This window comes from Culex quinquefasciatus, chromosome 2 (assembly GCF_015732765.1).
Source record: "Culex quinquefasciatus strain JHB chromosome 2, VPISU_Cqui_1.0_pri_paternal, whole genome shotgun sequence".
Classification (NCBI taxonomy): domain Eukaryota; kingdom Metazoa; phylum Arthropoda; class Insecta; order Diptera; family Culicidae; genus Culex; species Culex quinquefasciatus.
In genome coordinates this window covers 85,759,003-85,984,429 of record NC_051862.1, presented here as the reverse complement: position 1 = coordinate 85,984,429, position 225,427 = coordinate 85,759,003, and the positions used below count along the sequence as shown (strand labels likewise).

Below are 225,427 nucleotides of genomic sequence, written 5' to 3'. Positions count from 1 at the left end.
CTATGAAATCGTTTTTTTTAATTTGAATTTTTGTATTTTTTAATCCGGCTGAAACTTTGTTGGTGCCTTCGGTATGCCCAAAGAAGCCATTTTGCATCATTAGTTTGTCCATATAATTTTCCATACAAATTTGGCAGCTGTCCATACAAAAATGATAGATGAAAATTCAAAAAACTGTATCTTTTGAAGGATTTTTTTGATCGATTTCGTGTCTTGGGCAAAGTTGTAGGTATGGATAAGGACTACACTGAAAAAAATGATACACGGTAAATAAAAAAATTGGCGATTTTGAATTTAACTTTTTGTCACTAAAACTTGATTTGCAAAAAACACTATTTTTAAAAAAAAATTTCAACTTCATTTTTCAAATTTGCAATCAAAAAGTACTTCAATAAAATTTTCATAAAGTGCACCGTTTTCAAGATTTAGCCATATATAGGATTTTTTTTAAATAGTCGCAGTTTTCAATTTTTTTTTAAATTAGTGCACATGTTTGCCCACCTTTGAAAAAAATATTTTTGAAAAGCTGAGAAAATTCTCTATATTTTACTTTTTTGAACTTTGTTGATACGACCTTTAGTTGCTGAGATATTGCCATGCAATGGTTTAAAAAGCAGGAAAATTTAAACTGCGACTATTTTCAAAAAAGTCACCTAAAAATGGCTATAACTTGAAAACGATGCACTTTAAGGAAATTTCACTCAAGTACTTTTTAATTGCAAATTTGATTTTACAACAAAAAATGAAGTTGAAAAGTTTTTGCGACCAATATTTCGATTTTTTGAAAAAATTAGTGTTGATCCGAAAATTCATAACTCGGTCAAAGATTTTTTGCACAACCTGGAAATTTCTGAAAAGTTGGCATTTTATGTCCCCTAACACATATCAAAAAATAAAAAATAAATATATAGTGTTTTTTGCAATTCAAGTTTTAGTGACTAAAAGTTAAATTCAAAATCACCATTTTTTTACCGTGTATAATTTTTTTCAGTGTAGTCCTTATCCATACCTACAACTTTCCCGAAGACACCAAATCGATCAAAAAAATCCTTCAAAGATACAGATTTTTGAATTTTCATCTATCATTTTTGTATGGACAGCTGCCAAATTTGTATGGAAAATTATATGGACAAAATAATGATGCAAAATGGCTTCTTTGGGCATACCGAAGGCACCAAAATAGTTTCAGCCGGATTAAAATATACAAAACAAATCGAATGACCGAAATCTCAGAGAATTGCTCTGCTTATTTAATTGTCGGTGTACAGGACGCCGCACTGATTAATCATTTTCTGGTGTACATTTACTTTGCAGCCGAAAACCAGTTTTTTAAGAGCGAGTTTTTCACCAATGTGTAACAGGTCGTATCGAGCTGGGTGCTGAAAAGACAGAATGCGTAACGTGATTTCCGAATGTTCCCCACTGCTCCTCACTAATACAACTGCGCTACAGCTGTAAACATAAACAAAATAGAAGGCTATGTTCAAGCTCAAGCGTGACATATTTTTTGCTGCTGAAGTGACTTGTTTTGAAACATTTTGGATCTGTTGATTTTAAAGTTTTCGCTGGAAATTTAAGTGCTTTGTGCTTTTTTTGTTCGTATACTAAGCGATGGGCGGCTAAAAGAGTCCTTCTTTGTTTTCCACGAGACGAACAATCGCGTCAGAAGTAGGTGGAATTGTATGAATCTGAAGAGCAACCGAATGGGAGTTCCGTTATTATGTAGCATTGAAGCGCAGTGATAATATCGGAGTAAGTTTATTCAATATAATTTAGTTGGTGCCATTCAGAGTTATTGATAATTCATCGCTAACATTTCAAAAAACGTCATAAACATAGGTTTTGCGTGAGACATAGCGCTTTTTTTAATTTTAGTGACAAATTATGCCAATCTCGAATCCAACCCTCTTCATAAACTGTGTTGACTTCGAATACCTCAAAAGCTCGACGCCCTCGGCTTTTTTATTCCTGACAAAATAAATCATAGATCGATTACAATACTTGCCACTTCTTGGTATCGTTTTTCAAACAGTAAATTGGTTCCGCTTTGACAGTTCTAAATTGAGGCCGCTTTGCGGACCACTATTCTGCACCCAGGTATCGAGGTGCTCCGATTTGGATGAAACTTTCAGCGTTTGTTTGTCTATGCATGAGATGAACTCATGCCAAATATGAGCCCTCTACGACAAAGGGAAGTGGGGTAAAACGGGCATTGAAGTTTGAGGTCAAAAAAACATAAAAAATCTTAAAATTGCTCGCATTTCCGTAAAACTTCATCAATTCCAACTCTCTTAGATGCATTCGAAAGCTCTTCTGAAGCACTTCAAAATGTGCTATAGACATCCAGGATTGGTTAGACTTTTTCTCTTAGCTTTTGCTAATTACTGTCAAAAATAGATTTTTTCAAAACCTTAATATCTTTTTCCAACAGCCTCCAACACCCATACTCCTATAGGTCAAAAGATAGGCAATTTCATGGACTATAAGCCTATGGTATTAACTTTTTGGCCAATCGCAGTTTTTCTCATAGTTTTTCGATTTTTCTACAACAAACAATTTACAACGTTAGTTTTTATCCTGCTGGCCTCCATAGCGGCACTTTTTGGTCTAAATTTTGTCATATTCGGAATCCTCGGACAATTTCACGTAAATTAGAAGTATTGGAGTTGTAAATTTGATTGGAAAAATTGCCATTTAGAATGAATTAAAATATTTTTTAACAATTTGTTGGATTAGGGGTAAAACAGGTTTTCGCCTACTTCTGTAACAACTTTTCAATAGGGCGAAACCCTCAGATGTAAACAAACTGAGTTTTTGTCAGAATCATATAAAGCGATATGTCTGCCTGTGTGGATCAATCGGACCGCGCACTGGACTCACAATCCAGAGGTCGCTGGTTCGAATCCCGAGGCGGACGCAAAAAATTCTAAGTGTAAAATATAGGTATTCGGTGCCCTCTCCCCGTGCCATACCTTCACACTTAGGAGACCCGGGAGGCGGAGTCTTGTCGCAAAAAGAACGATACACACCTGTGGATCCGTTGACGAAACCGCAAGGTTTAAGAGGGCCACATTATAAGGTGTTACGTCGATTCCGTTTTTTTTTCATATAAAGCGAACAAAACTGATTCTAAAACACCCTCCATCATCACAAAATTCCGAAAATACGTAGTTTTACAAGCAAAAAACAAAAGGGCTAATCAACAACATCAATCAAAACAAACCAATTTGAGTTTCCGCCCTTGTGTTTCCATAATCACGAGGGGCGAATGTAGTGTTTTCTGCAAGTTCCGACGTATATTTAGAAACACAAAATTTTCGTTATAATTTAGTGAATTTTAACCGGACAATCCTCAAAATGGATCAAAATGTATGTTTTTGATGTCTCTGACCACAATTCCACAACAAACACAGATTTGTATGATCCTAAATACATAACTTTTTAATTTCAATTATTGTAGTATCGGATCTGGTCTGGATTCACAATCTAGATATGAAGGTCCATAATTTACCGATTCTTGGGACATCCTGGGATTCTGGGTCGAGCAGTTGCAGGACAAAAAGTTAGTGTAGGGAGGTTTAGGAGGAATGCCGTACAAAATCATCGCCTCCGTAACCATCGAAGCTATGCAAAGATTGAGAAGGCAGGATGCTGTCGCGGGGAGTCATGTCTCCCACTTCCGGCGGGTACACCCCAAGGAACGTCACTTCAATATAGACCACATCGTCAAACCAACTAGCTACTTACGGTGTATCCTAGCTCAACGAGTCTTGGCCTGAATCGGACTCCTTATGAAGGCTTTCTTGACCAATTTTTTATCACTGGGGTTGCAAATATCACTGTATTATCACTGACTGTAACGTTTCACAATGATAAAATAGTTGTTTAACCACTTTTTTCTTTAAAAACCCGAAAAATTAACAAAAAACAAAAGGGCGAATCTGTTGTTTACTTTTGCTTTGTGGCGTAACCTGACGGGCTAAACCGTTGTTTTGGTTGAGTGGGTGGCGAACACGGTGGGGCGAAAATGGAGGCACGCTCTTCAAAAAGGAGTAATTTGTTTTTCTCAATTTTTAATAGCAAAAACACCTTAATTAATTTCAAATTACTCTCTATGATGAAATTCTTGCTATTTTCTATTACGTTTTGAAAAAAATGATGGTTTTCATGCTTTTTTGAGGAAATAGGAATTGATCGGAATTGCAAAATTTTGAATGTTGATTTTCTCGAAACGGCAGGATCGTAGGTTTCGCCCTTTTGAAATGTTGTTACTGACTTGATACAGCATTTGACGTATTGATCATAGGGTAAATAAAATCTATTTCTTTTTCCAAAAATGTTTTATTTAATTATTTTTTAAATCAAAATTACAATTCCAATACTTTTAACTTACGTGAAATTGTCCGAGGATTCCGAATATGACAAAATTGAGACCAAAAAGTGCCGCTATGGAGGCTAGCAGGATAAAAACTAACGTTGTAAATTGTTTGTTGTAGAAAAATCGAAAAACTATGAGAAAAACTGCGATTGGCCAAAAAGTTAATACCATAGGCTTATAGTCCATGAAATTGCCTATCTTTTGACCTATAGGAGTATGGGCTAGAGTATGGGTGTTGGAGGCTGTTGGAAAAAGATATTAAGGTTTTGAAAAAATCTATTTTTGACAGTAATTAGCAAAAGCTAAGAGAAAAAGTCTAACCAATCCTGGATGTCTATAGCACATTTTGAAGTGCTTCAGAAGAGCTTTCGAATGCATCTAAGAGAGTTGGAATTGATGAAGTTTTACGGAAATGCGAGCAATTTTAAGATTTTTTATGTTTTTTTGACCTCAAACTTCAATGCCCGTTTTACCCCACTTCCCTTTGTCGTAGAGGGCTCATATTTGGCATGAGTTCATCTCATGCATAGACAAACAAACGCTGAAAGTTTCATCCAAATCGGAGCACCTCGATACGACCTCTAGAACAAACCGAGCAATTTTTACAAATACTGCCTCTTAAATTGAAAAAAAAAAATAAAATTCTTTTTCAAATTTTCTTTTTTTGATTTGTGTGCACCTACGTCGAAGACCAAGATTATTTACTTTTGCTCTTTGGTCTGACAGATTTGGTCTGACAGCTTTATCATGCATTTTGGTTTGTCTTGGCGAGGGATAGGACACAGCACCTTCCTGGTAAATCGGTGAGTTGTGTGTTTGGGCAATTTTAAGCCCCTTAATGATTTTTGTATTTTTCAAAAACCTCAAAAGCTCATAGTCCGTGTTCCAGGGAAAAACTTTGCCAAAGAGTGCGAAAAGATTCGTCCAGTATTTAAAATGTTACAGAATTTGTAACAACGCCGCTGAAAACTTCAACTTTTTCTTCAAGCTCTACTGGCAACCAACAGCGTGCCTGGTTGCTTGATCGCCGCGACGCCTATAGAGCTTTATGACGTTTCGCGTACACACACTAGCGCACCATTTGATTTTGCTGGCCGGACAAAATTTAACCTAAATCTTTTTCGTGTACGTACACGCAATACATGCGCACGTAGATAACTCTATAGTCTTTTGCAAGCAGAACATAACCAAACTTTTCCGCACCCTCAGCAAACGTCAAATCAATTCAAATTGCTGCCGGATCTTTGGGAGCGTTCTTTTATTACGTAACGCAAAAAAAAGGATTTTTGGACCCCCTCCCCCCCCCCCGCCTTAACAAAATTTTCATACAAATTTTAAAATTTTTGTATGGAGTGTAACACGGCCTCCGACCCCCCCCCCCATCTACTGCGTTACGTAATAAAAGAAGGCTCCCTTTTCCGGATCTCTCCCGCAAAAGATCTGGCAGCAATTTTGTATGGTTTGACGTTTGCGGAGGTTACCAAAAATAGGTAAAGGAATCACTTCGTGCATCAGCCAATAGAGTTATCTACGTGCGCATGTATTGCGTGTACGTACACGAAAAAGATTGTGGTTAAATTTTGTACCCGCCAGCAAAACAAATGGGGTGCTAGTGTTCGTGAGCTCGGGCTTAGATAACTCTATACCGTCAATCTTTTCTGCAGTAGCAGCAAGTGCCGCCAGAAAAGCTAGACGGAAAAGTTGAAGTTTTCTGCGGGCAGAAGCATGCGGACACCTCCTCCCAATACGGCTTTTCGAAGATTTTTCAATATAAAACCCAAATTCGAATTAATTTTACTATTTTTTTATTGATAGGTTTTTGAGTTTTTTGTTGTTGTTGTTTTTATTTCATAATGGTTCAGTTTCGCTGGCGCAATTTGCTCATGTTTATGCGATTCTTTTTGAAATATCTTGTGTTTCAATTTTGCTGATGTTATTCGTGTGTTTTTCTTGTTTTTTTTGTTTTAAAGATAATAATTATACTCGGTACTAATGTACCCGCTAGCTGTAGCCTTAGTAATTCATTCCCATTGTTCTTGTGTATCCCTCTTTTCTCTTTGTTTACTTACTTTTCTGTTCCATAATAAAGCGAGCAAATACAACTACATTCAATTGATGGATTATTATTTTTTTGTTTGCTAGTGTGTTGTGTCGTGTGTCTTAAAAGTATATCATTTTGTTTGTTTCCATTGATTCACATTAGTCACGTGATGATTTTCCATTTTTTTTTTATTCTTTTGCGTTACATGTTGTTCCACAAAGTAATAGTACTGAGAAATGTTGTTTGCTATCTGCATTCTAATCTGTTCTGACGGCTAGACCTCGAAAAATAATGTCGGAAATGGAAACTATGGCGGCAATACGGGGGAGGAGGGTTGGTGATCCCACCTTTATACGGCGAATGTTGCACCGGAAGTTGCAATCATTGTGATTGCATTGCTTCGGCCACCACTAAAATATATCGCCCTTTTCTTGTTAATCGCTAAACTTATGGAAAACGAAAAAGCTACCATTTGACTTTGTACACAATTGCATGTGTTTTGATTTAATTGTTCTTTGTATCGTACATGTGTGATGTTCTTGTGGGAAAGGTGGACGTAATTTAATTTTAAAATGGTTTTTGCATGTTTTGTTCGTGACGAAGGATTTAACGTAAAATCAAAATCATGTATGGCACTTTGGACGTGTACAAACACTGCCGAGCGGTGTAGATTTTGGTTTGGAAAATTAAGGCAAACGCACGAATCTTTAGAGCAGTGAATTTTGACTAGAATGCGTTGATCTGTTTGAACGCTGAGATGGTTAGCAAGCAAAAACGCAAACGAGCAGTGGAAAAGATTTTTTCTTTCGCGGAAAAAGATTATTCGTACTTTAAATTCTGGTGGTTTCAATCGACAAGGTGGTGTAAATTATAGCTGTGTAAGCTCTGTTACTGATCTCTTTACTTGAATTTCTTAGTACCAAAGGGCTTTTGTGTTTGATTTTCGTTTTGTGTTATGGCTTCCAAACTTGTTTTTTTTGTTTGCTTTACTTTTGACTTCAACTTGCTGTTTATAATTTCGTAACCGTTTAATTAACATTGTATTTTGTTTAAGATATATTCAGTAACTTTACTATAGGTGGAAAAAACACTGCACGTTATGTTGCTGTTTGACAATTTCGTCTGGTTTGATGCATTTTTCTTTTGTTTTGGATGAGTGCCAAATGTGTAGGTATCTTTTATAATTACGTTATAGATGCAGCATTATGCTTTAATTTTACTCGCATTAGTCTTCAGTTTCCTTTTTTTACTTTATTAAATATTTTGCTCAATCACGTGCTGTTTTCAGATCTTTTTTCTTTCGTTCGCTTACCCAAGTTTTACTTTGACGAAAATAGTTTTTTTTGCTTGAAAAATTTAATTTATACAAGAAGTAAACATGTAAACCCAAAATACGAGTACATAGTAGGGACCGAAAATGTTTCATCACACAGTATAAAAATTTGTTCCTATTTACTTACTTGACTATATTCAATAAATTACAAAAGTGATTCATTATTATATGTTTCGTAATATAACTGAGTCCAAGAGCTTGTTTTATGCGTTATTATTATAGTTAGTGGTTACTTGAGTAGGAAGTATATTTTATGATCGTTTACAGTATCTTATAGTTTTAGTAATATATATAAACATACCTAGCAAAAAGGATATTCCTATTTATATAAATGCTTTTTTTTTATTTTCACATTCTTTCCCAAATATCTACGATTCTAGTATCTCTTGGCAGATGGTACACGAAAGGTAATCTATAGGTGTCTCGAGATAAAGTTGAACAGAAAGGCGTCGCAACATTCTACAACTTTGATTAGAAAATCAATGTTTTGACAAAAATAAACTGATTTAAAAGTTACGAGGGTAGCTTCGAAAAGTTTAAGAAAACATATTCGTCACAACCGTTAGTGTTTGGTTTGTTATGTTGGAAATTATAATTGGTTAATGCATTAGCCTTCGATAAATTGATGGTTGAAGACAAATCAAATATTCTTCATAAATTGCACAAGTAGTGGTGCCATGAAATCGCAACTGTGAAATATTTACTTTTTCAGAGATCCCACAAACGTTATCACCAATACATTTTTACTTTTGACGCAAAAGGTCGAAAATAGGCAAAATGCGTGTTTTTTTATTTTAAAAAATCACATAAAACTCTTGAAAGAGTTGTACATGAAAAAAATATAAACTTTCAGAAATATCACAGAAACAAGATAAATCATTTAAAAATGAAGCATACAATCTTTAAAATATGTTTGAGTTTAGACTATTTTTTCATAAAACTGTTCAAAGAACTGGTTATGCTTGAAACAATGAAAAAATAATGTTTTAATAGGTTTGAATTAAGATTTTTTCTCATTTTCACACACTTTTGGGATTCGACCTTTTGGCAATCGACCTTATGCCTCTCGACCCTTTGTCCAACATCCATTAAGAATCACCAGAAGGACAATTTATGATGAATATTGATTGCAGGTGAACCGTTTGTTATTTATTGATATTTCAAAATCTCGGAAAGTCAGGAAAAGTTGCAAATTTAATATTAGAAGTTTGAATAAAAAGTATTTAAAACAATTCGAAGCAGAAAATTGTTTTGAAAATATAAAATCACAACAAACACAAAAAAGAGAACATTCCCACTACGAAAGCCAAACATCACTACTGCCGGGTGCTTTTCACACAGTGATCCTTTTTTTCATCATTTTTAGAAACATTCCAAAATTTCGTAGAAAGAACACCTCGGTACCAAAAATTGAGCAATCGTCGTTCAGTTGTTTTTTTTTTGTTGTTTCTGCGTGTTTTTGGTATTTCAATTTGTTGTTACAAGCTATCCTATGCGATTTTGTTAGTGCTTGTTGTGCTTAATAAATAAATAAAAAACTACAAACGAAAAGCTGCCTTACACACTAAAGATATGCTCACCCACTGGAAGCAAAATTAAAGCTCTTGTTTTAGTTATAACGTTAAATAATGTACAACCTCGATCTCTCGAGTTAAAAGTTAGTTTAAAAAATAAATTCGTTATGATTAGAGAAGACAAAAAACGCAAAACACTCCTCGAGACAACCCTCGTGCACCGTTTGTTTCTCTAAACTGGTGATGATCGCGCACTCTGCTACAGACGTTTCTTGTTGGGACGAAGAAAATTACACAGTTTGTTTTTTTTTAGCTTTGTTATCCATTACACTGATTAATTACGTTTACGATCTTTGCTTTATCCATTTTCCTCATCTGCTTTACTGTCTGCAAAATTTTAGTTTTTTTTTGTCGTTTTGTTTAATAATTTCATGTGGGATCACTTCTATCTGCATTTTTGTTATTTTTTAATATTTGATTGATTTTTGTGTGTGTTACTATCATAGTCCGACCATACTATGCAGCTTTTGTAGTCTTCGGAATATTTAAATGGTATGAGTTTGCGGATGCATGGTACCTAGCTGTCGGTAGTAGTAGTGTTTGTATTGGAGTAGTGTAATAGTAGTTGCTAGTATACTAAATACTAGATAGTTATGGTTTCGTATGCTAGTGTTTCACCTAGGTGTAGTGTGTCACGGTAATAAAATTGGTAATTGGTGTAATTGAAAAGTTCGTTACATGTGAGAATGTGTATTTCTATACATTGGCGTAACAGCGTAACTCCACCCTCCCGGGCTAGGTCAAATCCACATCACACAAAAAGTTGGCAAAAAGATTAAAAAACTAAACCCAACGAAAAACGTACGATAGACACCGATTCAAGTCAACAAAAGCGACGAACCTGCGATGTTTGGATTTGACCATTCCTTTTCTTCTTTTAGAGATAGCTCGACTGTTGCTTCCTTCGCCACAGCGACAACGTCGAGAAGGTCCTTCGGCCAGATCCTCCTCGCTGTGGGCTGCCATTGCAATGTGGAGTCACGCTTAAGATTACTCATGAGAGCTTAATTTTGTCAGAAAAAGAACCGATGATGGGAAGTGTGTGGGGGCGCGGGATGTTGAGAATGAGTTTGTTTGATTCTAGCAAAACTGTGTGATATTGGCTGGAGTTGCTGCTGTCGCTGCGGGTTCAGCTGGTTCAGCGCCTTACAGATTACACTGCCATAGTATCGTAGGCTGTGAGTCCTGAACCGGCGGGGGCTGCTGCTTGTTTGGCGTACTTGGGTTTGATTTCGTTTCTACGAGCGATTGCAGGGGGGGAGCAGTAGAGCACGTAGTAGAGGGAGAGAGAGAAATGGAAAGTGGAGCACGATTAGACTACGTTCTGAGCACGGTGGGATAGTTCTGCTAGGTTTTGAGGGTGGAAGTGGGGTTATTAGGGACATTACGGGTAGGGTGCGAGGATTGTTAAGTTTGTGGGGAGTAAAACTGGTTTTGTTATCAATCCATTTAGGCTGGGTTAGGTTGCATAACTTTTTGTGTAAAGCTGCGTAATAAATGAACTTGTAACTCTTCTCGATATGATGGGAAAGAAAATGATTTTTGAACATAGTTTAAATAACTGAGGATGCATTATAGTGGAACACGAGTGAATATATCTGTAAACTGTGGGTGAAGTCATCAAGTTTATTTTATATTTCGATTAAATCTAGAATTATTCACAGTTGACATCGAGCGAAAATTCGATGTTTTCGATATAATTAAGATTTTTACAAAAAAAATGCCAACGCTGCCAAATATTGAAATAGTGTTTTCGCGTAAATTGCTTTTTGTATTAAAAAGTGAAACAAAAAAAATCAGAAGTTCCGTTTTAAGTATACAGATTTTCTAATATTTAGATACCATATTGGTATGGGCAGCTGTATAATTTGTATGGAAACATGCATGGATGAACCAATGACACTGGGCAAATGCTGCAAATTGTCTGGACTTTAACAGAAATGCAATGAAAATATTGATAAAAATAAAATTTACCCATTTTTAAAAACAATGTACCGAACAAGTACACTGAAAGAAACCAGCATAATAATCTCAAGTGATTTTTCACGTGAGAGTCTCCAACAATCAACACGATAAATTCACGTGCTTTTCCCATGGCCCTCACATGTTTTACATTTCAAATGGATGTGAAAATAATTTAAAGCCAGCTGATCGTTAGCGAGAAAACTTCCACTCTTTTTTCGCATGAATTTCACTTCAGATTCAAATAAATTTTACATCGATTGGCCCCATTCGACATTTCCTTTGATTTCGAAGTGAAAAACACGTTAGATTGAAATGCTTTGGTTTTAAAATGTGTTTGGGGAAAAAATCTTCATTAGTAAGATGGCCACGGACGATGGCGGTGCAAAATTTGCACAAATTTCCTGAATTAGTTCAAATATTGTATCTTCAGGTTCGGAACAAGAAGAATAACAAAATGCTTTGCATCATCATTCCTATTATGGTACTACATATCAAAGATTTGCAAAATAATAATAAATTTACGAAAATACATTTTCCAAAGCTTTAACTTCTTTTAGTTATCTGCGGTCCAATAATTCGAAATAAAAATTGCAATGGCCTGCAATAAGTAGGTGGTCTGAAATCCCGAAAATCTTTGGCCATAATATTTGAACAAACCCTAATTGTATCGAGAAATTAAAAGTGAGAGTGTGTGTGTGCAACATGGAGTTAAACTTTTCAAAGTGCCATGTTAATCTTCTCATAAAGTTTAACTCCATATTGCACACACTTTCACTTTTAATTTCTCGATACTCTAGTTATATAACGGCAAGGTGCACTATCGATACACGGAAAAAAGTAATTCTGGAAATCGTGAATTGTTTTCATGAATTTAGAACCACGAAGAAATATATTCACGAGTAGGGGAGAGTGGGGAGACTTGATTCCCTTTTTTTGTATCGCACATAACTCTGTCAATTTCTCACAAAACTATGAACGTTTTGCATGAAATGAAAGCTTAAAAGCATTCAACTATGTTTGGCTTACAACACAGAAAAAAAAATCATGGTAATATTACATCTGGGAAGAGGTACATCTTTTATGTCAGAAAAAATGTGTAATTTTACCGCTTTTCTGGTGTAATGTCACTTTTTCAGTCTAAATTGAGGTAAAATTACATCATAAAAGAGGTAATATTTAACCTTCCCAAAATACAGCTTCAAATTTACATTATTTTTTACTGTGAAGGGTATTTAATCAGATGAACTCTGCGAATCATGCCAAGCGTTTGAAAAAAAAAAAAATAACCGGCATTTCCAAAATGTTAGAGGTAACTTGATCCCCCTTTCAACATTTTAAAGTAATCTTAAGCAAAATGTTTCTTATTCATCCAAACTTTTGATTATCTATAAGTTACAGCAATTTCACATAAAACTTAACGTTTGTGATTAATTAAGCTTGAGGCTGATTCCTGTGACTGTAAAAATGCAGGGACCAAGTCTCCTTAAACGCACTTTTTAAAACAATTGATTGTAAAATTAGTATGGCGAGAAATTTAACGTCAAATGCGTAAGGGTTTGGTAGTTGATAATTCATGCATAAAAAATATTTTTTGAACAAATTTTAAATGTTTTCAATACATATCAAAACATAGAAAAAAGATCTTGTGGAGTTTTTTTGGAGCACTTTTTAGAAAAATGTTTGTAACTAATTCCAAACATTTTTTCTTTGTTTTCTACAATGAGTTTGAGTCAATTTTGCACAACTTTCTAAAACAAAGCAATTTTTTTTTATCCGCATGCTGAAGAGATACAGGCTTGGGATCAAGTGTTTCCGAGGATCTAGTCTCCCCACTATCCCCTACAGTACAAATGCATCAATTCGACGTCGTCGTGCTATCTTGTCGCACCCGCCATTTCGACGTTCCGAAAAAAACGCGTTTTAATATTTGACCTTGAATAAACAAAAACGAGAGCACGCAATGTAAACAACAACACGTTTTGTTTGGCTGACTATTCTGTGCATTGTCCCGAAGTTTGGTTGTATTTGGTTGCTGGAGTCCCGAGTTATAATTACAAATGTTTACGGTAGTCTAACTTGTACGTGCGTCAAACGCATCCTGACCTGAAATCCAGGAAGGTGCTGTGTCCTATCCCTCGCCTAGACCAGACCAAAATCCATGATAAAGCTGTCAGACAGGCCCGTAGCCAGGGGGGGGGCTTCCGGGCTGCAGCCCCCCCCGAATTTTTTTCCATTTTTTTTTAAATTGAACTACCTTAAAAAATCTCAAATCAATGATTGTGTGTTCTCTTCCCAGAAATAATTTGCAAGATAGAGAATCAAGAATAGATTGATCAAACTAAGTAATTTGCCTGTCCATTGCTGGGCTCAGTTTTTGTAGATTATGGATCCAATATTTAAAAATTGAGCTGCAGATTTGAACATTGTTCCATTCAGTAACATCTCATTTATCTTGTAGTTTTAGCATTACATTGGTTAGGATGGTCCAAATCTGGGCTTACTTGGGGCTACCCCCCTAAAATCAAAGATTGATCACTAGTCTAAGTTCCAAAATTTGAGCATTTTCTGACCACTGACCACCAAGTTTGGGCAAAATCGTCAAATTGTATGGAGAAAAGCAACTGCTTCAGTTTTTGACCAATGGAAGGCGCAATAACTATCCAGTTCTTACCAATTTTCAGAACTAATATCTTCTTTAATTTTGGAAAAACTTTCCCGAAGACACCTTATTTTTTGGGTTTTTGCTAAAAGTTATTAACCTTCGAAAATAGCAATTTCCGAGCGGACTGCTCTAAGGGGCTACATAGAAATAATTACCGTCATCTGGGGCGAATCGGGACTACAGTCTGAATAGGGACAGCAAAAATCCTTAGATCTTGTTTTCTTATTTTTGATTGTAGAACTTAAGTATGACCCCTGAAGAACCATAAAATAATTTAGAATTTTTGGATTCAATGTGGCGGTCAAAATGGAGGTCAAGAAATATTTCTGGTGTTTTTTTTAAAGGTCTAATAAACCAAATTTCCAGTTTTTGCTTTTTGGGTGCTTTTGAAACCGTCAGGGGTATTAAAAAACACCCAAAAATCAAAAACTTGGTGTATTGGACCATTAAAAAAACAGATGCCGAATTTGATGTTAAAAATAAGCAAATAAAACATGCCGATTTCATTTGTTCCTGATTCGGTTATCCGAAGTCCTTTGAACTTCGGATAATCGAAACTTTGGATAATCGAGGCTTCAGCTAGTCGAATTTGGACTGTAAAATTAATAGCCCTCCTTTATTTGCATTAAAACCTTTAAACTGTTAACAAATGTTTTTTTCTACATTTTTCAAAATTTATCATAATTTCTCAAAAATATTTAGATTTTGTTTTCAAAAACGAAAGCATTTAATATGAAAAACATTTGAGTGAATTTCGACTATTATCAGAAATACAATTCTAATTTTATCGTTGTGGTTTTAAGAATATGGATAGTTACATATCTGAGACCTTAGAGAAAAATGCTTGAGAAATATCTGTGTGTATTTTTTTATTACTTTTTCGTAAACCTTTTTTCCGAAACCACTCGTCAAAAATGCTTTCTTTTGGTCACATTTTTTAGTTTCCACCGTGGCCAATCTCCAATTTTTATTTAATATATCAAAAATCGGAAGATCAACTAAGTGAATTCTTATTATCAACTAATTTTCACTTTGTGCATGAGCTTGCGATTTTTAAAGGAAGAAATAAAATGATAAAAATATTCAAAACGTTAAAAAAATTTAAGCTTGGATTCAAAAACTCTGAAATTAAATTAATTAAACATCATTTTCAAATTGTATAATTTCTGATCAATAATGCATTTTCAAACTATTTAATTTCTATTTTTTGGATTTTACAGATTAGAATTTGCATTTTGAAAATTAAAAAATTTCTTTATTATTTTTTTTATAATTTCTTATTTCTGAATATCAATTGTAAATATTTTCCAAAGTTTATGTTGCCACCTTTTCAAAATGGACCAAAAAACAGAGAGCAAAAACAATATTAAAAAATAGCTTCACAATTTTAATGGAAATAACTTATTTCGATTAAGTCTTTTTAGGACCAGCGACCAGGTCGGTTCGGAAAACAAATTTGAAATGTTTTTCCTGCTTTGATAATCATATACGACATGTTTGGGCTCGTTTAAAAATATTTAGAATTTTTGTAACATGTTGCGGAACCGCGGAAAGTTTTTTTTCACGAAAAAAGCATTTCGTCATCAGCTAGATATTTTGAAAACTAATGATGCAAAACAACTGTACTGATTTAAAGTGTGTTTTGAAACACTTTTAAAATAATAAAACCATAGCTTGTAGTTTTGATTGTTAACCCTCTCGACTTTGGTCAGAGTTTAGTGACATAAACTTCAGAATAATATTCGCAACGGCTAAATAAAGATTTAAACATTTAACACTTTCAAATTTCCAAATTTTCATAACTTTTGATTTCAGATTTTTTGGTATAAGACAAAGAAATGCCAGAAATCAAAAATAAAAATAATAAAAACATAAAAATTTAAGATAACAATTCAACAGAATAATATCAAAAATCTGAAATTCAAAAAATTAAAAATTCTAAAACTGAAAAATTAATAAAATAATTAATACCTAAGAAATCCTAAACTAAAAAAATATCATTTTAAAATTAAGTTATTCAAAATCCAATAAATTATGTTTTTCAATCTTAATTTTGGATGCTTTAAATATTTTTATGTTTGAATTCTAGTATTCCTAAATTTATTTATTTTTACCAGAAAATTAGGTGATTATTGTAATAGCTTTTCCCTTATTTCAGCATTTTAAGATTCAGCGTTTTGATAGTCAGCTTCATGAGGCAATTCTTCAATATTATTTAAGCGAATACATTATTTTCAAACGTTATTTTCAGTCGCATCCAAATAAACAAATCAAAATCTCATCAACACATATTGCACCCGAAGAAATATCAAACGACGCTTTTTGTTTCTGTTCCTTTTCAGCTGCGTACCGCTTGAGAGAAGTCTTTTCGTAAAGCTTTTCTTGACCGTTTCTTGAGATTTTTTTGTATGGAGTTTTAAGAGTCTACAGGACATTTTTTAAAATTTTCGTTCGAATGTAAAATATGGTTCTTGCAGCAAAATTCAGACTAAGATTTGATTTACAGGAAAAATGTAATCGATTTAAGAATTCTTACATAAAGTATTCTTTACTTTTAAAACAAAAATTTAAGATAATAATTACACATGATAATTTAAAAAAAATCAGAAATTCCAAAAATGAAAAAAAATCAAAAACATAAAAAATATAAAATATTTACAACTAAAATAATCCTTAAATTATAAAAAAAACATTTTTTATCATTTTTAAATAAAGATATTCAAAAATAATATTCAATCATTTCAATAAATTATGTTTTAATAATCTTAATTTTTTATGCTTCGAATATTGGTATGTTTGAATTCTAGTGCAGACTAAGATTAGATTTACAGGATAAAACTAATCGATTTATGAATTCTTACATAAAGTTTTCTTTATTTTTAATTTAGCAAGGTTTCGTAAATGTACAATTTCTAAACCATAAAATGTGCAGGATTTTGTTCCCAGAGTCAAGATATTGCTTGAACAAACATCGATTTTAATAAATGGTTACAATCCTTAATTATTAAACATGATTAGATCCCAGAAATAGAAAAAAAGGATTTCATTTGTGTGTTCTTTTTGTTTTGCTTAGAAATATTCAGAGAGTCTTTTCTAGAACCACCACAGCCAATTTACATTATTTTTCCCTTTATCTTGTAAAATCATATTGGTTATCAAAACTTATTTTAAAAATAATATAGTTTTGATAGTTATTTCAAAATAAATTAATTTGTTAATCGTGTTCGCATTTACAATTTTTATCGTACATTTTATTTTATTTCGAGAAGATGTGTCTCAGGAACTAATAGATCAATCTCCAATGGTTCTGAGTCTTTACACGATAAGAACAATAAAAGTTTTGCTTGATGTTGCTGTTATATCATTTTCATTGAAATACTTGTTAAACAGTTTGTACACTATTTTCAATAAATTGGATAATGTTAATTTTTGTGTTTTAACGAAATATGCACTTTAAAGCTTACTGTGGATTTATTTTTTATCGATAAAATGAATGAATTCTATGAATTCATAGACTTTTAAATATTTTGACTCTGGATATCTTTAATAATGTCTTTTAGATACTCTTTGGTTTAAATTTAACCGTTTATTCGATCAGAAAATTTTATTTTTAATTTATTTATTTTTTAAATTTCGAAGATAAGCAGCACTGCAACGATAGATTTAAATTTTATTAAAAAATTATCTTTAGAATGAAGATCTGATTAAATTTTTTTGTCATGTTTTAAAATTTTATTATTGCTCAAATTCTGGACCAATTTTCAGAATACAATGAGTAATGAATTTAAATATGGCGTTTAGTCGGAATATTAAAGTTAAACATGAATCGTTTTAATGTTTGATGCAATCGAGGAAAATTTTAACTGTTACATATGCATTTAAAAATGGTTACATATGCATTATTAACAACTCTTCCAGTGAATATTTTGGCGTTGAAAATTAATTTAATAAAATTTATCTAAATTTTTAACACATTAAAATTAAACACAGGCACTGATTTTTTTCTTCAAATCTATTTATTAACAGATATTTATTATAGGCCTATAGTGTCGTCCAATTACCATGGAGACACTTCAGAAGCTGAAATTTCATCGATTATATTTTTTTTGTATTTCATTAAAATTATTTATTTTTGAGAGCACCAGGAGCTTCGCAAAATATGAAATGGCTTCATTAGCTTAGAACAATTAAAATAAAACATTGTTTATGTTTGTTTATAAAATTTTAAGAACAACAAATATTCCAGTTATGAGTTTTATGTTGTGCTAGAAAAAATGAAAAATGTTAGATAAACCATCACAATTATCACACAGCTGAAAATATAAATCCAGACGGTTTAAAATTTCTCTCAGTATAAAATACAGAAAACATAATACTTATGGTTAGATAAATCAATATTTCTTTTAAAAAAAATTTTTGCTTTCAAAAATTTGATTCAAGTTAAGTATGTTTTAAATTTAGCGACGTTTTTCACGAAATTGGATTACAATTAAACAATTCAAGAAAATGTAAAAAAAAAAACACTTTCTCTACTCCTTTAACACAAACTAGCTTTTAAAATAAAGAGAAAAAAAATGACGAAGGAGTTTCTTCAACATTGAAAACTTAATATGAAAATCTTCGAAAACTTTTTTGCATACATTACATTACAATTTTACAATTCATCTCAATAATTATACCACAAACCAAGTGATGGTATAAATGATTTGCTGATTTTTATACTCCTTGAATTTTTGCACCCAAGCCCCCCCCGAACAAAAATCCTGGCTACGGCCCTGCTGTCAGACCAAATCTGTCAGACCAAGACTGTCAGACCAAAGAGCAAAAAGTAAACAATCTTGGTCTTCGACGTTGGTGCACACAAATCAAGAAAAGAAAATTTGAAAAAGAATTTTATTTTTTCATTTCAGTGACTGGTTTTGGACTGCAAAATTGAATGTACGTCAGAAAATGATTAAACAGTGCGGCGGCCTGTACACCGACAATTAAATAAGCAGTTAAAAGCCTTATTCTTCCAATTTAATTTTTGATCGCGTTTTCGGTTTACACCTGAACAATCTTGAAATTATTTATACGGATTTGTGATTCCTCTCTTTCCATCATTCCCTTGCTGAAATCCCTTTGGCCAATTGTCACACTTACATCAATTTTCAGGAAGTGACAAGATAGCACGACAAGATTGAAACTACTTTCATATGGAAAGTGACAAAAATGCACGGAGTTTTTTCGGTTTTTGTTGAATATCTCAGGATTGAAATAGAATTTTGGGGATCTGTGAAGGTCAAAAGGTGAGGCATTGTGAGCTGTACAAAATGGCGTTCTTAACTCAATTTGGCCCAAAATGCACGTACGACAAGTTAGCACGACGGCGACGAATTCACGATTTCGGGAATTGTTTTTTTGTGTACATTGCTTTTTTGAGGTGATAAATAAACTAGCATTTCATCCTTGATTTTTTTCTTTTTTTTTTACAGTCCAGTCTCGATAATCCGAAGGCCTTGGCAAAATTTCACTTCGGATAATCGAAACTTAGGATATTCGAGTCACCAATATTATTATTTTTTTCGTTGTTTTATTTTTGATTATCGAGACTAAGTATGACCCCTGAACTACCAGAGTGATTTAGATTTTTTTTAAATCCAAGATGGCGGCCAAAATAGAGGTAATGGAATATTGAAAAATGCATTGTTATCAGTTTAATAGGCAATTAACCATTCAAATTTGACTAAAATGGGGTCGCAGAACTCGATTTGATGTTAAAAGTAAGAAAATAAAAAAACACGTGATTCGATTATCCTAAGTCCCATACAAACATTCGGATAATCGAAACTTCGGATAGTGGAGGCTCCGGATAATAGAGTCTGGACTGCACTTGATTAAGAGCTAAATGTATTTTTGAAAATAATATAAAAGTTAATCAGATATGTTTGAACATCTTTGATAAAATGAGATAAAAAGAATAATAACTGATTGTTCTCTTTTGACATTTCGGTATTGTTCATGCTCGATATCAAAAATTTAAATCATTATAACATTAAACATAAAAATTAAAAAACGAAACCAATAAAATAGAAAAAAATCGCTCCTCCAACCTTAAGTATAGCAAAATAGGACCGAACACCAATCCATGTTTAATCACACAAAAGTTTAAAAAAAGCAAACGCAGACAGTTACTTACACTCTACCCTCCCCACTCGCAACTGTTAGTGAGACATGTTAGTGAATTTGTTTCAAGTGTGTGTGTTAGTGAAAAGCGAGGGTGGTTCAGGCGCACTAAGCTCGTTCTCTTGTTCTCTCTCCTGTGAGCTTGCTGGGTGGAACTTTGCACGAATGGCACAGTAAATGGTGCTAGTAGTGTGTTAAATATGGGTGCAAATCTACACTACTTTGCCGAGAGCGGTGCTGTTTGGTGAGGTTCACACTAGTGAGCATGCAGAGAGGAAGAAGAGTTGATGGTTTGGATAAAGAATTACCTTTTCAGCAGTTTCTCTGTTTCTTCTGCTGCGAGCGCATCAGGAGACTTGGCCGTCGGTGCTGTGGAGTTGGAGTTGGTTGGATTTGTTTTTTTTTTTGGTTTTGATTTACAAGGAAAAGAGAAAAATGATAAAGAAAGAGTCGGTTTTTGGAGCGGTGGGATGAGCGGTATGATGAAATGATAAACTATGATGAGAATTGGGAGGTCTTGGGGAGATGGTATGGGCATTCGATGATTAAGAGGCCAATTTTCCATAACTTAAACAATAAATTAGAAGGTAGACAAACTTAACATCTAGACATTTAGAAGACAAACCATGCTTTTTCTTTGTTTTTGATAAGGATGCTATTATTTGACAATCACATGAACACACACACAAAAAATATAAATGATTAGAACATAAACAAATAAACAGTAATATTTTTGAAAAATATAGTCAAGTGGAGTCATGATTGTACTTATTGTGGGATAGTACATTATTGACCACAGGTAAGATTACATGAACACGTAACAAAATCGTATGCAATGCAAGGAAATTTTCAGTGAGAATCGATGTTATGGTTGTGAGGGATCATCAAAATACCGCACGAAATGTGAATATGCATAACTCTATTCTAGTTGTTGCATTCCAAATCAAACTGTGATCGTTATCGAGAAAAACACAGATGAATGGGAAGGATCATCATGAGAGAGAAATTATGGGATGACTACTATACGCAGTTCTAGTTGCGGAACGTTCCAGCATGTCCGTTAGAGGTCAAACATTCGACAACTCACCCTCAGCTGGTTCTGGTGGGTAATCGATTCAGTTGAGTTTTGATTTTGGAAGTTTGTCAAGATATTACGGGAGATTTCGCATTGTTTATCGGGAATTCAATTAGAAAAACGGAATTTTGAAAACAGGAAACATTTGATTAGGAAGGCAATTTTCGAAATGATCGAAATGGATGAGTCTGATTTTCTGGTGAACGATTTGGGTGAGGAACCGGAATGGAGAAAGTACTTTCAAACTTACCACCGTAGTTGCCCCGCGGACCGTTGTCTCGATCGCATTCAGCCTCGGAAATTTCGTTACTCTCCTTTGAGTCGTTGAAAGACGAGTTGCTGGTGTCGTGGTTGCGTGGTGGAGGTGGCGGCGGTTCGGGCGATCCTGCGAAGAAAAAACGTCGTTCAATACGCGGCTGCAATAGTAATAGACTCCCTCTGAATAACTCACCCACGCTGCGCCGTCCCACGGATCCCCGCGATCCGTAGTGATCGTACGGCGTGCCGTAGTTTCCGCCGTACTGCGATCCGTACTGATCCTCTTCGGGCGCACAGTTGGCGGGATCGTCGTATTCGGGGCCAGGTCCGCAGTACAGAGATCCTCCCTGGGAACCGATGCGGGTGTATCGTCTCTGCAAAATAGAGTTCGTCAGTCAAGAGTTCCAGCTATGAGTCATCAATCACTCGCTTACATATTGATCCTCCTCGGCACAGTTCGCCGGGTCGTCGTACTCGGGCGCCGGCGTGTAGATACTGCTCTGTCCTCCCTGGCTGTTCTTGCGTGCATACCGGTTCTGGCGTGGCTAGAAACAGGTAAGAATCATTATTCATAAAAGGTGCGCAACGACGAGGGGGCGCGATTTGGCGATTTTATTTGGCTTTGCGTAGGGAAAATGTCGGCGATCGCGCCCATACTGTACCATTGACTGTGATCCGGAGCGCGAGTGCACGTGGTTCGGCACCTGCATCGCCATGCTCGAGCCCATCGTGCCCATGTGGCCAGGGCCGCCCATGCCGTTCTGGTGCGGGAACGTCTGGAAGTTCATCGCCTTGGTGGGGTCCATCTCCTCGCGGAAGCCCAGCAGGTGGAAGGTCGCGTACGGGCAGATCTCGTCCTCCATGCCTTTTTGGGTTTTAGGTGATTTCAAAGAAGAAAACAAAACAGTCAAAACAACAAAACCCTCAACACATCTCGCGGTTATCACTCGTTCCAAATGTTAGTATCAATCTTACCGTTGTCTAAGATGGGTTATACGTGAACCGTATTTGGGAGGGTTAGTTTCGCGAGGGAGAGTGTTAAGCGCGCAACAATTTCGACAAAGTACAAAACCAGTTCAAAAAACAGAAAATAAATGTTAAGTTCAAACGTTAGTCCAAATCGATGTGCTACTGCTAATGTGGATTACGTGCAGAATCGCTACTCTAGTTGGGTGGGGGAGCTTGTTGTGTGGAACACTTTACCGTAACACGCCGGCGGATGGTTGCATCGTCTCGGGAGGGTTGGGGCAACATTTTTCAGCTCCTCGTACAGTGGTCGACGAGGATCCCAGGTCGAGTGGTTGGATTTATTGGTAGGATTATGGCCTAATTGATGGTACAAATAATAATCAATTTTGATGAGATGAGGGGTGACATGGTGTGAATAAGGGCTCAACGACGCTTCCCGGACTTATTTTAATGTCTGAACCTTCGTTTGCATACACTCGAATAAAAACCTCTGACATCAATCTGACAATTGAATCAAAGCATTGATTTACAGCTTACCTAGCACACAATGCGAACACTTAACTAGTTGGCCAGTACACGGCGAAGAAATACAAATATATTTGTCCCTCGGTTCCTCTTAGACAATGCTTACCCGAAACCGATGCAATCGACAAAATTTGAGTTTATGTTAACGCCGACTTAGCAGAATTTGGTAAAAATATTAACATAACAAAATTGAACAATAAAAAACCATGCGTCTCCTCCAAACTATATGAGCCGTCTACAAGAATATGGAAGCGCCTGGTCCATTAGGGTGTAATATGGATGTCTGGAAAAAAATAAAGTTATCCAAATTTAGTGAGCACAGCACTTTTTCAGTTCCTTCTGGGGTCCTGAACAACTCCCCAAAGTTTGTATGGAGAAAACCATTTTTTTTTTGGATTTTGATATTTACTGATATTTACTGGTCCATTAGGGTGTAATATGAAAATCGATTTTCCAGCACAGCAATTTTTCAGTTCCTTTTGGGGTCCTAAACAACTCTCCAAAATTTGAAAACGATTGGTTCAGTCCTCACATTGCGCAAAGCGATTCAATTTTCCAAATAAATTTGTATGGGAAAACCCATTTTTTTTATTTTGATATTTATAAAATCCACGTTTCACGCTGTACTAAAACCGGATTCATATTCGGATGCTCTGGAATGTGCTCTACAACTTTCCCCAAGAAAGTATGGTGCTAGCTTGTCGCTGAAAGAAGATAAAGCGTCCTCAAAACTCGTCTAAAACGTGATTTTCGATCAAAAAACACGTTTTAGACGAGTTTTGAAAAAGCTGTTTCTGTTTATAGGAGCAAGTTACCAACATACTCTCTTCGGGAAAGTTGTAGAGCACATATTCCAGAGCATCCGAATATGAATCCGGTTTTAGTACAGCGTGAAAAGTGGATTTTATAAATATCAAGATCCAAAAAAATGTTTTTTTTTTTCCATACAAATTTATATGGAAAATTGAATCGCTTTGCGCAAAATGAGGACTAAACCAATCGTTCCCAAACTTTGGGGAGTTGTTTAGGACCCCCAAAAGGAACTGAAAAATTGCTGTGCTCGCTAAATTTGGACAACTTTATTTTTTTCCATACAACCATATTACACCCTACTGGTTCATAGCCTATTCCGTTGAGCACAAATGCATAAAAATGGGGTCAAGTTCGGAGTGTCCATATCTAGCATTTTTTGGAGGTTTTTTTTTTAAATATAAAAGTTTATTATTAAAAAAAAATCCAAAAATTATTTTGATTTTTTTTTTGTATTAATATTTTATGCATACAACAGATTTTTGTGTTCTTCGGGATGAAATATTTTTTCAAATTTCGATAATTAGTTACTGTCCCAATTTAATTTATGCAAAAAAACAAAGAAAAATCTGTCTCTAATAAAAAATATCTGTCCCTAAATAAAAAATCATGGATCTTTTTTTTTGTTTAGGGCATCGTATCCAAATTAAAAAAAAAAAATTTGGTTGCTTCCGTTGTGCTCAAAGGAAATTACTATGAACCAGGCGCTTCCATATACAAGTAGACGGCGCATATAATTTATAGGAGACGCATGGTTTTTTATTGCTCTATGTTTTATGTTTAATTTCTCACCAACTTTAGTCCGCATTAACATAAAATCAAATTCGATCGATTGCATCGGATTCGAAGAAGCTTTTTCTAAGCTTGACACTTGTTTTATTTTGTCGTGTAGTGAAATCGTCCCGCCCGTGTGGATCAATCGGACCGCGCACTGGACTCTCAATCCAGAGGTTGCTGGTTCGAATCCCGCGGCGGGCGCTCTCAAAATTCTAAGTGTAAATATGGGTATCCGGCGCCGTCGCCCCGTGCCATACTCAAACACTTAGGAGCCCATGGCGGCGAAGTCCTTGTAGTTAAAAGGAAGACACTAGTGGTTGGTACTAGCAATGGTGGCCGACAGCTATAAAGTCAACTTCGTTTTCGTAGTGAAATCGATGATTTTTGGTGCTGGGTTTTTGAATGTTTAGGCTGATGCAAATATTTTTAAAAGTTTGTGTCTCTCGGCTCTGGCTTGAGTCGAGGGGGGGGGGGGATTTTTTTTACCGAATTCGGTAGTTGAAAAATCGGTATAGTTTAGATCGGTAAACCATCTGTCATTGAAAATAATTTTACGAAAAAAAACATCAGTCAAAATGAACAAAATTTTACCGCATTTCGGTTGTACGATGAAGAATAATGAATTTTAGTACCGAATTTCGGATTTTTTTTTACTGAATTCGGTAATTTTCAGTTTACCGAACAGTTCAGCAGTTGAAAATTCGGTAAACTTTACCGAATACGGTAAAAAATCCAAGTGTGTTGTGTTATGATCCATTTTAAAACTTGTTTCTCATCCTGGCTCGTAATAATTAATGGAAAATTAATACAAATAAAATATAGAAATTTCTTTCCTTTCCTTTTTTTCTCCTTCCAAGAAGTTTAGGAATTAGAGTCCTGTGAAAAAATACTTTGAAAAGGTCCTATAAGCTATTATCTTCATATGTGTATAGAACCTTTTCAAAAAATCTAGATTTTGAGCGAGAAAAATTACTACAAACTTAAATTTTTACCGAAAGTTTACCGAATTTTCAACTGCTGAACAGTTCGGTAAACTGAAAATTACCGAATTCAGAAAAAAAATACCGAAATTCGGTACTGAAGTTCATTATTGTTCATCGTACAACAGAAATTCGGTAAAATTTTGTTCATTTTAACATATGGTTTACCAATTGAAACCATACCGATTTTTCAACTACCAAATTCGGTAAATAAAATCTAAGTGTGTAAGCCTATTTACTGAATGAAAAGTTCGCATTAGCTGACAACAAAGTTGATATTCAGTGACATGATAGTTATAGAAGACAGCAACTGTTGGTATGGGTTTATAACGATGCTGAAAACTTGTTGAAATCCGCTTCATTAGATGTCAGAGATACTGGGACTTGTTTAGATATATACCGTAATCTGGGGCGAATCGGGACTTCGGTCTGAATAGGGACAGCAGTGTTTAGAGCACTTAAAGCAGTGTTTCTCAACCTTTTGCGATCCATTCCCCCCTTGACTGATTTGCAAGAACTTCTTCCCCCCCCCCCCCCTTATTTTTAATTTACTGGTACCAATGCACAAACATAATCCATTTTTTTAGGTTTGCAAAAAGATTACAGTTTTCATAACAAAAAAAAACTATAGAAGGTATTTGAAAACGTTTTATTTTAATTTAAAAAAAATGAAAAGCCACTATTCTGCGCTTCTTTTCGTTTAAATTACAATAAAAAATACAATTATAGAATATGTACAAATATTAAACAAAATTAATAATTATCTGCGGCAAAAGACAGATTACTCTTAAAAATGTAAAGAATTCAAACAAGCTTAAATAATATTTGTAAAACTTTTTGTCAACTTCCAATTATTCAATAAAACATTCTTGTTAAAAAGTGTACAAAAATCTCACAGAAACCAGCAAATCTGTCACAAAAAAAACTGCTTGAGTCCAAAAAATACAAATACCTCAGAAATATTTAAAAAAAAATCATTTTATTGTTTCAAGAAATGTCAAAATTCACAGAAATTGAAACTTTAATAACTATTTTTTTAAGAAAAAACAAATGTTGTTATTACTAATCAAAGAAACTGAAAGTTGCAAAGAATGATTCAAGACATTGAATTTCTATTGAACCCTCATTCCCCCCCTAGAATGGCCAAATTCCCCCCAGGGGGGAATTCCTCACCGGTTGAGAAACACTGACTTAAAGGTTTTAAATTTCTGGAGTTTTTTTGAAAAGGTCCAATAAACCAAATTTTCAATTTTTGCTTTTTGGGTGTTTTTAATACCCCTGACTCAAGGCGGTTTCAAAAACACCCAAAAAGCAAAAACTGTCCCAATTCGCCCCAGTTGACGGTAGATCAGTGATCAAGCCAACACAAAAAATATCGTGGAAAACGCCGTTGGTTTAAAAACTAACTAGATAACATGAGTTGTGTACTGTTGTATGATGACATTGAATTATAAATGAATTGTTTATATGAGTGATTACTACATTTTGAAAGGATTTAAAAAGTTTTTGCGATACAACCAAATGTATAGTTTTACAATAGATGTAAAAAGGAACATCTAAAACAACACAAAAAACTTCTCGTATCACGTTGTACTTACTCAAGCTTAAAATTTTCATCAAACTCCTGTCAAAAAAATCCGAAAAAGCAATCTGATCAAACCTTTCCCCACACTTACTTATCACGGTTCCCCGCTTGACGCGATCGCAGGTGTTGTAGTTGGATCCGGGCACCGGGGGCAGCTTCCTGTTCGGTGGCGCAATGTAGCCCAGCTCGTCGCGAATGTCCGGACGGCGTTTGTCCAGCGTGGCGGCTCCGGCCGGTCCCATCGATTGGTTGTACACCACGTCGTCTGGAGGTTTTTGCCAGTTTCGAAAGTCAGAGGAAATGTTAGTGGTTGAGGGTTTTTTTTTGTTTGGGGGTCAGCGAAGTCGAGCTGTTGGTGTTTTTTATTGCTTTTGAATGTCTTATCAAACTTTTGATGTTTACAATTTACTTCAATCAACATTTTACCAAAAGCAGATTTGTTTGTATTTCAAGTCTCATATTAATCTTGTATGTGACGAAACTGTTTAATACACGCGCGAATTTACAAATTTTACTGTAACGTACTAGCAGAACAGGATATCTCTCAGCTACTTAGCACAATGACAGAGAGCGAAAGAGAAACTCTCTCTTTTCGCTAAGAATAGAATGTAATTCTGCTGAGAGTGAGAGACTTTCTCAAACTAAAAAAAGTTATGATGATGCGGCCAATTCTGTACAGGCTCATTGAATTCTGTGAACTTAAAAAAAAAAACAAAGTAATACTTTGAATATTCTCATATTTACAAATATTATTTTAAAACTACTTCCAAACAGTTCGACTTCGGTGTAAGGATATGCTATCTACGGAAACACAATAGGTATCGCAGTCCAATATTATACACATTTTGTTTGATTCGTTGAGTTTAGCAGTTCTAGATAGAGTGTTTTAAAATGTACACAATCAGACATGGGAGGGACGGGCGCGGTTGTGACAAAAACACACGATTGCGTTGTTTTTTTACGGAGGGATTTGTAAACCTAAATGAATTTAACATTTTGCGTTGTTTTTTTCCTTTTGAGGTGCTCACTCATGGACACACGTGCGTTTTGCAGATGTGATCTTTTTCTGTTTGTTTTTTTTTTTTTGGTGTATGTAATCACGTGTTTTGAAGTAACTAAATCTCTAACATAAAGGTAAAACTTGTGGCAATAGAATAGTGCAGTAAATTAAACAATAAAACCAATCGTGTGTGTGTATCGAGAAGCGCTTTGCATGGGCTCTTGGAATGTTCTTTATATTTTACACGCGCCGGATTTGAAGAGAGATAAATCGCGAAGGATTTTTGATGTTGTCAAGATTATACAAACTAAAGTACGGAAAAAAATGAAAAACAGTGAAGCGGAAAGAAAATACCAAACCATGGAACCAAAACCTACAATAAACATCCTTGGGTCCGCAGCGTGGATCGTCGTCTCTTCTGCTTCTTGCAACGCAAATCACTAGGACACCTACCGCCACTACGATAATGGTCGCGATCAGCGGTACCATTACGTTCAGGTCGATCCAATGGGGGATCCAGGGCGGGTACACGACCCCCGGCTGAATGGAGCCCAAATTGGGTGCGATCGTACCTGATTATGGTCGTGGTTTTGCACGGGTCGGAATCGTGTGTCATACGCATGTGTATTTGTGTGTTTTGTTTCGTATGTGTGTGATTTGCCCGCGATACCAGTAGTATGAGTAGGTAGGTAGAGAGTTGTTTTTTTTTTGTGTGAGAATAGAAAGAAAGAAAAGAATAAATATACCTTTATTATTGTTGCCTTTGTTACGGAGCACACAAATAACAATAATTGCTATGATAATAACGAGTAAAGCGGCTACGACTGGTACTACAAGGTTCAAATTAGAGAGGATGATACGGATCGTGTCCTCGGCCGTTAACTCAGGTATATCGCGAGTGGGTGCGATTGTCCCTGAAACAACCAATCAGAAAGAGAGAAAAAGTGAAGAAGGGATATTATTCGTTAGTCGCTTTGGCTGCCTTAACTTTTTTTTCGGGGGGGTTGCACTTGATGCATTCAATTTTGATTTTCACTACAACAAACAGTTCATTGAATTCGTTTAACAAACAGTTGAGACATAAAAAACAACGCCGTATATTAATTTGGAAAGTAATCTTCGGGTTAATTAGTATAATGTTCAATTTTGAACAATTACGATGAGAGTCAAAAACACTAATAATTATAACAAAATATTAAAAATTAGCACGGTGGAGAGTAGTGAGACATGGAATTGTCCAAAAGACAGTTTAAGCTGCTACTAACAATACATCTAGCGTTAAAACATAACCGAAACGATAAAATCTATAGAAATACAAGTGTTGGAAAATCTATCAACAAAACAATAAATGATTCACTTGCAATGAAACTCACAATAAGGATAATAACTATGAATGAGATGTGTTTGAAAAAAAAAGTTTGTTGAAAAAGCAAAATTCTTAGGAAAACAGTTTTGTAACTTGTACATAAATTTAGTAATGTTTAAAGAATAGTGGGCAACTTTCCGAGACTTCGAAAGTCTCAACAACATTTTAGCCGTACAAATGGTCAAAACCTTTAATCTTGAGAACAGATTTATTTGGTGACTTAATCAAAGTAATTGATTTAAATTGATAATGCAAGTTACACTAAAAATAGCTCCATACTGTATGCCTAAGAGTTAAAAGAAACCTTCAGCAGTAAGTTTTGAGGTTATTGAGGAGAATTAGTAAATTATGAGAATTGCTCCTATGTGATCTCAAGACGAATGAAATGACACTGATCTGGACAATCGGTCAAGGCACTTCTAAGAAATTCTTACGTATACGTATACGTGATGGTGGGTCTAGAAGGCTTATTGAAAACGAAGGTGACTTTATAGCTGCCGGCCACTATTGCTAGTACCAACAACTACTGTCTTCCGTTTAACAACAAGGACTTCGCCGCCCTGCTTAAAGTATTACAAATATTCGGTTTACTTTAGTAACAATTGAGTTCTGTTAGTGGCTGTATATTGCTATGTATAACCTTTAAAATTGTTTTAGGCAATTTCATAAAAAAAACGTTACTTAATCCACCTTTAATTGGTTGGTGCCTTCCTCTCATTTATAAAGTGATTACAATCCCCTAAAGCATAGAATAGAGAAAGATAGAATTGCCACTCATTTACCGACCGGGGGACAAAACTGTGCTGCCTAACTGATGCCAGCGGCGAAACGGGGAACTACAACACCCTGCGCATAATACTGTCAAAAATGTGGAGAACTGGTTGGCACATATATATTATTCATTTATTTTTATTTCGCATCAGCATCTTTTTTTTTTCTAAATTTCAAGATTATGCCAAATAAGTTGACACCCGTTTTCACTTCTCCAAGACATCTGTTTTGTCATGTTGACATTTCGCTGTCGCTGTCAAACCAAGTGAAGAATTGGAAGAGGAAATGACTATTTTGCCGTTCGGAGTGAAGAAAAGGGGTCGTGGTGTTCCAGCAAAGAATCCGCACTCCAACTTAAACCGCAATTTGCGCCTAATCCTAACGTTCTACCGCCTTCACTAGTCTCGTCTTTTCATCCGGCTTCCAAGCACCATTTCACATTTTTGATTGCCAACTGAACGTCAACAAGCCTTTTTCCATCTGTCACTGTCAAACAAAACGCACCCTCCAGGATGCACAGGGCAGTTCCATCAAAGTGCACAGTGTGCATTTCGACTGAAGTTCCCCGTTTCGAGCAGTGGTGGCGCTGTCGGCAGTGTCGCTTGACGTTTACAAGGGGGAATCGGCAAGTGGCAATTCTACCTATCTCTATTCTATGCCTAAAGTGTCCACATGGCTTATGGATCTCCCCTAACGTGATCGCAGCACCTAAGAGGTCGTATATAATAATAAAAAAAAGTGACGAGTAAAAAAAATAGACTTTTTACAGACTTTTCAAGATTATACAGACACCGCCTTTCAGGAAAATGGCATCCCTCTACAAGGCTTTTTACGTGGCGATCAGACGGGACCATTTGAGGTTATGTAAATTCAGACCATTTTTTAAAATGCTTGTAATTTTAGATAGGTAAGTCAGATCTTGAAAATTCTCAATCCACAAGAAAGGTCTGCTCATATGCTTTCTAAAAATATATAACATGTGAAGGTTTCATGAAAAATAATTTTAATTTTATACGAAAAAGTTTTTTTTAACATAACTTTTTAAATACATGATAAAACCGCATGAATTTAAATAGCAACTTAGGGAACATTAAGACGGATCGATTAAAACCATTCCGGCCAAAATCGGTTGAGCATGTGACAAGATATTCCAGTGACATTGATTTGGTACACATGTCTACATACAGCCAAACACACAGACATTTGCTCAGCTGGTGATTCTGAGTCGATATGTACTAATGAAGGTAGGTCTACGAAGTCTAACTAAAAAGTTCGTTTTTCGAGTGATTTTATAGCCTTTCCTCAATAAAGTGAGGAAGGCAAAAATTCAATTTGATTTCCCGAGTAGGTGGAAATAACGGTCTAAAAATAATGCATGCTTGTTGTTTTTGTTGTTTAGGTATTGTAAAGAAAATATTTTCAAACTTGCATATCCCTAACATTTGTTGAAGACTTGTAAAACCACTGCGTTTTAATTTTCGGAAAGTTTTGAATTCTACACGATTCCTGCATTTTTCAAAGTAGTTTGTGTTTCAGAGAACAACTTTGCCGAAGAGTTCTAAAAGATTCGTCAAATATTAAGAATGTTACATAATTTATAACACGACCGCTGTAAACTTCAACTGTTCCTTCACTTAGATTTAATACCTATATTAAACAGGACAATCATTTTAACGACAAGCTCTAGTAGAATGAAGCGGAAATCAAACTCACGCGCCAAAGTAACTTAGAGTTCGGCAGCCGAAGCCGCTAAACACATTCCATTTAGTTATTTCACATAACATTTTTCTGAGTAGTCCTTAAAAATCGTTCTCAAGATACAGATTTTTTCAATATCCAAGTACAAAAGCAGCTGGTAAATTGTAACACGACAAATTTGTAAATTGACGAGAACAAAACTGTTTTTCCCAAAAGCGACAACTGAAAATTTAGCCAATTTGCTATCAAATCAATCATAACGTTTAGATGTTTGCAAATAAATCAAAATAAACACAATTAACTGAACAGTTCTAAGTAGACTTGCGATCTCTGGTCGTATTTTCGCAGAGGAGGTAATATTTGTATTTGGTTTCGTTTTTTTACAGATGAATGAGATGACTCGATCCAATTGGGTGATGTTTTGGATATTTTCCTGCGTTGTTGTTATCTTCTGCTCTGTAGCCAGCTCAAGCGAGTGCGTTTTTTTCAATTTTTGTACAGATTTGCTTTGTTTCCGCAGATGTTTTCCTTAGTATTGTTCTTCACGCATTTTTTTTTTTGTAACGCCAATCCGAAATAATCGCATTTCAACGAGTGATGTATCTAATTTTGGCTTTCAAGGTTGTTTCAGAGACAAGGAGATTTGAATTGGTCTTTTAAAAAGTAGGAAGTTTGAAAATAAAACTGGGAAAAACCACAGTCGATGCCTGACACAAAACTATGCAACTTAAAAGATGATGATCGTTTGATGGTGTGGATGATGGAACTTAAAGGTGTTAACGATTAAAAATAACGCGCCAAATCATAGTAAAGCAAACACAAAAATGCTCGATACAACGGTCCGATGATTTCTTTAACTTGAAAAACTAAGAACCGGTCATAACAAGAACAAGATGATTGATCATAAGAAGCAATGTTTAAAGGAGACAGAACGCGTCCTACTTACCTCCGGTGATGGTTAGCGTGGCGAATTCGTACTCGGCCACGGTGAAGCCGGCGTTGTTGTGGGCCGTTACGCGCAGATTGTACCAGGTGGCGGGTTCGAGATCCAGCACGACAAAGTTACCGCCGGGCTTTACGTTGTTCGAGATCTGGTTCCAGTCGATTTGATCTCTGCGAAATGGTCGGGCAATCATGAGGGTTAAATCGTACATCTTTAAAAGCTGATTCGAAACTTACTTCTTCTTGTGTTCCACGACAAAGTGCGACATCCGGCAGCCGCCGTCCTTCCAGGCGGGCAGGTGCAGCGTGATCGAGTTGGACGAAACTTCGATGAAGCGTGACTTTTCCGGCAGCAGTGGCTTCGATCCCTTGGTGCGAGTGTTGAGAATGTCTGACGGTTCTCCGGCTCCGATCATGTTGTAAGCGGTCGAGTACACCTGATAGCGCGATCCGCAGTACAGATTTTCGATGGTATATTTGGGCGCGTCCAGTGCGACGTCGATGGTTTCCCACTCGCCGAATTCGGGCTTGTAGTGCAGCGTGTAGCCTTGCAGCGGGGCAGTGTCTGATTCATGGGGCTTTAGCTTGACGGCGAGCGAGTCGGTGGTGGTGGCGGTGAGTGTTAGCTGAGGAGACTGCGGTGGGGCAAGAACGATCAGTCGGTGGGTAATTGAGTCCTTGGCGATCGAGTTTTCGGCGGTGCAAGTGTAGTCTCCGGCGTCCTGGCGGATAACGTCCTTGATGAAGAGCGAACCTTCGGGCAGTTGTCGGATGCGTTCGTTCGGGACAAACTCCTGGCCCTTGATCTTCCACGTGATATCGGGAGTTGGCGATCCGACGGCGAGACACGGAAGCTTCGCGTCTTCCTTGAAGGTAGCGGTGAACGTATCATCGAACGAGGCAATCTTGGCTGGAACTTTGTCGCTTGGCATGGCGGACAACGTCTTTGAGGGTTGACCTTCTCCGATGTTTGTGCTGGCGGTGACCCAGAATTCGTACTGTTGATTCTTTTCCAAGCCCGAGGCTTCGTAGCTCATCTGGAAGGCTGGCGCTTTGTGGCTCTTGGGATCCTGATCGGCGTTCTTGATGTAGACCGTGTACTGCAGAATCACTCCGTTGGGCTGGGATGGTGGCTGCCACGACACTAAGATGGATCCTTCCGACATAACGAGTGCCTTGACACCGGTAGGTGCTTCCGGAACGTCCTGCTCGGTCTGACAATGGATTGGAGCGCTGCGAACACCGTCACCTCCCGAGGTAGTTGCCAAAACTTGCATCGTGTAGTTGGTGTACTTCTTAAGTCCGTGCAGAACAGTATCGCTGGAGGCAGTCTTCTTGTAGTCCTTGTTTTTGTCGTCATTCCACAACTCGCTTGGCGCGTACACTACCTTGTAACCCTTGATAACACCGTTGGCAGACTCTAGCGGAGGGCTGACCCAGGACACGCGGATGGTCTGCGAAGTCAACGTTGTGCATCCAGTGTCACTTGGTGGCTGATCTGGAGTTCCTTCCGCGGTGTATTGCTTTTCTTCTTCGCTCATCGGACCAGCGCCGACCTTGTTGAACGCCTGAATCACGATCGAGTACTGCGTGTAAGTCTTCAAGTTGTTAATTTCCAAGCTGTGTTCCTTTCCTTCTCCGCCTTCCAAAGAGTAGTTGACAGTTTCGTAGATGTACGAAGAGTTGTGCGACGTCTGCTTGAATCCAACGTAGTATCCCAGGATATCTCCGTTCCATTCGGCACGAGGAGGAGCCTTCCAGCTTACTCGCAGCGTAGTCTGATTGATTGGATCCACTTTGATGGCTTGCGGCTTGCCAGAGGGAGCTTCTTCGGCCGTGATGATCGTGACAACTTCCGACGAGTCGGACACTCCAATTTCGTTTTCTGCTACAATTCTAATGTTGTATGTAATTGCCGGGCTAAGCTTCTGTACCTGAGCTTCATTGGTATGACCGGGAACGATGACACTAAACAATAAAGTTCAATAAATAAGCATCCTAAACAACCCAACCGCAACGACTTACCGATCGACGTCATTTTCCCAGGTTCCACGCGATCGCTTGAACTCGATGATGTATCGCTTCAGCGGTGAGTTTCCGTCGTACGGCTTGGCCCAGCTAAGCTGCACGGTGCGTCCCGACTTGTCCAAAACCTTCAGCGCATACGGCATCTCTGGCGCCTCTTGGATGATCATGTTGATGCTCGAATCGTCACTTCCAAAAGCATTCGTAGCCATACAGGTAAACAGGGCCGAGTCACTTCGTTCGGTGCGCTTAATCGAAAGGCTCGACATGACTCCATCCGGACGGATCTCCTCTCTAAAAAACAACGAATCGATTAGATCCAACACAAACACCACACAATCTCTCCCCCATACCTGATGGTGTACCGGTTGTCGGACTTGGGGTCCAGCCGGATGTTGTTCATGTTCCACAAAATTCCAATCGGTTTCTCGCCCTTGGCCTCGCACTGCAGCACGGTCGGTTCTCCGCGGCGGGCTGTTTGGTTGCGCAGCTTCTCGGTAAACTCCGGCGGTGCCTGCACGCTGATCAGAATGACCGCACTGAGGCCCGAGCCGATGCCGTTGATGGCCTCGCACAGATAGTAGCCCTCGTTGGACTTTTGGATGTTGTTGATGAACAGTGATCCTTCCTCAACGCGAATGCTCGAATCGTTCGAGCGCAGGTCCTTGTACTCTCCAGGGGTGTCGCCTGAACGTTGGATCATTCGTTAGAAAGCGAACTTTATAAACTTTTAGGGGCAAAATCTTACCAATAGCCTTCTTCCAGCTGACCTGCGGCTTCGGGAATCCGTCGGCTTTGCATTCAACCTTTGCGTTCGAGCCTTGCGCGAATGCCTTATCAGTGGGTTCGAGGATCCAACGTGGTGGGACTATTTAGTTGTAACGGTGGTTTTTTTTTTATGGAACAACGAGAATATGTTAGTTTCCTTCTTCTTTTGATGTTGGGCCCAACGAGAATGGTGATACCATGCAGAGAAACTTGAAAGACTTTACATTTTTACAATCGACGGAAATGCACTTCATTTCCGACCAGTACAAAACATAACAGGCCAGGCGCCTCCATGGATTCATTCTAAGAAAAAGATGTTTGATGGAGACGCTTGGTTTTTAAAAAGATTTCATAGCATTTAGAGCCTAAATTGTTCTGTTCAGTACTGGCCAGCAATCAAATAAAATGTATTCCTGTGGATCTCAATTGTTAAAGAACGAGACGCAAAATCAACTCATCTACGAAACACATATTTTGGAATAATAGGTAAAATCATGTCAGACTGTACAATTCATAACAATAGTAGTTTATGCAGGGTGGCCAATCAAATCTAATGTTCGAGTTTCCGACTTTTTCTCGACTTTTTTAGAACCTCAAATATAGGCATTTTTACACAAAGAATGATTGCAAATCAAAAACAGTTTGTAATGCAGGGAATAAAAACATAATAAAATGTGAAAAATTACAAAATTTTAAATTTAAATCCGTTTTTTTTACTAAACAATGTAAAAGCATGTCGCCAGTTTTTATTTCTTTCAAAAAATTATATATCTGAAAATTGGGTCCTAAAGTGAAGCTTAGATTGCTGATATTATTGTTTACAGCGATACAGCTTGTTTTTCTGAGTACAATGACCCTTTGTACGATCACAAAGAGTTTAAAATGGATTTTTAAATTAATTTGGAAAAATTAACCTCTCGGTCCTTCTTGACAGAAAAGTTCCTGCTTGACAGCTCGTTCCAAGGGGACCATAGTTGATCCATCGAAAAAATGTTGTCTTGTCAATATATTTTTATTTGCATTAAAATGAAAAAAAGTGATCGTGTTTTTACCGTTGTACAAAAAAAATTACACAGGGCTTTAGTAACCAATTAAAAAAAGTCATAAAGTATCCATTTTATGTATTTATGAACTTTTACATTTAAATCTAAAAAATCATGTGGATTTCAATGAAATATCCAGTTTAATAAGAAATTATGCTCTCATTAAATTTATAATATTTAACTTAAAATAAAATAATATGGTTGTCATATTTAAGAGAAAAAAGCAGTCTTCCCGAAACGCGCGCACGCCGTACAATCCGTACAAGTTTTCAGTGCAGATGAACCTCAAACACACCAGGCTGCTATGTTCGAGTTCTCCTCGCACGGCGCACTCAAGTTTACACGCGGTGTAAACACGGGGTGCACACCTCGGGTACAACGCCGTGCGAGCGAAGAGCGTGTAAAGAGACGAAAAAATGACTGCTTCTCACTCTCTCTGTGGCAAATGAAACACCACTTTACAGCAGAGGGAGCGTGAGGGAACTATTTTTGTCTCTTTTCTGCGTCGTCGGCTTGCACGGGGTTTGTACCCGGGGTGCAAGGTTCGGTTTTAAACTCGAGGTTTGTGTGCGCGTACAGACTGTAGGCACGGTAGAGTTTAGGTTTGCTTGTACGCGTGCACACGCGGTGCTGGTGTTTGATCGAGTACAGAAAACAGAGAACGCGGTTGAACGCGGTGCACGGGGATCACTGCTAAAAATGATTGGAATTCTTTTGATAGTTGGGCATATTCGATAATGAAAATCAACTTTATCAAATTGTTTACCAAAACTGACAGCACAGTACATACATGTATGCAGTCCAGACTCGATTATCCGAAGGCCTTAACAAAATTTCAATTCGGCTAAACGAAACTTCGGATAATCGAATCATAAATAAAACTTTTTTTTTCGTTGTCTTATTTTTGATTGTTGAGCATGAGTATGGCCCTTAAACTACTCCAAAAAGAATTTTTAAATCCAAGATGGCGTCCAAAATGGCGATGATGAAATCTAGAGCTTTTTTTAATAGGTTCTATAAACATATGAAACACAATAGTTTATAGGATCTTTCTTTTTTTAAACTCTAGAAATATTGAATAAATGCATTTTTATTTTATTTTACAGGCAACCAATTATTAAAATTTGACTAAAATGGGGTCGCAGAACTCTTATTTGATGTTTAAAGTAAGACAATAAAAATGCGAAACATTTTTTTTGTTCGTGATTCGATTATCCGAAGTCCCATACAAACCTTCGGATAATCGGACTTCGGATAATTGAAACTCGGATAATCGAGGCTAGAAAATATGTTTCAAACAAGTATGCTTCCGATTTCCGACTTGAGTGGCCACTCCGTGCATTCAACGATTTACAAAACGAAGCTCTTGTCAGCATGAGAAAAACAACAACATTTTTTATAATTCCGGAAAACACCTTTGAAGTTAGATTTGGTCTTGAATGTTATTTTCCGTCGTATGAGTATCAAACTCCAAAACTTTTCGATACAAGTGCTGACTTTTAAGCACTCAAATATCTGAAATAGTAGTTTATGCAACAAGTTGCAAAAAGAGGATTTTTTCAGCACGAGTCGTACTTTTATCCAACGAGGTTCACCGAGTTGGATAAATACGAAGAGTGCTGAAAAAATCAAGTTTTGCAACGAGTTCCATACAACATTTTTTGCAATTCCAAAAAACACACACTGAGTGAAATTTTATGTAAAATTTTCATGTATTTTGTCTTTAAATCGTTTAAATAAAAAATGTTGAAAAGTGTTACTTTTCGAAACAAGTGCTGAAAAGTTCAACTTTTCAGCACCCATTTGAGTGCTGAAAAGTAGAACTTTTCGGCATTTATTTTGAAAGTGTTGCTATTCGATTCTGTTATGGTACAGAAAGTAGTAGTTTCACGACGGAATTGCAAAAAAGTAGTTTTTGCAATTCCGTCGTGAAACTACTCACTTTTCCTGTCATTCTTGAACGACGAAATAGCCTACTTTTCTGTACCAAAAATAACAGAATCGAATAGCAACACTTTTCAAAATAAATGCTGAAAAGTATCACTTTTCAACATTTTTTTTGATTTAAACGATTTAATGACAAAATACATGAAAATTTGACTTAAAATTTCACTCAGTGTGTGTTTTTTGGAATTGCAAAAAATGTTGTATGGAACTTGTTGCAAAACTTGATTTTTTCAGCACTCTTCGTATTTATCCAACTCGGTGAACCTCGTTGGATAAATGTACGACTCGTGCTGAAAAAATCCTCTTTTTGCAACTTGTTGCATAAACTACTATTTTGCCATTTCATCGTAAAACCATTTACTTTTCCTGTCATTTGTACACGAGTCGTACATTTATACAACGACGCTCTGCAAAAACAATACTTTTCAGCACTTGTATCGAAAAGTAATGCTTTTCAATACTGTTTTGGTGATTGACACTTACAAACGATTCTGCAAAAAAATTATTTTTTTGCAATTCCGTCGTGAAACTACTTACTTTTCCTGTCATTCTTGAACGACGAAATAGCCTACTTTTATGTACCAAAAATAACAGAATCGAATAACAACACTTTTCAAAATAAATGCTGAAAAGTTCTACTTTTCAGCACTCAAATGGGTGCTGAAAAGTTGCACTTTTCAGCACTTGTTTCGAAAAGTAACACTTTTCAACATTTTTTGGATTTAAACGATTTATTGACAATATACATGAACATTTGACATAAAATTTCACTAAGTGTGTGTTTTTTGGAATTGCAAAAAATGTTGTAAGCAACTCGTTGCAAAACTTGATTTTTTCAGCACTCTTCGTATTTATCCAACTCGGTGAACCTCGTTGGATAAATGTACGACTCGTGCTGAAAAAATCCTCTTTTTGCAACTTGTTGCATAAACTACTATTCTAACACACGTTGTATTTCTCCAACTCGGTATACCTCGTTAGGTAAGTGTACAACTTGTGCTGAAAAATATTCTATTTGCAACTGGTTGCATAATCTACTATTATTTCTTCGATTATATGACATTGCTGTTTAGAGCTTATATTTTCAGATCTATACATTTTTTAAAATGGGTTTACAAGTTTTAAAATTATATCAACATATTTTTAACATGGTGAATCATGCATTGTTTTTAAAAATGCAATGATATTTTACGTGACACATGATCCTGGGAAATCTTTATCAGTATTATATTTATGTAACTAACATCTATTGTACACAACAATCTCATTATGTACAATTTATCAGCTTTGCTAATGAAATATGCTTTTCTTTCTCAAAAACCAAAAATCGTCTCGAACACAAAAATCTCCATCTTCAAAAAGTCTTTCAAGTTTGCCCATTTGCCGGACTTCAAAAAGAACCCACAGCACACCATTACGATCGTTGAAAACATGCATGCAGTAAGGCCCATCGAAGCACATGGTTTTAGCTTGTAAAAAACGGGGACAACTTAAAAGTGGGGACAGAAGGTGGGGGGGTGTTAGTAGCATGCACTAATCTGCGTCCGTTTGGAGTAAACCTTCACCAGTTGGTGATTTTATTCGAAACCGGGAACGCCTTCGTATCTACAAACTGAAAATTTTTGTGGATGTGGGATCGGGGGTTTTGGTTGGGCAAGGGTTAGGAGAAGAGCCCCGAGTTGACGACCTGCGCTAAGATGGTTCCAGCGAAGAAGAAGTGCTTTCTGGTTTGAGGGAAAGGGTGTGGGGTGCGCAAGGATGGCAAGGTTGGAAAGGAGGTCGAAAGCACTTTTTTGTACAGCAGCCAATCACCAGTGCGTCAAAAAGTTGGGGGTGGTTCCCTAATCTTGTTTTTTTTTTTTTTGTGGCAATGAGTGTGGAATTTCTTTCAACACTTTGTATCACTAACCCACCCTTCACAACCAGCTGGCTGGTGTACTCGGTCGTTCCGGCCCGATTTTTGGCCCGGCAGGTGTAGTTGCCGGCGTCCGAAATGGTTACCAGACGGAACGACAGGAACGAGGAAAACTCGTCCAACCGTTTCGCGTACGAATCGTCCAGCCGTTGGCCGTTCTTCAGCCAGTACACGTCCATGGGCGAATCCCCGGACGTCACCGCGCACATCGTTTTGGCCGAGCTGCCACTGTTAAACCCGTGGGCGCTGAAGGAGAAGGGTTCGATGGTGGGAAGTTCTGGAACGAACGTGGGATAAGGTCGGGGGAGCGGGGTTAGGATTGTTACGCAGCAAATTCAATCATGTACCATTAACGATAAGAGTTTCGGTAAATTCTGCTGCTCCAGCCTCATTCGATGCCCGGCAGGTAAAATTGCCTGCATGATTCCAATTGATTCCCTCGATAGTCAACGCTTTGGCGCGTTTCCCAAAACTAGTAGCCGTCAATCCGGTGAGACTATCGATCGCGCTAATGGCATTTCCGTTGAGCAACCACTCAATTTTGATTGGGAAATCTCCGGAGATCACGCTGCACTGTATCGATGCCGAATCTCCGTAGTTCATTGGGTCTACACCGAAACTAAAGGGAAGAATTTTGGGAGGAACTTAAGCAGAGAGAGGATCAGTAGGGATGGGGAGTTGAATCACGCAAACGACTAAATCTAAATCATGTCTCAAGCGGACACAGACCGTTTACGATCAGCTCGGTCGAATGGTAAGCCGTGCTAGCCTGATTCGTTGCCTTGCACATGAAAACGCCGGCGTATCGTGCGTCCACGCCATCAATAGCCAAAGCCTTGGTTCGCTTGCCAAAGTCGGCAATGTTTACACTGTCGGCGAAAGCGGTCTGCGAAATGGGCGTCCCGTTGAAGAACCATTCGATCATGATCGGCATATCGCCCGAGATGACGCTGCACTGCACCGAGGCCGAATCGCCGTAATTCAGCGCTTCCTCATCGAACATAAACGGAGCAATTTTGGGAGGGACTTGAACGAAAGCGAAAAGTAGAAATTAAACAGTTTTGTTACCAATCACAACCAGTTCCGCGGTGTAGCTGGTCGCACTGGCCAGATTCGACGCCCGACACGAATAATTCCCTGCGTACTGCTCGTTTACACCCTCGATCGTCAACGATTTTGTGCGCTTGTTGATGGCTGCCACGCTGATACGCTCCATGTTGTCGATCCGCTCGATAGGAGTTCCGTTGAAAAACCACTCGATCAGAATTGGGTAATCGCCGGAAGTAATGCCACAGTAAATCGTAACGGACTCATCGTAGTTCAATGGATCATCCCCAAAGGTAAAGGGAGATATCTTGGGAGGGACTGAAGAAATGGGAAAGCAGAGCAATTCTCTAGAATTTCGCAAATCGATTTTTCATTTATTTTTTTATTTGTATGGAACATTGTCCATTTTGTCAATTGTTTCTTCATACAAGTCTCTATAGAATTTTGGGGGCTTTAATTGATATCTTCGACAAAGTTGTAGATTTTTATAAATGCAAAATATAAATTCAAATGCAAAAGTATCAAGTGTTATTCAACTTTACCCCGCGAAAAACAACAAAGTTGATGTTATAGCTTTCAGCCACTTTTGCTAGTACCAACAACTAGTGCCTTCCTTTTAACAATGACATCGCCGCCCTGGGATTCTAAGAGTTTTAGTACGACAAGGAGCGAAGGCGCCGGATAGGGTAGAGGACCCAGAAATCGTCCAATTTATAGTGGCAATCTAGGAAATTTGATGAGAATTTGATGACAATTTATGGTTTTTGGTTCTATTTGTTGTAGAACGTTGATAAACTATTTGATTTTAAGTTTCCTCAAGGTTTTTATCATTTACTTGTTCATTTTTGATAAAATTTTGCGTTTTAATAAAGTGCTCTGAAGAGCCTATTTTCGCCCCCTAAATCCAATTTTCGCCCACCCTTGGAACCAGTTTTCGCCCACGACAAAACTCAAGAAATCAAATGAAATTATGACACAAAGCTAAGCAAATATGGTCTCCTATTGATACACAACATGTTCCCGAAGCTCAATTGCATTAATGTGTACATATTTTGTTGTAAAATAAATTGAAGTTCAAAAAACCCTATAGGAGTTTCCTTTACAGATATCCTACTTATTTTGAGATTCTCTGTCTATTATAACTAAAACCAAAACATGTTCTCACTCTCTCTAGAAAAATATGACTGAATCAAAATTTGTGATAGAACTCATGTGTCCCTGTTCACCCACACACACACACACAGTTACAATTAGCTCCATGTTGTTGTTGATTTTGTTAGGGGAGCTTTAACCCTATGGGTCATTTGCTACCGAATTGACTCAATATAAAACATCGAGTACCTCTTAATAAAAATATTAAAGCACATGTGTAACTACTGCTCCATCCTCTGCTTAATTTGTTCTCCAGTAAACTTTTACAACATTTGAACCAAAACCCCTTATGAATGAAAGTAATTAAAATGATTATTTAACCTTTAAAAATAATCTAGAATGTTCAAAATAAATTTTCAAGCACATTTCGCTGTGATTAGTAAAGTTTTTATGGTAAACGAAAACTGGTTCTAGATAAAATCTTAAAATACAATACTAGATTTCGCCCTGGTCGAAAATTGGATCGAATGTTTTTTCATGACCCCAGAAATCGCCCACTTTTTTTTATTGAAATAACCTTTGGTAAACGTTTAAAACAGGTAAATCACTAGATTTTCATGAAATTAAGACATACAGTGAACTAATGAATTATTCATTCGCATTATTTTCGGACAAAATGAGTTGTTTTCCCTCATTAACATTATTACCCACTGTAGTCGGAATTGACAAAAATATGGCGACTGCAGTAAGGCTTTTTTGAAAAGCTTATAAAAACTTAATAAACAATAGAAATTCATTAGGAAAGTTTCATTTAGTACTAGAAACGAATGATTTCGTAAACCTGCATAATAAATTCAACCAAAAAACGGTATGAGTTTGCTAAATACAGATTAAATCCAGTAGGTGGGCGAAAACTGGAGCAGGGCGAAAACTGGGTCCTCTACCCTACCCATATTTACACTTAGAATTTTAGAGCGCCCGCCGCGGGATTCAAACCAACAACCTCTAGATTGTGAGTCCAGTGCGTGGACCAACTGATCCACACTGGCGAGACTGGTTAAAATCTTCAGTAAATTCTTTGCATTTTAAGGTCCGTCATCTGGGACGAATCGGGACACATGGGGTGAATTGGGACAGAAGTTGCGTGCTGTCCCTATCTAGACTGTAGCCCCGATTCGCCCCAGTAGACGGTCTTTGAAAATTACGTCCGTGTTAGCGAAGCGACTCTTTTCAAATGCAGCAGAAAGTCTCCGGAGTAGGCGTTGCATTGGACCATAGCTGAACGGGAGGATTTTAGGAGGAAGTGTGATGAAGTAATTTAAGGTTGAGTGTTTTTCATAAACTTTACCATTGACGAACAATTCAGCAGTAAAATGCACCACTTCAGGCTTATTTGACGCCTCGCACGAATAATTGCCGGCGTGCCACCCCATTACCGAATCTATTGTTAGGACCTTCGATCGCTTGCCGACATTCGTCACCACTACAGACGGATCGTTGATAGTTGCCCCATTAAAGTACCATCGAATACCGATCGGCAGATCTCCAGATGGAACATTACACTGTATGGACACCGAGTCCCCGTAATTCATGGGTTCATCCCCAAAGCTGAACGGGAATATCTTTGGTGGAACTGACGGGAAATGGAAAGAAGCATGCCATTAGTAAACACTTAACCTAAAAGACGAACCGTTTACGATTAATTCCGCGCTCTGTTCGCTACTTCCAGCGACATTACGTGCGAGGCAGCTGTAATTGCCCGCATTAAAATCCCGGATTGATTCCAACGTCAGTGTACTAACGCGTCGTCCCGAGTGCTGGATGATAACTCCACGATCGTTGTTACGCGGAATCGGAACTCCGTTGTGCAGCCACTCGATGGTGATGGGCAGATCGCCGACCGTGACCGCGCACTGAACCGTGGCAAAGCTTTCGGTGAACGACGGCTCGTCACCAAAGTTGAACGGCAGTATTCGGGGAAGGACTGCGGGAAAGATTGATTTTGGTTGTGTGGGTGTGGTTATGAAAATGTCATGCAGGTGGGTTTCCATGCAGTGGTGGTGCTTGTCTTAGTGAGCAATACCGTTGACAAACAGTTCAGCCGACTGGTTGCGCACTCCAGCGATATTCTTCGCGAAGCACGTGTACACTCCCGAATGATTGGCACTGACCGAAGGGATGTTCAGTGAGCTTGAGCGCTTCCCGATTGAGGTAATTTCGACGTTTGAGCTGATGCGTAACGGTCTGTTGTTAAACTTCCAAATGATCTCCAACGGAAGATCGCCCTTTGATACGTGACAGGTAACCTGGACGCTTTCTTCTGAATCGACTTCACTTTCGAAATGGAACGGATTGATGACTGGGGGAGCTGGGGATTAAGCGCGGGACGGAAGGTTTGTAGTATGGAATCACTCGTAAAGCAATCTTTGTAATGGAAGAATCTTTCCAAAATTGGTGTACCATTGATGATGAGTTCGGCGGTGGAAACCGCTTCGCCAGCTTTGTTCTTGACCCGGCACTCATAGAGTCCACGATGTGTTGGATCAATTCTATCTATACTTAAAGAACTGAGCCTTTCGGATAATTTCGTAACAAGTATTCCTTCGTTTTCGGATGATACCGGAGCTCCGTTCAAATACCAACGAATCTGGAGCGGAGAATCCCCTTTGACTACCATACATTGAACAGCAACACTATCCCCCGTGTTGAGAATCTCCTCACCGAAACTGAACTGCATTATGGTAGGGACAACTGGAAAGGTGGACAAAATACGCTTAAAATCTAAGTCTAAAGTTTGCAAACCTAAAACTGTAAGCTGCGATGTGTGTCGCGTTTCCCCGGCCTTGTTACGTGCAGAGCAGCTAAAATTTCCCATGTGCCGTGAATTGACAGACTCGATCGTCAGCACACTCACGCGGGGCCCACTTTTCATGATCGAAATCCCATCGGCGGAATGCACCGGATACCCGTTGAATAACCACATAATCTCTAGCGGCAGATCGCCCTTCGTCACGGCGCAACTGACCGTAGTCATGCTCGACGTATCAAATGGTTCATCGCCAAATTCAAACGGCATGATGTAGGGAACAACTGGAAAGTATCGAGGAAGAAGGAAAGGAATAATATTCAAAGCAACTCGATTTCTAACCCATAACTCGCAGAACTGACGAGTGTTCCACACTTCCGGCGTGATTTTTGCTAACGCACGTGTATACTCCTGCATGGACCGGCTGCAGGGATTCAATCGACAGCAAACTGTTCCGATGGCCACTCTTTGTAATTAAAACGCTGTCGCTGTTATAAATGCGCTGCCCGTTGAACAGCCAGAAAATCTCAATCGGAGTGTCCCCTTTCGTCACGGTGCAGGTAACAGTCGTAGCACTGTAAATGTCAAACGGTTCCTCGCCAAACTCGAACGGAAGTATGATTGGGAGCACTGGGAAGGGATTCCAAGGATTAAAAGTGTGTTTGAACCATTGTTACCCATGACTTTGAGTTCAGCATCGTGGCGAGCTTCCCCGGCATGATTTTTCGCATAACAGCTGTAAACGCCGGCGTGTTTAGGCTGTACGGATTCTATTGATAGCATACTAATTCGCTGACCTCCACTGGTGATCAGAATCCCTTCACTTGTACGCAAATGATGACCATCAAAGAGCCACTTAATTTCTATTGGAAGATCACCTTTGGTGACAGCGCAGCTCACCGTAGTAGCACTGTAGACGTCAAACGGTTCCTCCCCGAACTCGAACGGAATCACAATCGGAGATACTAATGGAAGAGCAGGGGTTTAAAAATGCGCCAATTTTTGAGTCTCTTACTTCAGTTCAAATTTTGATCCAAAGTGTCACTCATCAGATTTCTAAATCTATTGCTACCCTCTTCGAGTCGAATTTTATTCAGCATCATTTTGTTATGTTTTCAGCAGAGCAGTTCTCTCAGATTTCAGTCATTCGATTTTTTTTTTGTATTTTTTAATCCGACTGAAACTTTTTTGGTGTCTTCGGTCTGCCCAAAGACGCCATTTTGCATCATATAATATTCTATACAAATTGCCAGCTGTCCATTCAAAAATGATGTATGAATATTCAAAAATCTGTATCTTTTGAAGGAATTTTTTGATCGATTTGGTGTCTTCGGCAAAGTTGTAGGTATGGATACGGACTACACTGAAAAAAATGCCAACTTTTCAGAAATTTCCAGGTTGTGCAAAACACCTTTGACCGAGTTATGATTTTTTTAACCAATACTGTTTTTTTTTTTCAAAAAATCGAAATTTCAACTTCATTTTTCGATGTAAAATCAAATTGGCAATCAAAAAGTACTCTTGGAAAATTTTGATAAAGTGCACCGTTTTCAAATTAAAGCCATTTTTAGGTAACTTTTTTGAAAATAGTCGCAGTTTTATTTTTTTAATCAGAGCACATGTTTGCCCACTTTTGAAAAAATAATGTTGAAAAGCTGAGAAAATTCTCTATATTTTGCTTTTTTGAACTTTGTTGATACGACCCTTAGTTGCTAAGATATTGCCATGCAAGTGTTTAAAAACAGGAAAATTGATGTTTTCTAAGTCTCATCCAAACAACCCATCGTTTTCTAATGTCGATATTTCAGCAACTAATGGTTCGATATTCAATCTTTAAATATGAAACATTCGTAAAATTGAATATTGAATATTTGGCCCTTTTTGAAATGTTAGTCTTGATTTAAAAATTTTGAAAATATTGTTTTCGAAAAGATCGGAAAATTTCACGAATGTTTCATATTTTAACATTGAAAATCGGACCATTAGTTGCTGAGATATCGACATTAGAAAATAATGTGTTGTTTGGGTGGGACTTAGAAAACATCAATTTTCCTGTTTTTAAACCTTTGCATGGCAATATCTCAGCAACTAAGGGTCGTATCAACAGAGTTCAAAAATGCAAAATATAGAGAATTTTCCCAGCTTTTCAAAAATATTTTTTTCAAAGGTGGGCAAACATGTGCACTAATTTAAAAAATGAAGAGTTGAAAAATTTTGCGATTTCGATTTTTTGAAAAATTAGTATTGGTTAAACAATTCATAGTTCGGTCAAAATTTTTTTGCACAACCTGGAAATTTCGGAAAAGTTGGCATCTGATGTCTTCTAAAACATATCAAAAAATTAGAAAAAATAGTAATAGTGTTTTTTTGCAAACCATGTTTTAGTTACAAAAAGTTAAATAAAAAATCACCAAAATTTTTTTACCGTGTATAATTTTTTTTCAGTGTTGTCCGTATCCATACCTACAATTTGGCCGAAGACACCAAATCGATAAAAAAATTCCTTCAAAAGATACAAATTTTTCAATTTTCATACATCGTTTTTGTATGGACAGCTGCCAAATTTTTATAGAAAATTATATGGACAAAATAATGATGCAAAATGGCTTCTTTGGGCATACGAAGTCACCAAAAAAGTTTCAGCCGGATTAAAAAATACAAAAAATAAAATTCTAAAAAAGAGCGATTTTGTAGAAAGTTGATCTTTTGGAAAACATGTTTAGGCCGATGCAAATATTTAAAAAAGTTTTTGTCCCTCGGCCCTGGCCGAGGTCAACGGGGGCAAAACAATAAAAAAATATAAAAATTTAAATAACAAGCCATAGTCTTCACATTTAAATGAAAAAAGTATTTTAAAATGCATTTTACACTAGTTCAGTTGTTTTGCAATCATTAGTTTTCAAAAAATCTAAGATCTGACAAAAACAAAAATTGTATCGAAAAAAAAAGATTTTGCATCGAAAATTTTCAAAAAATTTTAAGATTTTTTAATAAACCCAAACATGCTAAAAATGATTTTAAACGCAGAAGAATGTATTTTAATTTGATTTCAGCTGGTTGCACTTGAGTTTTCATTGAAATTTATTGTAAAAATATTTTTTTGCCCCCTGATTTTTCGGGCCAATTTTGAAGGGGGTGGTGACAAAAACTTTTAAAAATATTTGTACCAGCCTTATAGGTCCTTAAAAAACTCTGGACATTAACAAACATTTCTGGAAAGGGCCATTTCTGGTTAATAGTTTACTGCCGTTCTACGCATAATTGTCTCATGTCATTTCTGGACGATTTTGACTTTTTAACATTTTTAAGTTTAGTTTGTCGTATGCTTTAAGAAAAACACATAAAATCTGGTACTTTGTTCGGAAACTCATTGAAAACAACATCAAGTCTGTTTGTCCCATCGTTAAACTTCTACGCATAATTGTCCCACCAAGTATTTTCTTATACGGAATCATTAGTTTTATGTGGCATTATGTCGTGTTTACTTGTTGTTTAGCAAGAGAATCACAAATAAGAGTGATACACTGCTAACTGGGGCAATTAGGGTTACATAGGGCGAATAGGAACCCACGGGGCAATTATGTGTAGAAACACAAAAATCGATCGAAAAATTTCAATCGCGTTTTTCTTAGTTGCACTTTTTTGAACATGGGACAATTATGCGTAGAACGGCAGTTTATATGTGTAGAAAGACGTTGAAAGCTGCAAATATGATTTTCATAAAATCTTTGGCAAGAACGGGTATTTATATTTCGATGTATCTCCCTTCGCACAGGTGATCAACACACCAACCGGAGATTACCCGAAATCGAACGGAATCAGGATTGGAGGAACTTGGGGAAATTTGAGGAAATAAAAAAAAACAAAACAATGCTATGAACTAACCAATAACCTTCAGTTCGGAACTGTGCTCCGTAAACCCTGCCTTATTACGGGCAACACAAGAATACAGGCCAGCGTGCTCCGGACGGACGCTGTCAATGTACAGGATGCTCATCCGCGGGCCGGACTTTGTAATTGTAACTGATTCGCTGGAGTCAATCTTGGCCCCGTTAAACATCCAGTTGATCTCAATGGGAAAATCCCCCTTTGCCACCGTACAACTAACCGTCGTAGTACTCAACGTATCCGCAGGCTCATCCCCGAACTCGAACGGAAGAAGGATAGGGTAGACTGGACAGTTTTGGGTAGAGTAAGCAAAACAAAACAAACTTTAAACATCTAGAAAAGCTGCATGTACCGATAACTTTAAGTTCTGAGCTGTGATTGCTCTGTCCAGCACGATTTATCGCCACGCAGGTATAGAATCCGGCGTGGAACGCCCGGATAGTTTCAATGGTCAGTACGCTGATGCGTTGACCATTCTTGGACATTACGATACTCTCATCCGGCGGAAGTTCCGCTCCCTTGAACAGCCAGTTGAACGTGACTGGCAGATCACCTTTGGTGATTGCGCACTGCACGGTAGCCATGTCGGACTCATCGAGGGGTTCTTCACCAAATTCGAAAGGCAGGATTACTGGAAGGACTATACGGAATAAGTGGGAGTGGGAAGAAATAAGAGTTAGGAGATCAATACTTAGTTATACCCATCACTAGTAGTTCGGAACTATACTCGACTGATCCCGCCTGATTTGCCGCATGGCAAGTATACGTGCCTACGTGCCGTGAATGAACTGATTCTATCGTGAGCATGCTAACTTTATGTCCGCTCTTCGTGATCAAAACTCCATCATTTGTAACAATACGACGTCCGTTGAACGACCAACTTATATCAATCGGAATGTCTCCTTTAGTAACGATACAGCTTATGGACACCGTACTTCCGGTGTCGAAAGGTTCTTCTCCAAACTCGAATGGTAGAATTAGTGGAATAACTTTTGGAGAAAGATAATTTTAAACAGGATTTTACACAGGGGGATTTAGGATACAGGGAATATAAATCAAGAAGCAATTTTCTAAGATTACCCATCACTTTCAGTTCAGCAGTATGCTCAGTGCTGCCAGCTTGATTACTCGCCAAGCAGGAATATTGGCCTGCATGCCTCGAATGGACGTATTCAATTGACAAAATAGAGATCTTTTGTCCACTCTTGGATATCAACACCCCGTCGTTGGTATCGATCCGACGACCATTGAACAACCAACCAATATCGATTGGAACGTCCCCTTTGGTCACGATACAGCTCACCGAAGCCGTATTACCACTGTCGAATGGTTCTTCTCCGAAATCGAAAGGCAGGATTAGGGACAGGACTTGAGGAAATAAATTTAAAAAATAAACCAATTTAATTACCCATAACTTGCAGATTCGCTGAGTGCTCAACACTTCCAGCATTATTTCGCGCATGGCACGTAAAAATGCCCGAATGCCTCGAGTGAACCGATTCAATCGAAAGCATACTGATCTTCCCACCTCCTCGCGTAATCAGGATACCATCGTTTGTGTCAATCCGTCTTCCGTTGAACATCCAGCTTATATCAATCGGAACATCTCCTTTGGTTACGATACAGCTAACCGACGCCGTACTCCCACTATCGAATGCTTCTTCGCCAAACTCAAAGGGTAGAATGATGGGAATGACTTGGGATGGATGGATGAGGAAACAAAACAAAATCAAACCAATGATCATTACCAATAACTCTCAGTTCCGAGCTATGCTCGACACTTCCAGCGGAATTACTTGCACGACAAGAATAAATTCCCGCGTGCCTAGACCGTATCGACTCGATGTACAAAGTACTCATCTTTTGACCCATCTTCGAGATCACTATCCCGTCGTTGGAGTCAATCCTGCGATTGTTGAACAACCACCCAATATCGATGGGCGTGTCACCTTTGGTAATTACACACTGGACCGACACCGTACTGGAAGAATCGAATGGTTCTTCCCCAAATTCGAAAGGATTTATCAGGGGAACAGCTAGGGTAGAGGAAATGGGAGATAAACATAAAGATTTGAGATTTCTATACCAATGACTTTCAATTCCGATGAATGTTGCATTTCTCCAGCTCTATTTCGCGCGATGCACGTAAAAATCCCAGAATGTTCCGGACGTACAGATTCAATCGCCAACATACTAATTCGTTGTCCGCTTTTCGTCACCATTACGCTGTCGTAACCACTTTGAACAGGTTCTCCGTTAAACAACCAGCTGATCGAAATAGGCGTATCACCTTTCGTAACTGCGCAGTTGATCGTGGCCATAGTTCCAGTATCCACGGACTCTTCGCCAAAATCGAACGGGAAAATTGTCGGTGGAACTAAACGGGGAAGTAATGGGAGCTTTACAAATGGATATTCCTTACAGCAGCATGATATATTTACAAAGCGAAGCGAAGCCAACCACACCAAGCACTGCATCTGTTACCAATCACTTTGAGCTGCGAGCTGTGTTCGACCGATCCAGCCTTGTTCTGCGCCCTGCAGCTGAACACCCCTGCGTGCCGAGGACGTATGGACTCTATGTAAAGTGTGCTCATCTTGGGACCCATCTTGCTAATCGTGATTCCGTCGTTGGACGAGATTCGCTCTCCGTTCATAAGCCAAACGATCTTGATCGGCAAGTCTCCTTTCGATACGACGCAGTTGATCGACACCGTATCCAGCGTATCGACAGGATCCTCACCAAAGTCAAAGGGGAAAATCATCGGTAGAACTTCGGAAGGGGATTTGGGAGTAAAAAATGGAACGAAAACATCAAACAATTACCAATAACTTTCAATTCCGACGAATGTTCCGCACTGCCAGCCTTGTTACGTCCGATGCAGGAATAAATACCGGCATGCGCTGGCTGCACGGAATCGATCGTGAGCATGCTGATTCGTTGACCACTTTTACTGACGGTTATCCCATTCAGCGAATTGAGTATTTCTACATTGTTATAGATCCAGCTAATGTCGATGGGGAGGTCACCCTTGGTCACGGCACAACTGACCATCGTTGTACTAAACAGATCAAACGGCTCTTCGCCGAACTCAAAGGGCATGATGACGGGGAGGACTGCACGGAAGATTGTAGAAGAGGTTTAGGGAAAATAATTGGCAAAACTGCCAAGCGGCAGGAAATGTCGAATAGCAGAAAATATTTTTGGCAGAGCTTGAAATGACAGAATAAGTCAATTGGCAAAAAATAAGGCCGAATATAATTATCATACTACTGGTCGGCGATTATTAAATTAGTATTCATCAAAACCGTTGGTTCTTTACCAAATTCAAACGGGGAAACGGAATGTTGGACTTGGAGGGACAAAACAAAATCAAAAATAATAACAGCTAACCATTCACCAGCAATTCCGCAGTTTGCTGCATAGACCCAGCGGCATTCGTTGCGGTGCAGCTGAAATTCCCGCTGTGCCGATCTCGCACAGACTCAATACTGACTACGCTCAACCTTTGGTTCAGACGATTGATCGAGATGCCGTCGTTTGTCGATAGGCGACGCCCGTTCAAGAACCACTCGATCTCAATGGGCAGATCACCTTTGCTGACGGTGCAGTACGCCGAAACCGTATCCATTGCGTTGATCGATTCGCTGCCAAAGTCGAACGGGGAAATGTAGGGCAAAACTGGATGGAGAGGAAAGGGGCAAGTTATAGCTACATCAAATTTTAACCATTAACTTCCAGCGTAGCCATCTGCTCGACCTGTCCGGCCTTATTTTTGGCGACGCAGGTATACTGGCCAGAGTCTCGATCACGTACGGATTCAATCGTAAGAACGCTCATCCGCTGGTTGGTGCGACTGATTGTGATACCGCCTTCCGACGCGATCCTTCGTTCGTTGAACTTCCAGTAGATGTCGATCGGGAAGTCTCCTTTGTTCACCGTGCAAGAGGATGTGACCATGTCTTTCGCGAAGATCGTATCGCTGCCAAAGTCGAACGGGAGGATTTGGGGAAGGACTGTTGAGAGGGGAACATTGAGATTACACAAAAAGGAGTTTTCGAACCGGTCGATGGTCTCCCCGGCAGCATTTTTCGCGGCGCAGCTGTAGTTACCACTGTGCCGATCACGGACCGATTCTATCGTTAGGAAGCTGGTTCGTTGAGTTTGTCGCGTGATCAGCACTCCATCATTCGAACCCACCCGATTACCGTTGAAGAGCCAGTAAATGTTCACGGGGATGTCCCCTTTGGTGACCGTGCAAGAAGCGGACACCGTATCCATCTGGAAGACCTCGTCCTGCCCGAAGTCGAAGGGAACAATCTGGGGAATTACTAGGACACGTGTGGTAGGGAAAAATGTTAGTAGCTGGGATGAGATCTAACCGTTTACTAGTAGAGGAGCGGCATATTCTACGCTTCCAGCAGGATTACTCGCACGGCAGGTATAATTGCCACTGTGCCTGTCCCGGACAGACTCGATGCTCAATGTACTGAGGCGTTGATTCGGTCTACTGACAGAGATTCCATCGTTAGAGTAAATTCGCTTCCCGTTCAGCAGCCAGGTAATTTCGATGGGAAGATCCCCTTTGTTGACTGTGCACGTCGCGGATACCATATCCATAGCGAATATCGAATCGTCCCCAAAGTCGAATGGAACTATCTGAGGAGGAACTGTTGTATGGATATATTGTTAGAGGATCCGAAGTCGGGCAGAATTGGATCATCATTAGGATAAAAAAGGAAGGGACTAAACGTTTAGTAGTTGTATTGAAAGCGAACCATTGACTAGTAGGGGTGCCGTATGTTCTACGCTTCCAGCGGGATTTTTTGCACGGCAAGTAAAATTTCCACTGTGCCTATCTCGGACCGATTCAATGCTCAATGTACTCATACGCTGGTTTGGTCTACTGACAGATATTCCATCGTTAGAGTAGATCCGCTTCCCGTTCAGCAGCCAAGTTATTTCAATGGGTAGATCTCCCTTGTTGATTGCACACATTGCTGATACCGTCTCCATAGCGAATACCGCTTCTTCGCCAAAGTCAAAAGGAACTATCTGAGGAGCAACTGTTGTATGGATAGACTGTTAAAGTATCTGAATTTGGGCAGACTTGAATCACGATTCATCAGGATAAGGAAATACAAGGAAGGTACTAAAAAATAGTAGTTGTACTGAACGCGAACCATTGACTAGTAGAGGTGCCGTATGTTCTACGCTTCCTGCGGGATTTTTCGCACGGCAGGTATAATTGCCACTGTGCCTATCTCGGACCGATTCAATGCTCAATGTACTCATACGCTGGTTTGGTCTACTGACAGATATGCCATCGTTAGAATAGATCCGCTTTCCGTTCAGCAGCCAAGTGATTTCGATTGGTAAGTCTCCTTTGTTGATTGTGCACATAGCCGATACCATATCCATAGCAAATACTGATTCTTCACCAAAGTCAAAGGCAACAATCTGAAGAGGAACTATAAAGTGGACAAGTTTTGTGATGATCCAAGCTGGAGAAGACTACGAGCAAGAGGATTTGGGGAGACAATGAAAAGCATTGATCATTAGAGTAACATCAATCACCATTCACGAATAGTGTCGTAGTAAATTCCACCGATCCAGCCTGATTTTTCGCGCGACACGTAAAATTTCCACTGTGGCGATCCCTTACCGAGTCGATACTCAGTGTATTAATGCGTGGACTAGTTCGACTTAGCAGAATTCCATCGCTGGTTTGCAGCTTCCGGGTGGTTCGCGGTTCCAGCAACGAAGGACTAAACTCCCAACTGATGTCGATCGGCATGTCGCCCTTGTTCACGGTGCACATCGTTGAAACCATGTCGTACTGATTGACCTGCTCTTCGCCGAAGCTAAACGGCACGATCTGCGGAAGCACTGAGCTGGCCCCAGGTCGGTGGCGCACGTGTTTTTATTTCCGACCACTATATCTTCTCTTAAAACTAGTTTTGCTGCGTGCTTTGCTGAACGATTCGATCGTTCAACACTGCATCGCGTAATGTTCAAGTAATCAAAGCTCAACTTACCCATTACAGCGACCTCGAGCGTTCCTCGGGCGGTGTAGCCTTCGGAGTTCTTGGCGACGCAAGTATACGTAGCCTGATCGGAATTTCTCTCGACGTTCTCGATGATCAGCGTTCCATTCGGGAATACCTTCTGCTTGCGGTTGATGGGCAGCTGTCGGTTGTCTAAAACAAAGTACGATCGTTGATAAGCATTTCAATAATCAAGACATTTCAGCTTACCTCGTTCCCACACGATCGAGTCAATTGGATATCCAGCAACCGGACACGTCACGATCAGCGTTTCTCCAGCCACGATCGATTTCTTCTCCATGGTTCGGACGTACGGCAGACCGTACACGTTGAGCTTGGCCGAATGTTCCGCGACACCCACCTTGCTGCTGGCAATACACTTGTACAGACCACCATCATTGGAGTGGATCGAGCTAATGTTCAGATGGGAAACCACATCTCCGTTCACCGTCACGTACTGTCCGACCTGGTAGCGTTCGCTGTTGGTGATCTTCTTTCCGTCCAGCTCCCAGGAGATTTCGGGCGTCGGGTTACCTCCGGCGATACACTTCAGAAAGACGGATGGTCCGGGGTGGCGAGTTTCTTCGGGGAAAGCTTCACGAATCACCGGTGGGTCAACTGAAAGGAACCAAAAAAAAACGATCACTTGCCACATCCCCTTCTTTTTCTCAACCCAGCATCGTCCTTACATCGTCCTCCCAGCTTCAGTTCAGCGCTGGCCTGGGCACTTTCCTGGTCGTTACGGATGAAGCACTGGTACATGCCCTTGTCTTCCTTCTTGACGGACTCTATCCGCAGCACGGCATCGCTGTGTCCCAGCGACTTTCCGTCCTTGGTCCACGAGACGGTCTTGATCGGGTTGCCGGAGAACTTGCACGTGAACACGGCCGGTCGTCCAAAGTCCACCGTCTGGGTACGCGGTTCGATTTTGGCCGCCAACGGAGCGGTAACGGTCAGCACGGTTTCCACACTTTCTCCGCCGACCGAGTTGTTGACCACGCACAGGTACTTGCCGGAGTCGTCCACCACGGCGTCCTTGATGATCAGCGTGCCCGAAACCTGCTTGACGCGATCGTTCAGCACGACGGCCTGCTTACGAGTCGTTCCCTCGATGTACTTGTACCACCTGGAAGTAAAGAGCGGATAGTGGAGGGGGGTTAACGAATGTTCTTCCCCGGGGTTCGGTGCTTCCATAATGCAATATGTTTTTGTGTGAACTGTTTCAAAGCATAGATGATGGTTGAAAGCTTTTGATGAATGAACACGAATCAAACAAGTCTGTTACTGAGAGAATAGTAAAGAAAGCAATATATAACAGAAGAAATTAAGTGATTTAACAAACAACACATCAACATATTAGATCATAGAAGTCATCGAAAGGCGATTTGCAACATTGATTGTCGAAATCTAATAGAAACTGATCTGTTTTTTGTTTATCTTACCTGTTTATGAACGAAACGGAAACAGTGATTAAAACAAAATAAAATTTGTTAAAGCAATATATTTGTTAACAAAATACCCATCGGCGTGCTATGAGAAGGTTTTTTCCGAACGTGGACGACTCCGAAAACGACCAACGAGTTGTTGAATAAAATACAACTTTAGAAATTATAGTGAAATTTACGCAATTACTTGTCGGCATGCCTACCGAGCAGCGATGCTATAGGAAGGACTTATTTAATCGACACAATCGAAAGGCATCAGAAATGCTTTTTCTTGCAATTTCACGTTAAATCCGCGCCTTTCTCAAACCTAATCCACGAAAAAATTGCATTGCACTGAATTAAAAATTAATTCACGCCAGATACGTGCGAGAGCTTTTTAATAATAACATTTTAAACCTGTTTTTTTTCTAAAAACTAAGTTGAAAATGAAATAAGGATACAAAAGTATCAAATTTACTTGAAATGCGATTAAACCAATACTTTTGATAGCTTGCTTATATTTTGCAAAAAAATTAGAAATTATAGAAAAAACGTTACTTAATCCACCTTCAGGTGGTTGGTGCCTTCCTCACATTCATAAAGTGAATACACTACACAGCCTCAAAAACGTGTATAAATAACACTTACTTTATCAAAATATCTGAGGTCCGGACTAAAAAAAAGTGCTATAAAATCACTCAAGTACTTTTAACTTTTGATAGGGTTGTCAAATTTTCAATGTTCTGGACTCATTGGAAAGATCTCTTGATTACCTATCCAAAGATAGGTCGTATGGTAGATCCGGACAACGTTTTAATCAAAATATGTGAGATCCGGCCTCTAAAAAGTGTATTAATAACAATTAAGTGGTTATAACATTTGATTGGGTTGTCAGATTTTCAACGTTTTGTCGTTGTCGGTCTTTTAAATACCTTTCTTAAAATGTATAGCATGACAAGTTTTCTTACTAAAACCACCCTTTTTACAATCTTCCGAAGTTTAGCTATAAATAAAGAAGTTCATTTTTCGAGTGATTTCATAGCTTTCTTGCCTCATTGAGGTGAGGAAGGCAAAATGTTTCATCAGTGTTCATGTCCAATGCTTGGCAAAAAAAAACGAAATTTGTGAAAAAGATTCCCTATTGAAAAAAAGGTTTTGTGAAGAAATAACTTAAGAAAACTTGAATTATAACTACATAAAAAAATGTACTAGAATGGAAGTATTCACCGAAAAATATCAATCAAAACCCGTAATCACAGAATGGATGTATGATCCAACTTTGTTTAAGTCACCTAAATTAAAAATTCCTACAATGACATTTTACTAGAAAAAAAAATGTTTGGATTTAAATTCTAAATCAAATTTAAGCTTTAATTTCTTAAAATTGTAAACTCTTATAAAGTTAGAACTTGGGAAAATAAAAAAATGGATAGCCAAGCTTCAACATTTCAATAACAATTTTTTTTTTAAATTGCCGTTTAAATCAGCACTTCTCTTCTCGTTGAATTAAATAAAAAAAATCTGGCCTTAATTTTTCAGGCCATTTTTTAACTAAACTATGACATAAACTTTGAAAAATATTTGCATCGGCCTAAATTTCTACATAAAAACATTTCTAGACGCATGTAAACATTGAGTATATCCCGCTAGCTCCGATGGGCATTGACATAACGAGATTTTTTGTTTGAAAAATAATTATATAAATTGAATGAAATGTCAAAAAAGTATTCTCAACCTTTTATAAAATCGCTTAAAATTATTAAAACAATTTGAAACATGTTGAAAGAAAAAAAAATCATTAGTATTGTTGTATTTAATTTTCAACGCGTTTGAGAATTTATTAAAAAATATTTGAGCTATGTTTAAAACTCTTTATCAGGTGATTTTAAAACGCATATACTGCCCCTGATCGCATAAATGTCCCATATGCATTTTCATCGGTTTTGAGTTAGTGATGCAGTTTTGTTCAGAATCGCGAGATCTTTCAGAAAAGCCTATAACATCCAATAGTTTGTTCTAGAAATCAGGAGGAAATCAAGTTTTTTCGTGAAAACTTAACACGTAACCTTATGTGTGGGACAAACTTCAAATGCGTTTTTCTCAGCTTGCTGTTTTTGCATATGGGACATTTATGCGAACATGGGCAGTATAAGAATTTAAATTTTTCAACTTTTTAAAATTTATTTCTGCAATATGTTTGTTGAATTTCGTGTTTACTAAAACATCCTGAACACAATTTGTGAATAAATCTATGTAATTTGATTCCGTTTCGCTCATTCCACACAATTTAAATAAACAATCCAAGTTTATTGTGTTTATTTATCTTGTGTGCATTGAAGATACTTACCTTTGCTTCTGAAAATAACAAAAAATTTAAAACCCTAGCTTTACTTTAATGATTTATCACATTTTTCCAAAAGATTTAAAGTAATTTAACCAAAACTCGCTTGAGCAGAATTAATTGTTTAGTTCATGTTTCATCACGAATAAATTCTTAAAAATTACCTAAAATTTGGCATCGGGTACGACTGTCCAAGACAGAGAATGGCAAAGTCGTGGCCCAGTTGAACCTTCATTTCCTGCAACAGCCCACCGGATATCTTCGGAGCGACGCTTCCAATAGGTTCTGGCGTTTAAATTTCGAAACAATACTTTGAAAGTTGAACCAGTTTTCAACCAAAACAAAATTGCCTAAATGTTGCGCAAAGAGCCCCTGTTCGTTACCTGAAAGCTGGCGTAGGATACGCCTGTCCAAGGCAAAGGATGGCAAAATCAGCGTTCGATTTCACGTTCAAATCTTGCAGATGATGTCCGGAAATTTTCGGAGCAACGCTGCCGACGGGTTCTATACGCAAGTGTGCTTTGTTTTAGTTGATATTTTTTAGGAAAGAAACTTCAACTGCCCGAATGTTGGTCTAAGATAGTTGACGGAAACGAGTTTACCTAAACACGGGCACCGGAAACGACTGGGCAGGACACAGCATGGCAAAGCTGGTGTTCGCTTGGACTATAAGCTCCTGCAGGCGACCTCCGGAGATTTTGGGAGCTACGCTGCCGACGGGTTCTGTGCGTGACATTTTATTTTAAAAACATTTTGTATGAGGTTTAGGATGAAAGTGTGCTCGTTTTTTTTTAATTTCTTCTAAAAGTTTCGACAAACAAAACTGCACTGATTGTTGGGATGAGTTTGGAGGGGGTGAGTTGAGATGTGATGCGTGTTCTTGAAAATAGCCAATTATGCAAAATAATCGAAACAAATTCACATAAAAGTGGCATCAATCAATCATGGCAGGTAATCGGGAGGCCAACTTGCTTAGAATGTCCTTTTGGTGACCAATTTTTTTTTAGCGAGGAAATCTTAGCCAAAGTTTTCAAAATTTCGTCAGGACAAGGAAATTCTACAGCCGGATCACTCTCTACCGTAGCTCATGATTGGTTTGATTAGATTTTTTTGGGTTGATTTCAATGTAAGAAGCACAATCGACAATCACCTGAAGGCCGGTGTTGGATAGGCTTGACCAAGACAGAGTATTGCGAAATCCTGCGCATTTGTTACACTCATTTCCTGAAGACGGTCTCCGGAAATTTTCGGTGCAACACTGCCGACAGGTTCTGAGTAAAAAAGAAGAAAAAGAGAAAGAAATATCGCATTTTAGATTAAACAGGTTCGTATAACGGGTACAAAATGTGATGATCAATGACTGGCAGGGAAGAGTTTCACTTCCGTAATTGATATCTTTTTCACAGTTAACATTAGTCTGTCTGGGACACATCCTATCCAATTGTGGCCTCTTCCGTGATGTGATCTTCTGCTTTCGATTTTGAGTGACAAATCTCGAATGTAACACCATGACAGCCTAGTGGGAACTGCTTACCTCATGATTGGCACGGGAAAGGCCTGGGCCTGACAGAGCAGGGCAAAGCTACTGTTGGCCGGCTTCTCAAAGATACTGCCCTTGGACTCGGACGAAAAGGTCGGCGGTTTCGATCCGACTGGTTCTATTCACAGTAGTATTGGGAGATATTAGACACTTGTACTTGTAGACAGTTACCCGAATGTTGGGACAGTTGCCAACCCTTTGCGTTATGTTTCAAGTTACGGAACAAACCTGGTTATCGGCACTGGGAATGCTTGTGCCTGACAAAACAGTGCAAAACTGCTGTTGCTGGGTCGACGGAATATGCTCCCCATCGAATCCGACGAAAAGGTTGGAGCTTTCGATCCAATTGGTTCTGGATAGAGTTTGAAAGGTTTTAAGTACGTCTTCTTAGCATACGAAATTGATCAACAAATTGCCCGAATGTGGTTCGTATCAACGTTGATTACCTGGTTATCGGTACCGGGTAGGCTTGTGCCTGACAAAGTAGTGCCAAGCTGGAGTTGCTTGGCTTCATGAACATGCTTATCTTGGAATCGGTCGAGAAAGTCGGTGGCTTCGAGCCAATAGGTTCTGCGAACAAGTACCCGGTGTTACTGAACTATAGCTGTTGAAGCTTTAAATTGCCTGAATGTTTGAATATTTCCCAATGCACATTTACCGAAAGATTGGAACCGGAAATGCCTGTGCCTGACAGAATAGGGCCATCGTTCTGTTGCTGGCTTCAACGAAGGAACTGCTACGGGCAGCCGACGAAAACGATGGAGCCTTCAGTCCAATTGGTTCTGTTCGTGTTGGAAATATTTACAATTCATGTTTTAATATTCTGACGAATTCTGCTTTATGCAAAACAAATTGCCTGAACTGTTGACCAAATTTAAAATAGAATACCTTGTGATCGGAACTGGAAACGCTTGCGCTTGGCAGAACAGGGCAAACGTCGTGTTGCTGGGATATTTGAACGATCCACTCAGCAGGGCTGAAGCGAATGTTGGCGGTTTGAAGCCAATTGGTTCTGTTTGGACAAAATGTCTAGCTTCAGTCTATTGAACAATATTATAGGATTATGAAACAAACTGCCTGAATTGTTCTGTTTGAAAGTAAGATTAGAATAGAGTACCTCGTGATCGGAACTGGGAAGGCCTGTGCCTGACAAAAGAGGGCAAAGGTCGTGTTGCCGGGGTACTTGAATGATCCACTAAGTTGTGCCGATGGAAACGTTGGACCTTTCAATCCAATGGGTTCTGAAATTTATGGACGGGAATGAATCTCAAAAACCTCCTTATGGTCTTATTGTGACCGAATGTTGGGATAAGATGCTAACTCAGTGCCTAGTGATGATTTCGTACGAATTTAGGATTACCTCGTGATAGGAACTGGGAAACCTTGAGCCTGACAGAGCAACGCCGCGCTTGAATTGGTTGGTTCCTCGAAAGAGCTTATTCTGGATGAGCTTGAGAAACTAGGAGCTTTGGATCCAATTGGTTCTGAAATTACATTGTGCATATGTTTACCTTTTTGTTTTGGGTAGACATAGACATCTTTCCCTGACAAACTGCCTGAATGCTGTTAACTTCAAAAGTTTCATACAAATTTTGCGATCATAAAGCTATTTTTTCGATTAAAAGCGATTGGATAAATTTTCTACAATTTCGCAATTTTTTTTCAAGATTTCGATTTTGTACTTTGATGTGATGTCGAAAGCAGCAAATCTGTATCGCGAGAAGCAAATTTCTGATCGAATTGGTATCTTCGGCAAAGTTGTAGGTTATGGTATGGATTTTTATTAAATATATGCACACGGAATTATTGTTTAAATTTTGTATTACATTTAGTTGAATTTCTAATTTTTGATTTCGATTTTTTTTCGATATTTTGCCTTCCTCACTGAGGTAAAATGCTCTAAAAATGAACTTTTTATTAAAAGCTCGAAGACCCACCTTCATGTATACATATCGACTCAGAATCGAAAACTGAACAAATGTCTGTGCGTGTATGTGTGTGTGTGTGTGTGTGTGTGTGTGTGTGTGTGTATGTGTGTGTGTATGTATTTATGTGACCAAAATTCTCACTGAGTTTTCTCAGCACTGGCTGAACCGATTTTGACCAAACCAGTTGCAATCGACTTAGTATAGGGTCCTATACATCGCTATTGAATTGTTTGAAGTTTCAAAAGTTATGTATAAAAATGTGTTTTCACATATATCCGGATCTCATTTATATGCATGTAAACGATGTCCGGATCCATCATCCGACCCATTGTTGGTTAGGTAATCGAGAGACCTTTCCAACGAATCCACAACATTGAAGATCTGGCAACCCTGTCTTGAGCTATGACCACTTAAGTGATATTTATGTACTTTTTCGAGGTCGGATCTCAATAAAATGTATGCAAACGATGTCCGGATCCATCATCCGACCCATCGTTGGTTAGGTAATCGAAAACCCTTTCCAACGAGTCCTCAACATTGAAGATCTGGCAACCCTGTCTCGAGTTATGACCACATAAGTGATATTTATGTACTTTTTTGAAGCCGGATCTCAATTAAATGTATGCAAACGATGGCCGGATCCATCATCCGACCCATCGTTGGTTAGGTAATCGAAAACCCTTTCCAACGAGTCCACAACATTGGTAATCTGGCAATCCTGTCTCGAGTTATGACCACTTAAGTCATATATGTGTACTTATTTTTCTGGATCTAAAAAAACCACTCATATTACCAATTGTAAAAAGTGAGGAAGGCATCAACCACATAGGTGGATTAAGTTAGTTTTTTTTTTTTTTTTTTTTTCGAAAACCCTTTCCAACGAGTCCACAACATTGGTAATCTGGCAATCCTGTCTCGAGTTATGACCACTTAAGTCATATATGTGTACTTATTTTTCTGGATCTAAAAAAACCACTCATATTACCAATTGTAAAAAGTGAGGAAGGCATCAACCACATAGGTGGATTAAGTTAGTTTTTTCATATGTTTTGGGGATTTGAAAAGGGCATCAAGACGTTTAGGATGCTATTTCAGGAGTTTAATTTTCAGTAATAAAAAATCTTTTTTATTAATTTTGTTTCAGTGCGCCTGTTCTTGCTTCTAAAAAGTTCTGATCATAACCTACAGCATTGCCGAAGACACCAAACCGATCAAAAAATCCCTTCTACAACATACAACTTTTCACATGCAAAATCGCTTCTCTGGACACAGGGAATGCATACACAAAGTGTCATCAAATAAAATATATACTAATAAAAGTCGATTTACGAAAATGTAGAGAATCGCTCGCAATGAATCGAGGATTCATTGGATTCAAACCGATATAAAAAAGAAACAGGGATAAGAATTGGTTCAGGTAATACCTTGTAATAGGAACCGGGAATGCTTGTGCCTGACAGAGTAACGCAACGCTTGAGTTGGTTGGTTCGTCAAATGAACTGGTTTTAGATGAGCTAGAGAAACTTGGTGCTTTGGATCCAATCGGTTCTGCAAAATGGATTTTTTTTTTTCGTATATGTTGTGCTATTTTAGAAACTAATCATTTTAAAGCTCAAACTGCCTGAATGCTGTTTTTGGATTTCTAAGATTTGTATAAGTATTGAAAAAGACCTAAGTGGCCAGATCACTAACGTAAAATTCACCGCAGAGATGATTCATCGCAATACCTTGTAATCGGCACCGGAAATCCCTGAGCTTGACAGAGCAACGCCAGGCTCGAGTTGGTAGGTTCCATGAAGGAACTACTTCTGGAAGCACTCGAGAAGCTAGGCGCTTTCGAGCCAATCGGTTCTGTGAACAGCATAAGCTTGCTTTAGCATAAATTTGGATACTAAACTTTTGATAAACAAAGTGCCTGGATATTTGGGGGTTTGACGTTTACCTTGTGATCGGAACTGGGAAGCCCTGAGCTTGGCAAAGCAGCGCAAACGTGGAGTTGCTAGGCTTTTTGAACGAGCTCGTGCTCGAATCAGACGGGAACGTCGGTGCTTTTGATCCGATCGGTTCTAAGGAATTGAAGTGATGCACTTGAGCTATGGATTCTACCTTTAAAATTGATCACAAAGTGCCTGAATGGGGTTGAGTCGGTTGCTTAGCTAAATAACCTAAAAGGGAACATGTACCTGGTGATTGGAACCGGAAATGCTTGAGCCTGACAGAACAGCGCAAGGTTAGTGTTGCTCTGCTTCACGAAAGTGAAGGTCTTCGAATCGAAGTTAAATGTGGGAGCCTTCGAGCCAATTGGTTCTGCAGAAAGGAAGGGTTCAAATCACTAACTCTCATTTGTGGTGTGCCACAAAATGCCTGAATGTTGGGTATTCACAATTCACACTGACATGTAATACCTTGTAATTGGAACTGGAAACGCCTGAGCCTGGCAAAACAAAGCTAAGCTAGTATTGCTCTGCTTCACGAATGAAAACATCTTGTAGTCAAAGTTGAAAGTCGGAGCCTTTGAGCCGATTGGTTCTGGTGGGGAAAAACATTGGAATTTGATTCGAACTCAACTCAAAAAAAGACAAACTAGTGGTAATGCCTGAATGCTGGACCAGTGCTGTGTTCATGAAACATTTTGAAAGTTTCAACCACCCGGAAATGATTACCTCGTGATTGGAACTGGAAATGCCTGTGCCTGACAAAACAACGCTAAACTAGTGTTGCTCTGTTTGACGTAGGTTGAGCTTCTAGCTTCTGACGTGAAAGTTGGCGCTTTAGATCCAATTGGTTCTAGAAGTTGACAAATTCTTAGAATAAGCTTACAAATAAAGCATTTCAAATTGACTGAAGCTTGGAATCAATAGGTACCTTTTGTTGGACTACAAAAAATACTATAAACCGGAGCAAATATATCTAATTCTCACCTAGTAATCGGAACTGGAAATGCCTGAGCCTGACAAAATAACGCTAAGCTAGTGTTGCTTTGCCTGACATATGTAATGCTCCTAGCATCCGACGGAAATGTTGGTGCTTTTGATCCGATTGGTTCTAAAATGGCACGATTTTCATATAATCTCTCGCCGATTTCGTTGACTGAATGTCATACAGATCTAGAGGTACCTTGTGTTGGTATAACCCAAAATTAAATACAAGAGAAGCAAAATATAACGAATCTCACCTAGTAATTGGAACTGGGAATGCCTGAGCTTGGCAAAACAGCGCCAAACTTGTCTTACTAGCTTTCGTATAGGATCTACTGTTTTCATCCGAAGGAAATGTAGGTGCTTTTGATCCAATAGGTTCTGAATAAAATGTTGTTTAAAGCATTACTTAATGTTGAATGCTAAATAAGGATGATGTCGTGTTGAGGTAGGGTACCCTAATACGAAGCCGTTTACTCAAATATTAAGTAAGAAGATTCAATATTTTACAGATAGAACTAACCTGTAGATTGGTACAGGAAAAGCCTGAGCATTACACAGCAGCGTAATTTGTGAACCTTGTTCACGAAAGGCAACAAACTGTGATGCATCGTTGTTAAAAGCCGGCGCTTTAGATCCAATTGGTTCTGGGGACATGAGTTTTGTTACGTCAACTTAGAGATTTCTCACAAGAAATAAACCAATTTGTTGGTTAGGGTTCCCCTGTGCCGTTAGGCACAGAATTATGCCTGATGATATTTTTATGAAGGACTATGTTTTGAATTTTGAGTTGTGGTTATAATTTTGGAGTTCCTTTACCTGAAAATCGGCACAGGAAATGCCTGAGCGTTGCACAGCAAAGTCACGTGCGAGGCTTGTTCGCAAAAGGCAGCAAACTGTGTTGCATCGTTATTGAAGGCCGGTGCCTTCGATCCGATAGGTTCTACGGAAAACATTCAACATTCGTCAGCTTAAGTATCCCAAAACAAATCTCCGCCCAATTTAGTTGAGATTCTTTAGGGTTACCCTGCGCTACACTACCTGAAAATCGGAACCGGATAGGCCTGAGCTTGGCAAAGTAGCGCCACGGTACTGTTGATCGAAACGTCCACGTAGTTCATCGAATTGGTCGCGAATGATGGTGCCTTACTCCCGATAGGTTCTACAAAAGGGAGAGGGCATTGGTTGAGCAAAGATCCTCGAGTATTCACACAACAACCTGCCTGAATGCTTGGGAATACCCTGCTAAGCTAACCTAATCGTACCCGAACTGCATTTCCGCAATTAAAGAGGCCGTGCCTACTGCGTTGATTTTATCGTAGAGAGGATTCTGTGAACTGATCACATTTCACTGAATCTACGGGGGAGGAAGGATGCGTGGACATACCGCATTAAACGGTAATTGGGAACTGGATAACTACCTGGCAAAACAACTTACTTAAAGATTGGAACTGGATAAGCCTGAGCCTGGCAGAGTAAGGCAATGCTCGAGTTGATACTTGTGTCCAAGAAAGTCATTATGTTGGAACCAAACGAGGGAGCTTTGCTGCCGATTGGCTCTGTTGCGTTGAAATGACAAATAAACGTTACCAAAATGTGCGCCTCGTAACAACTTGGAATGATCTTGAATGAGCTAGGGTACCCCCGGTCGAGTTACCAACTTACTTGAAAATTGGAACTGGAAAAGCCTGTGCCTGACAGAGGAGGGCCAGTGTACCGTTGAGTCCGGTCCTGACAAATGCCATCGAGTCCGTCGAAAAGGACGGAGATTTGCTCCCGATTGGTTCTACCAAGGGAACGTAAAATTAGGATCGATTCTAATTAAAATCTTAAATAACCTGAACGCTGAAGATAGGGTAATTGTGTAGATTCACTGTCCTTCAAACGTACCTGAAGACCGGTGTCGGATATCCTTGAGCCTGACAAAGTAAGGCAATGCTTGTATTGATAGGAGCAACCATGATCGTTATAACCGTAGTCGAAAACGATGGTGCCTTGCTACCAATGGGTTCTGAAACGTAATATTTATCCCATTGTAACAAATGCTTCTCACACCCAATTTTAGATGGGATAAGGTACCCCCTGGATGTCGTGTGGATATCCTACCTAAACACCGGCACCGGGAATGCCTGAGCCTGACAAGTTAGCGCAATCGTTGAGTTGAATCCAACGCGCAGTACTGCGATAGCCTCCGATGAAAAGGACGGGGCTTTGCTACCAATTGGTTCTGAAAGCGGAATTCCGGACATAAAACAACTTGGCCTTCACAAGCATAACATTGAAATGAGTACCCCGGGCATGTTTCAAAACTTTGTACCAACCAAAATCTATCGTACCTGAAGATCGGAACCGGATATGCCTGTGCCTGGCAGGTCAGAGCCGTACTAGCTCCGCCATGGGTTCTTACAGCAACCGTTACGGCATCATTCGAGAAGGAAGGCGATTTGCTACCAATGGGTTCTAGAAATTTTTAAACGCGATCAGTGCTACCCCCATTACGATCACTGAATTTGGAACAGGGTCACCGTTGGGCGTGTATTTGCATGAACTCAAAGAACTCCGTACCTGAAGATCGGAACTGGATATGCCTGTGCCTGGCAGGTCAGAACCGTGCTGGTGTTGCTGGCCGTTCGAACGCCCATCATCATGGCTTCGGTAGCGAATGACGGGGCTTTGCTACCGATTGGTTCTGGAGTGGAAACCAAGTCGTTGCGTTAATGTTTTATTACCAAACAATCAAATACCCAGTATGAAGGGGAGAGAGGTACCCTATGTCTTGTTACCTAAACGAAGCTACCGGGTAGGACTGCGCCGGGCAGAAGAACACTACGCTGGTGTTCTGCTTTCGTTCCATCCATGTCTTTTTGCTATCGCTCGACAACACAGGTGGTTTCGCACCGATTGGTTCTGTAGGAAAGAGCCGCGTTGTATTCCGACGATATAGCTAATCTACCCCCAACATAATACCAAATTGACTGAATGTTGCGTTTCTCACCTAAAGTTTGGCGCTGGAAAACCCTGTGCCAGACACAACAGTGCGAGATCTTCGTTGGGATCCGCAAAGATAGGTTTCTGCATCAACGCAGGTGTCTTCGGAGGAGTACTCGAGATTGGTTCTAGAACAATTTAGAGGGGCACACACTTAGGATGCACTGCTCTTACTATCAAATTTACCCATTTAAAAACAAATTACCTGAACACAGGGACCGGGAAGGATTGCGCCGGACAGAGCATAGTAACATTGTCGTGTGATTTGACCAAAAGTTTTCGACTTTCGTCCCCGGACGTGAGACGGGGTGCTACACTGCCAACGGGTTCTATTTTAGGAAAAACAAAAATCGAATATCATGAAATATTACCGGACACGAGACTTTGCCCTGAATGCTGGAGTATGGAACGTGTTCAGCGAAGGCATGAAATGGTTGCTGATGGATCAACCTTATTCAATAATTCAATTTCATATGCTTAGTTTAAAAAGCTGACCAAAATTGTAAACATATCCGTTTTTTGATCAGCTTTCGAAAAAAATAACAGCAATAATACATTTTTTAAAGCAGCTTTCCGTATAACGAGATATCGAAAACGATCTTGGATTCGTTATCAAGGATCAATATTATCATCTAGGACTAAATTTAACTAATAAAAAAAACTAAAATTAAAAGCCATTTCAACTAAAATTATTAGCTTCAAAAAATACAAACCACCAAGGTGTGACAGGGTTGCCAGATCTTAATTTTTATTTTTTTAATCGTCAGGAATGTCTTCGATTGTATCCAACGATGGATCCGGAGAACATTTTCATTCAAACAAATGATATGCGATAAATTATGCGTTCATAAATTTAGATAGGGTTTCCAGAGCATGTTTTTAAAGACTCGTTGGAAGGGGTTTTCGAAACAATTTCTAAGATAAAAAAATTCTGGAAGTAAATTTCACCAGTTTATCAATTAAAATGGTCTTTTGCTAGCCCAACCTATGGTTAATCAAAATTTAATGTCCGAACAATAACATCTCATAACAAGTAAATATTGTATTAATTTAACTTATCAAATCTTTGTTTTTTTTTTAACTCAATCAAATGCTTCATTGATATCTCAACATATGAAAGATCAAACATAAGTTCTGAGATCTATTTTCATAACCTTTGCTGGGCTTCAAAAATTATAAAAAATTCTGAAATGTACATTTTTGTACTTTAAAAAATCGCTTTCTACTTTTCACCCTTTTAACCTTTTGTCCACATTAGACCTTTTGTCTTTCGACCTTTTAGTATTTGATCTTATGTTGGGCTATCAAAAGACCTTTCCAATGAGCCATAAATGCTAAAGATCTAATAATCACATATTTTTTTATTCTTTCAGAAGATTTTATTTATCATAAAAATGTTTTTTTATGAGTTCAAACTCTGTCATTTTTTGAAGAATTTTACATTTTTTATCATGTTTCTTTAAAATTCTTTAATATTTCTATGAGTTTTTTCATTTAGTAAAATTAATTTATTCTTGTGAGCATTTCCAGCTCAAATCAGGAATTTTTCTGGTACTTTTGTACCCGACTCTCTCCGATTTCAATGAAACTTTGTAGACATGTTATACTAGGTCTATATAAGCCATTTTTGTGTATATGGAGCCGATAGTACTCGAAAATAACATTTGAGAAGGGCGTTAGGTATTTAAACATTTTTGTGTTTTGCAATTTAAAAATTACTGTATCTCGAAGCCGTTGCATCGTATCAAAAAGTGGTCAAAGACAAACTTGTAGGAAATTGGACGGGCTTTCTGAAAAAAATACACTGAAACAAACATACACGCCATTTCTACGAGATTTTTCAGTTTGATGTTTAAAAGTCACTCAAAATTTTTGAGGAAATAGTCTGAAATGTTACAAAAAGACTCACGAAAAATGCAGGATGGTATGTCTCTCCTGAAAAAATACAAAAATCATTTACTACAACTGTTTTTTTGGAAAAGTGGTCTAAACGTCAAAATTTTTCAGAATCGATAGTGGGAATCGATTTCCCAGACAATTTTACATAAAAGTCTCCATATTGACCATTGTCCTAAGTCCAATCCTTGTAAAGATAGAACGATTTTAAAAATAAAAATGTTGAAATAATAGGACTTTTGGTGGTTTTTGGCAATTTCTATATGACAGACTTGGGTTTTCTGTCTCGTAAATATTTTTACCGGAAAGCTCGTCTCGTATTTATTATTTAAATATTTTCTTCATGTTCAAATAACATAGTTGTGAATGTAAAATTCTTTCAAACATAAGCATTTTTTTCAACTTTTCAAGAGGAAAAGTTTAAATTCGAACATAACTGTATTTTTGTTTCGGTAATATTTATGTCAGTTTCTCCATTCTTCAAGCACCAACAGTTTCAATTCGTGCATATTGAACAAATAGACAAAGCCATAATTAATTTATATTTTTTCAAAATTATTTTTTTCTGTATTATTTTTGTGAGTTACAATCTTTAATAAATGTTATATTCTTGTTTTAGTTTTATTTATGTTTGTATCTCTATAATGACATCATGTTTCAGTAATATCTTTGAGAATATTTCCAGTCTTACAAACAGGAGCACTAAACATTTTTTTTTAAATATTTAATGAGAAATAGTTTCTATTCTGTATTCTGGTTTTTGTAAAAAAAAAGTCAGTTTTTGCATTCCTTCAAATATGTGCAGTTATTTAAGAAGTGTTATATGTTGTTAGTGTTATCCGAAGATTTGTATGGGACTTCGGCAAATCGAATCACGGACAAAAATTTTTTTTTTCCCTTTATTTATTTTTTACGTTTCAAACATCAAATTCAAGTTCTGCGACCCCGTTTTTCACCCCAATTTAAATTTCGTCACCGCCATATTGGCCGCCATCTAGGATTTAAAATTTTTAAATCACTTAAGCGTAGTTTAGGGATCATTCTTAAGCTCAACAATCAAAGTTAGACAAGGAAAAAAATATTTTTTTCGTGATTCGATTATCCTATGTGAAATTTTTCCGAGGCCTTCGGATAATCGAGTCTGGACTGTACCATCAACAAAATTTATTCTTGTTTCTGTAATTTTGACAGTTTTTTTCCTTAAATTTGGACTTGATTGGTCGTGTCTTTACTTTGTGCATTTCATTTTAATTATGTTTTTTAATATGTATGGAAAAACCTTTTTTTTTAGATTTTGATTCATGTAATTTTCATTATCCACTATAATTGTTCAAGCCAACACAATAGCTTTATAATTGAGAAAATCCCCTAAAACTTTTCCGAAGAAATATGATGCTATCTTACTCTTGTCAAAAGATACAGCCTCTTCAAAACTTAACCCCTTGTCCTTACTCTTACCTAAACGCCGGAATTGGAAACGACTGTGCCGGGCACAGAAGCGTAAAGTTGTCGGCAGTTTTAACCAGCAATACACGCAATGTATCGCCAGAAGTTAGTCGAGGGGCAACACTAGCGACAGGTTCTTAGAAGATGGAAGGTTAAAAAAAACGGTAACAAAAGAACAGGTGATTCGTCAAGTCGAGGGGGTTATCTTACAGATTCTAGTGGGCATAGGGTACCGTATGGTTAAGCATCCCGGACTATGTTTTAAAAGCAAACTGAGTGAAACACAATCTACCTATCTAGAAGAATGACTAGAGGATGACAACAAAAAAATCTCACCTAAACGCCGGCACCGGATAGGACTGGGCCGGGCAGAGCAGCGTAATGTTATCTTGACTTCTAACCTCCAGGTTGCGGCTCTTGTCGCCGGACGTCAGCCGAGGTGCAATGCTTGCCAGCGGTTCTGAGTCCGCCACGCAAAAAAAGAAGGAGGAGGAGCAGCATGAGAAGGAACGAGCAATTAGTAACCCATCTTAGGATTGATCGTGTAGCTTTGTTAGAATGAAAATTTGCATGTTTGTTTTTGGGATAGAGCGTGTCTTGCATTTGGTCACCTTAAATCTAGAGAGAGGGGGGCACACTTTACCTAAAAACCGGCACCGGAAATGCCTGGGCGGAGCAGAACAGGGCTATTGTCTTTTTACGCTTCGTTTCCGCCGTGAGAATCTTCGAGGCGGCGGAAAGCTTTGGGGCCACTCTACCGAGGGGTTCTAGAAAGTAAAACAAGGAGGAGGGTGGGTGTAATTGCATGAGCATGACTTTAACCATATTTTCGAAACCCAGTGACGATAAGCATCAAATGTGTCAGCGGCAGTAGCAGGTGCTCGAGTTTGGGAGTGATCACTTCCGGAATGAGTGCGCGATGACGTGATGAGGAGGTTTCATGAGACAGCATTAGGTACACAGGTCATTGTTAGTTACTTCGACTTGAAAACAAGGTGAATCACTCACACGGGGTCTTAGTCAAAACAAATCGACAAATCACCAAGGGCAGATACTTCTTTCTCCGAAAATCAAATTCAAACGTTTTTGAGTCGTTAGTGACATTATGCACTGGCATGCGTCAAAAATCTTTCGAGAATTTTGAGACGTACGAAATAATCAAAATTGAATCATCAGGCACAGTTCCCGCGCGCGCTCTTTTATAGCTTTTTGATTTCGCTTTGTTTTATTCTCGACAAATTCGACCGCGATTCTTGAAATTTTGCAAATTTGGAAACACGCAACACAGGGTACCCTATCCCAACATTCAGGCAATTTGTTTTGATAATGCGATTCAAAGGTTTTGTTCAGAAAATTTAAAAACAGCTTGGCCTGATTAGGGGCAAAACTGTTTTTAAAATATTCAAGGAAAAAACATTACGGGATAGTATGGAAAGGGAAACAATATTCACGGCTGTTGGAAGATTATCAGTGTTTCAATTACAAATTTAAAGTAAACTTATTCGAAAGTCGTTTATGAAAAGTTGATTTCTCCTTCAAATCGATCTAGTTGGGTCATTCGTCATCTGTTAATCACAATATGGTTAAGCAAAACGCACAATTTTCAAGCGGGCGTGAAATGACTCGTTTTTAATTATTTTACAACATGAAGCCTCGATTGTCGCCAGGGAATGAGAGCAACGCAAATATTGTTTTCGTCTCCGTTCGATACTATCTGCAATAAGTTTTTTTCCTTCCGCTCTAGCAAGTGACTGGCAAAGTTACTGTTTTAAAGCTAGCTGGTATGTCTATGAAGGCCGACGCGCGAATGGTTCACAGAAAGCGTTTATTTACGATCGAATGATTAATATGAAATGCGTGGTGGTGGTGCTGTAATTAAAAGCATCGAATAATCTGTTTTTGCTCAGCTTAAACGTAGCTCGCGTCGTCCGATAGCGTTCATTGTAGGCCCAGCACTTTTTCCAGTCACTTGCGACATTTGGACGGTTAGGGGTTGTTGGTTTTAGAGTTTGTGTGCATTCGAGAGCTCTTAAACGTTCCATTTATTGAGTTGTGATACATTCAGTTTGTAAAGATTTTACTTTAATACGATATTTAAATTGCATGCTTTTTTTTAATTTGGAAAAAATATGTCCTATTTCAAAATGTAACAAGATGTCACTAAGTCCAAGTTAATTTTTTTGAATCGTTAAAATCAGTTTTTTGAAACTTTAACCTTCATTTACCACGTCAGTCCCAGAGAACAGTGTTCAGCTTCAGGTGGAATGATTTTTTCCCATATTCTTGGAATTTTACTGTTCAATGAATAACTGATATGTAAGTCATATAAAGCATTTTTTGAAACCTTTTTGCCTTCCTCACTGAGGTAAGGCTATAATCCTGCTCTAAAAATGATCTTTGTATAAAAACGTCGTAGACCCACCTTCATGTATACATATCGACTCAGAATCAAAAACTGAACAAATGTCTGTGTGTATGTGTGTGTGTATGTGTGTGTGTATGTGTGTGTGTATGTATGTATGTGACCAACAAACTAGCTCATGTTTCTCAGCACTGGCTGAACCGATTTGACCCGAACCTGTTGCATTCGACTTGGTTTAGGGTCCCATAGATCGAGTTTTATACAGATTGAAGTTTCGATAAGTAGTTCAAAAGTTATGTATAAAAATGTGTTTTCATATATATCCGGATCTCACTTAAATGTATGTAAACTATGTCCGGATCCACCATCCGACCCATCGTTGGATATGTTATCAAAAGACCTTTCCAACGAGTCCAAAACATTGAAGATCTGGCAACCCTGTCTCGAGATATGGCCATTTAAGTGATATTTATGTACTTTTTGGAAGCCGGATCTCACTTAAATGCATGTAAACTATGTCCGGATCCATCATCCGACCCATCGTTGGATAGGTTATCAAAAGACCTTTCCAAAAAGTCCAAAACATTGAAGATCTGGCAACCCTGTCTCGAGATATGGCCATTTAAGTGATATTTATGTACTTTTTTGTAGCCGGATCTCACTTAAATGTATGTAAACTATGTCCGGATCCACCATCCGACCCATCGTTGGATAGGTTATCAAAAGACCTTTCCAACGAGTCCAAAACATTGAAGATCTGGCAACCCTGTCTTGAGATATGGCCTTTTAAGTGATATTTATGTACTTTTTGGAAGCCGGATCTCACTTAAATGTATGTAAACTATGTCCGGATCCACCATCCGACCCATCGTTGGATAGGTTATCAAAAGACCTTTCCAACGAGTCCAAAACATTGAAGATCTGCCAACCCTGTCTCGAGATATGGCCATTTAAGTGATATTTATGTACTTTTTGGAAGCCGGATCTCACTTAAATGCATGTAAACTATGTCCGGATCCACCATCCGACCCATCGTTGGATAGGTTATCAAAAGACCTTTCCAACGAGTCCAAAACATTGAAGATCTGGCAACCCTGTCTTGAGATATGGCCTTTTAAGTGATATTTATGTACTTTTTGGAAGCCGGATCTCACTTAAATGTATGTAAACTATGTCCGGATCCACCATCCGACCCATCGTTGGATAGGTTATCAAAAGACCTTTCCAACGAGTCCAAAACATTGAAGATCTGGCAACCCTGTCTCGAGATATGGCCATTTAAGTGATATTTATGTACTTTTTGGAAGCCGGATCTCACTTAAATGCATGTAAACTATGTCCGGATCCACCATCCGACCCATCGTTGGATAGGTTATCAAAAGACCTTTCCAACGAGTCCAAAACATTGAAGATCTGGCAACCCTGTCTTGAGATATGGCCTTTTAAGTGATATTTATGTACTTTTTGGAAGCCGGATCTCACTTAAATGTATGTAAACTATGTCCGAATCCACCATCCGACCCATCGTTGGATAGGTTATCAAAAGACCTTTCCAACGAGTCCAAAACATTGAAGATCTGGCAACCCTGTCTCGAGATATGGCCATTTAAGTGATATTTATGTACTTTTTGGAAGCCGGATCTCACTTAAATGCATGTAAACTATGTCCGGATCCACCATCCGACCCATCGTTGGATAGGTTATCAAAAGACCTTTCCAACGAGTCCAAAACATTGAAGATCTGGCAACCCTGTCTCGAGGTATGGCCGTTTAAGTGATATTTATGTACTTTTTGGAAGCCGGATCTCACTTAAATGTATGTAAACTATGTCCGGATCCACCATCCGACCCATCGTTGGATAGGTTATCAAAAGACCTTTCCAACGAGTCCAAAACATTGAAGATCTGGCAACCCTGTCTCGAGATATGGCCATTTAAGTGATATTTATGTACTTTTTGGAAGCCGGATCTCACTTAAATGCATGTAAACTATGTCCGGATCCACCATCCGACCCATCGTTGGATAGGTTATCAAAAGACCTTTCCAACGAGTCCAAAACATTGAAGATCTGGCAACCCTGTCTTGAGATATGGCCTTTTAAGTGATATTTATGTACTTTTTGGAAGCCGGATCTCACTTAAATGTATGTAAACTATGTCCGGATCCACCATCCGACCCATCGTTGGATAGGTTATCAAAAGACCTTTCCAACGAGTCCAAAACATTGAAGATCTGGCAACCCTGTCTCGAGATATGGCCATTTAAGTGATATTTATGTACTTTTTGGAAGCCGGATCTCACTTAAATGCATGTAAACTATGTCCGGATCCACCATCCGACCCATCGTTGGATAGGTTATCAAAAGACCTTTCCAACGAGTCCAAAACATTGAAGATCTGGCAACCCTGTCTCGAGGTATGGCCGTTTAAGTGATATTTATGTACTTTTTGGAAGCCGGATCTCATTAAATGCATGTAAACTATGTCCGGATCCATCATCAGTTGAAAGACCTTTTCAACGAGTCCAAATAATTGAAGATCTGGCAATCCTGTCTCGAGATATGGTCACTTATGTGATATTTATGTATTTTTTGTAGCCGGATCTCACTTAAATGTATGTAAACTATGTCCGGCTCCACCATCCGACCCATCGTTGGATAGGTTATCAAAAGACCTTTCCAACGAGTCCAAAACATTGAAGATCTAGCAACCCTGTCTCGAGATATGGTCACTTAAGTGATATTTATGTACTTTTTTGTTCCGGATCTAAAAAATAGATGAAATTTGTGTACAACCCCATCAAATCAGCCATTGTTGGTAATGAGTGAGGAAGGCTCCAACCACATAGGTGGATTAAGTTAGTTTTTCATTATTGATTTTATGCAATATATTTCAACATTGAACAAAAACAACAATTCAGTCAAAAAATTCAGATGAACTGATTTTTTTGAAGATTGATGATATAAATTTTATTTAAAGTTTTTGTCCCTCAGCCCTCGTTTCGAGAGGTGGGCAATAGAACAAAAAAAAAAACCAAGCGTGATTTTCAAAAAAAAATAGTTGAAAAGTATCACACAATGCTTTACATTTATTACTATTATGCTACTATCAGAAATTGAAAGCAATTAATAGCAATGAATTTATGTATTTTTTTTTAGTTTTATGTTGAGGGCCAAAAATTCAAAATGTGTAACTAGCTTGATTTGTTTTAGATATATAAGGATTATACAATGCAACTCACTGAAATTTAAATATTCATTGGACAAAAATATGAAATAAAATCGTTTTTTTTTCAAATGTGAAAAAAACTTTAGCCTTCCAATGTCACCTCGGTTGACGATATCTAAGAGATTTAGAGTATCATTGATTTAAACATTTTGAAAGGAAAATTTACAAAATCCACTTACATTGCACAGTGGTCCAGATCGCAAAATTAAGTGGAAAATGGATTTTCCGAAAAATGGTTAAGTTTTGGAGCTTTGGTGTCTTCAGAAGAGTTTTTGCAAATGAAAAGGGGCAACTTTTGGTTTGGTTAAAAATTAGGGTGGTTCAGGATTAGGGTGATTTTGAAAATCTAACTTTACAGGAATATTTCAAAAATCGGTTTTTTTAACGTGGCTATTCTGGGTTAAGTTTTAGAGAAAAGTGGTATTCGGGGCTCTTTTAGAGCTCTTAAAAACAAACATTTTTATTTTTTAACAAGTCAATTTGGACTCAAGGGTCAAAAGTTACAGCCATTTAAGGGTAAAAAAGATGCAAATTTAAAACTTAAATATCTCGAAAAGGCGCAAGCCAAATTTTAAGCGCCAGGTTGCATTTGGAAGAAGAGATCCAGCACTACAAACGCTGAAAAAATCTCAGAGGTGTTTTTCTTTCAACTCAAGATATCTTTATTTGAAAAAGTCTAATTTTCAAGGGAAAATCATATGGGACCACCCTAACGAAATTCGAAAATTGTTCAAATATATGTTTTTCCATGTAATTTTGCCCGCTGAATCTGGATCTGCCCTCAGAATTGAGCCAAAGTATCGAAAAATCGAGTTTTGGTCATTTTTTTGGTTTCCATGTAAATTATGACCAAAACTCGATTTTTCGATACTTTGGCTCAATTCTGAGGGCAGATCCAGATTCAGCGGGCAAAATTACATGGAAACACATATATTTGAACAATTTTCGAATTTCGTTAGGGTGGTCCCATATGATTTTCCCTTGAAAATTAGACTTTTTCAAATAAAGATATCTCGAGTTGAAAGAAAAACACCTCTGAGATTTTTTCAGCGTTTGTAGTGCTGGATCTCTTCTTCCAAATGCAACCTGGCGCTTAAAATTTGGCTTGCGCCTTTTCGAGATATTTAAGTTTTAAATTTGCATCTTTTTTACCCTAAAATGGCTGTAACTTTTGACCCTTGAGTCCAAATTGACTTGTTAAAAAATAAAAATGTTTGTTTTTAAGAGCTCTAAAAGAGCCCCGAATTCCACTTTTCTCTAAAACTTAACCCAGAATAGCCACGTTGAAAAAGCTGATTTTTGAAGGTTTGCTCAGATGCTTTCTATAAATTTGGTCATAGAAGGCGTAGATTACGAGATAAAATTTTGGTGTCTTGGACAAAGTTGCTTGAATTGGCAAGCCCAACAACTTTCTAGAAGACAAAAAATCGTGAACCACCCTAATTTTCAACCAAACCAAAAGTTGCCCGTTTTCACTTGCAACAACTCTTCTGAAGACACCAAAGGTCCAAAACTTAACCATTTTTTCTGAAAATCAAGTTTCCACTTAATTTTGCGATCTGGACTAGGGTGGTTCACGATTAGGGTGATTTTTCAAAAACTTTCTAGAAGACAAAAAAAATCCCAAAAATATTCCTGAAAAGTTAGATTTTTAAAATCACCCTAATGGTGAACCACCCTAATTTCCAACCAAACCAAAAGTTGCCCCTTTCCATATGCAACAACTCTTCTGAAGACAATAAAGCTCCAAAACTTCATCATTTTACGAAAAATCCATTTTCCACCTAATTTTGCGATCTGGATCACTTTGCATTGTCAGAAACGTGAAAAATGCCCATCATGTATAACTATTTATAAAAAATTGGCATGGCAATTTGTGTGCGAAACCTACTTTTTTGTTATTATTTTTTTAATTTTAATTTTTTAGTCAAATGAAAATCGAATACAATTAATACACTAACACGTTCAAATTGATAAAATTGGCTAAAAGGGTTTTTTTAAGGAGGTCTGGTGCTATCTTGCTCCTGGGAAAATATAAAGCTTTCTCATAACTTGTCTAAACATGATTTTTTCATTTCAGACCAGTTAGAACCCTATTTATTTTACCAGTACCAAAGGACCATACTTGCTTCGGGAAGGTTGTAGCTAATTTTCACAATTTGAACGCTATTATATTGGCAGAAGAAGTAAATTACAAAAATCAAATAACAAAAAAGTAGTTTTTCCATAAAAATTAAAATGCTTTGCGGAAAGCCGGGTCTGCTCAGATCGCTCCCAAATTTTAGGAGGTTGTTTATAGGTCTGATTGTGACCAGAAAATAGCTGTTCGGCATATCAAGCCAAACGAATAACAATATTAAACATCTATCTACGAAAAACTTTGCTTCCCTTGTTAAATTTTTTCACACATTTTTAGTGTTTTGTGTGTATTTATTTCGCTTAATTTTTGATTTAGTTTTAGGCATATAATTCTATAACTTGCAGGCATTATATTTTGCCTATTTGATGTTTTTTAAATATAATTTTGCAGTTACTTTTATGATTTTTCGATAGTTTTTTTCTACATCTATAACTTAAACCATTTATTGGCAACAAAATGTGCCAAAGCATATTCACTGCATAGTTGTTTTGACATAAAAAATAGGGGATATTAGTTAAAAACCCATCCAAAGTTACAAACACAGTTAAACCAAGTTCAAACATCAAACGTAAGATTTAAAAAAAAAATAAGAATTCTTCTTTGCAAAATGTTTCGAAACTTGTAACTATTTTTTCATTTTTTGCATTTTAAATTGGATAAATCTTTAAAAACTTCCATAGGAACTCGATCACATTAAAAGATCTCAGCGGTTACATAATTACTACACGATAGTTTCACTTTAGTCAATGGTATTCATTGACAAACGGACGCCTTGTTTTTCACCATTTGTATAATGTGAAACACACTTGATACCATTTAGCCCGAAGCCCATCATCGTTACGGCTATCGAGTTTCATCACAATCAACCCTGATGATTAGTACGGAACATGAGGTGTAACACGAGCTCTCGAATGACAACACTGAATTGTGCAAAACGTTACATACAGAGTGCAACCTTGGGGACCTTCACCACACAAGATGAAGCCAACATAATCGGATACCTTAAGTGGAACAATTAAGTCCCGAGTCCAGCCCATCTGTAAGGCAACACAAATTTTACCCAACCGTAACCAACAACCGTCCAAAAACCTTTGAATCTAATGAAGACGCAGCGAGTGCGGTGGTTTGTCACAACCAAATTACCTGTGATCACGAGTCGTCCCTTCGTGGCCGAGAGGCGCGTTTCGCCGGTAAGCCGGTGCTTCGTTCGGCACTGGTAGCTCTTGTAGCCATCCTCGGGACCGACCTCGCGGATGTGCAGCTCGCCCGAGGGCAGGACCATGTATTTGCCATCTAGTGGTTGTGGGGGTTCGGATTCGTTGGATTCGTTTTAAATAGTTAGAACGGGGGGTAAGGGAAGACAAAGAAAAAATATGTTAATAAATTTGTTGGTTTTATGTAAAGTTGTTTGAGCTTAACCTCTAATTTTCGAACGTGTCGATGCCACAGTTCCTGATAAGGCAAATATTTGAAAACGTAAGATGATCAAATTTGAGGTATTAGGAATCATGTGACCAGAAACTCAATTCTTCGAAAATATTAGTTTTGAAAAATGCCCCTTGCACCGGGCTCCGCAAAGGCAAACAGACAAACAGTTCAGTTCATAAATATTCGACTTTGTGCTTTTTATCGGAATGTGACATCAACACGTTGAATAAATTAAAACGGCGTTTCAACGCGGCTTCGAGATACAGTAACACAAGGGATGGCTTCATTTGTACAGTAGTATCCCAGGGACTCACGTCCAGTATGGAACGATATTAAGGGGCATTTTGGGCCCAAATTTTGCTGCCCTTATTCACTTAATTAGGAAACGTCCCCAAAATGAGGCCGTCACAGGTTGGGGCGTCCACGTCAAACGCTGGGAGGCAATTCATTATCTACGGTAAGGCACTCCACTCTTTTTGGAAATGTTGTCACCTTTATATGGTGCACTATAATGGTGTGACGAGACTGACGAGTGCGACGCGTAAAGTGTTGAAATTAACCATTGCACGATCCGACGCTGCTGGTAGTCCCGGGAGGGTGCTGGTACAAACGGAGCGCTTCCCTTGTATGTAAATTAAGCCGGCATAAACAGTCACATAAACATTCCAGTTTTTTTTGGTTCTTCCTCTCATGTGTATTCTCGTTTTTCATACTAGGGTAGAGGTATGTTGTTACAAATATGTTCTAAATTTGGAACATGAAAAAAAAAAATAAAAATTCTCTTTTTGTTTTCCATGGTCATTTCCAACTATCCAAAATTTGTTGCCATCAATTATTTTGTATTTATTATTCCCTTGTACTTTGTAAGGTCCTTCCCTATGATCAAAGAAGCTCTTTTGCGTAATTGGCTTGTCCATACAAGTTTCCATACAAGATGCGAAATAAATATCCTACAATCTGTTTATAGATAACAGAATTTCTGATCAATAAAATAAATAAATACAAGAGAATTTGTAAAGGAAACACAATTTTTCTTTACTTATTGTGGTTGTAGTCTAACGTATTTTTTTACCAACGCCAACCATCGTCAACACTGCCAAAAAAATGCACTTGATGGCTGTTGTCTTTTTGCGCAAAACGTTTTTTGTGTTAAATCGTGAAATAAAAAAAGGGGTTTTGGGTGTTCCTATCATTTCTAAATAGTCTTTACCTATAGAGCAATTCTCTACGAAATCGGTCTTTTTTCTTTAATTTTAATTTTTGTATTTTTTAATCCGACTGAAACTTTTTTGGTGCCTTCCGTATGCCCTAAGAAGCCATTTTGCATCATTAGTTTGTCCATATAATTTTCGATACAAATTTGGGATGGGGTGATTGGTCATTATAATTAAATAATGGCATCAGTAGTGCGGTGCCTGTGTGGACGCTCAGTCCTGTTTTTTCGTGTTATTTTCCGTCTCTTTTGTGTCGCTGGTCGTGTGCATGGGGTGATTGGTCATTATAATTAAATAATGGCATCAGTAGTGCGGTGCCTGTGTGGACGCTCAGTCCTGTTTTTTCGTGTTATTTTCCGTCTCTTTTGTGTCGCTGTTCGAGTGCATGGGGTGATTGGTCATTATAATTAAATAATTGCATCAGTAGTGCGGTGCCTGTGTGGACGCGCAGTCCTGTTTTTTCGTGTTATTTTCCGTCTCTTTTGTGTCGCTGTTCGAGTGCATGGGGTGATTGGTCATTATAATTAAATAATGGCATCAGTAGTGCGGTGCTTGTGGGACGCGCAGTCCTGTTTTTTCGTGTTATTTTCCGTCTCTTTTGTGTCGCTGGTCGTGTGCATGGGGTGATTGGTCATTATAATTAAATAATGGCATCAGTAGTGCGGTGCCTGTGTGGACGCTCAGTCCTGTTTTTTCGTGTTATTTTCCGTCTCTTTTGTGTCGCTGTTCGAGTGCATGGGGTGATTGGTCATTATAATTAAATAATTGCATCAGTAGTGCGGTGCCTGTGTGGACGCGCAGTCCTGTTTTTTCGTGTTATTTTCCGTCTCTTTTGTGTCGCTGTTCGAGTGCATGGGGTGATTGGTCATTATAATTAAATAATTGCATCAGTAGTGCGGTGCCTGTGTGGACGCGCAGTCCTGTTTTTTCGTGTTATTTTCCGTCTCTTTTGTGTCGCTGTTCGAGTACATGGGGTGATTGGTCATTATAATTAAACAATGGCATCAGTAGTGCGGTGCTTGTGGGACGCGCAGTCCTGTTTTTTCGTGTTATTTTCCATCTCTTTTGTGTCGCTGGTCGTGTGCATGGGGTGATTGGTCATTATAATTAAATAATTGCATCAGTAGTGCGGTGCCTGTGTGGACGCGCAGTCCTGTTTTTTCGTGTTATTTTCCGTCTCTTTTGTGTCGCTGTTCGAGTGCATGGGGTGATTGGTCATTATAATTAAATAATTGCATCAGTAGTGCGGTGCCTGTGTGGACGCGCAGTCCTGTTTTTTCGTGTTATTTTCCATCTCTTTTGTGTCGCTGGTCGTGTGCATGGGGTGATTGGTCATTATAATTAAACAATGGCATCAGTAGTGCGGTGCTTGTGGGACGCGCAGTCCTGTTTTTTCGTGTTATTTTCCGTCTCTTTTGTGTCGCTGTTCGAGTGCATGGGATGATTGGTCATTATAATTAAATAATGGCATCAGTAGTGCGGTGCCTGTGGGGACGCGAAATCCTGTTTTTTGTGTTATTTTCCATCTCTTTTGTGTCGCTGTTCGAGTGCAGAGTGCATAATTGGCAAAGGGAGTGCGTGGTCGTAAAAAATATTCGGAGTGAAAAGTGATTTTTTTTTGTGTGCCTTTTGTTTCGCATTTTTATCGTGTATTGTGTGCTGCAAGGAGAAGATTACCCTCTGAAAATGCAGCGTCATCAGTGCATAATTGGCAAAGGGAGCGCGTGGTCGTAAAAAATATGCGGAGTGAAAAGTGATTTCTTTTGTGATTTTCAAAGCCCTTCCTATATTATCGTTGATCGGAAGGCACGGCGTCGGGTGGATTGTGTTTAAATTTTTCGAATAAGGTTTAATTTTTTTTTGCGGTGAAAAAGCCAATTCTATATAATGAACGAAAGACGCACTGACAATTTAGATCGTTGAGTTAATAGTGGAGCAAAATTACTGTGCGTGAGTGACTTTGTGTATTAACCAGAAAGACCTTCCCATAGCATCGTTGCTCGGAAGGCTCGCCGACGGGTCTGTTATGAAAGTCCTCCCCATAGCGTCGTAGCTCGGGAGGCATCGAAAAGCCAATACCTTATCCTACTAACCCAAAAAAAAATAATCACGTGATGCTTGAAGGAGATGCTGTGGATTCAACGGTCTCAAGCGGTATCAACAAGTATATAGCGAAAAACTATGTGCTTGATGAGTCTGCAACTTCAACTATCGGACTAACATTCCTCCCTTTGTTGAACTGCAGGCTTCTTGGGAGGGCGCCGGTATTGACTAATAAAGTCGGGGTCTTCAGGGGTTAAACAGTGAACGGATGGTTGGCTCCCACTGATCATTTTTGATTCATTGTTTAACTTCAGCTGATCTGTCAATAACGGAGTAGCAGCTCATTGGCAGTCAACCATGCTCATGCTCATGCTCATGCTCATAATTTTCGATACAAATTTGGCAGATGGCCATACAAAACTGATGGATGAAAATTCAAAAATCTGTATCTTTTGAAGGAATTTTTTGATCGATTTGGTGTCTTCGGCAAAGTTGCAGGTATGGATATGGACTACACTGAAAAAAAAAACACAAAAATTTTTTTGGTGATTTTTTTTTTAGCTATTTGTCCTAAAACTTGATTTGCAAAAATACACTATTTAATTTTTTTTTATTTTTTGATAAGTTTTAGAAGACATAAAATGCCAACTTTTCAGAAATTTTCTGGTTGTGCAAAAAATCTTTGAGCGAGTTATGAATTTTTTAATCAATCGAAAAATTGGTCGCAAAAATTTTTCAACTTCATTTTTCGATGTAAAATCAAATTTGCAATCAAAAAGTACTTTAGTGAAATTTTTATAAAGTATTCAGATTAAATCCATTTTCAGTTGACTTTTATAATTAATAGTCGCAGTTTTTCATTTTTTAAAATAAGTGCACATGTTTGCCCACTTTTGAAAAAAAATTTTTTGAATTGCTGAGAAAATTCTCTATATTTTTCATTTTTGAACTTTGTTGATACGACCCTTAGTTGCTGAGATATTGCCATGCAAAGGTTTAAAAACAGGAAAATTTATGTTTTCTAAGTCTCACCCAAACAACACACCATTTTCTAATGTCGATATCTCAGCAACTAATGGTCCGATTTACAATGTTAAAACATGAAACAATCGTGAAATTTTCCGATCTCTTAAAAAAAAAATTTCATAATTTTTAAACCAAGACTTACATTTTAAAAGGCTGTAATATTGAATGTTTGGCCCTTTTGAAATGTTAATCTTGATTTAAAAATTTTGAAAATATTTTTTTCGAAAAGATCGGAAAATTTCACGGATGTCTCATTTTTTTACATTGAAAATCGGACCATTAGTTGCTGAGATATCGACTTTATAAAATGGTGGGTTGTTTGGGTGAGACTTAGAAAACATCAATTTTCCTGTTTTTGAGACCTTTGCATGGGCGTTATCCATAAAGTATGTCACGCTCTAGGGGGGAGGGGGGGTCTGAGCAAGTGTGACATTGCATGTTATAAATATCCAGGTTTTTAAGCGAAGATGGCGTTCGAATGGTGAACGCCCGAAATGTCAAAATCGCGCAGTAGCACCAACATTAGAAAAAAAATGTGGCTGTCATGCCATGGCACACTTCTTCCGTAATGTTGGTACCACTGCGTGATTTTGACATTTCGGGCGTTCACCATTCGAACGCCATCTTCGCTTAAAAACCTCGATAGGAAAAGCGTGACAAAGGGGGGAGGGGGGTAAATTTTGGTTGATTTTAGCGTGACGTTCTTTATGGATGAAGCCATGGCAATATCTCAGCAACTAAGGGTCGTATCAACAAAGTTCAAAAATGAAAAATATAGAGAATTTTCTCAGCTTTTCAAAAATATTTTTTTCAAAAGTGGGCAAACATATGCACTAATTTAAAAAAAATGAAAAACTGCGACTATTTTCAAAAAGTCACCTGAAAATGGATTTAACTTAAAAACGGTGCACTTTATCAAAAATTCACTGAAGTACTTTTTGATTGCAAATTTGATTTTACATCGAAAAATGAAGTTGAAAAATTTTAGCGACCGCTGAGCTGAACCAGCCTCCGGCTGTTAGCTCATTAATAAAGATAAATAATAATAATTTTGGCGACCAATTTTTCGATTTTTTTAAAAAATCAGTATTGATTAAAAAAATCATAACTCGGTCAAAGATTTTTTGCACAACCTGGAGTTTTAGTGACAAAAAGTTAAATAAAAAATCAAAAAAAAAATTTACCTTGCATCATTTTTTTCAGTGTAGTCCATATTAGAGAGCCTATATGGAGAGGCGAAATGTCACTCTCAGGGCTCCAATCGAACTGTCAAATCGGGGTTCCAATCGAGCAACAAGATCATGCAAGAACAAGGTCGGAATCAATTTAAAATAATTTTGACAAAAAAACGAGACTTATAACAATCACAAGTATTGTAAAACTGTTGTTGATAACAATCTGGTAGTTTTTGTTATGTTTATGCTTGTTCGGTACAAGAAAAGTGCCAGCACCAAAGAAAAACTACAAGTTTTCCAACCTTAAATTTGAATGACCTTGGTTGTTTGAAATTTCTCCCAGAACATTTCATTTCCCTATGTAGGTCCCTAGTCCATATCCATACCTTCATCTTTGCCGAAGACACCAAAACGATCAAAAAATTCCTTCAAAATATACAGATTTTAGAATTTTCATCCATCATTTTTGTATGGCCAGCTGCAAATTTGTATGGAAAATTATATGGACAAACTAATGATGCAAAATGGCTTCTTTGGGCATATCGAAGACACCAAAAAAGTTTCAGACGGATTAAAAAATACAAAAAAAAATCGAATGACCGAAATCTGAGAGAACTGCTCTATACTTAAAACTTTGCAGATGACACAATCCATAGGCGAACTCATATGCAAAATGGCTTTTTTTGGTCATACACAAGACCCCTACAAAGAACATAAAAAAACAACAACAAAAACGGAAAAGTGCTGTTTTTTGAGAGAATTTGTCATTTGTGATAAATCAAGTAATTGATTTGATGCACCATTTTTTTTATGTTCTTCTGTTTAGAGTCCATCAATAAACCACGTGGACACTTTAAGGGAACTAGGGGGTGGTTGGCGATTGCCCACGCTCCATTATAAAAAGAAAAAGATTTCATGTGTTTAAACAATTGAACACATCGGGGGCCTTGATTGTTTTCAAAAAAGATGTCCACGTGGTTTATGGATGGCCCCACAAAACTAAGCTCGAATCTAGGTGCGTTTTGAATTAAAAAACACTTTAGAAATTTTGAATCTATATTATGACACTCTACCCTATTTATTCACAACTCTCCCTTATGCAGAAAGAACAGTGCAGATGCCCACGAGAGACCAATTAAGCATACGGGTGCTGAAGCATGAAATATAGGAAGTGCTTATGTGCGTTTATTTAGATTTGCATTTCACTGCTCGGTAGACGACTTGAATGTATAATATTGGCGAAATCCTCGGAACATGAAATGCAAATGTTGTATGTGACTGTTTAGTAATAGAAACGGAGTTTTTTTGGTTTTATGAAGATTGGTGTTTTTTTCAGATTTAATACCTTACACTGGCTTACAGTCTATTCACTCTTAAACTAAATCAATGCAATAAAATTCTTGACGTAACACTATTAACTGCTAAAAAGTAAATAAATAACACCATTCTCCAGAATTACCCTTCTAGACTCGTTCAATGTTTGTGCATATGCGGGACCTGTATAAAGTTTCGACAAAAAAGCGACCACCATCGTATTATTAAAACACAATCTCTCTATCACACAACAACTCTTGGTGCGCAGTGTAGCGTATTACACACTAAAAAATTGTGAATATTACACCTGACGTAATCATAAACTCAACCGACATAAAAAGAACGTATCGTATTATTTAACCTAATTTTACATCTGATAAAACGTAATCGTGACCAGAATCGTCTAAATTGAAATATTGTGATTTTACATTGACCACTCTGGTTGATTTGATGTAATATTCAGTCTTATATGATGCACATAGTTGGAGCGTCAAAAGAAATGTAATTTTACAGCAAATGAAACACAATTTTAGAGACTGACAGCTCTCACAATCATCGATCGCAGCAGGCTTTGTCAAACGTCAGCCATCTTTCAACAGTTTAGCTTGCCGAGCAAAGTGCAAAACTGATTGTTTGTGTGTCGTCGTTTTGCGCGCCCCAAAAATGAAGGCAAAGGAAAACGTTGCCGGATGAATCACGGTGAAGATTCCGGAACCAATTCCGCTGGCCTTATCGCAGGTGGTCAACAAGGTAAGCCGTTTTAGAAAGTGCAACTGAGAAAATTACTGAAAAATGTGTTTCGTGTTTATTTTCTTTGCCAGGTTTGATTACATCGTCGGTCATCATCCAGCCAAATCCAGAGTTGAAGGGTTTAATTGCAAGTAAGAGGCTGCGGTTAAAGGTTGCCTACAAAACGAGCCATGGCCACACTGATCCAGCTGAACCATGTAACCCGCTCCGTCTCTAGTGCTTCGTTCGAACAATTCAAGGCCACCAATTCCTGCCAGTTTGTGTTTTCCTGGGACGGGAACAAAAGGACAGTGAACAGCGAATATTTTAAGTTATTAGTGTTAATAGTTCAGTGCAGGTTATCATGGTGAAGAAAACTTTCAATTTATTGTGAAATAAAAAAAAATACAAACTATGAATCGGACTCTTTTCATTTCTAACCTCAAAATCACTGGTCAGGCAGCCGCAGCCCAATCAAATTACATCAATTCCAAGATTACATCATCTGATATTCCGTTAATGTAAAATTCAATGCACGAAAGAGTGTCAGAAAACGGGCGGGTAATTTTCAAATTTGATGTAATTTTCCGTCAAATGTTACGCTCCAGTTATGTGCATCAAATATGACTGAAAATTACACGATAATTTTTAAGTGTGTATAAACGAAACAACCTTCTTATGACAGAACACAACAACAGGTTTGTTTATAAACAAACACCACCAACCGGCCTAGGCCGGCGATCATCGTTGCAGGCAGTGGGCAGCAGCAGCAGAGTAGGTGGGATTTGTTGAATGGGTGAACCGGAATTGCATCCAACACATCATATGGAGCATCGGCAAACAACGGCGTGTTAGATAGTTGGCCCGGTTTCGAAACATCCACGCAATAAAAAGACATGACAAGTTGGGAGACTTGACTGGAATTTGTAGGAGAGATTTGCTGTTATTGATACCCAAGTATATATTTTTAACAACTTTTTTTTTCAAACATCTCAATTTCGATATCACGATTTACGAGTATAAAGTTCACAACCCGAATTAACACCTCAAATCCACTACTCGTATGGTACACAAAACACAAGCAAAACGTGCAGACGTAAAATTTTCTCGAGCGCACGTGGGCAGACGACTCTATGTAGTACACAACACGAGGAGCAACCGCCAGTCAGCCGGTCGTCGCGACGCCGCCGTATCGTACATTGACCAACAATTCTGCCTTCGCGCCCCCACAAACATAAACCGCATGAATGAAGCAGAGCTGTGTTTGTGTGCGAGAGCAGCGCCGTAGTAGTGATAGTCGTGGAAAGTGGCCCACTTGTTGCCACTCGGGATCAGTTGGTTTTCACGAAGTGTGTCACGATTCGTCCTTGTTCATCTGTTTCCCAGTTGGCATGGTGACGACGGGGGTTTGTTGTTATGAGATGAACCCTCGTTTGGGTGGTTCATTCGTGAACTGATAACAATGTTCACTGCGTTTTCTCTAGTCGGGAATTCACTGTGTTTCTCGGGTCTCTTAAATTATTTAAGATTTTATTGCGAATATTGACTTCACATATATGTGCATCATCAAGATGTTTTGTAAACATTTTTTTTGTTAAAAATCATGACTAGACTGATTCTTAGCGAAGCTAAACCAAAATGTCACTTTTTTCAATTTTCAATGTGATTTTTAAATGAAAGATTTAATTTTTATTATGATTCAATAATTGCAATGAGCTTTAAATGCGTTTTCATACCTCAAAAGCCAAAAAAATTGTAAGCTATTCTTTGCTAAATTAATTTGAACGAAGCGTTTCGAGCTCAGGTCAAGATTTGAATAATTATGTCCACACAAAATCTTGGATTGCCTACTTTTAAATGTGTTGTGTAACAGATGTGGGTTAGAAAGGAATTGGAAACATTATAGGTATTTTTTTAAAGACAAGAAAAATAAAACTCGAACTGAAACAAATACCAGCAACGATTGCAAAATCTTCTGCAAATCATTTGTCAAACTGACAACATTAAGCAGATATTAGACTACGACAAACAAACAAACAAACAAACTTTTTGACAGTTTGGCAGTTTTCCTGCTTTGTTTGTTTGCCTGCATTTGTTTGCAGAAACGTCAGCCTTAGAGAATGACGACTTTCGAGATTTTAAATTTCTCGGGAATCATGAGCTGAATTTTGCAATTTACCTGGAATTCCCGGGACTCGGGAGTTTTAGCCTTTTCAGCAAAATTATTGATTTGTTGACAAAAATTAAAGGGTCATTCTTCGCCAACTCACACAACAGATGCCCCTCTTCGATTTTCGTGAAAGTTTGCTCTAAGAAGTAATATTGGTCCCTGATCACGAATTCGAGGTCCATTTTTCGATATCTTAACAATGCTTTAAATATTTGATTTGCAAGATCGGGATTTTAGCTATAAGACAAATAAGGATTCTAAGCAACATCTGATTTTTTTTTTTTTATTAAATTTTGCATTGGAATTTCCTTTAGTAAATCATTCAGACAAGATATTTTTGATCGTCCAACCACAATCCGATTTCTCAGCTCAAATAATTTGAAAGTTGGTTTTTCGTGCTCAACTGTTAATTAAATCAAAGGAATAATTACAGTTACAAGGAAAACTGAACTGAATATAACCAATTGCCAATATTACAAGGTGTATTTTTTCGAGACCTCAAAAATAAAAAATTCGGTATGTCTGATATTTGACACCGTGAAAGAAGGGCTCTTTCCCGATATTTTGCGGGGTTTACTGAAATATTTCGTCGGGGGGTCCAGAGGAACTTTTTTTTTTTGAAGATAATTTTTCGATTTTATGGGATATTTGTTTAAAAAAGTCAAAGAAAATCGGTGCATTCATGTTGATATCACTCGAATTTCTTATTAATATGGGTCATTCCACCTGAAGTGTGCAAGAAAAAATGCAAATTTGAAAATTACCATCTCTGATTCTGCTCAAATTTGGCAGAGCTGTTGAGACTATCAAAACATGCAAAATCCCGAATTTCATCCAAATTGGACCACCCCCTCCATTTTTGTACCCTCCCAAAAAATCGACTTTTAGGAGATTTTTGAGCGAAACCCCTATCTTCAAACGACGATAACTTAGGAACCACACATCTTAGAGGGGTCGGGTCAATCGGCAGAAAACCGAACGGAAAAATAAATGGCCGAATGTTAAATGGCAGAAAAGGTCAAATGGCCGAATATATTATGGCAGAAAAGGTCAATCGGCAGAAATGGTCAATGAGCAGAAAATTAAGAAGCCGAATAATCAAAAGGCAGAAAAATTAAAAGGCAGAAAAATTGAAAAGCAGAAAAGTTAAATGGCAGAATGTTAATAAGCAGAAAAATTAAATAGCAGAAAATTAATTAGCAGAAAATTAAATGGCAGAAAGTTTATCAGCAGAAAAAATAAATAGCAGAAAATTAAATGGCAGAAAATTAAACAGCAGAATAGTTAGTTGGCAGAATAATTAGTTGGCAGAATAGTCAAATGGCAGAACAGTCAAATGGCAGAATAGTCATATGGCAGAATAATTAATTAGCAGAAGAGTTGAATGGCAGAATAGATAAATGGCAGAATGTCAAATGGCAGAATAATAAATTAACACGAGAATTGAATGGCAGAATAGTCAAATGGCAGAATAATTAATTAGCAGAAGAATTTAATGGCAGAATAGTCAAACGGCAGAATAGTCAAATGGCAGAAATCAGACCGAAAAACCCCCTTCAAAGGCAATGGTAAGGGGGGGACTATAAAAAAATAACAGATAATAACAAATAATTGTGCCTGCATTTCTTATAAGAGTTAAAACGTTTACAATTATAGTACTTAGATTTTTCACTAATATATAACATTATTTACCATGGACTTGATTTAATATTAAGAATAAGTATTGTAACTTCAGTGTTTATTCAACATAAACAGTTTATCAAGTTTATCAAACAGTTCATGCAATAAAAGTAATAATTTTTAATAAATTGTACTGTTTAACATTTAGAGTCTTTTCGAATAGGTCCTTTAAACATATGAAACACAATAGCTTATAGGGCTTTTGGTACCCTAGTGTGCGAACGCGTAGTATAGAGTTATCTAAGCCCGATCTCACGCACACTAGCACGCCATTTGTTTTGCTGGTAGGTACAAAATTTAACCACAATCTTTTTCGTGTACGTACACGCAATACATGCGAACATAGATAACTCTATTGGACGTTTTGTGAAATGTACCCAACTTCTATAAACATTTTTAATTATACACGGAAAGGAGTTCCATTTATAATTCAACAATTTAAATTAGCTGGCTTCAAATTGGTGAAACAGTGATTTTTGCCTTCCTCACCTTACTGAGGGAAGCCTATAAAATCACTCGAAATATGATCTTTTTATTTAGACCTCCTAGACCTAGAGATCCTAAATAGGGCGACTGAACGAAGTGAATTTGACGTACCCAAACAGACGCGAGTTTGACGTATCCAAACGAGCATTTGCCTTTACGCCCAGCAAAACTTATCAGAGTTGCTAAGCTCAAAACATACGTTGCCAGATCGATTTAGCAAGCTTAGACCAGTCTCCTTATTTAGGGTCTCTACCTAGACCTACCTTCATTTGTACATATCGACTCAGAATCACCAGCTGAGCAAATGTCTGTGTGTTTGGCTGTATGTAGACATGTGTACCATATCAATATCACTGGAATATCTCGTCACTGGCTGAGCCAATTTTGACCGTATTAGAATCATTCGATTCGTCTTGGGGTCCTAAAAGTCCCTATTGGAATTTATAAGATTTAGTAAAGCACATCAAAAGCTATGCTTAAAAAACTGTTGCATATAAATTTGACTATTTGAAAAAAGGGTGGTTTTTGCATGAAAACCTGCCAAATTATATATTTGAGGAGCGGCCGTGGCTGACTGGTTACGGTGTTCGCTTTGTAAGCGAATGGTCCTGGCTTCGATTCCCATCTGCTCCCAACGAGAAAGTATAGGAAATATAAATCTCGATCTCGATCCCCCGTCCTTTGGATTGGTAAGCAAAAATGCTAACCACTAGGCCATCACGACTTGGTAAGCTACGACTGGAATTAGGAATACACTAAAACCCCCGATTACGCTCAGGCGTTACGCTTTTTGTTAGGTTGATTTCTCGAAAACAGTGTAATGTTTCTACAATCTTTTGAAATCAATTTGTAGATCTGCACAAGACGTATAAATTGCTTTAAAAAGATTGCAAAAATGTTGCGTCGTTTCAGAGAAATCGACGAAATAAAAAGCGTAACGCCTGAGCGTAATCGGGGGTTTTAGTGTACTGTTACTATCAACTATATACACGCTTGTCCATTTGACAAGGGTTCGGAAGTTCTAAATAACGTTTGAACCCGATTGGTGCAAACGTTCTTCAGGGCGGGGCTTGTCGATAAAGCTGAAGTACCTCGCGCTCGGCTAGCCAGCGTAGAAATGGGTCACCGAAGCTCGGCAGAGCTAACACCTTCCAAATACCTATGCGAGTTATTTGCATGTATAGAATGTAGATCTAAAAATATTCATGGAAACAACTCAATTTGTAAGAAGCGGCCGCGTGGTCCCGTTTGGTTGGTTGCACACACACACACAAACCTGCCAAATTATATATTTCTGAAATGACCTTTCTTGTGGATTAAGGATTTCCAAGATCTGACTTACCTATCTAAAATTACAAGCTGTTTAAAAAATGGTCTAAATTTACATAACCTCAAATAGTTGGGTTTGATCGCCATGAAAAAGCCGTGTAGAGGGATGCGATTTTCCTAAAAGGCGGTGTCTGTATAATCTTGACAAAAAGTCTGTAGGTAGTCTGTTTTTTTACTCATCTCTTATTTTTATTAGGATCTCTTAGGTGCTGCGATCATCAAGTTTTATTAAGTAAAATGAAGTTGAATTTAAATTTAATAAGTTAATTTGAGTAAAATTATGTAACATAAATAAATTTAGTTGAAATTAGTTCCTTTTGTATAATTTAATAGAATTTGACGTAATATGGTTAAATTAAGTTGTGTTAAGTTTAATTTAGTTAAATTAAGTTATAGTAAGTTAAATTAAGTTAAATTAAAATAAATTAAAATAAATTAAAATAAATTAAAATAAATTAAGTTAAATTAAGTTTTTTTTTTGTATTTTTGTATTTTTTATGTTTTTTATTTGTCAATAGAATATCTCAACAGAGCCAACAAAGTTCAAAAAGCCTGGAATCTATTTAAACATTCAAATAATTTGCTGGACTACCAAAACCCTTACAAAGAATAGCAAAAACTCTTGTTTAAAAAAACAGCTTTGCAGGCAGCAAAGGATTTTTATTAATGTGATTTCAAAATTACTAACTAAAACAGTCGAAAAATTAGCTAGATGTTCCAAGAAACGTGGCAAGATAAAAAAAAAACAAACTAAATCAGCCAAAAGGCTGGGTGAATAGAGTAAGCTTTGCAGGTAGCAATGGAGGCTTTTGAAATAAAAACTTGTAGAAATAGCAGAAAAAGTAGCTATTCTAACCATAGCACATACCAAGAATAGTGGAAAAGTTAGCTAAACTAGCTAAAAAGATTAAAAATATGTGGATTCGCAACCATCAATGAAAAATTTTGAAAATTATTCCTAAAAAACTAGTTGAAATAGTCTAAAAACTCGCTGGGCTAGCCATAAAGCTCACAAGAATACCTTAAAATCTAGCTAAAATAGCTAACAGACTTTCTGAAAACAAACAGCTTTTGAGACTGACAGCCTTTTTCCAGCTTACAAATTTGTAAAATTTACTAATAATTAAGCTAGATTTACTAAATTTTGGATTAGGATTTTTTATGATTTCTAACTAAAAAAATGTTAATGGTTGAAAAACAGCCAGTTTTTTTTAGGATTTTTAACTAAATTTTAGTAAGATTCACGATAACCTTCTTTCTTTGTAGGTAACTCGGGACTCCAGTAACCAAAGTTCAGTGCACAGAACATTTAGACAAATATAAAATGTTTGTTATTTCCAGTTTTTTAAGGGTCCTCTAAGCTATTGTGTTTCATATGTTTATAGGAGATTTGTATACATTGCGTGCTCTTTTTTTGTTTTTAAATAGGTCCTATAAGCTATTGTGTTTCATATGTTTAAAGGACCTATTCAAAAAGACTCTAAGTGTTAAACAGTACAATTTATTGAAAATTATTACTATTATTGCAAGAACTGTTTGATAAACTTGATAAACTGTTTATGTTGAATAAACACAAGTTACAATACTTATTCTTAATATTAAATCAAGTCCGTGGAAAATAATGTAATATATAAGTGAGAAATCTAAGTGCTATAATTGTAAACGATTTAACTCTTATAAGAAATGCAGGCACAATTATTTGTAATTTTCTGAGATTTTTTTATAGACCCCCCCCTCCCCCCCACACCATTGCCTTTGATGGGTTTTTTTCGGTCTGATTTCTGCCATTAGACTATTCTGCCATTCAATTCTTCTGCTAATTAATTATTCTGCCATTTGACTGTTCTGCCATTCAACTCTCCTGTTAATTTATTATTCTGCCATTTGGCATTCTGCCATTTATCTATTCTGCCATTCAACTCTTCTGCTAATTAATTATTCTGCCATTTGACTATTCTGCCATTTGACTGTTCTGCATTTGACTATTCTGCCAACTAACTATTCTGCCAACTAACTATTCTGCCAACTAACTATTCTGCCGTTCAATTTTCTGCCATTTAATTTTCTGCTATTTATTTTTTCTGCTGATAAACTTTCTACCATTTAATTTTCTGCTAATTAATTTTCTGCTATTTAATTTTTCTGCTTATTAACATTCTGCCATTTAATTTTTCTGCTTTTCAATTTTTCTGCCTTTTGATTTTTCTGCCTTTTGATTATTCGGCTCTTTGACTTATTCTGCCAATTAATTTTCTGCTTTTTAATTTTCTGCTGATTGACCTTTTCCGCCATTTAAAATTCTGCCATTTGACCTATTCTGCTATTTGACCTTTCTGCCATGTGATTTTCGGCCATTTGGCATTCTGCCATTCGGCATTCTGCCGATCGGTTTTCTGCCGATTGACCCGACCCCCATCTTAGAGGGTCGGTCTTCGACTCAATTTTGAAGGAAATTGGACGTAGAATCCATTTCTGTGATCAAAATTTAGATTAAAATATGTTTTCTACCTGTATTGCGCAATTGAAAACTTTAAATAGCCGTATCTCAAAACAGCCCTATTTTTTTTTTAAATTTGACCTCACCATCGTATTCCCCGTCCGATTTTACATAAGAATCACTTTTCGACAGAAAGGAATATTTTTCGTTCCAGAGATATCGAATTTTAAAGTTTTAAGTATTTGAAATTACCTAAATTAGCTACACTCGCCGCCTCTGCTAGAAGCACTAAGTCGTGCTGATTAATAATTTGGGCAGAATCGGAGATGGTAATTTTCAAGTGCTGTTCCGCTTCAGATGGAATGACCCATATGCCTTGGGGACACTTACCAACTATATTTGACCAATATTTGAGCTCCAATAAACAAAAATTCGAACCAAATTTACCAGATTTCTAGCTTTCTTTTTTCCCCAAAATCCAAGCTGGAAACCCCGATACGACCGAAAGTAAATCTTTTCTTTGTACAATTTGTCATGAAATTACAGCAACACATTGTCCGGATACAAATTTGAGCATCAAAAAATGCAAAACATAGATTATTTATTTAATAAGCTGTTTATTACCCAATAGGTTCCGAAAATTATGTTTTCAATCCTCTGCCACATAACACCATTACATTTTTAAACATTTTAGGATCAATCACATTGTAAAAAACAGTTTTCTGAACAAGTTCCATAAAGAAGTATCAGTATTGGTTCAATATAAGCAGAGATATGCCCAATTTCCTGAAATAAATAGTGCCTTTCTCCAAAATTTCTTAATTTAATTACCTTTCACATGATGGGCACTGCCTACTAAGATATTTTTTATGATGATAATATGTTATTAAAACATAAAAATTATAACAAGTTTTGACGAAATTCATGAAAATTATTCTATAGCATTCATTACAAAACTTAGTATGCCGTGCCCATCAAGTGAAAGGTAAATAAATTAAGAAATTTTGGAGAAAGGCACTATTTATTTCAGGAAATTGGGCATATCTCTGCTTATATTGAACCAAAACTGAAACTTTTTTATGGAACTTGCTCAGAAAACTATTTTCTATAATATGATTGATTCTAAAATGTTTTAAAATGTAATGGTGTTATGTGGCAGAGGATTGAAAACATAATTTTCGGAACCTATTGAATAATAAACAGCTTATTAAATAAATAATCTATGTTTTGCATTGTTTAATGCTCAAATTTGTAACCGGACAATGTGTTGCTGTAATTTGACTTTTTTGAACAAATATCCCATATAATCGAAAAAGCATCTTCAAAAAAAAAATTTTGCTCTAGACCCCCGACGAAATATTTCGGTATACCCCGCATAATGTCGGGAAAGAGCCCTTCTTTCACGGTGCCAAATATCAGACATACCGATATTTTTATCATTTGTTTTTTCTAAAAAATACACCGTGATTACGTTCCTAAAAATCATTGAAAATCCCAGAGTTTATCTTAAACATTTCAGGCCTGATGGGTCGTATATGACTAAGCAATCAAAATTTCCAAAACTAGCTTCTAATTTTTTTATGGTCATAAGAATTATTTTCCCATCATAAACTATTTGTTCTTTTTTTTTATTCTGGCCTGAAAGTGTTAAATAACAATTGATATTTGGTGCCTTCCAATTTTGAAATAACATTGGACAAGAGAATTCTATTAATATTAAAGCGATGACTGCTATTTTTTTAGGTAGCCATTGGGCCCCCAACTTTGTGGTTGTGTTATCAATTACAAGTGTTGGGATTTTTACAAGTTTAATTTTACACATTCTTTATTCGCAAAATAAATTTCAACGAATTTATGTTTTTAGTTTTATGTTAGGATTAGTTGTTAAAATATTTTTTTTTCTTTTTTACCCAAATGTATTCTATTCAATGCAAAAATGTAAAACAATTTGAAGTAAATAAATGAATCTGAACAATTAATAATATGCGAGTGCGAGTTTTTTGTTTGTTTGTCATATTCTTATACCTCCGTTACTGAATTTTCAGCAATTTGACATTTCTTTTGCTAAAATTTTAGTACATCAGTGTGGCAAATATCAGATTTTTTCAAATAATGTTATGCTCTGCATAAAAAACTATTGAATTAAACACAGCTTTTTTGTTTTCGAAAGCATAGAGCAATATTGTCAGCCCAGCCAAATTTTTGAGGAAAATTTGGTTTTTGAAAATGTTTGAGATAAATTTGATTTTGGAAAATGTTTCACTAAGTAACATACACTCTAGCATTCTTTTTATTTGATTAAAAATGTCTAAATTGTCTTGCAAAGCTTGTAATTTTCTCTTTTAGTTGGCTCATAAAAGTGCCAACATTCTGATTTTTTTTCAGGTTGCAATTTTGTTTATCAAAATCTATCCTTCCAAACTGCTCAAAGCACGACTGTGACTCGCCATTCATCCCTCAAGGACCCGTTCATTAGCTGCGCATTCTTTCGTTATGCGCAGTAGGAATGAATTTTGCTTTTTAGCGGGAATCTAAAAGGACCCTCCGAAAAACTTTTATCCGCAGGCAAACCACCAACAGCAGCAAAAGAACGCTGACAGCCACCACCACCAAAACTTTCAAATGTGTGCGCGCCCCCCGCATATGAATGGAACTCGTTCGTTGAAGGTCTGGGACGCGACTCTCGGTTGTATATCTACAAATCGAGCGTCCGTTTTTTTTTGTGACTCTAAAGCCGACTATATTCAGTGACCAACGGTTTTACGTGAATTAAGAAACTGTCACATTCGGCCATGAACTTACACTTTTGGTAATGTGTTGATATATAGCAACTGATGTTTTGAGGCCCGCAAAATTACTTTATAGTTAGAGATTTACGTGCTGATTGCTATCGGTTGAAATTTTGCAACACAAAAATACGTTAAATTTAGCCCTACTTTCAAAACCCAAATCCCGCAGAGTATGCGGTTAATCCAAACAATTCCAGCTGATTTTTTGGGGCTGAAACCATAACAAAGATGAAATATAGCCGCGATTCTCGAAATTTCTCCCAATAAGCAATCTTCCCTGGCAAAAAAAAACGCCAGGCCCACGATGATCTACCGCAGAGATAGTTCCCGCGACCATATGTTTACCAAATGGTTCCCGTTTTGCTACATTCAGTCCGCGCGTCAGTGGTTGTGCCTTTAGATCTGGTACAGTAACGTGAAAGATAGACGCGATGACGTTTTTTTTTTGCGTGACATAAGGCGAAATCAGTAGCGACCTACCGACAAACCGACCGTTGGCATTCAAATTCAAATTCTGAACCCAAGCACTAAATTAGTCTCAAGTGAATAAATGGGAATGCAATCAGAACGGTGGGTATTGAGCAGTTCTCTCAGATTTCGGTCATTCGATTTTTTTTTGTATTTTTTAATCCGACTGAAACTTTTTTGGTGCCTTCGGTATGCCCAAAGAAGCCATTTTGCATCATTAATTTGTCCATATAACTTTCCATACAAATTTAGCAAAATCTGTATCTTTTGAAGGAATTTTTTGATCGATTTGGTGTCTTCGGCAAAGTTGTAGGTATGGATATGGACTACACAGAAAAAAATGATACACGGTAAATATTTTTTTAAGTGATTTTTTATTTAACTTTTTGTCACTAAAACTTGGTTTGCAAAAAAACACTATTTTTATGTTTTATTATTGTTTGATATGTTTTAGAGGACATAAAATGCCAACTTTTCAGAAATTTCCAGATTGTGCAAAAAATCTTTGACCGAGTTATGAATTTTTTGATCAATACTGATTTCTTCAAAAAATCGAAAGATTGGTCGCAAAATTTTTTCAACTTCATTTTTGGATGTAAAATCAAATTTGCAATCGAAAAGTACTTTAGTGAAATTTTGATAAATTGCACAGTTTTCAAATTAAATCCATTTTAAGGTAACTTTTTTGAAAATAATCGCAGTTCATTTTTTAAAATTAGTGCACAAAGTGAGCAATCCTTTAAAAAAATATTTTTGAAAAGCTGACAAAAATTCTCTATATTTTGCTTTTTTGAACTTTGTTGATACGACCCTTAGTTGCTGAGATATTGCAATGCAAAGGTTTAAAAACAGGAAAATTGATGTTTTCTAAGTCTCACCCAAACAACCAACCATTTTATAAAGTCGATATCTCAGCAACTAATGGTCCGATTTTCAATGTAAAAATATGAGAAAAAACGAAAACGAAACTATTGGCACTACGCCCCCCGGGGCATGGCCTTCCTCTAACGTGGGATTTCTGCTCCAGCGCCTCTGACGAGACAGGAGAAACCGGGACCGACGTTTTACTTCACCATCCGATAGAAGCTCAGTGGATAAGGCGGGAATCGAACCCGCGTCTCATAGCATCATCGGGATCGGCAGCCGAAGCCGCTACCCCTGCGCCACGAGACCATCCGTGAAATTTTCCGATCTTTTCGAAAAAAATATTTTCAAAATTTTTAAATCGAGATTAACATTTCAAAAGGGCCAAACATTCAATATTACACCCTTTTAAAATGTAAGTCTTGGTTTGAAAATTTTGAAAACATTTTTTTCGAAGAGATCGGAAAATTTCACGATTGTTTCATGTTTTAACATTGTAAATCGGACCATTAGTTGCTGAGATATCGACATTAGAAAGTGGTGTGTTGTTTGGGTGAGACTTAGAAAACATCAATTTTCCTGTTTTTAAACCTTTGCATGGCAATATCTCAGCAACTAAGGGTCGTATCAACAAAGTTCAAAAATGCAAAATATAGAGAATTTTCTCAGCTTTTCAAAAATATTGTTTTCAAAAGTAGGCAAACATGTGCATCGATTTGAAAAAAAAATTAAAAACTGCGACTATTTTGAAAAAAGTCACCCAAAGATGGATCTAACATGGAAACGGTGCAATTTATCAAAATTTCACTAACGCACTTTTTGATTGCAAATTCGATTTTACATCGAAAAATGAAGTTGAAAAATTTTTGCGATCAATATTTCGATTTTTTGAAAAAATCAGTATTGATTCAAAACTTTATAACTCGATCAAAGATTTTTTGCACAACCTGGAAATTTCTGAAAAGTTGGCATTTTATGTTCTCTAAAACATATCAAAAAATAATAAAAAATAAAAATAATGTTTTTTTGCAAATCAAGTTTTAGTGACAAAAAGTTAAATAAAAAATCACTAAAAAAATTTTTTTACCTTGTATCATTTTTTCCAGTGTAGCCCGTGCCCATAACTACAACTTTGCCGAAGACACCAAATCGATCAAAAATTCCTTCAAAAGATACAGATTTTTGAATTTTTACATATCATTTTTGTATGGACAGCTGCCAAATTTGTATGGAAAGTTATATTGACAAAATAATGATGCAAAATGGCTTCTTTGGGCATATTGAAGGCACCAAAAAAGTTTCAGTCGGATTAAAAAATACAAAAATTAAAATTGAAGAAAAAAGACCGATTACGTAGAGAATTGCTCATTTTAGTTCTCCGACTGGAGAAGACGGTTTTGTTTTATTTTAAGCTATGCTGGAGGAAGTTTGTACAATCAGCGTAGAGAAGATTGTTGCTTGTTAGGGCAAAGTGGCACAGCGATAGGTTTGTTACATAATTTCAAATATGCTATGGATGTATCTTGCAATTCTGAATTTCCTTTAAAAAAAAACAATCATACATTCCTAAGTTCATAGAACCTTGAAAAGGTAAAAAAACTAAACGTTGACGAATTAAATGCAAGATTAGTTCAAGAATACACTCACATGGCACATTTCACATTAAAAATGCGAACTTAATTGCTCTGGCTGCCGGAACAAGCTGCAATTCACGCAAAAAGAAAGCAACAATCCTGCGCGACTGTTTCCGCCCCAATTAATCAACATCCTTTCGTCGAACGCCCCGAGATGAGACATGCTAACCGGAGGAATTTGCTCCGTTCAGCTGCCCATCCGATTACAGCTGCCTTTATTCAAGGTCCAATGGGCTCCCCCTTAATAAAACAGTAAATTACGGTGCGATCAAGCGCGCACGACATCATCATCAACTTCGCTCAAAATGCAGTTAAAAAAACGAAAAGGGAATTTTCCTCGTGCGACGAATTCTTGTGGTTTAAGCCCTTTCTTTTTATCCCTCTCTCGAGAGTCTCAAGAGTACACTGTTGATGACGGTGATCATCAGTTGCACCTTGTACCGATGATGCTGCCGGTTGTCTGCTGAACCAGTTTTGTACTTCTACAAGCTACAAGAAATTGGGTAGAAACGCTTAAAACGTTGAAAACACACCTGCCGTTTGAATGTCGTCGAAAGTGATCGCTTTTGTTGTCGAGTATGTGCACATGAAGCAGAACATTGAACGAGTGCTAGGAACCTTAACCTATCTTACGAGCTAAGGGAAGGGAGGATCTTCGGGATGGGTAGGCCGTTAGACCCGTGGAGGTTGTGGATGGGATTGAAACAAACTTAAAAATAATAAAAACGGACAGGATTACTTGGGGATAGGATGAAACAAAAAATATACAAAATAATAAATAAAAACTGCAAACCAAAACTACCAGTCAAACCGTCCCGAACCGAAGGAGAGAGAGAGTGCATACTAAACACGGTGGATGTTCTGATTTTGGGGGAAATATTGACGCCTACCGAAACTATCGTCTAGCCCGTACGTTTGCCCATCGGTCGTAACCCACTCGATAATCTCCACGTGATCCGCCACGAACGACGGAATCTGACACTTGAATAGGGCCGTGTTGCCCTTAATGACAAACACGTCGTACACTTGGGCCTCGTAGTACTGGTTGACAACTGCGGGAGAGAGAGTGAGAGAGAAGGACAACGGAAACCAAGATCAGGGATTCGGATCGGGACAAGGAATACGTATGAGCGAGTTGTTCCGCGGACTACCGGTATCGTCGTTCATCTCGATTTCGGCGCCATCGTCCGCGACCCAGGAAGTGACCGTGATAAAATCAGCGATGAACGAGGGGATAAGACACTTGAGGAGAGCGGAATTCCCGTTCAGCACGTACTCGTCGATGACGCGCGTTTTGTAGAACTGGTGGACCACTGCAAGAAGGATTCAGCGATAACTACTTTGGGAGTTGGGATCAACTAAATTAGTAGGGATTGGGAAGTAAGGTTTCTGTATGGATCAAGCAGTCACCGATATCAGCGTTGTCGGCGTAATACTCTTCGCCATCGTCCGAGATCCACGCGTCCACGAAGACAAAGTCCGAAATGAAGGATGGGATCAGACACTTCAGCAGGGCGGAATTCCCGTTCAGGACAAACTCGTCCGTGAGTCGCGTTTGGTAGAACTGGTGAACAACTGAAGAAATGATATCTTGTTGTAGAGATTAAGCTAATTCCTTAAGATTCGACCTGACTACTGCTTTTAAGTTGAAGGGATCAAACATAACCGTGGGATAAGGACAAGGATTCACTAAAGTAACACGATATCAACCTAACGATTCCATATCAACGGTAACAACTTCGTCGTCAATTTCCCAAGAATCAATCGTGATGAAATCTTGCAAAAACGACGGAACCAAACACTTCATAATGGCAGCGTTCCCGTTCAGGATGAACTCATCGTTGACTCTAATCTGGTATACCTGCTGGACAACTGAAAGTACCAAAATAACCAAACAGAACTGAATCAACAAGGAGTAAGGATCCCGGGAATCTTCAAACAACCCCCAACCCCACCTAAGCTACTCTCATCCCCGGGGTAGAACTCGTTCCCGTCGGAGTCGGACCACACATCAACCGCCACGAAATCCGACACAAACGAGGGAATCTCGCACTTCATGATGGCCGAATTGCCCCGAATTACGTACTCATTGTCCGCCTCGGCCTCGTAGCTCTGGATAACGACTGTAAGGATCAATACGCGAAAGGATGAGATTCAAATAATAAACGGGACTTGAAGGAAGTGGGACTCGAAAGAAGTTATTGCTACTCCCTAACCCCCATCGTCGTCGTTGGTGGACAGTTGGTACTCTACGCCGGAATCATCGATCCAGGCGTCGATGAAGACGAAATCGGCAATGAAGGACGGAATTTTACACTTCAGAATGGCAGAGTTGCCCCGAATAATGTACTCGTTCTCGGCTTCGGTAATGTAGTGCTGGTTGACCACTATTTCAGGAGGATCAAAAACAAACAATATATGTGAAAAATAGAATCATGGAAAAATCATAAATGGGGATCCAGGACGGAGTTTTCGCAAACAAAGCCAAACCAATCACCGAATTCATGCTCTTGGTGGTGGTACTCGTTGCCATCGCTGTCGATCCAAGCCTCAACAAACACGAAATCCGCAATGAATGACGGAACCTTGCACTTCAAGATAGCGGAATTGCCCCTGATAACGTACTCGTTCTCACCGTCCGTCTGGTAGAACTGATTCACCACTGTGCGTTGGTAGAAGAACAGAAGAAGAAACTATTCTAAGGGAAGGGTGGACAAAATCAAAGATTTAAGGGAATCGGGATTCTTCCGGGACGAGCCTAGCGCGCATTCACCCGAACTTTCGTCCTCGTGGTAGTGGTACTCGTTCCCGTCACTATCCAACCAGGTCTCGACAAAGACAAAGTCCGCGATGAAGGACGGAATTTTGCACTTTAAAATGGCAGAGTTGCCTCGGATGATGTACTCGTCCTCCGAACCAGTTTGATAGTATTGGTTTACCACTAAAATTAGCAAGAAATAAAGCAAATCGTGAAGAAACTAAAGAATCAGGAAATGCAAAATGAGGATTTCTTTCAATATAAGATGCTTTTGAAAGCCTAACCATAATCCTCCGAAGAAGACAGTTCAGTTCCTTCCTCATCGATCCACGATTCTACTCGCACGAAATCGGACACGAACGAAGGGATCGAACACTTGAGAATACCGGAGTTGCCCCGGATAACGTACTCGGTGAGGATTTCCGGCTGATAGTGCTGGTTTATAACTGATAAAAACGAAATTAAGGTTAGAATCAAACTGAAGAACTGGACAAGCGTGGGAATTTGGGGACTCAACAGCAATCAAATATCAACCGTAGTCTTCCGAAGGAAGCAGCTCGTTGTTCTCCTCGTCGATCCAAGCCTCAACGCGGACAAAATCCGACACAAACGACGGAATCGAACACTTTAGAATGGCGGAGTTACCCCGGATTACGTACTCCATAAGGATATCGGCACCGTAGTGTTGGTTGATGACTGTGCAAATGAACGAATTCAATATATAACTATCGAGGAAAAGATCAAACAAAAAGTTGTGGATGGATATTCAGGGATTTTATTCTAAGGATTCTGAATACCGGTATCAAAAGAGGACGAGTTGTACAATGATCCGTCACTACCAATCCACGCATCTACCCTAACGAAATCCGTCACGAAGCTGGGAATGTTACACTTGAGCACGGCTGTGTTTCCTCGAATGACATACTCTGAGACTACCTCCGCTTCATAATACTGGTTTACAACTGCAAATTAAGGAACAATAGCTTAAAAAAGAGCGAATAAAATCATACAAATGAGGAGGGGAAAAGGGCGATTCAAAACATTCCATAAGATCCGAACCAGTTTCAAAATCATCCATGTGACTGTTATTCCCCAGATACTGATACACATTGCCGGAATCGTCGTTCCACGACACGACGGTCACGAAATCGGCCACAAACGACGGAATCGAACACTTGAGAATGGCGGCGTTCCCGCGGATCACGTACGCGTTATTCACCTCGGACTCGTAGTACTGTTGGACAACTGTCGGGAGCGAAAATTTGGCAACAATTAGGAAATCGATAAAAAAAAAAAGAGCAAGGACGAAACTAAAGAATCAGGAAGGCGGGAATGTACGGACGAGTCCTCCGAGTGCGGACCAACCTTCCTCGTCGTTTTCGGTGGAGTTTAGGTAAAAGCTTTGGTTCTGGTCGGTGTGCCAGGACTCTATGCGCACGAAATCGGCCACGTACGAGGGAATCTGGCACTTCATCAGGATCGAGTTGCCCCGGATGGCGTACTCTTTGTTCACGTCGACGTCGTAATACTGGGCGATTACTGGAAGGGTGCAGAAGTGAATATGCATTGATCGCGGATCGAGATAGTGGAAAAAAGTTTCGCGATATAGGGATTCTAGACGTAAGGACCTCCATAAGATATACGAAGAACTGCATATGAATTATATGGTAGAGGATTAGTCAACTTAAACACATCAGGGAAACCTCATAAACCTCTGATAGAATGAAGTTTACAATCGATTTTTGAAGTAATCAACTTGCTATCGACGACGAACCACTCGAAATAATCATTACGTGTAAACAACTTTTTTTTTAATTTGTAGAAGTGAAGTGGGACCAGAGTTTGAAGAATATGGGATAGAATCTGTCTTCTATCCACTGAGTGTTCCACTGAAAAAGAAATAACATTCTAAAATTTCAAAAATTGCAATTCTTCAAAAATAATTATTATTAAGTCTAAAATTTAAAAATCTTATGTCTAAAATTCAAAAAAGCTATGATGCAAACTTTTAAAGATTCTAAAGAATTATAAAATTTTGAAAATTCCAAAATCTAAAATGTCAACTTTTTGGTCAAATTCTCAAATTCCAATTCTTAAGCCTAAAAATTTAAAATTCTTAAGTTCAAAATTATGAAAATCTTCAAAACAAATTTTTAAATAATCTTAAGGCCCTGGAAGGAATCATTCCCAACCGGCTATTTGGCGGCCATCTTTGTTTTAGAAAAACATTCAAATCTTGAATCAGAATGTATCAACCAAAAAATGGGTTTCTTTGTGTTGTTTTTAGAAGCGTTTTACATATAGGAGTGATTTATTTTTTTTTTTTTTTTCATTTTTATTTACTATTTCATTACCCTGAATTCAGAATCATCATTGCCTCAAGATTGGAAGACTCCATCTACGACCTTAAGTCCAGAATTCGAAAAGTCTGAAAATCTAAAATACCAAAATTAAAAAAATAAAGTTTTCTCAAATTCGAAAATTCCATAACTGTGGGGTGAAATTGGTTCAAACAAATTCCGACAATATTCTATGACCCAAAATTCGAAAAATCTAAAATTGCAAAATACTTAAATTATTTAAACCTTATATTCTAAAATTTTGCAATTCTTAGATTTAAAAATTTTAAAATTTTAAAATTCTGTGATTTAAATTTTTGTTTTTTTTTTAATTCCAAAATTTTAACTTTTTCAAATTCAATTTTTTTCTAAAATTTCTAAAATTGAGCACAATAACTAGGGGAAATATACCATTCCATATACCATTTCTATTATCGGCCTATCACTTTGGTCATGAATTACAGCTTTCATAAAGTGTTTTTGACTGTTCTAAAGTAATAAATAGAAGCAACTCTCCATTGTTGATGTATCTGAAAATTTTGATTTAATAGCGGAAAACTTTAAAAGTGATGAGAATTGGTCAAACGGCTTTGACTAATTAAAATGGGTAAATTTCCCCTAGATGACTTTAAAATTCAAAATTCTAAAATTTTGAAAAAAAAAACAATATAAAAATTCTAAAATTCGAAAATTTTTAATTTCTAAAATTTTGATATTCTAAGATAGAAAATTTTTAAATTAATAAATTTTCAAATTTGAGCTTAAAAACTAAATTCTACAATTTTAAATTCAAAAAAAATTCAAATTCTACAATTCTAAAATTCTAAGATTTTTAAATTGTATAATTTCAAAATTCTAAAAAAAAAACTTTTTTTTATTATAATATTCAAAAATTCTAAAATAATAAAATTTCAAAATTCGGAAATTTAAAGATCGTAAAATTTTTAAATTTTCAAGCTTCAAAATTAAAAAAAAAGTTCTTAAATTAAAAATTTTAAACTCTAGAACTACAATTTTCAAATTGTAAGAATTTCAATTCAAGGAGTCAAAATTCAAACTATAGATTTTACAAATTTAAAAAATAAATATAATAATCAGCAATTCCATTTGAAAAGAGCCTAAACCGAAAAAAAGTTCTCCGATCGGGCTCAAAATTTTTCTGGGTTCCTTGGCCAAAATAATTAGACCCGTATTTTTTTTTGTTTGGCCATTAGGGTGACCTACATCGTGCTAGGGTGGTTCAAAAAAATGGCAATTTTCGTTATTTTTCGCAAAAACCTCTTTTTTCAAAAAATCATATCTCCGCGTCATTTCATCCGATTTTAGCTATCTTAGACTCAAAGAAAGGTGATTAGTTTGGCTATTTGAGAAAAATAGTAAGAAGTTTCAAAAATCTAGCTTAACATTTGAAAAAGTCATATGAAAACTTAAAATGGCGTTTTGACGCGCAAAAACAGGAAAATGACGAAATCGGCAAAAAAATCAACTTTTTTCACTAAAACTGCGATAACTTAAAAATTTCAGCGATGACCTATACCTGTTGAAGTACCAAAATTTTCGTAATTAAAATACGCAACTTGTATTTATAAATTTTGGAGTTTTAAATTCTAGAATTTTTTTAAATTTTTGATTCAATTTTTGTTTTACGAAACTGGTTCATAAAGGCAATTAATTTAATTATTTCGAGTGGCTCGTTTGAAACAGAATAGAAAAAAAACGAAACATAAAAGAGGGACAGAAAACATAAAATTAGTAGGAAGCAATTTTCTCCGCTGGGACACCCCCTCCAAACCAACCGATGGCGTCAGCGGAGTAAATGTACGTGTTCTCCTCGTCGGTCCACGACACCACGTCGACGAAATCGGCCACAAACGACGGAATGCCACACTTGAAGATGGCCGGATTGCCCAGTATGACGTGCTCTTTGTTGACATCCGCCTCGTAGTACTGCTGGACGACTGCATTTTTGGGGGTGTTGAGTAGAAGTAGACATTTTTTAAGAGTTTGAGAAATCGTGGGACCTAAACCGAGCCTAGCCAAAAAGCAACGATTGAAAGAATCTGGATTTGGGCCCTAATCTGCGATCGAGAGGGAACTTTACCGGCAAACGAGACCGCTGAAACAGGGGCTTAAAAATGGTTAGCTGGACGAATACGAAACAGTCTGTGCTTGGGTATGATGAATCGTTGCTGCGATGACTCTCGTTCGGGGTAATCCTTTGAGCACGTTTCGCTTTCATAAGCACATGACAAAACGTGCTGGTGGCACTATTCAGCAAGATCCGACCAATAAAAACACTCCCCTTCGTACACTTGTTATCTTCATCTCGAGCCATTTTCCCCTCATCCTTGTATGGTGATGAGCTGTTTGGCGCACCCTTGCGGCTTTTAATTTGAAATTTCCATGCATTATCTTCTCACATTCTCAGGAACATAATTACGAGAAATTAAATTTCCTCGTTTTCCACCATTTCCTCTGCATCAGCTGAGTTGCTTCCGTGACTTCTCTTCCCTCAGCACTCCGAACGCTGGTGTTATTTTTGAAGCAAAATGCATTCACTCTCTTCACATCACCACCACAACTCCCCATTCTTCCAAAGCATTCGATTTTGCTTTATTTATTTTTACACATTTTTATTCCTTTCTTCATTCTTCCGCAACTTCCACAGCCGGGTCGTCACACAAACACTCTTGCAACGTTGCAACAAGGCCATTCTTCTAGATTTCTTTCTCTTCATGCAGAGAAATGCACACTTGGGATGCACCAAATCTTCACTTTTGCATCCCACAATCACTGCTTTGCTTCGTAATCCTCTTCGAGCTGCTCCTTCGTCGAACCCACAGCCAGCACAGATGTTTCGTATTCCGTTCTTTTCTACCAGAGGCAACTACCTGCCCCGCGCACAAACTTACCGGCTCTAACGTTGACGTCGCGCGAGATGACCGACCCGAACTGATTCTTGGCCATGCAGGCGTACACCTGGGCGTGCACGTCCTGGCGGTAGTCCTCGGCGCGGAACGGCGGAAAGACGAGGTTTCCGTTCGACAGGATCTGGCGCAGGCCGGGTACCTCGCCGACGGCCGTCCCATCGCTGCGGATCCAGATCATCTCGGGCGGGGGGTTTCCGGTGGCGCTACACTCGACGACGGCGCCCGTCGAGTTGGAGAAGTCGATACGGTTGGTGGGTTCCTTCAGGAAGACCGGCCCCTTGGAGTCGTCCACCTTGGTGGCGGCGTGGGCGCCTTTTTTGTGCGCGTGGTGGGAAGAAAGGGAGTGGAAAAAAATGTATTAAAATTGGTGTTTAAAAATAGAATGAACAAGTTTGGTATAGTATGAAAACGAGGAAAATATCATAATTGGTATCATATGATTTGATCTGCATCTAGAATTGAACAAAATTTCGCCAAATTACATATCCTGATTATGATTCATTTTGAACCAATTTTCAATAAATTTATTTAAAAATTTAGTATTGAAACAGTTACAAATATCCATTTCGATGTGATGTGATTTTCGTTAGGTATTAAATTTGTGACGAAATGTTACAGAACATGAGCGATAAGAAATCAAACCGTCTAAACTTCAACGTTTCCTAGTAAGTGGTTTGAAAAAGTATAATTATGCAATATTTGTAGTTTTTCTATTATCGGCCTACTCAGGGTTGTTACGGGAGAGTCGAATAAAATCCGCCCCAAATCCGCGCCGACCTAAAATCCGAAACCGCGCGAAATCCACGCCAAATAAAAAAAATATCGCGACCAACATTTAAGAAATTCGATTTTTTTAATGAAGAAAACCTTATTCAAAAAGTATTTGATTAAAAAAACTCGTTTTATGTTTAAAGGCTCCAAAAGAACGAAAGCAATAAATCAATTTAAAAACAATCCTCAAGAGAAGGTCAAGGCAAGGGTCATGAAAAAAAACATCTTCAAAATAGAAAATACATTTTTTTTCAATTCAATTGGTGTTTATTAGAATTTAACAGTTCTGCTCCACGATGTTACATTTGCAATTCAGAGATTTTTAGAACCTTTCAACTGAAATCAATTCATAAGCCTTTACAGGGAGAGTACATGTTTCTAAATTTAGATGTTGCTAGCTGCATGCTCTTTTAGGGAAAATAAATTTTGAGAAAAAAACCCTAGATCTAAAAATACAATATTTAAAAACCTTAAACTTTAACTTCAAAAATATAACCTAAAAATTAAATCAAAATCTAAGATAATAATATGATAAAATTTTAAATTTCGAAAGTCTACATATTCAAAATCTAAGAATTTTTATACAGTTAGTAATCCAAAAGCCTCGCTAAAATTTCACTCCGAAAGAAATTTAATTTCCGATATTTAAAATAATGTCTTCTCATAATTTCAAAATCTCTTACAAGACTTCAAAAATTGTGGAATTTAAGAATTTAAGAAGTAAGAATTTAAAAATAAAAACATTTACGAATTTAAGAATTTACGAATTGAAGAATTTTAGAATTTTAGAATTTTAGAATTTTAGAATTTTAGAATTTTAGAATTTTAGAATTTTAGAATTTTAGAATTTTAGAATTTTAGAATTTTAGAATTTTAGAATTTTAGAATTTTAGAATTTTAGAATTTTAGAATTTTAGAATTTTAGAATTTTAGAATTTTAGAATTTTAGAATTTTAGAATTTTAGAATTTTAGAATTTTGAATTTTAGAATTTTAGAATTTTAGAATTTTAGAATTTTAGAATTTTAGAATTTTAGAATTTTAGAATTTTAGAATTTTAGAATTTTAGAATTTTAGAATTTTAGAATTTTAGAATTTTAGAATTTTAGAATTATAGAATTTTAGAATTTTAGAATTTTAGAATTTTAGAATTTTAGAATTTTAGAATTTTAGAATTTTAGAATTTTAGAATTTTAGAATTTTAGAATTTTAGAATTTTAGAATTTTAGAATTTTAGAATTTTAGAATTTTAGAATTTTAGAATTTTAGAATTTTAGAATTTAAGAATTTAAGAATTTAAGAATTTAAGAATTTAAGAATTTAAGAATTTAAGAATTTAAGAATTTAAGAATTTAAGAATTTAAGAATTTAAGAATTTAAGAATTTAAGAATTTAAGATTTAATTTAAGAATTTAAGAATTTAAGAATTTAAGAATTTAAGAATTTAAGAATTTAAGAATTTAAGAATTTAAGAATTTAAGAATTTAAGAATTTAAGAATTTAAGAATTTAAGAATTTAAGAATTTAAGAATTTAAGAATTTAAGAATTTAAGAATTTAAGAATTCAAGAATTTAAGAATTTAAGAATTTAAGAATTTAAGAATTTAAGAATTTAAGAATTTAAGAATTTAAGAATTTAAGAATTTAAGAATTTAAGAATTTAAGAATTTAAGAATTTAAGAATTTAAGAATTTAAGAATTTAAGAATTTAAGAATTTAAGAATTTAAGAATTTAAGAATTTAAGAATTTAATAATTTAATAATTTAAGAATTTAAGAATTTAAGAATTTAAGAATTTTAGCATGTATTATTTTTTGTTCTCTTGGTCGTTTTTGATTTTTAATTTTTAGAATCATTTTTGACATTTTTGACTCTTTAAATTTTTAAATTCTTAAATTAAATTTGGATTTTTTTGGTTGAATTTTGAATTCCAAAAATTTTCTAGTTTGAATTTTTTTTTTTTTTAATCATAAATTTATAAAATTTCGTATATTTGAATATTTGTATTCTAATTTTTAAATTTTCAATAAAAAAGACTACAAAAACCAAAAATATTTTTAATTTCTGAATCTTCGTATTTTGAATATTGTAGCTTTCATTTTTGAATGTTTTGATCTTTTATTTTTTCCCCAAGAAATCTAGAAAAAAAATCTTTCTATGGGGTGGGTTTTACCACAATTCAACGACGAAGAGCCAGCGTCCGCATTTGTGCACAGTACGGCAACGAAAACAAGCCCCAATCAATAATCATTTTTCTTACATCCTGGTATATAACTTCGAGGAAAGTTTGAAAAATAATTCACATGATTGAAATCCTTTATAAAATAAACAATAAATAAGGTTAAAAAGAACGATACTCAAAACTCAAAAGATATTAAAAATATTCAAAGCCGGTAAAAATTAGTTGAGTGTAGTAATAAATTTGTTTAAGGGGTTACATGCATGTAGAAAATCACAAAATTTCATGTTTCAGAAAATGTATTGAATCCACTCAAAAGATGATTTCCAATCACTCCTGAAAGTTTCATGAAGATATTCCATGATTAAACTGAGTAAGAGACGATTTACGCTCAAAATTTTACCATGCGCAAAGCAAACTGTCAAACTTTGCGAGCGTTTTTCTCTGAACACCGAGTTGATTTACGGGTGCCACGATATCTCGAGATGGGATGGACCAAATTGGCTGAAATTTGAGGTGAAGACTCGCAAGACATACCCCGTGTGCATGAGGAAGCCCGATTTTAAAATTTTGCATTTAAAAAAAATACAAAAATCAAAAACTGGTAATTTTTTTATATAAAAAACACAGAAATATTTTTATCTTTTTTTCAACTAAACTTTTTAAAAATCGGGCTTCGCCATGCACACAGGACTGGTTTAACGAGTCTTCACCAAAATTTTGAGCCGATTTGGTCAAAGCAGTGTGGAGATATCGTGGCACCCGTTTTTTGAAACTGCTAACTTAAATTAGCTATATCTCGGCAAATATACAACTAAATGTATTCAAATTTATTTTGATAATAGTTGAAAATATATATTTTAATGCCCTTAAAACAGATTAAAAAAAGTTTAAGTGTGTGCTCATTGCTCAAACCAACCTCTGACATTTTAAGAAATCCTCATCAATACATTTAAAAAATAATCTCTTCATGAAGATTTGTTTGAAGTTTTTTATTAAGAAAATACAAACAAACATTTTCGGAAGAAAACTCAATTTTGTTTCAGTAACAGAAATCGAAGCAAATTTTTAAAAATACCTGATTCCCTGATAATACTTTTCTTTCTTACTTGAAAGTAATTTTATCTCTCTCAATTATTTTAAATATTAACCAAATTTCACATCCGCGCGAAATCCGCGCCTAAGCAAAATTAGCCAGCAAATCCGCGCCAAATCCGCGCTATCCGCGCGAAACGCGCCATCCGCGCGATCCGCGCCGACCGTAACAACCCTGTAACAATCAAAGTAATGGTGCCGCAGAATAAAAATTTTGATCAAAAGAGCATTACATTTGATCTTGATTTGATCCAGTAAATGTCATACTTTTATATGATTGCTTGGGAAATTAATTTTCCGAAAAATGATGCAATTTTTGAGCTTCTGAAGCGTTGTTGCCAATAAAAAGGGGTAACTTTTGGCTTGGTTGAAAATAAGAATGGTTCACCTTTGGGGTGTTTGAGAAAATCTAACTTTCGAGAATTATTTCCAACCAACTTTATCAAAGATTTCAAAAAAAAAACATTGTGCGTAGCAATTCAGGGTTACGTGTTAGAGAAGCTGATGTTCTGAGCACGTTGACTGCCCATGTTCGCAGAAATGTCCCATATGCAAAAACAGCAAACTGAGAAAACAGCCACGTAGCCCAGTGGTAACGCTTCCGCCTCGTAAGCGGTAGATCGGGGTTCAAATCCCGGCTCGGACCAACACAACTGGTGAACTTTTCCCTTCTGGAATCGATTGCTTAGTAAAGGGAAGGTAGTGTATCGTCACAAACTGGACCTTATCACGACACCTTAGGGAGGCGACCTATGGAATGTTAACATTAACCTTAATATGTTAACATTAAGTTGAGAATGAAACTGCCACTGAATCCGCTTTGTAAATGCCGGCCCCGAGACTCTTCAAGGCTGTTCCCCTCAGGAACAGGGAAAGATTTACTTTTGAGAAAACCGCAAAGAATGCACTGGATTTCATCCAGAATTCTAAAACAAGGTACTGGATGCAATCAAACTGCATCAATAACTCAAAAGCGATGAAAATACATATTGGACATTTATGCGAAAAGGTGAGTTTGGAGCAAAAAAAAAAAAAACAATGTCGTCTTTTTAAAATTAGTGTTAAACAACCATTCTGAGGTAGAAAAAAGATTAAATTTTAAAACTCAAATGTCTCGAAAAAAGCAGGCTGAATTTTATGCGAAAAATTTGGACAAAAATATTGTAAAATCTAGAAGGTTAACTCTACTAAGCACACAGTGTAATACTCATATTAAATTTTGTGTTGTTTCAATAAAATTAATTTATGTATTTCTTATTAGCAAACAAAGTTTTCTTTTGAAAAAATATTTTGAGTAGTTCTAAGAAAATAGTTCATATACAAAGCCATTCTTAAATCAATCCAGTTTTTCTTTGTTACACCTTTTTTTTCTCAGGCAAGCTTTTAAAAAGATAGCCCTGAGCAAACAAGTAATAACATTATGTTTTCGTCCCCTTTTATTCGCACACCATGCCATATTTTCCCAAACCATCTTCCGCCTTTGATTCTTTCTGGGCCCCGTTTTACGCCTCAACCCGGCAAAATAAACCAACAATAACATCCACACGCTGCCGGTCTCCACTCGCTCGCTTGCAACACTCACCATTTAAGCAATTGAAGCCACTTAGCAGCAGCATAGCAGATAGTGCGAACATTGTGGACGCCGCTTGCCGTCCTCGGTCAAGAGTCATTGCGGACTCGGGTTTGGTCGCCGACACCTCCTCACACGCCCAGGGGCTTGGTTCAATTAAATTATCAACGACGAACGACCCTTTCTCTCTTTAAGCCAACACACACTAAATCACACGGCGCTGATCGGATCAAAATCCTATTTTCTTCACTTGCACTTTACAAAAATCTTCCTTGTGCTCCGAGAAGCAATTTCTTCACAATGTGAAATCCACCCAGAAGGACACGGACGACGGAAAACCCAGGTTCTTCAGACAGGACTAACAACACGCGACGACGACGACGTTTGCGCGATACACGCGACGGACGTACGCGGCCGGGTGGGGTGGGTTTTGCCTTCGACAAGGGGTGTCTTTATCCTTGCTGGCTGACAGATAAGGGTACTACCGCGAGGCCACCCCCCAATTCCGGATTGGGGCGCGCGCTGCACTCGGCTAAAACCTGTGAAAAAACGACAAAAACGGACAAATTAGTCATCAGCTGCACGCTCCAAACGTCTGGGGCGTGCTCAATTTCTTCCAGCTTCCCGGCACGAGGCGCATTTCGGTCTGGAAAACCCATTTCTAATTTATTGATCGAGGGAGGAAAATTTTCACTCCTCCATGTCCGGACGCAGGAAGATTTGCACACGCCAAAAGCAGCGACGGAAAATCGCATTTTTCCACCCCAAAACTCACCGTTCGCGACCGCTGTTGGCGCAGAATCGCTTCCGCCGGGGTTAATCTATCGAACGGGACACACCTGGCCGGAAACGGCACTACTTTTCACAGGAAATTACCGATTCGAAAACGGCGACACGACGGACCTCGACGCGAACTCCAAACACCTCAGACTCGACTGGCTTGTGTATTTACGAGAGTCGCAAGCAAAAGGATATCCAAGATGACAGCGAAATAAGCTGGTGTGCGTGCAATGTTTTGGAGTTTGACTGGAGGGCCGAGGGACTGGACAATGGTGAAACACTGAAGTTGTTGCAGAGCGGTTGTTATGTTGCAGTTGCACTCGCTGGAGCAACAAAAAATGGCAACAAAGACAAACAGAAGTGACTCTCGAGCGTGCTGTTCAGCCTGTGCCACCGTCCGGTGGGTGCGGTCAAAAAGCAGAATGATTGCCTGACCCACGTCTATTCATGGACTTGGCCGGCCCGCCCACTTGACCAGCGATTCCCAACGGGGGTATTTGATTTACATGGCAGGGGGTACCAGCCTAGAAGAAGGTTGAGCATCGCTGCCAAGGGGTAAGACAGTGAGAAACTGAGTGACTCATTTTCGCAAAGTTACTCAATGTGGCTCAAAGTTACTCAATATCCCTCTTGAACGATTTTCCAACAGGTTACGGAATTTGTGAATATACATATTTTGACAGGCGAGCGTGTTTACAATCAAGTTAAAAATAATTTCAGATACTGCTCAACTCGAGGGGGATGACACTCCGCGATTTCATTGAAATCGTGCCAAATCGCATCAAATTCCTTCATCTTTGCTCATCGCACCTTCATCGCGCTCGTTTTTTGCTCATCGTGCCAAATCGCGCCAGATCGCGCTCATCGCGCTCATCTTGTTTAGATCGTGCTCGAACGAAAATTTTCATTCATGCAGTCAGAGTTGCCAGAAAATATTCGTTCTAGCAGTTTTCCATGAAATTGGGCGCACTGCTTCAATGTTTATTTTTGCTGATTCGAGCAGCCTGATGTAAATAAACTGAATTTGTCGGAACTGCTTGTTTTTTCAGGACGGATTGCGGGACAGATTGCGATTCTTTGGAACGGGATCGTTAAGGCGTTAAGCCGGAACCAGGCCGGAACTATTTCGCCTGCGTTGACCTAGAGCCAGAATGCTTCGTTTTTTTTTAATTGTTTAATTGTTTCTTTTCGTTTGGGCAGGACGTACATCAGCAGGGGAGCGATGGTGGGGACGGAGATGGCACATCGACGGCCGCGGCACCGATTTAGCGTGAAATTCGGTTGGAGGCGGAACCGGACGGAAGTTGACGGCCACTATGACAGAGCTAGTCCATCGTAGGCAGTTTGCTGTGGCTGCGAGGTTTGTTCAATTTGGGCAATACCACCTTCTTCCGTTCAGGGTGAAAAGTTCCAGCTTCCTGAAAGTCCGCTCAAGCTCAGAACGGTGACGGAGTTGAGTCCAATCAACGACGAGTTGAACCCGTGGGGAAACAAAAGAATAAAATTTGTTACAAAAATGGTCCCAATTTGCCGGCAAGGATCAGGAGGACTTGTATGAGCTGCTAGCAAGTACACGCAGCGAAGATTTGCACATGGTCGTGGACTCGATGAAGGAAAAGGTCAAGTTCTACAGCATCCTTGGCCTCGAACTGGTATTGCGTGACTTGCTCGTGTCCATCCCAACATGCCAGGACTGCAAACACGTTTCGGCGCGGCACGAGTCCTTCTTGTATTTGTCACTCCCGATCGACTCGAAAAACCGCAACTCCCGATCCGACGAAAATGCAGTCCCTAACCGGACTACGGCCAAGTTAACTTCCGGCGAATCCACCCCAAAACCACTAAGCAGCTGAAACGATGCTACATCAAGAATACGACCAAGGAAAAAGCGGAAAAAATCAACTTCTATCACAACAGCTGGCAATCCGGAAGGTGACGTCAAAGGCGCCGCCGAATCGGACAAGGACGACGACGATATGTCGGACGCGGACGTCGAGGATAATCTGAACGACGATTTGCAGCCGAAAAAGATCGTTCACGTGGGCGGTCCGGAAAAGCGTGACGATGTGATCCGAACAAAAGAGGCGAGTCGAATTTGGTGTGCGAGTTGTGTCTTAGTGCCGAGAGCGTGGCCAACATGATGGAAAGATGAGCAGCGCCGCTATACCAGTGCGGAATATTGGACCCAGTTCATCGCGGTTGAGTTGATGGCCGGGAACAACAAGGTGTGCTGCGACGCGTGTACCGAGTGGATCGACAGCAGGCCGTTGACGACCCAGGCACGCGTGTCCAGGACGTTCACCAGGCAGCCGCTGTAGTTTCCTTGCTCCTCGCGACACCGAAAGTACTAGCGCGAGTTGTTTTACGAAGATGGATTTGGAAAGGGCAGAACAGCGCATCGCGGAGATCTTAAAGTGGCTTTTTTTTTACGTTGTAGATGGCCAGCAGGAAGGGCTAACCAGCACGTACGAGAGGATCTTTTGCTCCAGCACGATGAGATTGTTCGAACAGAGCACGCACGTCATAAAGGGGGAGGAGATTCGGTTGATGAAGTTTTTTCAGCTTTACAGACTGCTGGTTGATGTTTTCGGTGATGTCGGTCCAGGTTTTAATGATTTGGAAGAATATGATACCGATGATGGCGAAAAAAGTGCCGTGTTCGGTTGAGGTGAGGCCGGAAAAGCGGTGAAAGAACCTGGAGCAAGTTCCATGGAATGTTCGAGCGAGCTGGGGGCGCTCGAGTTGGCGATAAGCATGACGATGCCCAAGCAATAGAGGAATGTGACGAGTAAGCCGTCGGAGATTAGTTGGCCGACAAATTTGACCCAGATTTCGCGGCACCTTTTGGGAATGTCTTTGAGGTCGCCGGAGAAGCTCTGGAAGGTGGCCTCCGTGTAGACGGTTTTGACGCGCTGCGTGAGCATCAGGAATTTGTTGTCCAGATGGTCAAGTTGGTCAACGGCGAACGTTCTGTGGTTTGCTTTGGCGTACTGCAGGAAGTAGTTTTGGGTTTGGCCCCGCTAAACTGAATAATGTTTAAAACGCTTTTTTGACTAAACAAATTTAATATAGATTTGGTAAAACTGAACCTGAACACGACTAGAATTACACGCTAAATTGCTGCTTCAAGTTTTTAATGGGCGATTGTTGCTCCGAGCTGGTTAAACGGCGTTTCTAGTGGTATCAGAAGTGTATTCGATTCCACTGGTCGGCAGCGGCAATTCTTAGCGTTGATTATCTCGGCGATTCACTTAACCCTCTCGTAGTTGTAGATGGTTCCTCGCGAGAGCTTGTCCGAGATCTGACGGTTCAGGTCGAATATCATCAGATGGCCAGCCGCGGCCGCTGCCTGTCGAAAATCACACTGCTCGGCGTAGGCCAGGCCGTCTTCGATCGGCGACGACGTCCCTGACATCACCGGCTGGTTGTGGATGCCGGGCCATCGTGTGTTGCACAAAGAGTTCATGCCGATTAGGTTTGCGTACTCGTCAATGTCCTGACAGCTGAGATTGCCCGCCATTTCCTGATGATTTTTAATGAATCGTTTTTAGATTTAGCGAGATTATTAAAGTATCGAAGTACCTGAAGAGCAATCGGGATGTCGGTGCAGCCGTTGAGCGCGTTGATGCAATCGACCCACTCGTAGTTGTAGATGGTTACCCGCGGGTCGTCCACCGCCACTACCAACCCGCCCTCCGGGTTGAAGGTCTCGAGCAACTAGTTCAGATAGGGTAGATTTCGCCGACGCATTCCGACAAGGTTTCGTTCTCCGAGTCGTCCTCCATGTCGTGTGAACACGACATTGAACACGTGCTGGTTTACCTGGCGAAACTCGGGCATGGGCAGTAGGTCTAACCGGAAGTCGACGATCAGCCAGTTCGGCATCTAAAAAGTGTTCAAACAAAAAGAAGAGCGAGAATATCATTTATGGCTGTCGAGTGGCGCCGGGCTCCCAGCGACAGAGCACTGTTAGGAAGTCCTTTACCACTGGGCGGTGGCGACGACGGTCCGTCCGTATTGGTGGCCGAGCAGATGAGCGGTGGCGTACCCGGCGAGGCTTGTGTGGGTCCACCATGAACCGTTGCGCGATCCGCTGCAGGACATTTTGATTGCAAAGCGTGTTCAGGGCCAGCTGGTTGAGCAGGTTTTCTGATTCTGATTGTTGTCGGGGTGCTGCCTCCACCTCCGCCACTCGAGTTCGAGTTTGAGCTGCTTCTGGCCGAGATGCTACTTGCGGCATTACTTTACGAGCTCCCCTGCTATTTCCACCGGAATACTTCTGCTCTGGCTTCTCGCGGCACTGCTCGTGCCCGTACTGGTAGCGGTCGCGGCCGTGGATGCAAAACAACCGATTCAACAGGCCAGCTCGAGCGATTGTTCGTCCAACAAACTGATTAGGTTGTTCGTCTGGATGACGTTCGTCGTCACCGATGTGATGACCATCCGCGTGTTAGACGAGGACGACGTAGGAACCGCATTGTTGGCCGCTGCCGCTACCGTAAACTTGAGCGCTGTGACCGTAAAACTTTTGGTGTGTTGGAGGAGTTTCCGACTTGATTCATTCCTGCCAGGCTAAGATTTGAGAGTGACTGCTGCAAGAACTGCACGTTCTGTTTTGACGGTCGAATCACAGACTGGAAAAAAATACCAAAATCAGCGCACCAAACTCATCCGAAGACCATCAAACTTACCAAGCGTCTATCCGCCACCGGATAACATCATTCGGCGAAGAATTCTCTGTCGGCTCGGCAGAATCTACTCAATAGATCGGTTTCGGCTTAGCTTTTTCAACAATGGAGCATTTCCATTCGAGCAGTTTTTTCTTTTTTCTACAATGTATTTCTTATGGAGCGAACTGTCAAAAACTGCTCGACTGCGGGTGCTCCATTAGCTCATCCGCAACCGGAATGCACGGCCTCAAACTGGAACAACTCCTCAACCTTGTCCACCTATCGGTGGCAGTTTCTTCAGCTATGGAACAACTGGAGCCGGAGCTTCAATCGGTTCAGGAACTTTCTCGCAGCCGACGTCCCCCTCCTTCATGGCGGCTGTTGGTTGTCCTTCTTGCTGCACGAGAAACTTCGAAAGGACCATTTCCTTCAGACCTTGATCGCGATCGACAGAGAACTTGGCCTACACAGCCGACGGGATTCCATGAGTTCGATTCTGGTAATCCGGTAAAAGAAAATTCGTCCTCCGTCAGCCACTTTTACCACGTGTTTATTTGGTTTTGTTTTGCTCTTCCACTGCTCGAATCGAATTTCAGCAAGACCTGTCATTTGGTTGCTGTCAAACTCATTCGAGCAGTTGGACAGCTCACATCGCGCGATTTTTCTACATCGCGCCCGCATCGCGATGAAATCGTGCCAGATCGCGCTCATTCTTGGCAATCGTGGCAGATCGCGTTCATCGAAGGTCATCGCAGTTGAATCGCGAGCTCATCTCGGGAGTGTCATCCCCCTCGGCTCAACTTCCCAAAATTGGCCATTGTATTTGCTGCGGAATGGTCTGTCCCGGATTTCAATCCGGATGTTGCTGCAAGAGAAAGATTCCGGCGATGCGGCACGTAGCAGTTCTCGATTTTGTGGCATAACTGGCACCCCCTGCACGCTTGTAGAAGCTGCTGACCTTGTGCCAGAGAGCTTTAGCAGGGCTCAGCCGGCCGGATTTACTGCCCTACAACCCGGCCGCCGTCGCTATCGTGCCCATCTCCGGATGGCACGGAGACAACATGCTCCACCAAGATGTACTAGTTCAAAGGATGGGCCACAGAGTAATCCAGAGGGAGCACTGGCATTTAATTTATGGTTGCGTTACGCGGTACATCGTGGTACATCGCCCCTTCAGCAAAATTTCGCTTGTCGTAACCCTCGGGGCAAACTGACGTTCAATGCGTTACATTTTTTTCACAGCGATCTAGTCGGCTAGATTACATTGAAAGGTTGTCAAAAAATTTCTCATTCCCAATATCAACAAAGTTATTTTCTCTGATGACTCTTAAATATTTATTGAATAAATTTGGATAATTTGGAACGAAAACAAACAGAATGCCAAAAAGATTTACACGAGAACCTCGACGAGAACTCTCTTGAAAATAACGTGTGAGATTATTGTGATGGAAGTGGTCTTACCTGTTACGATGCACCATCCGATTGAAGTCGAATTTTCACTTGTGACCGAACGCTGTGTTGCAATTTTGCGTGGCTTGTTATCAGAATCGGCAAATACTGGGGTCTACTTGATAGTTTCTTGTCGAGCCGAAACAGCTTTTATGGCTGAAAGGCTCGGTTATTAAGATAAATAACTAACTGATAATTTCTTCACCATTTTTGGCGAATAACGTCAAGGAAACAACAAATATATGGATGTGTTGACACAATTAATTTTGGAGGAAATTTATCTTTGTTTAATTGTGTTAATGATTTTTAATTTTTATAACTTTATAATTTTCATCTTTGTCTAACTTTCCTTATTTCTGTGAATAGAGACATTGTCAGTTTTATTGACGGAAGTGACGACTAAATGCAATGCTGAAGAAAAATGTATTGTTTTTCACGTGTAATTTTGTCATTCCAATTGAAATGTTTTGTCACAATAAGACCGAAATTTCATATTAATTCATCGTCCATTAATTTGAGCTAACGAAGTGACTCCAGGAATGCCCAAACACTGCCAGCATTCTTCTGCTCTACATCCTATTCAAAGTATTTGATTATTCGGTAAACTGCATACAAAGATTCTGATTTTTCTGCTGGTTGAGTTCTTTGAGTTCAAAATGATTATTCTCATACATTTTGATGAAAAGAGGAACATACATTTACAACAACCAATGCCATTCAAAGCTTTGCACTTGTCAAAACAAAGTCAAGTAGAAAAAACCTGAGTTTACTGTGATGAATTTTTTTCTTAATCAGGCTAGTAACGCTCAAAACATAACGCCACAAGCTGCTATGATTCTAAAGGGTAAACCCGTAACGGAGCCAAACATTTGAATGACTTTTGTTTGGACTGCGTCCTCTGGATTACTCTGTGGATGGGCCATCGAGTGCAAGAGGGCAAGGCTGACGGCAAGTACCTGCTTGAGACTATGGATGGCGTCCTGACGCCGACAAGCCCCTGCATCTGCCACTAAAGGACGTCAACAAAACCGGTGCGAACAAGCCATCGTCTTCGCCCCGGTCAACCTGATCGCTGATGTCAAGTCCGTCGAAATGCAACAAGAAGCCCTGCCGGAGGCCGTGCCCGGACTCAAAGAATCACAGCCCAGGTCATCGTGCTGAACCACTCCGGTCAGATCTCCAACGGTTACACCCCTGTGCTGGAGTGTCACACCGCTCACATTGCTTGCGAGTACAGCGAGATCAAGGAGAAGGTCTTTCGTCGTTCCGGCAAGTCCAACGAGGATCACCCAAAGTCCATCAAGTCTGGTGATGACACTATCGTCCTCCTGGTCCCACCCAAGCCTCTGTGCGCGGTAGCCGAAAAGGCCACCAAACAACATTCGATACTAGTGACCGCGAGGACAGTTCCCTTGAGTGAACCAGAAGTCGATCCGGTCATGTCCTGCGAGTACTTGCGAGTAATCACATATTGCCGAAGGAGTCAGACAGAACTAATAAAAAAAAGTGTTTATTTCTGCTTTTTGCTTAGTTTTTTTTTAATGCGGTCGGTTTCGATGTCTGTGGTCCGTTCTGTGCGCAGGAAAAAAGGCTTGGGTGAACATACTTGAAAGATGCCGATGTCCCCTGAGTCCTCCTCGTTCTGAATCTGAATGTGAGTGTGCCTTCCACTCCTCGTCCTGGTGCACCTCACAACCGATGTCACGCAACGCCGACTTAACGTCGTGCGCGATCGAGGAATGATCGGTCAGGGTCTGGTAGAGTCGGTTGAGTACGTTCTCGGCGCCGTCGCTTAGGAACGTATCACACTGATCTCGGGGACGCGAAACCATGTTCCGAATCGCCCACGAACCGTTCCGGGGAACTTGATCTCTACCATGTCCACCAGCACCCTACACACCTTCAGATCCTCTTCCTCCGGATGAAGAACCGGAGACGTCATGCAGCTGCTCGGCGCAAAGCACAACTTTGTGTGTGTGAGACGCCGGATTTTTATACGGATCTGGTCCTACAAGGGGTAGGATCCATGATATCAGCCTTGGGTAGGATCAGTCTGCCGTAGGATGAGTATGGGAAGGGCGGGTGCTGCCTATGCTGATGGATGATGCTTTTTATGCACGGGCCCAGACCAGTTGTTGTCCTCATCCTTCCTGCTCCGCAGACGCCGTAAATTACTCCTTAGAATAAAACCGGAACCATTTTAATTTTTTCATTTTTTTCGCTTCACGTTGTTTTTGTTTGGGGTTGGTTTTGTGTCTGTCAAAGTCAGTCGTCTCTCTCTGGTGCCAAATGTCAGTGTCAAAATTCGTTACGTCGTTTAGGAGGATTGAAAAACTTTGAGTGGCTCAATGTTACTCAAAGTTTTTCAAACTTTCTCAATATTACTCTCTGTCCTACCCCTTGATCGCTGCTCTAGACTGAACTACACCAGTTCCTCGTCAAGGCCCTTTCCAAGCGAAGGGAGACCAAACTATACAGCCACAACAAACCTTCAAGCAATTTCCCCGATGTGAATCTCACAAGCAAGTACGTGAATGAACCTCCAGCCAAATCTCGGGAAAATTTAGTTTATTGGACCTTTTTGAAAAAAAAAAACTCCAGAAATGCACTCGGCAAGCTATATCTTGAGCTATATCGCAATGGTATTCACGGAAACGCGACCAAAGCTGGTTCAGCTCGGTTTGCTGCCTGCTACGATCAAAGCAAGCAAGGCCCATTCCAAGTAGGTCGCGGCACGCAAGTACGAAATCTTCTCCAACCATCAACATCAGGCAGTGATGCTGCGTTCATCATCTCCTCTGGGTGTTCTGTGTTTGTCCCGTTAGTTAGTAAAATTGATAAATAAAAGAAAAAAAATAAGTGACGAACTGTCCCTTTTAACACGGCACTCACGCACAGTATCAAAAAATCGTTTGGTAGTGTGTGTATGTGAACGGTGTGAACTCCGTGTAAAAGGGGTGTCAACCTAAAAAGTGAACCGGAAGTTTGACAACAGTTGGTGCCAAACCATAGGGATTTGAGTGTAGCACCTGTTTGAAGTTTCATCCAATTTGGGTTCAAATCCTTGGCTCCCCCTGCCCGTCTTTTCATATGTCTTTTGAATGCAATTAATCGCCTAGCATTGAAAATTTACGTGACGTTACAGCGCAAGGAAAACACCTTTTGTAAATTTCTGCATTGTAACGTCACGTAATGTAAAGTGGGTGCATGAAAGCAGCAAAATTTATTTAATAATCAACCGTTTCATATGTTTAAAGGACCTTAAAAAATAGAGTTCAATATTTCAAGCAAAACAATGTAAAAGGACCTAAGTCGAAAATCAAAACAAAAGAGATTTTTCATGCAAATGATGCACTAAGTCTTCAACTATCGCTATATATCGAGAAAAGTTCAAAAGGTTGATATTTTTATTAATAATTTCCAATTTTACTAAGGGCCAAAGTAATTTAGATTGGGTTTGTTTTCAACATCCACATAGCCCCTTTACTATAAAGGACCAATGTGAAAACTGGAGATGTTTTGTTTTGAAATCGTGTTAGCTCAAGGGACAAACAAGATGTTGTTTATAAACAAAATTGAAATCAATTTGGCCCTTTGCTTTAAATTATGTTTTTTTATACCGATTTCTGCTTCAAATAAAAGAAAATCCCGGTAATTTTTACAAATCTCGTTTATTTACACGGTACGAATCAGCTCCGACGTGAAGCGACTTGCAGCGATAAAGTGACGGAGAGCGTCCGGCGGCGGTGAGAAGTCTGCTGCAGGAACGAGCTCATTGGTACTCATTGGTACCTGGGAGTGTCCGCTCCAGGAAGCGGCTTGGAGAAATGGCCATTCGCAAAAGAGACACTTCATACAACATAAGACGTGATAATAGTAATATTCGTCACAATTGAAATAAACGTAACCCAACAATGTTTGCAAATAGATTTTATTTATTCGGTAACAAGCATTGCTTCATTTTTCCTTCGATCGACAGTCTTCGGATCCAACCTTCGGTTGAATAATGATAGAAACTCCACCGTGGAACGTTGGCCATCGAATTTTCGATCTTTCCTGAAGCCATTTCTCACATTAGTTTGCATTCCTGTGTCTTACTGTCGCCATCTCGTTCCGATGAAACTCTCCGTTGCTAGTGCTCCGAATCACCGTTTTTCTAGGGAGTTGCTCATGACCGTCCACCGACCCAGTAGCTTTTTACGAACGGCCTAGCGATATTGTGGCGCGGTTCCAGCGACAATTTCAGCAGCTTGATTCACACAAGTTCGTCCACGATATACTCTATTGAAAATCCAGAGAATGCTAGAAGCACCAGCCAAAGCGATCATCTGGATTATGAACACTAAGTGAATTTGTCTGTAAAATAGAAACTTATCTAAGTATTACCATTTTAAAAACCTTAAAAAATTACTGACCTTGACAAATGCAGAATGAACATAACACGGCAGCCACGGCAACTTCCCAACCTTATTGCAGAATAAACAACTTCTTCCACTGTAAAATTCTATTTTTCACACCACAATATCGCGATTTGCCCTCGATTACACAAAATTCTATCGAACTGGCCGCGAAAATTAAAAAAAAAAAACCCTTTCAAAATTAAAACACAAGTTTCCTTGAAAAGGCCCCAACACGAAAGCAGACTCTGTTTTGGTTTGGCCTGCCAGGCCAAAACAAAAGAACAACATAAACAAACCGTCATCGTGTTTGGCCCAGGGTCCAACTGGAAAACGAAACTGTCACTGTTTACAAAGGTGCTATCACGCAAAGGGCCCAGCTCGATCCCGCACTGGTAAAACTTTCGCACGAGGCCTAATTATTTTTTTCATTGATTTTCTTGGGGAAAAAAAACTGTTCCCGTGAATATGAATTTAGCGAAGCTTAAGCACACTAGTTTTACGCTATTTGAGTGAATAATCATAGTAAATTGTTCATTTTTCTTAAAATAGGAATTGAATTACTAGTTGCAAATTTCATTCTCGTTTTTCTCAATGTTTTGAAAAATGACAATGGCCGTTTTACAATGTTTTGCTTGATTTTAGTTTTCAGTGCAGATGAGTGCCACCGGGGCCACCAGCGATGCAACACTAAATGCAACATCAATTATGTTACGAGTGATTGTCGCGTATCTCCTTTTATGAACGGTCCCACGTGTAAGACAGCTGGAAAAAATCTGACAGTCGCACAGCAAGAACAACAACAACAAGCCAATATTTTGCACGATTCGCGTTCCCGTGTTAAAAATGGTAACATTTTTGTAAATTTACCCATTAAAACGGCTCTAAATCGTTAAATTTCCCAGCACAAATCATAATGGACATCCCACTGAAGGTGGTGGTGCGATTTTCGCCACTGGCGAAGCAAACTCCAGTGGACACGCCAAAAGAGAAGCTGCACCTACAAAATCCACCAACAACAGCAACATCAGCGGACCACCAGGAAGGCGAAGCTGCGGACCACCAACAGACTGCTGCTGCTGAACCAGACGAACTGGTAACGGTAGATGGCGGTAGAGCGTTTCGCTTCTCGCGAGTTTTTCGCGCCGACGAGGGGGCGGACTTGCAGTTTATTTACGCGGAATCGATCGCCGGGATTACGGAATCGGTGCTGGAGGGGTACGACTTCTCGGTGGTTTCTTACGGCGAGAAAGGTGTTGGGAAGAGTTACACACTGTACGGGAATGCGGCGAGCGAGGGGATCGTGCTGTGCTTTGTGAAAGATTTGTTCTGTCAGCTGGCGGCGCATCCGGAGCGGATGTACTCCGTTGGGGTGGCCTGGACGGAGATTACCGCTGAGGGGGACGTGATAGATGTGCTGGGGTCGGCGCTGATGCAGTGCTTTACGATCGACGAGATTTACAGTTTGCTGAGCTTGGGCTTGCACAGTAAGAACCCGGACAATCACAACATTTTGAGTTTGATTTTGGAGCAGCAGTGGACGTCGCTGAACGGGCTCAACCAGCATAGGCAGTCGACGATAAGTTTCTGCGACCTTTCGGGCACGGAACGGGAAGTGATTGAGGGGAAGAGTGTTCTTAAAGATTCGGGTTTGCGGCGGTTGGAGGATATTGTGCTTAAACGAAGTGATGATTTCAATGAGTCAATTTTGACGGCTTTCCTGAAGGATTCCTTTGGAGGTCGAGCTCAGACGTTGATGTTTCTTTGCATGGGTTCGTTGGAAAGCGACGATGCATTGATTAATCTTGAATTTGGTGAAAAAGCGCAAGAAATACTAAATCATGTCGTTATGAACACGTTTTCGGACAACAACGTTCCGATAATTGCGTTGAACGATGATATGCATGCTGCGATGCCTCCGGCAAACTACGAAGGTCTGTACTTTGCATCTCAGCAGTGGTCCAAGCTCCTTAAGAACGCAGAAAGTTTGTTCAACAAGTTGTTCAGCGCTGGCGAGTTGAACCAGCAGGAGCGTGGACAAATCGAAGAATGGCTCTACTTAAAGGCGGAATGTGACGAATGCTTCAGTTCGACGGAAATCAGTATTAACGCTGGAAATCAACCTGCGCGTGTGTGCCTCGGACCGATTGAGGAGATTGACGAAGGGGACGACACGCTGCAAACCAGCGGCAAAGTTAACAACAGTGACCAGTGCAATTCGGACAATGAAAGCGACTCGGATATTTGCACTCACCTGACCGACATGACCGACCGCATCCAGGGCTACATGCGGACGTTTCAGCTCAAAACAAACAATCTGATAAATGAAAAGTATAAAGACTTTTTCCAAGCTCACCCCAAGATGATAGACGATCTCAACGAAGAAATTCGCCAGCAACAGCAAAAGAAGCAGCAGCAGCAGCCAGCATCGACGCACAATCCCGCGAGAAGAAAGTCCATTTTCGATGCGGAATCCATCAGCAGCAACGAGCTTTCGCTAATGTCCCAGCTACGAAGTGACTCGACAACGTCGCTCGCACCGATCCCCGTCATCAACAGTAAAAGGTTGGACGCGCTCAACAATAATCTTCGCATCACGGTCGCCGGAATCGAATCGCTGAACGTTCAAATCGAAGTGATTCGCTGTACGATCGCACTCAAACAGGAATACATAAAAGAACTGATCGAAAACAGCGAACCCCGGTCGGTCGCCAAGTTGCGCTTCAACAACAAGAAACGCAGTCTGGAGGACGAGTACGAAAAGACTAAGAAGCAGCTCGCGAATGCGGTCGTTAAGAAGGTCAACAAAAAGGAAATCAGTCTGATTGAAAGGAAAACTTCCCAGCTGGAACAGCGGATGGAAGTGCTGGAGGTGATCCGACGCATCGCCGGGGAATCGGGACTTAAGAAAAAGAAGCTGCAACAGTCGGTGAAGGATTCGCAGAAGCAGCTGGAGGTGTTGCAGAAAATGCTCAAGAAAGAGCTGGAGAAAAAGGACGCTTACGAGAGGGAGATTGAGGTGGTCAAGAAGGAGAAAACATCCAAACTGAGTGCCATCCAGGAGTTGGGTGATGGTCGAAGCAAAATCAAAAATATGAACGAACGGATTTCACACATCGAGCACGTCCTTAAGGAAAAGTCAAGCAATCTTAAAAAGTACGTCAATAAGAAGGGAACCGAGAAGGATTCTCTGCGGCAAGAGATCATAAACCTGCGTCGAACGCGTGATCATCTGCTTGAGCAGCGATGCGCTCTGGACCGAAAGATCCGGGAGGAGAAAATGCCCACGTTCGACGAAGAACGCAAACTTGTTGAGTGTGATGAGGCGATCGAAGCGATTGACGCCGCGATCGAAATGAAAAACGAGCTAATCTGCGGCCGCAAAAGCATCGACACCGACGAAAGTCTGCAGCGTGAAAAGGGCGAACAAATGCTGATGGCTCGGCTGAACAAACTTTCCTCCGACGAGATGAGAACCTTGCTGTACAAGTACTTCCAGAAGGTGGTCGACCTCAAGGAAAACAGCCGCAAACTGGAGCTGCAGTTCATCAGCCTGGAACGAGAACGCGACGCGTGGGCCTGGCAGGAAAAGATCCTCACCAACACAATCCGCCAAACACGGCTCGAAAAAGAACGCACAATAACCGCCCTCAAGAAGCAGCACGACATGACGGTCAACCTGATGATGAGACACTGCGCCGCCGATACGTCCGCCTCCATCAGCAGCTCCCTGCCGGAAAATGCTCTCCACCCGTACGCACCGACACCCTCGGCCGACCTGGTCATCGCACCAAGCTCCAGCCGCTACCACCACCACCACCACCATCACCAACTGGCCCGCCTCGACTCGGACAGCGAAGCACCCTCGGCCAACCATCATCACCACAGCAAGCACCTCACCCACTTCAAAACCACCGCCGGAGTGGCCGCGACCGTGCTCGGCCAACCGCTCGCGGAAAAGGACCGCAAGAACAAGCTCTTCTCGAAGCTGCAGATGTTCGCGCGCATCCAGAACGGGGACAAGCGCAAGGTGTTCCAGTCGGACATTCCCCAGCAGAACCTGAAGCAACTCGAGAACTCGTCCCGGCCCTCGCTGACGAAGGTGACGCGCGAAAAGAACAAAATTATCATTCAGCACGACGGCAAAAAGTAGGTTGCGCGTTGGAAATTTCAGTACCTTTAAAAAGAACACAAAACAAAATCCTCCGTAGAATCTCCTGCAAGCGTTTTTTGCAAGTCCGACGAAATTTAGAGTTTAGAGAGTTTATTGGAAGTTAAAGAAAGGCGAAATATTGTGGCCAACAAAAGAAGAACAAAAAACAATGTGTAGCTGTTATTACTACCCACTGTGTATTAGTGTACGTGACAAATTGCATTTAATAAATGTTTTACTCGTGGTAATTGAAACGTTCGCTTTCGGACGTAATAAAGACGCGAGTCTAGTTGTCTTCGTGGTTCAAATAAGAGTGTGCATATATTTCAGATAACAGTACAATATGAGTAAGCGGAAATGAGCAGCACTCAAGAGAGTGTGAGAGGGAGCAGTTCTGTCAACCGCAGGGGTGTTAAAGAATTGGTTAATCTATTTAAGTCTAGATGTCGCGTTGGACATTACAACTCCTTTTCCCTTAAAAAAGCTTCATACCAAAATCGAACACACTTAAATGTGAATAAAATTCTTCTTATTTCTTGAAAGGACATTAATCTAAAAAATCCTAATTCAGTAAGCTAAATGAAGCTAGCACGAATTCACTTGACAAATTAAAAATATTTAAAATCCGCTTTGTGCTTCTTCTTAATCTGCCTCGTTGATCTGCGGATCGGCCGCTTTTCTCGTACAGGCTGTCGCTGATCAACTTCGTCCGACAACGAAGATTCACCCATCGGGTCATCTTCAAAAATCGAGGACTCTGCTGCGAATCCGTAAAAATCCGAATCATCGTCGGAATCTTCATACTCGTGTTCTCTGCGCCTCTTGCTGGTGGTTGGTTGTGGTGGTTGCGGTTTTGAGGAACTCTCTCCAAGGAAAACAAATGAGGGTCGTTTCCGGCGAGAGCTCTGCGGAATTTTGAGTTGACGCTTATTTATGCGCCGAAAGTACTCTGCCGCCAAGAGAGATCTGTAAAACATTTGCAGAAAGATGCATTAGAAATTTGGCTGGTAACCATTTTCTTGTGTCAGTTGGGTTAATATTTTTGTAGTAGATCAGGTCTCCATTCTTGAGATTAGTGAATGATTCTGTTAGACTATCATCATTGGTGTTTACTGTGTTATCATCTTGCGATTTCGTCAAATTGTGTTTAAAATTGTGTTTAGGGTTAATCAAATCCAATAAGGTTTTTGGTTTGTAGGAGAGCATTCTTTCAGAAGGAAAATTGTGATCTTTGGCTAAGCATGTGTTCCTGTAATTAAATAGAAAATTGCAAATTTGCTCATCGGTATCCAACCTCCTTATGTCAGGATCCAGGAGAAACTTTTTGAGAACTTCTTTCACCAAACGAACTGATCGCTCTGCCTGTCCGTTACTCTCGGGATGATATGGTGGGCTTTTCATGACCTTTATACCTTGTTTTTCAAAAAAACTTACAAAAGCGTCAGCATTAAACGGTGGTCCACCATCTGTCACCAAAACATCCGGCAGCCCGAACCTGGCAAAAATCCCAAGAAAAACTTTGATAACCTTTCTGTGATCAGTACCGTTCCTCATGTGCTCCAACTCGATCCACTTAGTGAAACTGTCAATTACAACCAAAAAAACTTTCTTCTCAAAATAGAAAAAATCTGCATGGATCCTGCTAAATGGTTTCGTTGTTGGTGTCCAATTTGAGTAAGGTGCTTTCCTGGTAACAGCTGTTGTTTCATGACAAACTTTACAAGATTTGACAAAATCTTCAATGTCTCCATTCATGCCGTACCAGTAAACAGACCTCCTCGCAAGTTGTTTGATTTTGTTAATGCCAGAGTGATTTTTGTGCAAAAGTTTCAAAATTTGTTCCTTCATGACCTCGGGAACGATGACACGATCCTGAAACAGCACACATCCATCGACTTCTTCAAGATCTCTATGCAAGGAGTAGATATCTCTAAAACGTTTCCCCATACGATCAGGCCATCCTTCACGCATGTACTTTAAAATCAACAAAATAAACTCATCCTTGCTAGATTCCTTGGCAATAATCTTGTAGTCGACTGGAAAATCATGGCTAAAATTTAAGTTCTTCACAAAATCAAAACACAACTCCTTGGAACCTCCTGAGATAAAGGAAATCGAGAGCAAAAATCAGCATTTCCCATTTTAGCTGCAGGTCGATACAAAATTTCATATTCATAAATTGCCATTTCATGAACATATCTCTGCAAGCGGGTAACATAAATCGAATTTCGTCCTTCTTTACCAAAAATGGCAATCAAAGGCTTATGGTCAGTATAAATCTTAAATTCTTTCCCGTACAAAAATTTGTGAAACTTTTTCACAGTGCTTACCACCGCTAGAGCTTCGAGGTGTAAAATTGGATAGTTTTTCTCTGCGTTGTTCAGAGTAAAAGAAGTAAAACTGATGGGTTTTTCTTCCCCGTTCACCTCATGTGCAATTACACCACCAATTCCGTACGAGCAAGCATCAGTGACCACTACAACGGGCTTGTCAGGGTCAAAATATTCCAAAACATTGGGCTTCAACAAAAATTGTTTACAATCATTGAAGACTTGATTGCATTCCTGGGACCACTCAAATCTGAGGGCTTTTGTTAATTTGATTATTATCCACCGGTGTCTACCGCGGTAAATGAAATACTTCAGTTTGACATTTCCAGATACATTTTCGTGTAGCATGTTTTGTCACTCGGGGAGTGCGTTCAGTGCTGCCATTGTTGCAGCATCCTGTGAACGCTTCCCAGAAATGTCAGTTTGACAAATAGAACTCAGTGAACGCATCCTAGAAATGTCATCTTGACAAATGGATTTTGATGTTTTTTTTGTTTTTCGATCGGGGGTTTTTATTTGCTGCTAAGTTGGGATTTTGTTTGCGCCGCCAGATTCGGTGAGTATTTTGAAATTCGTTTTTATTTTATTTTACTGAGTAGGTAAATATTTATTTCAGAACACGCATTCTTCTTGAAACGGGGAGCTCCAACAACGTTTTGCCGCAACCCTGTAGAACGTTGCAAATCCGGCAAGATTCCACCTCGAAGTTCGCGGCGGTACACGCGCCGAAATCCACCGCCGTGAGATCGCGGGCTTGGCTTAGCTTACTGAGAAATGTCAGGAGGGACCGCCCAAGTTTGAGGAAGCTTTGGACGCTTTGGACGGTTATGGAAAATACGCGAAGTAGGTGAATTGACGACCAAGTTGGAGAAGAAGTACTGCAAGTGCGGTGGCAAGCGGCTTTCGTGACTGGGTGGTGGGAGCCAGACTACGAAACATTGCGATCATGCGCGAGCAAGAGCTGTCCTTTGAGGAGGGCGTTGTCGCAGCGGTCGTGCCTCCAAGAGCCGCGCCAAAATCATCGAGTTAAACGTGCTACTGTTTTACAAAATGCTCTTTGCTCGATCGATTGTTCCGTTCTCTTCGTCGAAGATGCCAGCTAGCTCAAGTCCATCCAGAGTTAGATCTTCATGGTGTTTACAAACTTAAACATCGTGTACAAATTGTAGCTCACGGGAACGCCGCTGCAGAACCATATGGAAGTTAAGAACAAGTTCGACCTTGGGAACGATCCAGAACGAGACCGATGTATCAGGTATCAGGTAATTTGTTTTTAATTCATCTGTCAAATTAATTCAATGCGTTACTTTTTATTCAGGGTCATGAGCTGTGCAAAATGATGTGCCCGCACTAGCTGCTAGGTGTCAAAGCGGACGTGCTGAAGAACATGCCCGCCAAGTCTGAGTTTATCGTGCACTTGGATCTGTCCCCGATGTTTTTTTTTTAAGTACGACATAACGCGTTACTTTGAGGTGTTGGTCCCTAAGGCCGTTGGCGTTACCTGCTTGCTTATCACCATTATGTTGGACCTAAAGAAGTTCTGCAACCATCAGTACTTATACGTACAGGTTCTGCTGAGCCGAGAATAAACTACGAAGTTACGTCGCAGACGAAGGCGGCCGGCAAGTTGGTGCGGAACGCTGCGTCAGGAGTTTCTGCTAAGGCACCGAGAGCGCATCAGATTTGCTTTCTGCTATTGATCGTGGGTTACAACTTGGCCACGAAAGACGCACTCATCATCTACGATTCGGAGAACAATCCGCATAAAGATTATCAGACGTTTTCGCGTGTCAACGTACCGGACAAGCCAATGAATAATAATTTTTGTACCCTCTTGGTGGTACGACCTGGAACCTGGGACGGGCGAGTTAGACGATATTCTGCGATTTGGTACGGAGGAACTTTTTAAGAAAGAGTTGAGTTTTTTCAAACTAACAATGTAATAAAATTCAATAAATTTTATTTTATTTTAAACATTTTTTGTACTTTTTTAAATGTGTGTATTCTTTCATCCCTTTGATCGATATGTCAGATGGAAACAAACTTTTTTACTATTTCTACATAATTTCCATCATCTGGGGTGAATTGGGACAGCTGTTTTAGCCAGGTACTTGCCCTATATTTTTATATTTTATATTGATTTTGGATAGAACAGATACAGATCAACTAAATTAAAACATCGATTTCTTAATTTGAAGAATTGAATGATTTTGCCATTTACAGTAGTTTGTCCTTATTCAGACTGTAGTCCCGATTCGTCCCATTTATGGTACTCAAAAAATAATCAAACTTCAAAAAATAAACTAAACAAGAAACAAAAAACAAAATCAAAAAAACATAAAAACAGAAAACAAATAAAAAAACAGAAAAAAAAGCAAAAAAGCAAAGAAACAACAATTAAGAAAAGATAAATAAAAAAACAAAAAAAAAAACAGAAAGAAACTAAAAACAAACAAAACTTATAAACAAAAAACCAAAAACAGAAAGCAAAAAAAAACAAAAAACATAAAAATGAAAACAAAAAAAAACATAGATTAAAAAAAACAACAAAAACAGGAAACATAAAACCAAAAACAAAACCTAAACAATAAAACGGAAAAAAAAACAGAAAAAATAGAAAAACCAAAAAAAAACAGAAAACTAAAACTAAAAACAGAAATTAGAAAATCATGAAACAAAAATAAACGAGAATCAGAATAAAAACAGGAGACCAAAAACAGAACAAAAACAAAAACATAAAAAAAAAACAGAAAACAAATAACCAAAAACAGAATCTGTAAATTACAAAACAAGAAACCGAGAAACAGAAAACAAACAAAATAGAAAACAACAAAACAGAAAAAAAGAAAACAAAAAAACAGTAAAATGAAAACGAAAAAAAAAAACAGAAAACAAAAAACTAAAAACAGAAATTTAAAAAAAACAGGCTACAAAAAACGAGAAACATAGCACAAAAACAGGAAACATAGAAACCAAAAACAAAACCAAAACAGAAAACAATAAAACTTACAAACTTCTTTCGTGTGGGTATCTCTCCTTGTAACATAACCTCGTGCGAGTGTATTTTTTAACGGTTAAAAATTGAAATATATTCTGCCCTCGATTCTGATACACTTTCCCAATCAAGTAATATTGTAGCAGAGCTGGTTCTGTCAGAATCCTCAGAAATAAAGTCAGAAATAAAAATACTAGAAAAATTGCAGAAAAAAAAGATAATTAGGTTTTTCGTACCGTAAACCGGGGTGACTTTGATAGGATTTCAATTTGTTTTTAGCATATTTTCCAACAGGTAAGGTTTTTCTCAAGATTGTTATTTTTAAAACATGTACTGGGGTAGACTACACAAAGTCCATGCACTATTTCGGAATAAAAGTTTTTTCAAAAATGTTTAAAAAAATAGTTACGGTAAAAATTCTTAGTTTTAATTCCGGGGTGACTTTGATAGTCATAGTTTTTCTTGTTAAAATCATATTTAAGATGTTCAAACTTTATTTGTACCCTAAATGTGCCATCACTAAAGTAGCTGATATAGTTTTTAAGAAAAAAAAAACAATGTTTATATTTAGTTAACTAAGTGTATAAGCTTTTAAGCAAAATACATATAAATTTAAAGTAAAATTGTTAAAAAGTCGAAATTTCGCCTAAAATTAGTTAAAACTGGTTTTGTTTATAAAATTATCGATTTATTTTGCATTTTTTACAGAATTTGAAGCACAATTTCGTGGCCCTAAAACAGGCTGTTTGATTTGAAAAGTTTAAAGACATAATATTAACGTCTTATCGAACTAAGGGGACGGAAATTGCAAGTGGAGCTGAACTGCCAGGGCTTTAATTGGTTAAGAAATGGTTATTCTAAATTTCCAGAAACAGATTCCTGAAGTTTGATACCCATCTTGCCCCAACTCTTATGGTTCGGAAAATGCACCCCCATCGGAACATCCGCGGGGCCGTGGATTGACACCACGTATAGAAACCTTAGGACAAAGTTCTTTGTAAAAATAACACAAAAAGGCTATTATACATTTCGATCGCTCATTTATTTTAATTTTTTGTAATTATTAATTTAATTCACCTCAAAGTTATCTGCGATTAGTTGATGACTCCATCCCAGTCACGACGTTCTAGCAGAGTTCTTACAAAGCTGGATATTCTTACAGAATTCTAGCAGAAATGTTCTACCGAACTAGCAGGATTCTGGCAGAACCAGCTCTGCTAGAATATTTCGTGACTGGATACCCCAGGTCCATTTGGGAAGGATCGTCAAAACTGAGCCGAAGCTTGTGAACCTGTTTGATGTACTCACGGCGCAAGTTCGACCACTTGCAGTCCGCGAACCGACTAGACTAGTAAAACTAGCTGAACTCACTGGGCGAGACTTTTTTGATCTAGAAACGCTTACCACGTTTCAAGGCCGCCAGTGACTCGTGGGTTCCTCCAGGCCCAACCTACAGGATGTCTGTAGAAGATGGCTATGCTGCCGCTGCTGTAATGGCGCTTTGCCGCAGCTGCTGGCGGAGTTTCCGCAGTGGCCCAAGTGGTGGAAAAGAGTTTTTTTGTTTCTCAATAAATGGTATAATTTATTTTGTAACAGAAGGCAAATATTTGTTGTTTTTATGTGTCACCAATCTCGACGTTGTCCGGCACCAGATCGTAAAGCAACTCCTTCATTTCCTGATCCTCCTCGATGTCCGTGTCCAGCGCGCCCTCCTTGGTGATGTTCTTGAACTTCCAGTTGCGGGACTGTTTGCACTGGGATTTGTCGTTGACCAGCAGCAGCTCCGGAATCGCGTCCTGCGTGAGCTTCTCAAAGTTGCCGTTGTTGATGTTGGCCTCGGCCAGGTCGTACCCGAGCACAGAAGCGCCCACTTTGTGGAGGTGACCCAGGTGGCAACGGGTGTAGATCGTTTTCTACCCAGTTCGGATGCTTTCACGACCCAAACGTTAGGGAGCACGTGCCGGAACGAGACGGGTCCTGACGGGGGAACTTTTTCTTCACCTTGTCACAGACAATCTCCACGTTCATCACGACAAACTCCACCTTTCAAATCGCCTCGAAGGGACTCTTCCAGAAGGATCAATCAGGTGAATCGCGTTGGCCATCTTGGTGATCGGCGAGATGTGCCCCAGACTCTTCTGCAGTTTTTTTCCCAGACAGATGTGACTTCCCTTGGAAATAGGAACCACGTCCAGCTCGCACGAATACTTGTAATTGTACGACTTGCTGTGAATGCCGTGCGAAATCACCTTCTTGGATTTGGTCACCTTGACCGGCAGGACGGCCTGCACAAAGTCAACCAAAAGTGCTTCGCATCCGTCCGGTGACACTGTTTGTTCACGGTAAACTCCACCACGAAGACCTGTTGCAGCACAAAGGTGTCCATGAGGCGTCGAGTGCGGTTCCGTCCAGATAAACCCCCCATCCACCAGCAGTTCCTTCGACTCCAGACTCTTTCGGCGGTTTCAGGTAACGCTCGCAGATCCGGCAGAAGAACACAATCGCCTGCTTCGGAATGTGCGCCGCTATGTCCACGTGCGTCCGCCGACAAGCCACGCACATATTCGACGGATTCGGCTAGATCGTAGTCACACTCGCAGCACAAGCTGAAAGAAAAACGTTCCCATATTAAATAACATCACTGCTTTCACTTCTAGATAGTTTCCCAGCACTAACCTTCGCTTCGAGCCAAGCTTGATTTCGCTCCTATTAAAAATGATACCCGGCGGGAGCAGTTTAAAATAAACACCCTTTTCCTTGCCCTTTTCAATGAAAATAATTAACACAAAACTTTGGTGCACTCGAACACCGACGGAAAATAAAAACAAACAACTGTCAAAATTCAAAATCCACCGCTTTGGTGAGTCGCTGCACCAAGCTTTTTGTGTGGTGAGCCTGGTCAATGTTTTGGTGGAATTTTAGCAGAGAAATGTTTCATTTGAAATATTCTGAAATGTGTCATGCGACACCCGCGCGTCGCATGAAGTATTTCAAGAAAATCCACCGCGGTTAACCGCACTCAAATTAACAAAAGCCCTCTGACGTTCTTTTTCAAAAGATTGTACAGGGTGTGAAGACGAGGAGATAAATTGGGAATGAACTTAGAATAAAAAGTAATCAAACCCAAAAAAGCCTTAAGTTCTGAAACATTTCGTGGAGCTTTCGCTTCGCGAATAGTTTCGACTTTATCTGGACAAGGGAGCAGACCTTGGTCTGTCAAAATGTGTCCCAAATATGGCAAACGTTTTACAAAAAAATTGCATTTCTTCAGATTAACTTTTATGTTAGCGTTAGCTAATCTCTCCAAGACTAAATAAAGTTTCCCTCTGCAGTCTTCAAAATTATCTCCTGCAATCAATACGTCATCCAGGTAGCAAAAAACACCGGAAATTCCGTGCAAAATTTTATCCATAATCTTTTGGAAAATAGATGCGCTCGACGAAGCTCCTTGTGGCAGCCTGTTGTAAATGTAAAGACCTTTAATTGTGTTTATGACCATAATTTCCCTCGATTTGTCAGAAAGTAAAAGTTGCGTGTATGCGCCAGCTAAATCAAGCGCACAGAAAATTTTTGAACCAGAAAGTGCGGCAAAAAGATCTTGTGCCAGTGGAAGCGGGTATGTATTCGGTACAATCACCTTGTTGATCGACACTTTGCAGTCAATGACCAAACGAATACTCTGATCTTTCTTTATAATAACTACAACAGGTGAAGCCCATTCCGACGCCTCCACAGGTGTAATAATGCCGTCTTTCTCCAAACAATCAAGATAATCAATAACTTTCTGTCTCAAACGCAAAGGAACATTGTATGCTTTTTTAAAAATGGGTGTATTATGCTTTAAAACCAAATCTCCTACAAAACCCTTAATTGGACTTGAAAAATCCTTGTCAAATACTGTAGAGAACTTACTCTTCAAATCAACAACAACACTATCATTCTCAACAGCATGCACACCTTGTGCAGGTAAAGATGGTCGTGAAAAAGCTGATCTCCAGTTGCTGTAGAAGACGTCCAGCCATGTCCTTCCCATGAGCGGGATGAAATCCATCTCGCAACGCAAGATGACAAGGTCCAATTGTTGTTGCACACCATCTAAACGAGCATTTACCGTCACTTTTCCCAACACAGTCAGCCTCTTGCCGTCTATCACTACTAACCGCTTGTTACAAGGCTTAACGACAAGATTACGAAAGTTTCTGTTAAACAAATCTTCAGAGATAACACTCTCAGCTGATCCACAATCAATCTCCATGGTCATACGTCTGTTTTCCAGGAGAGGTTCAACATAACACGGTTCGTTGATCTTGTTGACAGACGAAATCATCATGCAGGCCATATCGTCGTCGTCACTGTGCAAGTCCTTCTTCAAACGCTTAAAAAGACCGTTGCCACTTGAAGAAGGTTTAGGAGAATCAACAAATTTAACACTTTGTTTAGGTTTACGCGGACTACGATTAGTAAGACGATAGCAAAATTTCCTAGTGTGTCCGTTCTTCTTACAAAACGTACAGAAAAAGGTTGGCTTCCCAGAATCACTCTTGTTCTTGTTCCTATCGCTCGAAAAAGAACGAGTTCTGTTATTACTTCTACTCCTGTTCCGGTAACCTCCCTTGTTCGGTGTACGATCCGGTCTTCTTCCCAAACGATTCACCAAGCTACTTCTACCATCATCTCCGTTGTTCAGAATCCTCGTGCGGTTCGACGACAACTCCTGATTGAGTATCATCTTCTCCGCCTTGTCCGCCGTCAAGTTGTCCTCATCGAACAACCTTTTTTGTAAACCTCTATCAAACACTCCCATGACAAGCACATCCCTAATGGCTCTGTCCCTAAAATCACCGAAACAGCACCGTTCGGCTAAAACCTTGACCGACAACACATAATCTTCGGCCTTCTCGTGTTGACCTTGCTTCCTGGACCAAAACTTGAAACTATGTAGGGGAAATTCTCGTATCTTTGGCAGGTTAATCACTCGCACCTAATTCCATCCAATTTGCTGATTTTCACTATTTAAACAACTAAATTTGCAAAACTTTTGATATAAACTTGCTTGCTCACTTCTTATTGAGCTATTTATCACTCGATTTCAGTTGAAAACGCTTTTAATTAGCTTTAATTGAATGTCAAAGTTCTTACCTGCCAACATTAGAGGCACGCTGGAATTAAATGCTGTTCCCCTATCACCTCTGAATCACTTTTATCGTAATGCTTTTTCAGTTTGTCTGTTATTGTGTCATAGCTCAAATCTTTTAAATTTTCACCAGGGAAAAGTTTTTTCAACATTGTATACACCTCCTGGCCGCAGATGGCCAAAAACGATGTTTTATAATCAGTCTTATTCAATTTATTGTGGAGAAAATCCACTCCAGTTGTTCCAAGTATTGACTAAATGGAATTGAACCGGGTAAATAAGGTTCGGTGGTAGCCGTCAAAGACATCCTTGAATAAATAAATTAAACACAAAATAAAAAAAATCAATCGCAAAATAGCACCAACAAAAAAAACACAAAAAACAGAAACAATATCACATACCTTTGATCTCGTTGGCCAGCAGTACAAAACTACACGTCTTCGTCCAGACGGAGTCAAAATTCCTCAAAATTGTTCTCAAAAATAATCCGCACCAACCACACCGCGCAGCAGGCCTTGCTTTGCCGCCGCCGACGATCACCAGCAGCTCTGCTTCAGCCGCCGCCTTCGTTGATGAAAATATCACCACCACCAGCAACACCAGCGGTTTCACTTCAGCCGCCGACGCCGCCGTCAAAGAAACTTTCACCACTACAACAGCACCACCAGCGGTTTCACTTCAGCCGCCGACGCCGCCGTCAAAGAAACTTTCACCACTACAACAGCACCACCAGCGGTTTTGCTCAGCCGCCGACGCTGCCGTCGATGTTGAATTGCACCACCGCGATAGCACTTTGAGCCACCGCCAAGCAAGAGATTTTCCCTCTCTCTCTCCACGCACTGCAATGGAGGATCAAACAAAAGAAAAATGAGCCCTCGATACAAAATGGTGGACAACTGCGTCCCCACTAGGCTTTTCTGTTTCAAACAAAAGAAATCCAATTTCTTTGCCGTTTCCGTCAAATAATCAGCACTAAATGCTTTTAGCACTTCTTTTCCTTGCACCTTGGGAAAAATCGCAGACAAAAAAAACGCTCAACGCACAAGCGAGAAAAAAAATGTCGCAAAACGCCTTTTCTAGGCCACACCAAGAAAAAAAAATCTGCAGGTTTCACCAAAAAAAAAATACTCACAAAACCACTTACGCCGAAATAAAAATCCGCCGATTTGTTCACGCTTTCAATAATTGCAAAAAGACTTCTTGAAATTTCTAATTTACCTACGTCGCCAGTTGAAACGTTCGCTTTCGGACGTAATAAAGACGCGAGTCTAGTTGTCTTCGTGGTTCAAATAAGAGTGTGCATATATTTCAGATAACAGTACAATATGAGTAAGCGGAAATGAGCAGCACTCAAGAGAGTGTGAGAGGGAGCAGTTCTGTCAACCGCAGGGGTGTTAAAGAATTGGTTAATCTATTTAAGTCTAGATGTCGCGTTGGACATTACAGTAATTATTTAGCATCCCCAACTGAAACGTGTTTTACTCTATCGCCCTAAACTGTCCATACAAACTTTGTTGAAAAATTCTTCTTTTTATCTTTTTAAGGGAAAAGTGAAATTTATTTTCCGTCAGTCTATTTCATTAAAAATCACATGATTTAAAAAATATATATATTATTACAAATTAAAAATTTATAAATAAAAAAATTTTGATGCAAAGAGTAACTAAAACCTTGTTTGATCGAGAAAATCTGTGTGTTCGAAAATTCCAGAGTTGAAAACTCATGACTCATATGTTGTTCTGAAAATTTATTCTAGAATTCTAAACTAAAACATAAACATAAAAAAATCTGAATTACAACAATTCAACCATTTTTAACTTAAAAATAAAAGAAAAAAAATCTAAAATTGAAAAATAAATCAAATTATTTTGTTATAAAATTTGAAAATTCCGGAAATCTTCTATTCCAAAATTTTACAATTCAAAATCTAAAAATTCCAAATTTAAAAATTCTAAAACTGAGAAATTTTAAAAGATGTCAAACCGGAAATTCAAAGAGTTTAAGATTCAAAATTGCAGTTTTTTTTTATTTCCAAATTATTATATTATTATTTTTTTGAGATATATTTTTTTATGAAATGTTTAAGATTTTGAATTGTTTTGCAAATATATATATTTTTTTTCGCATTTCGCCATTTTCAGTGTAAGAACGGGCCTTGACCGATCTTATGCACCAGGTTCCCGACGAACACGCACTGCCCTTACACCTACATCTCACCCTTGCTCTGAGTCAGTACGAGCAACACGCTAGAACACGCTTTGAGTGTTCGTGCCAGGCATGCACACCTTCTTTACCGGTTACGCATTTTAACTCGGCCGGGGGTGGTTCATTACGTAGGGTTTGATGTAAGTATAAGCGCCTGACCATTCATAGTGGCCTATCAACTTTCATTAAAGCAAAATCTGTTTTATTTTTAGTTTGAATTCAAAAACTAGTTGTTATTTTACTGTGTATTGTTTTCCCCTGGAATCTTTCCTAGTGTTGAGTCGTGTTTATCTGTTGCTATTTCTTTTGTCGCGGTGTTTTGTTACAATTTTTGGTCCTAAGCATGTTATAAAAGTTTACCAAAAGTACAATGGTAATATTTGTGTTAACCCTCTACTGCCCAATTTTTTTTTCGAATATTTTTATTTTTCCCGTGTTCAGGAGGTCATTTTGAGCAACTTTTGTTCTACGAAAAACTTTACTTCTCTTGTTTTATGTTTTTCTTGTTTCATTTTAAGTATTTTAATTTGTATTTATCTTGTTTAGTTTATGTTTGTTTTCGGTAGTATTTGGCCTATTCTACCACCTCCTATCATTACATTTTGCCTACCTAATTTTTTCATGTTTTTACAGTAACTTTTTCAATTTTTTGCATGTTTTTCACACTTTCTGCTATAAAATGGCACCATTATCATTTAAATTGTAAATAAATGCGTCGAGGCATAGTCTGGGGCACTAGAAAAATTACTGCATACTTCTTTTTACTTAAAATATAGTAAATGTTATTAAAAAACACGCCAAAGTTGACCCTTAAAAAAATGACATTTTTAAATACATTGGCGAAGTCACATAAAACAAGTAATACTTCCAACCCATACATTTTCTAAAATTTTAAGAGTTCTATCCAATGCTTTTTAAAGATCAAAAATTGGTTGAAAAATGGATTTTTGGCGATTTTTTAAATCGAAGCCCGTCTAAAGGCGGGGTTGGGTTGTAGAGGGTTAATCCTTTAACCATCCCATAAATTGAGTAAGGGCTCAAACCACACTTGTTTGAAAAAAGGGTGAAGATTGAAAAAAATAGACAATAAAAGAGATTATATTTTATAAAAAATCGAGAATCAATAGTAAGTGAATGATGATTGTATTTATTTTAAAGAATAAAAATATGAAGCTAGATGTATTAGATGTAAAATTAGACAATAGTTAATAAATAGAGATACAAAACAAGCTTAGATTATAGTAATGATAATTTATAGGACAGATTAAGAATTATTCAAATAAAATCAATAAAAAGATTAGGCGAATGATAAATAGACTTGATTTTACTAGTACATTAAGGAAAAGTATATTTTTAAGGAAAAAAACAAAACAAAGTTTGTTACAGCAGTATCAATTGATAGAAAAGAGTGGAAAAGCTTTGAGAGATAAGAAAATCAAAAGTTAGTAAAATTAAAATCAAATGTTGGATATTAAATAGAAGAATCAGTGAAGAATTAGGAATCAGAAGAGCAAAATAAAAATAGGAGATAGGTGGTAGCTGAGAATAAAGAGTAGTGAAAACCCCGTTGTGCGATGGTTCAGGTACATCCACAGCAGTTGACTCAACATACTGCGAATCAAAACAATACCGTCTACAATCACAAATTTCTTCCCTTTCCCACATCGCGACGCCCCTTTCTTTCAGCCGTCTCGACTCTGACCCGCGGTGGTCAAAGGTTTACGAGCCGTTTCCACAGGCCACCAGCTAGGTCATCATGAAAACCAAGCCAACGTGGAGGTAAGAAAATAGGACACTTGCAAGGAACCAGAGCTATACTGTTCTGATCAAGATGATTCGGATGATCTAACAGAACTACGGATGTATGCATTTGCGCTCCTTCCAGGATGTTCCTTACCTGGACGTCAACCGAAGAGCACGGCCTGCAGTTTTCATTGTATTTTTTTATTGTCTCAAAATTTGTAGAGGCCTTCCCTGTGACCACCCTGTCACAACTGTCCATACAAAAACGGTACGTAAATATTCGAAAATCTGTATCTTTTAGAGGAATTTGATTTGGAATCATGCGAAAATTTTAAGGTATTGCTGCGAACTATTCAGAAAAAAAAGTTTTACGGAATAAGGCGGCATTCTATAAAAATAATTATTTTTTAGCATTTGAAACATTGGTATTAATTACACAATTACGTTTATTTTCAGAAATATAACTTAGTTTACGTTATAAGAGATATTATAGAGTTTACAAAGATTCATCATTTCCCATCCCTACGCCAAGCCACTTTATACACAGTTCACATTTTAAATGTATGTTCTCACTGTAAATGCTGCTGCTGGGGCGCCCCAAGCGGAATCTGCGGCGGTGGCGAATGCATCATCATCGACGGATGGTGAAGCTGAGTTTGCTGCTGCTGCGGATCAAGCGCCAGCTGGGGTGCAATTTGCGGCCCAACCGAAGGCGACTGCTGTTGCTGCATCGATTGCTGTTGCTGCTGTTGATGCTTCCGGTGCGTTTTCATGTGCGTTTGCAGCGCCACCGATTGGATGAAGCGCCGGCCGCATATCTTGCACTCGTGCGGTTTCTCTCCCGTGTGGATCATGACGTGATGCTTGAGCGTTTCGGCCTTGCCAAAGGAGCGCTCGCAGTACGTGCACGAGTACTTCTTGATGCCACAGTGGACGATGCGGATGTGGCGGCTCATGTTGCCTGGGTTTGAGGGGAAGGAAGAATGAGGGTTCCGGATTTTTTTTTTTTTTTTTTTTCGTCCAACAAGTGTCAACCTACCAATGTTGGAAAAGACTTGTGCGCACACGTGACACGTAAATTGCTTTTCACGGGTGTGATAGTTCATGTGAACCTTTAGCTCGTGACGAGTCGTCTTCTTCATTCCACAGTACGGGCAAACGTGATTTTTGACTCCCTATAAAAATTTCCAAAAAATAAATGGGTGAAAACTCAACGTTAATTCGATCTCACCTCATGTCTCATTGTGTGTTCCTTCAACTTGTGAGCCGTTGGAAGCTTCTTGTTACAAACTGTGCACTGGAAAGGCATATCGCCAGTATGAATGTAACTATGTTTCTGAAACGAGCAGCAAAATTTAAGTTATCCTTCAAAATTACGACCCATCCACCTTACCTTTAGCGCCCCGGTCGTCGAGAACGTCTTGCCGCACTGATCGCAAACGGACCGCTTCTGCTCCGGCGTCACGTAGTTCGGGTCGTGCTTCTTCCGGTGCTGCTGCATCGTTTGCTTCGTCGAGTAGACGTGCTCGCAGCCCGGAAAGTCGCACGGATACTTGACCTTGTTCTCCGAGTGCTTCTGGTTGATGTGCAGCTTCAGACTGTTGTACTTGGCGAACGATTTGCCGCAGGTCGTGCAGAGTGCCGGTTTGAGACCCTCGTGCATCCGCATGTGGCCCTGGAAGCGCGTTTCGCTGCGGAACTTTTTGTTACACTCCGTACAGGGATAAATCTGCTCCTTGCTGTCGTCCACCGGTTTGGACTTGGCGCTCTGCTTCTGCTTATTTTTCCGCCGACTGGCAATCGGTCGTTCGTCCTCCGATTCACTCTCGCTGCTGGAATTCGAGCTGGAATCTCCCTGGAACGAATTGTCATCCTCGGAGTGCTCTTCTTCTTTTCCCGCATTCTGTCCGTCATCTTCCGCCAAGTCGTTGTCAGAGAAATCAAACTGCTCAATCTTCAGCGCGTCGACGTTCGGCTTGCACTCCAAATCCACGACATCTCCCTGGTCTGGTTCAATTTCCTTTTTCTGCAAATGAAAATCAAGCAATCTTAACGAGTTCAAAATTTTACCAATTTCGCACTCACAATAGCCGATAGCTTGTAATGAACCTGCAAGCAAACCGTCCGGAATCGGTTGTACTCCAACAGCTTCAGGTGACATCCCTCGCAGATCCGCTGCCGGTCCGAATCTTCCCCTGGAGGCAGCTAAAAGACCAAAAAAAAACAAAATTAAATTCCCCCTCAAACCCCTTTCCAAAACAATGCTCACCTTAATCGATGTCAGATTGAAGTAAATGTCGGAATACTTTTCCAAGTACTCCGACAGCTGGTTGGTCCCGTCGGGGAACTCCCCGCAGGCCCGGCACATGTCCATCTTGTTGAGCACTATACTTCAAACCGAAAAACTATTGTAAATAATTCACGTCGAAAAAACGGTAAACTCTTCAAAGGGAGGAAGAAAGCCACCGATGCAGCTGCATCAAAAATATCAATACGTCAGAATCTGTCACAATGCACGGTTAGGTGAAAGCGTGGAGAATTTTGTTCACACAAAGTTCATGAGTACTACTCGATTAGGTTATTTTCACACTTGAATCGAACTTGATAATTTTTAAACATATTTAATTTCCCAACAAATAATATTTAATATTGGTATATTTTTAATCGCTCTTACATTTACGAACGGGTTATATCAGCAATGTAATCGTATTTTTGACATATTGTGAAGACTTAACTTGTATTGACTTCCGGAAGAGCCGATTCCTGGTGTAGTGCAACCTTTGACAGGGTATCGGTCATGGTGTACTTCACCTCCAAACTGTCCAGGCGCAGCTCCTCGATGTGGCGGTCCTCGAGCATGACGTCCAGTTCGTAGATCTTTATTTTGCCTGCAGGAATAGACGGGAAAATTTAGATTTTAGATTAAGATATATTGGCAGAACACGTCTTGCAGGGGCAACGAACAGAACAAGAATGATTTATTCAACAAATTACACTCAAACCCCGATGGTTTGACACCAACTGTTGTCAAACGAACGGGGTCACGTTTTAGTTTGACACCCCTTTTACACGGAGTTCACACACACTACCAAACGTTTGTTTTGATAGTGTGCGTGAGCGCCGTGTAAAAAGTGACAGTTCGTCACTTTTTAGTTTGACTTTGACCAACCAACGGGGTACAAACTAAAAAAGTGTCAAACGAAAAAGTGACCAACCACCGGGGGTTGAGTGTATAACACTTGACGGCTTCGGGCTTCGATTTTGCGAGTTCCAGTGGTCAGGATCTCCATCTCCTCCTGAATCCTGGACACTTTGTTCTCCTGATCATCTGGATCAGCCAATCGACACTCCACTCCTTTCTTTTGGTTCGACAACTCACACGCCGTTTGGATAATGCTCGAAAGAAGTAAACCGGTTGTACCACATCTTCGTGATACGGGACAGGATCCTTTATTTTACGTTGATCTTGACCCAAATTTGGAACACCACTCAATGTATACTCAAATACATCCCTTTTCTTCGTCTTCTTGCTTCGACGTTTGCTTTCGATCAGGACTCCCACAAACTGCGTACCCACCACCGCTGCTGTCTCTCGCCAATAGGTTATGGGCCCAGTAACCAAGGCGACAACGGAATCAGAATCTGCAGTTTGAAGAAAGTCGAGGAAAGTGGAAGCGAAGTTTAGAGTAGAGAAGCTGAACAACGAAAACAATGCGCAATAGAGATCTCCACGGTTTCTCTCACGCACACCATAATTCAGTAACAACATTTCAAAAGGGCGAAACCTACGATCCTGCCGTTTCGGGAAAATCAACATTTAAAATTTTGCAATTCCGATCAATTCCTATTTCCACAAAAAAGCATGAAAACCATCATTTTTTTCAAAACGTAATAGAAAATAGCAATAGTTTCATCATAGAGAGCAATTTGAAATTAATTAAGGTGTTTTTGCTATTAAAAATTGAGAAAAACAAATTACGCCTTTTTGAAGAGCGTGCCTCCATTTTCGCCCCACCGTATCGAGGTTTTTAAGCGAAGATGACGTTCGAATGGTGAACGCCCGAAATGTCAAAATCACGCAGTGGTACCAACATTACGGAAAAAGTGTGCCATGACATGACAGCCACATTTTTTTTCTAATGTTGGTGCTACTGCGCGATTTTGACATTTCGGGCGTTCACCATTCGAACGCCATTTTCGCTTAAAAACCTGGATTCGCCACCCACTCAACCAAAACAACGGTTTAGCCCGTCAGGTTACGCCACAAAGCAAAAGTAAACAACAGATTCGCCCTTTTGTTTTTTTTTTTTTTTTCATTTTTCGGGTTTTTAAAGAAAAAAATGGTGAAACAACTATTTTATCTTTGTGAAACGTTACAGTCAGTGATAATACAGTGATATTTGCAACCTCAGTGATAAAAAATTGGTCATAAGGAGTCCGATTCAGGCCAAGACTCGTTGAGCTAGGATACACCGTAAGTAGCAAGTTGGTTTGACGATGTGGTCTATATTGAAGTGACGTTTCTTGGGGTGTCCCCGCCGGAAGTGGGAGACATGACACCCCGCGACACCACCCTGCCTTCTTTGCATAGCTTCGATGGTTACGGAGGCGATGATTTTGTACGGCATTCCTCCTAAACCTCCCTACACTAACTTTTTGTAATGCAACTGTCCGACCCAGAATCCCCGGATGTCCCAAGAACCGGTAAATTATGTACCTTCATATCTAGATTGTGAATCCAGACCAGATCCGATACTACCATAATTAAAATTAAAAAGTTATGGATCATACAAATCTGTGGTTGTTGTGGAATTGTGGTCAGAGACATCAAAAACATACATTTTGATCCATTTTGAGGATTGTCAGGATAAAATTCACTAAATTATAACGAAAATTTAGTGTTTCTAAATATACGTCGGAACTTGCAGAAAACACTACATTCGCCCCTTGTGATTGGATGAAAACCTCGATGAAAACACAAGGGCGGAAACTCAATTTGGTTTGTTTTGATTGATGTTGTTTATTAGCCCTTTTGTTTTTTGCTTGTAAAACTACGTATTTTCGGAATTTTGTGATTATGGAGAGTGTTTTAGAATCAGTTTTGTTCACTTTATATGATTCTGACAAAAACTCAGTTTGTTTACATCTGAGGGTTTCGCCCTATTGAAAAGTTGTTACAGAATTCTGTGTTAGTATTTGTATCTAAAGTATTGTTTTGGTTTTGATCGATTGTGATTGGCTGAATTCCAAGCAGCTGATTTTGTTTACACTATTTTTACGCAGACATAGGCAAATCGAGTAGCCGAACTGGCCTTTAAAAACCAGCTGTTTACCACGTGCTCATGGTATAACAAAGGACACAGCTGATTTTGACAGACGAATTATTCTACTCGATTTGCCTATGTCTGTATGTAATTTTGTTAAACACTAACACACTATCGCGCGTGGATATCTCTATAGGCGTTCGAAACGGAAATGCTGCTAATCTGGATGAGGATGTCCAGTTTGCGATGCTCTTGCGAAGCTTACTGATGAGCTACAATTAAGTCTGGACTGATTTGCTGATCATTAAGGACGAGGATCTTAAGCTGGATTACGTGAAAAGGAAAATTCTTGACCAGGAGCGCAAGATGAACGAAGGTGAAGCTAGAAACACGACAGTTGCGTTACGCAACTTGGGTACAAAGTGGCATTCAAGAGGAAGCTGATCTGCTACAGATACGGTAAGGAAGGCCATAATAAAGTGGATTGCCCAGATGAGTGATTACGACGTGGAAGTCAACGACAACGCTAGCGTAAAGAAATCGTATGCTTTTGTATTGGACAACAGCAAACGGCAAGAATCGATCGTGGATTCGGGAGCAAGCTCCCATGAGTGCTATAGAGGAGAAAAGCAACTCACGACAAAATTTTGAGGCTAGGAATTTTGACAGGTATGATTTTCATAAAGTATTCGCCTCCTTTTCTCTCCCACAGAAAACTGCGGACAATGTAGCTGTCAAACTAGGCCAAAATGTTAAAGTCACTCACAAAATGAACTTTGAGTGATTTGAGTTCATTTCTGACTTCACGATTTTCTCCTCTATTGAAACAATTCAATGTTTTAAAATATTTTCAAAATGCAGCAAGCAAAATGAGCGCTTCCCAAACACGGACGGGAATGTCAAGTACCTAACTTGGGGGAATACATACACTCCGCACCAGCCAGACTTCCAGACTGTTTTCAACATTGAATTTAGACATGTCTGTCATGTCATGGTGCACCTTAATGCTTATTATTTACGAACTAAATAGTTTTTTATTGGTAACGGAAATGATGATGTTTCTTTGATCGCCAAGTTCTTCCAGTAAATCGGTTAATTCTTTTATTAGAACGGAGATCAGAGCATCTTTCCTTTCGAAACTGATTTCGATCGGTTTTTTTCCTGTCCGGCTGTGAATCAGCCGGATATTGTCGGATAGCTTTGGCCCTACAGGCTTCAGTTGGTCCAGAGTGTATAGCGGTGACATCCAGTTCGATGAAGTACTCGATCCCCGATGTACCACTTCTTCAAAGTCAGTGTACGTTACTGGCGGCGGCGACGATTTACGCTGCTGATGGAGTAAGCCCACCGCCATAAATGTGTGTCCTGACTCAAAGTATTTGATGTTCCGCGTTTTCGTGTCCGTTTCAGCAGAATTGTGCAACAAAATCGGGAACCCAAAAGGATCCAATTGCCCCGAACAGTTGTCCATCCAGAGTCCAGAGCGTGATCAATGCAACGGTCTTGTGGGGCTTCAAGAACCGGATCTAAGAATGTTCCTTTTTTAAAACACCGCCAGCTCAGTTGTCGCCTTGGCATGCGTTTTGGCGTTTAGCAAAAAATCTCATCTGAGCTTGACAGCTCTGAAAGTTTGTTCGAAGCCTGTTGGTGGCGCTCGCGTGTTTGATGCCAGTTTTTCAAGTGAAGTTGCCAGCTTGTGATTTCTTTGAACAAAGTCTTTTCAGAAGATTTTTTTTTCGGAATTCGCTTAGAAAAACCTTCCAACACAACTCACCCAGCATCTCCTTGTAGCTGTCGCAGGTCACCCGGTACTGGGCGCTCACGTCCACCTGCATGCCGACCACGTCCTTGACCGATTCCTGGCGCGCCCGCCGCCCGATCCGATCGCGCACCAGCTCCTGCACCTCGTCGAGCACTTCCCGCTGGCGCGACGTCAAACTTTCGCGAAACTCCTCGTCGGCGCGGCAATCCTTGGGCGGGACCGCGCTGGCCATTTCCTTCAGCTGGCCACGGTCGAACGGTTCCGCAAGGTAGTGGTACTCCTCCAGGACTTCGACGAGGGCGTTGGTGGAGGACATTTTTTTAAAGTGAAAAATTTTCGCGGACGATTAATTTTGAACGAGCAAAAATGTGTTTGTGGGTATCTACCGAAATGGTCGAAATTAAATAGATGAGGTCAACCAGGTTCGTGCACGAAAAGTGGGGAATACTCCAACATTAAGTGCGATTCGAAGTTACTTTTTCTGATTTTGCGTGTAACTCAAATGCACGTGTTTTTGTTTACTTCTTCAACTTCAGAAATTCGGCGGTTCGAATGAAAAATTAGTGCGGTTTAATTTCTTGAATTTAAAACGCAAAAATGGAAGAATCGACCGCAAGTGAGCCGCAGACGGAACGTGGCTCGAACCACTTCAAGAATCGCAACAAAAAGAAGAAATCCGCCGGCAAGCGGTTCCTGCAGAACGCGAAGGGTTTCGGCCGGAAGAACAGCTTCGGGAGGGGGGCTGAGCTGGAGCAGGACGAGTACAACTATTTCGTCGAGATTCTGGAAGCGATGAACGGGCTGGAGGACGCGGACGAGCGGAGCACGATGGCCTGCAACGTGTACGAGCAGATCCGCGAGAAGGAGATCAAGACGTCGTCGAATCAGCTGAGCAGCCGGGTGTTGGAGAATCTGCTGGGGTTTACGGACGAGTCGACGCTGGAACATCTGATGGAGGTGTTTGTGGAGAACTTTCGGGTTGTTTGTTGCGACAAGTTTGCGTCGCACGTGCTGCAGAAGATGCTGTTTATTGCGGTCGTTCGGTGTGTTGGCGGGAGTCAGCCGGATCAGGAGGAAGACGGTCCGGCCGCTAAGAAGATGGCTAAGGGTGAGCTTGGCCGCGAGTTGGAGTACAACATGGGCCATGAGTTTGGAGAAGGGCACCGGAAGGTGTGCGGGAAGTTCGTCAAAAAGGTGGCGAAATTCTTGCTGAACAATTTGGAGGACTTTGTGTGGGATTCGTTCGGGAACTACGTGATCCGGCAGTGCATTCTGAACCTGGCTGGAATCGCGGAGCAAAAGATTAGCAAAGGGGAGTCTTCGGTCGTGAAACGGCTAACCGTGCCGGAAAAGTGGACCAAGCTTATCAATGAGTTCAGCTTGCGGTTGCTAGCGTGGCCGCAGTTTGCCGATTTGCCTTACAACGAGTTCACTTCGGTTCTGCTGCAAAACCTGCTCACTTCGCTGGCTCGAAGCGAGGACAAGTTTCAACTGGCACAAATCGGAGAGAAGCTGCTGAACGAGAGCTTCCTGAAGGAGGAACCTCCAGCAGAAGATGACGAACCAGAAGCGGTACCGCTCCCGAAGGTTTTCCAGCACGACAGCTCGATTCGACTGTTGGAAGTGCTTCTCTCCGTGTCCAGTGAAGACTTCCTTAAGGACAATCTCTTCAAGCAACTCTTCCAAGGCAAAATAGTTCTGCTGAGCAATACACGTGCCACTAACTTTGCCGTCCAAATGTTGCTGGATAACATTGCCGACAAACACTTGCTGGAGCTTTTCTTTTCCGAACTCGACGCGGGTCTCGAAGAAGTCCTTCAACAAGGTCACACCGGAGTCGTTGCGAACCTGGCCAAAGCTTGCAACCGGCTAAGCTGCCAGCAGGGAAAGCTGATCAAACTTCTACTAGACGCCCTCCACTGTTCCGACGCCACCGGAGAAAAGCTGCTCAACTCCGTGCTCAAACTCATGCCGCCGGAAGTGCTCGCCAAGCAGGAAAACGCCCCAATCCACCTTCACGGCTCCGTCATCCTGCAAGCGATTCTGGAGTTCAACAAACCAATCAAGCTCGTATCCGCCATCCTGGAAACCAAAAACGACTCCCTGGCCAAGATTTTCACCGACCCGCGCGGCTCCTTCGTCGTGAACGCCTTCATCACGTCCAAATTCGTGGGGGAAAAGTCCCGCGAGAAGCTGATCCGCCACCTCGAGGGATGCTACATGGACCTGGCGCTGTCTTCGCACGGATCGCGCGCCCTCGAGCTGCTCTACGGCGCGGCCAGCCCCACCCAAAAAGAATCCATCGTGAAGGAACTGTCCGAACGGGTCGCCCAACTCAACAGCAAACCCTGGGGCGTCATCATCAACCGGAAGCTGGCGGTCGACAGCTACCGCAAGAATCCCACCGCGTGGAAAAACGGAACGGCGGCAGCGCCGCTCAACGACAAGGTCGGCAAGCTGTTTGACAAGGAGATCGGGGGCGCCGAGTCGCGAAAACGTAAGTAATAAACTGTTACTCGATCAGACATTTCTTTCCATCTCGATAGAACACCACAAAAGAACTGCCTTATCCACAGTAGAGAGTACTTTATTTGGGGTGAAACGGTTTAAAATGCTTTATTTGTTAACACAACTCATTCTGCCTGTGCCAGCATCGGCACCATCGGAGTGTGGGCCGCCGGTTGGGATGGCAACGTGGCCGCCGCGTCCACGACTGGAATGTGTTCATCGTCGGCTTCCGTAGCTACCCCTCCTCCGCTGGGCCCCCCAGTTCGATTGTGACTCTTCATGTGGCGTTTGAGGTGGTCGGATTTGCCGAATGCGCGATCGCAAACCGTGCAGTTGTACGGCTTTACGCCCAGGTGGACAATCTTGACGTGGCGGTTGAGGTTTCCTGGAAAGAGAGCGTTTCGATGCACAGTCAAGTTCAGAATTGCTCAAGCTGTGGAAAAAGATTCAAGTTGGCAATCCCACCCCAAGACTAGGTTTTCGCAGCCCCAAACCGGACGCATAACTGGAAACACAGGAATTGCGAACCATCAAGAAGAAATAAGGATCCGGAGCAAACGGCATAGACCTAGGCACGGAAAGGACACCGATTTGAAACACGGGTACGAGTACGCTCTGTTGAACGAGCTTCAACCCCGCAACTTCGATGTTGTAGCAGAGCCGGAAATGTGCAGGAAGAAAGCGAAGAGCAGCGAAGCCGAAATCAAGCAGGAGACCAGCTTCAAAGTGTTGGACTATTGGGTAAGATGCGGCTTCATAGTAGACTACGTATTCTGGAGTCAAAAGGTTATGGGCCCAGAAAGATTTCAAAACTGAACTCTTAGAAGAATTTGTGAAGCAGTCATTATTCAAAAAGTTTGTTCCGGAGCAAGATGCGAAGCTGGAAGTTTCTTAGCCTTGGAACGGCTAGCTGGTCGCAAAAAAATGGGCCGACTGGAAATTTGCGATGCAGATGTACAGTGAGTCAAATATTTGTCCGTACCCCCCCGTACGGAAAATGTTTGTGATATAAAAGTACATAAAATTCGACTAAAGTGCCATGTTTTATACATCAATCGACGCGGCAGAATGTCCTCTTTAAGACACTGTCATTGGATTTGCATAAAACTTTTTCTTAAAAAATACAAAAATAGTTTACTGAAAAAAGTAAAATAAAGAGGTCAAATAATTGTCCGTACCCCTAATAAAAGTACAAAATCTGATCGATTTAAGTGAATTCATTTATGAAATGTTGTTTCTGTGTCAAATACTAGCACCTCTGGCCAGTTTGTGACAACTTTGAACTTCTGATAACTTTATTAAGTTAGTTTATATTAAAAATTGGATTAAATTTAGTTTTTTTTATGTAAAACTTATCAAAATATTAGTTTATAAACAACTATTTTTATAAAATTGCTATTTTATGTTGTAAGAGTCTCTATTTAACAAGTTTTAACAATATTTGTTCGAAATATACATTGTTTTCATCTTTTTTATTGACATTTTTCGACCAAAAATACTGTTTCGGAACAATACCGTTAAACAATCCGGATTGTCCCGGAACCGGTTTAACCCCTCGGAGGGAAATTTTGTGGTGGTCAGATAGAGGACAAAAAAACCCACCAATTTCGTCCACTACAGCCCGATTACGAGTCCCTAGTCTGAAATTTGAAATTTTCACTTTCCGTACTGAGAATTTTTGTACCGTCCTGGGACAGAATGTTTTGCTTGGGGAATTTGAAAATTTCAAAAATTTCAAAGGGACTCGTAATCGGGCTGTAGTGGACGAAATTGGATGCTTTAAATTGCAAGAGGTGGGTTTTTTTGTCCTCTATCTGACCACCACAAAATTTCCCTCCGAGGGGTTAAACCGGTTCCGGGACAATCCGGATTGTTTAACGGTATTGTTCCGAAACAGTATTTTGGTCGAAAAATCAATAAAAGATGAAAACAATGTATATTTCGAACAAATATTGTTAAAACTTGTTAAATAGAGACTCTTACAACATAAAATAGCAATTTTATAAAAATAGTTGTTTATAAACTTATGTTTTGATAAGTTTTACTTTAAAAACTAAATTTAAACCAATTCTTAATATAAACTAACTAAACAAAGTTATCAGAAGTTCAAAGTTGTCACAAACTGGCTAAAGGTACTAGTATTTGACACAGAAACAACATTTCATAGATAAATTCACTTAAATCGATCAGATTTTGTACTTTTACAAGGGTACGGACAATTATTTGACCTCTTTTTGACTTTTTCAGTAAACTATTTTTGTATTTTTTAAGAAAAAGTTTTTTGCAAATCCAATGACAGTGTCTTAAAGAGGACATTCTGCCGCGTCGATTGATGTACAAAACATGGCACTTAAGTCGAATTTTATGTACTTTTATATCACAAACATTTCCCGTACGGGGGGGTACGGACAAATATTTGACTCACTGTACCTAGAAGCACAGACAACAGACGTTTTGACTGGATCACCACCTTGTGTAAAAACATGCAACGTATACGTATACGGTTTATACGGTTACGTATACGGTTTTATCGAGAATGGCAAGCCGTTTGTGGCGCTGTCGTCACAGAGGAGATTTGACAACTTTCCCGCGCTGCTATCGAGTGTAAACAACAACATTGAAAAGCACGTGGTTGGGCGTATTCTCATTCTCATCAAAAGTTGCATGCCTCTTTTAGTCGAGAAAATTGATGTGTAGATCAAAAATAGTTTTGGAATGTAGAAAGTATTTATTCTCAGTATCGCTTCGGATAACTTTAAGTTAATTTCAGAGCAAAAAAAAAATAGTTTATTAAAAATAATTAGCATCATCGAATCAAGTTGGTGAGAATAAGAATACGGCTCCTGCAAAAACTGTGGTGCACTGCAGTCTACATTCAGGCTCATTCTTGCAAATGGCAATAGACTGAGATGGCGTTAGTGAATCACCCGCCATGTTTTTACACACGATTTTCAAATTATTTTGTTCTAGCTGCTACGTCTGTTGTCTGTGACTAGAAGTCGAAGAATTTTGGACCGCTATGAAGCCGAACGCCACTTACTGCATTCATTTCTTTTGGAAATCTTTCTTACTAAAAGAGGGAGGAGTTATAACGAATTCGTTCGCTGTACTTAAATGTAACGCAATAATGACAAACGCGGAGCGTAACGCTCTGATGCAACTTCGCCGGCCGATTGAATGAATCGTTCTCTTTTATCATCTGGAACTCGACTTGTGCACACCTTTTCTCAGCATCCAAACGCCACAATGTCTGTCACGTGAAAGATTTGAAGAACGTCTAGAATGTCGACGGCGTGAGACGTTTGAAAAAATGAATAGTCTCCTAAGCCCACTACAAACAACGAGTCCGCTGTCGTGAAGTGCAAGATTTGCGCCATGAGAAAGCAGGTACGTCTTCCGCTAAGCAAGGCAGGCTCGCGCGCAAGCGACCTGTTACGAGCTGGTTCACTGCGACATCTGTGGATCCATGGAGGCTCAATCCCTCGGAGGTAGTCGGTACTATCTGAGTTGACGATAAGTTACGGCGGATCGCTGTGTACTTTTTGAAGTAGCTGGCGGACAATGTCTACGATGCGTATTCTAGATATGACAAGATCGTTTCGGACTCTGAAACTAGTGGAGACGAGAACTCGGATGATACACTAGTGGGACATCAGTCAACAAACGGTGGATATACCGTTACACCGGCAGAGACGATGAAACGTGGTGATGCGAAGCTGTGGAAAAAAAAGGACGAAAAGGGCAACATCGTGTGGCACAAGGCCAGACTCATGGCTTCACCCAGAAGTTTTGCGTGGACTTCGACGAAATTTTAGCTCCTTTGGTGAGACAAGCAACGTTCCGAATCCTACTGACGATCGTGGACGTCAAGACAGCGTACCTTCGTGGCAACATAGAGGAGATCATCTAGCTGGGCCTGCCTGCTGGATACACAACCGGACATGTCAACACTGTGTGTCGATTGAAGAAGAGTTTGTACGGAAGACCGGAAAGTCTACTGCGTAAATTTTCATTTACGTGGACGACATGGTGGTCGCTGCCGAGACTGAGGAGAAGTTTGATGCGATATTCAACGACCTGCATTTCCTGGAAATGTAGGTTGAGCGAGCAGCCGATGGATTCAAGCTGAACCAGCATAAGTACAGTGAGTCAAATATTTATCAACCGAACTGTACCGATCTACGTGGACAATCAAACTGCATCAAGCTCGTGGACGGCAACAAGATCGAGAAGCGGATGAAACACATCGAAACCAGATGCTTCTACATTCGCGGTCTGAAGAAGAAGTTGCTCGATCTGCAGTACTTCCCGACTGGGAAGATGGGTGGGCCGGCCACGTCAGCTGCAACAAAAAGAAAAATATAAAAAAAAACAATCAAAGCATTCTTACCAATGTTGGCAAACATCGTGGTGCAGAAATCGCACGGAATCGTCCGCGACTTGGAGTGTACGTTCTTCATGTGCGTCCTCAGCTCATGCATGGTCGTTTTCCGCAAGCCGCAGCACGGGCAAGTGTGATTCTTTACGCCCTCGTGTCGCATCGTATGCTGGTAGAGTATGAAAAAGAATTAATTTTCTTTCCTCCTTGAAAAGCGTTATAGAGAGTACCCACCTCGTGCAATTTGTGCTTGGTGGGGAACTTTTTGTCGCAGATTTGACACACAAACGGCATCTCGTTGGGCGTGTGGATGTACTTGTGCTTCTTGAGCGTCCCGTTGGTGGTGAACGTCTTGCCGCACGTGTCACACATGAACGAAATCGGCTCCGGTGCGACGTAGTTGGGGTCGTGGTTGCGCTCCCGGTGTCGCTTCAAGCCCTGCTTGGTAGCGAACGTTTGGCCACACTCCATGCACGGCATGGCGATTTTGTTGTCCGAGTGCTTCTGGATGCGATGCGTTTTCAGGTTGTTCCACTTGGCAAAGTCCTTTCCGCAGAGCTCGCAAACGAACGGTTTCAAACCTTCGTGGGTTCGTTTGTGGGCGTTCAATCGCATCAGGACGCGGAACTTCTTCGGACATTGGTCGCACTCGTAAACCTGCATTGGTTCCTTGCGCTCCTTTTTCAAACTGCCCCACTTGGCTCGTTTCTTCTTAGGCTTGGGCTCATCCTCCGAGTCAGAATCGCCGGACTCTGTTTTGGGAAACAACGGAAGTTCGTCTGCAACCTAAAGATAATGCATTACTGTTAATAAACCTTCATCCCTCAACATTGTCCTAACTTACGATATCATCATCCATGTAATCGTCGTCTTCATCGTCCGAGTCTGAGTCATTCCCGTCCAAATTGCCCTCATCGTCCTCCTCTTCATCGCTAGATTCCACCTCGTTCTTCTCCTTAATCACACTCCGGATCAGCTCAAAATCTTCCTGAAATTCGGTCTTGCACTCCACCTGAACCGTCTCCTCGTGCGCATCCTCATCTATCGGTTCAAATTTCACTTTGCTCAGCCGCCAGTGCACCTCCAGGCACACTTTCCGGAAGCGGTCAAAGTCCTCCAGCTTCTCGATGCACAGCCCGCAGATCTTGCACTGGGCGGGATCTTCGTGGTCCGCCAGCTGGATCGCGGTCAGATGGAAGTAAATGCCCGTATACCTGTCCAAGCTCTGGGGCTGGCTTTGCGCTAGCAACGATTCGCCACAAACGCGGCAGATTCGCATCGTTAGGCTGGTGCGCCGAAACTTTTGGTAATCACGATATCGCTAAAAAAATTGGAAATTTTTGGCACGACTCAGAAAAAATTTGTTGTAAACAACGCACTATTTTACAAACTTTCGGGGGAGAAAGTTTGAGTGACAGCGCAGCTGTCAAAAAAAACCAAGGGGATTTTGCCGGCAGGTCGAAATCAGGTCAACGCAGAAATGATCAAGTTTTGTGTTTAGGTCAACTGGCAAGAAACATCAAACATATGGATACACGCAAAATTTAGACTACACAGCATTCGTGTTAATTTTTTACACATTGAAAATAGTCTTGCTTAGGGGTGTTCCGATAGGGGGACATTTGCTGAATTATATTGTGAACTCGCATAATCAAATACCAAAGGTGTAACTGTCCCGGGACCACCGTCCCGTCACTGTCGTTCCTTCAATTGCGGCTGCATTCAACCAGCTCAATAAGGGCCAGTTTGCGCTATTTTTTTCACTCCCGAGTCGTGAGGGAAATTCGGTTAATTTCACCTCGATTCCTATTTTATCTTGGCTTGCATAAAAGTTTCCGTCCCCTTCGTTCGGTAGCAAGTTGATACAGTAGTTGTTCGGTAACTGGGCGTTGTTTAACTGGGCGCTCGATAACTGGGCCGTAGTCCAATTAAAAAACTGACAAACATCAAAAAACCAAAACAAACCGAAATCAGCGAGGGGTTAATGGATGCAAAAATCATGTTTAATAAAAAAAACACTTTTTCAAACTTTTACGTAATTACAAGTGACAATTAAAGAAATATGCAAATAAGTAATCATTGTATATAAATTTGAGTAAGTTTTATTTTTATATTTCATCAAGAAAATATTATGCATCGGTAGTCCCCTCGTTATTTTTCGTTCAGCCCAGTTACCGAACAAGTACTGTGTTATGTCACATAGGTGGAACTCCATACAACCTGTTAGCTCAAAAAGTGGGACGATTGTTGAGTTCTGTCACTGCTATAGTGGAAAATCGTCCAGGCTTTTCACAGCCTACTCAGGATCAACAACTGTAAAATTTGAATCTATTATACCCTTTGCAAATTGACAGAACAAATCATGTATACCACTTATATGTTGACAGAAGTTTAAATTACAGTAATCAATCGTACGGAAATATAAAGTTGAAAAATCATGGGAGTTTTCAGTAAAACTCGCACAAAAGTATCATGCGTAATTCAAGCATTCATTCATTAAATGCAGGAGTTTTTGTTGCTTTGGTGACGCGATTTCTTTGCTAATAATTCAATTTTGATGCTCTTCCTCAACAATAAAAGCTCTCCCTTGTGATTCACTGATGGACGATGGGTTGATAACGTCGTTGATTTGAAAATTGATCAGATTTAAGAGCTGCGAATCTCCTCCTCTTCCCATATTTTTGTTCGATGTCAAAAAATTCAAGCCATGTCATCTACCTAAACACCTGTTTACAATCGAATAAAATGATGAGCCATGATATCTGAAAGTGCATTTTTTAATGCACAGTTTTTTCCGGCATTTTGGAGCAGGAAAGGTAAAAGAATCGCAAAAACAAACGGCCAACACGAGAGGCAAAACGAAAATTCAAAGCATGGAGTGCTGCGATTTTGTTTACTTGAGGCAACTTTTCAGTATACCAGTTTTGATTGGACGAGGGGTCAATGCATGTAGCCGGTGCCTGTTTACGATTTAATAAAATTATCAACTAAGATTTAACTTAAAACATTAGAAGCATTTTTTTTAATTACATAAAATTTGGAATATAAAAAAAACTTGCTAGAAATTTGAAATTTGGTTGTGAGTGATACAAATACATATGACACATTCCGGCGTTGCAACGTCACGAAATTTTCTTTTTTTTGCGCAATATGTCTCGTATGATATTAAAACGGTTTTAATAAAACCTGTTCCAAATATAAATATTGTTACAAATACGGATTGGAAATTGTCGGCCAAGGGCTGCAAGATTCCAAGTATCCACAGTGCAATAAATAAAGTTCCCAGTCCAGCTAGTTTGAACTATGTTTTAATGCCTTTGGATACTAGGGATGCCCAGGTGCAGGACATCCTGGAAGGAGCGGAACTGACTGTATCGGCAGTCCTGTTCGCGACTGTCGTAATCAGGGAAGCGATCCGCCAATTGTTGGTTGTTAGTATTCCTGGTTATGAGAGTCTGAACAGTATAGCTCTGGTCCTGCACCAGTTCCCTATCCTCATGCCTCCCCGTATGTTAGATGATGACTTGAACATCTGTCTAGCTGGCGGTTGATGATGTCCATGTTTCGAATCGTGGTGATTACCCTGTCTTGTCACATGTATTTACGTAACTGACGTATAGGCGAGTGACAAGGTAGCACTATCATGACGAAGTATGATTGCGTGGACGGCCATCACTAGGGAGTTCCGTAGTGATTTTTCAATGGAGCGTAGCCTTGGGTGTGAGCAGGCAGCCTATTCCAGTCACATTCAAAGTGAACTGTTTGTTTGCAACAGGAGTTGCGCCCTTTTGGGAAGTTACTCCGGAATTTAACGATCCTTAGGGAGGATTCTCCAGGACAATCATATTGAAATAGCCGAATGAGGAGGGCACGGAACAACGCAGTTGGTTTGGGTGCATACCTAGGTTACACAGAAAAAAAATATGTAAATTTACACAGCACGTAATTGCTGTTTCTGATGTAAACTCACTCAATGTAATGTTGAGATATGATGTAAAGAGCAAAAAGTCATGGAAATTACTCTAATGTAAATCTAAATCTAATGTAAATCATGAATCTAATGGAAACGTTGAGCATGGAACCTTAAATCTGATGAATTTCTACCCGGGTTCAGCTTCCTGTAAATTCTCATTTAATGTAAATCATATATCCAATGTATTTCTGCCAAACATTGACTTCAAAACTACCCGAACTAAAAATAGTAATATTTGGTTCTCTTTCTATCGCTCTCATACTTCGCTGGCCCACTGCCTGAGTCCGACCTGAACAAGTTGATGCTTTAGCCGCTCGTTTATAAAATGCGAAGATGTCTCAGTCGGCAGCGGGTAGCAGCAGTAACACCGAACATCCTACACAGAAAAAAAATGTAAATTTACACATCACTGAAACAATGTTTTGCACGTAAACATGCTCAATGTAAATTTGAAATTGAATTTAAAATGTTGGATTGCATTGAAAGAGCCTTCATGTAAAATGAGATTTAACGTAATGCTTGAAACTAATGTAAATGAAACTTTATTTTCTGAATTATCAAAAATTTGAAAATATGAAAAGCATGTAAATGTATTATTGATGTAAAATTTATTAATGTAAACTCAAAAAGTAGGGTATTTTAACCATTAGTGGACCCCCTATGAGAGCCGAAGCACATTTTTCACAAATTTTCAATATTTTAAGCACTTTTTCATAACCCTTTGTACAAAACAATGAAAACTGAAGTCTTTTGAACAATTTTGACTATTTTTTTCATCAGTTTATTTGACTTTGAGCAGAAAAATAGCCATTTGAAAAAAAAAGTTTTTTGCCTGTTATGGACCCCCTTTTCCTATAGTGGACCCGGGTCCATAATCCGATTGTGGACCCGGGTCCACTATAGGCAAACTGTTATTTTTATACCAAATTTAACCGATATTTGATGTTTTGATGCATGGTTTAGGTCTAATGATAGATATAATAAACAAAAGATGGATTTTGCTCACTTTTCATCGTAAAAAATATGTTTTGTTAACAAATTTGGCTTTAAACAACAACAAAAACCTAACAGATATTTAAACACATTTATTTCCAAAAAAGATCAGAGAAAACGTTTAAAAAACCACTGTAAACATAAAAATAATTTAAAAAAGTAATTTTGATGCACATTTTTTCATATTAATTACATAAATGGTTGACCGAAACTAAACAATAGATTTGTTTACAGTTGCTGATAAAACCACGCATGTTTATTTAAAAAATGTTTTGTTCTTGATTTGTTATTATAAAATATAATTTCAAACTGCAATTATGATGCTTCAGTTAAGTTTAATTGACTATAGTTTTGATTAATTATAATTTTTTACGGCTTCAGCGTTTTTGGTACTTTTAACATGAAACAGCTATATTTATACTCACAATTGAAAAAAAATATGCGTTTAGGTTGATAACAACAAGCATTTATTGTATGTTTAAGAGAAACTATTGCTTAAATACACAGTTTTCTTCATTTTTGAAGGTTTAATTAACAGGGGTCCACTTTTGGAAAAGTTTGGATTTTCGTTGTCCTATATTGGACCCCCCTAATTTTTGCTCGAAAATGAGCAGTTCATCGCTTTATTTTAGTAAAGTTACTTAAACTTACATTATTTCGACTTGCTGAAGTGAAATATTCAGTCAAAAAATGATTGGATAGTTAATTCAATCATTAAATATAAATGCAGTTTTGTTGTGAAAATGCTAGTGGCCATGGCTGATTTCAGATGTCGAACTCAAAACACTTATTTTGGTGAAAAGGACAATTCAATATCAGTCAACATTGATTTAAATGATGCTGAACATGTCAAATAATAGATTTGTAGACAACAACACGCTTGAAATTGTGATTTTATTGATTTTTTCATCAAAAACCCTTCAGAGGGTCCATTATAGGGAAGGGGTCCACTAATGGATAACGTACCCTATGTATTTAAATTCAAATTCTGTTTTCTTTGTAAGAATGACAGCTCAAAGACAAGAACAAATCACTCGGTGTTTGACGCGCAGTGCATTGAAAGTGTTTTCTTACCAGTCTGGTTGGAAAGAAAAGATTCAAGAGGAATCAAAACAAAGCAACTGTTGTTAAGTTAGAGAAAATTTTAGAGATTTGCTGTAAACAAAATTTCATTGGCCTTCAGGAGGTCGTCTTCTTTATAATCAATGAATCGGCAAGGTTTGTTTACAACGCTTGGAGCTTTGGCTGATGCACGAAGTGATTTGTTTACATTTCTTTGATTCCACCCTCAAACATTGCCGGACCTCTTACGAAAAAGATCCGGCAGCAAATTTATATGGGCTAAGGTTTGAGGGTGGAATCGAAGAAATGGGGTTATGTTGCTGCTTGCAAAAGCTAGGTCAAGGACAGAATACTTTTTCCGGAACCAGCGGAACCGGTATTTCACCATGTTTGGAGGAATGTGTCAAAACCTTCTAGTTGCATTGTAGCGGGTAAGCTAAATTCCACTAATAACTGTTTAATTATTACTTACAAAATAATAAGCGTTCAATTTTAGTTTCGGCAGGTTTGTCATCCGAGATCGCAGCAGGAGTTGTTTTGGAGGAACCATCTCGATCCCATTACGGACATCACGGGAAACTTCGGCGGTAGTAGGTTCAACAGCGTCGGCGATCTTGATGGCATCGATTGCCGATTGAATCTTTTGGATGTTTATCACTAATTTCCGGAGCAGGACCTCGTCTCGTGACTGTTGGTAAAAATTCTACGTACGAATTATGGTATTCATAGACAAATTCGCAATTTTGTGATGATTACTTACGAAAAAACATTTTAAACAATCAAATTTAAAACAAACAAAAAAACAGGAATTAAAAAATCGCAGTTCAATTGACTTTCTAACAAATTGTTTTGAATTTCACCTACCCACATAGAAAAATGGGCGGAAAACGGCCAGAAAGCGGGGACGTTTTGCCTAAAAGCGGGCCCGATTTTCAGCACGCTTTTTCCCCTCGTTGTGGCCCATTGCGTGCCAGAATGCAACATTTAGGCGGGCGTTACGCATTTTGGCCGCTGTGTTACGCCCGTCTGTGGCACGCTTTTGGGCCCGTTTTGACCACGATAACAGGGCTATAAACGGGGGACCGACGTGCCGGAAACCGGGGGGTTTCTCCTTCCTGTTTACTTCGGATTTCAAGTTAGGGCGATTAAAAAAAATAGGGTGACAAATAAACACGACAGATTATTTTTTTATTTAATTTTTTTTTGAATAAACAACAAAACTTAAACTAATTACCTAACTAGCTAAACAAAATTTAAGTTGGGTTAGTATGATAACAGGACTTTAAGTAGATTTTATTGGTAATTTGGACAAATTCAGTTTATTTTAGTTAAATTTAGTCCAATTTAGATAAACTTAGTGAAAATTAATTTAATTCAGTTAAAATCAGTAAAATTTAGTTAAACATAGTTAAATAAAGTAAAATTTAGTTAAATTTATTAAGATTTTCTAAAATTTAGTTGAATTTAGTTTTATTTAGTAAAATAAGTAAAATTTAGTTAGATTAAAAAAATTGAAAAAGGTTTCGAAAAATTTCGTTTCATTTATTTCAAATTAGTTAACTTTGGCTAAATTAAGTTATATCAAGTTAAAATTAGTTAAAATAAGTTAAATTGAGTTATATATAGTTAATGTTAGTTTTATTTAGTTAAACTTAGTTAAATGTAGTATAATTTTATTAAATATATTTAATTTTAATAAGATTTAGTAGTAGAATTTAAGTACATTTAGTCAAAATAAGTCAAATTTGAATAAAAATTAGATTAAGTAAAATTAAATTATGTTTCGTGAAATTTCACCTTATTTATTTAAATTCAATTAAATTTTGTTAAATTCAGTAAAATTTAGTAAAATTTAGTTGAATTTAGTTAAATTCAATTTAATTTAGTTAGATTTACTAAGATTTAGTTAAATTAAGTTAAATTTAGTTAGATTTAGTCAAATTTAGTCAAATTTAGTTAGATTTAAATAAAAATAGTTGAATTTAGTAACATTTAGGCAAAATAAGTGAAAATTAGTTAGATTAAGTAAAATTTAATTATGTTCTGTAAAATTTTGCTTAATTTATTTCAATTTAGTTAAACTTTGCTAAATTTTGTTAAATTAAGTTATATTTAGTTAAATTTAGTAACATTTAGTTAAACTTAGTTAAATTTAGTTAAATTCAATTGAATTAAGAAAGATTTAATTAAATATAGATGAATTTAGTTAGATTTAGTAAAAATAAGTAAAATTTAGTTAGATTAGGTAAAATTTAATTTAGTTTCGTAAAATTTTGCGTAATTTAATTCAATTTATTTCAATTTAGTTAACTCTGGCTAAATTAAGTTGTATTAGGTTAAAATTAATGAAATTAAGTTCAATTTAGTTAAATTGAATAATATTTAGATACATTTAGTTATAATTCGTTAAATTTAGTTGAATTTAGCAACATTTAGTTGAATTTAGTAACATTTAGTTGAATTAAGTTAAATTGAATTAAATTTAGTAAAATTTAATTAAATTTAGTTAAAATAATAAAATTTAGTTTGATTTAGTACAATTTAATAAAATCTAGTAAAATTTAATTAAGTTGCGTGAAACTTAGCATAATTTATTTTAATTTAGTTAACTTTGGCTAATTTAAGTTATATAAGGTTAAAATTTGTGAACTTAAGTTCAATTTAGTTAAATTGAATTAGATTTAGATACATTTAGTTATATTTAGTCAAACTTAGTGAAATTTAGTTGAATTTAGTAACATTTACTAAAATTCAGTTAAATTGATTTAAATTTAGTAAAAATAATAAAATTTTGTTAGATTTTGTAAAATTTCATCAAATTTAGTACAATTTCGTTAAGTTTAGTAAAATTTTGTTTAATTTATTTCTAAATTTGGCATAATTAAGTATATTAAGTTAAAATTAGTTGAAATCAGTTATATTTAGTAAAATTTAGTTAAAATAAGTAAAATTTATTTAAGTTCATTACAATTTCGGATTATTTATTTCAAATTAGATAAATTTAGTTCGATTAAGCTTGATTTCGTTGAATTTACTTAAATTTGGTTTAATTCTCTTAAATTTGGCTAAATTTGAATATAATCAGTTTAAAAAAAGTTGAATTATTTTCAATTAAGTTGATTTAAATTTAATTTTGTAAAACTAGGTAAAATTCAGTAAAATTATATAAATTTTGTTGAATTTAGTAAAATTAAGCTAAATTAAGCAAAATTATGTTTAATTTTCCTGAATGTGGCTAAATTTAGTTAAATTTAACTAAGTAAAGTTTATTTTGGGTAAATATAGAATTTTTTACCAAATTAAGTTAAATTTATGTAAAATTTGTTGAATTTATTTAAATTTTGTTAAAATTCATATAGTTAAGTTAAATATGGCTGAATTTTATTGAAATTTCTTAAATTTTTCCTAAATTTAGTTGAATTAGGTTTAATTAGGTGAATTTAGAAATTTAATTTTGGTGAAGTTCAGTAAATGTATGTTTTATTTTGTTGAAAGTTTAATATTTTTAAATAATCTTTGTTAAATTAAATTATTAAATTATTTAAATTGAGAAAAGCTAAGTGAAAATTGATATAATCAAGTAAAATAAAATCAAATCTAGTTAAATTATATTATATTTAGTAAGATTGAGTTAAGTTTCGAAGAACATAAGTAAATTAATTTAAATTAAGATAAATTTAGCTAAATTGAGTTAAATTTACTTTAAAAATGTCAAGTTAAGCGAAATTTCATAAAATTAGGTTTAATTTGGCCAAAATGAGTTAAATTCCTTGTTAAATTCTGTTAAATTTGGTTAAATTAAATAAAATAAGGTTATATTAAGTAACATTTTTTTTTAATTTTTAAGTGAAATTTCGCTTAATTTAGTAAAGTTACTATATAAAATTGTATTAAGCTTAATAATCTGAATTCACTTTAATTTAGTAAAATTGAGTTAAATTTACTTAAATTTGGATTAATGTAGATAAAATAAATAAAATAGAGTTAACTATCAATTAACTCAAATTAAATTAAATTAAGTAAAATTAAGTAGAATTTAGTTCAATTAAGTTTAATTTACTTAAATTAAGTTAAATTATGTTTAATTTAGCTAAATTTTTGTAAATTAAGTTGAATTTAGTAAATTTGACTAGTTGAGTTTGGCTTAATATAGTTAAGCTTGGTTAATTTTTGTTTAATTCTGTTGAATTCAATTTAATAAATTATTAATATTAATAAAATTTTATTAAACATCGCAAAATTGATTTAAATTTGGTTAAATTGTGTTGAATTAAGATAAACTTAGTTAAAATTGGTAGAATCAACCGGAAAAAATCGTTAAATTAAGTTATATTTAGTAAAATTTTGTTAAAATATATAAAGTTTAGCTAAAATTGGTAGAATTTAGTTCAATTTGATAAAAATGAGTAAAATTAAGTTAAAATGAGCTAAATTTAGTTTTTTTTTAATTTGGTTAAATGTGGCTGAATTTAATTTAATTAATTAATTAAATATAGTTAACTTAAATTTATTTTTTTCATTATTGTTTGTATTTTTGTATTTTTGTATTTTTGTATTTTTGTATTTTTGTATTTTTGAATTTTTGTATTTTTTTTTTGTATTTTCGTATTTTTGTATTTTTGCATTTTTATATTTTTGTATTTTTGTAATTTTGGATTTTAGAATTTTTGTATTTTGGAACTTAGAATTTTTGTATTTTTGTATTTTGGTATTTTGGTATTTTTGTATTTTTGTATTTTTTTGTATTTTTGTATTTTTGTATTTTTGTAATTTTGTATTTTAGAATTTTTGTATTTTTGTATTTTTGTATTTTAGTATTTTAGTATTTTAGTATTTTAGTATTTTTGTATTTTAGTATTTTAGTATTTTAGTATTTTAGTATTTTTGTATGTTTGTATTTTTGTATTTTAGTTTTTTTTATTTTAGTATTTTTTTTTTGTATTTTTGTATTTTTATAGTTTTGTATTTTTGTGTTTTTGTATTGTTTTTTTTTTGTTTTTATGTTTGTATTGTTTGTTATGTGTATTTTTGTACTTCAGTATTTTTTTCTTCTATTTTTTTGTGTAGTAAATTTTTAATCATTGTATTTATATATTGATTTAGTTGATTTTTTTTTGTATTTTTCATTTTGTTGATGTTTTTTTTTTAGTTTTGTATTTTAGCATTTTTGTATATCTGTGTTGTAGCATTTTAGTACTTCAGTATTAAGTATTTTTCAATGTTTTAAATTTTGTGTTTATTTTTTAATATTAGAATTTTTATATGGTATTTGTATCATTGTATTTTTATGGTTGAGAATATAAGTATTAATGTTGTTTGGTATTTTTTATTTATGTAGCTGTGTAGTGTGCAGTTTCGTAATTGAGTATCATAATGTCCCTGGGGCTGCGAGAGATGCAGCATTTGCTGCAGCATGTTGGGCACCTTGGCCGCGGTTGATCTGCCGAGGAACATTAAGTTGGCAGCTGACGGCGGGGAGAATTGTTCCGCTCCAGCGGCTCAACAATGGAAGACTGCGCTGGATGTTGAGGCAGACGGACTAGATAAACTGCTGGACGGCCGGTTCGGAGGCCTGCTCCTTTTGCACTGTTCTTCTCTGGATGTTGAACTGGAACTCTTGCAGGGTCGGAATGCGCGGCTGTTGACTTGCCGGCTGCTGTTGCTGTTGGTTTGTGTCGGCCACGACGTTGTCCATGGAGTTCTTCATCAGCATGCGGCACAAGATTTCGCTCTGATGGTTCTTGGTGAGCAGCTGCATCAGCTACTGCTGCTGGGCCAGCAGGTTGTTGCATGCCCGGTTCTGAGCCACCAGTTTGACCAGGCGCTTGAACGCATTTCTGCGGATCGTAGGACTCCGACGGGTGGAAGCCACGGCTGCCGTACGCTACGGATTGATGCCCCTAGTGACGCAACCCCGCGCTGCTGGTGCTGGTTCTGCTGCTGCTGGGGCAACTGTTGTCAAAGCTTCGTTGTTTGACAGGAACGTCTGGCGAAAGTTCACCCGCTGGACTGTTTGTACGGCGGAACCACTAGCTGAAGCGCGATCCGGATTGGGCGTAACTGATGCCGGTGCCCCAAAATTGATTCAAGCTTCGTAGACTCCTCAAAGTTGTTCTCGTTGATTCCGTCTGCTTGCCTGCTTCTCGTTTCCCTCCGGCGGCAATCAACTACGGTTCCTCTTCGAGCTTCGACGAATCTCGGTCCAACGAACCTGTTTCCGCACGTGTAGTGTCCCGACAACGGATAGGCGAGAGAGGCCACCGTTGGGCCGGTTAAAGGACTCGTTCAGGTGCCCATGTTGACCGTTTTGTTCGCCGGTGGTGCGCGTTCCCGTTGTGAAGTCGGCTTCGGAAGGAGTTGCGATGCCGTTCCGTCTTCGAGGGCAAACAACAGAACCTTGTGTTGGGAAAAAGAGGAAATTAATCGCTTATAACTTAACTTATAGAAAAATGAAACTTTAAACATACCTGTAATCTGCCGAACAAAGCACACCTCAACATTTTTTTCCAGCCGACTGAAAAGTTCAAACGAAAATGTTTGACAGTTCGCGCGTTACGAAAAAAAGAAGAGAGAGTGTGCGTTTCGGCGTGCTGTGCGTTTCGGCGTGCACGATTTTTATTGGTGTGCGTGTGCAAATATAAAATCAACATTTTCGCGGATTGAGTCTTGGATAAGGGGTCTGAACTGGCACTGGGGATGGCCGATTATCGCCCGCTCCCCCCCCAAAAGTTAGAGTGGGTAGCTTTGGAATGTCGGAGTTGAGTTTACACGATTCATTTAATATACCAAGAATTAGAAATAAATCAACTCCGACAAACTAAGCAATCTAGTTTTAGACATAACAGTCTTACACAAAACTGAGTAATACCATTCTAAGCATTATTTGAATATATCTAACGGACATCACGACATCCGATACTGATTTGATTTTTGTTTTCTCTGAAATAAATCAAATTTTATCTGTTTTGCAGTAATGACCATTAAAATGACGTACAGATGAACAATTCAAAGAATGTTTGAATTTGATAATTCGTAAACTAACCGAGAACCGATCGGAAAGCGACTTTGTTTACTACTGGCGCTCAGGGCCTTTTATAAACTAACCGGAGAAATGCAGCGTCAAATTTAAATTTAATAGAGCTCTTGAAAATATTCAAAGTCATTCTTAATGTAATCGCCATACGTGCGCATACGCATTTTGTCAGTTTGAACTATTTGCACATTCTGAGAAATCAAGAAACTATTTGACAAATCTCAGTGTATTAAGTTAAATGTTAAGGCCGATGCAAATATTTTTCAAAGTTTTTGTCCCTCGGCGCTGACCGGGGTCGAGGGGGGGTGGGGGTCAAAAAAATACAAAAAAAATGCAAAATTATTTTAAAACTACACTAGTTCAGTTGTTTTGCAATCATTAGTTTAAAAAAAAAGTAAGATTTGACGTAAAAAAAAATTAGCGAAAAAACACTTTTTGCGATTATAAACATCGAAAATTTTCATAAATTCAATAGATTTTTAAATCAACCCAAACGTGCTAAAAATGATTTTAAACCCAGGGAATGCATTTTAACTTGATTTCAGCTGATGCACTTAAATTTCCATTGAAATTTTGAAGTTTTTGTAAAAAAACTTTTGCCTCCTGATTTTCGGGCCAACTTTGAAGGGGGGGGGAGACAAAAACTTTAAATATAATTTATCCTAGCCTAAGCTATTATTGTAATGAAAACAATCTATATGTTCTTGAAAACGTATTATATATACTTCTGCTCGGATTGACTAAACATTATTTTGTATTTTTTTTTTGTTTTTATTTGCCCCTGATCGGGTCTGATCTGATCTGATTATAAATTTCAAGTAATAGTGTCATCAGGGATGACATTGGGTTGGGGGTGAGATTGTGTCGTACAAATTTCAGCATTTTTGTATGACACAATCTCACCCCCAGCCGCAATGTCACCTCTGATAACGGTATTTTCAAGATTATTATTTTTTGTTTGTTTTTTTTATTGTAATATTGAATTATTGATTCCAAAAGAAATATATGGATATGGGAAAAATCTATCATTCTAAAAAAATACATAAGACCATTTCAAATTTTATTTCGAGTTTTTCTCCTAAAGAAGCAATCCACTTTAACAATCCCGGGTCTTTTGTGGTCTTTGTTGCAAGTTTCTGCTCATTTCTAGGCGTCCGAAGGTTATGTGTGGTGAGTCACCCAAAACCTCTTTCACGCAAATGGACTGACGTTTTACTTCCCCATCCAATAGAAGGCCAGGAGGATAAGGCGGGAATCGAACCCGCGCCCCATAGCAACTTAGGGATTGGCAGCCGAAGCCGCTAACCACGGCGCCACGACGGCCTCCCACTCCAAAATTTCCCTGGAAGATCAGGGGGGCAAAAAAATCTTGAATAAATTTACATTTTCATTGAAATAACTTGTAAAATTGTTAGCTATTCAAAATACATTGCATAATTATATTTTATGTGTTTTTAGACAAATAAAGACTTTTTATTTTTTACAAATTGTGAATTTTGACACCATAAGAAAAAGTCGCAGATTTTTTTTTGGTAAATTCATTGATAACAATTTAGAAAATCCAGCTCACAAATTAATTCTAGGCTCACAAATAATTAAGTATAAATCTAGGAGGTCATACTAAAAAGTTCAATTTTCGAGTGATTTTATAGTCTCTCCTCAGTGAGGAAGGCAAAACATTTAAAAAAATGCTAAGTCGAGATCAAGTACCAATCCATTGAAAAATATTCAAAATACTTTTTTGTTTCAAGATTAGGTCTACCCTAAATTGGGTAAAGTAAACTCCGACAAAAAATCTAACATTTGCTTCGGCCGGTCTATCAGTATGCAATTTCATTGAGTGCAAACGTCAAGTTTTATTTATAAACATCCCTGACAGACGGACCGGGCCGACAACGGCCCGAAAACCGCCGGACGGCTCGACAAAACGGCCCGAATTCCGTCGGTTTGTCCGACGGAATTCGGGCCCTTTTCGTGCGTATATGCAACACTTTGTCCGACGATCGTCGAAATCGACGTTTGAGAAAATCGACGTTGACGGGCCGTTGTCGGCCCGTTTTCGGGCGACTTTGTTGTTCAGATTGTCCTGCCATTGTCGGGTGCTCTCGTTTCGGAATTTTGGGTTAATTTGATACAAACAAAAGAGATTTCGTTAGCAAACATGTACTTTTTATTACTTTTTCCACTTGATTGTCAAATTGATGTTCACACTTTGTTTTGACCAGTCCCAACAATTTTCTGCAGTGGTGTCATTTGTGTTTCTTGGAGCTCCGTTTCCGGGCTCGGAACGCGTCCTTAGTTTATTCTTTGTGACCGTTGTTGGTTCCATGGGGCAGAGCCAGCATTCTTTCTGAAATAAAGGATTATTTTACTGATGTCATGGGAAGCATAATCTAAATGTACCTCTTTCATTTATCCGTATAGCAGGTCCCGTCATGCTCCTCATTCTGGTACATAATTTACACCAAATAGCTTTTTTCAAAAAGTACAATTACCACATTTTCTTACTGAATGAAGGAAGAAAAACTTGGAAGTTAACGAAAACGTCATTATTATTTTTTCAACGCCTTCTAAGATTTTTGCACGCTCTTGATGTCGCCTCTCTGACATTCGATCAAAACGCACGACAAACGCTCGAAAATTGCAGGACTCACTCGACTTCGAGCAGATAACGCTTCAAATCGCACGACCGCGGGACTTCAGTCTAACAGGGATTTGGAAAGGTGTCGCCTGTGCCCGGCCAGTGTGCCGCCTACTGCGACCGTGTCCGTTGTTAGTGAAAATTTTATGTTCGTCGCTGTCAGCTAAGTCGGAAGTGTCCATCTCAATTGAATTGATCGGGTGAAAGCGTTTGCGGAAGGCCATGAAGTCGACTCCGGTGGCCAGTAGTGGAGAAACCGATCGGGATCTTGCACAGGGTGGAAGCTTTTGTCTCATCAAAAATCGGCATATCTTGGGTTCGTTTTGTTTTTTGGCGATCCGGCCACTGGTGAAGAGATTTTTTCGGTTTACGATGGCCAGCGGAGACAGCAGGTGGTACAATATTATGCTAGACCAGGCCGGAGCGTAGACAGCAGCAGAGGGTGGCAGTAAAAGGTAATAGTAAATGGATGCAATTATTTATGTTTAATTGATCTCTCTACTCAATTTTTCAGCACCAGGGTTACATCATGCCAACGTTTGATCAATGAGAAGGGCGACGACTTCGAACAATCGCAAAAGAGCATGCAGATCGAGAACGGCCAGTTGATCAAGTTGATATCGAATCAAGCGAACTCCTATAGGAAGCAGATTCATGTTCATGACGTGGACACTATTTGTTAGCGGCTGGCAGCAAGTTCCAGATAAGCGGTGACGATCAGAGTGAGCAATCGATGCTTTGCCCTTGAATGCTGGTGGAGCTGTACATCAAATGACGGAGTTGATAGCGCTCAACACGTCCAGGAAGGTAACAACAAGTAGAAAACAGCGAACAGCATTATCCTATCTGGAGCAACATTTGAAAGGGGAGGTACGATATTGCTCTTACGGCTTTTGATTACACGCGTTTAAATGGGACGAAAGGCCGTAAGCGCAATGCGGTACGCCCCTTTCAAATGTTGCTCCAGATATCGAGAGTACCGACGGCTTGTGACTTCGCGTCGGTTGATGACAGTTTTCAAGGGAATTCACAATTGTTTGGCATTTCAATGTTTGATTTTATAAATTCAGAAAAAATACGATTATTATCAAAGAATACTGATTCTTGGGTCGCTCTGTTGAATGTGGAGTTTGATGATGTTTTCAAAATATTTGATTTTTATGCTTTGATTGAAGGCTTTTCGTTGAAATGTATGATTGTTTTTTTTTTTAATAAAAAAAACATTTCATCTGAAGCAGCATTTGAGCACAGCATGAAAAACATGAAAATGAAAATTACATCGGATTCCAGATTCAACGGAGCAAAAAAAATTTCAACTGGGGTAAATTTACGTAGATTTCATCGGAAATTTACATGTTTTCAAAGCGCTTTTTGTTCCGCACGATTACATCGGAAGGCACTTAAATTTACAATGAAACTGATGTAAATTCGCATCATTAATGACGTGCACTTTTGGTACATCATAAATGATGTAAATTTACCCGATTTTTTTTTTCTGTGTACCCGTCGTCCGTTCGATTCCAGTCCAGCGTTATTCCATTTGGCCGTCGACGAGAAAGCGTCCGTCCCCTACCTGTGAAACAACTTTTTAAAATCCGAATTTCATTTTGCTGCCCGCTTCAATAATTTTAAAATAGAACATAGGCCACACCCTTTTCCTACTACAATCCAAGTCGAGCTTCTCATTCCCATTGGCCAATCAGAATTAGTTGATTTGAACTAATGTAAATTCCAAAAGTAATGTAAATTCCAAAACTAATGTAAATTTTCAAAACTAATGTAAATTTCCAATGAATCTAATGTAAATTTCCAATGAACCTAATGTAAATATACATCATTTATCATGATACCTTTTGGTACATGATAAATAATGTAAATTTACAGAAATATTTTTTTCTGTGTAGCTGTGTTGTTTTGGGTGGGATTGGGTTATTCGTGAGTAAGAAGATCATGTATCAATGCTTCTTTTTTGTCTTCATTTTCATGTCATGCCTGGGCCTACGACTGGAGGACGGTCGCACCAGGACAACCGAATCAAGACGTCTCCGGTGTGATATCTATCACATTGGAAACAACAGCAACAACAACAACCTGATGGCACTCAGGTTCGGGAAAGTATTCGTATCGTTATTTTATAGTTTTTATATTTTATTAACATCCCTTTCTTTGCAGAGCATGGACAACAATAACAAAGCGGCAATGTGGGAAAGGGAAGTCATTTGTGATTGTAGAAGGTATTGTTTTGATTCACAGCATGTTGAACGAACTGTTGTGGATGTACCTAGAACATCGCAGCACGGGGTTTTTCTTCTGCACATTTCCAACAACAGTACTTGTTCGGTAACTTGGCTGAAAATGTAGCACAGTTACCGAATGTTGCTCGCAAACTGGGCTGAACGAAAAATGACGAGGGGACCGATGCATAACATTTTCTCTACAAATGTAAAATGATGGTTGCTTAAATTTCTTTCAGAGCTCACCTTTAATTTTGACTTAACATTTAATTAAAACTTAAATATGATTTCTAATTTGCTGAACTTGCTTTTGCATCCACTGGCCCCTCATCATTCCGGTTTGTTTGGTTATTTTACATTTGTCTGCTTTTTAAGTGGGCTACAGCCCAAGTAGTCCCGTCAAACAAGCTCAGTTATCGAACAAGTACTGTACTTTAATTTTGCTTCACTCATCTTTCTACTCTTCTGCTCTCATTTCCCAATAAATACTGAAACGTGTTTTCCCTAACAAAACCAGTTTCCCTTAACACTGAAACGCCCAACGCATGTCCAACTTACACGGACGCCCAAGCCTCCCAAAAAAGTTGGAACGGTAACTTCAACTCGCTGGTTCTCGGGCATAACTCAACCAATCGGGACGATTCTTGTTTCCAGTAATTTGTAAGAATGTCTAGATGATCCTAGAACTTTGCAGAACTTAATTTGATCAACTCTGTAATTTCTGCGACCAAAAACATCGTTCCACCTTTTTTCAAAACGACTGCCTCCGCGGAATTTTCGGCGAATTTTTTTTTGTACGCGAAAAAAAAAGTTGGAACGATGTTTTTGATCGCAAAAATTACAGATATGATCAAATTAAGTTCTGCAAAGTTCTAGAATCATCTAGGCATCCTAACAAATCACTGGAAAGAAGAATCATCTTGATTGGTTGAGTTATGCCCGAGATCCATTGAGTTGAAGTTACCGTTCCAACTTTTTTGGAGCCTTGGGCGTTGGAATGTTAATATGCGAACGATTTTAACTTCTGTTTAACATTGATCTTTCCTTTACCCATTTTCTTATTTATTTATTAAAATGTAATTATCATCGGCTCCTACTCTTCTTTCCTTCAAACTACAATTATTCTTTCAGTATCGAACTTTATGTAGTTAGCTTTCCTTTATTGTCTATTGTTTAAATCTACGCCCTTTTCTTAAAACAAGTATGGTTCGAGTCCTTACTTAACATATTGAATGATCACACACATAAAATTATTGTACTTTTGGTAAACTTTTGAATAACATGCTTAGGTCCAAAACATTGTAACAAAACACCGCGACAGAAGAAATAGCAACAGATTAACACGATTCAACATTAGGGAAGATTTCAGGAGAAAACAGTACACAGTAAATAACAATTAGTTTTTGAATTCAAACTAAAATAAAACAGTTTTTGCTTTGTTGAAAGTTGTTAGGCACACTATAAATGGTTAGGCGCTTATACTTACATCAAACCCTACGTAATGTACCACCCCCGGCCGAGTTAAAATGCGTAACCGGAAAAGAAGGTGTGCATGCCTGGCACGAACACTCAAAGCGTGTTCTAGCGTGCTGCTCGTACTGACTCAGAGCAAGGGTGAGATGTAGGTGTAAGGGCAGTGCGTGTTCGTCGGGAACCTGGTGCATAAGATCGGTCAAGGCCCGTTCTTACACTGAAAATTGCGAATTGCGAATTGCGAATTGCGGAATACGGATTGGAAATTAAATTTTCTACAAGCAGTGACTATGGAAGACTTATTTTAAGTCGAACTTTTCATTTGCCACATCGATCACTCCGTGACGTTGCAACGGAGTGAGAAATAGCGGGCTGAAGTCCCTTTTGGTTTCATACAAATTGATAAGCATAATTTAGTTATTATAAACATTTCTAATTGTTAATCCAGTTGGGATTGAAGATTGAACCAATAAAACACCGAATAAATAATTAAAATGTAAGACTTACCAGTATCGTATCGTTTTTGTCGCTAGAGAATGTGCCATATGCATATTATGAAAAACATCTCGAACAATATTATGAACAACAATCGAACAAATGCCATTTTGCGCTTCTATTAGGTTTTACACCGTGACGTCATTTGACAGCTCGCGTGCACTGTTTACATAGACTTAGTCGCGTTCGAACGGAAAGTGCTGGGTATTTTTTTTTTTATTCAAAATCGGCCGAAATTACAAAAGTCAAGTGGTATGTAAATTGTTAATGAATTTATTTGCAAGATTTCAAGTTTTTTTTTAATTCATTGCAGGAAACCGAAGGCGTGGGCGGCAAACTTGTCTACATGCTCGCTGAACCCGAACGAAAACGAAGCCGTGCTGCTGACGGAGATGGTCAGGCAATGCCTTGTTCCGACGCTCTGCCTGGAATGACCGATCACCAAGGACATGCAAGTCCCAGAAAACTACCGCACAGTCTTCCGACCGCTTATGCTCCAGCTCCAGCTCCCGAGGACATGGTCGAATTCAATCTCGAGCGCTGCAACCTCGCCCTCCTCCACCAGCAGAACACCGGCAGACTCTTCATCGTCCTGTTTGAGAAGAAAAAGAAGCTGCTCTCGGAGGTTTTCCGTAGTCGAAGGCCTGCGAAGCGGAACCACTCCAAAAGAAGCTAAAACGCTACCACCGCAACCCGCTCAGGCCTAAGAGGGTCTCCAGATTGTTAACGAATGTACCGGCGCAGAATGGAGTACGCGTATCGCAAGGAACGACATGATCAAGCTGCTGTTTAAAAACAATCCGGAGAAGCCGCCGGAAATCGAAGAGCTGGGCGAGGAAGGAGTTGGAACCGTGCAGATGTGTGTCGGAGTATCGGCGGATCCGTTTGCGGTGCGGAACTATTATCCTCCTCGTGGGCGATTCTTGACGTGGGCCTGACGGAAAAGGACAGTTTGTCCTTGGTTCAAATTAGTACGAACTGGAAGTTCGGTACAACAAACAACTGGTCTCCGGCACCTGGCAGCGAGGGTGCTTCAATCTACAGCCATTCTTCGCCAGTTCTGGAATCACGGATACCGGAGATTGTCTGGTTGCCGTGGTGATTATCAAGAGTGGCCAAAGTTACATGCAGTCGACGATCGACTGCCACGTTGGCGTTGATTGCTCCTACGAGGTGATCCCAGGCCCTGGGTGACCACTGAAATCCCATTTTCAAATTCCCTACTTTTTCCTGACTTTTCCAGATGCTCAAATAGTTACAATTTTTTATCTAAAGAATGATTTCAAATTATTACTTCAATAAATTCGTAAAAAATATTAAGGGAAAAGCTCTCATTATTATGAATCAGATTTTTTTTTTAAAGAAACATTAAGATTTTGTTTTTACTGGGTATGAAAAAGGATTGAAATTTCTTAAATTTTATTGATTTGTCATGATTCCAGTTATCAAAAAACTTCAAAATATGTTAAGGAATTCGCTTTAAAAAAACTACCTGATTCCCTTTTCCATCTTCTGAATTTTGATTTTTAATATTTAAATCAATGTTGATCGTCGTCGGTTTATCTATAGAGTTTTCGCTTCTTTGAAAAACCTATTTTGATAAGACTAATTTACCAATAATTTGATGCGAAATGTTTGAAGACGCAAATCCTTTAAACATATTTGTAATAACTTAGTCCAATGTTCTTTGAATTTATTTTGTCCTTTTATAACCTAGGGATTTTCACTTTTTTTTATTAAATATACTTTATTGAATCTTTCTTATAATAATTACATTTGATTTACATAATAAGTGGATCAACCTTCAGCTTTAGTTAGCTTTTTGTGATTTAAACACTGTTCATTTTCATAACCTAAAAAATATATGATTTATCATTTCTCTAACACTAGGTACAATGAGGAAAAAAATGTTAAGAAAACATAACCCAACCTAAAACTAACTTAAACTTACAATAAACTAAACCAATCCTTGAATCAAGGGGTATTCAGAAATAGCACATTTTTCCCTGAATATGTGACACTTTGATTTTTCTTCAATGAACTATTCTATATCTATGTAAATCTTCCGAAACGATAATTAAAACTGATTGTTGGCACATTTATTGAGTTTTAACTTCCTTTAATCAAATATATGGTAGCTCTTTGGTATAAATATCAGGGTTTTATAAAATTCAAAAACTTTTGTTAATTATAATTGTTTTTTATAATATTTCAAGTTGGCAGAATTCCTTTAGTGTGACAAAAACTATAAAAAATATTTTTGCAACAGTAATCACATTAATAATAATCTCAAATAGCCTTTTCACACTGAAATAGATTAAAATATCAGAAGAAAGCTTAAATTTAAAGTAAGTTTGTCTTTTGCAACTTAGTCTTTTGCAATTGAGTGAAATAAATTTGAAGATTGTGCAAAATATTAAAAAATTATTCAAGAGTTAGAAAATGATGTTCAGACACCTATGTGCTTGGCATTCCCGACTTTTTGACAAAAAAATACAAATTCCCGACATTTCCCCGATTTTTGCGGATCTTGGCAAATTCCCGACTTGAGTGGCCACCCTAAATGATCCTGGTGCTTCGGGATAACGAGCGAGATGAAGTAGTTGGCCAACGCCAATCCCTTCCTGCAATTCGGATTGACCCGAAGGACCATATTGGAATGCTAATCAACTACAGTCTAGCGGACCATGTCGTCAAGGAGCTGCTAGATTATTAAGGATAAAAATAAATTCTTTGACTAAAAAACAAGTTTGATTTTATATGTCAGAAATAATAACGTTTGATTAAAATAAAAGCCAAACAGGATTTTAAAATTCCACTGTCCATCAATTAAACTCGAAACCAGGATCACGTCTCTAGTTGTAGATTGAAGCACCCTCGTTGCCAGGTGCCGGAGACCAGTTGTTTGTTGAACCGAACTACCAGTTCGTACTAATTTGAACCAAGGACAAACTGTCCTTTTCCGTCAGGCCCACGTCAAGAATCGACAACGGAAAACCTCCGAGAGCAGCTTTTTTTTCTACTCAAACAGGACGATGAAGAGTCTGCCGGTGTTCTGCTGGTGGAGGAGGGCGAGGTTGCAGCGCTCGAGATTGAATTCGACCATGTCCTCGGGAGCTGGAGCTGGAGCATAAGCGGTCGGAAGACAGTGCGGTAGTTTTCTGGGACTTGCATGTCCTTGGTGATCGGTCATTCCAGGCAGAGCGTCGGAACAAGGCATTGCCTGACCATCTCCGTCAGCAGCACGGCTTCGTTTTCGTTCGGGTTCAGCGAGCATGTAGACAAGTTTGCCGCCCACTTCGCCTTCGGTTTCCTGCAATGAATAAAAAAAAAACTTGAAATCTTGCAAATAAATTCACTAACAATTTACTTACCACTTGACTTTTGTAATTTCAGCCGATTTTGAATAAAAAAAATACCCAGCACTTTCCGTTCGAACGCGACTAAGTCTATGTAAACAGTGCACGCGAGCTGTCAAACAGAAATTCACGATTGAGGTTAGCCGCGACGGCGTAAAACCTAATAAGCGAGAGTTGGGCACAGATGAAAAAGAAAATAGAATTAGAATAAAATTGAGATCAACAAATGGGACTAGATTAAATTAAAATAAGGATTACTCTTGGATTACTCACTAGCTACATTGTAAGAAGTACAAATATTATTAGCACTAGCTACATCTTCTGACAAATATTATTATCTACAGAACAACGACAACATCAAGGGATGCGTATGTGTGTGACAAATTGTCCAAGGCATTGTGCACATTGAAATCAATCATCGTAATCGGCTATGAAATTATTTGGCTGGCCGGAAACATTGTTTTCAAATGAGGCAAGTTTTGTAAAAGAGTTCTGTTGAAAATGCTGATTACGTTTAATTGCACGCTCAAGTACTGCTAAGTCAACAATATGATCTCGATGGAACTTAATGCTATTATCAGAATGAAAAATAATTTTCCACTTTTTATAATTTTATGAAATTTAAAATATTCATAATTAAAATATATGTAATTAACATGCACTATGGACGACCCTGGGAGATCGAAGTAAGCTACGCTCGAAGAAGGACGTCAAAGATTTTCGCTGTCGTTTTTTTTTTCTTTGAATATTTGTTCCAAAATTGTGATTCCGGCAGATTACGGTGATTCCGTTACTGGTGTTGGTTGCTGTGGAAGTGCCCCGGCAGTGGTTCTAGCGGAGTATTTAACAAGAATATTTGAATGTTCGAATTCAAAAGTGAAAGTGTAGAGAGGAACGGCTCACGGCGTTTCAGTGTCCATGCCAAGAACCTGAGCAACTGTTTTACAATTGGCAGAGGAACCACGGAACCTTTCAACGGGAAAACCTTCAAAGTCATCACTCAAGATCTGAAGAACTTGTGACAGCTTCGAAATTTGGAGTTCCTTTCTGGTTTTCATCACGGTCAGCATTCCCCAGCAGCAACAGTAACAGTAAATGGAACTTGTCATCATTGGAAACCTGAAGTTTGAAGGCTGGAATGGATCAAGATTTGATGTTTTCTTATTTGGTGAGCCCGTTCTTTTTTTTACACAAAAACTCTCACTTATTCTATCATACGCACAAAACAATCAAGACAACTACGCCAACCTTATTATATACGCGGTAGGGTGTTCCCTCGGTCGTTCGCTGTGAGTTGTGGATTGCCTGCTTCTCTAATGAAGGTTCGACTGGGGGGGCATGCTTATTAATTTCTCGTCGCTCCATACCCTCAGTGACGTGATGGGAGCAAGGGCGTCTATACGAAGTGTCCCTACACCCGCTACAAATTTCCGGCGCTTGGGGAGGGAAGCGGGAAACCATTTTGATCTATGCGCCGGTATTTGTAGCATAAAAATTCGTGCAAAAAAACTTATGCACGTGGGTGTACAGATTACGGAGTAAAAGATGATCGAATTGCTCACCTAGCGCTCACATGTGTTCCAGGACCAAGTTGCCTGCGGGTATGGGGATCATACATACATACATACATTAACATGCACTATGGACGACCCTTTGATGCAAAACTGCCATAAAAACTTGTCGAAAAGTTGGAGCTCTCCACCGCTAGAGGCAGCACCGTGCATGTCCTCGTTTTGAACCTCAAGTTCCGAATGTGGTTAAGTCTTAAAACTTTTCAAATCAAATGGCCTCAGGCCCACGAAATTGATCGCAAAAGAGTTGTTTTGCCTAATTTTAAAGGAATCATGAGGAAATTTGGACTAGAAATACGGTGTTCGCTAAAATCATTCTTCGAACACATCGAAATGGTACGATCATGCACCATTCTAATCGAAAATTTGCCAGAATTTCAACAAGCATCTTGCAAAGTTCTTTGTCATACTGGTCATGTGTGTCATGTGGTCATGTGCAACATAACCACCTGCACCTTTTTGTTTACCAATCCTAAGGACGTTGGTTCGAACCCCTCCTCGAGTGACTTTGATTTTTCGTCCGTATTCAGCATTCCAAGTTTGAGATAAGCCAAACCAGCTTCTACCCTAGATTGACTTGACTTGTTTCGGATAAGCGTAAATATTACTGATTTTGAATTTACGTGTATGAGAGTTTGTGTTAACAAATTGAATATCAACGTGTACGAAAAGATAAATAAAAAGCTGACAGAAGTATTTTAATTTGATTTGCTAAAATTTCTGTTGAACTTTAATTGACTAAGTTTTCTAAGTTGATTGAGTGTTTAATGATTAAATGAATCAAAGAATACTTAGCTGAAGTTAGCCAAAACGCGATGAACGTTTGCAGAATTTGTTTGTGCGATGAAAGCGAAGCTTTCGATCGATTTCTCGTGGACATTTTCCAGCAAAGCATTGAAGCACAGAACCGCAATTTCTCCATCCCGGCCGCTCTACAAGCAATATGTGGAATAGAGGTACATAGTTCTTCCCGCTACTTTTAATATCTGTTTTCATCAAATGTTCTGTTTACCTGCAGCTCTCAGAATCGGACACCAGTCCACGGCTAGTTTGCTTGGAGTGCCGATCCCGGCTCGAGGAAGCCTTCAACCTTCGGCAGCTTGCCCGGCGTTCTCACGAAACGCTGGCCGCCAAAAGCTTGATCGCGGAGGATGAAGCGATCAAGGTAGATTCGGAAGTCCCCGCGGTGAAGCTGGAACTGAGCGACGTGGACGCTGAAGAGGAAGCTTCCCCGGATGAGGTGCTCATTTGCTGCGGCTGCAATTTTACGTGCGTTGACGAGCAGGAACTTATGGACCACTCGAAGCAGGTTCATTTCCCGGGGGCGCCCGTTGACCCACCGCGCAACAAAGCGTTGTGCATGGTTTGCTATTCGCTGTTTGCGAGCTGGAAGATTTTGGAAGCCCACTGGAGTGGGAAGATTGGGGGACGGGTGGTTCGGATTTGTCCCCGGTGCGAGTGTCAATTTGGGAGCAAGGAGCGCTATGAGGAGCACACGTGTAAGGGTGAGACGAGGGATTTGTTTGGGTGCTGTGGATGTGAGTTCCAAACCGAAAAGGAGAACAAGTACAAGTGGCACACCAAGGGCCATCGGGACGTCGAGCGGAAAACTCGGAACGAGGAGCTGGTGAAGTCGCATCCGGTTCGATGTTCCGTTTGTGCTGGGCGATTCAAGACGAAGGAGGAACTTACGAGGCATCGGGAGGATCATCGAAATCAAACGAAGAAAAGATCGAAAGTGGTTGTTGAGGAATCGGTGGATTTGGAGCTTGCGTGCTGTGGGTGCTTCAAGGTTTACAAGACTGTTGAGGAGGTGAAGGAACATCAGCAGCAAGTTCACGCACCGGAACGGGAAGCGACGAGTGCAAATGGGTTTGAATGCGGAAACTGTTTCAAGCGCTTCTTAAACGTAAGTCAACTCAGGAAACACACTATCGAATTGAGACGTAGATTTGCGTGCAGCAAGTGTCCGGCAATGCGCAATTCGGTTCAGGATATGCTCCAGCATTTGGCTTCTCACGATGGGCCAAAGTCGTACTGGTGCTGTGGGTGTCGGTTGCACCGAGAGCGGTTCGATACGCCGGAAGAGCTTGAACGGCACAGCCAGGAGATTCACGCCAACCAGCCCAGGTTTTACCACAAGGTGGACAACGTCGAGGAGGCGCGTCCCTTCGAGTGCAAGACCTGCTACCGGAGGTACCCGAGCGAAATGCGTCTGCGAGTGCACATGGTCTCAACGTACGAAGAGGAGAGTTTTGTGTGTGACACGTGCGGAAAGGCATTTTCACGATTTCCAGCATTTGACACACACTTGGCCTTGCACAAAGAAGCTACCGATTATCCCTGCCCGATTTGTTCGAAAGCGTACAAGCACGAAAGACAGGCCCGAGGCTGTGAGCTGCGACACATAAAGCAAGCCACCGCGGAGTACGTGTGCAAGATTTGCGGCGGTAAATTTGCCAACAGTTCCAACCTGTACTCGCATCTGATCTCCCACACGGAAGCAACCCGGTTCAGCTGCTCCATCTGCGGAATGCGTTTCAAGCGAAAAATGGGCCTCCGCTCGCACATGGTTTTGCACGGAAGTACGCGTAACTTTGCCTGCCAGTACTGTCCGTCCCGGTTCCACACGGCAAGCACGCTGGAAAAACATATGATCCAACACACCGGCATCTTTCCGTACGAGTGCGATTTCCCGGGTTGTGGTCAGAAGATCCGCGCACGACTAAAATACATCCAACACATTGAGTCGCACGTTGACGATTCCGAGCGGCTGTTTGGCTGCCACCTGTGCGAGCAACGTTACAGCCGGGACCACTTTTTGTCCCAACACTTGAAGTACGCGCACCAGATCGAACCGCAAGACAAAAGTTGGAAGGCCAAATTCAATCGCCAAAGCCAGCCGGGGATTCGACGCACTTCGGGGCAGATTGAGGACGGAGAAGACGACGAGGAAATGACAGTTGAGTACATCGAGCAGGATATGGAATAAATTTGAACTCTGATTTAAACCTAAATGTTTTATTACTTCCGAAAGTGGTTATTACACATCCCCCGTAGAATCTTCTTCACCTGTGACTTCCTGCTGGTCTGCTGGATGAACTTTTTCTTCCACGTTCCGTCGTCCGCGGACCTGACGCGATGCACAAAGTACAGATGGTTCGCCAAAAAGTGGTCCCGGCTGAAGCGTAGCTCGCACATGGTGCACGCGTGAATTTGTTCCGCGGCGGTCGCGTGAGTCGTCTCGTAATGTTGCACGTACGACTGACGTTTATTGTTCGGTTTGCCGCACACCTCGCATCGGTACGTTGCCTGGCCGGTGTGTCGTACCTCGTGGTTATCCCGGCCCGTCTCTCGCATGAACGTGGCCGAGCAATACCGGCAAGGATAGCTCTGGTTGGGGGCGTGCGTCAGCATGTGCTTTCGAAGACAGGACGGATTTTTGAAGAACTCGTAACAGAGGTTGCACTGGTGCTGCTCTCTTCCTGGCGCCGATGAGGGTCGTGGATTGCGGGGGTTCTTTTTTCTTGCCACGCTGACCTCGCACTTGTGCGTTTCCAACGTCTTTTTGTTTATAAACTTTTTAGGACAATATGGACATTCGTGAACGACGATGCATTGATGGCTCTCGAGCGCTTTGTTGTCGGGGAATTTTGCGGAACATTTGTCGCACGTTTTAGCGGCGTCAATCCGTTGGCGTTTACGCTCCGGTGGTCCAGGGAGCTTCCTGGGTTGATTCGTCGCCACAGGCGTAGTATCATCCTTCTGATAGGGAAGTCGTTCGTGGTGCTGCCTCTTCCGAAGCGTTTCAAACCGGGCGTAGCAAACGGCACACTGATAACCGCCCTCCCCAGGAGGTCCCTCCTCACGTGCAGCATGTTTATGGAACAATGTGTGCGTGGCCAACTCAATCTGGCTATCCGACCGGAACTCGCAACCGCAACACCTGTACTGTCGATCCTTGTGAAACTGCCCAATGTGCACCTCCAGCGTATCCTCGCTGAAGAAGTTACACCGGCAGTAGCTACAACCCCGCAGCGTCCTCACGTGAGGGAACTTCTCCCGATGCTCCATAACTTCAGCTTCTTCTGAAAAAACAACCCAGCACACGCTGCACCGCGTCTTCCCGCTCATCATAACATCCAGCTTCTTTGGACAATGCACCTGAATCGAGTGCTTCTTCAGCGCCACTTCACTCTCAAATTCCCCCTCGTCGTCGCACCCGCAGCACCGAAACACGGTGGCGGATACCTCGCACGAAACAGAGTCCTCGTCCTCCGGCTTTACATCCGAACGCATCTCCGAGAACTCGATGTACTCGAACGGCGGAACCGTTGGGAGTTCCTTTGGTGGGGTGACCTGATGCCTCCTGGAGCTACTAAGCGTTTGCTGGGATCGCAGGGACAGCAACCGTAGGAAGAATGCATTCCGGAGCCGGGGAAGGCACATCGAGCAGATTAGCTCGGGGAAGTGGTCGTGCATTGAAACCTGAATTGAGCAAATTTGGCGGAGACTCTCGACGATTGAAAACTGCAGAAGAAAAAAACAAATTAAAAACGCTATTTAAAAAATTCAAACGAATAAACTCACCCCTCTTTCTTCGCTGAAAATGTCGATTAGCGCACGGTCAAGCTCGGAATCTTCCGCTTGAAGGCAAACGCGACAAATTTGGCTAACATTCAAGTCGCTTCCGGCGTTGTCCATTGTATTTTACAGCCGGGATTACCGGTTAGAACTTCCCAAATTGTTAAACTGAAAAAAATAATCAGAAGCTCTCGTTAATGTGAATTTTAGTATTTTTAATGTTGTTTTGTTTGACGTTTATCAAAAAGCGCTAATTCAAGCAAAACAATGTAAAAGGACCAAAGTCAAAAATGTAAACAAACCAGATTTTCCGGCGTTGTCCATGGTATTTACCGGTTAGAACTTCCCAAATTGGGTACTAAAGTCCTATGTAAATTTTTATGTACAACGGTAAAAAACACAATTGGGTACTAAAGCCCTATGTCAATTTTTATGTACAACGGTAAAAAACACGATTAAAAACCATTTCTGATCACTTTTTTTCATTTTAATGCAAAAATTTTTTTTGACAAGACAACATTTTTTCGATGGATCAACTATGGTCCTCTTGGAACGAACTGTCAAGTAGGAGCTTTTCTGTCAAGAAGGACCGCGAGGTTAATTTTTCAAAATTGATTTAAAAATCCATTTTAAACTCTTTGTGGTCGTACAAAGGGTCATTGTACTCAGAAAAATAAGCTTTATCGCTGTAAACAATAATATCAGCAATCTAAGCTTCATTTTAGGACCCAATTGAAAACCATTTCTGATCACTTTTTTTCATTTTAATGCAAAAATTTTTTTTGACAAGACAACATTTTTTCGATGGATCAACTATGGTCCCCTTGGAACGAACTGTCAAGTAGGAGCTTTTCTGTCAAGAAGGACCGCGAGGTTAATTTTTCAAAATTGATTTAAAAATCCATTTTAAACTCTTTGTGGTCGTACAAAGGGTCATTGCACTCAGAAAAATAAGCTTTATCGCTGTAAACAATAATATCAGCAATCTAAGCTTCATTTTAGGACCCAATTGTTAAACTTAAAAAAAATAATCAGAGGCTCTCGTTATTTGATTCAGCTGTTAGCCAAACAAATTTTGGTATTTTTAACGTTGTTTTGTTTGACGTTTATCAGCGCCGATTGGGTTACAGGTGACTTGCTTTGAACATTTTCAAGCAATTTTGTCAACACGAAACATCATTTTACAAAAGTTATACTAAAAAGTATTTAAATTTAGTAAATTTAGTAAAATTTTACCAAATAACTTTATATTTTGGTTAAATGAAGTTCAAACTCAATAATAGGGAGCGGCCGTGGCTGACTGGTTACGGTGTTCGCTTTGTAAGCGAATGGTTCTGGGTTCGATTCCCATCTGCTCCCAACGAGAAAGTTAAGAACACATAAATTTGAAATGTTGAATATGAACGAAAAATCAAAGTCGCTCGAGGCGGGGTTCGATCCGCCGTCCTTTGGATTGGTAAGCAAAAATGCTAACCATTAGGCCATGACGACTTGGTGAGCTTAGACTGGAATGAGGAATACTGTTACAGAGAGCGAGTTGTGGCGCTATAACCACGGCAATTAGTGTCCAGGGCATTCGTGGAAATACCATGTCCCATCCCAAAGGGTCCCGGAGTACCAAACCTTCTTAGCATGGTGCTCCCAACGAATACAACCAAATCTCGGAGCGTATGGTGGTGTGTCCCCACGCTTCTTCCTCCCCTGTCGATTTAGAATTGTGTTGTTGTTCGAACACTCAGTGCTCAAACTCAACCCAATTACGAGTCATCTCTGCGATACGGCTTTACGCAGTAGGCCTGGCCGCTTTAACGCTTGTGATGTTTCAATGCATTCTAATGCAATGGCGCACTGCAAATGTTAATAAATGACAAGAAGAGTGCTAGGCGTCATGTAACCTAAGGCACTCTCCAGGATCCCTTCGAAAGATTGGCTGCGCTAGGGTCTGATTAGATTAGATTAGATTAGACGACCGTTAGTTGCTGAGATATTGCCATGCAAAGGTTTAAAAACAGGAAAATTGATGTTTTCCAAGTCTAACCCACATAGCCCATCATTTTCTAATGTCGATATCTCAGCAACCCACCGCCACCGTGACCTCCGGCACTAATTTTCGTTTTTCTACAAATTGAAAACAATATTAATCATTTCGAGAAAAATTAGAATCCTGCGCTCCAATTAATCGCCGCAGAAAGATATCGTCGCAATGGAAAATCTATAGAGAAGGCAAGAGAGTAGGCTTCGACAAAAAATTTAAAAACATGTTGATTGTCAATCTGAAAAAAAAAAATCGTTGGGGCTTTTGGTGATGGCTGTCGGTTTTAACTGACTGATCTTTGGTTACGGAATCTGCGGTTCTGTGACCTTTGCGGCCGGCTTGTTGGCATCCGTACAAGTGCCGGAATCTGCGACTTTCGCAACAAGCTGTATCGTTCCGTCGAACGGAGGCTCAGCGGGCGTTGTTGGTTTCGTCGGGCAGGTTTCCTCCTCGTTGGTGAACCAGCTGCCCAGGCATACGCTAATCGTGGCATGCCCTGAGGAGAACCTCCATGAAGGTTACCCGGGCATGGCCTTCGTTTCATGCATACACTTATGGTTCTGGGGTCTATATGACCCAGAAATGTTTTTGGCTTCCAAAATTCGGAATCTCAACCGATTTTGGATGTCTTGGCCGCAAATGAAAGGTTAGGATGTCTTCTTTGCGATTCTGACTGGCAGAACCGGTTTTGGTCAATGTGGCCACCGGGAACCTACTACAACCGAAAAAAGTCATTTTTGAGGACCCGAATTTGAGGACCTGTATCTCCGAAACGATAACACCTAGCAGATTGCTTCCAGTTGCATTTGACGGGTTATTACCTCAACTTTAAGCTCCCGTATAGATAATTTTTTCCAAAGTGGAACCCGTGGAATATACTAAACATGATTTTTACAGCTTTTGTTACAAAATCAACAGTGGGCCCATTTTTTCAACCGGAATTTTTCTGTAAATCATCACATAGGTACACAACATACAGCTCCTGCTAGTTTGAAATCGGTTCCAGCCAACTGTGGCCAATCCGGAACCGGAACCGGTACCGCAAAAACGGTTCCAATAATGTTCTAGCTAGAAACTCGTCATGTTGGATATTAAGCTCCGGAACCGATTACCCGTGGCCACTGGAGGACACTTCCGGAATGTGCGACAAATCTAACATTATGGAATTGCAAAATATAATCATCTGTAATAATGCCGATATCCTCTAACCCAGGCTGGTCACTCCGGAACCGGAAACAGGTGACCACTGGTGAACACGCTCGCGTTCTGCCCCCACCTGACCTGGTACGGAAACCGACATTTAACTTAACATTTGTAAAAATGTGACAGCAATTGAATGTTGAAATCTACACGGTTGCTGCGATGAATTTGAAATACGCTTGCGCTCCTATCTTTGAGACCCCTACAAGAAAATCACCAAAACTGATTTTTTCTCAATAGAGTTATCTACGTGCGCATGTATTGCGTGTACGTACACGAAAAAGATTGAGGTTAAATTTTGTCCGCCCAGCAAAATCAAATGGTGCGCTAGTGTGTGTACGCGAAACGTCATAAAGCTCTATACGCGCAATATTTCATTTGTTTTAAGTTAGGGGAGCTGGGGGTAAGACGGCCAGGCGGGGTAAGACGGCCACCCCACTGTTTTAATAAGTATACTAATGAATATTACTAAAATGTTCAGCAATACTGTTCCTCATGCTAAATAATGCATATGGAGTCACCTTTGCCAGAAATATTGTTTGAAATAGTATAAAAATAGCTCAAAATAAACAAATAATTTTTGAACCTGAAACTGGATGTAATATTCATGAATTACAACTTAGGCATTTTTGTTAAATAACAATATGTTTTTCTGTCTTCAAATATTTTTTCATGTTAAATTAAAGTTTTCCCTAGATTTTGTCCCTCGAAAAAGTTCAAAAAATGCGATGAACTGTTTACAATTTAAAAAAAAATAATTTATTTGAGGGCAAGACGGCCACCTTCTCCGGGGGTAAGACGGCCACCCGTAATTTGTAGATTTTATTTGATATAGGTTATATTTTTGACGGTTTTGACTATTAAGACATATTTGTAGACAAAGGAAAAGCATTTTCAATAAAACTTTCCATTTTTAATCAAAATGCTGTTAACTATCGTTTCGACAACATTTTTTACTGTGATATAGCAAAACTCCTGAAATCCTATCAAACTTTTCATAAAAATCGCTAATTTAATATTGTTTACATAATTTTGATTTACTTATTCTAATCGAATTACACAAACTATTTTTTTGTATCAAATTGTGTTTGTTTTGTAGTAAAAATTCATAGTTTTTCATAAAATGTGGTCGCAATAATATGAAATTCACTGAGCCAAAATATGAAATTTTTTAAGAGCGAGTCCACGAACAGGGCATACCCCTTTGTATGGGACGTCGTTTGGACCTCACCAATCTGCCTGAAATTTTCAGGGGTTGTTTGTACATATAAAACTAGCATCTGGCCAAAATATGAGCACTCTAGGTCAACGGGAAGTGGGGCAAATCGGGACACAAAGTTTGAAGGTTCAAAAACGTCAAAAATCGTAAAAAGGCTGTAACTTGGGCAAAATTCAATTTAATTTAAAAATTCAAAATGCATCTGAAAGAGCTTAAAAAATGCAACAAAATGCAGGATAGAACACCCCAATTGGTTAAATCTAAAAGGAAGTTAATGACATTTTAGTGAAAAAATAGCATAATTTTCAAACTTAAATAAAAAAGTGTTCCATCCACATATCAACTCGGTTCGACCTGCATCTTGTAGGGGACATCTGGGACTACCATCTGAGACTGAGAACGCTTTGGGTAAGGCAGTTTAACATATTAAATAGACACTTTTACTTTTAGTGAATTTTTTGGTTGTAAATTTTTGCTCGGGGGACCCCTTAGATCCCATTTTCTGATGATAATTTTATCATATTCGTGTTCCTGAGACAATTTCACAATAGAAACATGCATAAAAATGTTTATTTTCATCCATTTTAACCCTTTGAAAAATGAAAGTTAAAAAAAATTGAGATGCTGCTTTTTTTCTGGTGTCATCTAGTATCCTTGGAAACGAACTTGAATTTCAATAAATGTGAATCGAACTGCCTTACCCAAAGCGTTCTCAGTCTCAGATGGTAGTCCCAGATGTCCCCTATAAGCTGCAGGTCGAACCGAGTTGATATCTGGATGGAACACTTTTTTATTTGAGTTTGAAAATTATGCTATTTTTTCACTAAAATGTCAATAACTCCCTTTAGATTTAACCAATTGGGATGCTCTATCCTGCATTTTGTTGCATTTTTTAAGCCCTTTCAGATGCATTTTGAATTTTTAAATTAAATTGAATTTTGCCCAAGTTACAGCCTTTTTAAGATTTTTGACGTTTTTGAACCTTCAAACTTTGTGTCCCGATTTGCCCCACTTCCCGTTGACCTAGAGTGCTCATATTTTGGCCAGATGCTAGTTTTATATGTACAAACAACCCCTGAAAATTTCAGGCAGATTGGTGAGGTCGATGCGAGATGGGTATGCTTTGCTCGTGGACTCGCTCTTAAACAGCATTTTTCTTCACATTTGAAACCTGATTTTTTTCAACCAAAATAGTTATGATGTTCAGAGAAGTCTGTTGAACCAACCATGTAGGTGTTTGGGTGGATTTAGCAAAGTTATTAAGTTAATTTATAGCATTGGCCGTCTTACCCCACATGGCTGGCCGTCTTACCCCGCGTATTTCATATATATACGATTTAAATTACTTTTTTTTTAAATTGCTGAAAAGTATTGAAAATTGGTTTTTAGACCAACTAATTTATGTCATTTCTATAATGAACTAGTAGTAGAACAATATGTACGTAATTTGAGATCAAAATAATCTGTTGTGTAAATTTTATTAGACTTCTCCCTTAGGGTGGCCGTCTTACCCCCATCTCCCCTAAGGGCGATTGAAGGACGTGTAGATGAACAATCTCAAGCATTTTTGAAATTGGTTTTTCGTAAGTACAGTGAGTCAAATATTTGTCCGTACCCACCCGTATAGAAAATGTTTGTGATATAAAAGTACATAAAATTCGACTAAAGTGCCATGTTTTGTACATCAATCGACGCGGCAGAATGTCCTCTTTAAGACACTGTCATTGGATTTGCAAAAAACTTTTTCTTGAAAAATACAAAAATTGTTTACTGAAAAAAGTAAAAAAGAGGTCAAATAATTGTCCGTACCCCTAGTAAAAGTACAAAATCTGATCGATTTAAGTGAATTCATTTATGAAATGTTGTTTCAGTGTCAAATACTAGTACCTTTAGCCAGTTTGTGACAACTTTGAACTTCTGATAACTTTGTTTAGTTAGTTTATATTAAAAATTGGTTTAAATTTAGTATTTTTAAGTAAAACTTATCAAAACATAAGTTTATAAACAACTATTTTTATAAAATTGCTATTTTATGTTGTAAGAGTCTCTATTGAACAAGTTTCAACAATATTTGTTCAAAATATACATTGTTTTCATCTTTTTTATTGACATTTTTCGATCAAAAATACTGTTTCGGAACAATACCGTTAAACAATCCGGATTGTCCCGGAACCGGTATAACCCCTCGGGGGGAAATTTTGTGGTGGTCAGATAGAGGACAAAAAAACCCACCTCTTGCAATTTGAAGCATCCAATTTCGTCCACTACAGCCCGATTACGAGTCCCTAGTCTGAAATTTGAAATTTTCACTTTCCGTGCTGACCCCCCCGTACGGGATTTCTGTACCGTTCTGGGTCAGAATGTTTTGCTTGGGGAATTCGAAAATTTCAAATTTCAGACTAGGGACTCGTAATCGGGCTGTAGTGGACGAAATTGGATGCTTCAAATTGCAAGAGGTGGGTTTTTTTGTCCTCTATCTGATCACCACAAAATTTCCCTCCGAGGGGTTGAACCGGTTCCGGGACAATCCGGATTGTTTAACGGTATTGTTCCGAAACAGTATTTTTGGTCGAAAAATGTCAATAAAAAGATGAAAACAATGTATATTTTGAACAAATATTGTTGAAACTTGTTCAATAGAGACTCTTACAACACAAAATAGCAATTTTATAAAAATAGTTGTTTATAAACTAATGTTTTGACAAGTTTTTCTTTAAAAACTAAATTTAATCCAATTTTAATATAAATTAACTAAACAAACTTATCAGAAGTTCAAAGTTGTCACAAACTGGCTAAAGGTACTAGTATTTGACACTGAAACAACATTTCATAAATGAATTCACTTAAATCGATCAGATTTTGTACTTTTACTAGGGGGTACGGACAATTATTTGACCTCTTTTTTTAACTTTTTTCAGTAAACAATTTTTGTATTTTTCAAGAAAAAGTTTTTTGCAAATCCAATGACAATGTCTTAAAGAGGACATTTTGCCGCGTCGATTGATGTACAAAACATGGCACTTTAGTCGAATTTTATGTACTTTTATATCACAAACATTTCCCGTACGGGGGGGTACGGACAAATATTTGACTCACTGTAGGTCGAATACCGATGCAAAAAGGACTTTGTTTATCAATGGCTCTTACGTCTTTTTGAAAACTAATCCGATAATTGCTTTCTAGTGAAATCTGGATCAAATTCAAACTGAAAACTTTTTCTTTCATTCTATTTAGAATAATAACCACATAGTTCAATAGAATAAAAATCAAATTATTATTTCTACTATACAAATCCGACGGCCAACCACGCCCCGATACTCACCCCTACTATCTCCGGAACACCTTCAAGCTGTTTTCGCACTTGAAAACGGACAAACGCAGAAAGGACAATCCCAACAGAACCGCCTGGCCCAGAAACTCCCGTTCGGCGTTATCGTTCTCCTCATAGATCACTTTCAACCCAGAAGGAATCGTCAGCTTGGACTGAGTCTGCTCGATGTCGGGTTCCTCACTCGGTCCCACCTGGCGTTCCATCAGCGACCGGACCACGCTATCCGCCGAAACGCGCTCATTTCCGACGAATATTCCAAACAGCCGCGCCGAGGCGTACTGCTTGAAGAAGAATACGTTGCTGCCGGCAATTTCCGGATCTTCGACCGGGCGACTCGACAGCGACAGCATGATCATCGCGATGAGCTGCGATCGTTGGACGTTGATGTTGGTCTGGACGGCACTTCCCATGGCTACGGTTTGCGCAACGGGGGGATTTTCCACGACGTATACGTCCGCCTCCGGAATCAGCTGGTTCAGCTGGGTGACGTTCCGAATCAGCTCGCTCACGTGCAACTTTCGGTCCACGATCTGGAAGCTGTTCCAGCCGGCCAGGACCGTCGGCTGATCCTTCACTACTTTGAACTTTGCCCACGTTACAAAATCAAGTCCCACGTAAAGTGAAACGCAAGATTGAACTTTGGGAATCAGGTTCGCGGAAAAGACCGGGGTCGTAAACTTGATGTCCTTCTTGGCGACCTTTTGCACCAGCTCCTCGCTGGTGGCCGGAGTCTGGACGATCGAATCGTAAAACTTACGCAAAACGGTGATTCCAAAACCGTCCAGTTCCAGGACCTGGTCCAGCGACATGAAGCGGCCAAACTTTTTACGCCATCCCTCGATTCTCTTCAAGCGGTACTTGGTAATGTTGTATCTGGAAACAATATCAGATTAATGAACAAAATTAATTAAATTTAATAACAAAAACAATGAACTTACTTGTACAGCTGCTCGACATCGTTTTCGTTGATAGTTTCGAGAATCTTTTGAGTTTCCTCCTCGGTGTAGGTGCAAGGAAAGCCAAGATTTGTGGAGCTTTTCACGTTGAAATTTCTGCCGACAATCGAACCAAGCCAGTTGTTTTGGATACGAACGAGCGGAAGTCGCGCGAACATTTTGGATACTTTTTCAATAGCTTTTTTGCATTTAAATTTGGCAGAAATTCATTTTAATTTGAAATTTCCAGAGAAGATCCGAATCAAAAAAAAGCAATGCTCACACAATCAAAACAAGTTTTTTTTTACAAACGTCAAAATGTTCAACCCTGTGACTGAAAACTCGGCAAACGAGCAACGAGTTTTATGAACACGTTTATTGTGTTTAGCGCAACTTTACACATGATTTCGAGCCAAACATTTCATTAGGGCACAAAACCAAAAAGTAAACATTCGGGATTATTCCACTATTCCACTCCATAGTACACTCCCTACATGCCCTCCAAGAATCAGATTGATAGCAAACAATTTCCTATTTAAAAAATCAAAAAAACAAAAGGGCACATAACAATGTTCACTCCAAACCAGAAAAAAAGTTCAATTGTGCCCTTTTCTTTTTCGTTAGTTTTTCGTGGTTAAGGAACTTTCTATGTTATAAAGTGAACTTTTCAAACATTCTTAACACTAATTCTCTTCAAAACAAAGTTTGGTTAACGTTTCACCAAGGGTTTCTGCAGAAAAAAAACTTCGTCGAAATACAATATTGAATACGGCCCGCGGCTGCTTTTCAGTACACTTTTGAAGAATTTTAATGTTTCACATACCTTATCTGCTCCATTCGATCATAAAACTTCACCAATTATCAAAATTTCTACTGAATTCCTCATTATTTCTAACTAAACAAAAGGGCCCATAAACATCATTCAAAACAACAATCCGGTGACAGCGCTTTAGTGCCCTTTTAGTTCTCTTCGAAATTGCATTTAGAAAGGGCCCATTATGAACAGCAGTTGGAAAGCTAAAAGGGCCTAATAACGAGATTTTTAAAATTATGAGTTTTATTGCGAAAATCAACATAAATTAAGAAGCAGTAAAGCAGAGTTGAGGATAATGGTGTGTTTTATCGAATCATCAGTAAAAATACCATCAGTCATGCTTATTTTTTAAATAGGAATTGAAACAAGTTGTCCATTTTTTGCAAGCGATTTTCTCGAATCGCGGTTTTTGCTTTTGTGCCCTAATGAAATGTTTGGCTCGATTTACACTTGAACATAATTAAAAAAACATATTGAGCTGGTACAAATTTTATTTAAAGTTTTTTTCTCCCCCCCCCTCTTCAAAGCTGGCCCGAAAAATCAAGGGGCAACAATTTTTTGTTTTTTCAAAAAACTACAAAATTTCAATGATAATTGAACTACGCAATCAGCTGAAATCAATTTAAAATGCATTCCCCTGCGTTCAGAATCATTTTCAACATGTTTGGGTTGATTTAAAGTTTTCTTGAATGTTTTTTTTTTGCTAAAATTTATGTTTTCGTCAAATCTTACAATTTTTGAAAACTAATGATTGCAAAACAACTAAACTAGTATAAAATGCATTAAAAATCCATGTAATGTAAGGTACGCACTTCGGAAGGAATCGGTCAAGAAAAATTTCAAATGGGCAGCAGCGGTAGCGAAAGCAAGTCAGAGAGGGTGAAGAAAAGCCCCAAGAAAACATTTCCTCTCTTTTGTTCTGCCGTTCGTTAAGCTGTTTCTTGACCCCCTTTCTTTTGAAGAGCATACCAGCCCTAAATGTTGAAAGTATGGCTTGTTATTTCAATATTTATATTTTTTAATCTTTACGATGGTGATTTCTATCACTACAAAATTGAAAAAAAAAAAATCCAAACGCAACCAGTAAAGATGAAAAACTTTTAATTCCGAATTTAAAAATAATCCTTTTTATAAATCATTCTAAAATTGTAAAAAAACAAGACAGTAAGGTGTGGTAATCACCACCACTACATTTCCAAGTTACATGCTAAACAGAACGACCGTTGGGTCTCTGTTTTGTATCGTCCTTGGCTACACGCACTTAATGCGTGTAGACGATGCGCATGAGCATATGGCTTGGGAATGCAGGATGTAACCGTAATAAAGTTTTATTACGGTTCGTCTAGGTCAGCATGGGAATAGGACTCCCGCCAACATGTAGGTTTTATTACGTTTCGTCTAGCGTCAGCGTGGGATTAGGACTCCCGCCGACATTTAGGGTTAGAAGTCGGTTCTCGGGTAGCAGGTAGAGAACCGACTCTAGAAACGTAAGTTACAAGGAAATAAACGACAGTCTATAGTCAGAATCTACACAGAAAAAAATATGTAAAGTTCCGCGTCATGTAAATCATGTTTCGCATGTAAATTTGGTTGATGTAAAATTTAAATGCAATGTAAAATGATAAATAACATGTAAATAGCTAAAATGTAAAATTAAATTCAATGTAAATAATGAATTCGATGTGAATCCATGTTTTGATTTCAAATCTGTCGAGTTTTGTGGGATGGAAAGCATGTAAATTATATTTTGATGTAATTTGTACTTAATGTAAATTCAAAAATCATGTATTTTTAGCGGTGAAATGACAGCTGAGAGTAAAAACAGAACATTCGCTGCGCGGCGGAGCAACTTGAGTGTTGTTTTGTTTATGGTTGAATAAAGTGTTTGAAAGTTACTTACCATTTACTACAACTTATTGATGTGATCAAGTAACCATTGTGCATCGTAAATCCATTGAAACTTTTGTAGCTGTCCTTGAGGAATTAATTTTCAAACTCTTTAACCCAGCGCGGCGCAAAAGAGTTAGATGTGTAGCTCGTTGAAAATGTTTCAGCTCCAAGGTGGCCTTGGAGCAATCGATTACCGCTGCCGTCTGCGGTTCCTCCGCTAATTTGACGACCACACCAACAGCACCGCCGGAAGAGGATCAGGGACAAATCCAGCTGTAGAACGCCGGCAATGAGAAGATCGTGTCGTCCATTCCAGTGACGACCTAACCAACCGGAAGCCGCAGCCGGATTTAGTGGCTAAACCGGCCCTTGGAAATACCGCAACAAATACGTATGTAAACAAATTTGTTTTCTAACACTCTATCTAGTCTAGTGGGCGGAAGTTGCAGTCAACAATGTAGAAAACAAGACTTATTTTTCAGGATCCTCTTTATCAGACGAGCTGGGTCAAATTTCTTCTCCGATAAAATGTCTTCCTTTAATGCCGTAGGTTGATACGATTGCGTTTCTGCTATCATTCAGTAGCAGCTCAATGGGCCGCACATTTCACATCAATTATAGATTGGCCATGAGTTGATCTTATCAGTTACTTAACATGATTTAAAATTCTTTGAAAATTGTAATGGTTAATCTTTTAGCTATCTTTTCCAAATGGCACGTAAACACCGGACTGGAACTGTCACTTTGATCTTCTTTCTTAACTTTTTATGTGAAACGAATCTTCTTTCCTGAGTGTACTAAAATTCTCATGTTCAGCACACACCACACTAACAAATTTCATTTTGGGCAGCCGTCTGCAGACTTTTTGGGTAGCACTTGTTGTTGATCTCTTTGAAACTTTGAAACCCAGGTTCAAAACTATCGAGCTGTCAAATCGCAACATGGAGTTAAACTTTCTGTGCAGTTGCTGTGAAGCTTACCAAGGCTTTTCAAAAAGTTTAACTCCATGTTGCACGCACACACTCTCACTTTTAATTTCTCGATAAGTGTGAGTGTGTTAGTTCCATTGACAAATCTGAAAATTACGTAGTTGTGGTTTTCTTGTATTTGTAAATAACAGTGCTATCGAGAAATTAAAAGTGAGAGTGTGTGCAACATGGAGTTAAACTTTCTGTGCAGTTTCTGTGGAGGTTCCCATGGCACTTCGAAAAGTTTAACTCCATGTTGCACGCACACACTCTCACTTTTAATTTCTCGATTAAAATGTTTAATTGACTTTTACATTAACTTAAACAAAATCTGTAATACAATTGTTTCAAAACATAATTAATTCTAAGTAATTGATGAATGCTCCCTTTTAGTACAATCGAGTGGTTTTAGTACACATGTGACATTTGCAGTGGAATGTAAACATTCAAATGTCAGTTGGCTGTTTCTTCAGCCTTTTTTTAACAAATAGGATTTTCCCATGAGTTAGAAAAGAAATATGTAGTTTAATAAGTGCAAAATTATCTCCAAACTACTTCTGATATTATAATTTTGTGAAACCCATCGTTACAAACTCTCGTGAGTTTTCTTTATTCATAAGCTGCGTCTTCTACAGTAGACCAAAATAACGTTAATTTGGCTTGACTGTTTTGTGTTTCAAGTGCCTGTTAGATTTATTGTGTTTTTTTTTCTCTTTTTCAATAACTAAGTGTTTTATAAGAATTAAACATTAAACTGCTGCAGGATACTGCAATTGCAATTCAGATATTTGGAAAATCTGGAATGTTTGCCAAGAGATATAACTTTCTTTAGCTCTTTTTAGCTCTTTTAGGAATAACTGTTTTGTTTTTTTTTTATATGTTCAAAGCATTTACTTAAGCAGATCTATACCCCTTGATTTATAAATTTGGAATAACACAAACTGTCTTACATAGGGTACAATGGATGGTATTATAAGCTGCAAAAATTGTGGAATGATTACAACATCTGCTGATGCACATGTCAGTCCACAGGCAATTATCAAGTTTTCAGTGTGCAATTCCAGGTTGCGATATAAAATTTCGCAATTTTAATTCGTTTTTGAGACATGGTCGTTTTAAACACAAAGAAATTAAATCACGAAATATGTTGTGTACAGTAAACGATTGCGGCTATCAGGATTGATAAATTTGATGCGACACATTAGAACTCATTTTAATTCACACAATCAAGTGCCATGCCTATTTGGCTGTAATAACAAAACGTTTAAGAACATTAACTCTATACGACTCTACAATAGGTATTACCACAAAGAACAAATCAAAAATGACATTTACCATAAATTTAAAAACAATCGTTTAATTTGTTAAAACTATAACTTGTTAGTGTAACAAAAAAAAACATAGAATTTCTCAAATTATTGACCTCATTTTGTTTTTTTATTTATGCTCTATTATTTTTTAAAATTTGTCTTTTCAGATCTGGGAGCCGATCAATCAATATACTATGTTTTTGCTGAGAATGCACAATTATCTGAAGGGGCGTCATCTTTCATAGTAGGCTTACAAGATTTATTTTGTGTTCTGTTTGTACATAATTTTATGTACCCGAAAATTAGTTCAAAGACGTTGGATTTCATTCAACAGCATCTGTTAAAAATAATCCCCAAATTTGGACAGACAATTTATCTGTTGTTGGCACTATGAATGCTTTTGTTTACTAAGGTTAGTATTCGAATTTCATGGTGTACACTTTACACTTTCGAAACTATTGTTTTTGTTTAGCAAGATGTAGCTAGTCTATTATGCTTAAGTTGTAGCGATCAGTGATATTTATTGTTATTTGATGTCTAGTTCTAGTGCTTGTAGCTTAAACCCATACTGTTGTTTTAGAAAACATCAAGTATGTTTGATATGTTGAAAGTTTAAAGACTATGTTTTCATATTATAAAATTTAATCTGTTTACCAAACAAATAAAATGTTAACAGTATTTAAATAATTTTATTTAAAAAATTCATCCCTAATGTACATCTCAGTTATTTTTTGACCCCATTCAGAGCAAGCTATATCTGGAAAAAAAATCGTTCGCAGTTTACTAATACAATATTTTTTATTTCATGCTTTGCTGAACCATCGCCTTGAGGATTTCTGTGATACAACTGAACAGTTAATACTGAAAATTCGAGACAACGTAGACTCCGCATGCTGAAAGGATGGTGTTCTGAATCAATATGTGATCAATGTGATTATTTGGAAGATGCTGACAAATTTACTGTTTCTGTACTTCATTGACAATCAACAAAAATAAGTTTCTGAAAGCGAATCAAATATCAACATCAAAATAGATTGCTTACAAATAATTCATTAAGTACAGTTAGTAATAGGTAACAGTTGAAAATTAGGAGGAGAGATTTAATTCTTATAAGTATTGAAATCTATACTGAACTGTTCTGAACAAATAAGCACAAATAATACATATTAAGGTTAAAAAGAATAGCTTAAAAAAATCATAGCGTTTAAACAAGAAAAACTATTGAGACATTACTGACAATATTTTGTTTGAAACAAACAGCTCATGTTAGAAATTCCTGTAAATTTCAAATCAAATGAAAACCTACAGCATTTTGTCCAGCGCCTTCCCCTGGTTTAAGCAATGTTTGCATTAACTGCTTCTGAAGGTTCATTGCCATATATTACAAACGAGAAAGTCAACTAAATGGGTCGACTTCTCCCTATTTGATCGATACATTTTGAAAACAATCTATTAGCAGTAATGCATACAATGCCAAAAAGAACCAGGGGGTGGGTTTTTAGATTTCATGTAGGTTTACATTGGATTTGAAATTTACAGGATATATATTTTTTTCAACTTCGTGTAACTTTACATCGGATACATTGGAAATTTACACGATTTCAAAATTTTTGGACTAGTACAATTTACAATGAAAAACATGTAAATTTCCAATGTTATTAATGTAAATATACATCATTTATCATGATACCTTTTGGTACATGATAAATAATGTAAATCTACAGGAATTTTTTTTTCTGTGTAGGTCAGAATCCAAAGAGTAGACATCATCTGAATATCATAGCCGTAAAGGACTGGCCATGCCGGCCGGTCCTAGCCTCCACAAAGGGGAGGGGGTCAGACAAAACGTGACATACTTTTTGAAGGGGGATCAGAGCCAGCGTGACAAAGTGTGACAAAAAGGGGAGGGGGGTTAATTTTGGCAGATGGATTTTATGGATAGCACCTTATCAACCACACGGTTTTCAAAAAAAAAAAAAAAATGGAATGGTCATTCATGCTTACTATTTTTTTTTAAATCGGAAAACTGCACATATTTCGCTAAAATCAAACTTTCGGTGGCTATATCTTGAAGAGCCCTTCATCAAAAAATCGGTAAAGTACTTTTCGATTGCAAATTTAATTTTACATTAAAAAATTACGCCAAATTTGTTTTTGCATGAAATTTAGATTTTTTCCAAGAATCACTATTTTTTCAAATGACCATGTTTCTCTATGGCTCAAAAGTTGCGGATTTTTTCCCCTAAAACATATAAAAAAAATCTCGAAAATCAAGAAACACGTATTTTGGTAAATTGAGTTTTTGTGAAAAAAAGGTGATTAAAAAATCAACAATTTGTTTCCGTGTACCTATTTTTTCTCAATAGTCCTCAACAATACCTACAACTTTGCCGAATACAGCTTTGCGAAGTTACAGCTGTATGAATATTTACGTACCATTTTTGTATGGACAGTAGCCAAAATTGTATGGAGAGTTGTATGGGTGAACCAATGACACAAAATAGCAAGCTTCCCTGCACCGTGCGGTACACGCGGTTCACTTGTACCTCGGTTTGCTTTGCGCCTGCTTTGTTCGGTTTACACCCGTACCCGACTCTCTCGAGCCGAGGGTATTTTGGTTCAACGTACCAGCGCACCACGACAATCTCGGCTCGTCGCCTCGGTTGTGTGTCTGGCACTCACCCGAGGCATGAACCCAGCGTATGAACCAAGGTGCTTCACTCGGCACGAGCCGAGGTACGTGCGCTGCACACAAAAAAATATTATGGTAATGACAAAAGTAACTTACTTTGGAATTGAAAAGTGGTTAAAATTTGCTACATTAAAAGTGTTTTTCTTGTTTTGAAAATGAAAACTTTTACTGCTACAGTTTTTCAAAATCTCCTTGCTAATGATTTTAAAGTTTTAACTTTTAATTCGACTGTATAATTTCTTTCATTTTGTCGTTCTCGTGAAACCCTGTACGTCTAAGTCCAAAATGTAAACAAACGTTTAGGTGATTCCGGTGGTGGTCCACGACGTCAATCAAAACAGAACGCGTCCGCAGCCAGGACTTGAACGCGGATTCCTTCGAAGGAGGATGGTGCGAAACGAGGTGCGGAACAAGGTTGGGGGATTAGGAGAAAGTTGTTTTTCAAAAGGATAAGGCCAGCTTCCTGCCGGATCTGCAGCTGTTTCACGACCGAAATGGGTAAGAAGGAAGCTTGGGTGTTTTATGGCGTTTGTGTTTGATGTTGTTTGGTTTTGTAGGACGCCGTGTATGCGGATGTGAATTTGCACCGGTTGTATTCGGTGGTGGTGGCCCGGGTTGGGTAGACGAGATTGAAGTTGGAGCAGATTAATACATCCGCTTTCTGAACAAGTACGATAAAGTAAATTTTATCGGTGAGGAGAAGGATCCGACGGAAAATAGAAGCGATCGGAGGTGGTCAGCGCGGATGTTGCACTCGGTGCCGGCGGTTTACGACCACCAGCAGCATTATGTGCCGGAAGTGATGACGGGACACTGTGGGATGTCCTGAGGGTCCGCAGTCTATTTCTCGGTGCGGGACATGTTTGACGAGTATTACCGAGTAAAGCCGCAGGTCCTGAAGTGGATTACTTCTAGAGGTTGGAGCGATATCCGACGAACCAGATCAAGAACATCTATCTGGAATACCGAAGAATTCACCGGTGAGTATTGAGAATGTATTCAGTGTCTAGCCAATTTAATTTACTTTAAAACTCTTTCAGCAACTCCCGCCCGCAAACGCTCAACTCGCGACGGCGCAGCTTCGGCTGGATGAACTGGCAACATCTGTGTCATTCTCGAAGGATGACCAAGTGATCTGGAACTATCGGTTCAGGTGCTTCACTTCCCAGTCGGAAAACGTCGACTTCCTTTCCTGAATCAACACCCAATGGCCAACTCCTCCAAGCCTGTTCTGATGATGGCCGGCAACGAGACCACCCTGTCCTCTACATAGCTGTCGTGCTCCAAAATGAAGGCCGCGATGTTAAGCAGCATAAGTAGCAGTTTTAATATTAAAATTAAAAAAATCCATCAAATTTTTCGAAAATCATCACTGTAATATTAAATGTTATTTATTGTTGCCATAAAAAGTTTCTTCTTATAATAAAAGTATAAAACTTTTACCGATACAACGATTTTGTTCCAGAAATGCATGGTAGTATCAAAAACTTTCCAACTTTTAAATTAAAAAGTTTGAACTTTGTACGAATATTCACCAACGCGAACTTTTAATCCAACGAACGATCTTTTTAAATTTACAGTATTTTTTCTATGTGTGTGGTGGTACAAACCGGTTTCAATACCACGGCACGCTGGGTTCATGCCTCGGGTGAGTGCCAGACACACAACCGAGGCGACGAGCCGAGATTGTCGTGGTGCGCTGGTACGATGAACCAAAATACCAACACACAATGGGTTCAGGCTCGTACCGAAGCTAGAAAGCCAAACCCGTGGTGTGCGTTGGCACTGGCGCATGGGAAGCTTGCAAAATAGCTTCTTTGGTCATAGGGAAGGCCCCCACAAAGCTTGAGCCAAATAAAAAAATACAAATAAAATCCATTTCCGGTATTGGTAGAGAATTGCTCATACGGTAGTCGAGCTCGTACTTGTGTCAAACTCGTTCTGAACTGAAATCCCTTTGCCCTTTTTCGTGACAGCTCATTCCCACCAAACCAGTCGACTACAGATTGTCAAGAGAAACAGATTGGTCGATGCAAAATAAATCGGCACTGGCAACGTATGTTTAGCGCTTGCAACACTGCCAGTTTTTCTGGGCGTAAAGGGCGGTTGGTATCCAGCGCGTTAGGATCTGTCAAACATCGACCAATCTGTATCCCTTGACAATCTGTACTCGAATTCCGTCTCCATTCAATGTACTCAATTTTGGGTAAAGTGATAGCAAACTAGAAATTGCTGGCAACCCTAAATCGATTTGTTGACGCGCTGTCAAAAAACATCGCGCCTCCCCAGTCGCAGGGAGTGGCGTAGTAGCTGCAGCTGTCAAACGCCGCGATCTGCGTGTGCGTGTGTATGCGTGTGTCAAGTCCGTCGTCGTCCATTGTGTCAAAAGTTGTCCGAGTTTTTGCGTAGAAATTTCATTTTCCGACGCAAGAATGTAATTTGGCGTGCTAATTCTATTTCTTAGTTGCCTTTAACGTGGTAAGTGCAATGGCGGAGGTTCGGGGCACGCGGCGGTCCCGTTGGTGGCGCCGGGGAACCGGTTCTAGCGGGCGAAAAGTGCATTTTTCCGGGGGTCCATTTTCGCCATTTGGAGATCGTCAGTCACCATCACTTTTTTTTTTCTTCTCTTCTTTTGCAGGGATTGAAGAAAAAACGAGATCCGGCGTACGCAGCACGTAAAAGTACCGTGGGAACAGTGTGCGTGAGTGGTTCTATTGCGTAAAATTGGGAATTTGGTGTTGATTTTGGGGTTTGATTTTGATTTCCCACAGGAATTAAGGTGGCCGCTGAGAGTTGGTCTTCCGGACTGGCGATACGAATGGTGGCCGCTGTGACGTTAGGAGAGCTGGAGAACGTCCACGGGGACGCAACGCGGCCACGGTTGAAGAAGCAACGATACAATGAGCGAGAGTCAAGCCAGTGAGCACCTCCGGAACCGACAGTGGCAACAGGCGAAAGATATCTACGATCAACTTCTGAGCGAGTCTTCGCCGGGCAGCTTCAAGCTTCCGAAGGAGCGTACGATCGCATGTCTGTACGGGCGCACCGAGTGCTGTCTGGAGTTGAAGGAGTACGAGTCCGTTGCCCACGATTGTCACTGTTTGCTGAAGCTTTTAGCGAACAACAATGAAAACCGTGCTTCGGGTTCTACGAGTCCCGTTCCGTCTTCAGCGTCATCTACATCTTCGACCAGCAGTTCCTCAACGGCCAATCAACAAAATCCGACGGCCACGACCGAGTCTAAGGTCCGCAAGCGTCTCATCCATTCGCTTTACAAACAGCAAAAGTATGCCGAAGCGGAAGTAATTCTGCAGGAGTGGGCCGCCAACCATAACTACCATCAGGACATCAATCGCTACTTGGAGCGCTTAAAATCCGTGCTACAAATGGCATCGGCCAACTCGTCACCTACGCCCGCTCTCGACGGATCTGCTTCGGCAGCACCTCCCGCTGCCACGACAGATTCTGACACGTCGTCGTTGTCGCAGGGACCGTCGACGACGCCCACTTCGACCATCTCTTCACTGTCTTCGCTCAACGAAGAGTACGAACAGATCGAGACGAAGCTGGAAAATCTCATCATCAACAATCTGCCGCCCGATCGGTACACCAAGCAGCTGAATCAGTTGAACAACAACGGCAGCAGCGATTCGTCGAGTCCTACGCGGGAGAACAACAAGTCGAGCAGCGAACGGGAAGCGGATGCCGGTGAAACCACGGTTAGCAATGGCAATGCGGAAACCGACGTCGCTTCGACAACGGCCGCGGACACGAACGAACAGGAAGCTGTGAAGCCGGAAGAAGGTGAAACGAGCGAATCCGCGGCTCCAGCGACGAGCAGCGCCAATAGCAGCAGTTCCTCGGTCAACAACTTCCAGAAGCAGCTGGATAAGATCAGCAACATTAGCTGCGTTTATTGTACGATGAACTTTAGCGACCGGTCCGAGTTGCGAGCCCATTGCCAGACGCAGAGCCACCAGAACATTATCATGTCGGACGAAGGTCGTGACTGGATGTGGCGTCCGCCGCCGCGTGGCTTCATCGCCGAGTCGTACAGCCTGTGCGAGAACTTCGTGGACAACCAGAGCTGCCACTACGGCAATCAGTGCGTCGAAGCGCATGGTATCGACGAGCTGAACGAGTGGAAGGAACGGTTCGAGTACCGGAAGAAGAAGCTGCAGCGCGCCCGGGACAAGGAACTGTACGGCAAAAGCTACACCGAGCAGCTGCTGGAACGCTGGGTGTTGGCACCAAGCCCGGACAAGGTGATGAAGGAGAAGGTGGAGGGCGTTGAGGAGTCGTGCTCGCAAGATCTCGTCACGACGGTCAGCTCCAAGGTGAGCAAACGCGAGTGGACATTTGTACTGAAAACGAGGAGACTGTTGAAGGCGGTAGCATTGCTGCAGGACGCGCATCGCAATCATTTTCTTATCAAGCAAATCTATCCGGGCGAGCCGAGAAGTGGTCGTCCCGCGGGCAACAAAGTGGTGGAAGCCGAGTTGACGTCCGACCAGGAGTGGGTCGCACCGATGGACGCACCAAAGGTTGAAGCGATTGAACCGAGCAGTCCCATGCTGGAGCACCGGGTCAAGGTGGTGTTCAACACGGATATTTACGGTACGTTCCGCCAGGCGGTGGTCTTCGACTTTGGCAGTGAACCGGTGCTGGTGAAGCACATCTGCGTCGACGTGGTCCCCGTTACGGAGGTCGACAAGATTCAGGAGATTCGCAAGGACATTGTGATGTCAACGTCGGAACGGTGGGACGAAACCAACTCGGAGATAATCGAATTCACCACCACCATAATTCCGCACATGCAAACTCCGGCTTATGCCGCGGACGCCGAGCGCGAAAAGGAACTACTTGCGAGATATCCACTGCCGAAGGCATCGTCCTTTGTGCTGACGCAATCCACGATCACGGAGAAGAAGCTGACGAAGAACAACTACCGAAATCGGATCCACGAGCTGCTGTACGTGGAGGAGATTGCCCGTTACGAGCAAATTGCCCGCTACAACTTGACCACCCGATTGACGATCGCGACCAACTATCTGTTGACGCCCAGCGGAATGGCCACCAGCACGGCCAAGTATTCTCACTCTGGTGAGCTGTTTGCGCTGATGAAGCTCGGCAAGGACGTCTCCGAGGACACTTCGGCCGGTCGGCTCATCCTGAACAACTGTCAAGCCGTGCTGATTGCTTCGAAAGACCCGGCTCCAACGGGTGAAAAGCGCAAGGTGTACGAAGCCGTGATCGAGGACAAAGGGAAGAACATGATCTACCTGAAGATTTCGGCAAAAGCCGTGGCCGGGCTCGGACTGAAGGCGGAAACCGAGTTCATCTCGGACATCCAGTTTCAACCGAACCGACTGACGTACTGCGAGTGGCACCACGCGATCGACAAAATCGCCGACTTCCGGATCATCTTCCCGGACATCTATCTGGAACCGAGCATCCCGTGGACTCCGCAGCGCCAATGGGACGCGTCACTCGATCCGAAGCTCAACTCGAAGCAAAAGGAGGCCGTCGTCGCCATCACGACGCCCATTACGGTCGCGCTGCCTCCGATCCTGCTGATTGGGCCCTTTGGCACCGGCAAGACGTACACGCTGGCGCAGGCCATCAAACAGCTGCTGCTGCAGCCGGAGTCGAAGATTCTCATCTGCACCCACTCGAATTCGGCCGCCGATTTGTACATCAAGGACTACCTGCACCCGTGGGTCGAGGAGGGCATGGAGGAGGCCAAACCGTTGCGCGTGTACTACCACAAGCGATGGGTCGCCACCGTCAACAGCATCGTCCAGAAGGTAGGGGACTTTGAGTTGTGTGTGTTTGTTACAATATTAACCCGAACTTTATCTTTCAGTACTGTCTGATCGATCTGAATATCAACGTGCGCAACTTCCGGCGGCCGACCGTGGAGGACATCCTCAAGTACCGCATCGTGGTGGTGACGCTGAACATTTCGATGGAGCTCGCTTCGCTCGATCTGCCCAAGGGTCACTTTACGCACATTTTTCTGGACGAAGCGGCCCAGGCCATGGAGTGCGAGGCGATCATGCCGTTGGCGCTGGCAACGGAGAAAACGCGCATCGTGCTGGCCGGTGACCACATGCAAATGTCCCCGGAGCTGTTTTCCAACTTTGCCAAGGAGCGCAAGTTGCACATTTCGCTGCTGGAGCGGCTGTACGATCACTACCCGAACGATTTCCCGTGCAAGATCTTGCTGTGCGAAAACTACCGAGCGCACGAGGCGATCATCAAGTTTACGTCGGAGCTGTTCTACGAGCAGAAGCTGATCGCGTCCGGCAAGCAGCCGAGGCATGAAAAGTTCTACCCGTTGACGTTCTTTACGACGCGCGGCGAGGACGTGCAGGACAAGAACTCGACGGCGTTCTACAACAACTCGGAGGTGTACGAGGTGGTGGAGCGGGTGTGTGAGCTGCGCAAGAAGTGGCCCAGTTCGTGGGGGAAGATTAACGACCAGAGCATTGGAATCATGACGCCGTACGCGGATCAGGTGTTTCGGATTCGGTCCGAGCTGAGGAAGCGTCGCATGGGTGGTATCAGCGTGGAGCGAGTGCTGAACGTGCAGGGTAAGCAGTTCCGGGCGATCTTTTTGTCCACGGTGAGAACGAGACGCACCTGCAACACGAACGCCAACGAGAACAGCAGCAGCAGCTCTTCGGAGGACGTGGACTATGGCTTTCTCAGCAATTCCAAGCTGCTCAACACGGCCATCACTCGTGCCCAGAGTCTGGTCGCCGTTGTTGGAGATCCGGTTGCGCTGTGTTCGATTGGACGGTGTCGAAAGGTGTGGGAACGGTTCATCGAGATCTGCTACCAGAACAAGAGTCTCTTTGGCATCACTTGGTCCTTGCTGAGATCGCAACTGGACGGTGTTGAGTTGAAGAAGACGTACGTGCTTAACCCACTGGCGCCGGAATTTATTCCTCGTGCCCTGCAAGCCGAGGCGTACCTGCGGGAACAGGCTGCAAACGTGACCGGGCAATATCTCCAGCAGCCACCGCACCAGGCCGGACCACATTCGACCGGATTCCATCATCAATCGAACGCGAACTATTCCGGCGGAGGACATCCGTCACTCCCGGCGGCAGGACTCATGCGACAAATCGTGCCCCAGCAACCGATGCCGACGCCGCAAGCTCCCTTCATGGGACACGGACCCGGTCCCGGTGGTGGTCACGGTGGTCATCCGCCGATTCCGCCCCAAACGCAACAACAGTTCCCGCCCTACCAGAGTCCGATGTTCTTTGCGGCGCAGCAACCGCCGATGCGGGGTCCACCGCCACCGCATCCGAACGCCCTCGGGCCGCCGGTTCCTCCGAACATCGCAGCCCAGGCTGGCCCCGCCAATTTCCCCCAGAACAACCCGGCGAACCTGTGGAACCCTGCAGGGAGTGGCCACTTTCCCAACAGGTTGGTTTCGTTATTTTGTTGTTAGGGATATTTCTAACCCAATTTTCCCCCTTCCAGAACCCGCCAGCAGATTCGTCCCCAGATGGCACAGCACCTGACGGCCAGCGGCCGACCGTTGATTCCCCCACCGATGAGGAGTCCGGTCCAGCAGCAGCAGCAGCAACAACAACAGCAACAACAACAGCAGCTGTCTGCGCCGCAAATGCCTTATCTCCAGCAGCCGAAGCCAGCCCTTCCGAACTACGGCCCATTCCCGCCCCACCACCAGCCCCAACATCCGCCCCATCAGCTGCACCAGAACCACATTCGCCCGGTGATGGGAGGGGGTGGTGGCGGTGGCGGCGGAGGCGGTCCCATCAGCCCAAGTTCGTACCAACAGCAACAGCAACAGCAGCAAGATCAGCAACACTACCTGTCCGGACTGTCTACCGACTTGATGGCATCGATTACGGCCCGTGCCGCTTCGCAAATGCAAATGCCCCCACAGCAGCAGCAGCAGCAGGTTGTGGCGGCGGTGCACCAACAGCAATCGCTGCTTCATCAACAGCAGAGCCAGCAAAAGTTTGGGGCGCTTCGGATGGACGATGGACGGCAGCAGCAGCAGCAGCACGGTGGGCTCGTCGACAAGGACATTCAGTTTCTGCAGAATGTGCACTTTCCGGAAAAGTACAGCCAGGTCACGCCGCCGCAGCATGTGCACCATTCCAACCCGGCCGCCGTTACGGACTTTAACCACTTGCTGCCGCCCAACATGAGCTTTCTGGACGTGTCGCTGCAGACGAAGGAGTTCCAGTATCTGTGGTTCATCAAGCTCGTCGAGACGCAGGGGTTGGAGGCGGCAAACAAGTTTACGGACATTTTGCGCCAGGTTCCGACGCTGGCGTCAACGCAGCATCCGCATCAACAGCAGCAGCCGCAGCCGCCGCAACATCACCATCAACAGGTTCACCCGCAGCAGCAGCAGCAGCAGCAACAGTTGCAGAAGAAGATGAACCCGGTGCTGCCGTCGCACACCGACATGATCTTGGACAACTTTTTGAACCCCAGCAAGGACGTGTTGGGCTCGGTCAGTTTGCAGCCACCGGCGGCCTTGCTGCATCATCAACAGCAGCAGCAGCAACATCAGCAGATGGCGGTGGCCTCCAGTGGAATCAGCAACGGAAATGCCCTGCTCGGAGGAGGAATGCCAGGGAAGAGCTTGCTGGAGAATGTGGAACTGTTTGGCCCGGCCAGCGAGTTGCAGTCGTTTGGTGGCTCGAGTGCACCGTTGGTCGCCGCGCCTCAGCAGCAGCAGCAGTCGGTTCCGCTGTACCGTCGCCAGGCTGGCCAGAACTATCAGAGCAGCAGCAGCGGTACGCTCCCGTCGGCGTCCAACTCGTCCCAATCGATTGCCTCGTCAACGCCGGACCTGCTGGACAACCATCTGCAGCAGTCGCTGTTTGAAACGCTCGATGGACCGGGCAAGCTTCACCACAGCAACGCCATGCTGTTTGGTGGTCAGTTTGGTGGCGGCGGCTCCACAACCGACCAGTCCAACAACCTGCAGGGCTTCACCTCGATCCACAACATTGCGGCCGGGCTGATGCAGCAGCAACACAATCTCAACAACCGCGAATTCCTTCACCAGCTCCAACAGCAACAGCAACAACAGCAGCAGCAGCAACATTTGCATGACGGTCGCGGCGGTTCGTCCGTGGAGGAACTGCTCAACCGGCAGGCCGCCAACCAGACGTACGCGAGCGTGCTCAGCCAGGGCGGTGGCAAGCAAAAGGACGGAAGTGGCGGTGGCGGCCTCGGTGGGCTCGGCGACGGCAGCGGCGCGGGCTCGTCCGCCCTGGGTGATCCGTTTGCGGCTCTGCGCGATCTGGGCCGGAAAAGCAACGGCTATTACAACTACTTTCAGTAAGTGGGCGGAGGAGGAGGAAGAAGGTAGGTGACTTTCTCTAGTGATAAGAAATGTGTGTTTTAGAAGACGAATCCGTCGGATGCGCGGATTAAATGTGCATCAAAAGGAGGGGGAGTGACGACGATGGCAAGTAATTATATAAAATTGGTGGGAAACGGGGTGTGTAACACTTAATCATGGCACGCAAGGGAAGGAGAGAGGGAATCGGCAGAGATGAGTAGACTGCAGCAGCAACTGTGAGTGTGAGTGTGTGATGAAATTTTGATGATTTTTTTTTTAGAAGCCTTCGTGTTAGGCTTTTTAGTTCTTATCAAATAAATTCTGTATTATTTTGCATACAAATTAGCGAGAAAGGAAAAAAAAAACAAAAACTATTACAATTCTAAATTAAATCTTAGTTGATTCGCACGTCCCCTTAATTTTCTCGAAACTCAAAAAAAAAAAAAAAAACGGTTACCTCTCTCGTTTGTGATGATTCCCTCTTTTTACACAGAGCAGAGTTAAAATTTCTAACCGGAAAATGAATGTGATTCATTGCGGAAGCGAACGATAGCAGAGGGAACGTGATGCAACAGAAGAAGTAAGCAAGTTTGCAGTTGACAACTAGAAAAAAAAATTAAAAAAGCAAAAAAAAAGTGAAAAAGTAAATGAAAAAATCCAAAAAGTTATGTCTACATATATTCAGCTAAACCACTTATATAACACATTAAAAGTAATAATTTATAAAAATTCAAACGTAAAGTGAAAATCAACAAAAAAAAACCTACATTACATATTTAGAAAACTATAATGTAATATTTTGTGGCATCGGCGCACCCCTTGACGGCCTCACCAACACAACCGCACGGATGCGCGAGCTGTCAGGACAAGAAGTGTCGCAGCGACGAACCGTTACACACGTCGCGATAATCGCTCTCGGATTAACAATAAAATTTGTTTAACTAAAACCGCTTAAGTAATCGTTTATTCCGTCCGACCGATAAAGATCTCCACAGTGGTGACCCCGAGCGCGAATTTCGTGGAGAATCGCGTATTTTTGGTGTTTTTCCAAACATTTGTTCGACACCAAAACCGCTTCGCGGCGCCATATTGTTTGTACGCTCTGGAAACGAACAAGATGGCCACCAACCCGGATGCAGATGCTTTTTTCGATGCGGAAGAGAACCACGCGGCAGTGGCATCCGTTTCGGTCAAGCTACCGGAATTTTGGCGAAGCGATCCAGCAATGTGGTTTGCTCAAGCCGAGGCCCAGTTCGCTCTGGCTAGGGTAACCACGGACGGCACCAAGTACAACCACATTATTGCCAAAGTGGATCAAACCGTCTTGCGCCATGTCTCGGACATCGTGGCGGACCCTCCGGTAAACGGCAAATACGACGCCATCAAGGCCAGACTCTTGAGCCGCTTCGAAATGTCCGCGCAAGAGAAGCTGGAAAAGCTGTTGAACGCGTGCGATTTGGGCGACATGAAACCAACGCACCTGCTTGCCAAGATGCAAGACCTGGCATCGGGGCTCAAGGTGGACGAAAACCTCATGAAGATGCTGTTCCTGAACCGGCTGCCGCCGAACATTCGACCGATCCTGTCCATCCACGACGGTACACTCGCCAAGCTAGCCGAGATGGGGGACAAAATGGTTGACTCCAGCCACTCCCACGTTGCGGCCACGCAGGCTGCTTCTCCCAACAGCGACAACATCAGCGAGCAGCTGGCGTACCTAACAGCCGAGATCCGGAAGCTCAAGACGTCCAGCGGCAGCCGGAGCCGATCGACCTCGCGCGCCCGTTCCACCAGCGAGGAACGAACCCGCGACCTGTGCTGGTACCACTTTAAGTACGGCGACCGAGCCCGACAATGCCGCGAACCGTGCAAGTTTTCCGGTCCAAAACTAAGTGGCCGCCCGTCTCTTGCGGGAGAGGTGGGCGCAGCACAGGGAAGCCGCCGACTCACAATACTGGACCGAACGAACCAAATACGCTTCTTGATCGACACAGGCTCGGACGTATCGATCATTCCCGCCACCGCCAAGGAAAAGACCCAGCAACCGATCCCGTTTCTGCTCCACGCTGCAAACAACACCAACATTCGAACGTTTGCCACGAAATTTTTGCATACCAATTTGGGCTTGCGTCGGAATTTTTCGTGGAACTTTCTAGTTGCCGACGTTGGTGTGGCAATCATCGGAGCGGACTTCCTCTCGTTCTTCGGGCTGGTGGTTGATCTTAAAATCGGCGCCTCATCGATTCGACAACGAACCTCAAGGCTTTGGGGGGCATTGAGTGCTCGCCTTTGTGCGGAGTGACAACAATCAACTCGGACCACACGTTCAAAGAGCTTCTTGCCGAGTTTCAGGCGATCACCCGACCATCGACACTGCGAGCGGACATCCGGCATGATGTCCAACACCACATCGTGACCAAAGGCCCGCCTGTTGCAAGCAAGGCAAGAAGGTTAGCTCCGGACAAGCTCGAAGCGGCGAAGCGGGAGTTTCAACTGATGATGGAGCTTGGGATTTGCCGTCGATCGAGCAGCTGCTGGGCGAGTCCGTTGCACTGCGTTCCCAAAAAGAACGGACAACTCCGATTCGTAGGGGACTATCGCCGCCTGAACCACGTCACCGTCCCCGACAAGTATCCTGTTCCACACATCCACGACCTCCTAAACTCGTTCCATGGTAAGTGCATCTTCACTACTATCGATTTAGAAAGAGCTTACCATCAGATCCCGGTGCACGAAGAGGACGTCGCCAAGACGGCCGTGATCACCCCGTTTGGCTTATTTGAGTTTACGAGGATGCAATTTGGGCTGTGCAACGCTGGACAAACCTTCCAGAGATTCATGCACAAACTATTCGGAGACCTCGAATTTGTGGTGATTTTTATGGACGACATTTGTATCGCTTCGTCGTCCCCCGAGGAGCACCGTAGCCACGTTCGAACTGTGTTTGAACGGCTCCAAGCAAATGGGCTGGTCATCAACCTACCGAAATGTAAGTTCGCCCAGCGTGAGGTCGAGTTTCTCGGCTACGTCATTGGAAAAGACGGCGTGCGGCCGCTCCCCAGTCGCGTCGAAGCAGTTCTCAACTACCAGCGCCCAAACACTGTTCGGGAGCTGCGAAGGTTCTTGGCACTTGTGAACGGGTACAAACGTTTCGTACGGCAAGCCACGGATATGCAAGCAGCGCTACGGGAACTGATCAGTGGGAACAAGAAGAACGACACAACGCCCGTTGCCTGGAACGAGCAGTCGGAACGGGCATTCGACGATTGCAAAACGGCCTTAGCTGAAGCAGCACTCCTCTACTATCCAGACTCTTCCAAGCCGTTGGGACTGATGGTGGACGCCTCGAACACGGCCGCCGGAGCAGTGTTACAGCAATTCTCAGAGGGGTCCTGGCAGCCGCTAGGATTCTTCTCGGAGAAGTTCAACCACGCTCAACGGAACTACTCAACCTTCGGCCGTGAGTTGCTGGCGATGAAAATGGCGGTCAAGTACTTTAGGCATTTGCTGGAAGGGCGAACGTTCGTAATTTACACGGATCACAACCCACTAACACACGCTTTCACATCAAACCCTCCAAGTCGCCTTGCCCACGAAGACCGTGCCTTACAGTACATCTCGCAGTTCACGACCGACGTTCGTCACATAAGCGGCAGCAAGAACGTGGTGGCGGACGCGCTTTCGAGAGTAGATGCTATAAACCTGCCAACCCCAATCAACTACGAAGTCGTTGCTGCCGATCAGGAGAGCGACGAAGAACTACAGATGCTGCTCAAATCGAAATCCACTTCATTGCGACTGGAAAAGAAGTTGGTTGGGAAGAGCTCCCGCGAGCTGTATTGCGACACGTCCCTGATGAACTCAGTGCGGCCGTACATACCCAAAACACACCGCCGTGCTATCCTGGAACAACTGCACGGAATTTCGCACCTGGGGGTACGGGCTACACAGAAGTTGATTGCTTCCCGATTTGTGTGGCCGAGCATGAAGAAAGAAATCGCCAAGTTCGTCAAAAGCTGCGTCTCGTGCCAGAGTTCGAAAATCCATCGTCACACGGTGGCACCTCTGGGCTCGTTCGATCTACCGAAGTGCCGTTTCAGTCACATACACATTGACTTGGTCGGACCGCTTCCACCCTCTAACGGCTGCACCTATCTTCTCACAGTTGTAGATCGTTTCACGCGCTGGCCAGAGGCGATACCCCTAGAGGACATGACAGCCAAGACCGTCGCCACCGCACTCTGCTCCCAATGGATTTCACGCTTTGGTTGCCCGGAAACGATCTCGTCGGACCAAGGCCGCCAATTCGAGTCGGAGCTGTTCGGCGAGCTGGCCGCCATCCTCGGATCTTCGCACACCCGAACTACCGCTTACCACCCGCAAGCCAATGGCTTAGTCGAGCGCTTCCACCGGAAACTTAAGGAAGCCCTGAAGTGCGGTGATCCAGCAACCTGGTGGTTCAGGCTGCCACTGATACTGCTAGGCCTGCGGACGGCGATCAAGGAGGACATGCAGTGTTCACCGGCCGACCTGGTGTACGGCCAAGCGTTGCGAGTTCCGGGAGAATTTTTCGACGCAGCCCAGAACGACGTAAATCGTACAGATTTTGCCAAGGACCTGCACAAATTTTTCGACGACATACGACCAACGAAGACGCAGCATCACGCCAAGGAAAAAGTTTTCGTCAGCAAGCGCCTCAAGGACTGCACGCACGTGTTCGTACGATTCGACGCCGTCAAGAAACCTCTTCAGAGACCGTATGATGGCCCTTACGCCGTGCTGCAGAAACACGACAAGTTTATGGACGTCGACGTCAAGGGTAAGAGTCAACGCATCTCAATCGACCGTCTGAAACCCGCGTACGTCGCAGACAACACGGACGAAGAATACCAGCAGACACCAAAAACTCTAGTTACACCATCCGGTCATCGTGTGCGATTCCTGGTGTAACTGGGGGGGCACCTGTGGCATCGGCGCACCCCTTGACGGCCTCACCAACACAACCGCACGGATGCGCGAGCTGTCAGGACAAGAAGTGTCGCAGCGACGAACCGTTACACACGTCGCGATAATCGCTCTCGGATTAACAATAAAATTTGTTTAACTAAAACCGCTTAAGTAATCGTTTATTCCGTCCGACCGATAAAGATCTCCACAATTTAAAAGCAAAACAAACATATTGATTATGAAAAAAGTACTAATTAAACTTTCCTTTAGTTCCAGTTTTTTTTTGTGATTCGAATCAGCTCATTTAAGTTTTTTCTGAGTAAAATAGTCGGTAATACTAAATGAATAAACCTTAAAAATCACAAGGCAAGCACCATCCGGTCTCCACAAATTAAAAGCAGACTCGCACTTTCGAACGTCGACCATGGCAGATGACTGCTCGACCACACTTTCATTTACTGTCGGAAGGCGGTATTAGACTATGACGAACAAATTCGCAATTTTTGACAGCTTGGCAGTTTTGTCTGGTTTGTTTGTTTGCAGAAACATCAACCTGCATATATGTTGCTTTGTTTGCGAGTTTGACAAACTGTCAAACAAGAAAAAATGCGAGTTTTTTGTTTGATTGTCATAGTCTAATACCTCCTGATACTATTTTCTATTATCATTTTTTTTTTCAAAACATAACTGTGGACAGATGTTAAACCATTTTTTTATATTTATAGTGCACATTTTTGCCAACGCAAAATTTTGTTGGTCGAGCGATCCTGCTTTGTAAAACTGATATTTTGTTCACAACGGGTTATTTTTATCAAGTCATTTCTTCTTTCTTTTTGAGATCTACCTTATTTGAGATGGTTATTGACATCCTTCCTTATCGAATGCAACAAGAATCAACCGAATCGGTTGCGTTTTCGCCGAAATACAACCGGTTGAAGTTCGACGATTTTTGACGCTGGTTTGGAGGCAATTTATTTTTTAAACTGTCATTTTGTTTAAAAAGTGTTAGAATTTTAACAATTGCATTTGTTTTGAGATGTTGTTTCTAAATATACATAGATCATCAGATTTGTGAAATTTTATACAAAAAGAAGACCAAATTTAAATTTGTATGCTTTTTGCGTCCGTTTTGCACTTTTTTGTAAGGAATTTATTTGTTCAACTATGATTACCAAAAAAAGTGTAATCGTAGTTGTACTGAACAGTTCCATACCAAAAAGTGCGAAACGAGCTCATCAAAGTGCGGTTTTCAGTTACAGTGAAACCCGATGGTTTGACAACTGTCACTTTTTACACAGCGTTCACGCACACACTATAAAATCAAACGCATGGTTGTGTGTGTGAGCGCCGTGTAAAGAGGGTGTCAAACTAATGAAGGACTCCGATGTTTTGATAAAAATCGATGATTGACACCTTGGTGCAAATTTTGAAATTTTTCATATTTTCAAAACAAATTGTTCATGAAAATGTTTCCAACATTTTCAATGTAAAGAAAAGCATTTTCAAAACAAAATACCTTTTTTGTTTGAAACTAAGTGTAACTTGAAATATTTTCAATTTGAAAAGCTTGAATCAAATAATTTAGCCATTTTTTCTTTAATAAAGTTAGATTAACTTAGGTATAAAAAACCCATTATTTACAAGTTATCAGTTAAAAGAAATGAAAGAAATAAAAATGCTTGCAATTTTAAATCCCGTACCTTCGCAATATTACTCACTACCATGCAGCGACACTGTACTATTAGATAACAATTGGAGTCGGCAAAAAAAACCTAAAATTGTAATTTTGAAGCGTCGTTTATAAACTAATATTTATTTTCGGTCAAATTATTTGCAAACATCTACTTACGATAAAACTACAACAGTAAAAAGCGATCAAATCGCCATCAGTGATTGGGTAACGAATCAGTTGAAAACATTTCTTGATAATTTAGATGACAAATTTGAGAAATATTCTTAAAAATGATGAAAGAAACACGGTAAACATTGGACAATTTTCGAAGCATCTTTGTGGAGTAGTTTGAAAATTATTTTAAATAACAATACTAACACAATTTTCAACTGGTGAACAAAACGGAAAAACTTCAAATGCAAGACAGTCAGTAAGAGGGTTTCTCTCGCTGCCGTTTGCTCTGAAGCAAGAGAGAAACCTTTATCGAGAGTTATCTTCTTCCTCTCTCTGCCGTGCTCTGGGGGCAAATCTCTTTCTGGCCGAATTGCGTCCTGTTAGTTTTCTTTACCGAAAAAGTGATGGCTACAAAAATGCACGGGAATGAAAAGTATTCACAAATGATTCGTTACCCTTCCGTGAAATCGCAAAAAAAAGAATCAATTAATTCGATGCGTTGCTTCTTATTTCTCCAGTGTCTGTGTTTTTTTAAATAACATTACTTTATTAGTTAGAATTATCGATTTTGAACAAGCTCTCATTTTTTATTACAATTCATAAGGTTATATGTAAAAACAAAAAAAATATTGAAAAAATACAAAAAAAAAAAAACAGAATGAAAAATTTAAAAAGTGACGTCTTCAAATTGATGGTAGGTTGAAGATTACTTTTCAACCGGGAAAAAATGTCACAAGGATAATTTTTGTTGGCATATATTTTTTTAAATTTTGAACAAGCCGATCATTAACCTGCCAACAATTGGAAAACTGTCAAACATAAATGTAAAACGTATTAGAAGTTATTATATCGGCAAGTATAAACATTTTCGGTGTTGGATTCATGCGATGAGACACCTTTCTAAAAAAATATCATCCGCTGTTCGTTTGAAAGTAAAGTTTTCGTGAAAATTTTAGTAAATCTGCAAAGAATCATCGCCTGGAGCTGAACACCGACGACGTTTATTTTCGCTGTTACACGTAGACTTTATGATGTATTAATAAATTAACACACATGATAAAAAAAGAAGAAAAATACAAAAAAAGTTTAAAAAAATTCAAAAAATCGAAAAAACTATTATTGATGAAATTAGCAATTAATGTAATTGTATATGTATAAAATAAAACAGAAATATGTATTAAATACTGCATGGCAAATAACTTTATTTGCATTTGTTAATTAATCGAGTAGAACTGCGAGAAAAGAAAGCCGTTATGGATTGTTACAGTATATCACAAACAATTTTCTGAGACCTAAATCTGCCGTTCTACGCATAATTGTCCCATGTTCAAAAAAGTGCAACTGAGAAAAACGCGATTGAAATTTTTCGACCGATTTCTGCGTTTCTACGCATAATTGTCCCGTGGGTCCCTATTCGACCTATGTGTCCCTAATCGCCCCAGTTAGCAGTGTATCATCCTTATTTGTGATTCTCTTGCTATACCACAGGTAAACAAGATACAATGCTTAGTAAAACTAATGATTCCGTATAAGAAAATACTTGGTGGGACAATTATGCGTAGAAGTTTAATGATGGGACAAACAGACTTGGTGTTGTTTTTATTGAGTTTCCGAACAAAGTATCAGATTTTATGTGATTTTCTTAAAGTACACATCAGACTAAACTTAAAAATGCTATAAAGTCAAAATCGTCCAAAACTGACATGGGACAATTATGCGTAGAACGGCAGTAAACATGCTTGATATTTAATGTTCTTTTTGAATCCCAGAAGGGTATTTTTTTCATTTAGATTTTTTTCTTTTTCAAATTTCGTGTTTTTTCAGAACTGTCTGCCTGTGTGGATCTTTCAAACTACGCACTAGACTCATAATCCAGAGGTCGTCGCTTTGAACCCCGAGGCGAACGCAAAAATTCTATGTGTAAATATATGTATTCGGTGCCTTAACACTTAGGAGACGCAAAAAGAACGATACACGCCCGTGAATCCGTTTATGAAACCGCAAGGTTTAAGAGGGTGTTACGTCGATTCCACTTTTTTTTTCAAAAATGTTCGCTCATTAGCATTATTTAAAAAAACTGTTAATCAAATTTTACATTGAAAACCTTAGTTAAAATTTTTTTGGTGATATTTTTGTTCAAAAACATTATTAAAAAACCGATTTAATCCCACCTGGGGTGAGATAGAGCCTTTCTTACTAAAGAATATAACAATGGTAGAACTTCTTTCAATTCATAACATCGATTTTGTTTATTAATAACGTCAGCACAAAAGGAATTCTTATGATGAAAGCAAAGTATTATAAATGATATGTTTTCCAAAAGAAATAAAAAACGCAACCGTACATATTCTTAATCAAACAAGCGTTTATGACAAACGCGAGCATAGTAAGCCTTCCATGTGCCATTGGCAACGCACACCGCGGTTTTGGTTTTCTAGCTTCGGTACGAGCCCTTTTGTGTGTTGGTATTTTGGTTCATCGTACCATCGTACCGAACAAAGCAGGCGTAAAGAAAACCCGAGGTACAAGTGAACCGCGTGTGCCGCACGGTGCAGGGAAGAGCCATTCAGCTTCTACGAAAGTGAGAGAGTCAGAGATAGCTATTTTTACAACTGCACCACTACACACTCAATCGCGAGTACCTTAGGTAGAAAGCCATTGGCGTCGCCAGCATTGAAAACTTTGAAAACGATCTAAACGATGAAAAGATTAGAAAGCTCCTATTGGAATTCAATGAACCCTGTTAAATAAACTTACGAAGTCACGAAAAAATGAAGTCTACTTTTAGGCGATTTTAGGAGCACACGGGAAACAAATTGTTTGTAGTCGGATGAATGTCCAATGTCACAAAAGTTTTTGCATAAACATTGGACAGTTCTGGAGTTTTTTTTGAAAAGGTCCTATAAACCAAATTTCCTTTTTTTGCTTTTTGGGTGTTTTTGAATACCCCTGACTCAAGGCGGTTCTAAAAACACCCAAAAAGCAAAAATTGAAAATTTGGTTTATTGGACCTTATTTTTTAAAAAAAAACTCCAGAGTTATGCAAAAACGGACAGGGCAAAAGAAATCGAAAAGCTACGATATCTTACATGTTGAAGGAAACATCCACGCAGAAAAATAAGGCATATTTGAATCAACAAAACATTTTGTTGATTTGAAAATCAAGATTTTTGTTGAATCAGCGCTAAACGTCAAAGCAACTTTTTCAAAACAACAAAAGATTTTTGTGGAATTGAGAAAATCAAGGTTTGTTTCAACGCAAAATCGGCGTTGATTATATTCAACAAAATTTTTGTTGAAACAAACCTCGTACTGGCTGATTCTACAAAACATTTTTTTGCGTGTCGGTAGACAAGCTACTACAAAACGAGTATAAGTCGAGCCAAAAAATAAATGCGCCAGCATTCTCGCGCCAGTACTCGAAGCTCAAATTGACAACTTGTCGACTTGGCAACGAAGCGTCGAAAATCGATGCAGTGTGATTTTTTAGCGATTTTTCTGATTAAAATTCATGCTGTATCGTCTTATTTAAGAAGATGAAAATGATGTCCAGACATAAAGTAAAACCTATACCTTTCTTTAGTAAGAAAGGCAGAACATTTCTCGGCGGTTACATTT

The 225,427-nt window shown here is 39.6% G+C and overlaps 11 protein-coding genes, 7 long non-coding RNA genes and 2 pseudogenes across 71 annotated transcripts; 9 read left to right on the top strand and 11 right to left on the bottom strand.

The window, feature by feature from the left end:
* Positions 1–10,329: 10,329 nt before the first annotated feature.
* On the bottom strand, positions 10,330–117,025 carry LOC6037737 (Down syndrome cell adhesion molecule-like protein Dscam2). 50 transcript variants are annotated; one of them, XM_038253878.1, is made up of 25 exons: positions 116,866–117,025; positions 116,103–116,629; positions 110,459–110,788; positions 109,343–109,504; positions 80,807–80,956; positions 64,869–64,992; positions 56,142–56,578; positions 55,663–56,070; positions 55,444–55,605; positions 54,983–55,294; positions 35,648–35,767; positions 35,253–35,586; positions 34,900–35,193; positions 33,112–34,842; positions 32,879–33,045; positions 28,475–28,669; positions 27,189–27,362; positions 22,655–22,777; positions 22,114–22,316; positions 21,886–21,996; positions 21,645–21,825; positions 21,444–21,578; positions 21,206–21,217; positions 20,427–20,487; positions 10,346–10,564 (listed from the first exon to the last, which is right to left on the bottom strand). In XM_038253878.1, the coding sequence occupies exons 2-25, from the start codon at positions 116,188–116,190 to the stop codon at positions 10,480–10,482; spliced, it is 6,099 nt and encodes a 2,032-aa protein (XP_038109806.1). In that variant the 5' UTR covers positions 116,191–116,629; positions 116,866–117,025; the 3' UTR covers positions 10,346–10,479. The 50 variants fall into 50 exon arrangements, with proteins under 50 accessions (XP_038109829.1, XP_038109806.1, XP_038109793.1 ...); XM_038253865.1 differs by lacking the exon at positions 109,343–109,504 and adding an exon at positions 106,573–106,746; XM_038253866.1 differs by lacking the exons at positions 64,869–64,992; positions 109,343–109,504 and adding exons at positions 64,628–64,751; positions 106,573–106,746.
* A 6,878-nt stretch (positions 117,026–123,903) lies between these two features.
* On the top strand, positions 123,904–125,410 carry LOC119766084 (annotated as a pseudogene).
* A 1,494-nt stretch (positions 125,411–126,904) lies between these two features.
* On the bottom strand, positions 126,905–127,830 carry LOC119768064. Its single transcript, XR_005277887.1, has 2 exons — positions 127,405–127,830; positions 126,905–127,345 (listed from the first exon to the last, which is right to left on the bottom strand). It is a non-coding gene; the product is annotated as an uncharacterized LOC119768064 (long non-coding RNA).
* Positions 127,831–128,154: 324 nt separating this feature from the next.
* LOC6037743 (kinesin-like protein costa) lies at positions 128,155–131,787 on the top strand. The gene is made up of 2 exons (XM_038252704.1): positions 128,155–128,235; positions 128,292–131,787. The coding sequence occupies exon 2, from the start codon at positions 128,303–128,305 to the stop codon at positions 131,537–131,539; it is 3,237 nt and encodes a 1,078-aa protein (XP_038108632.1). The 5' UTR covers positions 128,155–128,235; positions 128,292–128,302; the 3' UTR covers positions 131,540–131,787.
* A 47-nt stretch (positions 131,788–131,834) lies between these two features.
* On the bottom strand, positions 131,835–134,167 carry LOC119766811. Of its 3 annotated transcripts, none has more exons than XR_005277148.1 (2): positions 133,870–134,167; positions 131,835–132,505 (listed from the first exon to the last, which is right to left on the bottom strand). XR_005277148.1 is itself a non-coding variant. In XM_038252707.1 (2 exons), exons 1-2 carry the CDS (start codon positions 133,968–133,970, stop codon positions 132,148–132,150), a joined length of 363 nt encoding a protein of 120 aa, XP_038108635.1. In that variant the 5' UTR covers positions 133,971–134,135; the 3' UTR covers positions 131,835–132,147. The 3 variants fall into 3 exon arrangements, 2 of the variants coding, with proteins under 2 accessions (XP_038108635.1, XP_038108634.1); XM_038252707.1 differs by having other exon boundaries at positions 133,966–134,135; XM_038252706.1 differs by lacking the exon at positions 133,870–134,167 and adding an exon at positions 132,974–133,020.
* Positions 134,168–134,360: 193 nt separating this feature from the next.
* On the top strand, positions 134,361–136,123 carry LOC119766813. Its single transcript, XR_005277150.1, has 3 exons — positions 134,361–134,425; positions 134,486–135,131; positions 135,188–136,123. It is a non-coding gene; the product is annotated as an uncharacterized LOC119766813 (long non-coding RNA).
* Positions 136,124–138,480: 2,357 nt separating this feature from the next.
* LOC6047950 lies at positions 138,481–141,668 on the bottom strand (annotated as a pseudogene).
* Positions 141,669–142,226: 558 nt separating this feature from the next.
* LOC119766812 lies at positions 142,227–143,460 on the bottom strand. The gene is made up of 3 exons (XR_005277149.1): positions 143,131–143,460; positions 142,400–142,837; positions 142,227–142,306 (listed from the first exon to the last, which is right to left on the bottom strand). It is a non-coding gene; the product is annotated as an uncharacterized LOC119766812 (long non-coding RNA).
* A 2,908-nt stretch (positions 143,461–146,368) lies between these two features.
* On the bottom strand, positions 146,369–148,448 carry LOC6037744 (gastrula zinc finger protein XlCGF26.1). The gene is made up of 6 exons (XM_001847572.2): positions 148,216–148,448; positions 148,032–148,151; positions 147,340–147,972; positions 147,178–147,282; positions 146,986–147,121; positions 146,369–146,907 (listed from the first exon to the last, which is right to left on the bottom strand). The coding sequence occupies exons 1-6, from the start codon at positions 148,318–148,320 to the stop codon at positions 146,516–146,518; spliced, it is 1,491 nt and encodes a 496-aa protein (XP_001847624.2). The 5' UTR covers positions 148,321–148,448; the 3' UTR covers positions 146,369–146,515.
* A 103-nt stretch (positions 148,449–148,551) lies between these two features.
* On the bottom strand, positions 148,552–153,300 carry LOC119767668. The gene is made up of 2 exons (XM_038256774.1): positions 152,985–153,300; positions 148,552–148,834 (listed from the first exon to the last, which is right to left on the bottom strand). Exons 1-2 carry the CDS (start codon positions 153,286–153,288, stop codon positions 148,677–148,679), a joined length of 462 nt encoding a protein of 153 aa, XP_038112702.1. The 5' UTR covers positions 153,289–153,300; the 3' UTR covers positions 148,552–148,676.
* A 175-nt stretch (positions 153,301–153,475) lies between these two features.
* LOC6037745 (nucleolar protein 9) lies at positions 153,476–155,495 on the top strand. The gene has a single exon (XM_001847573.2). The coding sequence runs from the start codon at positions 153,570–153,572 to the stop codon at positions 155,475–155,477; it is 1,908 nt and encodes a 635-aa protein (XP_001847625.2). The 5' UTR covers positions 153,476–153,569; the 3' UTR covers positions 155,478–155,495.
* Positions 155,496–155,534: 39 nt separating this feature from the next.
* On the bottom strand, positions 155,535–179,856 carry LOC6037746 (zinc finger and BTB domain-containing protein 17). 3 transcript variants are annotated; one of them, XM_038251655.1, is made up of 5 exons: positions 179,775–179,856; positions 160,703–161,179; positions 160,093–160,644; positions 159,871–160,027; positions 155,535–155,865 (listed from the first exon to the last, which is right to left on the bottom strand). In XM_038251655.1, the coding sequence occupies exons 2-5, from the start codon at positions 161,135–161,137 to the stop codon at positions 155,606–155,608; spliced, it is 1,404 nt and encodes a 467-aa protein (XP_038107583.1). In that variant the 5' UTR covers positions 161,138–161,179; positions 179,775–179,856; the 3' UTR covers positions 155,535–155,605. The 3 variants fall into 3 exon arrangements, with proteins under 3 accessions (XP_038107583.1, XP_038107581.1, XP_038107582.1); XM_038251653.1 differs by lacking the exon at positions 179,775–179,856 and adding an exon at positions 166,359–166,445; XM_038251654.1 differs by lacking the exon at positions 179,775–179,856 and adding an exon at positions 161,238–161,300.
* LOC119766628 lies at positions 163,089–178,394 on the top strand. Its single transcript, XR_005277017.1, has 3 exons — positions 163,089–163,763; positions 168,127–168,131; positions 177,465–178,394. It is a non-coding gene; the product is annotated as an uncharacterized LOC119766628 (long non-coding RNA).
* Positions 165,871–166,589, top strand: LOC119766626. Its single transcript, XR_005277015.1, has 2 exons — positions 165,871–166,317; positions 166,383–166,589. It is a non-coding gene; the product is annotated as an uncharacterized LOC119766626 (long non-coding RNA).
* Positions 179,857–181,179: 1,323 nt separating the features above from the next.
* Positions 181,180–183,523, bottom strand: LOC119766627. Its single transcript, XR_005277016.1, has 3 exons — positions 183,395–183,523; positions 183,137–183,281; positions 181,180–183,075 (listed from the first exon to the last, which is right to left on the bottom strand). It is a non-coding gene; the product is annotated as an uncharacterized LOC119766627 (long non-coding RNA).
* A 1,175-nt stretch (positions 183,524–184,698) lies between these two features.
* LOC6037747 (zinc finger protein 26) lies at positions 184,699–187,703 on the top strand. Its single transcript, XM_001847575.2, has 2 exons — positions 184,699–185,648; positions 185,711–187,703. The coding sequence occupies exons 1-2, from the start codon at positions 185,508–185,510 to the stop codon at positions 187,682–187,684; spliced, it is 2,115 nt and encodes a 704-aa protein (XP_001847627.2). The 5' UTR covers positions 184,699–185,507; the 3' UTR covers positions 187,685–187,703.
* On the bottom strand, positions 187,693–189,527 carry LOC6037748 (zinc finger protein 845). Its single transcript, XM_001847576.2, has 2 exons — positions 189,283–189,527; positions 187,693–189,222 (listed from the first exon to the last, which is right to left on the bottom strand). The coding sequence occupies exons 1-2, from the start codon at positions 189,394–189,396 to the stop codon at positions 187,717–187,719; spliced, it is 1,620 nt and encodes a 539-aa protein (XP_001847628.2). The 5' UTR covers positions 189,397–189,527; the 3' UTR covers positions 187,693–187,716.
* A 7,453-nt stretch (positions 189,528–196,980) lies between these two features.
* LOC6037749 lies at positions 196,981–198,299 on the bottom strand. The gene is made up of 2 exons (XM_038254693.1): positions 198,000–198,299; positions 196,981–197,934 (listed from the first exon to the last, which is right to left on the bottom strand). Exons 1-2 carry the CDS (start codon positions 198,173–198,175, stop codon positions 197,058–197,060), a joined length of 1,053 nt encoding a protein of 350 aa, XP_038110621.1. The 5' UTR covers positions 198,176–198,299; the 3' UTR covers positions 196,981–197,057.
* Positions 198,300–205,852: 7,553 nt separating this feature from the next.
* Positions 205,853–207,049, top strand: LOC119767094. Its single transcript, XR_005277325.1, has 3 exons — positions 205,853–206,168; positions 206,228–206,650; positions 206,711–207,049. It is a non-coding gene; the product is annotated as an uncharacterized LOC119767094 (long non-coding RNA).
* Positions 207,050–208,001: 952 nt separating this feature from the next.
* Positions 208,002–215,651, top strand: LOC6037750 (probable helicase with zinc finger domain). The gene is made up of 5 exons (XM_038254691.1): positions 208,002–208,148; positions 208,309–208,371; positions 208,442–211,477; positions 211,537–213,110; positions 213,168–215,651. Exons 3-5 carry the CDS (start codon positions 208,571–208,573, stop codon positions 215,014–215,016), a joined length of 6,330 nt encoding a protein of 2,109 aa, XP_038110619.1. The 5' UTR covers positions 208,002–208,148; positions 208,309–208,371; positions 208,442–208,570; the 3' UTR covers positions 215,017–215,651.
* The last annotated feature ends 9,776 nt before the right edge of the window (positions 215,652–225,427 follow it).

Bases quoted from the DNA above. Each gene is read 5' to 3' on its own strand.
- LOC6037750 (XM_038254691.1), top strand. From the start codon at position 208,571: ATGAGCGAGAGTCAAGCCAGTGAGCACCTCCGGAACCGACAGTGGCAA. The intron at 211,478-211,536 runs GTAGGGGACTTT...TTTATCTTTCAG, and splicing joins TCAACAGCATCGTCCAGAAG to TACTGTCTGATCGATCTGAA. The intron at 213,111-213,167 runs GTTGGTTTCGTT...TCCCCCTTCCAG, and splicing joins AGTGGCCACTTTCCCAACAG to AACCCGCCAGCAGATTCGTC.
- LOC119766811 (XM_038252706.1), bottom strand. From the start codon at position 133,005: ATGGTGGACCACCGTTTAATGCTGACGCTTTT. The intron at 132,506-132,973 runs GTAAGTTTTTTT...AATGTTTTACAG, and splicing joins CGTTTAATGCTGACGCTTTT to ATCTCTCTTGGCGGCAGAGT.
- LOC6037744 (XM_001847572.2), bottom strand. From the start codon at position 148,320: ATGGACATGTGCCGGGCCTGCGGGGAGTTCCCCGACGGGACCAACCAG. The intron at 147,973-148,031 runs GTGAGTGCGAAA...TTTCATTTGCAG, and splicing joins ATTACAAGCTATCGGCTATT to AAAAAGGAAATTGAACCAGA. The intron at 146,908-146,985 runs GTAGGTTGACAC...CCTCAAACCCAG, and splicing joins ACAAGTCTTTTCCAACATTG to GCAACATGAGCCGCCACATC.
- LOC6037737 (XM_038253857.1), bottom strand. From the start codon at position 116,190: ATGACTCTTGACCGAGGACGGCAAGCGGCGTCCACAATGTTCGCACTA. The intron at 55,295-55,443 runs GTAAGTTGAGCT...GGGCCAGCTCAG, and splicing joins GCTCGAGGTCGCTGTAATGG to TGCTTCCGCAGATCGTGCCG. The intron at 21,826-21,885 runs GTAAGCGAGTGA...TCTATTTTGCAG, and splicing joins GTGCCGAGGAGGATCAATAT to AGACGATACACCCGCATCGG.
- LOC6037745 (XM_001847573.2), top strand. From the start codon at position 153,570: ATGGAAGAATCGACCGCAAGTGAGCCGCAGACGGAACGTGGCTCGAAC.
- LOC119767668 (XM_038256774.1), bottom strand. From the start codon at position 153,288: ATGTCCTCCACCAACGCCCTCGTCGAAGTCCTGGAGGAGTACCACTAC. The intron at 148,835-152,984 runs GTGAGTTGTGTT...CTATTCCTGCAG, and splicing joins CAGCTACAAGGAGATGCTGG to GCAAAATAAAGATCTACGAA.
- LOC6037749 (XM_038254693.1), bottom strand. From the start codon at position 198,175: ATGTTCGCGCGACTTCCGCTCGTTCGTATCCAAAACAACTGGCTTGGT. The intron at 197,935-197,999 runs GTAAGTTCATTG...TATTGTTTCCAG, and splicing joins GATGTCGAGCAGCTGTACAA to ATACAACATTACCAAGTACC.
- LOC6037748 (XM_001847576.2), bottom strand. From the start codon at position 189,396: ATGGACAACGCCGGAAGCGACTTGAATGTTAGCCAAATTTGTCGCGTT. The intron at 189,223-189,282 runs GTGAGTTTATTC...TTTCTTCTGCAG, and splicing joins TTTTCAGCGAAGAAAGAGGG to TTTTCAATCGTCGAGAGTCT.
- LOC6037746 (XM_038251653.1), bottom strand. From the start codon at position 166,436: ATGGTTCCTCCAAAACAACTCCTGCTGCGATCTCGGATGACAAACCTG. The intron at 161,180-166,358 runs GTAAGTAATAAT...CAATTTTTTTAG, and splicing joins AATTGAACGCTTATTATTTT to CGATATCGTGATTACCAAAA. The intron at 155,866-159,870 runs GTAAGAATGCTT...CTCTCTTTCCAG, and splicing joins CACGATGTTTGCCAACATTG to GAAACCTCAACCGCCACGTC.
- LOC6037747 (XM_001847575.2), top strand. From the start codon at position 185,508: ATGAACGTTTGCAGAATTTGTTTGTGCGATGAAAGCGAAGCTTTCGAT. The intron at 185,649-185,710 runs GTACATAGTTCT...GTTTACCTGCAG, and splicing joins AAGCAATATGTGGAATAGAG to CTCTCAGAATCGGACACCAG.
- LOC6037743 (XM_038252704.1), top strand. From the start codon at position 128,303: ATGGACATCCCACTGAAGGTGGTGGTGCGATTTTCGCCACTGGCGAAG.